General features: G+C 46.1%; 12 protein-coding genes, 1 non-coding gene and 1 pseudogene across 17 annotated transcripts; 8 read left to right on the plus strand and 6 right to left on the minus strand.

The window, feature by feature from the left end:
- Positions 1–3,311: 3,311 nt before the first annotated feature.
- Positions 3,312–10,249, plus strand: LOC104342259 (lipase member M-like). Its single transcript, XM_009957664.2, is given in 11 exon segments — positions 3,312–3,416; positions 4,467–4,584; positions 5,207–5,405; positions 6,326–6,435; positions 7,143–7,187; positions 7,190–7,287; positions 7,898–8,044; positions 8,730–8,801; positions 9,844–9,909; positions 10,039–10,088; positions 10,090–10,249. Coding segments are annotated over 11 exon segments (1,170 nt in total).
- Positions 10,250–11,503: 1,254 nt separating this feature from the next.
- Positions 11,504–14,344, plus strand: PAOX (polyamine oxidase). The gene is made up of 7 exons (XM_086466702.1): positions 11,504–11,657; positions 12,011–12,503; positions 12,583–12,782; positions 12,974–13,229; positions 13,417–13,529; positions 13,624–13,781; positions 14,201–14,344. The coding sequence occupies exons 1-7, from the start codon at positions 11,504–11,506 to the stop codon at positions 14,339–14,341; spliced, it is 1,515 nt and encodes a 504-aa protein (XP_086322828.1). The 3' UTR covers positions 14,342–14,344.
- Positions 14,345–14,827: 483 nt separating this feature from the next.
- Positions 14,828–17,581, plus strand: MTG1 (mitochondrial ribosome associated GTPase 1). Its single transcript, XM_086466747.1, has 11 exons — positions 14,828–14,939; positions 15,020–15,084; positions 15,273–15,377; positions 15,464–15,544; positions 15,807–15,863; positions 16,073–16,163; positions 16,272–16,333; positions 16,572–16,668; positions 16,888–16,969; positions 17,112–17,224; positions 17,331–17,581. Exons 1-11 carry the CDS (start codon positions 14,828–14,830, stop codon positions 17,426–17,428), a joined length of 963 nt encoding a protein of 320 aa, XP_086322873.1. The 3' UTR covers positions 17,429–17,581.
- A 606-nt stretch (positions 17,582–18,187) lies between these two features.
- SPRN (shadow of prion protein) lies at positions 18,188–18,598 on the minus strand. Its single transcript, XM_086467267.1, has one exon. The coding sequence runs from the start codon at positions 18,596–18,598 to the stop codon at positions 18,188–18,190; it is 411 nt and encodes a 136-aa protein (XP_086323393.1).
- A 1,137-nt stretch (positions 18,599–19,735) lies between these two features.
- Positions 19,736–21,891, plus strand: ECHS1 (enoyl-CoA hydratase, short chain 1). Of its 2 annotated transcripts, none has more exons than XM_086466991.1 (8): positions 19,736–19,870; positions 20,370–20,592; positions 20,677–20,804; positions 20,894–20,993; positions 21,110–21,214; positions 21,302–21,421; positions 21,511–21,578; positions 21,664–21,891. In XM_086466991.1, the coding sequence occupies exons 1-8, from the start codon at positions 19,736–19,738 to the stop codon at positions 21,727–21,729; spliced, it is 945 nt and encodes a 314-aa protein (XP_086323117.1). In that variant the 3' UTR covers positions 21,730–21,891. The 2 variants fall into 2 exon arrangements, with proteins under 2 accessions (XP_086323117.1, XP_086323118.1); XM_086466992.1 differs by having other exon boundaries at positions 19,736–19,856; positions 20,395–20,592.
- A 4,985-nt stretch (positions 21,892–26,876) lies between these two features.
- ZNF511 (zinc finger protein 511) lies at positions 26,877–33,247 on the minus strand. Its single transcript, XM_086467313.1, has 7 exons — positions 33,056–33,247; positions 32,820–32,893; positions 31,694–31,895; positions 31,438–31,562; positions 29,137–29,322; positions 27,632–27,703; positions 26,877–26,908 (listed from the first exon to the last, which is right to left on the minus strand). The coding sequence occupies exons 1-6, from the start codon at positions 33,245–33,247 to the stop codon at positions 27,634–27,636; spliced, it is 849 nt and encodes a 282-aa protein (XP_086323439.1). The 3' UTR covers positions 26,877–26,908; positions 27,632–27,633.
- A 1,597-nt stretch (positions 33,248–34,844) lies between these two features.
- TUBGCP2 (tubulin gamma complex component 2) lies at positions 34,845–68,591 on the plus strand. The gene is made up of 17 exons (XM_009953947.2): positions 34,845–35,023; positions 36,591–36,719; positions 36,961–37,137; positions 44,248–44,407; positions 45,831–46,038; positions 47,097–47,296; positions 49,073–49,262; positions 50,186–50,331; positions 50,967–51,147; positions 53,187–53,367; positions 54,024–54,196; positions 55,591–55,719; positions 57,084–57,204; positions 60,253–60,396; positions 60,990–61,118; positions 61,977–62,140; positions 68,271–68,591. The coding sequence occupies exons 1-17, from the start codon at positions 34,874–34,876 to the stop codon at positions 68,374–68,376; spliced, it is 2,688 nt and encodes an 895-aa protein (XP_009952249.1). The 5' UTR covers positions 34,845–34,873; the 3' UTR covers positions 68,377–68,591.
- Positions 68,592–72,815: 4,224 nt separating this feature from the next.
- ADAM8 (ADAM metallopeptidase domain 8) lies at positions 72,816–87,414 on the plus strand. Its single transcript, XM_086467314.1, has 22 exons — positions 72,816–72,882; positions 74,038–74,147; positions 77,965–78,041; positions 78,302–78,380; positions 78,481–78,557; positions 80,266–80,452; positions 80,934–80,999; positions 81,103–81,171; positions 81,813–81,982; positions 82,071–82,152; positions 82,849–82,997; positions 83,251–83,428; positions 84,226–84,315; positions 85,082–85,277; positions 85,499–85,598; positions 85,723–85,906; positions 86,005–86,082; positions 86,189–86,273; positions 86,450–86,564; positions 86,670–86,844; positions 86,936–86,983; positions 87,238–87,414. The coding sequence occupies exons 1-22, from the start codon at positions 72,816–72,818 to the stop codon at positions 87,412–87,414; spliced, it is 2,559 nt and encodes an 852-aa protein (XP_086323440.1).
- Positions 87,415–88,868: 1,454 nt separating this feature from the next.
- ERLIN1 (ER lipid raft associated 1) lies at positions 88,869–110,831 on the minus strand. Its single transcript, XM_086466960.1, is given in 12 exon segments — positions 88,869–92,246; positions 92,248–92,391; positions 92,589–92,668; positions 92,982–93,071; positions 93,622–93,713; positions 94,778–94,836; positions 99,887–99,960; positions 102,935–103,060; positions 103,971–104,032; positions 108,748–108,794; positions 109,333–109,414; positions 110,665–110,831. Coding segments are annotated over 12 exon segments (1,092 nt in total). The 5' UTR covers positions 110,778–110,831; the 3' UTR covers positions 88,869–92,123.
- On the minus strand, positions 110,823–144,890 carry CHUK (component of inhibitor of nuclear factor kappa B kinase complex). 3 transcript variants are annotated; one of them, XR_015183535.1, is made up of 22 exons: positions 144,732–144,890; positions 144,533–144,627; positions 142,900–143,014; positions 140,022–140,091; positions 136,753–136,841; positions 135,972–136,061; positions 135,218–135,342; positions 133,937–134,044; positions 132,281–132,416; positions 131,053–131,247; positions 130,569–130,671; positions 128,117–128,240; positions 126,742–126,893; positions 125,653–125,714; positions 122,233–122,342; positions 120,110–120,159; positions 119,271–119,367; positions 118,336–118,483; positions 117,351–117,487; positions 113,853–113,952; positions 111,763–111,971; positions 110,823–110,897 (listed from the first exon to the last, which is right to left on the minus strand). XR_015183535.1 is itself a non-coding variant. In XM_086466958.1 (21 exons), exons 1-21 carry the CDS (start codon positions 144,888–144,890, stop codon positions 111,945–111,947), a joined length of 2,292 nt encoding a protein of 763 aa, XP_086323084.1. In that variant the 3' UTR covers positions 111,652–111,944. The 3 variants fall into 3 exon arrangements, 2 of the variants coding, with proteins under 2 accessions (XP_086323084.1, XP_086323085.1); XM_086466958.1 differs by lacking the exon at positions 110,823–110,897 and having other exon boundaries at positions 111,652–111,971; XM_086466959.1 differs by lacking the exons at positions 110,823–110,897; positions 113,853–113,952 and having other exon boundaries at positions 111,652–111,971; positions 144,732–144,783.
- A 101-nt stretch (positions 144,891–144,991) lies between these two features.
- On the minus strand, positions 144,992–156,858 carry CWF19L1 (CWF19 like cell cycle control factor 1). 2 transcript variants are annotated; one of them, XM_086466375.1, is made up of 14 exons: positions 156,836–156,858; positions 156,606–156,690; positions 155,978–156,056; positions 154,871–154,972; positions 153,864–154,078; positions 152,127–152,245; positions 151,331–151,415; positions 150,312–150,452; positions 148,839–148,950; positions 148,272–148,351; positions 147,196–147,405; positions 146,287–146,406; positions 145,232–145,329; positions 144,992–145,136 (listed from the first exon to the last, which is right to left on the minus strand). In XM_086466375.1, exons 1-14 carry the CDS (start codon positions 156,856–156,858, stop codon positions 144,992–144,994), a joined length of 1,614 nt encoding a protein of 537 aa, XP_086322501.1. The 2 variants fall into 2 exon arrangements, with proteins under 2 accessions (XP_086322501.1, XP_086322502.1); XM_086466376.1 differs by having other exon boundaries at positions 144,992–145,132; positions 145,228–145,329.
- LOC147415361 (small nucleolar RNA SNORA12) lies at positions 146,575–146,715 on the minus strand. Its single transcript, XR_015183543.1, has one exon. It is a non-coding gene; the product is annotated as a small nucleolar RNA SNORA12 (small nucleolar RNA).
- Positions 156,859–156,880: 22 nt separating the features above from the next.
- On the plus strand, positions 156,881–166,359 carry LOC104348808 (uncharacterized). The gene is made up of 10 exons (XM_086467315.1): positions 156,881–156,998; positions 157,114–157,323; positions 158,528–158,648; positions 158,896–159,029; positions 160,194–160,334; positions 161,503–161,554; positions 164,199–164,345; positions 164,668–164,933; positions 165,221–165,366; positions 165,850–166,359. Exons 1-10 carry the CDS (start codon positions 156,881–156,883, stop codon positions 166,357–166,359), a joined length of 1,845 nt encoding a protein of 614 aa, XP_086323441.1.
- A 13,327-nt stretch (positions 166,360–179,686) lies between these two features.
- LOC104348641 (serine/threonine-protein kinase PAK 3-like) lies at positions 179,687–200,305 on the plus strand (annotated as a pseudogene).
- The last annotated feature ends 83,280 nt before the right edge of the window (positions 200,306–283,585 follow it).

Consider the following 283,585-nt stretch of genomic DNA (forward strand, 5'->3'; position numbering starts at 1 on the left):
TGATTAACACCAATCAAACTAGTAAGATCTGAGGAATGTGTTGCTTGCACTGTGATGTGCCACAGAGAAGGTGACTCATCAGCAGAAGACCTGCACCTGTTAACAGAAGGACAGCAGTGGGGATACAGCACGTTTCATGTGCTGTTTCTCTTCCTGTTATCCCAACAGCAGGGTCGGTTACACTCCTGTGACACCTCAAACAAGAAAATGAAAGACATCCAGCAGCAATGTAGCCTAATATTTATGAAGCATGAAGTTTACAAGATGCAGAAGCAAAACACCACGCCATAGTAACTTTCAACTCCTAAAGGACCTTAGAGGCCAAGAAAGAGTTGGCCTTTGGGCCTCAAGCAGAACCCAGAAGGCACATGGAGGACTCAGTAGCTGGCAACCCTTGCCGTCCATTTCACAACCAGCTGACCTTGGCCAGACCATCTGGATACACAAATTTGGCCCTTCTGAGAATGTGTGTATGAGTGCTGATTGGTATAGACTACTCGGTTGGAAAGTTAAACAAAATACCTTTCTGTTTCTAAACGATCTTGAGTTTTCTTACATTTTTTCCCACAACAATACTGAAAAACATCCTGTGAGTGTGGTTATACAGCTTCATTTTAAGATGCCCATGATAGTCTATCTAATATTTGGTTGTGCACCCTACCATGTATTACTGGGTCCTGACAGTAGGTTAATACTAGTAACTATTTACATCTCTGTTAAGTGTACAATCACAGCAGTATCATGATGGTATTGCTCTTTCCACCTAAACTTGCACCTATGTGTGAAAACACACAACTCTGGTCTCCTAACTTCAAATAACTCGCAAGTCTTCATTTCTTCCCTTCACTAAGCTACATAAGAGTTTGTTGTTAAAAAGCTAGCTGCTCTTTGTTGGCAACTTCCTTCCTTCTGCCACAGTTATGATAGGTACTGGTGCTAAATCAAACACTAGCCTCAGCACTGATACACTGCTCCGATAGCCTCATCCCAGGGCCTGAGGATGCTGGAGAAGTCTCTGCTGCCTTTCCAACCTCTATTAGTACCTAGTACTAGTACTTAGTACCTCTGCTAGATAACTAGTACTCAGTGGAGGTAGAAGGCAGCAGACTTGACAGTGGATGAAGTAGCCAACCACACAAGTAAAAGGCAAGGTCTGTCTTGGTGCTGTTGATGGTAAAGTAGAAAAACACAAGCTGGGTATGGGTTTCTCCATCCATGTTTTTTAACTCCTCTTGGGACACACAATGGAACTGCCCTCTACACAATATGTAAAGCCTATCTTATGTAGTGGCATTTTTGCGCTCATGGGAGTGGGAAGGCATTTTCAAAAGCACAAAGTAGACACAGGGGCAGAAGTAAGGCAATGAAACAGTGAAGGCTCTGGCCGCACCCACTGTCAGGAAGATAGTGCCCACACACACAGTCCCTTTGTGTCAGCGGTCATGGCACTGATAGAAAATTACAGCTTGGTGGATGGAGTAATGCATGAATTAGGCTGTGTTTCACAACTCGCATGCCACTCATAGACTGTGGCTGGTATGAACATTAGAAGTCAACCTTATCCATGACCAGGAAATGTATATTCAAGCAGAGTATCTGGTAGCCAACCAAACGCTCAGTCTTTCAGGTGGCTACCAAGGAGCTACAGAAAGGCATAGGCTGTGAGGTTATGGTGGTGGACCAACACCTTCGCTCTGTGCAATACTTGTCACTTCAGCCAAACGGAGGCGTTGCATAAGCTCTCCTCCACTCTGCCGTCCTTCAGCAAGATGCTAAGCTTGGTGTTTTCCAGAAAACATTGCAGAGGTTTTGCAACTTGCCAGTTGCAAATACAATACTGCTTGGGCATAAGGGTTATGTGGAAGTTGCATGGGCCACTGGCACTTTTGAAGAGTGGTGTAGTCACCAAGTGTCTCCCACCCAGGCAGCCAGTGAAGCCTGACCTGTTCTTGGTGTGTCTATGGAGAGGTCAGCATGATCCTGAGGCCTTGTGAAGCTGGTGGAGCCCAAGTCCTTTCATTACCCCAGGAGCTCTTCTAAGAGGCATTCCCAAGGGCCCCTGGGAGTTAAAAAATTACACTTTATAAAGAAAACCTGCTGATATTTTTTTTACTGTGGCTATCATGAACTTAAGGTGCAACTCCATAGCTGAAATTCCTTGCCACATGGCCCCAGCTGCTTTTGGAAGCATAATCCTCCGCAAGCACGACAGTCATGAACACATGGCCAAGCAGAGGAAGTTGTCAAAGATATGACCAGCATGCACAATGCTTAATTGGAAGACACGTGATATGGTCCAGCGTGGTGCCAACATAGCAGGGTTCTGACACAATGTGCTCTTTTTAATGCTTGTGATGACAGAGACACCATTCCCACCGCCAGCCTGATCAGATACGACAGCGGGCTCTGCCTGGTCGTGTATTTTCCACTGCATAATTCAGATTTGCATTGGAGCTATCCTGATGGCAAAAAAGCATTGATTGCTTTTCTTCTTGGTAATACCACATAGAAGTTTATTAGGAATGTTTCAGAGGGCAGATATGTGTCGCAGTGCAGGAGACTCATTGGGAGGGGGAAGAAGGGAGGTAGAGAGTAAGCAGATGGCTGGTGAGAAGTTTTGCAACTCATGCTACTGGGTTGAAGTTAAGCTCTAACTTTTAAGAGCCTGGCAAAGCATTAGAAATCATTTATAATATTAACTGTGTATGTTAAAAATAGCTCTCTGCTTGGGACAGAAGTCTCTAAGGTGATCAAAAAGGTTTCTGTTTTTTTTTTTTCAGGCTGCCTTTCTTTAATAAATAGTCTTCCTACAAGGCTCTACCAGTTTCAGTTCATAGGAACCTTCTGTTAATAGTGGCTTCTGGGTGCAAAAGCTAAGCAATAGAGAAGCAGCATAAGTATAGACACAGTCATAGCCCAGCCAGCCTAAATGTATTCCTTCCATAGCGTAAACTCTTACTTCAGCTTAATTCCCTCTGTGTGACAATTGGCCCAACGGTATTTTCTATCACTTTAGTTCTTGCATTATAAAGCTGTTTTTCTTATTTTTACCATAAAAAATATAAAAATGGGTACCAGATCCAGTCTGTAGGGAGGAGTATGAAGAGCCTTGCATGGAGTGTAATAGAAGCTGGAATTGGGAATCCACTCTGCTTCCCTAGACCATGATATATGGTCTTAAGATATATAAGGAACTTAACCCATCATAAGCAAGTAGAAACAGACGTTCATAACAATGTTAAATAATAATAATAACAACAATAATAATAGTAATAGTAATAATAATAGTAATAATTTCACACAGACACAAGATGTGGCTGTTTATTGAAATCCTGGTTTTGATAAAAGCACCCGTGAACTCAGAAGATGGCATCAAGAATAAAAAGGCTATAAATTGTGAGACTTTCATGAATGTTGTAAGAAGTCAGGAGAATTTTCAATTTCCACTCTGTCTGAAAGTTTGCGGACGTTTAGCTGCAGGGGGGAGAGAGGTGGAGGGTGTGTATGTGGAGAGGGCTCGGATCACGGTGTGTGCTGGTTTTGTTGAATGGTGAGATACCACATTGCCTCTATACCATCATTAACAACTCCTGTTTCCTGAGGGAGACCTCCTCCTTTCAGCAGTATGAAGTAAATTATCAGCAGGTCAGTTAGAGAAGGGGGTAATCCCAGCCTGGATTTGATAAGACATCTTCCTGGAAGCTAGAAAGTTGTGCACGGCTCCTCTCCTGCAGCTGCAGCAAGTTGCTCAGGGCTGTGTCCAGGTGAGTTCTGAAAGTCTCTGAGGGTGGTTTTAGGTGGACCCAAGAAGTCGGCAGTAAAATTGCTGAAATTAATCTCTGCCCCCAATTGTGTGACAAAGCAAGCATACAGCAATGTGTAGGCAGGATCTCAGTTGGATTTCACTGGACTGAAACTTCCCAATATGTGGAGATTTCAGCATAAATAAAGCTCAGGCAGAGCCTCAGGAGCCCTGCAACAAATCCTATGGGGCTTGTCCTATTGTCCTTCCAGTCAGCCCGGCTTGGCAGGTTCAATATACCCCACCATCTTATCTGCCCCATGCATCAGCTCAGAGCATGACATGACATGTCCTGCCACTGGTGTCAGCAGTCAGTAAATCCTTCTAGTTTCAATCGTCGTTTCTGGAAATGATTCAAATGCATCTGCTGCTGCATGCTGCAGGAGAGATCTGCTTCTGCCAGCTCCCCTCCTGCTCGCAGGTGCGAGCCCATGGCTAAGCAGCTCCTCTTCCCTTGGGCATCTCACTGGGGCAGGTGTGGGATTCAGACAGAGCATCCTCTCTCAAAAAAGTCTTCAGCTGATCCAGAGACACCCCAGGCAAAGCAATATCCCAGCTGCCTCAGTGTTTTGGTTTTGCAAAGGCATCCCTGAGGATGCGTTCTTCAAGTCAAATGAGCACCTCAGCTATGGAAAACTTTCCACCTGGGTTTTTCTCTCCCCAGAGCCAAATAATCCGCCACAGAGGGTACCCCAGTGAGGAGTACGAAGTCCTGACTCATGACGGCTACTACATCAGACTGAACAGAATTCCTCACGGAAGAGAAAATCCTGGGAGCACAGGTACGGCCCTATTTCACAAGGAAGTCAGAAAAAAAAACCCTAACAACCCGTAACATAACAAGAAGGTGAAGGGACGAACCTTACCAGGCCAGGGGAGTATTTATTGTAAAAGCAAAAATACCAAATCCACAGTACTTCTCCAATTTACAGTCACAGCTTTAGAGCCAGAGTAGGAAAGCATGCATGTAGCACAGCAACCACCGTTCATATCAAGTAGAGACTTGGTTTTAAGGCTCAGAGGATGCAGGCGTACCTTAAGAGAGATCCTCATTTAATATTTCCCCATAAATATGTGACTTTAGGGTTTGAACAATCTCAGAGACAAGCCTGTACCTCTGAGCTTTCACATGGTTGCTGCCAGTGATCACAGTACTGAGCTTGTGAGAATGAGCGCTGGGGTCTAAAAGGCATAGAAGGGACATGCATAGCTCTCCAGCCTGAGACAACAAAGGCAACCACCACAAGACAACTACGGCAAGGATTTCTTCACCAGGAGATATCATTCAAATGCATGTTGTATGTCCTCTGGCAGTGCAAGAAAGAGGCTTTATTGGCCCGAATTTGGGATGCATAAGTAGAGAAATTCTGTTTCAATTAGATCCGCTGTTTCTTTCACATCCAGGAGCCGAGCTGGTCATGTTTCCCCAGCACGGGTTACTTGGCGAAGGCAGCCACTGGGTGGAAAATCTGGCTAACAATAGCGTTGGCTTCATACTAGCAGACTCCGGCTATGACATCTGGCTGGGAAGCAGCCGGGGGACAAGCTGGTCCCAGAGACACCAGCACCTTTCAGCTGACCAGGTTGAATTCTGGGATTTCAGGTGAGCTGGAACAGATTACAAAAGCACAGCAAACTCCTCTGCCTGTCACTAGCCTCTAGGCAGAGGTGGGTGCCTCCAAGCAGGCAAGTCAGAGCACCTAATCCCCAGGTATGGCTTCCCCCAGCCTTCCTGGCGATGTGCCCAGGGGAGATGGAGGTACCTGTGCAGACCTGCCTGCTGCATGGTGTCAACACCTCCCTGCAGCTGCCTGGCCCTGCTGAGAGCCCAGAGCACTGCTGCCCGTGTGGGTACGCCCATTCTGCAGAAACATCAGCCCTACCTTAGGGCGTTTGCAGGAACCTCCCCGGACAACCCCCCCAGCAAGGTGTCCACCAGCATCATTGCCACCTCCCCTTCTTGTAGATGTTGTCCACAGAAACGGTGTCCCTAAGAACGGCTTTTTGAGCTGCTACTGCTTCTCCAGAATTGATCTTCAGAGCAGTCCTGGATTTCCCAAGCTCATTAACATGTTTCCAGTAAGAAAAACCTAATAAAGTAGGTCTGCATTTCATAAAAGACCCATGGGTAGGAACTGGTGTTCCGTTTCCTCCTGAGAAAGAGCATCTCTAGCAGCAGAGCTGGTGCTCTAATCCTGAAAAGAGCCAGCTCTGGGTCTGCAGAGCTGCTGTGTATTGCACCTGAATGCACAGCTGGCCAGGTTCTGCACAGGTTTTTTTACCACTAACTACGGTTATGAGAGGACTAAGCCCTTTCAGGATTGGATAAGGCTGTGGCAGGGCGGTTGCCTTCAGACCCTGTGCAGTTTCACCCAGCACAGGGCTCTCTTAGCTCATAGTAATTTTCTCCTGGAAAATCAGCCACAGATGTTAAGCCCTTCAGTAGGCAAGCAGCCAAAATTCACAGGAAGATTTGCTCTCCTGGTGTTACCTTACAACCAATGCACTACTCCTGTGTTGCAGCTTTCATGAAATGGCAATGTACGACCTCCCAGCCATGATCAACTTTGTTTTGCAGAAGACTGGGCAGAAGCAGATCTATTACATTGGCTGCTCCCAGGGCTGCATGTTCAGTGCATTAGAAGGGGTTGCACATCACGTTGCCTGGACCACCTTGAAAACGCTCATTTTGGTGTTTGTAAGCAGCAAGCAGAGAGGTCCCATCTTTGTAGGCAGGCAAGCTAGATGAAGATCTCTTGCAGTGAGAAGTCCCATAGCAGCCATGCTTTTCATACAAGACATCTGGGAGGACCAGCATGCTCCTAGGGTAGTAAGAAAGCTCCTGGTGACATCAGTAAGATCTTTGCTGTAACTGTAATTCAACCCAGAAAACCAAATTGCAGTTCTCCACATCAAAACCAAATGCGTTTTGCATGGAGGTCACAGTTTCTGCTCTCCAATGAAATGCACAGGGCTTCTTTTCACCAGCTGGGCCATTAGGGGGTATGAGATAACCTCTGTGACAATGATACCCTTTAGCAGTGGTTGATGGAAGATGACAGCACTGTTCCCTTCACCTGGTGAACAGGGCAGGACATCCCATCAGTGGTAGCTGTTGAAGAGCCTCATCAGTCACTTCTAACCATAGGAGTAAGGGTGTTGTCTCCTTTTGGACATCTCTAGCATTAATGTTAAGCAGAAAGGTGGCAAGAGATCCCAGATTTCTAACTGGACATAATGACAGCTAAACAGATCTGTGCAGCAGGTCCAAGCGAACCCTCAGATTAAGCACCTGAAAGGAAGATCGACCAAGTCTCAGGTTGTTTTTCTGTTTTCTCAGCATTCATTGCGTTTTCATCCATGCCAGAACTGGTGCAGAAAATCAAAATTTTTTTGCCCTGGCTCCAGTATTGACAATCAAGCACACCAAAACTCCCATCATGAAAATGTCCTTCCTTCTGAACAGGCAATTCAGGATGCTTCAGGTAGGGGATTACCCCATGCCCTCCTCCCCCGAACACATCAGTGCTCGAAAAGGGATCGTGCCCAGACATAGTCCCTGGGGCTATCCAATGCAGCAGAAGACATTTCATTCCCACTGATTTATAAGCAGAGGCATGATTCAGGTGCAGGTGCACTCCTGTACGGTCAGTATGTGGAGTGCATGCCTTCCTTCCATCTGTAGGATCTTCAGCTGTTGAAACCGGCCTTCCTACAGGGGCACTTGTTGAATTCCTGGACAGACCGCCTGGAAAAGAGCAGTTTTACTGTGTGGATTTTAATGACAGCAAAAAATGAATCCAATGCTTGGCGGAGGTGGGGGAAAAGAGGAGAGTCCCAAATACTGCTTTCCCTGGTGTGCATTCAATCCGCATCGCCTCCTGCAAGGAGCTGTACACATATCAGCGGGGCAGGAGGGCAAAGGAGAAGCGAGTTTGACTCCTGTGGGCACCCTGTGCCGCACATCCCCTCACCACTGAGCTAGTGAGACAGCTCATGGAGACACCAGCTGGCGGTGGGTTGGAGGAGATGGTCCAAAGGCTAGGCTGTAGGAAGGGAAATGCAAGAAATCAACCTCGCCCTTTGCTTCTGCAGCTTCTGCTCAGCAGGACGGATGCCTCACTGTGGATGAGGAAGCTGCAGAGGTTTCTCCCCTGGCTGTGCAGGCATCCGCTGCAGCACAAGCCCTGTGCCAACCTCTTCTTTCTGCCGGGTGGCTACAATGAGAAGAACCTCAACATGGTGGGTGTGCTGCCCCATGTGAGGACAAGGGAGCTGGAGCCCCAGGGTGCACCACTTGGGAGCACTCAGCAGCTCCTGCTGGCTCTGCCAAACCCCCTGCCTGCCCCCTCCCTGGCATGCACCCAGCCCAGCCTGCTACGGTCACTCACCCCCAGTGCTCACAAGAAAACAGGTCCTGCAAGGGCAACCTGTGTCCCTCTGCCAGATTCCTCTCTCGCTCATCTCCTTCCCAGATAGGAAAAGTCACCAGGCTCTACTGGGCAAATGTCAGTGGCCAGATGGCACTTCATAGCATCCCTGAGTTACGGCTGCCTGACGCCTAAGCCAGCTGTTCCTCCCACCAGCACCCCTGGGGTGCAGCCCTGGCTCCTACCCACTCTACATCAAGTCTGCTGAAGCAGCATCTGGGTGACCAGAGGTAGTCACTAAGGTCTTGAGCACAGTCCCTGAGCCCAGATGAGGTACCTCCGGGAGCTAGGGATACCTCATCCTTCATCACCATTCTCCCTTTGGAGCTGTCTCAGAGCAATCGATTTTTAGTTAAAATTATATTCCTGAATGTCACCCAACTCTCTAGACAGCGTGAGTCAGCAGTGGCTGCTTTGGGAAATGCATCATCTGGCAACTGCTGTCCTCGCTCCTGTCCGTGTGAAAGCAGTGATAGCTTGAACGTGTTTCCTTGCAGACATGGCTAGATGTGTACACATCACACTATCCGGATGGGACATCTGTCAAAAACATGATACACTGGGCCCAGGTAGGTTCCCTGAAACGCAGGTGCTTCACCCCTGGGATGGTCCCTTCACTGAGAGTCTGGTGTATGCAGGGCAGACGTGAGAGGTCAGGGATCTTGGACATTAGCAGCTCATGAGAAAGTAAAGGCAAGAAATTAGGTATACAGAAGAGGCACTGGATGCAGGATGAAATGCCTGGGTCTCTCTGGGGACAGTGGGGTGTGAACCCTGGACTGTGCCAGGCAGCACAAGGGGAGGCCACAGCTGGATGCTGGGACCAGTTTGGGGCCCCCAGGGATCCCCAAAGCAGAGTGAGCCCAGGGACACCATGTCGATGGTGGGTGGAAACCAGAATGTACAAGGAGAGGCTGGGGGAGCTGGGCTTACTCAGCCAGAGATGAGGAGGTGAAGGGGGTTCCAACGGCATCTCCCCCTGCCCAAAGGGCTTGCGGAGAGACCGGGGCCAAACTATGCCAGCCTGAGCAACCTGCTGCAGCTGCAGCATTGGCCCTGCTGAAAATGGAGTCAGGCTGGGGAGCCCCACCCTGGTGCCCCCTTGCAGTACCAAATTATTGGTAACAGGGAAGTCGAAAAAGGTCTTTTCAATCAATGCAACTATTGTGCAGCTGTCTGAGCTTTCGCCCCTAGCATAGAAGCAACTCTTATAATTACTGGGCTCACTGATGTCTCTCTACTCTGAGCCCAAAGTGTCAAGATAAGGATGATCAGGTTGTTGAAGTAAAACTTGCCAACGTGAAGTTCACCAGCAGCATCCTGCACACACAGCACTGCTGGTGATGAGCAGGTCTTCAGAGGCACAAGCATCACGCCAGGGCAGCCAAGGAGTCACATGCAACACCTTGATTTGTCAACACATAGCTGGGAACAGGAGTGGAGCTGGAGGTCAAAGCATCATCCTGCTAAAAAAGGTGGAAAGTCTGGCTTTTCAGGGTTGCCACTTCCTCCTGCAATGTCCCGTGGGAGCACCCTCTCATGTTGTGGTCCCTTGAGGAGGCTGGGAGTTGCTCGCTGGCCTCCCACCGCAGATCTATCCTCTCCTCCCAGGTGATGAAATCGGGAGAATTCAAAGCCTTTGACTATGGCAGTGAAAACCCAGCTGTGTACCACCAGGTAGGAGGCTGCAGCAGCAGCACTGGAGGCTGGAGGTGCCAGGGGACTGTCCTGGGTGGTGTGGGGATGGGCTGGCCTGCAGCAGTTGACCACAATAACAGTTCCTCAGAGCCCCCTGTGTCCCTCCAGGAGACACCTCCCTCCTACCGGGTGGAGGAGATGCCCATGCCCACCGCAGTGTGCTGACTGGAGAGATGTCCACCTGCTTCTGTCCCACATCATCCACCTTGTCACCTATGGCCACATCCCTGACTGGAACCACTGGGACTTCATCTGGGGTTTGGATGCCCCCAGGCACCCCTACAGCAGCATCCTGGAGCTGATGGAAGGGTCCCAGTAGAGCATTGGCTCCCCAGGGAGGTGCTGGTGGCCTGGCCCCTCTCCCTCAGCCGCGACAGCCCAAGGAGGTGATGGGACATCCCCTGCTGTCCCCTACTTCCTGCTGGGCTGACATGCTTGTGATAATGGTTCTTCCTGCACATCCCTTGGTCGTCAGGGTTTGTCCCTCTCCTTGCTCGAGAGCTCCTCAAGGACCAGTGGTGTCACGCAGGCAGGGCAGTGCTGGAGTCAACTGAAGCATCAGGGCAGGCAGGAGTCACCAGCCAGGCAGCCCTGCTGGAAGGGCCCTGGGCTGATGGTGGAGCCATGTCCTGAGCTGCACAAGGGGGATGCGAGGACCCTGCTGTGAACCCACAGTGACTGCGCAGTGAGTCGGGGATTAGAGTACCCAAACCATGAGGAGATGGGAGGAAGCTGGGCCTGTTGGGTCTGGGCATGGGGAGGTGGGGGTGTCTGAGAGCAGACCCCAATTGCAGCACTGGCAGAGATGTAGGGGATGGATGAGACCAAACCCTTCTCTGCATCAACAGGCAATGCAAGGCAGGGTCCCAGCCCTGGATCACAGCCCAGGGGGATTCAGGTTGAATGTGGGGAATGCTTCTTCCCCCAGACAGGTCCCCAGGGAGGTGGAGGGTCACCATCTGGGGAGGGTTCAGGACTGAGCTGGACCAAGCTAGGTGCTTGCCTGCATCCTTCAGTCACAGACCTGAGTGGTTGGGTCTCCAGGAACGGCTGCACAGCTCAGCACTGACACGCTGGGACCTCCATCCCTGGGAGCCAGCGGCCCCAAATGCCCCGGGGCCAGGTCACCCCATGAAGGTGCCGCCAAGCTGGTGTCCTGTGGCAGTGCACAGTCTGTGGGGGGCGGGACAAGCGGGATCTCTGGGGCTGGCCCTGGAGGACAGCCGCCTGCCGCTGCCAGCTCTCCCCAGTGCCGCGCAGAGACAGGCCAGCCGGCCGAGAGGCCGAAGATGGGCACTCAGCGGCTCCTCCACCTCACCGGGCAGGCCAGCCACGGCTGCGGGTGGCTGCTGGTGCAGGACAGGGAGAGGAGGAGGGCGGTGAGGTGGCCCCAAGGGTGTCCGCCATTCCAGGAAGGGGTTCCCCTTCCCAAACCCGCCTCCTCCAGCTGCAATGCCAGCCGGTGCTCGAGCCCACTCCCTGAAGCTACAGCTCCAGCAGGAGGAAAAGGGCGTGGCCTGAGGGGCGGGGCGGAGCCGGAACCGAGGGGGCGGGCGGGGCAGTGCCGGGCGCCATGGAGGGCGGCAGCGGGCGGCGGGTCGTGGCGGTGGGCGCGGGGCTGGCGGGGCTGGGGGCGGCGCAGCGGCTCCGCGGCCGCGGCTCCGGCTCCCTCCGCCTGCTGGAGGCGGCGCCCCGTGTCGGGGGCCGCGTCTGCACCCGCCCCTTCGGTGCGCGGGAGGCCCTGGGGGGGAGAACACAGCCCCGGGGACGGGGCTGGGCAGGGGGGGCGGCACCGGGGAGGGAGCAGAGGTGGGGCGGCTGCACCTGAACCCGCCCTGTGGGGTCAGTCCTGAGTGGGATGGACACGGGGCCGGGGGCGTCAGGGCCCGTGGGTGCAGCGGGACCAAAACGGAGCCGGACGCGGGTTGCACGGGAGGGAGTGGGGCAGGGGAGGGTCCGCTGGCTCCAGTTGTTTTGGGAGGCACATGGGTTTGGGGGTCCTGCTGCTCCCCGGGGGGGGGGCGGGGAGGGGTCCTTCCACACATATGCCTTGGGGTGACCTCCTCCCTCCCTCTCGCAGCGTCGGGGCTGGCAGAGATAGGGGCACACTGGATCCACGGCCCCTCGCCGGGGAACCCCATCTTCCGCCTGGCCACCCACTACGGCCTGCTGGGACCAGAGGCTGCCTGGGAGGAGAACCAGCAGGCAGAGGCAGGGGGCCACCCCCCGCTGCCCTCCATCACCTACGGCAGCTCAGGGAAGGTGCTGAGCCCCCAGGCAGTGAGTGAAGCCCACAACCTCTTTGACACCCTCCTGGCCTCCGCCCGCGCTTTTCGGGGGGCTGAGCAGCTGCCAGCACTCAGCGTGGGACAGTATGTGCGAGCGGAGATCGCCCAGAGGGCCCCCGGTTTGGGTGGGGGCGAGGAGGATGGCCGGCGGCTCCAGCTGGCCGTCCTCGCCGCCTGCCTCAAGCTGGAGTGTTGCATCAGCGGGACCCACAGCATGGACCTGGTGGCCCTGGAGCCATTTGGGGAGTACATCTCCCTGCCTGGCCTGGACTGCACCTTCCCAGGGTAAGTGCAGGGCTCTGGAGGGGGACACGGAAGAGCATTTCAGGGGACACCCCTTCCCTAGCAGTACCTCCTCACGCAGTGGCTACAGCAGCTTGCCCGATTGCATGCTCTTGGCTCTGCCGGAGGGCACGGTCCTGCTCAACAAGGCAGTGAGGACCATCCGGTGGAGAGGGTCATTCCATGAGGATGGGGACGAGGCCAGGGATTTCCCCGTCCGGGTGGAGTGCGAGGATGGAGATGCCTTCCTTGCCGACCACGTCATTGTCACCGTCCCGCTGGGTGAGGATACCAACCTCTTTCCTTGCCCTGCCTGTCCCCTCCAACCAGCTGGCATGGTTGGAGAGGGACAGATGGAGGGCAGGGACTTGCCCAAGCCCCTTACCAGCCTCCTCTCCCAAAGTATCTCAGACCCCATTTAGGAGCCTGGCAAACAGAGCTGCCTGATCTTCTGCCCCATCTTCTGCCTGCAGGTTTCCTCAAGGAACACCACCAGGACTTCTTCCAGCCTCCCCTGCCTGACCAGAAAGTGGAGGCCATTCACCGCCTGGGTTTCGGCACCAACAACAAGATCTTCCTGGAGTTCGAGCAGCCTTTCTGGGAACCCCAGCAGCAGCTCCTTGAAGTGGTTTGGGAAAATGAGTCACCCCTTGAGGAGCCCAGCACTGACCTGGAGGCCAACTGGTTCAAGAAGCTCATTGGATTTGTGGTCCTCCAACCACCGGAGCAGTACGTGGCTGGGAGCATCAGCAAAGGGGCGTTGTGGCCGGGGGGTCTGGGCATCTTCCGGGCAATGTGAAGGAGCATCTTGGTCCTGTCTGGAGCTTCAAAACCTTCTCCAGGTCACTGGCAGCATGTGATGTAGCAGCACTTCCAGGGCATGGTGCCCAGTGAGCAGCCATCTTTCCTCCCCCAGGCACGGGCACGTCCTCTGTGGCTTCATTGCAGGGAAGGAGTCGGAGTACATGGAGACGCTGAGCGACACAGAGGTTCTCGGCACCATGACACACGTCCTCCGCACGCTGACAGGTACTGCTGCCTCCTCCACCCTTGCCACCCCAACCCCACCCTGGGGAAACACGCACCCAGGTTTCTGGATCCCACCCAAAATCCATGCCTGCAGGGAATCCCTGCCTGCCCGCTCCCAGGAGCATGCTCAGGTCCCGGTGGCACAGCGCTCCCTACACCCGGGGCTCCTACACCTACGTAGCCGTTGGCAGCTCAGGGGATGACATTGATGTGCTGGCTCAGCCCCTGCCCGAGGACCCCGAGGACCCCAGGGTAATTGTTTTTGGCCCAGGGGATGCAGTGGCCATGGGGGGAGCAGGACCCCCAGGTGTGGGGACAGATGGACAGGACACACCAGGCCTTGAGGAGCATAGGGAGGTGATCTTCCCCACTCCTGCTCCATTCAGGGGTCACCAACCAACCCTCCCTTGGCTTTTCCCGCTGAGCTCCATGGGGGTGGGGCAGGACCCTATTTCCATAAAATTTGGAGACAGGTAGCTCCTTTCAACCACTTCCCAGCATACTCACAGCATGGGGTGGGTCTCTAAGGACGGGATGGTGCCCATTCCTTGGTCATGCATCCGCGGGGTGCCAAAGGGCAGGGAGGTGACGCTGGTTTAGTACAACCTGGTGTCCCCACTGGGCTGGGGGAGGCAGCAGGTCCCAAACACTCACCTCCCGCCTCGCCGCAGCCTCTGCAGCTCCTCTTTGCCGGCGAGGCCACCCATCGCACCTTCTACTCCACCACCCATGGGGCCCTGCTGTCAGGCTGGCGAGAGGCCGAGCGGCTCAACCACCTCTTCGAGGTGTCCAGCCCCGCTCCTCAGCTCTGAGGCGGGAAAATAAAACCCTTGCTTCGTGGGTCGCTGCTGCTCAGTCTCCTTTATTAACAAACCTCCCTGGCTCAGGGAGCCCTAGGCTTCTCTCTCTCTCCGGGGGAGGGCGGGTGGATGCAGCTCTTCGGCTCGGGTCCGGTGGGGAAACTGGGCTGCGGCGTTAGTACCAGTTGGTGCTGGAGATCAGGAAGCGGGTGTCATCCAGCGGGGCCTGCGTCGGGCCTGGCTCCGAGGTGGGTTGAGGGGCTGGGGGCGGCGGGGGGGTGGGTTGGGTGCTGGGCCCCGCGGCCCCGGGGGTGCCGGGCCCCACGGGGGGCCCAGAGTGCCCCCCGCGGGGCCCGGCATCCCCCGAGCCGCTAGGACTCCCCGTAGGCCGCGGCTCCGCCATGGCGCTGAGGCGGAGACGGGAGCGACGGCGGCTGAAGCCAACGCCCCGCCCGCGTCGCGCCGGATGTGATACAAAGAAAAAGCGCCGGCGCCGCCATGAGAGGATGGGGGTTAGCGCTGAGGGCGGCGGTGGGCGGCGGGTTTCGGGAGCGCTTCGATTTCGGCGGCCGTGATGTGGCCTCTTGGTTCCCGGGGCACATGGCGAAAGGTGAGGGGTGGGAGCGGGGCGGGCTGACACCTACCCGCCGCCCCCACCCCCGCCGCCGCTCACGCAGCGCTGTGTTGCAGGCCTGCGGCAGATGCGGGCCTCCCTGCGGCGTGCCGACTGCCTCATCGAGGTGCACGATGCTCGCATATCCTCCACCACGGCTCTGTGTGTCCCCCGGGACACCGCCTCCCAGTCCCGTGCTCCTTTCCAGCTTCATCAGCTCCCTCCCTGCCCCCCCCCCCCCCCGTCCTCCCCCCCGTCCTCCCCCCCAGCTGGTCCCCTCAGTACCTGCTCCCGCCCCGGTGTGCAGTCACTCTCCTTAGTAGCGCTCACATCCCGCTGTCGGGCCGTAACCCCATGCTGCGGGAGGCGCTGGGCATCCGCCCGCATGTCCTGGTGCTGAACAAGATGGACCTGGCTGATCCCCGCCAGCAGCTGGTAAGTGCTGGGGCAGAGCTGGCTGGCTGGGGGCCCACAGGTCACTGCAGGCAGGTGCCAGCGATGCCTCTGCCTGTCCCCTTCAGACAGTCTTGGAGCGCCTGAAGCAGCAGGGATGCTCGCACATTGTCTTCACGGACTGCCAGCACGATGCCAATGTCAAGAAGGTAATGGGCCAGCAGCCCTGTGCCCAGCCCTGCTCCTTGCTGCTGGCAGCTGAGGGCCATGTGCCAATCTCCCAACCCCACTGTGAGAAGGTGATGCTGGCTGGTCCAGAGCAATCTTCATTTCCAGCTTCCCCAAGGCACCCCATCCTCTGCTTGGCCCCCGTTTTGCACATCCTTCTGGCACTGTGTCCTCTGAGCAAGTGGCTGCTGCCGGCCCGGGCACAGACATGTGGTTACAGCCCTTCCCTGTGTTTCTCTGCAGATTGTTCCGCTGGTTGCTGAGCTGGTGAGCAACAGCCCACGCTACCACAGGGCCGAGGTGAGATGCGGTGGCGAGATGGCCAGTGCATGTGCAGGGAGTCAGGGTGGCCATCTGCAGGTCACTTTCCTCTCCAGCTGGAGGGACGAGGCTGCTCGCACACATGCCAAAAACACTGGCAAAGGCTAGGTTGTTCTGCTGTTGCGGCTGCTCCTGGGGTGGGTAGCCAATAACTGGCCACTCCCTTCCTGTGTCCTCCTCACTTCCAGAGCACCGAGTACAATGTCCTGGTGATCGGTGTGCCCAACGTGGGCAAGTCCTCACTCATCAACTCCCTGCGGAGGCTGCACCTCAAAAAGGGTATTTCTCCGTGGTGCCTGAGCTTGGGGAGGAGCCACTGGCACAGTCGTGGGGCGGGCAGCGGGGCAGAGCATCACTCACTTCTCTGACTCTTGTCTCTCCCTGAAGGGAGAGCTACCGCAGTGGGTGGTGACCCGGGCATCACCAAGGCAGTGCAGACCAGAATCCAGGTACCATCCCCACAGCGCAGCCAGCTGGGTGGGTGCTGGCTTCTGCCTCCCTGTGTCCTCTCGTAGGAGCTCTGGAAAGCCTTGAGGCACGCAGAGCTGATCTCACCAGGTTGCTTGGGTCCCCTTTACAGCAAGACCTTAACGAAACTCATTAGCCATCACTCATTAGCCATGTCAGAGTTTACGGTGCTAATCACTGAGCCATGCATCCTAACGGCCCTGCTTTCGCCCACACCAGGTCTGCGAGAAGCCCCTGATGTACCTGGTGGACACGCCTGGTGTGCTGCCCCCAAAGCTGGGGGATGTGGAGACGGGCATGAAGCTGGCACTGTGTGGTGAGGTGGAAGCTGTGGTCGGGGGGAACTCCCCAAATGTGACTTCCAGCCCCGACTGGGCCTGGTACCTGAGGCTGGGGCAGGGGTCTGCTGCTCATAGCCACCCCGAGGCTGGCACATGCTGCCTGGGTGCCCATGGGTGGCACGTGGACAGCAGGAGGCATGGCCGGAGCTTGGAGCAGGGCTGGGGGGGAGCTGGGACTTGACCCTCTTTTCCAGGAGCCATCCTTGACCATCTGGTGGGTGAGGACATTATGGCTGACTACCTCCTGTATGCCCTGAACAAGCAGCAGCAGTTCGGGTGAGCCGTCAGGGGAACTGGAGAGGGCTCCAGGCTGCGTCTGCTGCCTCTGGTCCCAAGTGGGTGGTGGAGAAGCCGTCCCCAAGGAATTGGCAGGGGGAAGAAGTGGTGCTGGCAGGGGGTGAGCCACCTCCTTCGGCAGGTACATGCAGCGCTATGGGCTGGCCGAGGCCTGCGACAACATTGAGCTCATGCTGAGGCACGTGGCCCTCGCCCAGGGCAGGACACAGAAGGTGAAGGTGCTGACAGGCACGGGTGAGTGCTCCGAGGGGAGGATCTCTGCCTCCTGGGGCACAGGGGACAGGCTTTTGGGGATCCTGGGGCAGCTCCAGGCTCTGCTGATGCCTCCTTCTAAACCCAGGGAATGTCAACGTGACGATGCTCAACTACCCAGCCGCTGCCTACAAGTTCCTGCGGGATTTTCGAGCGGGGCACCTGGGCAGGGTGACACTGGACTGAGACCTGTCCTGGGGGGGGGGAGAGGCACCACCTGCAGCTGGATGGACTGGGGATGAAGGTCTGGCTGCTCCCCCAGTGCCCCACGGTGCTGGCGCCACCTCGGCATGGAGCTCTGCTGTGCAATTAAAGTGGTTTCTGCTGGGATGACCCCCAGTTTCGGACCCCGGGCTGATTCAAGGGGCTGGGGGATACAGGATTGCTGCGGCGGGGGCGAGGCTGCGCCATGGCGGCTGCCCGGTGCTGTCACTGTGCAGGACGATGCTTTCTGTGGGGAGTGCTGTGCCCACCCAGGAGGGCCCAGGGCACAGCCGCTGCCTCCAGCAGGGACAAACCCCAGTCTTGGCCCTCTCTGGGAACCTCCACCTCGAAATAAAACCTTCGTGGGCAGGGGCTGGGGTGGTGGCTGTCCCACGGTCCCCATCCCGAGCCCTGCATTCAGCCACACCTGTTTTCCACCCAGCTTTATTGCCACCTCCTCGTTCTCCGAACACTGCAAGGCCCGCGTACGGAGGAGCGGGGCAAACGGGGGTGCCTGAGCCAGTGGGGTTTGATGCAGGGCAGAGGGGGAGAAAGACAGTGTAGGGGCTTCCGGCAGGGTCCTGCCCCGCTGGCGGCGGGTGAGTGGGGGGAGGCTGGGCGCTGGGTGGGCACAGCCCTTGGAGCCGCTGCTAGCCCCGGGGGGTGGGTTGGGCAGTGGGGGGCGGCCGGTCCTGGCGGCGTCCGTAGCTACACCGGGCACGGTGGGGTCCCCCGAACTCGTCAGCGGCGGAGGAGGGTGGCCAGGGGCCAGAGCCAGGACACGGCCCAGCCCGGCGGGTCGCAGGCCGGTGCGGTGGAGGTCCAGGCGCTGGCGACGCCGGTCCAGTTGCCATTGCGGTATTCGGCGTCGTCACCCGCTCCCAGTTCGCCGGCCAGTCGTGCCCGCCGCAGGGCCGCCCCCGCCGCCACGCCGGCCGCCGCTCCCGCCGCCGCCGCCCCCGCCACCCGCAGGGCCGCCCCGGCCGAGCCGTAGCGGGGTACCGCCGCCTTCACCCGGCCGCGGCCGGCCCCCCGGGCCCCGCCTCGGGCGGCCCCCCGGGCACCACCGCGCCCGCCCTTGCCGGCCACTGTGTCACAGAGGGCGGCGGCCAGCAGCAACAGCGCCCAGCACGCCGCCGCGCCCCGCCGCATCCCCGCCGCCGCTCGGCCGCACCTGGCACACAGAGAGCCCCGCCGCTCACCGCGGGCGCGCGCACACCGCGCGCGGCCGGTCCCGCGCGTGGGCCCGGGTTGCGCGCGAACGCCTCACTCGTGCGTCTGCCCGGGCTGCACGTGCGCACGTGTGTCAGCCGCGCAGCAGCCCGCGGGTCGCCCAAACGCGCGCTCGCCCCCGTGCGGACGAGGCGCGCCCTTGCACACTCCTGCGCCCACAGCCCAGCAAACACGCGCACACGCACCTGTGTACACGCATGCACGAGCCGCACGCACCCTTGCACAGCCCGGTTGCAAGCGCGCGCTCCTGAGCACGCCCCTGCACAGCCTATGCGCGGCCCCGTGCAAGGCTCGCGGACACACTTGCACGGCTCGTGCACACGCGCCCACACCGCGGTGCTGCCCGCGGGTGCGCGCACGCTCGCACCCTGCTCGCACGCACTCAGGCTTGCAGCTCGCCCCCCCCCCAACCAGCAGCAGCACACACGCGTGCACACGCACGGCCGCGGGGCACGCTCCCACCCCACGCACGCACACTCACGCCCCCCTCAGCATCATGAGGGCCCCCCCGCCCGCAGGGCTCACCGGGCCCGGGGCTGCCGCTGCCTCGTTCCGCTTCGCTCCGCTCCACTCCTCCCCGGCCGCGCTCCCGACGCCAGCGCCCCCCCCTCCGCTACTGCACGCGCGAGGGCGGGGGCGCGCGCGGGGCCGCCCGTGGCAGCGCGTGCAGTCGCGGGAGGCGGCGGGGGAATCCGCCACCACCACCACCCCACGGTCCCGCCCCATGACGCCTCTAAACTCCCCTCCAATGCCGCCCCCGCCGGGCCCCAGGGGTGTCCCCCCCGCGGGGCGCAGGGCCCAGTGGCCCCTTCCCTGAGGCCTCCGCCCACGGGACTGGGGGGACCCCACGTGAGCGGCCCGGCCCCCCCTGCCCCACTCCGCTCCGCCCCGCCCCGTTCGGCAGCGCCCCGGGAGCAGGGCGCGGCGGCGTCGCCTCGGCCAATGGGGATAGGGCGCTGCGGGGCGGGGCCGCCTCGACCAATGGTCGCGGGGCGGGGCGGGGCGTCCGCGGACAGCGGGGCGGGGCCGGGCCGGGCCGATCCGCCGCGCTCCGCCATGGCAGCCTCGTTGCGCGCGCTCCTCCGCCCTGCCGCCGCCGCCATCGCCGCGCGCCGCCGCGCGCTCCTCCCGCCGCCGCCCCTCCCCCTTGTCGCGGGGGCACAGGCCTGTAGCGCCGGTGAGCGGGGCACCGTGGCGGGCACGGGGGCATCCGGCGGCGGGAAAAGGGCGCCCTGCGCGGGCCCGCCTTCCGGGCACCGGGGCGTCAACACAGAGCGCCGGGTCCCTGCGCCGTCCCGCGGGCCCTGACACCCGATCCCTGCAGCCTGCGCGGAGCCTGGCACCGGGGCCCTGCGCCGTGTATGGGCTGGGACACGGCGTACCAGGGGCCCAGCGCCGTGCACCGGGGCCCGGTGCCTTGCACGAGGTCCCTGGACCACGCACCGGCCCAGCACAGGGTGGTTACTGGGCTGCACCTGCCCGAGTCGGGATCGCACTGGGAGCTCCCCGCGACCCCCGATGCTGATCCCCCGGCGGGGTGACGTCCCGCTGGCTGGCAGTGACCGCTGGCATGCGCCCTCTGCCCTGAATGTCGCCTTAAAATAGCGCGGTGCCGGGGCAGCAGCCGGGCCTCGCCGGGGCGGCAGCCGAGGGGCTCTTGCCTCGTTGCCGGCAGGCGGTTGCCTAACAGGGTGGTGTCGGGGGGCGGCGGGCAGGGTCCCCGTTCCAGTACCTGGCGGTGCAGAAGACGGGTGCACGGCAGAGCGTGGGCCTGATCCAGCTGAACCGGCCACAGGCGCTCAACGCTCTCTGCGAGGGGCTGATGGCAGAGCTGCAGCGGGCACTGGAGGCCTTGGAGAACGACCCGCAGGTGGGGGCCATCGTCATCACCGGCAGCCAGAAAGCCTTCGCAGGTAGGCAGGGTGCCTTTCCCCACCCCAAAATTTGGGGTGGCAGGGGGGGCAGGTGTCAGTGTCCCACCCTGTTTCCCGTTGCAGCTGGCGCTGACATCAAGGAGATGCAGAATAAAACTTTCCAGGAGTGCTACAGCAGCGCCTTCCTCGCCGGCTGGGACAAGGTTTCCACTGTCCGCAAACCCATCATTGCTGCCGTCAACGGCTATGCTGTGAGTCGTCCCCCCCTGCCTCTCCCTGCGCCCCCCGCTTGGCCCCGGCACCCCCTGACACCTGCCCCCCTTTTCCTCCCCTGTCCCAGCTGGGCGGCGGGTGCGAGCTGGCCATGATGTGTGACATCATCTACGCTGGGGAGAAGGCGGAGTTTGGGCAACCCGAAATCCTACTGGGGACCATCCCAGGTGCGCAGGGGGCACCCGCCAAGGCGGGGGGTGGGATTCCATCCTGGCCATAGTGGGCACAGTGGGGACACCCGGGTATCCCTCTCTGCACTTTTGCCTTCCCCAAATGGCTCCAGGCGCCGGAGGGACGCAGAGGTTGACTAGGGCAGTGGGGAAGTCGCTGGCAATGGAGATGGTCCTCACCGGGGACCGAATTTCGGCAGCAGAGGCAAAAGAGGCAGGTAGGGGCGGGCACCAGCCCCAGCACCGCAGGGGTCTGGTGGGGAGCCATCCCCCCACACCCCCTACCTGCCCACTGTCCATCCTAGGTCTGGTCAGCAAGGTCTTTGCCACGGAGAAGCTGCTGGACGCAGCCATTGCCTGCGCTGAGAAGATCGCCAGCAACTCTAAGGTGGTGGCCGCCATGGCGAAGGAGTCGGTCAACGCTGGTAGGGGCTGGGGGGGCCAAGCGGGAAATCCCCCGGGGAGGCTGTGGGGTGAGGCAGCACGGTCTCCCCAACTTCTCCCTTGCTCTCAGCCTTCGAGACGACGCTGGCAGAGGGGACCAGGACAGAAAAGTGCCTTTTTTACGCCACCTTCGCCACCGTGAGTAGGGGGGGTCAGCCCCATTGCCAGGGGGGAGAGCAGGGCTGCCACAGCCCCCCCAACCTCACCTCTCCGCTCCTCACAGAATGACCGCAGGGAGGGGATGACAGCATTTGTGGAGAAACGCAAGGCGAACTTCACCGACAGCTGAGCCCAGCGTGGTGTAGGTCCCCGTGGCCGCCTGCTGCCCATCAGTCCCCTGCATCCCCTCACAGAGGGAGTCCAGGACCCGGCAGTGAGCAATACTTGCCTGGAGTGAGACGACCAGCAGCGGGGACCACCTTTGCCATCACTATTAAAAGGTTTTCCTGGCGCTGCTGGCAGATGGGGCATCCTTGCTGCAGGGTCCCCCCTGAGCTGGGAGATGTTTGGGTTCACGGAGACACTCCCCGCACTCACTCCATCACACTGCTGTATGATGCTGGGCTGGGCAAGAGCAGCCTCACAGAGCAATGGGTCCATGTGTCCCCTGGGGAGGGGACGGCCTACAGCACCTTCTTGGGCGCAACATGGATGTGCTGAGTTTGCTCAGCCTCAGCCCCACTTGGGCCAAATAGAGGCCAGGGTGATTGGCTGAGTCCCCCACCCCCCAAGGTTTCATCCTCACCCTGCTTGGGGTTTGGGGTGAGCCCAAGGAGGGGCATCCCCCAGATTTGAGCGCCCTGCAATTAGTGGTAGGTTTCTGGCAGCAATGAGGAGCCCACCAGGATGTGGAGGCGGGAATGCATTTATTGGAGGGGCCTCAAGGGTGGGGAGGGAGGGATGAGTCTCATCGAGAAGCCCCAGGTGTGGCTCCCAACCCACACTTTGCAGCCCAGGCACATCACTCAGCTGTGGTGGAGATGGTCACGGTCCTCCTCTGGGCCGCTCTGCACCTCCAGGGACAGCATCCGGGGTGGCCCATGGGCATCAGCCTCCCTGGCATCATCCTGGGGGTGGTGGAGGTGGTCACGGTCCTCCTCTGGTCCCTCCTGGGCTTGGTGGGGGCCCCGTCGAGCCCCGGCACTGCTGGAGAAGACCTTGATACCTGGTTCCACCTCTTCAGAGATCTCACTGTCCTCCAGCAGCTCCATGGCTTGTATGCCCAGGGTGCTGGAAGAGGGGAGCAAAATCGGTGAGGAGGGGTCGCAGCACATCAGGGTTCCTAAATCCCCTCCTGTCCCATCAGGGTGCAGGGAGCCTGCCGAGACACGCCCACCCCAGGAGGCTACAATTAGAGAGCAAACAGGCTCATTTATCCGGGTCAGATGTGTCCAGGACATCAGCACTGCAGCACCCACAGCTCCCCACTGCTGCCAGCAAAGGGAAACCAGCCAATGCTTAAAGAGTTTGGGTGACTTTGGGGGAAGACAGAGCTGGGAGACTTTTAATTTTGGGGACCACCAAGCAACGACAGAAACTTATTGCCCCCTGAAATGCTTTACATTTTGCGGTGCTGCTTTGTTGTTTTTTACAAGTCAGATGCAGGTGCCCAAAGGTGTGGGGAGCACAATTGCCTCTTACATTTCCTTAGCCAAATCCTGCTCCGTAGTTAGGTCCTTCTGCCCGGTGTTGCTCAGAGCCTGCAAGAAGAGAGGGGAAGGTTCAGGAGGGGGGGAGGAGGGGGGGGGGACAGGTCACGGGTGGGTATCCCTGTGCCCGCTTGTCACCCGGGGCGGGGGGAGGAGGGGGGAGGAGGGGGGGGGGACAGGTCACGGGTGGGTATCCCTGTGCCCGCTTGTCACCCGGGGCAGGGGGAGGAGGGGGGGGGGACAGGTCACAGGTGGGTATCCCTGTGCCCGCTTGTCACCTGGGGCAGTGGGAGGGTGAGGCAGAGGGTAAGGGCTTACCTGGGTGCCCCTGGGTGCGGGCAGGAGAAGGGCAGCGCCCAGCAGGACGGTGATGCAGAGCCGCATGGCCATCAGGCTGGCAGAGAGATGGCAGAGGAGCCACGTTGGCAATAGCTGTGTTGGCTGGTGCCTGCCTGCACCCTGCAGCCACAGCTCCTGCTTGTGCCCAGAGCTCCTGCTCATGCCTACAGTCCCTGCCTGCACCTTGTGCCTGCACCCACAGCTCCTGCCCTTGCCCACGGTCCCTGCCTGCACCCTGTGCCTGCACCCACAGCCCACGCTCATGCCCCCAGTCTCTGCCTGCACCCTGGGCTCGTACCCACAGCTCCTGCCCACAGCCCCTGCACGCCCCCAGCCCCCGCTGCCCCCTCCGGCCCTGGCGGGCACGTACCGCTGCCGGCCGCCTCCCGCGCCTGCCTGGCCCTTGCCCCGCTCTTTGCCCGCTGGGCGGTGCTGCCGGGGCCGCTCGGGAGATCAACCCCCCGCCGTGCTCGGGGGTGCGGGTTCCTGCCGGGCACCAGGGCCTGCGGCTCCCGCATCCCCTACACACCCCGGGGCACAGGCTTCCCCTACTCCACGCCCCCGGGTGTTTGCACCCCCCCACGCCCCGGGGCGCAGGCAATCCCTGTCTGCCGTGGCTCCCGCGTCCCCATATTGGCCGATAAAGGGAAAAGAGCCACGTTTCTGACTGCGGGATGGACGGACGGTGACCACTGGTGCTCTGCAAGCAGTGAGCAGAGGCTGGGAGCAGCCAAAAGCCTGCTCAGAGCTGAGGTTCACAGGCTCTTGCTGTATTACATAAACAGGGCCCAAAAAATCTAAATTATTCAGGCACACCCAAGCCCTTGCAAGCAGTGGATGTCAGAAGGGAGGAAGATGAGGCAGCTTTAGTCCCTAGGGTGGCTTAGGTTGGAAGGGACCTTCCCAGATCATCCATGCAGGGACACCTTCCACCAGACCAGGAAGCTCAAAGCCCCGTCCAACCTGGCCTTGACCTGTAGAAGAGCACAAGCTTTTCTAACTTATCGGAAGCCAAAGGGCTGAATTTCCCCCCTGAAATCAAACCGCGCCGGGGCGGTGGCTGCAGCAATGCTCCTGGGCTGAAGCCCTCCCCAAGGAGATGCATTGTCCCAAAGGCCCCAGGGAGGGATGGAGGAGGTGGTCCAGGCAAGGCAGGCAGGAGGTTGAAGAGGCAATGTACAGACAGACGTCTCTCGCAAGCACGGCAGTGACACAGCCAAATGAGGCCGGCTTCAATAAAGGAGAAAAGCCTCATCCAGTGCCATCGCTGGCCACCCTCTGCTGCCTGCTCCCCTGCCAGCTCTGGGTCTTGTCTAGGATGAAAACCCTTGCAACTCCAAAACGCGTGCTGCAGGGCAGGCAGGTCTGCGTCCTGCTGGCAAGACGATCTCTGCAGGGGGGGGATGTGCTCCTGATCCCACACCCCAAAAACCACAGCAGCTTCCACGAGGCTGGGGAGTGCCAGGAGATGGCCCAGCAAGGTGGTGGCCTCTGGCATGGAGCTGCTCTCTCATGCTCTGTTGGAGGGTGTTGCAGGGGGGACCCCTCTGTCGGTGCAGGTGCTGATGTCTTGCTCCTGCCTTGGCACTAAGCACTCCCCCAGGTTGACTGCATCCCTTCCCCTTCCTTCTCCCCCATGTCTAGCACAATAGGTTCATTCTCCAACACAGGGGCACCTTCATCTCTCCTACAACAGAAGGAAAACAGGCTTTCAGTCCCCAAACATTTGCCAATGCACTTTTTTTCCCCCTGGTAACCCAGAGTTAGTTGGTAACCCAGAAGAGAGCCATGAGTCCTGAGGCTGTAACTGTAATATTCATTTATTTTTGAATAGCAAGGGCAGATGCTCAGAGACCTGGAGTCTGGGAGAAAGGAAGTAAGGAATTTTCAGGTGAAAACTTAGGACCTAAACAGGTACGGAAGAGCAGACTGTGCTACTTCTGTGTGATCTTTGGACCATCACGTGCCAAAGCCTGCAGGCACTTCCAGTGCTGCAGTGCTGCTTCAAATTTCCAGTTCTTCCAGGTGGGGGGAAAAAGCCTCGTTAGGGGCTTCTGGTGTTGGAAGGTGATTTTTGGTCATGGCTGGTCCCTGCTAGCAGACATCCCTGGGCAGAAACAGGGTGGGAGCACTAGGGTGGTGGCCACAGAGGTGATGACAGAGCCTGGTCTTCCCTCGTCTGTACCACAGCCCACCTCTGCAGGATCAGCAGCCCACTGGGGTGAGGAGGGTGCATGGGTTGGGGGTGTGTGGGTATCTGGGGGAGGCCAGGGGGGTGTGCATGAGCGTTCATGGGTGGTAGCCATGGTGGGTACAGGGGGTGCAGGCATGGGGCTGCAGATATCAGGTGGGTCCAAAAGTGTGCACAGGGGTATGGGTACAGGGCAGCTCCATGCCCTGGTGGGCTGTCCCCCTCTCTCCCCTTCTCCACCTGGACCTCCCTTTGTCTGCCCTCCTTCCTCCTGGCTGGAGGGCTGCCCTGCTGGACACAGCTTGCTCCGGAGGCCAAGGAGCAAGGATTAAGACCAGACAAGCTGGCTGAGTTTTAAACAGAGTGAAGCATTTTAAAACTCACAGGGAAATCTCCTCCATCTCTGTAAGCATCATTCCCTGCTCCTATTTGCAAGGATTCTTCAAAGCCCTTTTTATCCTCTGTTCCTCCCAGAGATGGGGGAGGGGAAAAAAAAGCAATTATAGATCCTAAGCTTCTTGGATAAACACCATTCCAGCAGCCTCTTTTCCCCCCTTCATGGACAATTTTCTCAGTGTTGTGGTTCAACAGGACCCCAAGACCCAGTGGCAGCACGCTGAGCCTGGCTCTGCATTTCAAATCCATCTTTTCTCCTGCCAGGCTGATATTAAAAAGGAAGGGAAAGGAGATGAAAAATAACCTCCATCTCAACCTGATTCTGGGGGTATTTGGAGCAAAGGCAGGTTTATTCTTCACATCTGATACTGTCTGGGCTTCAAAACAGCATTTAAATTGTCTACAAAGCAATTTTGTAAAAATCCCTTTTATTTATTCATTCACTGAGTTGGTAGTCACTTTATTTTATCTCCCCGTGGAAATGAGCTGCAAGGCACCAGAATGCTTTCCCTGGCCTAGGCAAACCTTCCGCGTGGATTTTGGAGCACATGCCGGGGAGCAGAGCAGACTTCAGTGAGGTGGAGAAGGTCAGAATTAGGGCCCAACGCTTTTCCTTCTGTTTTCTTTTTTCCATTTTGTCAGTGGCTCCAGCTTCCACACAGTCAGCAGACTTTGTCTTAGAATTTCTTGTATATATTTTTCCCCCCAAATGGCAAAAAAAAAAAAAAAAAAAAGCCTGCAGAGGCTCAGCTCCAGCAGCTGATCTCCTCTCACCTCCATATCGCAGTGCTCCTCCACAGTCCGAGACTCTGTGAGCAACTGATGTGGAGTTCAACGCGCCCCATGTCTGTGTGCTGTCCCATGGGCTGTCCTTGCTGGGAGCTATAAAAACACTGCGAGAAAACAAAAAGAATTCAGTTGAAAAAATTAAATCTACACTACTTTTCCTCTGGATTTTATTTTGATTCTTCCCTGTGCAAGCAGGGCTGGCAGGGAAGTGTGACCCCTAGGCCAGCTGAGGAGGCTGGGGGGCTGCAGGGCTTCCTGCAGAAAGGGGGAACACAGTGTATTTTGCTCGGTGTTATCCCTGCTCCATTTTTGGCAGTGATTCCTTGCAAGCTTTTCACAAAGCCTGTGTGATCCCCGCAGCTGCCTGGAGCTTCAGAACAGCATTTGCCATTTGCAAGCTCGGGCAAGATGCGACCACCTATCTAGAAAGCCATTGCTGCCCAGAGCGGTCCTGGCACTGATGAGACCCAAAACTTCACAGTGCAGGGGCAGACAAATTTATCTGTAGCTTGATTCCAGAGGGGATCAGAAAAAGAGAGCATTGTGTCTCAGGAAGAATAAACATAGGCATGGCTCAGCTCTGAAATGCTGCCAAAGGGAGGTGGCACAGTGACACGAAGGGACTGCAGCAAAGCACCTCCCAAGGTATTGATGGATCCTAAACTGCTGCCGCACAATCCCTGGCTTTGTCCTTCTGCCTTCCTTGTAAGGAGCAGGACCCTCGCACACAACTGCAAATACCCCTGTTCGGCCACAGTGCCATTGCTAACATTTGCAGGCAGCAGCGGTTGGCGCCTTCTCATCTCGTACAGGTGTGGAGCACTGACCTTCAGACTTTATTCCTTGGTCCTTTAAATCCTCGGGTGGCACCTTGTCCGAAGCAAATTGTGGATGGGATCCTGGAAAGGGAGACACGCTTTATTACACATTAACAGCCCACCTCTTGCAGGATCACCAGGATGCCTTGTGAAGCATCTCAAGCTCCCTGAGTGGGAAGAGCAAGGTATCAGAGGACCAGGACAACTAATTCACCAAAACGTAATTCAAAAAATGGGTGAAATACTGGTCTGCTTTCCCATTTATTCTGCACATTTAATTTACATTCTGGAGGCCTCTCCTCTCTTTACAACCGGGTGTACGCTATTATAAAACATAATACGCCACTGGGCAGTTGCAGTAGTTTTTTTGAGCAGAAGCAGCAGTAAAAGTGTGGCCTTTCAGCAGCAAGTTCTCTTTTTGACCTGCTGCATCACACAGAATTCAAGGGATGGCTTCTTTCTGGTTTATAAGCTGTTACACTGGACAAAGCAGTGAAGTTTAAAATGTCACCGTGGCAGCTGCTTAGGGACAGACAGACCCTGACAGACGAAAGCAGACCCAACTGGCCATAGCGTGTCGCGAGCACTTTCAGGCTCCACAACTCGTTAAGAGAGCCCTGGAACGGCGACACTCACCTCATTTGAGAGGCAGAGCTGATGCCAGTGAAAGTGAGAGGGAGCCGAGGACAGAAGCAGGTTTCCCCACACGGCGCTCCAGCACAGTCACAGGCTCATCCAGTACTGCTTCCAGACTGCCAGCGTGGCACAAATGCGGCCAACTCAAAACACAAGCATCCCTTTGCTAACTGGAATAGTTCAGGAAAAACCATACTAACCTTGATGCTGAGGGACAATTAAAATTGTGGATAAAATGACACTGGGAAGGGGGTGGTGACCTTTCGACAGCTACCTTGTATCTTGTACAGGTTTTACAGCACATAGTGAGGGGGATCGCAAGGCAAGCCAGCGCTAGGCAATTCAGTTTCAACTTTTTTGTAAAGATTTTATGTAAAAAAAGCCCAAAACCCAACAGAAAAACCAGCAATGCTGCTCTGGCCTTGCAAAACCTACGATTCAGAGTAGGATGTTCACCTGCTTTATTCGTGCCTTGTCCTGTGACTGCATGGGAGCACAGACAGCTGCAGTGCAATGCACTGGCTCAGCCCCGAGTCAGCTAGGATGGCAAAGTGTTAAAAAGCAGGAATGAAATTTGAGTATTTTAGGACAGAGTTCTTCTCTTCAGCCCCCCGCCATTCTGCAGTACCCTGGGAAGAGATCATGGGCAGGCAGACTGACAGGAACTTACTGCCACAGCTTTCACGACGTATGCGCTCTCCGTCCTTCTTTACGCTTTCCTCTTTTAAAAATGGCTTTTACTTTTAAACCACAGAAATCGTACCTCTTTTATCCTCAGCACAGAAACACCCTGAGCCGTGCTGCACTAGGCAGTGCAAAATGCAATTAAGATGATAGGGTCCCAGAAATTTTTGCCTGTGGAGGCCAGCAGTACAGACCTGGATTTATAGAGTCGTTTCTCTGGCACTGAGGAGCTGGGGCTGGCTGCAAGCTGACGGATCTCCATGTCCTCACTGGGCCCTATTTCCATGGGGTCCACTTGGAATTGCTCCGACGTCTCCACGCTCACATCCACCAGCATACTGGCACCCTGCTTTGTGGGAGAGCTCATGTGCTTGGGGCCACTGCAGATACAAAATTTTAAATCCTTTCTCAGTAAGCTGAGAGGAAAGGAAATGAGAAGTATTTCATGACGAAACAGGAAAGGAAATGAAAATTACTTCATGATGAAACAGGCCAAGTCCAATTTGGGTGAATTACTGCAATGGAGGCACAGAGATTTGTCTGTGTAAACCACCAGGAGGAGTCAAAAGGTTGCTGGAGAGCTGCGTGACAGGTTTGTATCAATTTCTACTGAAGTATTCAGGGCTGCTGCATTACAGCACACAGCTTTGTGCCCAAGTTCTTTTCTTCAGTCCATAAAGCGGCTTGATTCCCCAAGAGGACTGTCCTTTAGCTGATGCCATGCCACAGCCAAAGGTGACCCATAAGCTTTTGATCCCTGACTAAGGGGTCAGCAGCAGTTTCTTTCTTCCCTAAATGCCAAGCCACTTTACTAGTCCACGGCTGGGCCTGCTTGCACAGTCTTTGACCATCTCTCCCCTTTTCAGTCTGGCACACCCTGAAGCGTTCAGAGCAGAACACGTTTCAACTTTCGTTGCCAAACTTGCCCCAAACTTACAAAGCCTCCCTCTAATCTACTTGTGCTTTTGGGGAATGGGAATATTGCAAAGGGTTGGAGAGCAAAGCAGGAAACGTGCATGAAGTGACGCAGAGAGATCCGGGGCTTTGCATTTACACTTGAGATGGCAGGAAGGGAGCAGAGCCTGTGTGGAATAAATGCTAGAGATGACTTGGGAATTAAACTTATATTAATGCTACAGCATTGTTTACACATTAAGGAACGGTACAGAACAGAGTGCAGCAGGTATGCAAGGAATCCATCCCACAAAAGCTCCCCAGGCAACCTTGGGTGTTGGCAACATCAGGGGAGCTAGATGTGCTGACTCTGAGAGAAACAGCAGGGAGGGTAGAGCAGAGTGGAGACACCGTCACTAGGCTCTGTGATACCACTGCCGGGATGGGAACTTGATGGTACCAAGGAACTGATAAGCTGCATAGTCGCTACCCTGGGCCAACATGCTGTTATTTTTTGACAAAATACCATCCTTTGGGTGAACTTTGCTCATTATAATACTAAAACGCACCTCCAGTCCAAAAGCTACCCACCTTCAAGGTGTGACCACCCCTCACCGAGCTTGTGCCCTGGATTTCTCTGGTCTATACCTTTAAAAGTGTAGTGAGAGAACATTACACCAATCATAACAAAGGTGCGCATGACTAGAGACCCTCAAGCTCCACCTGAAAGATAAAAAATTGTATAAAAATGGTCTATGAGAGAAGGATGTTAGGGAAGATACCATCGATGACAAGTCATGGACCATCTTAGACTTCTGGGATCAGTCGAGGGGCTGAGCCTCTCTTCTCCCCCATAGGGGTGCCTTTGCGTAAGACTCGAACAGTCGGTTACACCGAGTGCTCCCTGGGAAACTCAGAAATCTCTGACGAGTTGCTTTTACAACTCAGTGTGCTTTACAGCCATGCTGTGTTATGCTTATTTGCAATTTGCACGTGCTTTGCAGACAGTGAATTTATCACTGGCAATCCAAAGAACTTGTGTACCTGTTGCTGCTCCAATAAACTGCACTATTATCAATCTGGTTCTTCTCTCTTCTGAACACGACCACACTCCTACATGTGGCTGTGCTCGTCTTGTCAAACGCTTCCAGACTGACAGTGCAGGGACTCCGTAACCATGACAGTTCAATTATCTCTCTAGCCACATGAGCTGTTAAGCGCTACCAGACTGATACTGGACGTGATCGGACTCCTAGAGCCACATTGGGCATCACTCAGAAGCTAAGCCCAGTCATCCTCAGCCCCTCTGATATCTGAGGACAAGAGGAATGCAATGAGGTTCATTTTCTGCCAAATTCCTCTGCCCTTTAATGCAATAGCCTGGAGCCACATGGGGGAGAAATAAGATAGACTTCAGCGTGAAGTAAAACACTGCTGCAGAAAGACTTGCAAGTTCAGCTCTTCTTACGAGCAGCAGAAGACGTCATTTCTGAGCCTCTTAGGACATAAACTTGCTTACTCTGGAAAGGCAGTGCGACAGCAGAGAAGCACACCACCCCTACAGGGGAAAAGCAGCTGTGCTATTGCAGTTCTGCGGTTACCTTTTCACTTTCTTCGGTCTATCAAACCGAAAGTCAGCAGGATAAAGGTGAACGGTGACCAAGTGATCCTTTCTCTCCTTGCTGCTCTTGAACTTCTTCGCACAGCCTTCTACCAAGCACTTGTACTGAAAGGCAGGAATAAAAAAACCCAAAGGCATAATTGGAAAAGGCAAGCGGGGTCAGCTGGAGACAGGGATGCCCTCCCCGGACAGCTGGTCTCCAAGGGTGCCAGCCCACGCTGTGCACAGAGACTCACCATGTTTTGCTTCTCGGCCATTATCTGGAACAGCGAGTCGTGCCACTCCAAGATGTGAATATCCAAGAGATGCCCCGACGGAAAGGAGCGCTTGCAGGAGGAGCAGACGTTCCTGTGCAGCACATTGTAGTGGTGTTCATAGCCCTCCAGAGTATCGAAGACCTGGCAGCACCCAGAGTTGTGGCAACTGAATTCAGACACCCTGCGGGGAAATTGAGACATCCATGATTTAAATGAAATTAAAGCCTTAATTTAAGCTGCACACATCTCTCTAGACGATTTTATTTACTTGTGGCATTTTTTGCGAATAACACTTCAATGCAAGGCACAATGGAATGAAGATCATGATGGCGCTGGCAGCTGGAAACTGGCACCATGGCTTGAGCATCGTACAGATTATCATCCTGTGAAGCCATGCTTCAATTAAGAATAAACACTAAGCAGCAATGTCAGAAATAAGCTGTTGATCCTTAAAGTTGCAGCTGTGGGTTAAAATTTTGTGATGCTGTTTAACAGGCACCTGTAGGATAACCTCACACAATCCTCACAGTATTTTATACACAGGTTTTAAAGTAAGATGAAGATTCTTCCCCAGGCTTAGCCTTTCTAATTGAGGCTGTCCGTATCACACAGTTTTCGCACTGTTTTGACTGGGTAAATAAGAACCTGCCACATAAATCCTCTTGCTTAGCTACAATCCCAATTTTCAGACATATTACAGATGCCTTATCTGCTTTTGGGGAACTCAGTGAGATGACATCACATCCAGCAAGCACAAGAAGGCAGTATTTAGACAGAGAGGTGGCTGCAGCACGAAGTACCGAGTTTTGACCTTTTCAGCAGGACCGTGAGGTCTGCAAACTCTATAACTTCGTTTTCCTTTATCAACTGCTTTGTGATGTGTCCGTGTCTTCTCCTTTTTAACTTATTTCTCCTCCTTGGCCTCTAAAGTCCACGGACGAGAGGAATGGCACCCATCCCAGCCTCGCACCTGCACGCCGTGAGTGGACAGGGTTCATACCAGCGGTGCCGCTGCCCACACGACGCGGAGCGCCACACAGGAACTAAGAGGCACACCTGCAGCCATCGCGATGCCGGGGCGGCGTGCGGACCCTGCCTCACTTACTTGGGTCTCTCCGCCACCTCCGCCAGGCCGGTGAGGACACCCTGGAGGTAGAGGTGCCTGTGAACGTCCCCATCCTAGGAGAGGAGGAGAGAGACAGGCAGTGGGCAGGCCGGCCTGCCTGCCTCCGCAGAGCAAACCCTTCTTCTCTGCGGGCACACAGGCCGCAGCGGGACCCGCGCCGGGAGAGGCCCGGGGGGGGCTCTGAGGGAGCCCGGCACGGGGAGGCAACCCCTCACCTCGAGGAGCGGGTGGTGGGGGCTGAGGCGGAGGCGGCTGGGGACGAAGGCGAAGGGCGGGGGCGGCCCCGGCCCCTCCCGCAGGCGACGGCGCAGCCCTGGCAGCAGCACCAGCATCGCCCGGGCAAGGGGCACGGGGGGGGGCGCATGCGCGGGGCACGCTTCCGGACGGCTGGAGGGGGGTGTGCGCATGCGCGAACCCGCGCTTCTGGGCGCTGGCAGCGAGTATTTCCGGGTAGACAGGTAGGGCCGGGGTGGCGCCGAGGCGTTGCCCGGAGCCGCGGCGGAGGTTGGGGGAAGGCGCGGGCTGCTGCGGGCCAGCCGGGGTGGGAAGCGGCCGGGGAGCGGAGGGACCCGCCGCGGCAGCTGGGCGGAGGTCTCCGGCCCGCTCCCAGCAGCGCCAACGCCTCAGCTGCAGCAGGGCTCTGGGGTCCGTGTCCGGGCGAGTCGGGGCATCTCCGGGGATGGGGATCCCCTGCCACTCTGAGCCCCGCTCGCATGGGGAAGGGCTGTTTCCTTGGGGCCGGCAGGGGTTTCCCGTGCTGCGGCTTGTGCCGGTGCCTCTGGGGCTCTCGCTCTGCCCCTCCGAGTAGAGCCTGGCCCTGGGGCCTCCGAGACCCCTTTGGGCAGGGGGACAAGCCGTTGGGTCTGGCTGAGCAAGCCCAGCTCCCCCAGCCTCCCCTAATTGCTTATGCTCTTGACCCGTGGTCACTTCAGCAGCCCATGGGGGAACTGGAGGTCGTTACTAGTGCCGATCCTTACTTCTGAGGCTGGTGACATTTGATACATCCTTTGGCAGCCGTGGTGACAGGAGGGGCAGCTTTTGGCAATTTCACACATCCCACAGTAGAGATGAGGAGTTTGTGGGCTGGGGATTATGGTGACAAGGAGGTGGAGTGGGATTCAACAGCATTTCCCCCTGCCCAAAGGGGTCCCAGAGGTGCCAGGACCAGACGTTGCTCAAAAGGGCACAACGAGAGCCCCAGAGGCACTGGCACAAGCTGCAGTATGGGAAACCCCAGTTGGATATTAGAAAAAGGTGTTTCCATGTGAGGATCAGGGCTCTGAGTGGTGGGGGGATCTGGTTCCTCAGAGTTTTAAGCTTGAACTGGACAGGGCCCTGTGCAGCCTGTTCTGATTTGACTCAGTTTTGGGTGGAGAGTTGCCTTGGCTTGCAGAGATCCATTCCAGCTTAAATGATTCGGTGATTTTGTCAAACTAAAAGTGTGTCCATATGCTCGATATTCTACATCTGTACAGGGTGTCACATTAAACTCTATACTTGCATGGTACCTCGACCAGGCTCTTACTTCTGCTACCGTAACTGAAGTAACTTTTCAGAATTTGGTGCTTGTCTGTTAATAAAATGGACAGTAGAATATAAAGACCCCTAAACTTGGAAAAACTGCTTTTGAATAACTTCAGAAGCAGCAGTATGGGTGGGCTGCTGAAGCCAGCAGTTTCAGCTGTGTCTGCAGTCTGTCAGTACGAGAATAGCACTTCTGATGACAACTCAGTAACTCTTCCACTGCCAGTGTGATTTTGAGATTGAAAAATCTCCCACCGGCTCCCCTACATCTGAAGTGGGGTTTGTACCAGTATAATTGAGTCAGACATGATAATGGGTATGTCTGTTTTGCTTGCTTCCTCTCTTTATGTGTATTTTTTTGTTCCAGTCAAATGTTTGCTTACCCTTCAGGCTCACAGTGCAGTCAGAAAATATTGTTGGTGTGGGTATGTTTTCATTTGCAGAAGTAAAATAGTAATTGTCCACCTTCATTTCTGCGGCCCACAGAGCTTGTAGCCTCGGGTGGGAGTATGAGCGAGTTCCGCATTCACCACGATGTCAACGAGTTGCTCAGCCTCCTGCGTGTTCATGGTGGGGAAGGGGCCGAAGTCTACATCGATCTTCTGCAGAAGAATCGAACACCTTACGTGACCACAACTGTCTCTGCCCACAGTGCAAAGGTAAGCGTCCATGTCCCGTAATCACAGACCTTACGGGGGTGGCCGGCAGCACTTCTGAGGGGGCGTGCTTCCTTCGCAGTCATTGACAGAGGTTCCATCCTCTGGCAGCACAGTCATCCCTAAGGAGAAATTCAAGATAAACATTCCTCAGTGTGATTTCTCTTGGCCAGTGACATGAACTACGTTTCCCTTGCTTGAATCTTCTGGGAGATAGCTTCTGTGGGTGCAGAGCTGGACATGTGTTGGGAGGGGTAATGGCTGTCCCAAATTTTTCTGAGCATAACAGCAAAGTCATGTTGGCATTGGTAAAAAAAAAAATGGGCTAATCTGATCTGGAATCTCAATTTAGGGCATAAAATTTAAAGATTATGTCAGGAAAAAGGTAAAATCCTTGCATCTTGGAGAGACTGGTGAACGAACACAAGAAGGATTGTTAGAACTGAGGTGGGGGGGATAGTTCAAAGAAGGAGCTTATTTTGTGCCTGTGATGGTTGTTTCAAATTTTAATTAGAGGGGTTGTCCTCTGGAGGAATAAAACAAATGAAAAATAATAACTGTGTAAAATGCAAGTATATGAACAATACCTGACTTTTTTTTTTTTTTTAATATCACCCAAGTATTAGGGATTAAAGCCTGACACCCTCATGACCAGGCATGCTTCTGTGGCCATGATACTGCTTGTCATTGTTGGTTTTAAAAGCAATCTATCAGGCAAGATATAAGTGCTAGAAAATAGCTAACTCTGTCTGAAAGTTCAAGTCTTTGTAGCCTGAACTGACTGTCTTCTCTAATTCCAGTCTTATGCATCATTTACACTGCCAGCTACAGTTCATAGACCTGTAGAAACATTTAAGTAGGAGGCACAGCTGGAGGCCTGCAGTCCAACCCCTTGCTCGCAGCAGGGCCAGCGTCACAGCTACAGCAGACGGCTTAGCTGTGTTTTGAAGATCTCCAGGAGATCCCTCTGTCTCTCTGGCCGTGTCCCAGGGTCACTGCTCTCTCCAGAAAGGACCGTTTCCCTAGGACTGGCTGGGATTTTCTGTGTTGCTGTTTGTGGCAGTACCTGTGGTGCTTTTGCTGTGCCCCTAGCAGCAGGGGCTGTAACCCCTTTGGGCAATGGGCGGTACGCCCTGCTACCTCCATGGCTCTGCACTGGGCTCAGGCCAGTTTGTTGATGTCTCTCTGGCTAGTGGGGTCCCCAGAGTGCGCCTAGTATCCAGCCATGACTTCATCAATGCCAAATCCCTTAGTAAACCTGCTGACACAAAATTATATTGCTTCAGACTGAGCATGTGCAAAGTGAGCCTTGGAACAGATCTTGTGCTTACCTTCGTCTTTTCTCTCCTCCAGTCCCTTCACCACCTGAAGTGCCAGGAACCCTGATCTCCTCCAGGGTAACTGTTAGCAGGAGACCAATGCTGCAGCATTCAGTCCAAAACCTGTTCCCTGAAGTACTTTGATGGCAGCAGCAGCCTGCACCTTGTCTCCATCCTTGCACAATGCTCCTCTTTGGAGTGCGTGATAACAACATACATTAAACATTTAATATTAATGTGGTGTTTTACAGGTAAAAATAGCAGAGTTTTCTCGAACTCCTGAAGATTTTTTAAAGAAGTACGATGAGCTGAAGTCTAAAAATACAAGACATCTAGATTCTTTAGTTTATCTGCTGTCAAAACTCACAGAAGACAAAGAGGTTTGTTTTCCCTTTAGAACTGGATGTGCTATAAATATTCAGCAGTAGCAACAGTGCAATGACTTTAAGTACAGCGTGCTTTCTGGTGATAATGTTCAGCGAAATGTGTTGAAATCAACAGATAACCAGTTCTAGCATTTACTTAATTATTAAAACAGTACTGAGAATTGCGTATGTTTTTTTTGCTTTAGTGTGTGCTGACCATGTTCACAAAATCTTTTCTTTTTTTGTGTACGTATAGACACTCCAGTATTTGCAACAAAATGCTAAAGAAAGGGCAGAATTTGCAGCAAATACAGCAACCAGTGGCAGCACAAATTTTTCCATTCCCTTGTCTGCTTCCAAGATATCTCTACAGGAGCTTGAGGAGCTACGCAAGCAGCTGGGCAGTGTCACAGCCAACTCCACTGGACAGCAGGTACTCTCTCTTCCCAAGCTTTGGCCACAAAATCTTTCCCTTCCGCTCATGTGTATAGCCGTGCTCTTAACTTTTATCATCTAGTGGAATTATAAATGTTCCTATCTGGGCAGATAAATCTAAATTACATCTCAAGATCTATTAGTCAGATTATGTTAAAGCTTTGTGCTGTTCTTAATGAAAGTGATCTTTTCCTGTTTAAGTCAGCTAAAGTAAGTCAAGTTTAGGCCACAACAGTTCTGATGGGCAGGGCTTAATGTAATTTTGTTTTGCCATTTCAAACAGCCGCTTTAAGCTGTGCTTGCTCAGGAGCTTGGCAGCCATTGTGAACTCCTTGCTAGGAGTTCTGCTATCGCAGATCGTGTGGGTACAATGCCTCACGTAATCATTCCCCAAGCAGACACAGCTGTTTCCTCTACTCAGCTATTTGAACTCCTGAAATAAATGCTGCAAAGTGATCCTAAAGACAAAAAGGAAGAAGTAGAAGTAAACTATATTGTTGCAAGACACAGGCTTAGAGAACAGTTAAGCAGCTATTTAATTCTCAGCAGGCTCGAGGTAGGAAGTGCAGAAGGGTGATTATTACTTAAATCCCAACTTCTGTTTCCTATAATAATCTGTATAAATAACTATACTGTATAAACTATTAACAAGAACTGGGTTGACGTTGGCTAGCCACTCTTATCACTCCTCCTGCTCAACAGGACAGAGGGGAGAAAAATATGGTGAAAAGCTTGTGCGTCAAGATAGGGGCATTTTGCCTGTGGAAGGCACAGGAGCAACTGTGTACAGACGGTTATTTGGGCAGAGGTGAAAGAGTGATAAATGGGGAGAAGGGGAAGAAGAAAAGATGCTCAGAGATCTGTAGCGAGTGAGCAGTTGGACAATACTCGGCTTTGGTGAGGCCGCACCTTGAGTACTGTGTCCAGTTTTGGGCCCCCCTCTACAAGAAGGACATTGAGGTGCTGGAGAGGGTACAGAGGCGGGCTACCAAGCTAGTGAAGGATTTGGAACATGTCCCGTGTGAGGAACGGCTGAGGGTTCTGGGGCTGTTTAGCCTGGAGAAGAGTGGGAGACCTTATCGCTCTCTACAGCTACCTGAAAGGAGGTTGTAGCGAGGCAGGGGTCGGTCTCTTCTCCCTAGTAACAAGCGACAGAACAAGGGGAAATGGCCTTAAGCTGCACCAGGGGAGGTTCAGGCTGGATATTAGGGAGAATTTCTTTACTGAAAGGGTTGTCAGGCATTGGAACAGCCTGCCCAGGGAGGTGGTGGAGTCACCATCCCTGGAGGTGTTTAAGAGACAGGCAGGTGTTGTACTTAGGGACATGGTTTAGTGGTGTTGGTAGAGCTAGGACAAAGGTTGGACTCGATGATCTTGAAGGTCTTTTCCAACTGAAACTGTTCTATGATTCTATAATATGTGCAAATGCTTCCATTTAGAATTTTGCAGCTTACCTTTGTCCTAGAGGTTTGTTTCTGTTCTACCTTTTGATGACCGGTCAATAAAATCTAACAGGGGACAAGCCTCCGGACTCTGAATGTGACTGTTTCTGACGATCCCGGCATGCTTATGGAGGCTCAGAAATCACACACTGGGGTCTTCTCCGTCTGCAGTCTCCACTGTGGCTGTCCTGCCCCCTCGCTCAGTGGAGGAATACCTATGGCTTGTTAGCGCACGGGGTCTGTCTGCATCGCTGAGATGCATGCTTCGGTCAGCTGCTCGCGCTGCGGCGCTGCTGGCCCTGCTTGGCCACGTGGCAGCATCTGTGTTCACGATGTGTCCTGCTAACCTTTGCTGTTGAGCTGTCCAGCTGTGGTTGCGTATGGTTTATTGCCCGTGCCGGCTCCTCAGCAGATGTGCAGTTACTCTTCAGTTTCTGAAGATCTTTCTGTGGCAATGGCTGAGCAGAGCTAACACCTTCCAGGGAACACCCTCCTGTCCCTGGTGAAGGTCATGGCAGTAGATGATGCATCTGCCACCAAGTGAGGAGTTTGCTGTAGTGGTCAGATCACTTCAGCTGTTGATAGCTAGCGGAATGGACCCTCTGTGGGCACATGACGGGTCTCTCGGCTTGAAGGGCTGTATGTCCATGTGATGATGGGGAATTCAAATCCTAAACAGAGAGAGTCCAAGCCCCTCTCACTGTCAGGCAGTGTTAAAACCAGCCTAGTTCCACATGCACTGTGAAATACATGTCTGCACAGACTGTTTGCCTGACTCATCCAGATCCTTCACAGATGATCTGAGACAAGTGGTTGATTTAGATCGTGGAGAGAAGATGAATTTCCAGTAAGATAACTCATCTTTCTAATAGGATTTATGTGCGGACTTGCTAAAAGAGGAAAGAAGAGTAAGTGATGTTCTCTGGGATGTGCAGTTCACAACCAAAGGAAGTGAAATGGCAATGCAAGTCAATGAAAATTTTTTTCCTCCCTGCTGCTCCATTTGTACTTTTTCTCAGGCTTAAAGAGCTGAAACTCTGATAAAAGGCCCTAATCAGCAGGTGCTTGGGGCCATTGAGTCAGTAGGGCTGTATCAACTCACATAGCTGAAATCTCTTGACTCAGAGTTTCCACTAGAGCCACTTCCCAAGAGGACTGTCAAGTAGTCATAATAATTGCAGTTGATTTATTTCCCCATCTCTTTTCTAGAAGCCAGGTTGTGCACTGGCACAAGCCCTGGAGTGGTCCTTCACACTGATTAATGAATCGAGGGTCTCACTTGAGCAACTCTTATTTGTGGTCCTCGTGGCACCGTCTTCATTCACCGGGCATGGAGGATAGCTGCCAGTGTTTGCACAGGTTCGTTGTGGCGCTGATGGGAAGAGCTGCTGGGGTTGTCCAGTCCAGCCCCCCTCTCACAACAGGGCTATCACCTGCACTAAGTCAGGGCAGCTGTCGTTTTGTCCATCTGAGTCCTGCAGCCCCCCCAGGAGGGAGATACCCCACCTCCCTGCAGACCCACCGTGACTGCTCCCCCTCTGTGGGAAGAAGTGTCTCTGGAGATACTCAAAACATGTCTGGACGCATTCCTGTGTGACCTGCTGTAGGCTAACCTGCTTTGATGGGGGAATTGGACTAGATGATCTCCAGGGGTCCATTCCAACTTGCTTCCTGCCCGATCTCAATATCCCAAGAGGCAGGTTGTGTCCGTGGCTGCCTGAACCTCCTGCCACAACCTCCTGCCACTGCTGAGGGGAGCTTGGCTTCATCCATTATCTTCGTACTCATCCTTCCTGTAGTTGCAGGCTGCTCTTAGCCCTTCTCTTGGCCAGACCCAGCAAAGCCCAGCTCCCCCCACTGCTCCTCCTTGGTTGTGTGTTCTGGGTCCAGTGTATGCCCACTGCTGCCCATCCTCCCTGGCACCAGGGCTGTAGTGTGGGGAGCCCTTTGGCGCAGTTGACTTTCATTGAGCACAAAGATGAGCTCTTTCTCTACCTCTATGGATTTGGGCACTGTCGTTGCTTAAGATACCAGATGCAGGTTCATCAATGTGACAGTGACAAACTGCCACCCTATCCTGTGGCCTTTTAAGTGCCAGGCTGACACCCAAGAGCCACATTTTCAGTCCTAGAAGTTTTATCCAGGCTGTCATCGAAGCCTCTAATGACAACGATCTAAATTCTAAGATGCAGAGAGAAGGTGATTTATGCCCCTGAGATGTGTGCTTTGTCACTGGTGCCACCAGTGCTGTGCCATCTGCCCTGTGATTACTCGGCACTGTCAGAGAGATCATCCAGTGATCTTTCAGTGATTGGAGTTGCTGCCTGGACCAGTTTTGGCCCAAGAATCATTGAGGTGGTGAAAGTTATGTGTTCCCTTTCAGGTAGCTGTGTCCTTTATAGCCAAAACTGTCAACTTTTTTGAACTCTGCCAGTTAACAAATTCAGACTAGAGCTGGTTGAACTCCCTGCCTCTTGTCATCCCAGAGAATCACTAGTTAAGAAGAACCAGTCCCTTGATGAAGAAGATTCTGCTTTTGTTTCAGGGGTTGTGGCTGCTCCTTTTCACGATCACTGTAAAGAATAGGCCTCAGTCCCTGCCTTTTTATTAGGGACAGATGCCACAGCCTTACTCCAGGCACGCCCTAGCCCATAGGCTGTGAACTCACAGGGACAGAGGTTCCAGCATGCTCCCTCACAATATCATGAACTCATCTCATTTAGGGACTTCCCTCAGACACTGGGAGCTATGGAGCTTATTCTTGTGTAGTATGGAAGCAGGGAGTTTTACAGTAGATATTTTGCAGGGCCAAGAAGGAAAGGAGACTGCTATATGAATAAAGAATTAGCTGGATAGCTGCATCCAAAGAGCTACAGTCAATGGCTTAATGTCCAAACGGAAACCAGTAATGTGTGGTGTCCCTCAAGGGTCCATATTGGGACCAATACTGTTTAATATCTTCATCAATGACATAGTGGGATTGAGTGCACCCTCAGCAAGTTTGTGGATGACACCAAGCTGAGTGGTGCAGTCGATACAGTGAAGGAAAGGGATACCATCCAGAGGGACCTGGACTGGCTGGAGGAGTGGGCCCATGTGAACTTCGTGACATTCAGCAGGGCCAAGTGCAAGGTCCTGCACCTGGGTCAGGGCCACCCCCGCTACCAGTACAGACTCGGGGGTAAAGGGAATAGAGAACAGTGCTGCGGAGAAGGACTTGGGGGTACTGGTGAAAAAGAAAAAATCGGACATGGGCTGGCAATGTGCCCTTGCAGACTGGAAAGCCAAACATATCCTGGGCTGCATCAAAAGAAGCGTGGCCAGCAGGTGGAGGGAGGGGATTCTCCCCCTCTGCTCCATCCTCATGAGACCCCCACTTGGAGTACTGCATACTGCATACAGCTCTGGGGTCCCCAGTGCAAGAAAGACATGGACCTGTTGGAGCAGGTCCAGAGGAGGCGGTGAAAGTGATCCGAGTGTTGGAACACATCTGTGGAGAGAGGCTGAGAGAGATAGGTTTGTTCAGCTTGGAGAAGAGGCAGCTTCAGGCAGACCATACTGTGGCCTTTCAATATATAAAGGGGGCTTATAAGAAAGATGGGTTGGACTTTTTACCAGGGCCTGTAGTGACAGAGCAAAGGGCAGTGGTTTTAAACAGAAAGAGGGTAGGTTTAGATGGGATGCTCCATCCCTGGCAGTGTTCAAGGTCAGCCGTGATGGGGCTTTGAGCAACCTGATCTAGTAAAAGATGTCCCAGCAGGGGAATTGGACTGTGTGATCTTTAAAGGTCCCTTCCAACCCAAACCATTCTGTGAGTATGATCTGATTTGATTATGGCAGTTGGAGACATGAATTATTTAATGTCTCTGAATTTCCAAGGTGTAACTTTCATATAGTCCATCTCACTGAACTAGCTCTCTTCTATAGTACTGTCTTCCATCTCCATGTGCTGTTGAGACCTTACCTGGCTCCGTTAGGTTGTGTGGTCTCCCATATTTAGCACAATGCCTCAGAAGCTTTTGGACTTAGATACTTTCTTAGTCTGCGTCGTTCATGGAGGTGTTGTGATGGTGAGGTTTATGGTTTGTGGAGCTTTTCTTCCAACTCATTCCTCCCTGCCATTTGGGAAGATGTAATGGTGGCTGCCCTTCTCCGAAGCAGAAGCTTGTTCATCCAGCCATGTTGCATATGGCCAGTGATATAGGGAGATCTTCTATTCTAGGTCTTCCTTTAATGACCTGGAGCTCAAGATTATGCAGGAAGCGCACATGATGTTTTGATCTTTTGGCCAATGTCTGTGTGTCCAGATTGTGACAGACAGGTAAAACTATGTGCTACTTCAATAGAGTATTATTTTCTGACTATATGGGTTTAAGATTTATAAAGAGGTTCAAGTTGTTTACCCATGTGAAGTACTGTCCTACACCAAGATCTGCAGGTTTATGTGAAGTTCAGTCATCCTTTGAATTACTAGCAACTTACTTGACTCTTCATCCTTCTCTATACCCTCCTATGAGGGTCCTGTTTCTGTTAGGGGAGCAGAGGAAATTGAGGTCCTTCTAGCAGATCACACATATACAGTGTAAGTAGGAATGTAGTGTTGCTTTGGGGTGCCTCTCTGAGCTGGGGACATTGTACTGGTGTTATGTCAGTGGCGAGGCTGCAGCAAACAGTCCTGGAGCTGGTGCTGCTTGGAGGAGAGGTCCTAGAGCTGATGCTTGTTTGAAGGATTTCAAGACCCAGCACTGGGCAGCTCTGAGAATATGAAAAATGTCTGGGGCCAGCCACAGCGTGCATCAACCTCCTCTCACATGTAAGAGTGCAATTCTTTAAGATGCAAAGCTCATGTGTATGTGTCCTCTCTCCTCTGAGACCTTCTATGAGAGGGAAGTAAAATGACCCTGTGCATCTCCCATTTCACATACACATCTGTGGACCTTAAGAAATGGCGTTCATAAGCCTGTGTCCTGTGTTTGTGTGCTTGGGGCTCTAAATGTTCGTGTAGGTTGTACATCTTGCAGGCCTCTTCAGCTGATAATTATTCTTGCAGTGCATTTATTTTAGTGTCAGAGACCCAGAACCAGGGGTAGAAAGTATTCTGGTCTTTAAGAGCTCACTTCCTTCACTGACTCCTATGCAGAGTGAAAAACTCCATCATTTTCCAGCTATCTATGGGTGGATTATCTGGATTGCATTTGGCACACTGTTACTCAGTGGGCACTGTGCAGAAACCGAGTTCAGAGGTGTTCATGAGCCTATCTGCAAGTGCCCCTTGAATAAGATGTTGCTGCTTCTGGAAGGAGTTTGCTGCTGTTCACGTGGTGCACTTCACAAAACTAGTGATCTGCCTGGTGGTTGTGCATGTCCCCATTTTGCTCCCCTGTGTGTGCCTTAGTACCCAGGCTGGTGGGAAAGGGTGCAAAAAGGCATTATTTGAGGTGCCCTCTAATAAAAAGGCAGCCAACTGTATTAAAAAGTCACCTCTGCAGCACTGAGACCAATAGACTAGATGGTATTTGGAGACCAAATCCTACACTGTACTGCTGAAACATCAGGTATTCTACTTTCTGTTCTCAGGTTATCAGTTTACAGTCACTCTGCTTAAAATTCAAAATTTCTTGGACTTCTGAAGGTCTCTTCTTCTCCTGTCTCTCTTTTTCCAACAGCCTCTTGAGCTTACACGAAAAATCCTCCGAGATAAGCAGAACAAGAAGAATTCTGGTCAGCCCGTTCCAGTATTTCCATCCTGGGTGTATGAGAGACCTGCACTTATTGGTGATTTCTTAATTGGTACCAGTTTAAGCACTGACACAACGGTACCTATAGGTATGTGGTAGATAGGGAAAATTGCATTAACTTTTTATGTTTTGTACTTGTTCAGAATTCATCACACTTAGGATGAAAGCAGCAAAACTTGGCTCCTTACATTCTGCAGATGAAGAGCAGGGTTCAAAAAAAAACCAAACCTCAAACTTAGTTTGTTCACAGTGTTTTTCCCATGCTAAATTCCAGCCCCACTGTTGATGCATGGGATCTAATCTGTTTTGAGTTTCCCTGTCCTTTTTCTCTCTTGAGTCACAGCCTCCATAAAATGCTACTGCAGGAGTATCACATCTGTATTCTCAGCTGAAAAACCTGTAGTCACACCTGACAAGGGAGTATTCATCAATCCACTCAGCTCAATATCCTCTCCAGTAAGACTATAACAATCTCCCTGATTTGCTATTTCTCTCCTTGCCAGAGCAGCAGGGGACTAATCTCTCCCTATGGTATTCTGGCTTTCGGCGGAGCTGCGTATAGTTTTGTATTCATAAATGAGATTTAAGAGCTTTTTTTGGAAGAGAACAGTTGAGTTAGGAACTCATGTTTCCATTCTCCAGAACTGTGGAGGCTTCTACAAGAAACCTGTAGCTTCTTCCTGATGTGGATTTGGGCTGCGTCTAAGAGTGACATGAAAAGAGTAGGCTCATTCTTGGAGGTGCCCTTAAATAGCTTGTCCACCAGTGTGTTTCTGCCAGGGCCTTTTGGAATATGCTGTGAGGGTACGTTCCTAGCAAGCTCAGAACCATTTGTTCTCTCACATACAATCCTACAAATGGAGAGGGATTGTTACCTTGTTTCATGAGATAAGCTTTGCTCTTTGTTAGTGTTGCAGCCACTCTGTTCCCTGATCTTCTGATGCAGTTGATTATATTTTGAGTTGAGTCCTTTATGCCTCTTTGCAGTTGGTTTGTAGTTGACTGCACCATTCAGAGACCCTAGGGTTTGCAGTTCACTGTAGCTTTTGCTGGGCTAGCATTTCTTTGTGTCTGTATTTGAACTGTTTTATTGATATTTGGATATTTCAGTGGAGGGCAGGTAGGGGGAGTTGTTGACAAGACTGGAGCTCCTCAGGTCCAGTATAACTAGCCTTTTTGGGTGGAAGGATCAGCAGCACAAGCTGTGGCTGGGTATTCTCTTGGCCACAGATGTCAGATGTACAGCCATGTCTACTTGATTTGCTTTGGGTGTACATGAGCAAAGGATTCTGTTTTCCTGTAAAGCAAGGTAGATGATTTTAGAGTTGACCCTACCTCAGTTTTATTTCTCTATGTCTTGATTCAGCTTTGTGTGATCTTCCTTTGTTCTCTCTGAATGGTAGCATGTCTTCCTTTCAAGCTTCAGGTACTAGACCGAAATAAATGGGTGATCAGGTAGCACTATGGCATGTTCTGATTGTGTTCTTTTTTTGTCTTCTCTTTGAAAACAGGTACCTTGCCATTAGCCTCCCAAGAATCCATGATTGTGGAGGACTTGCTGTACATTCTGATTGGTGTGGATGGCAGATACATTACAGCACAGCCTCTCGTAGGCAGGCAGAACCGAGCATTTTCAGTGGATCCAAACTTGGACTTGTCCATCAAAGAGCTGGTGACCAGGATTCTTCCTGTAGCAGCGAGTTACTCTGCTGTAACCAGGTACCAAGTTGACTTTTGTCAGAAGAGGATGTTCTCCTTTGAGCATGAGGTTGTAGAACAGAGACTCTGTCATTGTGCAGATGTTAATTTCCAAGCTTAATTTAAACCTTTGGGGATATAAAATAAGAATGACTATTTCTTTAAATTTGTTTTAGCTACATTTCTTTTTGCTGAGTTTCTCCTCTGTGCTGCCAGTTCACTTTTTCATTCCCCTCACCTTCACTTTGTCCAAACTTGGTCTTGGCAAATTCAGGCAAAGCGTGAATAGGGTGTGTCTGCTTATTCTGACTTGTCTTTTCCCACTCTGCTGTGAATTTCTCTGTGTTTCCTGCTTTTTGCTCTCCTCTGGGCGTCCAGGACTGAGCCAACATTTGTGTGCTTCTGAGCAGGAGAACCTGCTGCCTAGTTTCTCATAGCTGCCTTAAGTAATTGTTAAAAGGTCTTAGTATAAGGTACACTTCACTAACAGCAGGTGTTTGTTATGTAGATGTTTGCATTTGATTCAAAGTCCCTCGAAGGTCAGCAAAGAGAAAGAAGCATTTCTAGGATGTGATTCATCTGATCTCTTTTACATGTCTCCTTCCAGATTATAATATGACTTGTGTTCAGAAGCATCTGTGTCTCTGCACTAACATGTATGGAACCATCTAAATCTGGTCAAATGAATCCCTGCTGTGGCATGTGGTGTCAGAAGTTAGCAACAGTCCTTCCACCACATGTCTGGGTGCTTGTTGCTTCCTTCTTTTTATGTTGCTTGTGCAAAGACAATTGCCTTGAAAATCCTGGCTCTTACTTTTTACATAATGGTTTTGCAAATAATTCTAGTTCCCCTGCAATTTAGGAGGAAACGTCTTCCCACAGCTTTTTGTACTAGGAAATGTGGTGGTGGAAAATAGGTAGGGGGACACAGCAAATGCAGAACCTGAAACTCCAGCTGAAGAGTGGTGCACTTTCCAGCACATACCTACTCATGTGCTTGTACAGTGTCCTGAAGATAAAATTCCTGAAAGTGATAGAAGGTGCCTTGCCTGAAAGAGTTTCCATTTTGCTTTTTACAGGTTTATAGAGGAGAAATCTTCTTTTGAGTATGGACAGGTAAATCATGCTCTGGCTGCTGCTATGCGGACTCTAATCAAGGAATACATGATACTAATTACCCAGCTGGAACATCTTCAGAGACAGGGACTTCTGTCACTGCAGAAACTCTGGTTTTATATCCAGCCCACAATGAGGACCCTGGAGATTCTTGCTTCACTTGGTAAGTTTTAAAAAATAAAGTCATTAGCATTTGACAGATGCATGACAGTGGCTTTTGAAAACTGTACAAAGTAGCAATACAGGCAGTGCACATGTCATTTTAATTTTATGTTATATTAAAGAAGAAAGCCAAGGGGAATTGTGCTTGTCAGAGCACTGCTCTTTTTTGAGAGCATTGGGCTCTAGGGCTGACTTCTGCCCTGAATCAGAGCTGACAGGAGGCAGTTCCATGCCTTTTACCTTCACAATCCATGCCCTTCGGATCAGTTGTTTCCACCACTGCTGTCTCTACTCAGCTTCTTTCCAGATATTTCTCCAGCTGTGTGTGGATGTGTAACCGCAAACCGATTCAACCAGAAGGAACCCCTGGAAGTTTCTAGTCCAGCCCCTTGATCACAGCCACAGCAGGTTGCTCAGGGCCATGTCCAAATGAGTCTGGACAATCCCCAGCGATGGAGATTCCCCCGCCATTCTGAGTCCTTTCCCGTGACTTCACCACCTTTTTTGTGAACATTTCTTTCTGTATCTCCAACTGGAATTGCACTTCCTGTAACTTTTGCCCTTTCAATATTGTCACTGTTCTCCTCCAAGAGGAGTCTCCTATCTCCTGTAGAACCATCCATTGGATAGTGAGGGAATGATGTTCGACAACTTCCAGCTTCATCTTCTCTTCTCTTGGCTAACAAGCCCAGCCCCCTGAGGCTGTTATACACTCTGGGCACCAGCCCCCCCGCCATCTTATTAACCTCTGTTGGACTCTTCATCTTGTCATTCATACTGGGGACCCCAGACTGAACTCAGCGTTCCAGGTGTAGCATCAGCAGTGCTGGGCAGAGGGGAATAATCACTGGCAGGGCAGCCCTGGGTGCCCTTGACGTTCATTGCTGCAAGGACGTGCTGCTGACCCACGATCAGCTGCTTGTCTGCCAGGACACCCTGGTTGCTCTCTGCAGCACTGCTCCTCAGCCAGCCGGTCCCAGCCTGTGCCATTGCATGAGGTTCTTGGTCACAAATGCAGTTACCTCAGTAATCTTGGTTGAGCTCTTTGGCGTGAGAATGCTTGTATGTTTCTCTCTACTTAGCCCAGAGAATTTATCTGGATGTAATTATCTATTCTATTTACAACCTGGAATTGGATGATTGGTTTTCACGTTTGCTGAAATTCTCATTTTTTTAGAACACAGCAGTTGGCCAACTACATTAAGTTTTACTTCAATCCAAAACTCACAGCAGTACTGAGTTCCTCTGTTCCAATGACCCTTTTGTGATAGCAAAGTACAAATTTCACTATCAACCTACCTAAATCCTGGTGTTCAAGCTGTATGCACGGCTACCTCAGTGTTACAGTTGAGAACAGAAGTGGTTTTGACATCAGAGTTTTCTCAAGCAAGTCACTGAAGTCTGTGTTTCTTCCATTACCACCTGCAAAGTGGACCTGTATACAAGGTCCCCTCAGTGTAGGAGGCTTTTGGACTCTAAGCCACCATATACCTTGTGTCTACCTGAGTTCATTTCTCCTTCCCTGAAGGGCTGGGTTTGGTTATTGGTTTTTTTAGATTGTGGATCATTTGGGCTTTCATTTCAGGACATTTGTAAGCTTTTGGTTGTGTGGTGGAATGGCCTTGCATCTTCACAGCAGGGGTCTACAGCTGACATGGTGATCTGTGACTTAGGGTGGTCGTTTAATCAACTGCTAACTTCATTGCATTTAACAGCGTAGCTTGTGCGATTAATCTGCGTCAGCTCTGTGTCTTACATCTATATTTTTAAATTTTAGCTACTTCTGTGGATAAAGGTGAGTGTATGGGAGGATCAACCCTGAGCTTGCTCCATGACAAGACTTTCAATTACACGGGGGACAGCCAGGCCCAGGAGCTGTGCCTGTATTTAACCAAGGCAGCCAGCGTGCCTTATTTTGAAATTCTGGAAAAGTGGATATATCGAGGCATCATTAATGATCCGTACAGGTAAAGAAGACTCAAGGAATGAAAATGAAATGCGAAAGTTAAGAAATACTGTTCAGGTCTTTGGCTTCTACTTTTTTAGTGCACCCATCCCTCTGCTCTGTGGAGTCTGCATGGCCTAGGGGCCTTGACCTGACAGCATCAGATAGACAAGGCAGCATTGCAAGGAAGGGGAGCTGCTGGAGCGTGTTTAACTACGTTTCCTATTTGATTCGGTGGTTGTACAGTTAGAGACACTCACTTGCTTTATTTTTCCAAATTCAAGGAAATTTTATGCAAGTCAATAACATAACAGTTCAAATATGTAGTCCACTCAAATTCTGCCTTATCATGCCTGTCCCCCTTTAAGTATTCTCCTCTCACATCCTCATCCTCTTCACAGCAGGGGTGAGCCCTCTTCTTGTGGGGCACGAGTGTGATAACTCCATGAATCTATGTTAAATGTAGTCCACTAATATGCTAATCTGATGTGAGCTAACAACACTGAAGTTGCTTGGCTTTTGTAGAATCATTTGAAGCATTTCACTGCATTTAATAGTTAATTCAGCATTTCTGTTTCCCACATTTTCAGAATCCTAAGGGGGGCAAAACTCAAGTTAAAATAGCTAAAATTAATGCCTTCCTGATGGTAAGAAGGCAGACAAAGGCCAGATTTCTCACCTCTACCCTGACAACCAAGTAGTGTTTAGACTTGCTTCGTGAACCCTGTAAAATTCTGTATCTGTCATAATTGATTGCAGATTAGCAGAAACACTCTGCATAATGCTTCTCCTTTTACTACAGATACAGTCTAATTTCAGTTCTTGGGTGGAATGTATTTTCATGAGACCTTATTTCTGATAGATCATCTTACCAGTTCACAGATCAAAAAAAGTAGTCTTCATTGTACCACTTCCTGCTTCTAAACATCTGCTTTAACTGTTCAGTGAGTTCATGGTGGAGGAACATGAGCTGCAAAAGGAGAAGATTCAGGAGGACTATAATGACAAGTATTGGGATCAAAGATATACTGTTGTTCAGCAGCAGATTCCCTCATTCTTGCAGAAAATGGCTGACAAAATACTAAGCACAGGTAGGTAAAGAATATGCTTCTGATGAAACAGGAATGTTGAGACAAGCGTTACCATTCTTTGTGTAAAGATAATGTCATTTTGCTTTGCCAGTTTGTGGGATTGTCTAGCTGAACTTCTCAGCGGAACAGGAGAATCAGATTTAAAAAGAACCCCAAATCCTATAAATATAACAGCACTTGGGAAGGAGTCCAGCAGCAAGGGGAGCTGTCTGTCTTACTGCTCTGTTTCATGGGTACAGTTTTCTAGCCGCTAGCTAGATGGAGCTAGACAATTGAGGTTGAACATGCTGAGTTTTCATTTAGGTGTATAACTGAAGCGTGCAACCTGATGGCTACCATTGTTCTCTTCCATAAGTACAAAACCCTCCTAAGGCTACTTCTGAAGTGCAGCATCAGATCTTCAAAGTTTCTGGCTATCTGCAGAGATGCTTTGCCCCCACTGGGAAGCAAAACCACTCCTTAGGCGTGATACTAGTTGCCTACTTTAAAATTCTGTATCATCTTTCGAAAGGTGTCTAAATCCTTTACAGCTTTTAGTTGAACTTAGCATAAACATTTCACAGCATATCCTGAAAGTTTCCATGTTGGGTGTACAGTAGGTATGAATATGGGTCATTCTCTCCTTTTGCTTCTAGGGAAATATTTAAATGTTGTGCGAGAATGTGGACGTGATGTTACCTGCCCTGTGGCTAAAGAGGTCATCTATACTTTAAAAGAGCGAGCGTATGTGGAACAAATAGAAAAAGCATATAACTATGCTAGCAAAGTTCTTCTGGATTTCCTAATGGAAGAGAAAGAGCTGGTGGCTCACCTAAGGTTTGATTTATTTTACTAAATGCATGTTAAATAGATTGGTTCTGATAGTGAACATAGCGTTTTGAAGTTAGCTGTCTTTTCTTGGCATATGAGTAATGTGTTCTCTCTATTTCCATTAGAAAGGTTGACCTGAAAAAATAAGATTTGGTTGAGTTTTTTCTGAAGAAAAAAAAAAAAGCGTGTAAAATCATAGAAATATTGGATGAGAAGGATGTCTGGGGGTCTCTGGTCCAACTTCACTGGAAGGATGTTGCCAAAACTGGGTCAGGGCAGTCATGACTTTGTCTAGCCCAGTCCCAAAACCCACCCTCAAGTATTGGCGTCCCCCACCTCATGACTTGTCCCACTCCTGCACAGTTTAATGTGAATAAGAAATAGTTTGCTGTTAAGCATCTCACCAAATATATGCCATGGTTATTGTTCATGCAGACATAGGTAGTTGGAATAAAGTGTCTTGGCCCCATTTCCGCTACAGGGTTTTTCTTAATATTGTCCTTCTTTAAAGTTCATTTTAAACATTTAAAAATACAGTTCAATAACCTGTATTTTGATTCTTGTAACACATTCAGCTGATAGCAAATGCAAGTGCATTCTAGCGTGCATTCTAACTCCAGCTTTTTTGTGTGAATCAAGCTTCTAGTTTATTACTGTGTTCAGAAAACAGTAAAACCAGGAATCCTAACTATCCAGAAGACCAAGACAGCAACACATAGGTAGGAAATTGCAGTTGATAGCTGGTTGTAAGATAGTTTGTAATTGGGCTGAGACTTGGTACCAGAGGTTGTACTTCAGACCAGTGACACAGTGTGAAAGTGGTCTGAGCTTCATGGAACAAACCTGCCCAGTGACTTGCACAAGAAGATGCATGTGGGAGACATCAGCTGGAGCAGTAGTGGCAACTGAAGTGAATGTGCCTATCAGGCCAAGGGAGATTGCTTTGGACCTGCTTTTTGCTAGGTCTGAAAAAGTTGTAGCCACAGCAAAGGTGTCTGCTCCAGACCTGGGAACACTGTGGCTCCAGCTGAGAGAGACTGGGGGAAAACCTGAAGATCCATGGTTCACTCATTTCGTCAGCCTCTCCAGCTAGGGTTGATGTCTGTGACCTCCTCTAGTTCAGCCTCCTGCTTGAAGTGGGATTGTCGCCAGCATTAGGTCAGGTTTTTGTTTGGATTTGTGCTCTAGGGCATGTCAGCAGTAAATACCTCACTCCCCTACCTGTTGTGTTCTTGGTTAACTGCTGACACTGTCATGACTTCCTCATGACCGGGGGAGTTTTCTTGGTTTCAAGAGAGTAATGACAGTCAGGGAAATAGAGGGGCTGACCATGGTCCCAAATTGACAGTGCTCAGGAGTCTGCAACCACATTGTGTTAAGGCTGTGCTGGTCCTATTTTTGCTCTGAAAACTGCAGTTATCATGTGTGATCTTTGGCCAGGAGCTAAGTTAGTCATCAAACTCTCCTCTGAGCTATTTCCAAGCTCCTGGCCCACTGCAGTTAACTCTCCCTGGTGCCAAGTGAAAATGAAAGTTTATGCATCCTACTATGGCAGAAGTCAACGCAAGTACCTGGAGTACTTAAAAAAAAAAATCAGCACAGATACTTGTTCATTCAAAGGAGTCCAAGATTCTGCTCTGAATTGGCAACTGCCTCTTGGATAGATCTGCACACCGTGGAGGTTGGGGTGTAGCTCAGAACAGCAGTCTGAGCCTTCACCCAGCAATGTAGTGCATACTTTTTTTTTTCTGAAGAGACGTTTTTCAAGGAAAAAAAAGAACAGCAGCAGCCCTGATCTGCCTGCACAAAAACATCCTGACTGAGGTGGAAGGGAGGAGGGGACATGCATAAAAGACTAGTCTTCAAATGGGTTATTTATAGCTGCGTGTAGTGTATGAAGAGGAACATTTTGTGATCAGACCCAGCAGGCTGGCTGAATTTATTGCTTTTGTTCCTTTAGGTTTAATATGGATTAAGTTAATAAATCCATATTTAAGTTAGGCTTTAAAAAATATAATCAATTGTCCCTCCATTTTCTTGAGCAGATCTATAAAACACTATTTCCTGATGGATCAAGGGGACTTTTTTGTTCACTTCATGGATCTCACAGAAGAGGAACTTAAGAAGCCTGTAGACGACATCATAACTACGAGGCTAGAGGCTCTGCTTGAATTAGCCCTGCGAATGAGCACAGCCAACACAGATCCTTTCAAGGATGATTTAAAGGTAAGAATGTATGTAAGCAGAAGATAATTGAATTTGAGCAGAACGCCTGTCATGATTTGGGAAGATCTGTGTGCCTGTGAGAACTTGCTGAACGTAGAGTGAAGGAAAAAAGAATTGATGGCTGTCCTTCTGTAGACCTTCTCTGGGTTAAGCCCTCTTTTATCTAGATTACCAGCTGGAAGTGCCCACCCTGGAGAAGGGGCTGTGTTTCCTTGCTGGTGTCTGAACATGGAGAAAGTGCTTTTGTGTGGCTTCAGGATGCGATGGAAGCAGTAGTTGTCTGTTGTGCTTATTCTCAGCTTGGGTGCTCACTTCGGAGTACAAGAAAATACCTGATTAGAATTCCTGCCTGTTAATGATTGCGTATTTTACAGATCTGCAGCAGCACAGAGGCTGTGCCTGGAGAGTGTGAGGTCTGAATAGACTTTTACAGAGGCCGAGAGCAAGGGAGAATGATCAGTGGAGTAGTGTGTTGTATGCTGGTTGTTAAACACTACAGTGACCCTGCTCTAGTGTCTGCTGCTGTGCTGTCCAGATCATACCATTCACTGTTGCTTCCTAGGTGGTCTGATGAGAGCGACTCTGCCACACGTCTGTTGCTACGCAGTAGTTGTGAGTATCCTGTGGCTTCATTTTTTCCTGCTCTTCCTTTATAGATTGACTTGATGCCCCACGACCTCATTACACAGCTCTTGAGGGTATTGGCCATAGAAACAAAACAGGAGAAGGCCATTATCAGTGCCGATCCCACAGAGCTCACTCTCAGCGGTCTGGAAGCATTTTCCTTTGACTACATTGTTAAGTGGCCTCTGTCCCTTATTATAAACAGGTAAAGTATCAATCCACTGAAGGAAAAAAAGGCAGAAGCTTTTGCATGGGGTTGAAGCATGTTTGCACACCACAAAATACTGGAAAGGCTGTGTCCTTAAAGTGACATTATAAGTCGCTGACTAGTAGGGAATGCTTTGGGGTTGTTGAGCCCTGCTTGTTCCACTTGTAGGCTATGGAATATGGATCGTCTCTTCAGTAAAGCCCGATTAGACTGTGTCTAAGGCATGCTTAGAAAGTCAAGCTTTCATTTTAAATGGTGGGAAGACATAGATCAAAGGATGCTTTCTCAGCCCGGTCCCTGGTTTTACTTCTGGCTGGTCACCCAATTTTCATTTGTCCATGGCTTTCTGAAGTATCTCCCCTGAGAATATGAACTCTCAGAAGAGGATTTCCATGCCAGAATCAAACACTTCTCAGTTGTGGAGTGCGGAAAAAAAATTGCTTTCTGGTATCCCTGCTTGCAAACTAGAAGGATACAGGCTGTTGCTAGAATTGCTATAGCAGGCTATCTTGCATTTAATTGAGTTACAAGGGACTGGATGGTACATATTTCTGCAAGGATTTGCCCTCTGTTTCCCTGGAGAAGCACTGGCAGACCTGCTACTGTGAGCCGGGGCAAATAGGACAAGCAGTGTTACGTGAACAGGGTGACAGATGTTGAATTGTTAAATGCCGACAACTAGTTTGTCCCTTAATTTCCCCTTAAAAAAAATTACTTGACCCAGTGGGACTTTTCTAATGACGTGATGCTTTTGAAATTATATCTCTTTCTTTCAAATTGAGTGTATTAGCTCTGATGGTAGCCATGGAAGTGAAAATACTATTTGGTACGGTTTCACAAACTGTATCGACTGGAGCTCTGTAGACGCCTGCACTGAACTGTCTGAATGCAGACCTGAATCCAGTCCCTGAAGCTATAAATAAGCATTTCCATCTGCTTCTGACAGTGCATTGCTGGTGGGGTAATGCTGCTTGTAGCTTGGTTACAGCTTTTTCTTCACCTTTTTGGAGAACCCTAGTGAATTGTTTTGGTGATCGTAGCAGTCTTAGTGCAGTGGATACATGGCCGCAGGCTCTCAGCTCTCTATCCCAGCATCTATGTGAGTGACCTTTCTGCAGGTAGCTCAAGGGAATTGAAGACGGAGGCTGGTGATGTACCCGCTGGCAGGAAATACAGAGGAGGGACTCCTTGGAGAGAAATTCTTGGAGATGGTTACAAATGTGGTTTTCTTTCCTTGGTTCAAAGTGTTTCAGTGCAAATCTATGTGTGTCTGAAGATGTAAGGAACATATTGTGTAGAGTCTCTTTGCTTTTGAGCAGCCTCAGCCTTCACAGCTTAGTCTGTCAACCAGAACAGGGCTTAATCTGGATGGGTTTCTCCTTTCTTTCCAGGAAAGCACTGACGAGATACCAGATGCTCTTCAGACACATGTTCTATTGCAAACATGTGGAAAGGCAGTTGTGCAACGTTTGGATCAGCAATAAGACAGCCAAGCAATTCTCCCTTCATTCAGCAAAGTGGTATGGTGTTTTTTTCTGTGGGATCAGATGCGAAGTATTGGATCAGATAATTTTGATGTGAAAAAGATCCTTACAGATTTCTTACAGGCTGAGAGATGTCAAAATACAACAATTTAGGTTCTGGTAGGAAGTGTCTGCTCAATAATCTTTGTGCTGCTCGGATTGTTCCTCTTTGATGGCATGAAGTTTTAAAAAGGAAGAGATGGTCTTTAGGGTTAGCTTGTTATGCACTGGACAGTTACAGCAGGGGACATCTGTGCACATACTGTCTTGGTGGCTACTTTAGCATCAGCAAGCTTAGTAAGGACCAACCAGTAGTTGAAAAGCAACATCCCTCTCTTCTGGCCAGACTACTAGCAAGGACTTGTGACTTTCATACAGCTTGGCTAGTGTTTGGGGTTTTGGTGTGATACAAATTGAATAACGTAAAATTGACGGGGTGATTTCTCAGGAAATATTCTATCTTGTTCTGTCTGTGAGGGTAGATTTTCATCTTTGGATCTGCACTCCAGGTGCTGGAGGCGCCTGTTTGGAGAGTGAGGCAGACACCAGCATTGTGAGACCTTCTGCCTCCCTAGTGGCACTTTCTTGTGCAAGGTAACTTTGGCTGCCTTGGTACCCACCTGAGCCAACATGACTGCAGCTCTGGTTCTCCTGTAATTGTACAGGTATTAGCAGAAGAGACCTGCGAGGGTCTGTAGTCCAACCTCCAGCTCACAGGACAACTGTGGTCAGCAGAGGACAGATCAGCGGTGGTTGAAAACCCCTAGGGTGGGGATCCCCCACCTCTCCGGTGACCTGTCCCAGCTTGCCAAAGTCAATTCTCAGTTTGCCATCTCAGAGCCTGCATAAATTAACATTGAAAGAGCCTCTATATAATCCCACCATTCTATTTTTAAGGTGAAATTACATTAAATACCCTAGTTAGCAGGTGATTTGATGAAATATTTGGATCCCCTGAACACTGATGCAAGGCATAGTGTTCATTTAACGAGTAAGGCTGGAAGGAAACATGAACCATTTATCTTGTTAAATTTTGCCCTGCTAATGAATGCACATCTCGCTCGACAATTACACTGGTAAAATTGTTTTAATAATTAATATTAAAATTTTGGTTGAATATAAGCAAATATTAAAAGTAATTGTCCAGTTCAAAACCCTAACTCTAGTAATTGAGAGAAGGCCATTGGAATATGTGGAAAATAATCAGAGATGGTTTGCAGTAACTTTATAATCCCTCTTGCACTGCAGCAGTGAATTTGCTAGGACAGAAATATTTAGCTCTGCTTGACTGTGCAAGCCTGGTGATAGTTCTCCATGGCATTTGCTAGCTCTAAGTTGTGTGGGTGTGATTTCTCCCCTAGGTTTGCTGGTGCTTTCACACTGCGGCAGCGGATGCTTAATTTTGTACAGAATATCCAGTATTACATGATGTTTGAAGTGATGGAGCCAACATGGCACATTCTTGAGAAGAACCTGAAGTTGGTGAGTGTGTGTGCTTGAGAGAGGTTCGAATGGAAGTCTTAAGTTAAGAAATCGAACGTGCGGAAAAAATGCCTTATTTTGGTTATTTCAGGTGACTGTTAGACCTTTTGCTGGAGGCCCTTAAAGTGTCTGGGAACTGTTGTTCTTATCATACTGCAAAGAGTGCTGCTGTTCTACATCGCCTTTCAGCTTTATTAGTCATATATCCCTTTTCTCTGCTGCGTCCTCCTATCTATGCCCAGCTCATACTCTGCACCCTGTTGTGTAGAGGTGGTATTCTGTTTAACATCGCTTTACACAGAATAAAGAAAACTGTGGAGAAGGAAGAAGGATGCAGAGGGTACAAAGATCACAAACCAGTTGGGACATCTTCAGTCAATTCCTCGGCTGACTTACAGTACTCTTTAAAAGCCAAGTCTGTACTTTCTCTTCTGTGAAGCTGTCAAGGACTGGCATGTTAGGAGTATGCTATAAAACAGGGTCTTCCTTGCGAGGTGTGGCTGCTTCACGTGTGTATTCCTACTGCATGTGGGCAAGGCTAGAGAGCTTTTCCACTGTGATGGTGTCTGAGAGAGGCTAAGCTCACTCCTCTCTGGTTTTTATGCCTGACAAGGTGGTATCTGGGCAAAGCATGCCTGGCATAATTTTGGTTCTGTAATGTTCTGAGCTGTGGGATTTTCCAGGTGTGTTACAGAATATTTCTGGTTCACTAATCCGAGTCAGTGAGTTCTCCAGAAGTTAACTTTTTTGCACTAGCTAAAACTGCAAGAATCAGGTTTTGTCTCCTGATGGGCATGTGAGATGCTAATGTCCCACCTGCCTGTTTTAAACCAGGCAGAAGACGTAAGGAACATACTGTGCAAAGTCTGTTTGCACAACAAAAGTGTGAAGTCATTGGGAGCTTACCTTTCAGAACAGGCTGTTGAAGCAGCCCATAAAGGTCTTCTCATATCTGGTTTCATTCATGTCAGATTTGTTGGTTCCAACCTCAACAAAGAGAAAAAACTCTGTCACTGACAGATCAAGGGCTATTCTCGGTCTGTCTGGAGCGAACCCTTCTCTCCCTTCCTTTTTACCTGACTGTGGTAAAGATCTGGACTTTTGGGACAGAGTTACTGTGTTCATTAGATGAGTTCATTAGATGAGCAAAGGATGATGCCTCAGCACTGGTGGTTCTCTCTGAAGATCCCTCTCTGCTTTGGCTCTCACCCATCGAGTTTCTCTGCTCCTTCAGAGGTACAGTGGTGTTGGAGCATTTTTATTTCAGTTCCAGAAAGGAATTCGCTGATTTATACTGCATCTCAGAGGAGCCCATTCCCAAGAAATGTCTATAGACCAAACCTCTTTGATAGCCCAAGTGGGCAGAATTTTTCCCTCGCTTTGGAACATCTGTGAACCTCTTTAGCCTGCCAGAGATGTTGAGGTAGCAGGTATAAAGTGGCTTTGCTGGCACTGGGGGAAGGTGTTTCCATGGCTGTATGGCAAGAAGGAGATCTGTCCATGCCTTCACCATACGCCTCTTCATTTCTGTAACCTCAAGGGCTGCTGTGGTGTTTTGTAAAGCATTTCTACCATTGTTCTGTACATGAAGGGCTTCTCCTAGTAATAGTGCAGTAGTGATGCGAATATGTCTACAAGTCATCACTGGAAACTGAGAAACTTTCTTGGCAAGTTAGCAATGTCTTTGAGATGTAACCCAAATGTATGTTTGTGTCCCGTCCTCATCGCTGTCCTTCAAGGCTTTTAAATCTCTGGGAGGTGGAGCATGCCCTCTACCAGTGCCAGGGCAGGAAGAGTCTGGCTCTAGGCAGTGTTGTGATGTGGGCGCCTGTGAGTTAAACACCTCAACACTGCCAGCTAAAGAAGCTGTTTCAGCAACCACTTTGTTATGCTGTCCTTTAAAAGAGCTGCTCACCAGGGATGACATATCCCCAGCTACCAAGTAAAATCTTCCTTGGTTTAAATAAAAACATCATTTATTTCCAAACAGAGGATGTGGAACTGGCTCTTTAACCTCCGTAGCCTACAGACTGGGGTAGTTTTTTCCTTTCCATGTGCATTTTAGGAGGGAAAAGGATGGTCCTCACTGGTCTCATGTAGTACCTTACGCTGGTTTTTGTTTTGTCAGAATTCTTTCTTGCGCATTTTCATTTGAAGTTAAGGCATTTTCTTTCTAAAAATATTAACTAGTATCTTCATCTTCACAATATCATTGTCTTCATCAACACAACTAGCATCTTCATGGCATTAGAGAGCGGCATTTATCCCTGTTCTGTACTAGCTGTTTAAAAGGTTATGGGGTTTTTTTTGGCATTGATCCTGATGGAGCAGTGTGGATACCTTGGCAATTTTAGCCCTGTGGCTCTTTCCTAAGTTTGACTTGTGTTCTCAGCTTCAGCACATCCCATACTTGTACAGAGTGAGAGGGGGTTTTTAATCACTCGCTTAAAACTTGAGACTGAAACAGCCCATTGAAGTAGCACAGCTGGACAAAATTCTTACAGAATCTTTGCAACACTGCATGTCCCAGTTCCTTATTGTGCTCCTAAAACATGTTTCTGAATAACCTGGATGTTTTAAGCCTCCTAAACTTACTGACATTTAAGGTTCTTTCATTTGTTTTTCTCTTTTCCACTTATTGTGGCTGAGATTTACTGAGATTGTGAAGGTGGGAGTGGGCATTACAAGCAGAGTTAAAAGCAAAGGAAGCGCATGTTCATAAAGCAGATAACTCCATCCCAAGCCTCCTTTCCAGTGGAGGGTTTGGGTGATTAAAGAAAGCATCATTTGCCTGAGAAGGTGATGTGACAAATCAAAGGTAAAAAGCTGTGAAAGGCTGTTGAATGCAGTAATGCAAGCACAGTCTCCATCTCAGGCTGTTTCTCAAAGCTGGAAGGTACATGAGAAGTATCTGTGTGATTCTGTGATCTCAACATACCTTAAAGCATGTCTGAGAGGTCACTGGCAGAGGCAGGATGCTGGGTTAGAGCTTTGGTGTGGCACAGCAGTCCCGGTTTGGTTTTTCATTATTATACTACCCTGTCGCAGGCATCTAATATTGATGATGTCCTGAGCCACCACACAAGCTTCCTGGATAACTGCTTGAAGGATTGCATGCTAACCAACCCGGAGCTGCTGAAGATCTTCTCCAAGCTGATGTCTGTCTGTGTCATGTTCACAAACTGCATGCAGGTATGTACAGCCTCCCCATAGCGACCATGCCACTGTTTTGGTGCCAGCCGGCTATGACAGTCCCTTTTATCAATTCAACCCCTCTAGTCCTCGATGTGTGTGGAAGAACCCACCAGCAGGCTTTAGAGCTTGACTGCTCAGACCCTCATCCTTTCTCCCAAAAGGTTTCTGTGGCTTCTTCCTCCACAAAATTCCCTATGCTCTTCTTTTTCAGTGTTGGGATCAGGTTCGTATGAACGAAATTACCGCTCTTCAGCCAGTCCTGCAGCAGAATTTGAGGTCTGAGTTGTAGGGCTCTGTAGTTTTTAGCATGCTCTTTTGAGGGTCAGATGAGAACTGATGATCAGACCCACGGAGACTGATCTCTGTGAGTGCACTCTAGCGAGCATCTCAGGGAGCCCTTAGCTTTAAAAAAAACACACCTTCCTTTGGGTTTAGGGAGGTTTGTGTATTAACATCGTAAATTTAACCTCAGAGTTAGTTTTCATGGGAGTTAGCTAGCTGCAGGACTAGCAGAACTGGGTCATCTTCATGCTTTGCCATAATTGGTGAAATGGGATCTAACCATTTCCCCAACCCTCTGCCTTTCCAAGAGGTTCACCCAGAGCATGAAGCTGGATAATGAGATGGATCGGCTCACCTTAGAGCACGGCACAATGCTGGGCCCGCCAACAGAGGAGGAGCGTGCTGAAGAGACTGCGAAGAAGAAGCTGACTAACAAGGTGGGACATGGGATGGACAGCTGGGTCCTTTTCTCTGTGAATGCCGCCTGGGTTGTAGTCTGGTCAGGGTGGCTGTCCTACCTCTTGCAGATAGACCTTCCTAGTTTCTAGAGCACTTCTCGCCCCAAAAGCAGAATCTTTGCAGAATTGTGGGCATTTTTGAGGGCAATGTGGAGCACTGATGGTGTTCTCAAAGTCTGCTTTGAAGACCCTGTCTCCCACAGCAGTCTCTGCACTTGTTTTTAAGTTCTTAGTTGTGTTTTCAGCTGTGCAATGAGTACCCACATCCAGGCTTTCTGCAAGAACTTTCTTATTTCCAGAGCTAGCATTTTGTGATGGATGAACCAATAAACTGTTGGGTTTGACTCTCTGACTCTTTGCAGCCCATCCCTTTCTTACCTGGGGTATTTGTCTTGTCTGTATTTCTCTATCTAGCTGCACACATCCTGAGTGATTTGTTTGGTATTCTCTGCGGTCAGCAGGCTGCCTCCAGTCCCACTGAAAGCCCCTCTCTGTCACACAGCCAGTACAGTCCATCACACTACAAGGCAATCAGAGTGCTGTCTGAGGCAACTCTCATTTTCTGCTTACTAGCTTTTCCTCCTGCTTGAAAATAAATAATGACAGCATGTATTTGAGGATGACTCTTCTGGGATCTGCTCTGGGGTTCTCCCAGATAGGCATAGCAAAGTTTTTAGCTGCTAAGGACCCTGCCACTGTTAGAAAGATTTATTTTAGTGGCTGAGTGACTGTTAAGTTTTATGGCAACGTTTTTGAGCAGGTTAGGAAATAGGGAAGGAATAATTGCATCTCTATGGCCAGTGCGAATCAGCAAACACTATGCCTTTGTCTTGCCAGCTTTTAGCAGAGCATGCTGACAACCTCCACCTGACATCGGGCTTCGAAACAACGATCAACAAGTTTGATAGCAATTTCTCAACACATCTGCTGGACCTGTTGGACAAACTGAGCGTTTACAGCACCAATGACTGCGAGCACAGCATGCTCAACATCATCTACAGGTGAGCCAGCAATTTTCTCCCTGTAACTTTCCGTCCTGTGGTTCCCAAATTCAGCTCAGGAAGAATAATTGCTGTTTATAACTGTACATGTCTGCCCCATCAATGAAAACACTGAAATCACAAGAAATACTGCTTTGCGTTTCAACGCCAGGCTTTTAAAAAAAACAGCATTCCTTTGAATTATGTAAAATTTGTCTATCAATGTTGTAAATATAATGCAAGCGTTCGTTTTCTTGGGGATTATCACTGTGTAGACAGTGAATAAGCTGATTCCTGAATGTGGCCTAAGTATTCCAAGGTGAGAAAACCATGCAAGGGATTGATCATAAGTGGCTATTTTGTTTTAAGTTCGTATCTTGTACTTACTCAAATAAGCATCCCTTAATATGATTTTATTGTGACCTTATCCATACTTATTAGCTTCTTAGAAATCAAAATTCCTCCAGTAATACCTAAAAGTCAGGTAAACAAGATATGCTGCAGGAAGAGAGAGATCAGGAGATCTAGGTTTTGCTGCTGGGTTTGTAACTGCTGTGTTTCTTTTCCAGTAAAATGAGACGTGCAAGGCCTTCTTCGGAGTGATTAACAGTTGTTTTTGCTATAAGAGTCATATGTATTAGTGTTGCTGGGCTTTTTAAGATTTGTGTTATAGATTCGTGTAGCATGGAGGGACCTGCCCTGGTACTTCTGGTTTTGAAGAACCACAGATAATGCTCTAGGAGCATTACCCTGAGTTGAGCACATGTGCTGTGCAAGCAGAATGCTTCTCACTCTGATCCTGCTACCAACTGCTTTAGGAGCAAGACAGAAATAACTGCAACTCTGGAGCTGGCTGCTGGGAGCAGCTTTTAGTGTTTGTGGCTGGAATATGTTTTTCAAGAGTTAAGCATCTGTGAAACCTGGCAGCCTGCAGATTGGAAATGTTCAGCTGAGGCATGCCTATGAGCACAGAATAAGAAGGCAAGCGAGGGTCAGGAGTTGGCATCTCTTAATTCAAAGAGTCTCCTTGGTGGAAGTCACATGTGAGAGCTGCTGGCTGCCAGCCGCCTCACATCTGGCAAAGACTGTGCCACTTCAGCAATGCTGCTTGCAGATTGTTAGGCACATACGAAAACCAATTAATTTTTATAGTGACTTATTTTTTCTGGTGAAGAGGCAGGATATATATTGCATATAAGCATCATTTTAAGAGGCTAGGATTTTCACAAGCATAAAATTTTTCAACACCAACACTTTTTTAAGTGCGTGTTCTATGTCTGTAAGCCTAATAGACACATTTACACTGTTGTGCTGTGTGTGAGCCTAGAACACTCGAGACTTACCTTTGTGGTCATTACCGTCTGCTAGGGCACAGAAAACAAAGCCACTTAAACATCCGTTAGTTTCTTCATGTTGTCTGTAAGCTGATGTTTAGCCTTATTTTCATGTGTAAGCAATTGTAAGCAGCTCTTACAGGACCAGCTTAAAAATGAAGGTAATTTTTTAGGTGTTGATTGGTTCATCTTTTTCTGAGGAAAGCCCTTGGTTTACCAGAGAGTACTTCCTGCTTTTAAGAATGTTTTTCATCCAAAGTTGTGATGCTTTTCAGTAGTAGATAGGCTAGAATCAGTTGTCAGTGATATGTAGTTTTGTTCATAAATATGCCTGATAACTGGTTAATCACATACATTTTCTTTCTTCCCTTGGTGCTGTAGGGATTTGTGCCCCAAGCCCTTTGATATTTAGTACAGAACAAAGTAGGTCCTTATTTAGTTCTTTTTAACCACGTAAGACTAAAGGGTGCTTTAAGCTTTCTCCTAATTGTGCTTTGTCCTTTGTGTTTTATTTAAGTGTCGTCTTACTGGTCCTCTGCTTTGTTTGGTCTTTGTGAACTGTACTTTTTGTTGGTCATTCTCATCCTTTAACTTAATCCTCAGGAAAACCATAGGAATATTAACCTGCAACCACTAAGTTCTGTTTGCTGCACTTCTGTACCAGATGTCTTTTATGTCTGGGTGATAACCCTTACACCTCTGTTGAGATGTGCTATACCTGAAAACAGAGAGAGAAAAGGTTTCAGAAATGTTTTTTTGAAGCAGGTTGTTGTCCCCTCCTCTTGAAGCTCTTTCATTGTCCTTTTCTGACAGCATTTGACAGAGCTCTCCAGGATTGCTGGTATTAACCTTTACAAACACTGTTTTGTGAAGTATTCCAGCAGGAGACTGGGCTTCTGGTTGTCCTTTGCTTCTGAGAACTTTTTGACCAGCAACTACCATGCATTTACACAGCCCCTGGCCTCCTGTGTTAGCATCTGCTGCTCTGTCTTGAGATGTGGTCCCACAGCTGAGACAAGGTTGAACATTAAAACCTGTCATCCCTGTTACCGTGGGTGCTTCCAGGAGTGCAGTCTAGCCCACCAGCTCCCACAACACTGCAGAGAATTACATGTCTTGCCTTCTTCCTTGTCAGGTTGTATTCCTTATTTAAGGAGGACAGGGATACTCCCAGACATCTGAAAGGAAGTGCAGTGCCACAGGACTGCTTGGTGCTCTAAACTCTCCCATTTCCATTCGCTGTCTGGGTAGGCGCTTATCTTCCTACCACCAGAACTGTCCTTGTTGGTTGATACTCAGTCCCTGAAATGGGAAGGTAGGTGAGGACCCCTTCTCCACAGTCCCAATAGCTCTGCTTCACTCCATCTCTGAAGTGACCGGAGTCTGAGGTCTCCTCCTTATCTTAAAAATTCTTCAAAGACGTTTTTTGTGGCTGTAGTGGAGGCCCTAGCTGTACAAGTGATTGCTGTTCCTTTCAGGACTGACCAGGACAGCCTATGCAAATCCTTTTGGGAAGTGATGGTGCAGCTTATCAAGGCCTTCTGGGCATTTGATATCAAGGTTTATCTGCCTGGGCATCACTTCATCATCATTGGACTGTTGTACATTGCAGGTAGGATCCATCTGTAGGAAAACTGACAGGCCAAATGGATTAAGCTTTTACACTCCCCTCGCTGCCATCACTCCTAGGTGTCACGGTAGCATACAGTCAGCCTAGATTCAAGGTTCAAGACCACAAGCAGTTGAGTCATCCAGGCAAGAACATTTACTCCTCAGTGCTCCAGCTCTGCCTCCTTCTTTATCAAGCACTTACATTTTTGTCATTAACAGTGCAAGTTCTAACAGATGGGGGTTTTTATGGCATTCCATCCAGGGGATCTTAATGGCAGCCAACTCCATGATCCAGCCACTTGGACTCATTGCAGGTCACACAGGGCGTAGCCAACACAGTGTTGAAGACCAAGTTGTCTGCTCTTTTAATAGAAGAGCATCGTGACCCCACAGTCCTTGAGTCTTGCAGGGAACATGTGGAGATCGTCCTGTTGGTGGGATCACCCAGCTCAGTCCAAGGCTGGAGTTGGTTCTCAGCTTACTCAAGGAGTCCACAACGTCAAGTCCTTGACCAGTGTTTAAGTCATGCAACAGCAGCAGTCTTGCAGTCTTCCATCACACTTTATCACGTGTGATGCCAGACACTGAGGTAGGGCCTTTTCTGGCCTCAGGTGGTGTCCTCCTTGCAGCACCGCCTCTGTACTTAGCATCAGAGGTCACCTCTTTCATCATTGCCTCCCCACCCTTGTGTCAACTATGCATCTACCAGGACGGTGGGACAAGCTGGTGCTGCGACATGGAGACTGCCTGTGTATCATGTTCAATTGTGGGTCTGTGGTGCCGTGGCCAGGAGCTATCCTCCACCAGCTGCCCTTGTGTTTCACAGACCACATGTGAGCATTAGCTGTGGCAGGAGGTGACTCCTGAGCTGTGGAAGCTCTGGAGACAGACAGTTCTTCCAAATACAGAGAGGTTGGTGTTTTACGAGTACTTCTTGGTTCAGCAGAAAGAAGTGTATCGATTCAGATGGGTTGCAAGAAAACAAAACGCTTCCATTAGCAGTTTGCATTGAGAATGGTGACCTAAGCTGCAGGCAGCTGTTCAGAAGAGGGTCTGAGTCCTTTGCCCCCTGGTATTTCCATGCCCCAGTTCTGTTCAAAGGCTGTAGAGGGAATACTAGATCTTTATGCCGTCAGGGCTGTCATCACTATCAAGTCCCCTAGTTTGGACTGTCTGGAACCACATGAGTCTTCACCAAGATGTTGGACATAGCTAGACCTTCACTGACAGACCAGATGTCCCCGTTTCCTTAACTGAAGCCCTGCACGCTAACAGGCCATGCACTGGGACATGTCTTTCCATTTCTACAGGTTGCTTGATAATGTTGTAAAGAGTGAAAGTCCCACAACGAATGCCCAGACGTGACATTTAGCTCTCGTTCAGTCTGTAGAGATTATTGGATCGAGTCCAGTCCTACCAGAGTGGAGACAGTTGCCATCTGAAGTAACATATTTGACAGAGAGATGGAAGTGTTTGTAAGACGTACATATTTATTCAGTTTACAGTACTGAGTAACTGAGGCACAACCATCGTATTTGTAGCACCAAGAGAAGATCCAGAGGGTTTCCTTCAAGGCGGGGAAGCTCACACATAACTCACAGATCTTCAGTGCGCTGAAGTCCTGCTCAGGTGCCTTGGCTCCATCAGTAGCAGTGCTGACAGAGGGCTGGCAACTGCAGAAAATCTCCACAGTCACTCCTTCACACCCCAGTAGTGAAAAGGAGAATTACAGCGTAGAGGACTTGGTCAGAAGGATTACTTAATTCCAAATACTTAGAAATCTTACCCACGAAGTGCAGTTAGCATTCATGGGATATCCTTCCTTTGCCAGTTTGGAGGAAACAGCAATGGCTGATCTTAGAGTAAGACCGGTAGGACATGTGCAGTGATGCAAGCCCCAGTGAATGAACATTCCAGCCACAGACCAAGAAACTGAAGTGTAAGCAGACTTTGAGGAAGCACCACGCAAGCTCTTAAGAATTGCAATTGCAAATAAAAATCTGCAATTCAAGAAGTTTGGAATAAAGCAACTTTATAAATGGAATAGATCTCAAGCAAGGATGTAAATGAGTCCTGGCCTTACATTTGGATCAAAGTTTAGTAAATATGCCTGCCTCAGTGTCAGGTTTCCTTTGTAGAACGCTTAAAGGACGAAAGAGATGTAAGCTTTTCAACCAGGAGGGAGCAAGAGATAAATTCCATCTGTCGATGCTCTGTTTTCTGCAGTCACCAAAAAATGTCAGGGAACAATTTGTTGCCATTTGCGTAAGGTTGTTAAGCAACATGAAACTCAAATATTGTGCCCATTCATTTAGTATTGGAGCAACTTAATTTGAGAAATGAAGGGAGTAACTTTTGTGTGATTCACAGGCTTGTATCAATTGTTGCTTAGCGTTCCCAGGGCGCACGTTTCTAAGAGCTGCACATGTCTTAGTCGGCTTCATAGTGCAGAGATCTGCCTAAGCAGGCGTGGAGCTGGGTGGTCTTGTGGCATCGTTTTGGATTATGAAGTAGGCAGGATTATGGTATTGCCGATGTTGCCTGCTTTGGAGAGGTGTTCACGAGCATCAGCAGTACTCGTGATTTGAGCTGAGCATCTTCCAACCAGTTACTTGTCCTCTTGAGTTGTGAATTTCTTTGAAGCATACTTGTGTTAGCAAGGAGGTAGTTACAGTGGATAATATGGTGGATTTCCTGGGGGAATTAATACCGGAGTTCACTGGTGGTGAACTCTGGTGTTAAGGAGTGGTGGGAAGTGGCTGGGAAGGTGCGGAGACTAGGAAGCCTGCACCTCTGGCACCTTGTCCCCAAGTGACATGTCTCCAGGGTTGTGTGATCAAGCTGTGGCTCGAGAAGAAGCTATTAGCAGTTGGTCCTTCCCAGTGCATTTTATACACCTGTAAAGAAGAGGGGGCATTTAGACAGTCGTCAAGGGACGAGCATAGACAAGATGTCACCGACACCACCCATGGCACAGTGCAGGCATCCATGTCTTGCTCTGAATGAGCTGCTGTGGCTGCCCAGCCCGGGGCAGTCCGCATGGGGATGACAGGTCCGGAGCTTGCTGTGGTGTGGTCATGTTCAGCACTTGCAGCACTGAGTTCTTGGGGGACCCTTGGCAGCACGTTCGGATTGCTGTGTGCCGCTCTCGGGTGGCATTGAGCCAGCGGGCTGCCAAAAACATCAGGGCTTTTTTTGTCTCTCAGGTTGGACTTCAATGGGTTCTACACAGAGCGCTTAGAGCACATGTCTGCCGAGCGCAGCCAGAAGGCAGCTCCCCTGCTTCCCCGCCTGGCCATACCTGCCCAGTGAAGCCCTGCTGCTGCCCCTCTCAGCCACCATCTCTTCTGCAGCAGCGGAGAACTGCAGACTCACTTTGAGGTAGGAGTGCCCAGCTGGCTTCATTGACGGTGGGAGGTGGAAACGAACTGTAAAGGTTGTCCCAGAGAGACAGAGGGATGTTCAGTCTCCTGAAACGTATGTAATGAATTTTCTCTTCTGAGAGGCTTTTGTCAAATCCTTTGTTGTTTTTTTTTTTTTACTACATTGTAAAATGATGTATTTGTGTGTTGTAAAATAAACAAACAAATAAAAAACAACCCCAGAGTTATTTTGTCTGGTAAAGAAACTCAGGGTGCAAATTAGTCTTTTAGGTGACTAAATTTTGATCGGCTCACAGGGATCTTGCTCAGCTGCCATGTGGCATTATTTTGGGAGAGTTGCTGGAATGAAGCTGATCAGCTGCTCTAACTGGTAAGATGGGGTTCACAGCTGATGAGCAGGCACGTGATGTTCCTGTCGTATCAGCCGAGTCCTCAGCAGAGGACTTTTAGGGTATCTTGCAGAGTTCTGCAGCCACAAAAATTGCTTGAGCGGGTGTGGTAGAAGTTGGAAGAGAAGAAAAGCATCTTCCAGGAACAAGTGGTAACCAGGACACGTGCCACTGAAGCCTATGGGTCTCTGGCAAGTGTGGGAAACTGGGGAGATGTGTGAGGGCTGTGGATACAGGGCTGAATGCTCCTGTTAATGACCTGCCCTTCCTCTCCCTCACCTCCTCCTTTGCAAGAACGTTCTAGAGTGCATTAGAGGGAAGAGCCAGGTTCTCTTTGGTGGCCTAAAGCTGGTCCTCCAGCTTGGCAGAGGGAGAGACCCAAGGAGAGGATAGAGACCACCAGTCCTGGGTCTGGAGGACTGAATTACTTCATCTGAAGGTTGAGGTTGAGGACTGAGACCTCAGCTAGTGTGGTCTGGCTCTTAGGGAAAGGACTTGTGTGGTTCATGGGGAAGGGAGTTTCCTGCACCCCCCGCGGAGGTGGCTTCTCAGTCTGGGGAGGCTCGGAGAAGTTGACCTGCCGTTTTCATTGAGTTTCTTTGGATCTGCAGACTTCACAGCCTGTTCCTCAAGCTCGGGGTGGAGAGGCAGAGGGGCCTAGGTGCCCAGAGGAACCTGCTTGCCTCTCAGTGCCCAACATCTCAGGGTTGAGACACTCCCCTGGCACCTTGCTGTGTCACTGTTGCTCACACACATTTTTTACACCAATGAGCAGCCTGGTGGCTGTTGCAGGAAAAAACTCCCTTCATGCAATTTAAATTAAATCAGGATTAAAGCCATTTATAGATTAATAATACATAATTAACCAGCGAGCATTGAGCCTCAGCAGAAGTAATAGGTATTTCTGAAATTTTGATTTTTAAAATCAACAGCCAATTTCTAAGCACCTGTCTATGAGTAGTCCCAAGAAGTCCTGCTGACAGCCACATGTGCACACATGCAGACGGTTCTGTGCACCCCTCTCATGGCTTTTAGGGGCAGAAGAGGCACTCCTCTCCTGGGAGGGGGGCTCCCCTCCTTGCACACCCCTTCTGTGGCAGATGTGGATGCTCCACCTCTATGGGATCCTGTGCTGCACGCTGCAGATTCACACCTGGGCAAGAAAGGCCCCAGGAGGTCACCTACACCCCAGGGCCGAGTCTTCCCCTGCTTATCACACCCTGTACCAACAGCCTGCAAGCTGGATGCAGCCCCCTCGCTGTGCCTGCCCCAGGCAGAGGTGGTGATGCTGGGGGGGCAATATCATAGAATCATTCAGGTTTGAGATCAAGTCCAACCACCAACCCTACTCTACCAAGTCATGCCAGCCTTTGGCTCCTGCTGTTTGCATGAGAACACATGGACAGGTGACTTCAGTTACCCAAAAATCGTGTCCCACATGTGGATGCCCAGATGACTGAGCAGTTGTTTTAAAGGCTTGAGGTGCTTGGACGGATCTCCACATAGATCTACCTGCTTCTCTCTGAGAGTAGACCTCAGTCCGGGCCAGACGCCCTACTGCCAGTCACAAGCAGGAGGTGAATGTGCATCTTCTCCCCTCACCAGAAACCAGGAGGTGCCAGGAGAGGAGCAAGAAAAGGTCCTGTGTCTGAACCCAGCAGCCCCATGTCCTGCAGCACCCTGTCGGGTACCTCCTTGCCCAGAGTCGCAATTTGGTTGCTCCATGCCTCCCTGGCAAGCCTGGTTATTTGCTGCGCTTCATAGACTGTGAGTTGGTCAGTAGCTCCTTCAAGGTCAGCTCAGCTCTGCACGCCTTGCAAGGGTTACCATTGTGGTGGGGACAAGTCTGCTGGAGACACTTAGATGGTTATGAGCAGGCATGACTATGAGTGTGCAATGGGTCTGCCTGAGATGCAGCCCTCACCGTGCTGTGCAGTGATAGCTAGACAACACGCCAGTGTTTTGACTACTGCTGAGCAGGGCTCACACAGCACCAAGGCTGTTTCCCCAACATTTCCCCAGTGGGCTGGGGGTGAGTAAAAACTTGGGAGGGGATATAGCCAGGACAGCTGGCCCAGACTGACCAAAGGGATATTCCATACCACATGACGTCTGCTCAGCAATATAAGCTGGGGAAAATAGGAAGAAGGGGGGGACATTCGTTTCATGTTTGTTGTCCGGAGCAACCGCTACGCGTACCGGAGTCCTACTTACCAGAAAGTGGCTGGACATCGCCTGCTGATGGGAAGTAGAGAATAAGATCTTTTGCTTTGCTTTTGCTTCCACGCGTGGCTATTTGCTTTGTTAAACTGTCTTTATCTGACCCACGTGCCTGTTGTTATATTTTCTCTCCCCTGTCCAGCTGAGGGGGTAAGAGTGATAGAGTGGCTTTGGTGGGCACCTGGCCAGAGCCAAACCACCACAGAGTGTTAAGGGTGAAAGTATGGAGCTTTAATATTTATTGGGTTTTTTTAATAAACTTGTCTATTTAGGAGGGAACTACAGAAAAGCTGTGGGGAGAAAGAAGGAAGACACTGGATCAGTGCTTGCCTATGGTGGTTGGCTATGGAGGAAGCTTGTCCCCAGTGACAGAGCTCTGCAACAGCCGAATTTGGCATCTGATCCTCTCTTTCATTAAATGCAAAAGTTAAATGTGGGATTTTCTGTCTGGTCCTGGCCTGAAACACCAAGAAATATAAAAAATCAGTTTGCAGGAGGGGGTTCTCTTTTCACAAGCTGCCACATGGAGAAGGCAAGGGGCAATGGGTTGCACCAGGAAAGGTTTCATCTCAGCCTAAGAAATACCTTTCAGTGAGAACAATCACTTGCTGGAACAACCTCCCCAGAGACATGGTGGAGCCCCCGTCACTGGAGGGTTTCAAGATGTGACTGGACAGGGTGCGAGATAGCATCATCCAGGCTCACTTCCCCATGACAGGTCAGACTAGATGATCTTCAGAGGTCTCTTCCAACCTGGGATGTTCTGTGGGTGAGGGGGAGACAGCAGTCAGCTCTGCAGCAGAGCAGAGAGCTCAGGGTGCAGTGCACCTCCTGGGTCAGCCCCATATGGTGGTCCCAGCTCCTCCAATCCTTTGGGATCAAAGAATGTCCCAAGCGCCTCACCAATATGCCTTGATGTCCCACAGTGCCCCAGCCTCCCTGACAGCTCGGCCCCCCCACTGTGACCTCAGCCCCTCCAATCATCTCACTGCTCCACCATCTCAATGCCCTACCGGCAGCCCCCCAGTGCCTCCCCAGACCCACTGCTGCCCTCTGGTAGTCCAGCCACCCTCAGCTCCTGCATCACCTCAGGGCCACCCACCCCAGTGTTCCACAGACACCCCCTTCATGTCCAACAGACACTGCTCAATGTTCCCGGGCTCTCCAGCCCCTCTGTCACCTTAGAGCCAGGCGGGCACCCCCAGTGCCCCATGGACACCCCCTGCTTAACCCACAGACAGTCTCCAGTGGCCCACAGGACACTCCCAGCCCTGCTGCCTCCTATGGCAGCCCAGCCACCCCAGGCTCTCCACCAGCTCAGAGCCCGGCGGGACTTCTCTGTGCCACCCTCAACCCCTGATGCCCTACTGTCAGCCCCCCAGGTCCCCCCCTCGTGGACCCTTGCGGTGACCCTAGAGCCCGTGGGACACTCCCCGGTGCCCTTTGGACTCTCCCCGAAGCCGCACAGACGGACCCCAATACCACTCGGACACCCCCCCCCCCCCGCCGCCCCAGTGCCACACGCAAACCCTCAGATATCCCACAGCCCCCCCGCGGTGGTTCACGGCCACCCGCCGACGCCCCACGGACCCTCTTGCCCACCAGCCCGGCTCCATACCGACCCCCGCCGCCGGGCGCCCCTCCCCGCCACGTCCCGCCCCGTCCCGTCCCGCCGTGAGTCACGGCGGGCGGGGGCTGCGGGCGGGCGCGGCGCGGCGCCGCTCGCGGGGGGGCCGGGCAGCGCGGGCAGCTCCGAGCCATGGCCCCGCCGCTCCGCCGGCTCCTGCTGCTGCTGCTGCTGCTGCTGCTGCTGCTGCTGGGCCACGGTGAGCGTGGAGGGGGGGTCCCCGGCAGGGCAGGCTGTCCCGCGGGCAGCCGCGCTCCGGCGACAGGGCGGGCGGGAAGTTTTGGGGGCGCGGGGCAAACGCCCGGCTCCCTGGGGGGGCTTCTGATGTGGGGTAGGGTGGATGTGCCGGGGGTGGGGCTGGGGGGAGTGCTTTTCCCCGCGAGAGTGAAGGAGATATGTGGGAAGTGGCGCGGGAGGGGATGCGCAAGGGTGCGGGGTGGCTTTTGGGGATGGGTCGGCTCGGCAAGGTTTTGGCTCCTTCGTCTGCCAGGCTGAGCCCTGGGGTCACCGGGGAATCAAGCGGGCATGGCTGGCGTCACTCGTTCGAGGGTGAAGGATGGAGAAAGGGGCTTTGAGGACCAGGCTCCTCTCCCTTGGCCTCATCGCAGAGGGATGCTTCAGTGACCTCCACCCACCCAACCCCACCATGTCCCCACCGTCGCCCCGCAAAGGTGGGCCACCCACCGTTACATAAAGGCACCTCGGCCAGAAGGCTTCTGCAAGCGAGGGGAAATTTGTCACCACCAGCCTGCCGCGTGCTGGCGGGGGGACTGGTGACTCAGCTGGCCGTGGGGGTGGTGATGAGACTCCTGGCTCCTGCTCGGGCGTCGTGGGCGAGGGCCGCCAGGCACTCGCAGACGGAGCACCCTGCTCTGCTGCTGCCTCGCCGTGGGCTCCGCTGGCCCCATCTGACCCTGGGAGCACAGGCAGGGCTGCGGTGCAAGCTCCCCGTTCAGGGCTCCTGGGGCAGGCGAAGGGTTTCTCGCAGAAACATCTCCCTTCTGATATCAAAAAAAGAATGGGAGGAGGGCTCAGCCAGCCCAGACATGAGCTGTTCTCCAAAACACAACCCTTGGCAGCTGCCGGACTTTAAGTTGCACACTGTGGCATCAAGACCTCCTTTATTTATGCACCAGTAGGGTTTTCCAGCCTTGAAGGGACCTGCTTGCCCATGAGTGATGCTGAGCTCTCTGTGGGCACCAGGGCTGGGGAGGGAGGGGAATTGTGTTCCCAGCAGGTATTTCAGGACTTGCTATTTTGGCTCTTCCCTGCACCTTCATGTTGGCTGCTTCCATTATCCCTCAACTTGGTTGTTTCTAGTCATCCCAGCTCAAAGCCCTTTGGCTTTTCCCAGGCGCCGCTGCCAGGCTGGAGGAGAAGCTCGCCCATGTCAAGAAGTACGAGACAGTGATGCCGCACAAGGTGCCAGCACCTCGGGAGAAAAGGGACTTCTCTGTGCCATTGGTGAGTAGCGTCGCCTCCCAAATACCAGCTTGGCACAGCCACCCTCACTGCCTTGCAGGGACTCCGGGGTGGGTGTTGGAGTCAGCAGAGACCCTTGGCCCACCACTGGGCTCAGAGCTGGATGCCCTTAGCTGTGTGCCAGAAGAATGACCTGGTGCACACTTTCTTGCTTTGCTTCCATCCCAGAGGGTGTAGATCTTGAAGCAGTTGATCAGATCAGCTTTCCTGGACTGTTTTGGGTCAAAATCGGAACTGCAGATAGCAGGGTGGACTCTCGGAGAAGGGGGGGCTGCTTTCTCCAATGCTTTCTTTGGAGATGTTATCCAGCAGTGCCACCTCTTGCAGCAATCTTGTGACATCTGGTCTTTGCTTAAGGAGGGATTTGCAAAGCCTCATTGAGCTGTAAGCACTTTTCTTGCTGTGTTTGCTGAAGTTTGGAGGGTTTTTTTTTGTCCTTTGGGACAGGGAAATAAGAATCAGAAAGTTGCAGAAAACCACAAGAAAGCAAGCCAGTGTTATTTTTCTTGGGAAACGTAATTTGGGGGAAGGAATGAGGTTTGACTCAGGAGCTTTGAGTGTCTGGGGTTGACGTCCATAGGAACATGGCCATGACCTCAAAGATGCTTTCCTCATTGCTTTAAAGTGAAAATCAGCCAAATATGTGGATTCATTTTCTAGGACCGTAGAGCACTGACTGTAGCACCTGATGAGTTGGAGGGGCTGGGGACATTTATTTCCTAGTAAACTCTTTGTACAGCACGTTCATCTGTGATTCAAACTCTTTCTGATAAACTAGCTTCAAAAATACTCCCCAAAAGCATCTGTTTTCTCTGCTCTAGAAACCTAAACTTGTCCACGAGATAAACATTTCCCAGGCTATTTAGAGACACCATCTGTGCTGGGCATGCCGAGCAGCTCTGTGCTGACATCCTGGAAAGGGGAGCTCACCTATCTCGGGGTCCCTCTGCTTTCCAAGGCAGGGGAGAAGACATCTCCCTTGATCTGTGAACTGTGGGACAGCCATGGGTGACATGTGTCGGGTGGCACCGGGATTCAGTCTTGGATTGGACAGTCCTTGGACCTCCCAAACCTGCCGTGTTGAGGGTATGATGTCTCCTGCTTTTCAAGCCATTTTCCTCCTCTTGGACAAAAGTTGGGTTTGCTCTCCCGGTAACCTTGGTGGGGAAGAGGTTCTCAGCAAGGCTTGACCACCACCAAGCCCCTCTTTAAAGTGGAGACAGGTAGCTGGATGGGCGTTTTCTGTGCCAGCTCCTCCTGTGGTTTTGCATTAGCAGGCTCTGGCTGGGATGGGCATGGACCAAGAGCTGGTTCCTGGGGCAGACCACTTTGGACACATGATGTTGGTCCAGCAGAGCATCTGCCAGGTGAGGTTTGAAGCAGACCAGGTCCCCTCTGGCTTTGCTGAAATCAAAATGTTCAGCCCTGCAGACAGGGTCGAGACCTGGGTCCTGCAGCACAGGATCTCCTGGGATGATAGCCTTCCCACAGGCCATGGTCTTCTTAGCAGGGGCATGACAGGGCATGTGGCAAACCTAGGTTCTTCATGAAAAGGGACCTGAAAAAAGAGCAAGAAGGGCCTTCAAAAAGATTCATGGTTACATGCTCTTGACTGCAGAAGTATCCATGCTCCAGCATTTCAAAGAGCTGTATTGAAACAGGAGGGTGATTTCCAGCCCGTGTAAGACCTGGTGTTGCAAGCTGCTGCCTTCTCCCCCAGCACATCTGTGCTCGCACATCCCTGCTATCTCCCCCACCGCATTCCAGAGCCAGTTGATGCAAAGAGACAAGTCCTTTGCCTGGCTGGAGACAGCCAAGCTCCTGCTGGCCCAGCCTGGGGCTCTGCAGGAAGCAGCAGGATGTTGCAGAGCGAGTGGTGGGGCCAGATGGAGCAGGGGCAGGAGCAAGGGATGGTGGTGGCCCAGCAACCTGCCTTCTTTTCCGCCTCTCTTGCGCTGCAGCTCCTCTGATATGTGGCATGTGCAAAGAGCGCTATCACTACTGTCCTAGGAGTGAGACCCATCGCCTCTTCCCACCCAGGGAAGAAATACACTGTGCTGGGTTGGGACACTGCCCCGATCCTCTGCAAGCTCTCTGGGTCACTTACTAAGACGAGCTGGAAGAAATCCTTCCTCTCTGTGTGCTGTGGCCACGGCTCTGCTTAGCTTGCTCAGCATGGTCACAGAGTTCTCAGGGCTCAGGTAGCGGCAGGTCTGAGCTGCCTCTACTTTCAAAGCCTTCCCATCTGGACCCCTGGCAAAGCCCATGCTAATAAGGAAAGGGATGATTCAGAGATGCTTTATCAGGATTTTTTTTTTTTTAAACTTGCCCTGCGGTTGTCTCCAAGAGATGATCCCTGACCCCCCCCCAACCCTTCCAAGTGCTTTCCTGCCATTTCTTAAGACCTCTTCTGGCTCCGGCACTGCCAACAATAACAAAGCATTGCTTTGTCAGCAGACACAGGATGGGATGGCCACATCAGGCGGGAGACGCTGTTCATAAGAGAAGAATTTGCCGGGGGCCCGTGGGTGAGCTCGCACACCGGCAGTGTGCTCGCCTGCAGCTGGGGCTCCCTGGCAACCTGGCAGGCTTGTTGCAACCTGATTGGCATGTGGAGAGGATGTTGCGTGGCCAGTGGCCCATCGCTTCAGATTGGAAATGCAAACTGGGTAGAATTGAGGGCGACCAAGTGACAGGCAAACCCCTCTTCCCTGGCCGCACTGGTGCTGAGTCAGCAGGACTTTCCACTCAGCCCCAGGTCCCATGAGGTTGCAGATCATCTCCCTCGGAGTGCCAGGCCATCGTGTGACAGCAGGTGCTGTCATCGTCCCTGGGGAGAGGCCACACACACCTCATCTGGGAGGAATGCTGGCCCTGTGGGAGATGCTTGCTCTGCCTTTTGCTTAGCTCTCCACCCCGGGATCCCACAAGAGCTGAGGATGTGCCCTCAGGAGATGTCTCTGTGCTGCAGTGGTGGCTGAGGAGGTCCCTGGTGCCAAGGGTGCAGCCTGATATGGGGCACTACGTCCTGGTGCGATGGGACCTCTGGAGGTCTGTGGCCCAGCCTCTGCAGGTGGAGATCACAAGGCATCCCAGAGAGAAACACTTCTTCTGGAGGGACATCTCCATCCTGGGGGTTCAGGGCTGGGTTGAGCTATGGCCACCCTCGCGCAGCCACAGTCACTGGAGGTTGGACTTGAGATGCCTTGAGGTCCCTTCCACCAGCACTAGGATGATGCTTGAGGGATCTGGCACATGGTGATATTAAAAACTACTCTCAGTAGCAGATGAGAACCAAGAGGAGGTTATACTCTAACCGTAATTTTTCATGTTACATCCATCAGAAATAAGGAAGTCTCTGCTGATGAGAGCCATTGGGTGCTGGGGATCTTTGTGGTTGAGCCTGTGAGTAATTGCTGAACTCAGTCCCCAAAAAAGGAGCTATGTGACTGATGAGTAGGAAACCTCAGTTTCTGGCACGGTCATCTGCAGACGTGTGTCAGACACGGGAAACCAGATTTTGCTGACTGTCTCATTGCTGGTGACCTGTTTATCTCAGGAAGTGCCAGGGATTTGTGTTATTGCCCACATGCTTTCTTTCTTCTCTTCTGATTTCCTGTGTCTTTGCTGGATGCCTCCAGGGTGAGCAGCCAGCCTCCCTGTCCCGCAGCCACCTTCCGGTGGGGTGCATGCAGACCTCATCCCCATTCTGGGCAGGATGGGAGCCAAGAGGTCCTCTCTTCTGTAGCTCTTGCTCCTTGTGATGGTGAGTCTGAGACATTGTCTATCTTTCATGCAGAGCATCTATCCAGACCATGTCCTCTACAGCATCCGTGCTGAAGGCAGGGACTACCTCCTGCAGCTGGAGAAGAACAAGTGAGTGTGGGTGGGCATGGTGGGATGGCTGGGGGGAGGCTCGCTTCCCACCCATGCCATGAACAATTCTCCAAGGTCCCAGTGTTACTGCTCTGGCCCAGCCCAGACCCCCGCTAGCAAATTGCCGCATTTTTTTTTCCCTCCTTGCCAAACCTACTCGGGGAGGTCACCATGCCCAACATGACCAATCTTTTCCCCAAAGCTTTCCATCCTCTCCCCAAAACTGGGGTCACTGCTGATGCACCTTATCCATCCTGCAGGATGCTGCTGGGGCAGCACTACACTGAAACACATTACTCGGCCGACGGCATGGAGATCACGGAGAAGCCGGACATTCAGGTACTGGACTGGCTCTGGGGGGAGCAGGTTTCCTGCTGTGTCCTGCTATGCCGACAGCTGGTGCAGACCCCCTTTACACCTCTCTCTCTCTCGGTGGCAGGATCACTGCTTTTATCAGGGCCACGTGCAAGGATATGCAGACTCAGCAGTGAGCATCAGCACCTGTGGTGGGCTCAGGTAGGACCTCTGACTTCCCTGGGTGCACTGCAGCTGGCCGGAGGACAGCATTGAGCCTGGCCTTGGCGCATGCCACAGGGCTGCTCCTGGCAGATGTGGTGCCATGTAACAGTGAGCTGGTGTGACCAAGTCCTGGCCAGCTGGAGCTGTGCTGATAGAGGGAGAGCTCAGCTTTCCCCTGAGGAAGAGAAGACATCCCTTTTCCTGCTGGCGGAGGAAGTGCTCACCAGCCTGGCTGGGCGCCCAGCAGGAAAGGCACACGGTGTTTTGCAGCTGAGCCTGCTGGTTTGGGGGGATATGAGACTGAGCACGACAGGAGGGCAGCCAGGCACAGCTTGTCCTGGATCTGTCCTCTCTTCCCAGGGCAGACCAGACCAAACTTACCCTGAGTGCTGCAGCCAGTGGCACAAAGCTGTGCCCATGGCAATGTGCTGGCTTGCAGGCAGCTGGCATCTTTTCTGGGCTGTGCCGAGCTTCTAGAGCTGATGGCTGAGTGCCTTTCCAAAAGAAAAGGAAAGCATACAGTGCATCAGGCCAGCTGTGTCTCCCTCTACCCACCACCTGCTGGTCGTCCTGGTGCTCATTCCTCGAAAGCTGCTTTGGGTCTACCTTCATTTAACAGCAGAAAGCATTCTTGCAGAGTAACCCAAGCCACCAGGTCCATGCAAGGTTGCTCAGTTTGCCATGGAAGACTGCTACTCGGCTGTTCTCTTTCTTTTAAGATCAGCTGGCAGCCAGGCATTGCAAAAGACCAAGACAGAGACGAAGGAATCCCTCGCAGGGGGATATGTGAGGAGGATGAGTGGTCCCTGGAGCACCCAGAGACCTGCAAACAGGAGAAACACCTACTGGAGCTGCGTGGCAGCCACCTCCTCACTTTGAGAGCAGGGGTTGTGTCTGCGGAGACCTTGGCTTGCACAGCTTGTGCATACATGGGACGCTTGATATCCTTGTATAGCAGGAGGACAAGATGTGCAAGGGCAGGACAGGAGACAAGGGCAATACAGGCAGGGCACATGGGACACCTTACAGAAAGCATCTTGAAGTCCAAGAGCTGCTTGGCAGAAATGCGGTGTTGAACCTGGCCTGGCAGTGCTGGGCAGTTCTCCCTCCTGAAGCCGGGGACATTTCTGCTGCCCAAAGCACAGGATACTCCCCTTGCTACCAGCCACGGATGCTGTGCCACAGTTTGCTCCCTCCCAGCCCAGCAGCCAGTTTCCAGCCTCCCTAACAGTCCTTTTGTTCAACCAGTGCTTCTGCAGCCTCCAAAAGCAAAATGCTGCGAACGTGTTTCCTATTGCTCCCCATGCCCCAGGTCAGCTCCGTCCTGCAGCACCTCCTTGATGCGCAGTTGAGCCAGGTGAGGTTGCAGGGAAGAGGCTTCAGTGGTTCATGTTGCTGCTGAGCTCCTGCACCCTGTACCTCTGCACAGCAGTGTGGGCCTTCGTGCACTGCCCAAAGGACTGCTTGGGACTTCGCATTGAGTGTGGTTTCATGCACATGGCCAGAAGGACCTGACTGTCATGTCCCACTAGTGGCTGGTAGCTCATCCAAGCTGCCTATGGGAACCATGAAGGGATAGGGTGGTTTTCTAGCTGGGATTTGGCAGCTATATTTGTGTATGATGGGCACTTGCAGGGTTGCATGTAGGGTCTGTCCCTGTCCTGCCAGATATCTCCCCAACCTGACACCCGCCTTCTCTTGGCAGTGGGTTTTTCCAGGTGAATGAGACCACCTTCCTGCTGGAGCCCCTGGAGGAGGATGCGGCCGGCCAGCATGCAGTGTACAGAGCAGCTCACTTGCGGGGGAAGCGTGGCACGTGCCGAGAGTCCAGTGCCACCTTGGAATACGACCACGAACTGAAAATTCCTGCAGCCATGAAGCTCTACCCCTGGGTTAAGGATTGCATTGCTTCTCCTTCCCGTAGTTGAGTTTGCAAGAGCCTAGGTCCTGTGAAGTCCAGGAGAGGAGTGGGGCCGTACCTCATCTGTTGGAGATGCTCCTCTCCTAGGGTTGTTTGGGTACCCAAACATGGGTTGCTCCCTAGTCCTGCTAGTGCTCCTGTTGGGAACAAACACGCAGATCCTGTACCATTCATTGGCAGGAGCATCCTCCTATCCCACAAGCTCCATCATGCCAGCAGAGCCTGTCATGCATTATTCCAGTAGCAGGCTTGGGTTTTCCCTTGTATGTTGGAAGATGTCTGAAATACCCAGCAAAGTAACATTAGAAAGCAGAGCTGGAAGACCTAGTAGCCTTGAATAACATTGGAAGACACCCCAGGATCCAAAACATCCTACAGGAGGGTCAACTGCAGGGCTCAGGAAGCTGCAGAGCTGAGCCCCTCTTTGTGCTCACTTTCCTCTTACCTTCCAGAAATCGGCCCCATTACACAAAGGTCCCCGATACGTGGAGCTGGTCCTGGTCGTGGACAATGAGGAGGTAAGCGGGGTGGGGGGTGAGCTGGTGCCTGCATTTTTGTTGTCATCCACTGCAGCAAGGAGGTTGAAGCCAGCCTGGAAATCTCTCTGTGTCCTACCTGTAGTTCAGGAAACACAAGGACTTGCGCACAGTGCAGAACCGCATGAAGGAAATCGTGAACCACGTTGACAAGGTGAGTCCAGGAGTCTGGATCTGCCCTCCCAGCTCTCACATGTGCCCTGCTGTGCCAGCACGGGCATGAACGCAGCAGAGAAGAGATTGGTGTGGGTAGTGTGACGGAGCTGGAGCCGATCTCAAGCCCGCAGGTGGGTTGCCACAGAGTGACCAACTCCCTTGGCCAATGGGGTGTGCAAAGTGGACATGACAGCCCAGCCCTGCATCCTCAGGAGCACAGGACAGATGTCTTCCAGTTCTCTCATAAGGGAAGGGGGGAGAAATTTCTTCTTGAAACCCCTGGGATCATGTCCCACAGCCACTCTCAAGCTGGAGCAGGTGGTAACGAGGGGAGGGTGGTGGATGCAGTGCACCAAGGTAGCGTTTCTGCTTGCCTTGCTTCAGCCTCACTCTTTGGTCAGCAGTGTGGGAGCAGCATGACAGCCTTCACCGGCCGACAGGGAGCCCAAAGGTCTCAGGGTAAATCCTGTCTATGTGGTCACCCCAGCTTGTGTTATTTATTGAGGGGGTGACAGAGCTGTTATTGCACAGCGAGTTGGGGTCCTGGGCTTGGTTGCTGTTCCCCAGGGTAGGTGGGACCTGCCTTCTGCTTGTGCAGCTCAAACCCAAGTGCTCCCTCTGGGCTGTCTCCCTTCCCAGCTTTATCAGCCTCTTCACCTGCGAGTTGCCTTGATCGGCTTGGAGGTGTGGAGCCACAAGGACAAAATCGTGGTCAGTACCAACCCGGAGGTGACACTGGACAACTTCCTCCACTGGCGGGAGGCAGAGCTGCTGCGGAGGAAGCCACATGACAATGCCCAGCTCATCACGTAAGGACGGGGGGGCCACCACCTCACCACCTTTGTAGCTCTGCTGCCACCCAGGCCATATGGCCACGGTGGCATCTCAATCCCACAGGGGCACAGACTTCCATGGCACGACTGTAGGGCTCGCCAAGAAGCTTGTGATGTGCACCAGGGACTCGGGCGGTGTCAACCAGGTGGGTCCTGCTGCCTGGGCATGTTTGGGAGGGAGCGCAGCAGTGGTCCCACAGTCTGCTCTCCCCGCATTGTATTCTCCAGAGCGGGTCTCTCCTCCACCAGTCTCCAGCTTTTCCTCTCTGGAGCCTTAGGGCTGGATCTGGTCCCTGGCATCTCCAACCCTTGAGCAACTGACCCCCAGAGAAGTGTTGGGGCTGCAGGGGAAGGGTAGCTGTGAAAACTCAGCTGGGTGCCTGCGGAGCACTCTGGTATACCTGAGCCCTGAAGAGCCTCCCAAAGCAGCTCCATAGACATAGGGTTTCTCTCATTATCAGTCAGGTGGCTGGGACTTGGTTTGCAATTGCTCCTTGGCCATCCTGGATGTGCTCCTCATCCCTCCCCAGGGAGGCCATCCTTTGCTGGAGTGGGAGCAGTTGGCCGTGGGACCTGAAGCTGTCCAGAACCACCACAAAGCATCAATTCAGGGGAGCTGTTATATCTAAGCTCACCTACACCTCTGAGAGCCCAGTCTGGAGGTCTTCAGGGGCCGTGGGACCAAGTCCAGCTTTTGTCTTCCTTTACCTCAGCATGGCAGCATTAGGGAACAAATTGCAGGTGGCAGCGAGACCTGGCACTGGGCAGTTGGAGAGCCCCAGTGGGCCCTATGGAGATGCTGTGGAGAGCATTTGAACCACGCTACACTTCTTGTCCCACAGGACCACAGCACAAATCCTATCGGTGCTGCATCCACCATGGCTCACGAGATGGGGCACAACCTGGGGATGTCTCATGATGAAGATGTTGCTGGCTGCCGCTGTCCTGTCCCCAAAGCTGATGGGGGATGTGTCATGGCGGCGAGTGTTGGGTGAGTGAAGGAGAAAGGGGAAATATCCCTGGCCAGCAAATATTTTGAGGTGTCCTCCAGCGCTGTCCTGATGGGGTGAAGCCCATGAGGTGGTCAGGTCTGGGTGGACATTCTGCTTGAAGCTGCACTTCAAAGTCTGTTGGTGCCTTTGAGTCTCTCGATGACCCTCCAGCTTCTCTCCCTGGGCTGGTGGTTGCGAGGGCCTTCAGCCTCTCATCTCTGCTCACGACTGCCTGTTTTTGTGCCCCTTCAGCCTGGTTTACCCCAAGCTCTTCAGCCGCTGCAGCGAGCAGGACATGTGGCAGTTCCTTGGGGACCCCAGGACCAGCTGCCTGCTGAACATCCCCAGGGCAGATGAGCTGTATGGGGGACCAGTGTGCGGGAACCGATTTGTGGAGAGGGGAGAGCAGTGTGACTGTGGCACGCCAGAGGTAGGGATGCAGTCTGAGAGCCCAGAAAGGAGGGTGGGTGGCAGGGACTTGAGACATGTCATTCAGACTTGGAAAAAGTTATGTAAGCCTCTTCCCTGGACATTGTGCTTTGTAAGACTTGTCTTCCTTATGTTCCTGGTGCTTCTGCTGAAAAATAACTTGCAGAGGATATTTGTTCACTCGGATCTGCGCTGCCCCCCCCCCCCCCCCCCCTTCATGTAGATGGCTGTGATTTTAGCAAGAACATGCCTAGGAGAGATGGACAATCCCCCCAGCATATCCTCCAAAGAGGTGATCCAAGGAGGGGGCCATCATGTCATGCTGGCCTTTCAAGAGCCATGCTCATCTTTTCCTCACCCCAGCGGCCCACCACTGCTTCATGGTGGGGAGGTTTGAGACAAATGGCCAGGCAATGTCTCTGGGATAAATCCCTGGGTCACAGCCTTGCTCTGGGACCTGAAGGGATGCTCCCCCAATGCAAAGAGCACAGAGATCCTCCTGTTATCTCCTTCCTGGAGAGGTGCAAAGGGTGCTAGTAGAGAGCAGGGGCCCAGATCAGGCCCCATCTCCTGAAAAATCTCTTCAGGTCCTTTGGTTTGCCATTGGTAGTGGAGGTAAAGAGGCAGCAGGAATGGTTCACAGCTGGCGTGATGCTGTGGTTTTGCCCCATGGTTCAGCCCATGCCAGCTATGCTGCTGTTAGCACTTGGTGACGTGGCAACTGGGTCCCCCTAGAAAGGAAGGAAAAGAGCTTTCGAGGGGCTTTCAGGAGAGTTTTAGTCCCTCCCTGTCTCACAGGAGTGCTCTGACCGCTGCTGCAATGCCACCACTTGCCAGCTGAGAGAGGGAGCCGAGTGCGCCCGAGGGGACTGCTGTCAGGACTGCAAGGTACCACTGCCACAGGGGGCACCAGCTTGGCAGGGAAGGGAACTGGTGGATGCCCAGTCTTTCCCCGGGTTCCTCTGGAGCTTCCTGGTGGAGGCAAGATGTGTCCATAGCCCATTGGAGTGCCTGAAGGACCCCTGTAGCAGCCTGCTTAGAGCCAAACGCACCCAATGGGTTGGGTGAAAATCATGCTTTCCAATGGTCAGTCAGCATCTTGGGTGGGAAGCAGTTGGGAAGGTGAAGCAGCCTTTGTTTCTGGCATCCCAGAGCCCAGGTCCTCTGGCTTTGTTAGGTTAGGTGCAGGATGAAAGGCGTTGAAGACCTGGACAATGTTCAGAAGAGATCGGTGTGGCCCATTCCTGATTTGGGAAACCAACCTGCCTCTTCTGCTGCATTCATCCAAGAGAAAGCTGAGTTATATGCATTGGTTCCTGCACACAAGCATGAGAAATGCCTTGATGTGAAGAGACAGGGCTGGAAGAGGACAGCCGGGCAAGTGCAGACTAAAAGCAAAACACAAAGTATTGCCCATGGGGAGAGATTTAACTATGGGAAGACCCAGTCTGAGGCCTAATGGTGTCTTCGTGCTGTGCGGTAGCTCAGTCAATAGCAAATGTCTTTGTGCCAGAGTGGCACAAGCTGCTGTGTCTGGATATGTGGGGTGCCGGGAGATGTTTCTAAGACCAGGGTGCTACTGGGCTGTGGTGCCTGCCTGGACCTGGGTATGCAAAAGCACTGAGGCAGTGCCTACATCCCCTTTTCTGTGCAGGTGAAGGTTACCGGTGCACTTTGCCGGGCCAGCAAGAACGACTGTGACCTGCCCGAGCACTGCACTGGCCTCAGCGCTGAGTGCCCGGAGGATGTCTTCCAGGAGAATGGCATCTCCTGCCAGAACGGCAATGGCTACTGCTACAACGGGGACTGCCCCTCGCACGGCGAGCAGTGCCGTGCGCTCTGGGGCGCAGGTAGCTGCTTCCTCACCCTGACCACCCTCCTTGCCCCACATGCTAGGTGATATGCCTGAAGCCCTGGCTCCTTGAGCCAGGTCGTTGCTTGGCTGTGGTCCCCTTCTGCATCCCTAGCTGGGGTGCTGTGGCTGCTGACCCTAAAGCATGGCCACTGGTGCCAGCGCCGCTGGCTTGCTGTGGGCTCTGGCTCCATGTGATCTTTTCTGCGTGTCCCGCAGAGGCCCAGGTGGCTCCTGATGTCTGCTTTAAGCACAACAGTGAGCAACACCTTCACCTCCACTGCCTCACCGAGTATGGGAAGCAGCCCTGCAGCCCCAAGTAAGGAGCTGGGGAGGGTGTGTGGGAGGTTGTGATGTCCATGTCTGGTGACAGCAACCACGGGGCTTAGCCAAGCTCCCCAGCCCCATGCCACTGCTGGTTCTCATGGCTGCTTCTCCCACAGGGATGTGAAGTGCGGCACGCTGCTGTGCCTGAGCGACAATGCCAGACCTGTCCTCGGCAGTGGCTCTTACTCCCTTTTCTTTGGCCGCTTCAAGTGCAAGGCAGTCATTGCCGGCAGTGATGCCAACGAGGTGGTGGCCAAGCTCAGGCTGGTGCCCACCGGTGCCAAATGCGGCGAGGAGATGGTGAGTGTGCTGGCTGCCATGCTGGGGTGGCAGAGGTGGGGGTGACCACTGGCTGCAGGGACATGGGGCAGCCTCAAACCCCCCCTGCCTGCCCCCAGGTCTGCTATGCTGGGCGCTGCCAGAACCTCCTTGTCTACGGCAATAAGAACTGCTCGGCCAAGTGCAACAACCATGGGGTATGCTGTGGTATCATCCCCTCCCAGAGCATCTGCAGGGTCCCTGGTGAGAGTCCCAGCCCATTCGGCGTGTCCACTGCCCTGATGCTTTCCTCCCTCATCTCAGGTGTGCAACCACAAGAGGGAGTGTCATTGTGAGCCGGGCTGGGTAGCGCCTTACTGTGAGCAGAAGATTTCGGGGATGGCTACAGGTACAACAAACCCCTCTGCGTGGTTGGCACTGGCTCCCTTGGCCCGATGCACGTGCCAGGGAGGGAGCCTGGGGAGAGGGTCAGCACCCTGCTGTAGTGCTGGTGGGCACTGCTCCATCCCCAGGGGCGTCCCTGGCGCTGGGGTGTTTGTCCCGACACTGACTGGGTCTCCACAGGGAGCAGCACCATGGTCTTAGTGGCTGTGCTGGCTGTCCTGGCACTCTCCGGCATCCTGCTGGGCGGTGGCGTGGTGCTTCTCCGAGGCAGGGGGATGAGGCACTTCCAAAAAGGGTAATTCCCCCTCTGATGCCCCGCAGTGGAGCTCAGCCATGGCCTCATGGGCTGAGCTCAAGGGGTGCCTGTGCTGCCCCACATCATCCCTGTGCCCCCCAGGAGGACCTCTAGTGGGCCTGCTGCCAGCCTCGCCAACTCGCTCTTCCAGGAGGGCAGCCAGACGCAACCCCCTCGCCGCCAGCTGAACCGCCATGACATTGGCCACCCCAACCTGCTCAGCAGCACAGCAGCCCCCTGGGGTGCCCGGCACCTCGGGCCCTGCCACCCAGCCCTGCAGGTAAGGGAACTGAGCAGAGTCCGGGCTCAGGGCAGCCTTCGTGGCGTGGGCGGGGTGGCAGCCTCTCACCCGGCTTTTGCTGACCTTGCAGCCACCGGCACCAGTCCCTCAGGTGACATCTTCAGGATGGGCCCTGCAGGTAACCGCCCCTCCAAAAGTCACTTCTGCCTTGTGGCAGGGTGGCCTCTCCTTCCTGCAGCTGGGGGCCACTCTCAGACAACCTCCCCACACCCAGCCTCCCCTGGCCTGACCAGCCCCCAACGTGGGACACACTCATGGGGTGGTGCAGATGGCTGATGACTTGGGGGGGTGGTCCTTCCTCTGCCCCCTGTCTCCCTCTGGGTCCCTCCTTGGTGGCCAGGTGAGGGACTTGGGTGTCTCCTCTCCTCCCAGCAAGCGAAGCCAAAGCCGCCCAGCAAGCCTCTCCCAGCACTGAAGAGCAAGGCGCTGTGCCATGTCAAGGGGCCACGAGGACCAGCCCTCCCGCGTTCCCAGCTGACAGCCCCCTTGGTATTTCAGCAGGGCATCCCCTCAAAGGTGGCCCTGAAGCCACCCCCGGCCAGGAGGTGACCAAGGATGCTCCATTCACCACTGCAGCTGGAGTTGCTGGCTCTGGCGCTTGGGTGGCACAGCTGGGGAGCTGCCATCTCGCTTCCACCCTTACTTGAATCACTCGCCGTACCCTCCCTTGGCAGGGCACCAGTGTTTACAGATATTTGAATTGTGCCTTAATAGACTTCATAGCCTCACAGCTGGCCCAGGGAGAGCTGTCAGCTGGGGCTTCATGAGGAGACCAGCAGTGGGGACAATGCTAGCTCTGGTTTTGGGGCCAGCCCCAAGTTGGTCCAGGCTCTCCTGCATCCCTGGGAGCTGCTAACTTCTCTCCCGACAACCTGAATGTGTCCTGCTCCTCCTGCCCCCTTCCCTGCTGGGGCCACGGCAAGGAGCTCCTGGCATCACCCACCGGGCTCACTGGGGCAGGAGGAGGGCTGCACCATGGGGACCACATCCCAGGGCCACCACCCCATCTAGGGACAGTTGCATGGGGGGTCTCACTGGGCTTTGGCAGGTCCAAGCTGTGTTTGGCTTCCCCACAGGGCTTTAATCTCTGAAGTTATGACTTTAGTTACTGTTCTCCTGAAAGGGAGTTTCCTGGGAGCCTTTTTACTGCAGCTATTAACTTATGACCCTTATGTGACCATTTTGAGCCATCTGCTGTGAAACCAGGCCTCCCCCTTTTTGATATAATTTAGGTTGAAGGCTTTTATACTAATAAAGATTGAAGGTAGTAGTGTCATAAGGTGTCTCTTGGCAGAAGGGTGGCAGCATGCAGGGAGCTACCTGAGGCTCAGGGTGGATCTGGCATGGGTGGAGCCAGCGGGGAGAAGGGCTTGAACCGACTTCCCAAATCCTGTGCCATAGCCATGGGGGCCAAATGGTACTGCTTCCTGCCAGCCGCACAGAGCCAGGCTGTCACAGCGGCTGCAGGATGCTGCAGTGAGTCCCCATGAACCCCAGCACCAGCTGCCAAGACAGGCCCCGGGCTCACTCTGACCGAAGCCTGGCCACCCTGATTCCCAGCACCAGCTCAGCTCCCATCGCCCTGATCCAAGACAAGCGTTCATGCTTGCAGGCCACATCGGTGCTCAGGGACCGGCCTACCAGCCCCAAGGACACCACTCGCACACAGTGGCCCTGGCTGCTTGGGAAACGCTCCTGCACTGGCCACATGCAAGCAACAGGGCAGCTCAGGTAGGGGCCCAAAGGCCAGCAGGGCTTGGCTCCCACCACGACCTTTGGAAGATGACAAAAACAGAGCAGGACCCTAAGTGCCTCTCCTGCTCAGCTCCACCACCCTGCAGTTTTCTTTGAGCCCAGGCTGCCCCCAGGGCTCTCAGGGCAGCAGTCACTGCAGCTGGGAACATGGAACTACACAGTGCTAAGTGTGAGATGAGAGGCATGGGTGTGGCCCCTCCAGAGCCACAGTAACACCAGCCCAAGGAGACATGAAGCCACCAAGGAAATGGTAACAAAATAATTTTATTCTGCTTTATCAAAAGAACTTAACACTGTGCATGTAAACTTGAACATATGTATCGTGTTTCCTCAAAGAAGGTGTGGACCCAGTGGCAGACAGATCCCTTTAGTCACAGGACCACACAAGCCTTTTGAACAGAGAAAAACCAGTTCAATCCCACATTCCTGGTCAGGCCCATGTTTCTGCTCCACAGCTTCCAGCTCAGAGAGAAGCAAAGCCCAGACTGGGATGTTAAAGCCATGGTGATTCCCTCCTCTTGCACACCTACTCAGGCTTCTGCAGCAGTGGCCGGGGAAGCAGAGTGGGATGGAGGAGGCTTTTGCAAAGGCACTGAGCATCATGCACATGTTGCTGCACGACTCCAAACAGGAGAAGCATCCTGTGATGTCCCTCAGACCACACTGGTAGGAGGTGGCGGACATATACCCAACCAGAGCAGGATGACATTTAGCCAGAGTGACAGCCACTAATGGCAAAGCCATGCATCCACCTGGACAGCTGCAGGGAGGCCCAGCAAGGTTCAGATCCAAAGGGAAGCAGCCCTCCCTGCCCTGGCCTGGAAGGCTTTCCCACCCGCCACACAGGGATCTTGCTCTGATCACTGCAGGAGAGCTGTGAGCTGCTTGGTTATTGCTTCTTGTGGTTCCCCTCGTGCCCTTGCTTCTTGTCATCTCCAGGCTGGCAGAACCTACCCTGCCCACCCAGCTTGATGCCCAGGGTTTGATGCCAGCACTGGGTAGTGCCCAACCCCAGTGAGTACCACATGGAGACAAGTCTACATCTCCTCCAGGAGTGCTTCTGTTCTAAAAAGCCTGCGTTCATCTCAAAATTCAACCAAAGTGGCTGCTGCAAGCCAGCAACACTGAGGAGGTAGAGGGTCAAAGATGTGACTCCACTGGCTCCTCAAAGCCCTTACCACAAGAGAAACAGGACCTTGCGAGTCAAACAGCACTTCCAGGAGACATTTCAAACACCACAGCTAAGAAATACACTGCCATCCCCTCTCTGCCCTGGTACCGTCACCCTGGGGAGGGCACTGCAGGGTCTAACAGGGCTAATGCTGTGCCTGCCCATCTCTCTCCTGCCATCAGCCATGGGTTTCAGCTCTGTCCTGCCTACTGGCTCAGCATGACATGCACACATCCTTCCTGCTTCCCTGCCCAGCAGCGTCCTTTGAAAGCACCAGGAGGGCACTGTTTGCCCAAGGCTTCAGCAGGGGAAGACATGAGCGTCCCCCGCCCCATGCAAAAACTCGGCTTAGTGCTCACCAACTGGGCCTTGCGAGTTTGCAGACAGATGGAGGAAAGAAAGCTCACCTGAAACTACTGCTAAGTCCCACAGTCATGTATTCCCCAAGCTGGCCAGCAACAAGAGAGGCACAGCCAATGCATCCCTGCCCTGCCCCAGAGATGGAGGAGAGGCAGCCAGGGCAGGAGCTAGCATAAGGCACTGTATGTTACCAAACTTCCTTGAGGAGACACACAGCTATCCTCCAAATCAAGCCACACATGATAGTAAAACAGCACTGGAAAGCCTGAAGCCCACACACCTCATTTGTGGAAATCATTAGCAGAGGCGAAGTTCAGGCCGTTCGTTTTGGGTTGAATGTTTCACCAAGGTAAAAGCTAAGCATGTTCTTCCCCTTGCCATGAGGCTGCAGATGGTGCCAGGGACAGATCTCAAAGCCAGCACCAACAGGCCCGTCACCACCAGCCAGCCAAGAGCCAAGAGTGTCACCACCAACCGGCCCGTCTGGTGGACTGTGTCAGGGCCAAGTGCTGCATGTGGCTGCACCCCAAGGGCCAGGAAATCAGGATGAATGTACAGATATCCCAGGCTGGCGGAGTAGAGATGGTCTCTGAACTTGTGGTGGGTTCAAAGGCAGGCAATGCTGCAGTGCTACCAGCTCTGCAATGGCGTTCCAGCTCGAGCTCTTGCCAGTTGCTTCCCCAGCCATTGTCTTCTGGGATCGTTGCAGAACACAATGAGAAACAGGTCCTAGAAATAAGCACGTCCTCTCAGGCGAAGGGGAGGACAGAGGAAAGAGGAAAGCAGATCATACCAGCAGAATTCCCCCCAAGCACAGCTTTCTCTCACCCTGCAGTGGCACGTGGGGAGCAGGAGTTGGATATATCATAATGCACACCACGAGGGAAGATCATCCTGCCAGCACTGCTGATGAGTGAAAAGCCCTGCAACGCATCAAAGCTGGACCAGCGATGAGAGGACCAGCAACAGACTTCCCACCATGGCCGTTCAAGGACACAAGAGGCAGATCCCACTTCTTGGAGCTGTGGATTTTGGGGAGCAGTGATGCCTCACCTACTTTGCAACTGAGGTGTCAAAGATCTGATCTGCTGCAGAGTGGGGTCCCTTCATTCTTCTCTTCCCCTTCACTTCGCTAGCAAGGCAGAGCAGCGGAAATCCAGCCCCCTTTCCCTGGTGAAAAGACCTACAGAGAGGCTGGGGTCTGTGCAAAGACTCCCCAGCTCTGTTCCAAATCAGCTGCTCAGAGGTGCTCCATGCACTCTGAAATCTGGTTTAGGTTGCAAAGTTAGACCCAGTCATCTAGCTGAAAGGTACTACAGTCAGTCACAGGCAGCCAGCACGAGGGTCTTGCTTGGAGACAGGGAGTTATAGAAGCCCATTAGAGATTGCTTGTTCTGAGTCGTTATCTAGTGCCACTGCCAACAGGAAAGAAGATTTTGGCTATGCAGATCCCATTCAAATAACCTGTTCCACATCAAACCACTCCCTGCCAGGCCTCGCCCTGAACAGGAACACTCAGCCTCTGCTGGCCAAGGAGAGCCCACTCCACTAGAGTCCTTGAGGAGAGTTAGATAGCACCAGTAGAAACCTGCTCGGAGTCCACAAAGCAAAGCTTCATCGGCAAGACGAAGGAAACCTCTTCGCTCAGCCTCAGCGAGGAGCACTGGGGAACGACCAGTGTGCAGCAACATAGCACTCAAAGCGACATCTCCTACCTCCAGAGCGATACTTGCTAAATAATTGCATCTACTGCAGAAGGCTTTCCTGGTGTCTGTCTTTTAATATTCCAGTATAGGTATGTTAGTACAGGATTACCCCTCATTTGGAAGCACCAATTTAATAGAGGAAGAAACGGAAGAGGCAGAGCACTTGCAATGTGTTGCTAGGAGAAAATCAACCCAACTGCCACCTATACACAAGATGTCCACGCATGCGCTGCATCTGCCCCACCAGCACAGGGCAACATCCCCATTCACAGCTGGGCTAGCTGTTGAGCTATACCGGGTGTATTTCTACCTCTGTCAGCCAGTGCTTTCCTTTGCTCTGAGGTGGCTTTCTCCAGAGGTCTCCGGGGCCTCCTGAGAAGGAAGGCTGGTTTCTTGGGCAGTCCTCAGATTGGCTTGCTGGAAGGCACAGGAATCCAGAAACATGTTGGGGATGCGGTCACCAAAATAGAGCTTGCTGTTTGCAGCTATCGCTTGATATTTCATTAGTTCCAGATACTCGGGGGTAAGTTTCAGCTACAAAAAGAGAAACCACACACTGTAAGAGACAACCTTCTGGGCCTCGCATCACTAGGTTTCATCTCGGGCACCTGCTTCCTGGGATGTGGGCTATTAAATCAAGTGTTTTTCCAGTGCTGCCCACCTGAACCTAATCTCCTGTACAGAGGAAAGGAGTAAGCAAGTCCTCTTCTGACCAGCTTTCCAGTGCTCACCTTGTTGGAATCGGACAGCTTCCGAGCAGTGTAGTACTCCGCATCAGCTTTTGCTTTCTCTCTTGCCAGGAACGCAGCGTCTAACGCAACAGAAGACAGACAGGAAAAGAAGCATTAGTAAGTGAGCAGCCCCACCACACAGAGCACCTGAGCCTTTCTCCCACGGGGAGGAGCTGACCCAGGTGGGCTGGTGACAGCCTGGCTGGCCATGTACCTGCGCTGCTGGCTTCTTGGAGAGGTACATGCAAAGGGGAGGAATGATCCCGGTGTGTAACCTTGTGACACTACGCTCTTTATTATTTTCGCAGGATGGCGATGCCTACCAGCCCAGTTCTGAGGTTCCTCTACCTGCCACCACCCTTAGCTGAAAAATTACCCCAGAAGCACAGTTACCTTCAATCTCAGAAATGCGCTTCTCTGTTTCCTTCTCCATAATCTTCTGTTGGTAGTGAATCCTGGCCACCTGAGCAGCCTTCTCTGCCTCTGCAATCACAACAGGCTCATCTCAGACATTCATTTCTCAGGGCTTCAGCATCAGCATCCCGACCCCAGCACCTGGCTGCAGAATCTGCCAGACAAGTAGTTTGCTCTCTGCTGCCTCCCTTTCTGCTCAGATCCTACAGTGCCAGTTTGTACTCCAAGCAATACAGTTACAGAAAGAAAACACAGTGCTGATGCTTCTGGAGTTGCACTGTCTGACATCCCTTTTACAAGGGTGAGCCTCCCTGGCACAGGCACATTTAGCTTCAAGCCCAAGTTGTTTTTCTGCCAGAGCTGTTACCTGCTGTAGCATGAGCCCTGCAGTAGGACAGAGGTGTTTGCTGCTCTGCTGCTATGGGGAGAGAGGTGGGATGTAGATACAGCAGCACAAACACCCATATTTTCTAAATGACCTGGCTGGTGCAGCCTGGCTGTGGATCCTTCAGGGAGTTATCAGCAACAGAAGACAACATCCTACCCCAGCTTACTGGGGATGTAAGAATGGAAATGCAGTCTGGCCTCTCTCTGATAGTACTCCCGACTGGTGACATACCAATGAGTGCTTTCTTCCGGTCTGTCTCTGCCTCCTTCTCGACTACCTTCTGCTTCTGGGCTGCAATCAACAGCTTGGTCTTCTCAGCCTCCCTGCAGGGTGAGAAACATTATCACAGGGAAATGGAGCTGGGGAGCAGCTCTGACAACCAGGGCAGGAGGGGCGAGGGAACAAGAAGCTGACCAGCTGCCACCATCATGTTCTCACAGCCACGAGGACTTGTTCTGTCTTCAGCTGTATGAGTTCGTGCCTAGCCAGCACGTCAAAGGAAGGAATTGTTCCCCCTCTCTGTTTGGCACTGGTGAGGCCACATCTGGATGTCAGATACAGTCTGAGGCCCTCAGGACAAGGAGTGAGTCCAGTGCAGGGCTCCAGTGGGGTGGAGGCCAGGGCATATCAGGAGAGGCTGGGCAGAGTTGGGCTTGCTCAGCCAGAGATGAGGAGGCAAAGGGGGACCCAACAGCATCTCCCGCTGCTCAGAGGGGTCTCGAAGGTACTGAGGCCGGGCTCTGCTCAGAGGGGCACAGCGAGAGCCCCAGAGGCACCAGCACAAGATGCAGTGCGGGAAACCCCAGCTGGCCCCAAGGAAACAGTCCTTCCCCATGCGAGCAGAGTGTACCAGGGACAGGATCCAGAGTAGTGGGGGATCCCTGTCCCCAGGGATGCCCTGACTTGCCCAGACACAGCCCCCAGCGCCCTGCTGCAGCTGAGGCATTTGCTCTGCTTTGGGAAAGAGCTTGGACAGGAGATCTCCATGGGTATGTTATCAGACTAAAACCCATCTGCAATTCTGTGAGTTTGCTGGAGGGGAGCTTATGGATGAGACATCAAGACCCCTGAGCCCTGAATTCAGTTTACAAGTCTTCTACAGGTTCTCTATAGCACATCAGCATCCCCTCTACATAAAGCAGCAGGAACATAGCCTTGATATGGACTCTGTACAGGCTCACAGCCATCTTTGTGAAGGGCCGAAAGGCTTCAAGGTGAAAGAGCTATGGAAATGGAGAAAGAGAACGCACAAGTGCGCCTAGCCAAGCACACACTGACTACAGCCCACCTCTCACCTTCTGAGCACCAGGTAAGAGCCTTCTAATAGCATTATGCCTGTGCTGGACCCTCAAAAGCAATTCATACAATTTTATGTACAGCTACTCACATTAGCTCAAAATTTCTTCGGATGGTTTCTGGGATTTTGGGTTTTGTAACACGCACAGCCTACGGGAAAAAAAAAAAGGGAATGCATTTTAAATTAAACATCTTGATGTGAGCAGCATAACTAAGAAACACCTTTGCAAAAGAGCTGTAGTGCTCTGGACATCTCCACATTGATCCAAGACCACACATAATGGTTTCCAGTCCTCTTGTACAACACAGCTGAGCACAGCCACTCTCACAGAGGTGCCTTGCATTTGTATTTCCTGCCTTTGCACCTTTTATGGCACCTAAGGGATCAAGGCCTGTGGAGTAGACTGCTAAAGAGGTCCACCACCTTTGTTACAAGAAGCTTAGTTCTCCACCTCAAAGACTCTTCAAACATCACCAGACAACACCTCCCAAAGCACTGCTCCAGAAAGGGGCTCACAAACTCAAGGAAATTAAATTGCAGGAGCGAGACGTGCAAAACAGAGGCAGGGCTAAGAGCTCAGGAATGGATTTTCCAGGAGAAAAGCTTGCAAAAGCAACCACACAATGAGAGACAAAGCAGTGAAGACAAGGGAGAGCAGCAGGGCCCAGGTGTCAGCTATTGTTTGCAACTGCAGATCATCAAGAGTGACGTGCACAGCAATGCTGACACCACAACTCAGGTACCTGCCAGAGACAGCTGCTAAGCTGCTCTGCATAAGACTCTGAAATATGGGGGGAAAACCTCCAGAGGCAGGCCCAGGAGCTGCTGCTGCTGCTCAGTTGATATGTGTGGCTCATTATTGAGCTTTGGGAGATGTAGACTGACAGTCCACAGCTTACAATTGCTTTACAGTTCTCCTGCTTCATCTTCACTGTAGATTTAGTGCTGAACCTGCTGCTTCTCTCTGGGGTCAGTAAGTCTGCAAAGAACCGAGGGGCTTCCACAGAGAGGAAGGGGATATGGACATGTCCAGGCAAGTCTTTGTATGCAGTGGGAAAAAAAGAGAACCATTTCTGTATGACAGGCACCCTGGCCCCAGCAAACATCATGCCTGGGGAGAAGGAGCCAGCCTGTCACTAAAGCAGGACACTCCGGATTCAAAGAATGGTTTGGGTTGGAAGAGACCTTCCAAGATCATCCAGTCGAACCCCCTCTCGCCATTGGTAGGTTGCTGAAAGCCCTGTCCAACCTGGCCTTGAACACTTCCAGTGATGGGGCATCCACAACTTCTCTGGGCAACGTGTTCCAGCATCTCACCACCCTTCTAGTACGACATTTCTTCCTTATATCCAACCTAAACCTACCCTCTTTCAATTTAAGACCATTGTTGTCTGTCCTGTCACTACAGGCCCTGGTAAAAAGTCTTTCTCCACCTTTTTCGTAAGCCCTCTTTGTATATTGAAAGGCCACAATAAGGTCTTCCCACAGTCTTCTCTTCTCCAGGCTGAACAACCCCAACTGTGCTGCTTCTCTGAAGAGGCAAAGAAAGCAGATTTACGGGACATCAGATCAGAATATCCTTCAGTGAAAGGTTTTTTCTAAGCTCCTACCAGAAGCAATGCCTCTCCAAGTCCCTAGAAAGGTACCACATCCAGAAAGCTCACCTCATCAGCCACTGCAGGGTGTGCAGGGGAATATTCTTTCTACCTCCATAATACCCCCTGCACTAAAACAAAGACAGGTTTCCAGAAGTGTGGCTTTTCCAGCATGGGTGGAGATTCCTCTACAATCAGGAAAGCCGCCAGGTCTTTCAAAATCTCCACTGTTTCTTTTTCAAGCCAACAGCTCAATCTATTTAATGGTGAAATCTGCTTAAATCTACTAGATGGAAGCACCACTATGCACTGTCAATACTGCCAATAATCAAACGTTAAGGCATTGGGACATGCTGGGACTAACTGGCTGAGCAACAGCTTTGCGAAAAAGGAGCATGACGGAATCAAAAGACAAGCTGACTGTATGACAGTGTCTTTTCCCTGTGGCCATGAAGTCCAGCCCCATCCTGAGCTGCACTGGCAAATGCTCAGCAGCAGGTTGAATGCAATTTCTATGCCCCTCTACTTAGATACTGCATCCAGCATGGGGAACCCACTATAAGGAATACCAACAAACTAGAGTGCATCTGAAAGCCACTGAGGTGGCAATGTAAATGTTGCAGAGAATAGGAATAGGCTGACAGTACTGTACTTTTCTCCTGTTGATCCTTCTTCCTAAATATGGGTGTGACATTTGCCCATTTCCAGTTATTAGGGACCTCCCTTGACCACTGCCACCTTTCAAAGATAAAAGAGAGTGGCTTCACGATGGCACAGGCCAGCAACTCAGCACCCTGGTTCCACAAACTTGTGTGTGCCCATCTGCTCAGTTGTCCTCTACTGTGGGTAGTACTTCACCTCTGCAGACCCTGCTGCTAGGGTAAAGAACGGGGAGGCCCAAGGGCAGGCCTTGCCAGAAAGAAGTCCAAGAAGGTGTTAAGTACTTCAGCCTTTTCCATGTTGTTGTTTGCTGTGTCCCTTGCTCCACAGCTTCCTTGGCCTTCCTTTTGCCATCATTAGGTCCAAGTCTAGCTGTAGTTTTCCTAACTGTCCCTGTGCTCTCAGTTTAACCAGCTTTATTTCTCCCTGCTCATCTACCCCTACTCCACCTTTTGTGAGTTTCCTTTTTGCCTTCCAGCTCAGTCGTGAGCTCCTTGTTCATCCACACCAGACTCGTGTCTCACCTGCTTGACTTTCCACACTTTGGGGTGTACCTGGCAACGAAGCAGGGTCTCCTGGCTCCTCCTGTGGTCTCCCACAGGACCCTGCCAAGCACATCTCACACAAACCGAGTTCTGTCTTCCTTAAGCCCAGGCCCATCATTCTCCTGTTCACCTTGCTCCTCTGAGGACCTCGAACTCACCACCTTACAGCTGCTACAGCTCACACTGCTTCCAGATTTTACCTCTTAATCAGCTATTCCATGTTTCTAAAAGATCCAGCAGACCACTTTCCCCAGTCAGCTTTGCTCACCAGTGCCAAGACTGGTGTTCAACACCCTTCAGAACATCCAGCATGGCTTGCACCCAGCCCTATTGCCCTTTCAGTGGACACTGAGGTGGTCAGAGATCTCCGTAAGTACCAGGGTCTGTGATCACGAGGCTTCCCCTGGTCTTCTACAGGCAGCTTTGCCTGCTTCATCTTACTAACGGAGTGGTCTGCAGCAGACAAGGACCATGTGGTCCTCCATGTTGGTCTAATTCTTACCCATACCGGCTCTTATCTCAGCTGTTCATCACCCACCCCAAAGCAAAGCTCCCATGATTTGAGCCAGTCCTGTGCAGACAGTGCAACTCTGCTGCCTCACCTTCTTAGCCTGTCCTCCCTAGAGCCTGTACCCACCCACAACAGTACTGCCCTCACATGAGCTATCCCACCAGGTCCCGGGACTGCAAATGCACAGGGATAGTGCAGGAGCCTCCCCTATGATGCTGTCCATAGACACTTCTTACCATCCACTGGCCTCCATTTCTCTTCAGGCTGTGGTCACCATTCCAGTTACAAAAGGAAGTTTTGCATCAGGCAACCTGGAGGACTTGTGAAGGTTTCATATACGCTGAATAGTTTTAATAAACCTAGAAATAAATGCTGGTAATTTCCTTTAACAGTATCTTTTCAATAATAGTTGTCCATGGCACTTCTTTCAAAAATGAATTGTCAGTGATCTTTGAAGTACTCATGTATGCAAACATGCTCTTCAAAAGGAAAGCACTATGCCCAAATACAGAATTATTTCCCTTAGAGCTCACAAAACAATTCAATTCTAGGTACAGTTAAGTTAATCTGGGTTATACAGCTGCATGTGGAGAGTTTTAAAGAAAGCTCAGCTCTTCACTGCAATTTCCTGACAAGAGACACAGCAACATGGCAGAGTTATATGCTGAGGCAGCATTTTACTCAGTTCTGTTGTGAAAGCAAACAGTAGGAACACAAGGGCAGGATCACACTGTCTCTTAAGTACTAGAGATGAACCACTTTCCTCACTAGTTATTGGACCTCTTCAAACTGGTGGTCCGGTGAGCTCAGGCTGGGCTGATGCAGGCAGGATATCCTTTACTTCAGACCAATAGTGGAGATTGGGCATGCCAAATTGAGATAGGATAGCGTTCGCTGAAGATCAGATTTAGTTCTGTAGTTAACATCTCCCAACAATGAGCCATGAGCTTTGCTTATGCCCTTCCACACCCTGAGATCAAAAAGGGCCTTTACATTACGATTATCATTTTGATCGGTGATGAACTTCTGTACAAAATCTCTCTGCAATGTACAGTGCAAGTTAAACTGGATATTTGGAAGAGGAGAGCCATCTCAACTTCTTTGTGATAAGACACTACCTGTGGTTTGCCCTCTTCAAAACAGAGCAAGCCTATGCGCAAAGGAGCCACAATACAGAACAGTATTTATCATAGCATTACATGTGCTGTCAATGGGAGGCTCTCCCTCCCTGCACGCAGACAGCCTGCCTAGCTAAATGTGGCAACAAGAATGGCAAAACAGATTTGGTCTCGCTCTTCCCTTCAGTGGAAATCTCCAGAGATTTCCACCTCAGCCCTTGAGAGCCCAAGGTATTTTTCCCAGTTGGTTGCCCTGTACTTCAACATGCCAAAAAATCAGTATGTCAGACAGCCTAGCTAAGATTAAACACGATTTTTCTAACACCAAGCGTAAGCAGAAGTGTAAGCAGAAAATCACTTAGGATACAGCATCTCTATCTCTGGCACAAGTGCAAAAAAGATGAAGATCTCTTTTCTTCTTCAATTAGGAACCGTAGGAATTGTACCAGCACACTGGAGCACCCAGCTCTGCAGGGGTGCCAAAGGCAGTTTAAAGAAAAACATTTTCCTGCTTTTTGCAAATTAAATCCAATGCCTGCAGGTCTGTGGCCTAAAAGGTCCTTTTCTCTATCCCGCAGGTCTTCCCCCAAAATCAAATCACCATTTAGAAGTGGTCACTGTCATTTGGACAATTCAGCTGACAAACCTCAACTCAAGGCTCAACTACTTTGTTATGCGGAAAACGGAAACAAGAAACTTCATCAATTTAGTGAAAGGTGAGCAAATCAGAGATGGAAAAAAGAATAATCTTTGTTAGGGAATCAGCCTACCTGGATAGTGAGACCTGGTGCCATGACATTGAGATCCTTCTGCAGGGCCAGCTTCAGGTTCTCATCTATCTGATCTGTGTTTGGAGGACAAGAGAGAGAGCACTTAGCTTATCATGTTTTACAGCTAGTGTGGCAGAGTCAGCTGGCCTTGAAGAGCAGGCATCTTTACGGCACAATATAAAGATGCTTTTTGAGACAATTCAGTACATTAGTATTCCTCTCCTCCCTGGAAAATGTTCCCAAAAGCAAAGCCACATGCTAGCGTCTCTAGAAAGGTTCAGCTATTGATGAACTCATGGTATCTGAGCTAAGGGCAAATGGCTTTCAGCAAGAAAAAGCACCCAGAGGCTGCGGTAGAATCATAGAATGACAGGGGTTGGAAGGAACCTCTGGACATCATTTAGTCCAACCCCCTAGCTAAACCAGGGTCACCTACAGCAAGTTGCACAGGATCATGTCCAGGCCAGTTTTGAATATCTCCAGAGATGGAGACTCCACAGCCTGTCTGGGCAGCCTGTTCCAGTGCTCTGTCACCTCAAAGGAAAGAAGTTTTTCCTCATGTTGAGGTGGAACTTCCTGTGCTCCAGTTTGTGCCCGTTGCCCCTTGTCCTGTTGCTGGGCACCACTGAAAAGAGCCTGGCCCCATCCTCTTGACACCTGCCCTTTAGATATTTATAAGCATTGATAAGGTCTCCTCTCAGCCTTCTCTTCTCCAGGCTAAAGAGCCTCAGATCTCTCACCCTTTCCTCATAGAAGAGATGCTCCAGTCCCCTCATCATCTTCATAGCCCTCTGCTGGACTCTCTCCAGTAGTTCCCTGTCCCTCTTACACTGGGGTGTCCAGAACCGGACACAGTACTCCAGATGTGGCCTCACCAGGGCAGAGCAGAGGGGGAGAAGAACCTCCCTTGACCTGCTGGCCACACTCTTCTTAATGGACCCCAGGACACCACTGGCCTTCTTGGCCACAAGGGCACATTGCTGGCTCATGGGTAACTTGCTGTGCATCAGGACTCCCAGGTCCTTCTCTGCAGAGCTGCTCTCCAGCAAGTCGACCCCCAGCCTGTACTGGTGCATGGGGTTATTCCTGCCCAGGTGCAGGACCCTACACTTGCCCTTATTGATCCTCATCAGGTTCCTCTCTGCCCAGCTCTCCAGCCTGTCCAGGTCTCGTATCAGCCACTCCTCCCAGTTCCGTATCATCAGCAAAGTTGCTAAGGGTGCACTCTGTTCCTTCATCCAGGTCACTGATGAGTATATTGAACTAGACCAGACCCAGTACTAACCCCTGGGGAACACCACTAGCCACAGGCCTCCAGGTGGACTCGGCACCATTGATCACAACACTGAGCTCTGTCCTTCAGCCAGTTCTCAGCCCACTTCACTGTCCACTCGTCTGTCCCACATTCCTAAGCTTATCTATGAGGATGCAGTGGGAGACAGTGTCAAAAGCCTTGCTGAAGTCGAGGCAGACAACATCCACTGCTCTCCCCTCATCCACCCAGCCAGTCATGCCATCCTAGAAGGCCATCAGGTTGGTCAGGCATGATTTCCCCTTGGTGAATCCATGCTGACTACAGATAACCTTCTCTTCCTCTGCATGCTTAGGGATGACATTGAGAATGAGCTGTTCCATCACCTTTCCAGGGATGGAGATGAGGCTGACTGGCCTGTAGTTTCCTGGTCCTCTTTCTTGCCCTTTTTGAAGACTGGACTGACATTGGCTTTCCTCCAGTCCTCAGGCACCTCTCTGGTCCTTCATGACCTTTCAAAAATGATGGTGAGTGGCTTAGCAATAACATCTGCCTGGTCCCTTAGCACTTGTGGATGCATCCCATGGATTTGTGGGTGACCAGTTTGCTTAAATGATCTCTAGCCTTGACCAAGGGAAAGTCTTCCTCTCTCCATACTTTCCCTAGTATTTCTTTTGCTACCAATGTACTTGAAGAAGCTCTTCTTGTTATCCTTGACATCCCTCACTAGCTTTAATTCCAAGCAGGCCTTAGCCTTCCTCATTGCATCCCTCCATACTCTGGCAGCATTCCTATAATCCTCCCAAGTGGCCAGTTCCTTTTTCCACATTCTGTAAACTCCCTTCTTCCAGTCGAGCTTTTCCAGAACCTCCTTGCTCATCCACGCATCCTGCCTCCTTTGCTTGACCTCGAGCCTATCCTTTCCTAGCTGGAGGAGCCACGCCAACCCCGCTGTCAGAGGCAAGCTCTGCCTTGAATCTCTAGTGACCTGCAGGATCCAGTACCTGCTACTGAAAAAATGCATTTTGTCACTTCCAAGCTCCAGGAAGATCCTCCCACAGAAATGGCCAGTTAAGAATGGATTAAGCTGCATGTACTACTAGGAAACTCCTCTCTGACTACAGATATTTGAATGCTGTACTCAGACCTGCCAAAGATTCATAGTCTTTTACTATTAAAACTCTGACAACCTTTTATCTTCCATAAACCCACTTCTGCCTGCTCTGCCACTCAAGAAGGAACATGATGCTGTAACGGCTTTGAGGGTACGGGTAGGTACGAAGAAGCACAACACTAGATTTGCTAATTCCTGACCCACTGCCACCCCCTTGTGAAAAAACGAAAGCATTGCAATGAACTGAGAAGTCGTCCCTTCTGGCTCTCACTTGCTAAATACAGCCAGGAGGAAGCTTTTACAGTAAAAAAGTAAATTCAGCAGCAGAACAGGGGCCTAAAAGTAGAAGTAGATAAGACAAAACCATCATCACAGTGAAGCAATGGGCACATCTGCATGCACAAGAGCCGAGGGGCTACTTGGCGCGTCCAGAATTCAGTCCTAAGTGGAAAAGGACTGAAATCAAATTCCCACATACACATGTGGAATGACAAAGAAATCTGAATCATTAAAGTGACAAGTTACACGGGAAGTGGCATACAGATCTATAAGGAGCTGCACTCTAGACGGCAGCTCCAACACAGTGGCCGTTGGCTCACAGGAGCCTGCTGGAACATACTCCACAGAAGAACACAGAGATTACACAGCCCTTGATGGGTGCACGCAGCCACCATCCACTTACCGAACAGCTCAATGTACACTTCCTGCAGAGTATGGGCACTGCAGAACTGATTCAACTCATGATGAATCTTATTGAAGATCAAGGTCTTATCATAGTCTGCAGTGTAGTTTCTCACAATATCATACACTGAGGAAGTGAGAGAATGATCAGAGGTCACCACTGACACATATTGCTTTCTGCAATGCAACAATCACAAAACAACAGCTCAGAGTATTAGGAAAGTAGCACAGCACTGGGACAGGTGTGGGGGACCTCCATCCTCGGGCGTTTTCAGGACTTAGATGGACAAAGCCACAGCTGCCCTGCCCAGCAATTAGTGAGAAGCCTGCTGTGAGTGGGAGGAAGGTCAGAGGAGAAACCCACAAAGTTCCCTTCCACCAGTGCTGCTGGGATTATATGACTGCACAGGGCAGAGTAATTAAAGTAAGATACACTGTATCATCCTGTTTTATGATCTGCATAAACAAATGAAACAGTAAAGCCTGTCCAGGACCTGCATGCATAAAAACAGATACCACTATAAAGTGAAAACAATTCCTGTAATTATAACATGAATTCACCCTTCAATGCCTCAGTAATGCTAGAGTTTTGCATTAAGCTATGCTCCTGAAAAAATAAAAGCTGGCTGGGTCTTTGGTTCAGAAGCTGGTAAAATATGAAGGTAAGAGGCTCCTACATGGGCTTTGCCTTCATGATTTCCCCAGGAGCTGAGCTGGCAAGCACCTGGGGGCTTTGTCCTGTGTATTTAGTTTCACAGGTGGTCTCCCCTTCAGCAGCAAGAAATAGGATTGCTTGAGCACCCATCGCATTTCTAAATGTACAGGGGAGAAGCAATCCTACAATTTATCTCCATCTTTGCAAATCTGTGGCTCTTTGAAAAGCTTCCATACAAATGCATGAAACTATGGGCTATGGTAGCAGGAACCGTAAGGATAACAAGACACAGAAAATGGAATTCTTGCAAACCAAGACAGAGCTGCTACAGGACGAGTGAAGACTGTTACAGTGCTGCTTGGTGAAACAGGATGGGAAATACCTGCATATGGTGCCAATTTATTCACAACTTCTATTCGGTCAATGTAGATCATAACACCGCCACTGTAAGTGCAAAAGTGAATTAATTAATTATTACTGCAACTGTGAACAGCGGTCCATATTTAAAGCAAAGTCATCTTCATCCCTCTTTTACTAAATTCTAGTAAACTTGCCCAGAACAATTCTGACTTCTTCAGCATTTTGCAATTAGATGGCAGCAAACCCCAGCTTTGTACAGACTGGTCCCCGTCTCTGCATAAATCACAAGCGTGCTCGAGCAAGTCTGCAAAGCGCTTTCTCTTCACTTTGTTATCTCTTACTTAGTCAGCAAAAAGAAAACGTTTTGGAACAGGAATGTAGCAGCAACTACCAGAAAGGGGGAGTCCAGCACAACGAAGGGAAGGCAACGAGGACAGCAGATGACACCTGCAAGCAGCAGAGCAGACATGAACTGCAGATGCACCACAGCTCTTCTAGGCAGCAAATACATCTTAAGTAGAAAAGCCCTGTTTGAGTTCATGCATTTACTAACTCCAGCAGGAACCTGACAAGGCCCCTGCTAGAAAGGAAGAAACAAAGCATGCAAGAGACTAATTCTCGTTCTCTGCTTCAATGTCATGTTGCAAACGGCTCTCCAGCAACACCGCAACCATGCACACGCGCCCAGGTGCGTGCACCGTCAAGAAGCTCCAGACACCTCAACAGAAGCAGCCTGCAGGCAGTCCTCCCCCAAGGGATCACATGCTCCCAAGCGGCAGAGAAAAGAGAAGGATCAGAGGCAGGCCTTGGTCCCAGCCTCTGCTCTTACTAATGTGGGTTTCAGCAGGTCATGCCCACCCCTGGGTACTTGCGACACCAGGGAAAAGGACAAACTCTACAGTGAAGACAAAAATCTTAATTTTCAATGGCTCGTAAGTCTCTCTCAAGCATATTTTTAAAGCACGATACCCTTCCGATTCTGTCCTCGGGCAAAGGCAAATCACAAACGAGAAGCTTTAGCAGACACTGTTTAGAGACAACAGATCTGCAGAAGCAGACCTCCCACCTTTCCAAACTTAGTCTCTGTGGTGTTTTAACTCAAACATATCCCCCATGACAAACTTGGTTTCTTATTTTTCAGATCTCAAAAATCAACTGAACTTGTCCATGTCTGTGCTCTTCTAGAAAAGGTCTTCCAGGCACAGCCTGCGTTTGCTCTGCAAATCTGCCTGTTCATGGCAAGCTATGACCTAAAAACATTGGTGATGGGCTGACCTTGTCTGCTGGAAAGGACAAGCCAGCAGAAAAGATATTTGTGGCTAAAGAGAGACTTCTTTCCAAGTGAGATGCTACTATTAGAGTATTAAACTTTTTCACTCAAGACTTCTCTTTAGGCCATGGCCATTCTTGCTGGCTCTCTCTGAAGATCTGTTATGACAATTTTTAAATAAGACAGGCTTACAGATTCTTTATAGCCGTGTCAGGCTGCGCAAGCAGTTCTAATGGTATGGTATATGTGTTTTTCTCCATCTCATCTGTTCTGCGCTCTAACTGCACTCTAACACATCCAATAAAATGACTATTTATCATTGCAAGTGATGTTCAACGGTATCCCTCAGGATCTTCTGAACCTGCTCTCGTCCTCCTGATTTGTTCCAGTCACCTTACAACATCTGCACCAGGACAAGGAAACCCAGCTACCACCTTGGGGTACCTTCTAGATACCCTGGCAAGGAACCAAAGCAGAGCACGTAAGCTTCTTCCTCCAGAATCTCCCCCACTGCGCATCTTTATGATGGGGTCCTTCTGGCATTTCAATTTTATGGGTATGTTAGAAGGCAAAAGAGAGCACCTGAGACTATCTGCCTCCTACGCAGGACTCATCCACAGCCCCTCATCACCTCACTTACTGTTTCAACAAGCCACTACCATTCTCAAAACTCCTTGTTTGCCAAAGCCTGCTTCTTGCCAGATGCAAGGCGACTCCCACAAGGAGAATTCCAGTGCTTTCAACTCTCCGCTGCCATTTCCACAGCCTTTCTAACACTGATGCTTTTGTGGCCTCTATAAGGGCTACTTGCACCCGCCAAGGTCCTCACTGAAGACCTGCTCATGAGGCTGGTCAGGCAGCTCAGGAGCCTTAGACAGGGAGAGAGGAACAAGAAGAAATCCATAGGAAGTCCTGAAAGGAGGATCAATACATAGACCATGTGCACCTGGGAGAAGTTTAAGCATAATTAGTCAGCAGTACTGCCTACCTTTACAGGACAACGTGAAAGCGTACAGGGAACACTACAGGAAACTAACCTATACTAGCGGGCACTGCAGTAGGCCTTAGAAAGCCTCATATGTTTCAGTATTTTAGCTTATGCTAGGCCAGAAGAAGACAAGGGGAAAACTGAAGGATTTTGCCATAAAAAGAGCTGAAAGTTTAATGCTCATTGCTATAGCTGACCACAAACAAGACCAGACCAGGTTAGGCAATCACAGCATGTGAAAATTTGGCTTAAAGGTCAGATCTGCTCTGTCTTAGAGACGCATGGATTAATGCAATACATCCACTTGCGATATTCATGACACATTTTTCCATGTGACTGGCTAACAGGGATCTGTCCCAGAACAGCATTCCTTCAGCGCTCCATTTGTGTTCCTGCTGACGATCCGCAGCACGAGCACAGGACAACGCTCACACGTTTGCAAATAAACATCCAACGCTTGAGCAGTATTACTGCTTAGTGTCCCAGCACTGTAAAACCCTGTACAATATTTAGCAAGATTCTTTCCAATTAAGTTTATAAGAAAAATGCTACTTACCTAATTCTCTCATGCAATATTTGCACAGTACCATTTTCAGCCCATTATGTATATCACAATTAATATACTCGTGAGTATATTCATTCTCGATTAATTCTTCAAAGTCAGTCCTTTGGAATACTTTGCTCTTCTAAACCTAGTTTATTGTACTGATGTGCCATCAGGTTTTGGAGGTCACCTGACCTGCTGTGAGGAAGCTGCTGAACTTTCCAAGGAACTGTGCACATTTTCGTGTTTGGGAAAGTCAAAAATGTCAGACACCAGAGGCAATTCACAGCTTGGAGCAGACACGTACTCTACCCGCTACAATGAAACAGTTTTTGTCTCTGAGGAGACAGCTTTTTTATGAAAAACAGTCATCCGGTGCCAAAGTATCTTAAAATCTGTATTTAATGTATTCATTTAATGTTGTCAAGTATAAATGGGACAGCTACAGCACAAATTTGGGATGGGACACCCACACAGACATTCAGAAGCTTCCTAATGTAGATGAGAATACAGGTAACAGGGAGTATGGTGGCAGACAGAGACTCACCCTTTAAAATCTGATGGTTTGATAAACCACCACAGAAATTTAAACTGTTTAGGGTCTATTCTTGTAACAAAGTTTGAATCGAGACAGTGACATTTCAGATCTGATCCATCTGTTATTTATAAGCTAACGCTGCATTATTGAAATGTGGATTCAAAGCTCTGGCATGGAGCAGCTGCAGACTTTGATTCCAAATGCAGCAAATTTAAAGGCTTCTGCAGTAACACCTTAAAAATGGTCAGGGCTACTGGGACCTTTGGTCTGATATGTATTCAATTATTAACTAACTGCTTCACCAGCTGTTTTGTGTTTTAAAGCCTGTTTACAACCGCCTGTATTGCACAACTGAACCCTGCAACGCTGAAACGTAACAGAAACTTCTTACTCCTCCTTCCTGCAACCACTTTTCACTTGACCTTGCCTGACCACAAAGCCCTGGCTGCAGCACTGAACATGAGCACTATTTACAGACACTCCTAAAACCAGCTAGGGCCCAGAAGAACTTCATGTGAATATTTAAGCCCAAGCAATGTCTGACGAGTTGCTACAGGAATAATTCCAAGAACTCATTTCAATAAGGGCTAAACCAGACCAAAATGAACTCTTGCCTCATTAATGTTGCCACTAACGTTTAACTTAATTTCAACATGGTCGTTGTGTGTCATCATTCAAGTCACGCTGACTTGTTTGTTGGAGTTTTTTTAAACAGAAATATTGTTGAGTACCCTGAAGCTAAAAGACAAGGAGAATCACCAGTTTTGGTTTTATCATGAAGAAACAGATTTGGTTCACTTTAACTTGTGAATGAACCAACACAAGAGGACCTACAACCCAACTCAACTACACCTCTCCTTCTGTTACTGCTCTGCTTGTTAAAACTACATAGACACGCGCTGACAAAAGGATCAGCTTAATCACGAAGCAGGCAGGTGCCCCCCATGCACAGGATTCTACTTTATTCTTTTTCACCCTCTCTTTACATCAGGTAAAACATCAATTCCAAAACTATTCCAGCAGACTCGTTTTCTTGAGTTGTTTTTGAAATAAACCATCTCCCAGCAGAAGGATTCCCATTTGCCATTTACTTTTGCCCACTGCTGGATCAACACTTCTATCAGCCACAAGATTCAGATTACAAATACCACAAAGCAGAGAGCAGACCAGAGCACAAGCAACAGGCTAGCAGAGTAACTGAGGGGGAAAAAAAAACCAAAGAAAAATCAAGAGAACATCACTGTAAATACAAATACCGTCTGAACATCAATTCCAGCAAAAGCAAGAGCGCTCCCTCCCCTACCTCCTGCTCTATTATTTCAGTGTGATGTGAGTGTGCATGTTTTTGACTAATTTTAGGTTATGTGCCTCTACTTTTCAGCCTCTGTGCTGTAGTACTGCAACTACGCGATAGACTGCATTTGCTCATTGCCAGAAGAAATACAAAGGAAAAACGTACCTTGTCCCACAAGGCACATTTTTCACTTCATCCGTCTGCAACGTGGTCTGAAATAAAAAGACAACCAGTGCTCACAAAACCACTCCATTCTCCAGGAAGATCACACTGTGCCCAGACTCTCACAACCATTACACAGGAACATGGAGCCAAAAACACATCCTCTGCCTCCCTCCTTTTGCAGGTGCAGGCAGAAGCCAGACTTCTTTTCAACTTGCCTTTTGAGAGATAGAAAGGCAGCTGTGCTCATTTCACTACCCTCAGCTCCTGCGGCACTAAGGCCTGCAGCTCTCTTGGGAAACAATCAGGGCTACAAACACAGACCATCCTCCCAGAGCAAGACATCTCCAGTCCCAAGCACCCCACACACATGTTGTGGAGATTCCCCCAAAAGGACAAGTCCCAGTGCACAGCTGGGTCTAGCACCCAAGGCAGCAGGAACCAAGGGCTTCCCAGCAACTGCTGCTCTGACTACCGCATTACCTAGCCCCCGCGCCAACCACCAGCTGCCCAAGTCACCCCCATCCAGCAACATCCCTACCAAGATCTGCTCCCACTCACTCCCTTCCAAGATGAGGAAATACAAACCTGCACAGATTTGAACGTGGTAATGAACGGGAGCATGATGTGGTAGCCTGGTCCACTTGGACTAGTTAACAACGCGCCACCCCTACAGAGACAGAGGAAAATGGGGAAAAGGCTCAAGCAACTGGAAAATGGCGAGTGCTGGCTTTGAGAGTAAGTACATTCAAACTGCGAGGGGCCACAGCTGTGGTAGTGCAAGTTACATGACTCACCGGCACCAAATCTGCCCCCTACAAAGGGGCTGACTACGTACGATACTTGCCTGCTGCAGCTCAATAATCACTTGCTTCAGTCCTGTGAACAATTAATTTCTAGAGAAGGTAGATATTGCTAAATTCTTCCATCATTGCAACACTGCAGAGAGCTTCAAGAACACAGATTTGTCTTCTCTAAATAGTTCACTGGTAACCATGGAAAAATCCAGCAGTTAATGTGATACTGCCAGTTTGGACTTCCACAAGGCATTCGGCACAGTTCTGTGTTGTGGGACGCTACACAGTCCCACATCACAATGAAAACCCGCAGGCTCTTGTGGTTAAGAGACAGGAGACAGAGGAGAGCTCTAAGTGATCGATCCTCATAGTGCAGTAAGGTCTCCTGCAGCGTCCCGCCAGGGCCCATGCTGCTCAACACACTTGTAATCACAGGGAAGAGCAGTGCAATGGAAATAGGCCCATGGTAGTGAGTGCAACGGGTAGAAAAGACAGGACACAAACATAGCAGAAACAGCAACAAATGCAGAAAGGTTGGTGCTGAATTTCTCTGTTCCTTTATTCAAATTCGAAGCAAAATCTAGCCAAGAGGTGGCATTTAGTGACTGTGACCTCTCACTGTTGTGGACTGGCAATAGGTCTACAGATGCTACTTTCAGGGCAGCTCTTAAGCCCCAGGTGACACTCAGCCCAGAGCCAGGGAGGAGACCCATTTCAACAGTCTTGGGATAGAGGTAACAGCCCTTGATGTAAGAGTGAGAGATCAACAGACATGAAAAGACTGGAGGGACCAAGAGCTTTGGTCCTCTAAGCTTTGAAATCCAAATCACAACTCAGAAAAGGGGAGGAAGGAGAAGAAAGAAAAGTAGCTGAGCATTCAGAGAGACCAAAACCCGTAACAGAACGGTTCTGCAGAGAGCCAGGCTACTCCAGCCCACATTGCTTCTGGTGCAAGAGAGCAGAAACAACATGGTCTGCCCACCTCTGGACAAAACCTGGAGGGAAATACGGGATAGAGTGATCCCCTCCCAAGGTGATCTGTGGCCAGAGATGGATCCCAGCTGAGAGGGAGAAACTGAGGGAAGGCTACGGAAGCCATCAAGGCGCTGGCAGGTGACGGTACCTGTAATACACAGCCAGGTGCCCCTCCTCAACCTTGTGGATGGAGGAGTACAGGAAGAAGATGAGGAGTCCCGTCGCAGCTGCAGCTACGGCTCCAGCCTGGGCCATGGTCATCCTCACACCGCCGGCGGGCCGAGGAGCGTCACCACCCCGGGCAGCGCGTCACGGGCGCCGTTTCTCTGCCGCCCGCATGAAGATCTTCGCGCTCTCTCCTCTCTGACGGCGTCTGCGCCCCTTTTCCAACAACAAAAACCTTCTCAGCAGCTTTCGGACCACAACGCCAAGGAACACCCTCCCAGCGCCCGGCGGACCTCGCTCTGCGCCGCCGCCCCCGCTCCCCGAGCCCGCGTTACCCCTCACCCCAACCACCGCGGGCGGAGCTTCGGCTGGCGAGACCCCCGGCGCCAGAGGCAGGGCGCGGGGACACCCGCTGCACTGGGGCCGGCTGCTCCTCGGCCCAGCCGCCCCCGCGGCGCCCCCTGCTCGGCCGCACCGTGGTCAGTGACAGCCCCCGCCCCGCCCTGGACCCCGCCGCCGCTCCCGCCGCGATCCCGGCTGCCCCCGTACCTGCCGCCGCCGAGTGCCCACGTGCGGCCGAGGCCCCCCTCTCGCCCCGCCGCGCACGCGCGCCGGCCCCAACTGCGTGGTGCGGGCTGGGGCTGCCGGGGCTGGCGAAGGGGGGGGGCGGGTGAGCGCGCGGCGCCTACCGATGGCGTCACCGCGCGCAGGGCCACTGCCCTGTTGCTGGGCAACGGCGTTAAGGGCGGCGGCCCAGCGGCCTGCGACGAGGAAGCACCGACAGCCTCTCCCCAGCGTTTATCGCGTTTAATTCTAGTTAAAAATATATATATAATATCTATACATTCATATTACAGACGTGAGCAGCCCTGACAAGCGGCGGGAGGGCCGGGCAGCAGGGCCCCGGCCCCGGGGGTTGAGGCAGCAGGGCCCCGGCCGCCCTGGGCGGGCCGCGGCCCCGTCCCGGCTCCCCGCGGTTGATGGCTAGGTGCCCCCAGAAGTGCCCAGCGCAGGGGAAGGCAGGAGGTCTCCAAGCAGCAGGTTAGTAGAAAGTCCAACTAGGCCCCATGCCAGAACACACTGGTTGGTGCTGCCACTGGTGTCTCTGCTACCAGCCACTGCCTTCAAAATCAGCTCCGCAAAAGTTTACAAAACACAAGGTGATTGATCAAACAGTCCCCTCCAGCTCTTCACATCAAAGGCTGCCAAGCCACCCGGCAGCACACAGGCACTTTGCAGATAGCAGCACATTGGCTCCTTCAGCTATTTCAGCCAGCTCCAGTCAAAACTCTGAAAGAAGCAGCAAGAAAACAATCGAAGTGCAGGAAATGGCTACCGAAGGTACATTTGCATGGTGGTGAGAGATTCTGCATCTCTGTCTTCTCAAAGAATCATGTTGATCTAGCAACCCAAAAGAAATGTCAGAAATCCCCCATACTTAGAGCAGCGCTCAGGCACGTCACAGACTGTACTTGCTTTGGAAATTACATTTTGTCCCCACACAAAACCTACCACTGGGGTTCCTAGTGCACCATGGGACATAGTGGTTGTGCAAGAACACAAATGAAAAAGAAAGAAAGGCTCCGAGTCAAACATATGCAAGACTGGAGGAAAGGCTCTTAGAATTATTCATTCTTTTTTCCTGCCTTTTTCCCCAAATGAATTGAAGCGGACAAATCCCATTTTCTGCTGCTTTCCTGTTGCAAGAAAAAGGGGAAAGAAACCAAACATAATAAAACAGGTGCTGATCTGCAGAGCGTGATTGTACAACAATGAATAATCTTTCTGGGCTAAAGCGTGCCAGAGACAGATGCTGCAGCCTGGAATGAGATACAGGAGATGACAGAGCCACAGATGATTCACAGGTAAGAAGCCAGTCGTATGCCTTCTCGCTTGTTTCCAGACACAGCAAGGAGACAAGACAAGAGAGAAGACTGTATTACACAACTGATACCAACCCCAGAACTGAACAAAGACAAATAAAACATTCAACAACCAATGGATGAAGACCAGGTATGCATAATTAAGGCTGTTTCCCTCACTAACATAATTAATTTCCCTTAATCAGTATGTAATTTCACTTCCTCATTTGTATTGCTCAATCCCTTGCCATTCCAGTGTCATCTGCAACTCCCACTAGTAAGTTTTCATTTCACCATCCTGAATAACTTAGTAAACTCCAATAAACTCTCAGTTCACTGTTTACTATTATTCATAAACATTAGAACATTAAAATGTTCATTAATTATAAGAGCTCCATTTCATCAACCATCTCCATTTCCCCAACCCTCTGTTTATTGTTATTGCAGCAGTTACAATCGGTGAACAGCTTCAACTTCTTTATCCCATGAGAATGGAAGTTATCCCTACGGAGACCTTTAAGAAGCTTTTTGAAAATCCATGTTACAGCATATTAGTAGATCTCTGACTTCCTTACAGGGCTGCAATACATTTGTGAGACAATTTCATGCTAACAGAAGCTGTACTGACTCTTCTTCACTATAAACAGGACCATCTACATGTCTAATTGTCTTTTTCTCATATTTATACAAGTGCTTCTGTGATACAGCCTCTAAAATCAGCTGAGAGCCTCTTGTAGAAAAGACTGTTATTCTGTGGTGCTCTTCATTCTTCTGGTAACCAGGCTCTTTGAGCAATAACTTACTGGCCTCAGTTAGTAGTTCAGGAACAGAGTTTCAGACTGCATCAAAATCTCTGGGTGACTGTTACCTACTTTTGTCATTTCTTGCTATTTCAAATATCAGTTTTTGCAAAGAACCTTCTTCGGACTGTCTAAAGCCTCACTTCTGCCATAAGGAGAGCTTTGGTTAATGATCAGGAAAGAGCTCTGGAAATGGAGAGCCCTGCCCGCTCCAGTGCAGGGACACAAACCAGGACTCTACAATTGAGAATGCAACCAGCATCCAGAGCGAGCTCAACCAGCCAGGGGGTCCCACAGAACAGCCCACTCGGCTGACACTAGCACCAATACCACCTTCCATAAGGTCTGGCATGTCAGTAGAGTCCAGGAGGGACGAAAGACATCACATGCCAGACACAGCAGTTCACATCATCACAAATGACCCTATTTAAGGAGTTCTCCACACCCCCAGAGGACACTGCTGTGGCTCTTAAAAATCAGGACCTCAAGAGAGATATCAACAGGCTTACCATCATGCTGCTGTTCTGCTCCTGTCTCACCTCCTGCAAAATACTGCTGAAGAGTTCAAGGTAATTCAGATTCTCTTCTATTACATGGACAAAATCTTCCCTGCGGGGAAGGGAAGGCATAAGAGGACAGATTTAAACCACAAAGTAACACCAACATCAAAAGGCTCTGCGCTGGGGGGAAAACAACGAAACAAAACAAAAACCAAACCACCCCAAAACCTGATTTACAGGAGTCCTCTGCAAGGAGCTACCTTGTAGGGCACAAAAACATGCCTTTAAGTGGCATCCTGCAGATTCCCGCCCTGGAAGTGTGGATTTGCACTCCTTCCCTACAGAGGAACTGCACAAACTCAGCCTTAACAGAACCTAGCTGAGTACTAGGGGCCTGAAATCACAAGGTTTACATCTCTTGACTCTGTACAGCGAAGTCATGGTTCGATGAGTTGCTCGGAGGCGATCCAAATGCACCTTGCTCAGGAAAGCACTTATCAAAAGGTGATCACCCCACATTACTCAGAGGCAAAACAAGCAGAAAAGAGGAAGCAGAAAATGTTGCTCAGAGTTTCAGAAAAATCAACTGACTTCCAGCAAAAGCATGCTTAGAAGACGTGTATCTTCAGAATCTAGGTATTTCCCTGACCACTCAAAAAGAGAGCTGGTGAAATGGTTTGACGCTGATGTTCACACACCCCACCCCCCCCACCCCCCCCCCAGCCCCCACAAAATCAGCACTGCTGTGGATTGAGGGCTGGGCAGTCTTTGAGGGGGCACCTTCCCTTCTGTTATGCTGACAGGAAGTAAAATTGCTAATGAAGCAAAGAGAAGAACCCCTCAGCTCCTGAGAACTCTTAGCTAGGACTGGCTGAGACAGAGGGGCCTTAATAACCAAATCCAACACCAAGACAGAATAAAATGACATGCAAGAAAGGAACAGCATAGTGCTTTAGCTGAGAGCGGTATGTGGAACTTGCTCAGGACCTCTGTTCTCTGGACGCTTTCCACAGAGCGCAAGAGCTCTCGATCCCCAGGTGTAAGAAATGAGGAAAGCAAGGCAGAAGACCAGCATGGCTGAGTTGAGACCTGTTGGGCAAACTTAAAGGGCAAGAAGGAAGCGTATGAGCAGTAGAAGCAGGGACAGGTATCTTGGGAAGAGTACAGGGACGCTGCCCGCTTGTGTAGGGATGGGGTCAGGAAGGCCAAGGTGCAGCTGGAGCTGAACTTGGCAAGGGATGCAAAGAATAATAAGGGCTTCTACAGGTCTGTGAGCCAGAAAAGGAAGGTTAAAGAAAGTGTAATCCCCGCAATGAGCAACACTGGCAAGCTGGTAACAACGGATAAAGAGAAGGCTGAGGTACTCAACAGCTTTTTTTTTTGCCTCAGTCTGGCAGCCTCTCTTCCCACACCTCTCTAGTGGATGGGCCACCAGATGGGGACTCGGGGAGCAAAGTCCCTCCCACCGTATGGGAAGATCAGGTTCACGACCACCTGAGGAACCTGAACGTACATAAGCCTATGGGATCTGACGAGATGCATCCCAGAGTGCTGAGGGAACTGGCTGATGTAGTTGCCAAGCCACTCTCCATGACATTTGAAGTCATGGCAGTCAGGTGAAGTCCCTGGCGACTGAAAAAGGGAAACATTGCACCCATTTTTACAAAGTGTAGCAAGGAGGACCCTAGGAACTACCGGCCTGTCAGCCTCCCCTCGGGAGATCATGGAACAGATCCTCCTAGAAGCTGTGCTAAGGCACATGAAGGACAGGGAGGTGATTCGAGACAGCCAGCATGGCTTCACCAAGAGCAAGTCCTGCCTGACCAACCTAGTGGCCTTCCATGATGGAGTCCCAGTGGACAAGGGAAGAGCCATGGACACCACCTGTCTGAACTTCTGTGAGGCCTTTGACACGGTCCTCCACAACATCCTTCTCTCTAAACTGGAGACAGATGGGTTTGATGGGTGGACTGTTTGGTGGATGAGGAACTGGATGGATGGTCACATCCAGAGGGTAGTGGTGAACAGCTTGATGTCCAGACAGAGACTGGTGACAAGTGGCAGCCCTCGGGGGTTTGTATAGGGCCAGTGCTGTTTAATGTCTTCATCAATGACATAGACTGTGGGATCGTGTGCACCTTCAGCAAGTCTGCAGATGACACCAAGCTGAGTGTTGCGGTTGACACGCCTGAGGTAGGGGATGCCATCCAGAGGGACCTGAACAAGCTTGAGAAGTGGGTCCATGTGAACCTCATGAGGTTCAACAAGGCCAAGGGCAAGGTCCTGCACCTGGGTTGGGGCAATCCCTGGTACCAATACAGGCTGGGGGATGAAAGGATTGAGAGCAGCCCTACCAAGGAGGGCTTGAGGGTACTGTTAGACAAAAAGCTGGACATGAGCCACCAATGTGCACTCACAGCCCAGAAAGCCAACTGTATCATGGGCTGCATCAAGAGCAGCACGACCAGCAGGTCGAAGAAGGTGATTCTCCCCCTCTGCTTTGCTCTGGAGAGACCCCACTGGCAGTGCTGCATCCAGCTCTGTAGTCCTCAGCACAAGAAAGACATGGATGTGTTGGAGTGAGTCCAGAGGAGGGCCACAAAAATGCTCAGGGGCCTGGAGCACCTCCCCTCTGAGGACAGGCTAAGAGAGTTAAGGTTGTTCAGCCTGGAGAAGAGAAGGCTCCAGGGACACTTTCTAGTGGCCTTCCAGTACTTAAAGGGGGCCTACAAGATAGATGGGGGCAATCTTTGTAGCAGGGCCTGCTGTGATACAAGGAGTAATGGTGTTAAACTACAAAGGGCCAGCTTTAGACTAGATGTAAGGAAGACATTCTCTACTGTGAGGGTGGTGAGACACTGGTGCAGGCTGCCCAGAGAGGTGGTAGAAGCCCCATCCCTGGAAACATTGAAGGTCAGGTTGGATGGGACTCTGAGCAACCTGATCTGGCTAAAGATGTCCCTGCTCACTGCAGGGGGGTTGGACTAGATGGCCTCTAATGGTCCCTTCCAGCCCAAACTGAAATATCTGAAACATTTTTTTGAAGAATAAAAAACCCCAGATATTGAACCAGATGGATTGCTCAATACTGACCCCAGCTTCAGACCTCCATTTGAATTAAGACATTTTAAAATCACTGAAGCTGTCAAGAAGCACTAAATATGGCTCGATTTATCCAGGACTTGCACTGGAACCCAGGCATGAAAAGAAACTGCATTTTGTCTCAAAATCTCATTGCTGCATTTTGCTGTGGTACGGCCAGAGGCAAGTTACTGAAACTCCAGTCACGAGTTGAACAATGTACCCTTCAGAGACAATCTAGTATGCCAAAACTCTCCCTGCCTAGCATATCCAAAAACCACCACACGGGACGTGGTGAAGACCTGCCCCTCAGGCCCCCTCAGGACTGGAGGCTGCAGTGGCAGAGGACAGGATTTCAGAGTATATGCATACAAAATGGCTACGCTGACTTCTCTGCAGTGGCATCCTTTCCCAACAAGCTCTTACCCATCTTCAAGAGTTGCCATAGATGACAGATGATGAGGTACGTTCCCTGAGGAGCTCTGTGGGAGCCATGTGGCTGCCGGAGTCGAGGCTGTCCCTTCCAGGCTGGAGCTTACCAGCGATCGAGAAGAGCTCTGAGTCTAGAATAAAGAAATTCATCTGCTGTGATGGACAAAGGATGAATTTAGTCAGGCTTAACTATTTTGTACGCAAGATTTGCGATTAAACACAAGCACTGTTTGTAACATACACACAACCCAGGCCATGCCTGTGGCCGGCAAGTCAGCCAACACAACCTTCCACAGTTCTGCAAATAGCTGGTACTAAATATCTCTGCATGCAAGCCACCCCTGTTGTACACAGCATGACTTCTACACTGTAGAATTAGGAGGTGGTGCCATGACCTAAACTGTGAGTCACACACAACAGCAACTCTCCTGATAGGGGAAAGACACACATGTTTCCTGTGCTGACCTTGAATGTAGGCATGTGGAAATCGAGACTGCTACAGCTTTATAGTCACTGCAATCGATGCAGAAAAAGCAGTGTAGTCTTAAAACACCTTAAACTAACCAGGAAAGTACCTATTTTGCTTTTGCAGCTCTAAAATCCTGATATGTTTAATACATCAGGGTGAAGTTCACCTATCCCACTGTATGGCCTCCAACAGCAGCCAACACTAGATGTTCAGGGAACCTAAGACCAAGGCGCGTGGCATGGCATGTCTACCGCACTCCAGCCACCAGCAACTCGCAGTTTCATGACTTACTGGCACCAAGGACTCCTCTACTGGGCTTCTTTTCCATCCATTTCTCAACCCCCTTTCTAAACCTGTGTCAACTTTTAGCATCTCAAATTTCCCTTCTCTACAGTCAAATCAACCATTGTGTGGAAGTTACCCCTTTTTGGTCTCTTCAGAGTTCCATTTGATGTTCCCTGGCTCCTGCACTGGAAGGAAAAGCAAATGAATAGTCCAAAAGCTACTTACGCAAGCAATTTTCAGCAAATGCCATATCTCCCTTTGTCTTTTGCCCTGCATCTGCATCACTGAATTGTCAGCTTCCTTAATGTTGTTTAGAGCCACTTCAATCTTCGGGAGCAAGTCAATGATCTTCTGCTTACAGCCCAAGAGCTTGCTGTAACAAAAAACAAACACAAAGTTGCTTTCCAGCTTGGGTGGCAGTATGTTCTGCCAAAACCAAAATTCAAGAAAAATTCTGCAAGAACACCCCTTTCTCTTAGCACAGCACTGTGACAGCTGCAAGTACAAAACCTGCAAGACTGGAGGGACGCCTGGACTTTTCCAAGTCCAGTGAAGACTCAAAAAAGCAGGCAGATGACAACACTATTAATACACACAATATAAGCTCTTCTTATTTGAAATGCAAAAATTGCTCCAGATGCACAGCAGCTGAACCATGGTACTTTATTTATCTTCTCTGGTCTATGTTGGTCTCCGTGAGCCGACCATACAATAGCTAACAACTTTCTTTATGGGATCTCTTAAGCATAAGTCATGCATTTTTTTCCTGAGCTAATCGAAGAATTAATGAATAAATCCCTGTGCTTTCTTCTCAGCTGTTACACTATTTCTTTTTTTCCTTAAGATTTTAATCCCAACCTAAACACTGGCAGAATTTGCCTCATTTTAAAGTTAGCTCTTGGATGCTAACAGTACAAACCATTGCATTCTCCTCCCCTTCCCTATTAGCTATACATATTAGCCACGTGCTTTGAAAAAGTAAGTGGAAATGCAAAACACGACACAAAGAAGCAGAATTAATCTTGCTATGAGAAACTTGTACCTGTGGATGGAGCTTTTGGGCTCTGATCTCTGTAGTTTTTCCTCTCCTTTCCTGCTACAAAGCTACAAACACTGCAAGTTGCATTAGTTTGTTGGGGGTTTTTTTTTGCATAAAATACCTGAGATGGCCAAAGAGCTCCTTGAGAACTCGGTCTTGACTCTGTACTGTCTGCACAATGATCTTCACCATGTCTGTGCTGTCACTGTAGGCGTGATCTGGAAGGGCCGTCAATCACCACATTAGTAAAAGGCTCTTCATCAAGGAACCACACTGGACACAAATGCCCAGAGTCACAGAAAGATTCGACTTAATTAGTGCAGCCAAACAAATGGAAACACAATGAAATATCTCAAAACCTGTCACCACCTCTCATGAGGCACAGCTTTGCCTTAAGGTCTCTTCTCTCTGCAGTAGCGTGTACAATTCCAGCCACTCTTGCTGTCTAGATATGGGTTTCAATAAGGACTGCAGGTAGTTGCCAAATGCACAACAACTAAATCTTTCTGCTCACCAGCTACTATGTTCAGAGGATATTAATCTCCAGACATGGCGCTCCATCCAGTACAATTAAGAGAGAGGAGGAGAAGGAGAAAAGAGACTGCACTTGGGTTGGAGAACAGAGGGACAGCAGTTCTTCCCATGCCTGAGGGGAGTAAAGCAACAGTACTGGGGGCAGAAAAAAAGGTGGAGAATGCCCGAAGGCAGACATGTGTTCCAGGCAGATGCTCCAAGACTGAGAACCAAAAGACAAATCCGTGGCTGAGGAACAGCACTACAATTTGGGAGAACTCTAGGCTGAGCAAAAAGAAGAAATCATCTTAAGGTATGCCTTTGAGTCTGGTTAACTTTAATACAATCATTTGCCTTCTCCTAAACAGTATTTTCTGGGTTTGAGTTCAGAATAATTAGTCATGGGGTAAAAGTGTGAAACAGTCTTTGAACCATCTCCTTCCATACCTGGAGGTCTTGTTTTCAATTGCTTGTACAGGTCTATGGCTCTCTGTTCCCTTTAGAAAGAAGAAAATGATTCATTTGTGTATCAACAAGCAGGTGACTCAAGAAAAAAAGAATTGCAATTAAGTTATGCCTTGCTGAACCTCATACACTGGAGCTGCTACCTTCTTCTACAGCTAGTACGCAGGTATGACATTTGGAACACAGGGATGGTCTTTCTGTGATGGAAACAAACACTCTGTCTCTCTTTTCCTCTGATTATGCATTTTCTTCCGATGGGACATTATTTTCAGTTTCAAATTTTCACCTGGCTCAGCTGTGTTTTCCTTCTGTGGTATCCTTAATTATGTAACTTCATTTTTGTAACTACAGGTACTTCTGTACAACTGCCTGAAAAATTCTTGTTCCTGTTCTGTGTTTTTTTTGCCTGAACTTTGGTGATATTCTGCAAATGGAATGAGCTGAATCATGAGAGGATGGTGTTTCTCTTCTTCCTGTTAAATGTATGTTACTTCTTTCAAATATTTCCAAAGCGGCCAAACACTGAAGCTTCCATCCTTGGACAAATCTTTGCTGTTCTAAATCGTGTCTGTCAGAAACAAGTAGCAGTTCAGCCTGTTCTAACTCTGCTCTTGGGCCCCCACCAGGCCTCCTCTTCCCCTTAGATCACCCCAATACTTTTTCAACAGATCATGCAAGCTGCTTCTGCTTATATGTCAGCGTTTCTAGCATGCTGGACAGTTATTCACCCTGAAACTCCTGCATCAGCCAAGGATAGAGGGAGAGGTGCTCTTTACTCTGCCTGCACTGGGAAAAAGAGAACATTAGCATCCAGCACTGTCAGGTAAATCCGAGACATTGCCCAGGATCCATATGTGTCTCGCCGTTGTGTATATCAAACCTTAAGATCTGCAGTATGCTCTGCTACAGCCCCAAAAACTAAAGAGCAGGAAACTGAATCCATTCTCCACTTCACTCCTCGTTAAGAGGAGCAGCTTTAGACCAGAATAATCAACAGCTTAGGGAACTCTGCAAATAGCTGATGCAGCCTTGGGTTTACAGTGGTGAAAGTGCTTGGAAATGATGTTTTAGGAAGCAGGTTCACCATCAGTTTAATCTGCTCTGAATGTGAGCTACTGCTGCAAGAGCCAGTTTCTCCCACCACTTCTTCCCCTGTGCACCAGTTCTACTGCTCCTGCAACTACACACAGATGAAAAGCAACTTAGCTGATCTAGCTCTGCAAGGAGGGAGGGGGAGAACACACCAGGAACATGCATGTTCCCTCTCAGAACACTCAGAGTCATTCAGAAGAGCTCTTACTATCAATAGATTTAGAGGCTATTCAATCTTGGTGGCTATTTGATCCTTCTCTTTTGTAACTACCACTTGTACTTGCAGCAACAGGCCAAACTACAGTAATTGCTTCCTATGTCTTAAGATCATCAATACCACTTAGCTCTTTCATAATTTAATACCTTTGAAAAAAATATTCAAGTTTCTACATATTCAAGTATCCATGAGCCGTTAATTATCCTCACTTTGAAAACACATTTAAGATATTTAACAGGATTTTACAACAATCTCACAATTTTCTAACTAAACACTATAAAATTCACTCTTCTCCAATGTGAAAAGAAATCCTCTGCGCTTTTCAGTGACATCAAGATGTATCTTAGGTCCATCCTCTGCCAAGATGAGGTTTCATAGTCAGTGGCAGAAGTGCCCTGTCTTCCCCAGCGAGGTTTTCCATGTTTCCCCAGGTCTAGTCATTGTGTGGCTGCAGGGTAAGGTAGATGAGTTTACTCCTGTGACTGAATATTAATCTTTCTTGCAGTTAGCTTTTGGATAGAGCAGTGTCCTGTGCTGCCTCATAATGCTGCCAAGTGATTGTCAGAACTTCAAGAGGAATAAGGAACGTACAGCCGTAAGTGGTGGGATCTTCCCTTTTACCAGCAAAACGATCTTTAACTGATTGCAAACTACTCTGTACTGCCAGTTTGCAAAAAGCAAGGAGTGCATTTCAAAGCACTGATGGAACCACTAACAGAGGAAAAAATCCCAGCCCTCACACTGAAACACACAAAATCCATTTATATGCAATAAAAATAATAAGTGAAGGACTTACAAGCTCTCCATGACCTCTCCTTGGCGCCTTGCATATGGACTCTTCTGAAGCTCTACAATCTCTGTGTGCAGAGCCATGATCTGCTCATCCAGATATCCAATATCTTCAGCCTAATGGCAAAACGTAGGTACAAATCAAAAGGCAAGGAGGAGAGCAATTAAGTAGATAAAGATCACCAGAATACTTGTTTGGATAACGGACTCCATGCAGAGTTTAGGAGAAAAAGGCTCTTTGACATGACTGCTGCTACAATAATCGAGGTTACTGTTGTTATCTTCTGAGTGCATGATATCACCTAGATCCAAATCTCTGACAACCACACTGGGTGAGAAAAAAAAGTTTCTTCATAAATCATCTCTCTTTGAGACGGACACTGCACACACCCACACCCACACCCCTTTCTGGCTCTACGTACAGTGAAGATATTTTCTCCTACTTTTACAGTATGGGCAAAGGGTGCTCTCACATTTTACCTTCCCATATGCATTTTGCTCTGACATTTCACATTTTCCTCAAAGCAATATAAAAGATACCAATCTCACACCAAGCCCCCACAGTTAAATTAGGCAAGGAAGCCAACACCACCATTTCTGAGTGTGAGGAGTAGGTTATGTGGTGCCAGACATGTCACTGGAGATGCCCAGCATGCTTAAGAAAGCACTGGTCACTCTAAGTATCTTAGTACCATGGACTGTGGGCACTGATCTGCCTTCCTGAGACAGGATTTTGAGATATTTCAGTTCTTCCTTTCTCACCTGGGGCTGTAGGACCTGAAAATTGAACATTTTCCAGAACATACTCCTTGTTGAAGCTGCAGAAGTACTTGGCATGAGGTTATATAAATGGGACATGACCCCTTGACATGAAAGGGATGTCTGTAGATCTTGCAGGTAAAGAACAAAACAGGAAGAAGTAGCAGCAGCAATAAGCCACATAATCAAAGGGGAATCAGAGTCTGAGAAAAATGTGAAGTAAACCCTATTATCAGAAGAAATGTCTTTACCTGTGTAAGAATTAGGACCACTGATATTGTAAGAATCAGGACATGTTTGTCTCAAACTTTGTACCTTGTGGTTTTGGAGAGGAAGAAGAGACTCAAGTCGCTATAACAACAGCGCACTGTCTGAAGGCCCAAAGCAACTTCTTAGAAGAATACCCGTTTTGTACGGATGCGGTTAGAACTTTGGGCTAAACGACATGGCTTCTTGGAAATATTTGTCGCTTCGCGGTAACAGCTAGAGGCATGAATTTGTTCGGCTTATGCGCTGCAGCTTGCAAGCTGTGCCATGGAGGTTGCATAGACTGCCAGCTCGCGATCGGCGTGTGGAAGCAACATGCTGCTGCTGGATTGGATCCCACCGCTTGACCGCAACACATCACCATCGGGTTGGCCTGGGACTATGGTACAAAAAGGACCCTTGGCAGCCTCTCGAAAGAGGGGAGCAAGAAGAAGGACCAAATGGAGCGGAGCAGAGCTGAGAACCTGCCTGCCTGCTGGGACTGGACTACCGTTGGAGAAACCCCCAGATCAGAAAAACTGGATGTGACAGATCCCCAGTGGTGACTACTGTGGCGTGCTCCTCTTCTTCTTTTTCTTTCTCTTTTCTCTCTCTCTCTAAATAAAACTTTGAAGTGGTATTGACAATATATGGCCTCGTTTGTGCCTTAATCTCCCGACGGGTATTCGAATCAGCAGCCCCGGTAAGAGTCTACCTCTTCTGGACTGTAACAACCTGGAACACCATGACTCACCACACAGCCTAACTGTGTCATGAATTCACATTTGCTAAGCTGCCTGGTAGACAGACTGAGATACCACTGTGTATTACAAAGTAAAACATTTTCCATTCCTGCTAAATGGACACGGCATGGCTATACATATGGACTGCACAGCTTGAAGACAGAACATAATTCTGATGATCTGCAAAGTAAATATTTGCTGATGTTCCTGGGTTTCCAGAAACAGCCAGTGACAGCTTTGAGCTTTTTTGCTAGAAGCAGCCTCCCTTTTATCTTTGCTATTTCCTAACAGGGAGAAACAAGATCCCAAAATTTGAAGAACTAAACAGAGGTGAATTCAGGCAGGAAACCAAATTCCCCTATCTCCATCACATCAGCAAGCAGAATCAAGGCTCCAAGCATCTTTTGACTTAGACGAAGATAGGTAATGGATCCCGGAACCTGAACTACACAGTCTATTCCTTCACAGGGGTTCTTTGTGTTTCTAATGGTGTCTGGGATTTTTATGTATTAATCACCGTGCTCTGTATTGCTATGACAGCCAATACAAGAACTCCTTGCAGGGGAGAGCAGAAATTTGAGACATCAGCCCAGTAAACCATGTGATAGCCCTGTTTTCAGCAGAACATGCAATGCTCTTGCCACTCTAGCTAGGTACCATCACAGGGCACCACAGAGTACTTTTGGAGCTATTTTAAAGATCTCTACTCTGAGAAATACATTACCAATGTGCTGATTTTTCCTTGCATTCCTTCTGAATGCCCCCACTTCTGAACGCTCCCCTCTCAACGCTTCCCCCTTCCCAAGCTTTATTCAGCACATCAAATAGAAGAGAAGAAACAGCTTTTGACAATACTATGATCATCCTAACTCTGTCCCTAGTCTTCACAGCTAAACGCTTACTCGTTCCCTATAAAGATCTGGACAGAACTGTAGGCAGAATTATTCTCTGTTAAAAAGGCCTCTGTCTCCTCATCATTTTCAGTGGAGGTAAAATTAAAATGCTCATTCCCAGAACAGAGGGATCAGAATCCCAAGCAGTAGACAAATTTCAACAAGCCCTTCTTGCAGAAGTAACTCTCTGAGAAAAAGAAAGCTGTTAAGTCAGCAAAAGTGTTCAAAAAACACAAGCGAAAACAACTGCTAACTACTAGGACTACTCAGAGTAAGAATTGGCTCTAGTTCTGCCCTAAATTTCTTCAGGATGATTCTTATTAAAAATTAATTTGCATATTTACTTGCAGAACACCAGAAATTTATGTCTGTACTCCTAAATGAAGTACTGCAATTTTGAAACCACTGCACAGTAAGTGATTGGTGTCATTTTCAGCTCTAGCAACGGAAATTTGTGTGTGCAATAAATCCAACGAGAAAGACTCTTGTCTATAGCAACACCATTTCTTTTGGGCAATAAATAACATGTCTCTATAGTCTACTTTCCTATATAGACAACTGAGTCTAGTGACATTTGTGTTTGTTTTGTTCAAATCACTAGATTCAAACAACCTGGTGACTGGGGACTGTTTCTTTCTTAATGCACCTGAAATGATATTCTCATTCCCACAGCAGGCAAGATATGAAACACACTGAAGGGACAGAGCCATGGCACATACGGCACTTTAAATTCCTGTCATGATCTCCTTCACAGAGAGATAATGAAGCTTCTTTAATACATCCTACCTGTGCACACTGAGAGGCCTTCTCTTCCATCTCCTTCCATGCTTTGAGCATCTTTTCTGAAGCTTAAGAGAAGAAAGTTGTTAATAAAAGATATAGACACAAAAATAAAGCATGACCTGAACTCTACATACATCAGTTGAATTTGAAGACAAACAGCATGACACTGGATCTCCAAGCAGGAGTCATGAGCCAGAGATCACAGGAAGAGAGCAATGTTGCAACCTTGCAACCTAACAACTCCATGCTCGACCTTAACTCACATAAAACCCTTTGGCAGGATTTCACTGTTTGCAATCACTGGCCTAAAATGAGTTTGGGTCTTTAAACTCCACCATTAAGCTCAACAACTGCCACTTTTCATTAAACACAGACTGTCCAAACCCAGTTCACTGAGTCTCCCCATTTTCGATCATTGTCCTTCACCCCAGTCATAATTTTTGTCTCAAGTTTCAGTTTTTAGCCACATATCCAAACAATGCATAAATCTTACTGCTCTCCCTTAATAGTATTTGTAAGATCCAGACATTTCTGTGATATTAAGATCATAGCTGGTGCTTTTTCACCTCATCTCTCATCCTGACTCATGCTACCTCCAAGTATCAAGCACAGCAAGATCACTCCCTTCGCGCTGTTCAAAACAGTGTTTCTAAAGTCACCATGCGCATTTGTTCTGCCGTGAAGGGTTAGTGGCCCTTCCACTGTACACCCAGTGCAGCAGCTCTGCCCCCCACTTTATGCCTAGTGACAACTCCAAATAAATCGGTCTCTGAATGAGTACAGCAACCATTTACCTCACCAGTACTATTAATACTCCAATTTTCTTAGCTTGGTGTTCTCAGCGGGGAACAGCTGACCACCTGTTTCACTGTCTCCAAAAACATTTTATTTTTTATCTTGCTGCCTTTGCTTCTGCCAAACTCTTCTCCTGCACCTGTCCCAGCTAAAACATACCCATAAAGATGCTGAGGAACACAATGGCAGCTCCTGCAGTCATTTTCTTTTAATGCTCTTACCCGCAGCCCTTCATAGTCAGTCTGATCCTTTATAGGATCAGACAAGACACCCGGGCAAGTATTACACAATACGTACATATGCCATAAGCCATCTGGTCACTGTATCTCTCCAGGTCGAGGCGAATGCTTTGACGAAAGAATTCCAGCTTTGCTTTCAGTTGCTGAGATGCTGACACCATATTGTTTTTCATTTTTATTAGGTTGGCATTATACCGAAGAAGACTGAGCCTAACAAACGAAATAAGAACAGCATATGTAGTTGAAAAGCATATCTGGACTTACGTGCCCAGTGCTGTCACATTACCCGAAGGAAAGACATAGTCAGCAAAAAATTTGGCAAGATCCTTGGAACAGGGAGTCTCAGTGGAGTCATAGACTCCATCTCACATCCTCAGAAGCTGCAGACCCTCAGCAACCAAAAGTGAAAGTCCTTCATCATTTCCCAGTTTTTTTTGTCAAGCTCAGTTAAACAGTCTTTGCAGTGTAGAGTATTTCTTAGCATTTACAGGGTCCTGCAGTTCGTGTTGCCCCTGCATCACTTGAGATATATGACACTGCCTGTTCTGTGATTCAGTCAGGACAAACCCCTATAAATGTAACAAACAGCTCCACTCCTTCTGCCACTGAAATCTGTATCCTGGGCTGCATTAGCAGCAACGCTGACAGCAGGTTGAGGGAGGTGATCCTCCCGCTCTATTCAGCGCTGGTGGGGCCACACCTGGGTCCAGTTCTGGGCTTCCCAGTACACCAGAGACATGGACGTACTGGAGAGAGGCCAATGAAGGGCTACGAAGATTATTAAGCGACTGGAGCATCTCTCCTATGAGGTAAGGCTGAGAGAGCTGGGCCTGTTCAGCCTGGAGAAGAGAAAGCTGAGTGGCAATCAAAATGGACAAATACGCGAGGGGAGGGTGCTGAGAGAATGGAGTCAGGCTCTTTTCAGTGGTGCCCAGTGACAGGACCAGAGGCAATGGGCAAAAAATTGAAACACAGGAGGTTCTCTCTGAATGTCAGGCAACTCTTTTTTACTGTGACAATGACCAGCACTGGCACTGGTTGCCCAGAGAGGTTGTGGAGTCTCCATCCTTGGAAATATTCAAAAGCCTTCTGGACATCGCCCTGGGCAACCAGCTCTAGGTGATCCTGCTTGAGCAAGGGGGTCAGAATGGATGACCTCCCGAGGTCCCTGACAACCTCAGCCATCCTGTGAGTCCGTAACTATACTCAAGGTTCAAATCTTTTCAGTCATTATCAATGTCAGGCACCACGAAGTAAAATTTCTGGAGTGGAATTAGCTCCCAACCCAAATATGCCTTATACTGTAAAAGTATAGAACAGCAGAGGGCTGTCAAACTTTGGGTAACCAAAACTCCTTGAGATGTCAATTTCCACACAATCGGTCTCTGTATTTGCATAATAATGAATCTTCTGAATGAGGACCAACAACTTACATGGCAGCTCTCTGGCCCTGGAAAAGCCTGCTATAATCTTCTTTTAGCCCAATCACGTAGTGAACTGCTTCTGCCCACACCTTGCGCAGCTGAGGAACCGGCAGTTGGATTTTACTGTCTTGTACTAAAGGCGAGAAAAACACAATTGTACACAAATGAAATGACAACTCTAGAAAAGGACTTCAGTGCTTACAACATTTCTAATTCCTGCTTCAGGTGCTTAAACTAAGGGATTAAGCCATATAATATTTTCATGTGATGCTGCCTAAGCATGTATAAGCTTTCCATGTTACAGCTCCTCAGGTATTTTACAGCCTGCTATTGGCCAGGCAACAGCTCACGTTTGAACTCACAGCTACAAGAGCACTGATTTCTTTGAGCACTTTGGCTATTGGCACTAGCAGACACAGGGCACACTGCATGAAACATGGCACAAGGAAGGACCCATGGGTGGTCTTATCCAAGAACTCTACCTAAAGCACCTGCACAAGCTAGCAAGGCTAAAATAATTGCTCCATTTAATCAATCGATATTGGTCACTGTCCTGATGTGGTTTTCATCTAAAAATGTCTTCAAATCTTTTGCACATTTCCTCCCAGGTCCCTGATGCAGATGTTTAAGGGGAAGAGATGCAGGACTTAATGTGTTCCCCTACTGAGACTGGGAACTGTCAGTACATTGGGATATCAATAAACGTTGTAAAAACCCTTAGCTCCAAGAGATTCAGCACAACAATGCTATGCAATGAGATTCATCAGAATAAAATAGCCCATGACACAGAAAAAATCCAATCAGAATAAACCTGAGTGAGAGTAAAAGACGACAGGAAAAACTAGCACTGCTGCTGCAGAGCCAGGTCAAAGAAAATTAAGCTACTTAACAGTATGTCACAAGGCATTTTCTTTACATGCAGTATCCCAGTAGATGTGTCCTGTCCCTTGACACTGTTTTTTCTTCCAGGCATAGAGGCATACAAAGTCCTTCATACATGTATGTTGGGTGTATATATACCTTCATAGAGGTATATTAGGTCCTACAGATGACTGCTGTCATTTCAGAGAGACACGTAAGGGAAGCTGTAAGCAGAAAAGCAGCTTTCATGCATGGTCTAAAAATCATATGGATGATGCCACGGCCAGGCAGCAGCACCAGAACAAAGAGGGAGCAACTGGAGCAGATCCCACCAGTATCCGTGCACCAATTGACAGGCTCTGCTGCTAACAACTCAAGAGGAAGGAGGGGCCTGGACTTTCTCAGACACTTGGCTCTGCTTGGTGAGACCAGAAGTAGGATCAGTGCTATGGGGTTATTGACACACTATCACTAGAGTTGAAAACTGTCAGGAAGACAGTACGAAAGGTTTTGAACCTCTGCCAAGTGTCTCTGAAGGCCAGCCCTAACTCACAACGTCCACAGGGGAATGACAGCAGTTCTGCAATGGGTGCAACATGGCCAAACACGCTGGCTCAGCTCTGTGATCAAAGCAAGCTGGATTTTATTTTGTAACTAAATTCAGGGCCTGAATGATCAGCAGCATAGAATGAGGGACCTGTTCCTTCACTTAGGTGAGACACGAGAGTTTGGATCACAGCTGAAATGCAACTATCACAGGCAGTACAGGGTAAAAAGGTAACCTGCATCCTCAGGATGCTGATATAGGGGTTCAGAAGCATAAATCTAGGAGAGCTGTAGGAGGGCAAACTGTTCATGAACATCCAAAGCACCTAATCTCAGGAGACAGGACTACAAGAAGCTGAAAACTGTTTGTATCTGTGCACGGGGAGGAGGAGAAGGGATATGCGCACAACTTCTACAGATGCTAAACCCTAAGATGAGAAGGTCCCTGACCCTCGGTACCACCAAAGGACATCTATGTGAGCTACCACTCAAGGTTCTGCAAACGTCGCCCAGCATGACATCACTGCACACTCTGTGGGTGTGAAGGGACAAGACCTTTAGCAGAGCAGAAGGCTGTGCAAATGAAATCACAGCCCCCAAGTCAGAATCTTCTTTCCAGGATGTAGCGCGCAGACACAACCAGAAGTTTCCCTCTCTAGGCTACAAGACTAGGTTGCACATATTACCTCCCAAGGCTTCATTCATATTTGTGGTTCTGTGGCAACGCTTAGGTTTAAGTGGGCTAGATGCTGTTCAGAGTACAGCATTTAATACAAGGGCAAAAACCTTAAATGAATTCTAAAGTTGCTCTACATGTGAGTTCCCAAAGCGGGGGCAAAAATACTCTGAACTGTTACATCTACAAAACGTGGAGATACAGCACTGCAGATGAAACTTTGTTAGGCTGCTCCAGGTTCTTCCTAGTTCTAACTGGTCCTCTTTGAACTAGACTGCGCCCTTCAAGGTAACGTACAGAGATTGGTAAGGCAAATCTACTTTCATATTACATGAGAAGCAGCACTTTCAGCTCCCAGCTGTCCTCCAGCATACTTACCAATGTAATTCACACAGTCAGATAGACTCCGAGAAGCAAAGGGTCCATCATAGACAGTTTTGCTTTTATCAAACAAATAGACCATGTAGCTATCCCAGCCTCTCTGGTGAGAAGAGAGAAGAGTACGTAAACAAGAGAAATCCCAAACATAGCACCTACTAACCCAGAGGGTCCTGGTTACACCATGAACTAATTATTGTGGGCAGACACTGTTCTTATCAGGTGTCTTAAAAAACTGATTTTGATAGGGGTCCTGAACACAGGACCCTTTGCTAGCAAGTTACTTTATTTAAATATTCAGTCAGAGTATAAGTCTAGGAATCTTCTTACATTACCTGATAAAGGAAATAATGCTAGACCTTAAGAGTTACTATGCTTAGAGCAAACTGTCTCCAGTGGGAGAAGACTGAGGCAATTTATCTTCCCTAAGGTTTTAAATTCCCTGAGAATGTGAAAGACATTAAGTGAACAGAATCATTCTTACTACGCCATCAATAACACACTGGGAAGCAGGTTTCCGAGGGTCCAAGCAAATCCCTGTTTCCAATAGCAGTTCCTGATTTCCAGTACTTATTCCAGCTTCAGTCTCAATCCGATTCTGAAGGGAATGAAGGCTCTCCTCGGGTTGCAGAAGAAATGAAACAATTTTGGCAGAGGTCATATTTAGGATGTGTACTATCTGTGAAAAGAGTACAAGCTGATTACAAGTCACTGGCTATCAAAGACAAAAGACACAAAGACCTGGGAGGGAATATGTAGCAGTTAACAAGGTTAGACTGAGAGCATCATTTGAGTTTCAGTGACTACAATAATCAAGTTCAGTAAAGCCCCACATAATAAAACTCAAAGCCTGGGCCTGTAACTTTTAAGTTAATGTCAGAGAAAGTTACAAACGCACTAATAGGCCTTCACAAGCGACGCCGCAGCTTAATCACACCAAAAGAATGATGACAAGCTAGCATAAAGGCCATCTTGAGCCTTGCTGTCTCTGATGCTGGCCAGTATCGCTCCCAAGAAAGGGAGTCCTGTTTCCTTCAATCGCTCCATACAAAAAAGCTGTTACATACCAGTGCTTGTCTTCTCACTGCTCTCATGACCCTCTCTATAGTTTTACTGTAGCTGGGCAGAGATTGTAGGACCCAATCCACACAACAATATACAGATTTTGACAAGTCCCAATTATGAGCACAGTATTCTGTGTTTCGAGCTTTAATTCCTTTGGATTCCTCCCAGATCAGACAAAATGATCCTCTGGCTTCCACACATGCTTGCTACCCCCGCAAAGCTCCAATAATTACTTCAAAGGGAAGAGTCAGGTGAATGTAATCTCTGTTCTGCTACAGGTGCTACTATAGTACATAGACCTGGAGGTCACAGCATCAGTAGTGGTGTTCAGGAAAACTGTTATTAACAAATATTAAACCATTATTTGACCCTGGCAAGTCCTTTCTGAGATGACAGGCAGTAACATAGGGTCAGTCTTCTACTCCAACTGTAACACTAGAGATTAATATTGCTGGTGATATTTTGCCTTCAGATACATATACAGGACAGGCTGTATATACACTCACTTCCTGATACCAAAAAAACCTATTGCTCATGATCCTGTAGCTGGATGATGCCAGGGTTACAGCTTTGCTCCACTGAACACACTTCCTGTCCTCTGAGATGCTTTCAGTAGGCCTCTAAGTCCAGTAACAACCCTCACTCACCTTCAAATTCAGTATTTGATCCATTATTAGGAAGCATTTTGGACGACTGGTGTCAGGATCTAAACCTCCACCCCTCTGTTGTGGATCCCAATTCAGCATCAGTTGCAACCAATTTTCCATCGGTTCTACAATTAAACTAAAACAGAAGGGCAGTAAGAAAGAGAAGGCAGACATTCTACAACATCAGTCCACTTAAGAAACTAGGGTCTCACAACAGCAATCGGGTTACAACTCTTTGGTTAGAGACCGTATGCGTGCAACATCTGTCAAACGTGTGTGAAGAACAATGATTTCGCTGCAGTTGCTCATCCTGACAGCAGGGAAAGCTTGGAAGGGGAGGAGAGCACACACAGAGTGAGCAACCCCACTGTAACAACAGTCTTCACTGGCCTCAGCAGGAGCACATGCTCATCCAATGTACCTTGCATTACATGTCCTCTTCTGACTCCTATTCATTAAGTCAAAAGTATCTTGACACATCAGTAAGGTGTGTCAAAATGGGTAACAGGGAGAATAATTTTTTCGTTCTTTTTCCTCCAAAAACTGTCTGTGATACACACAAAATAGCAGTTTTCAAAACCTTGTCTGCAGAATAACCATCCCCATGCTGCAGAGCTGCCCGGAAGGTTCTCCTCCATGTTTATGCACACAAGAAGCACACAAAGAACATCTTTAAAGACAGTATACAGTGCAAAAAGCCAAAGCACTGGCACAAAGGTACTTATTTCATTCTCAACTCCAGTACTTTTCCTAAAAATCTGCCAGTGCCAATGAGTTGTGCTGCACTGCTGGGTACAAGTTCTAAATAAGTGACAAACAATCAGTCTGACTTGGTACAGGCCAATTAATTCAGGTTGAAGGCCCTCCTGAAGGTCTTTGGTCCGAGCCCTAACCCACAGCAGGGCCAATGTCGCAGCTACAGCGGGCTGCTCAAGACTGTGTCGGTGTCAAATGAGCCTGGGCAGTCCCCACAGATGGAGGGGCCCTGTCACAGGGACGCAACACTAGCATGAGGAAACGTTTTTCCTGTGCTCAGATTTTGTTTCCCTTGCTGTAACTTGTGCTGTTGTGTTTGGTCCTTTCGCTTTGCCCCTCTGAGAAGAACCTAGATCCGTTGTCTCTGCAACATCCCAACAGACAGTAGAAAACAAAATCAGGTCCCCCTTTGCCTTCTCTTCATTAGACTGAAGAAGCCCAGCTTCATAGGCCTCTCCTTGTATGCTCTGTTCAATAGGCCCTGACCATCTTTGTGGCCAGTGCTGGAGTTGCAGTAGTTTTCCCAACACAAGTACTAGAAGCTTCTCTTTCATGGAGCAGCTAACTCAAGTATCTTGTTTATGAGATTTAATACCATCAAGTTATCAGGCATATGTTACTCAGTGGCCTTGTGATAACGGGCAGGAAGCAGTCACAGAGTTCACACTGCCACCATCCCACAAACTGCACGGTGAACTGCCACTGGAGAGCCCAAAGCATCAAAAAAAAGAGCCATGTGGCTACAGGCTATTCCTTAACAGCAAATGGTAGCTTTTCAGGAGCTTGAAACACGCCTTAGGAGAAAGGAGGACCCCTCAGTGCTTGGGATAAAGGAGTAGGAGCCCTCAGTTTAAAAGACAAGCCAAAAATTACCACATGTAGCCACCAGGACACACTTACCCACAGAGGCTGTGAGGCTGTGGCAAATGGGTACTAAAGCGAACCTCTCCATTCATCTCTTCAGAAGCAAAGATGTGCTTTGAATCCTTCTTCTTGATTTTTTCATGCCTACAAAATAAAATCCTTTGTGGATATACTGACAACATTACTTTTGCAAAGGGCCAACTGAATATGGCAGCAGCAAAAAGTGCCACAGTCTAGTAGCTTTAGAAAAACAAACTCTTCTTTCAAAACGACGCACCCAGAGCATCTCCAAGTGGAAAAGGGGAGCCCTTGCAATTAACTCTGCCTCTGGAAACACTTTTGCACCTTCTTGCAAGGAGGTCTGGGCAGTGTCAATCCAAAGGGTCAACAGGTAACAGTTCACTGACCACAGAGCAAGCCTGCACAACAAAATCGGCCTCCACGTACTAATGAGACAGAGAAGATTGACAAGAGTCATCTGGCAAAACCACTTTGATCCAAGAGAAGCATCTAATAAGTATTAGAAACACAGTGTGCTATTGGATCCAGTGCCACGGAAAGCATTATGAGCAACTCTGCCTTGGTTTCCTTACCTTGGCTCACTTCAGCACTAGTGTGAGCCTGGCCTAGAGCTCAGCTGCTCCTGGAGCAGCAGGCCTTCCCAGGGCAAGTCAACAGTCATCAGCTGGCTGTGAGGCAGCAGAACGAGTCTTGCTCCTGGAGGCTGCCAGCCAGCTTTCTGTCCCAGTCAGCCCCAACTGGAACTGAAGCTACATGCACCTGGTCTGTGCTGTTCTCCTCCCCCTCCTTCTATGGATAGTGAAGAGCTGTTCTAATCTCTTTCATTCATCAGTTTCCTACTACTGACATTAGGAAATCAAGTTTTCCATGTTGGAAAAAATGCAACAAATACTGAGCTATTAAAATAATAAAATCCCAAGAGTTAGCAGTTAAAAGGGAAGCTATCGCAACATATTGGTTAAAATTATTTCTTGTTAACATATAATAATTTTTCAAGCTAACATTTGCGTAAAAACTCAGATTTACCTTTTCTCCTGTTATTTTTTCAATGCTAACAGAAAAGCAAGTTTCATATTTTTTGTTGCAGAATCACTCCTGGTATTGTAAAGTAAGAAGTGAAAATATAAAAATATATTTTCTGCCCCTTCAATGGCTTCTGCAAAGCTTAGCAGACCGCCAGCCACAGCACCTAACCAACAATAAATTTATCATTCTGGTTCACACTGTCACCTCACCACACGCAGTAGCTGTCACTCCCATTGCCTGGCACCACCTCTTGCAGAGTAAGTGTCTTACCAGGTAAATGGCTGTAGATTATGTAAGAAAGGTCTAAATCCTGCAATGCATTCAAATACCATCGTTCCAAAGCTCCAGTAATCAACAGTAACTGAGTAGGATTTATTCTCAAAGAGTTCTGGAGCCTAAAAAGGATCATAAAAAGACACTTTAGTACTTCAGGTCATCGACTTCCTTGCATTTCTGCAGACACAAAACTGTGTCTAAGTGTAGCCCCCAGTTCCAGAGCAGCATGGGGACCCTGATGTGGCCCTGCTCAAGCTGCCTGGCGGCTCAGGGCCTGGAGCATCCCAGCCATAAAGAGATGGGAGGGAGCTGGGCCTGTTGGGTCTGGCTGTGGTGTGGTTGGGCTGTGGGCAGGCTGAGAGCAGTCCCCGACCACGGCACAGGAAGGGATGGAGGGGATGGACAGGGACAAACTCATCTTGGAAATGACAGATGACACAATGAGGGGCAACAGCCCCAGATCACCATGTAAGAGGTTCACATTAGACAGGAGGAAACACTTCTTCCCTTGGAGAGGGAACATCCTTGGGACACATCACCAGGAAGATGTGGGATATCCATTTTTGGAGGTTTCAGGGCTTGGCTGGGCCAAGCCACAGCTGCCCTGACCTAGTGTTGGTGACAGTCCTGCTGTGAGCAGAAGGCTGGACACGGGACTGCTGTAGGCTCCTTCTGACACACTTCTGTGATTCTATAAAATGTGGCAATACCACATCACTTCTACACATGGGAAAAAAAAAAGTCTTACCAAATACTGTAATGTTCCAACAAATGAAGTACATAAGCTTCCTTGATCCAGGTCCTTTGCATACCCCAGGTCTATTATTTTGTGAACAATCTGTAGACAGTTTAAACAGCTCATCAGAAGAGCAAATTCACAGAAGAAAAACCCCACCAAACAACCCCAAATCTGTGCAGTGACACCCACAGCACACACTCAAGAGGAGGAAAGCCAGAATGGAAAACCTAGAGAAAGTCCATGGTGAAGCTTTGACGTGTGACACAGTGTTAAGGCTTGCTGCTTCACCACATCAGCTGGCGTTGTCCACTTACTTCAACGCAGAATCCACTTTAAATAAAGCAGCTTGCCAGTTACAGCTTGGCCGAGCACCTAACTTTTTATCCGGGAATGGAAAGTCATTTGTTCAAAGAGTAACAATAGAGAAAACAATTTTCAGCAAGAAATCCATTAGGCTGACTCTCCAAACTAGCTTGATTTTACATGCAGCCCTCAAAGCTGCAAACACAGAGGTATGCCACAAACTCATATCACTCATTCTGTTGCAGGCAAGGGTCTTGAATGGAAGCAGAACTTGTTTGTTTTTAATGGCAAGTATTTAAGTATAAGCAAAATAGGATTTTTGGCTTCAAGAAGATGTAAACTTTAAGTAAAATCACAGTTGAGTTTTCAGCCCAGGTCAATGCCACAAACTACTTGTTCGCTTTTATTTCTCTCAGGTAAGACAAAGCTGCTGATAACTTCCATAAATGACAGTGGGAACACCACTGACAGAGGCCACCTGACTTACCTTCCCACCTTCATCCTGAAGAACAATATTTTCAGGCTTTAAATCTCTGTGTATAATTCTGTTTTCATGCAAATACTGAATACCAGACCCTGAAAGACACGTGTTTGATTTAATAGAAAAATAAACTCACATTGATTAAAGATGTATCTGATAAAAATCTAATACCCCTGACTTTGGGGTTGACACCAATAAATTTTCATTTTAAAGCACCATTAAGAACTATTGACTTAAAAGATTCGTCAGACTGATGCTAGGACCGAACTAGCTCTGTTCCTCTGCTCTGCAGAAACAGAGGTTGCTACAGAGTCCACGCTTCAGGGCATAACCACAGGTCACATCTCTTGCCTGTAAGGCAAGAGAGAAGGCAGATTAATTCTCCTCAAACTGCAGTGTTACAAAATGAACCACAGCATGCAAGCAACCAAACAGGTCTCCAAAATGCGCAGGCAGCTTGAAATAGCTCTGCACATCCTCTAGCCTAAGATCTTGGTAAATTAACACACAATAACCAAAAGACCTATTTATAGATGCGAGCACATTACGCAAGATGCTAACGAAAGAAAGCACTGAAATTTATTAATCAAATGAAACAAGTGAAGTTTCCCATTGACCTAAAACTACCACCAATAGTGGCTTATAGAGCTTCTACTGAACTTCCACTGCTGCCAAAGTACAGCTGTGCAAACCAGCCATCAGGAAAGGGACTGTCTAGCTGCAACGAAGCAGAAGAACAGCTAGAGCTAAAAACTGATTCCTAGGCAGCCTCTGGTTAATCCTGTGTGGAGCAGCTCACCGAGGTGCAGTATTAGAAACACCAAACTTAGGGGCTCAAGGCTCCCCCTCTGCTGGCGGGGGACTGGTGTGCTCAAAGTAGCACCACTTTTATCACTCCCACCACTAAAAAGGAAATTCTGTGATTGCTTTAAGCCAATCTACATAGGGGCTGTCCCCAGAAGGAACACAGGCTCCCGAACTCGCCCCTTCCCAGACAGTTTCCATGGTACCACAAGCATTTATGGCACCACATGATCAGCTCGATCTGGGACTGATCCAGCCAGAAACTACTAAGAAAAAAATAATCATATTTTAGCCAGGCTACTTTCCAGAACCTGCTCCTTACCTGCATGTGGGAGTGGCTGCAATAGGGGAGGGAACAGGAGCACGCACCCGAGAAAAAGCAAAGAGAAGGACTTTGCCTTGTGACAACAGTCTGTGCTTCAACTGCCTTGAGGGGACTGTGGAGCCACTAACAAAAAGGAGACAAGAGCAATCCTGCCTGTGGGAAGGGGAAAATTCACTACTGGTCCACCCATATAACAACACTGTTGGGTAAATAAAAGAGCATCAAGCAAGTGTCTGCCACAGGACATAGCCACAGACAAAACACCAAAAGACAACTTTCAAAATTTGAAGGGTTTTTTTTTTTAAGCCATGGTTTTTAAAGGTTGTAGATGTGCAAGTGGAAATAAAAGGTCCCATGAAAGGCCCAAGGCAGATATTATATTTTCTCATCTCCACCATGGGGTATTTCAGATTTTCCTATGCAACAGATATTCTGACTGCACATCGTGTAAAGCCTACTTCTAACGAGCCATCACCACAAATTCATTACGGAATTATTTTAAAAGAAATACTCAACCAACATGCCTTGTCCACAGTTCACTTTCTCCCATCAGAAGAAAGTCACCAACCTTCACTGACTTACGACTCATTCATACATTTAACAGCTTCTAACTTGCATTTCTTCTCTCTTGCCTTTTCAAACCTTTGCCAAAGACATGCCAAAGACATTCAACTTATTATGAAGACAACAGACCCCATTCTGCAGGTGGAAGGGGAAAAAGGATGAAGGAACACAGACTTGAGCTTGATTTCAGGAACTCAACTGCAAGCCCTCTGAGCACTGAAAGGACAGAAGTGCAGAACAATATGTCCAAAACACTCTCATGTCAAAACTAGCTCCATTCCTACAAGTAGAGAAGGGTTCCCTGGAAGAAAACCAAAACCACAAGGAGCTCTACTGAGGAGCTCTCCTGGAAAGACTACTTGCTACAGAAACCTCTGTAGGCATCACCCTCAGTCAGATGACTTCTCCATCCCAGAATGTCCAAGCAGCCGGGCACTTCCTGATGGACAGGAAGGCTAGTTTCAGTCTCATGTCTTTTATTTTCTTACAGGGCCTTGGGACCTTCCCTAGGGCCACATACAGCACAACAGCAGTGTTAGTGGGAAAGGAGGTTTCTTCTCCAACCTCATGCTTCAGCTTCCCACAGTGCAACACAGGGCTGGTGCCCCTTGTTATGCTGCTCACCAAGCACAGTTTGGTCCCATCCATTGCCTTTGCACCTGTCCTTTCTGTAGCCACAGGCTGCTCTCTGACCCTCCTCCGCCTCCCTGCAGCCAGACCCAACAAGCCTGTCTCCTGCTCGGTCAGGCGCTCCAGGCCCTGGGCAGCCTTTGCAGGGCTTTGATGGGATCACCACATCCCTCTGGAACTTGGGGCCAGATGTGGACAACTGTATCCAGACAGAGCCTCCCCACTGCTGAGTAAAGGAGAAAATTATCTCCATCACTGTGCTAGCCACAACTCTAATGCCGACTAACAGGATCGCTCTTCCAAAATGAGAAGCTTCTCTACATTCAGGCACACTTATTTTGGGATCACCTACCTAACCCTCAGTTCAGAGCAAATCATTAGCCAGGAGATTGCCAGACTAGCATGGCATGGTTGGTTTCCTCTTCTGCTATCCTCTTACCTACCTTGCTCTGAGTTCCACTCCAGTCGATCATCTCCTCTGTACTGTCACCCTGAACAAACAACATTTTCCTTCTACTAAGCAAACAGAGAAGCCAAAGGGCAGCTTTGGCACATCCCACATTGGTTCTTGCTTTTTCGCTTGTAAGAGTTACATTTCTCCAGGTGACATGCAGTTTGGCATCTTCAGAGCCATGAACAGAAACAGGGTTTGAATGGAAAACCACGACCTTAACAAAATGTTAATGTCACAGTCACCTACAGGTGACCACTAACACAACTTTTCCAATCCCGTTCCACAGACACATCATTATGGCAAGTTTCTTGTCTCTGATCAGCAGGGATACCAAGTACTTCCTCTGGAACAGAAACTTTATTTGTTTTAACACCCTGTTCTCGTTAGGCCTCTTTTCAGGGTCAACTGAAAAAGCAAAATGCCATTACACACAATAAACCCCATCCCCACCCCACGAAAAAACCCAACCAAACACAAGAAAGGCATTAGGCTACGTACCAATGTCACTAAGCAGAGAAAGTATTTGGCTTTCCTTAAGTCCACAGCAATTTTCCGGTTTGTTTATCAACTACAGTAAAGAAAAATATGTTTAGATCCACACTGCAACATTTAACTGTCAAGAACATTGTCCATCCCCTGCTGACACGACACAGGAAACAGCACAGCTCAAATGTAACTGTAGTTGAATGAGGTAGTTGGCTTTGTGAAATAAAAGCTGTGGGGAAAAGAAAACAACTCCGACAAAAGGAAAATTCACTGCACAGAGATGGGGTTGAAAAGAAGATTTGGACTGCTAGGATAGTACCACAAAAGCATGAAAGCCATCAGAATGCTAATGGGCGAGAGACCAAGGGCAAGGCCATATGGCTGCAGGCAACAGGGACCCTGAGGCTTGTTCTTCATATGCTGAAGTTTGGCTTGATGGGAGTGACAAAAAGCAAAAGGAATAGATATGCATCTAAGCCCTCCGACAAAAGGATGAGAAGGGAAACCAACAGGTTAACTCCTAAATTCAGTGTAGGCCACAGAAAAGAAGATCACTGCAGTCATTTATAGCTCCCAAACAGCCCAGCTGGCCCAAAACAATTGTTGCTTTAATCTGAACAAGCTGGCCACGGACTCAGAGCCTGTTTTCCTCAGTGTGCTGTACCCAACTGACACCCCATGCTATGGAAAAGCCACCCAGGTATCAGCCCCCCTGCAAGAGGCTGCTAAACACTGTGCAGCCACCTCTGCAGTCACCCGTAGTCAGTCCCTACTCCCGTAATGCTGCCTGAGCCCTGAAGGGTCCGAGGCACGGTACCAGCTACTCACCTCATGGCCAGGCACCTTAAAACCAGCAAAGGGCATGTTCTACGATAACGGTGCTATTGCCGCAGGCTGCCCCACTCCAGACAAGTCACCTTCTTCAGCTCAGGGCACTCAATCGCTGGCTAGCTCTGTCCTGGGACACTGTCTCCTTCCTGACTGCCCTCCCACAATGAGAAGAAGCTGCTCAACACTTCAGCACACTGGCTTCTAGGTTGCCCACCTAGCTAACCTGGAGCTAAAAGGCAAACCATTGGCCTGTGGATCACTGGAGTGTCCACAGCACGGACCGTGACCTGAGCTCTCAACCCTGCCTTCACTCTCAAGTGCTTCTTCATCTCTCCCTTGCCCTGAGTTTTTCTCCTCTAGCAAAAGGTATGGCAGAAGCATTGTAGGAAACCCCCTCCTAATCACTGTCTTAATGAACTGTCAACAAGTAGCTTCAGCAATTTCCCACATCTGCAGCCACCCTAAGTCAATCAGCATGTGATCTGATTTTTACTACCCTGAAGGCTTTTATAGATGACCGAGCTACACTTCTGCACAGCAGCTACCCCTCCCATGACGTACCCTCACATTTTTGCCTGCCTCCCATGCTTCAGGCACAACCAGTAGTCAAAGCTTTATGGGGGAGAAGCCAAACTTCAATATCTCACTCCTTAAGTTCTGGGTAGATGTGCTGAACAACAAAAGGGGGAGAGGGGCAAAGTCAGACATCAAGCTCAGAGCCCAAAACACTACCTTGAAAGAGCACAAGCATAAAAATGTGCATGACAGAAGCAGATGCTTTCGCAGGCTTTACGGAAGATTGAAGATGTGCAATAAGAAATCAACAGCGGTGCAAAACACAAATGACGCCAAGCAAGTGTAAGAGAAAGATTTAAAGAGCAGGATCAGACATAAAAAGAACATGCATTTTTTTTCTTCAAGGAACAAAGCATTACATGTGATCAAGTGAAATGAAACATGTTACTTCCTAAATTGTTTCAGCATCTACACATCTGAGGATTCATCAGAAATTAAATGATCAAACACTGCATTGCAAGTAGTGCTAATGAAACCCCAAATTTCTTTGCCAGGGTCTCCAATTTACTTCCAAGTAGTCTCAAAACTGTTACTGTAAAAGTGTCAGTGTCACTGAGAACATGGTCAGCTATGTGTGTTTGCAACATCCAAATGCTATTTTCACATATACCCACCCACTTTCATTGACAACCTTCTCTCTTAAAATTGTCCCTACTGTTTTAAACAACTTGAAAACATAAAATGAGGCTACATTGCTACATGAGGCAAAAATCCATACACTAGCTGCTATCGCAGATACAGTTACTGCATTCAACATCGCTCACATTCCTCTGGTGCTAATTAAGGCCAGTAACAACAGAAAAATGAGCTTCCTGATCACTTAGATGAGGGGATTTCTAAGCAAACCTTAATCATCATGGATTTGCTTCTTCACCCCTATACAAATAGCTGCTTCCCGAATCCAGCTGCAATGGAAAGGGAGCACAAACTCTATTGGGCCATGCAGCCGCTGCCCGGGGAACTGCCGAAAGGTTGCTTTACTCATGGGTGTTGCTGCTTTGCAGAAGGGCAGCTCCCAGTTCAGCAGGAAAACAGGCAAATTTCTGAAGCCCTGGAGGCCCCAGTCCAGTACCAAAAGGATACTTCCCTGTGCTGAGAGCAATACAACACTGGATACACGCAAATCAAAATGAGATCAGACTCCAGTTAGAGAGAGACACAGTGCAGCAAAGCCAAACACACTAGGTGTGAGTATCTAGGCTACGGGAAGTTGCATTAATGCTAAAGCAGTTCCATGAAAGGACACGCTGCTTCAGGATAGAAGAGTATCTGCCCTTGGACTGCTCTTTGTCCTCTGGTTTCAAAACCACAAGCCTCATTTGCCATGCATGGGGTTTTTTTTTCCACTTTACATTTACTGCCCCACACCTGTACCTAGAAAGAAAAGGGCACAGAAAACACACAGTTTCACAGACAACCAGTTACAGAAACAGCATTAATGCCACTTATTTTGCCACAAACTGTAAAGGAAAGCAGACATTACCTTCCGGAGGTCACCCCCTGAACAATATTCCATTGCCAGAAGAGGAACGTCATTAACCAGAAAGTTCATCTCCTCGGGAACTTCACAGGCTCTTACTACATTGGGATGGTTCAACCTAAGCACGTGGAAAGCTGGATGAAAACTCTGACTCCTTTTTTGGAAGAACAAGACAAGATTGTCAACCAACCATGTTTTATGATTCAGGTACAATTTCTGCTCCCTATACGTATCCTTGCTGAGAAGTACGCTCTTCAGCTGGTACCTACCAGCATCCAAAAGCATAAAATCCATGTCTTGGGAATACACACACCAGTGATAAGCAGAAACAACATCTCAAAGGTCAGGTACAGGGCTTTGATGATGGGGATCTGCGCTCAAGTTCCGGATTCCTGCACATTCCTGGCAAAGTTGTTATATATATATATATGCGCGTCTGTTTCTGCATTCAGGGACAGTTTCCCCCTGGCCCAAGGCTTTCAGAGGAATCTGTTAATACTTGTGTAACTGTACTAGGGAGGTAGACCCAGGCAGGCAAAATCCACATAGGCAGGGAAGAGCTTATTTCTGCAACTGAATTCAAACAGCTGCTTCCTGACCGCCTGTAATACATGCTACTCTTGGGAATAAATGGCACATCCAGAAGGAAGTGAAGACAAATTCCTTCTGCATACACCTTCCAAAGCTTCTGGAAGCCACAAGAGCAGCTGTAGCTGTGCGCCTCAGTACTCATATTTAGAAAATTAATATGGTGAAAATGCTAGCAAGAACAGTGACCACGAAGCCCCAACTTACAAACTCAGGTTGTCTGTAAGTGGTCTCCTCCAATGTTGGTGCATACAGTGAGCAGGTGAGGGTGACAAGGCGGCAGAGTAGGAGCTCAATAAAGCTCTAGGCAGCCAGGGCACTGCAGGCCTTAGTGAAGACAACTCGGAACAAAACTCATCGGCATCCCTGCTCCCACCAGTGGGACAGAGCATTTCATGCTCCAGCACCGCTCTCAAAATAGGAGGAATTCTCAGGATAAGCAAACAACTGTACGAGACCTTGACACCCAGAGCTACCACTCATGGCCATGAGGACAAACCTGGCCAGGTCTGGTTCACAGGCACCTCCAGCTGACATGCTGGAGAGAGGGATGGCAGGCAGCATAGAGTACGTAGTTTCTCACAAGAAAGTATTATTTATGAGACATTATTCTGTATGTGCAGGAACATGACAGGAATAAAAGCAGTTCCTAGATTCCTGGATGCTAGGAATGCAGTGCACAGTATGCAAACACACGGGTGTTCTCATGTCACCACATAAAAACAACACATAGCATAGTGTGAGTTTGGAGGAATTTAGGATGGACAAACAACACAGGCAGCACAACAGTGCTGGGGGGGTTTGGATGTCACTAGGTCCCAAGCCAAGGCATGAGCTAGTACACCAGAGAAGTGCTTGGACATTTTGGGATGACAGGTTAACTGGCGTTGAGCTGCTAGACAAGAGGTAGACCCTCAGCCCGGCCAGTTCAGGGGCTGTCTGTCCCCATGCCCTGCTCCCTCAGCCCGGCCGGTTCAGGGGCCAAGACCCCGGCTGCCTCCGCGCCCCGGCGGCCGGTTCGGGGCCGCTGGGCCCCGTCCGCACTCACTTCTTCATGATGTCGATCTCGTGGCACCAGCGGTCCTTGTTCTTGACGCTGAGCTCCAGCCGGCAGGACTTGATAGCCACCCGGGCGCCCGAGTCCTGCGGGACACCGCGCCGTCAGCCACCCCAGCCCGGCCCGGCCCGGCCCAGCCCTCCCCGCCGCCCGGCTCGGCCTGGCCCGGCCCCGCTCCGCGCCGCCCCACCTGGTGCTGGTAGAGGCAGACGTTACCGAAGCCGCCGGTGCCCAGGCGGTCGCGCATCTCCCAGGGCCCGCAGCCGCCCGCCGGCTGTCCCCGTAGCGCCGCCCCGCCGGGGGCCCGCTCCGCGCCGCCGCCGGGCCCGGGAAGGGCTCCCCGCTCCATCGCGCCGCAGCCACTCGGCGTCACCGGCACTCCGCCTTTATTGCCGCGTCACGGCGCGCGCGCCCGCTCCGCCCGCCAATAGCCGCCCGTCAGCGCCGCCGTCAGGCCCGGAGCGCGAAGTCGAAGGGCTGGAAGTCGCGGCGGAAGGCGCGGGCCTGCGCCGCCTCCTCGGCCCGCTCCGCCGCGCACCGCCGCCAGTCCACCCGCTGCGGCAGCGCCAGCAGCGCCTCGCTGGCCAGCACCTCCCTGCAAGAACAGCCGCGTCACCGCCAACGTCACGCGCCGTCAGCATAGCCGCGCCCCACGGGGCCGGGGAGGAGGCACCGGGGGGAGGCACCGACCTGCCGAAGTGCAGCGGGAAGCGGCCGCGGATGCGGTGGAAGAGCTTCTCCCCCGTGTCCAGCTCCACGTAGAAGTAGGGCGTCCCTGGCTGCGCCACCTGCGGAGGGGAGAGGCAGGGAGAGGGGTGGACCGCGGTGGAGCCCCGCGCCCAGCGGCGCCGCAGACTCCCGCCAGCCAAGGGCAGGGTGTTTGGGAAGAGGCAGGTGTGCCCCGACCGGGGCGGGGGGGGGGGCATTTCTTTAGAGCGGCAAAACAAACCAGCCGAGCCAGAAACGCCCCACTGCGCGTCAGCGGCTGACGTCAAACTGTCCCTTCCAAAGGACAGTGAGGCGATAGATCGCTTTCCACTGGGCACATCAGTCGATGGTGCACAGAGGGCACGGCTATACCATTTTTTGTGGCTTAGTTCTGCAGCTACCACTGCAGGGGCATTAAATGCAAGAACCAGACAGTTCTGATCATTCTTAACCCAGGCAAGGTCACCCTGTACTCATACAGCACATTTTTTGAGGAAGAAAACATGTGAAGAGACACCTTCGCGTTTCTCAGCTGAGAAATGAGCCTCTAAGCTTGCCAACATGGGTATCAATAGCCATAATGGCTTAGACAAGCACGCACACACGCTATTTCTGGCTCCTGCTGCAGATCAGGTCTCCCTGTGACCATCAAGCACGAAGCAAAAAAAAAACAAAACAACAAACCACCCTACGTCACTAGTGACCCATTTCTCTGACATAACAAGATTTCTTTCAAATTCTTACCCAAGGGAACCTAAAACTGTGCAGCAGCACTGAAAGAGGGTTGGTGTTTGGTATCAGAAGGAATAAATTCAGCAAGCCCTACACACAGCTGGAATAATTTTCAGAGAAGCAACACATCTGTTGTTCACAGGAACTTCTCCCAAACCAGAATATACCCGGCACACCTCCAAATTCCGTCTACGGCAGTCTGCCTCCAACAGCTTCACCCTACCACACAAAGTGACCCTGGAGGGAAAAAGCAGCCTAGACAGGACAGCGGGAAAGTAAGGAACAGGTGAAACCTTGACTCATACTTGCGTGATATCCGAGTGCTCTGGGATTTCTAGTAATTCGATCTGTTGTTCCTGTGCCTGTGCGATAAAGGACTCTTTAATGTCTTCAGAAGTACAGTGGTCCAATGGGACAGGAACCACCTGGAGAGGGAGGACAGCATTTCCATCAGGAGAAGAAAAGACAAAACAAACCACTCGCAAAAAGCAATCAGTCCATCACTGGAGCTGGTAGGCTCCTCAGTACTGCTCAGCATCATCAAACAGGACAGGTGAGCACCCATCTGTACAGGCTTAAACTTATGAGAATTTTTCTGTAGGAGGCGAACAAAAGCTGAAAACTAAAAGCTTGAAAAAGTTCTCAGGACAGCCTTCTCCTTTCTGATCTCTGTGGTAGTTTAAGGCCGCTCTGACACAGCTACAGATCTGCCAAACACAGAAACCACCACAATAAACCCCTGAACGATTGACACACAAGGACAAAGAAATTAAAATCTGATCAAAGGGCTGGTACTGGTGCACAATGACCAGAGTTCTGCATATATTTTTAGATTTTCAGCCTGCTTCACTTACAATTGCGAACACAACAGTTCATGTGCCCATGTTAGCTGACCAGAGTCAGAGTGAGGTCTTGCAACTTATCTGAAAATCTTGTGGGCTTTTTGATCAGTTCCATGCAGGGAAAAGTTTTCCTCACCCACTCAACACAACTCAACACTGTGCTGCTGTAACAGGAAGCATTAAAGGACTGGGACAGAACCAGCACACCAGTTTTAGTTTTGCTCTGGCTCTATCTGTGGGTAGGACGACTTCTTTCCGTGCTCTGGGAAGGCACAGAATAAAAGAGGGAAATTTGAAGGTGAGCTGTCGCTTTCAATGCATTTGCAGCTAAGTGCAAGTTTATATTCTCCCGGGGTGACCCTAAAACCATACCTGTAACTGCAGATGCTGACTCCTATAGTTTCTTTCAAACAGGACATATCTCTTTCCCTTGCTTCTGAAGAATTCCTTTAGGGCAGACTTGTACTTGGTCACTTCTTCCACCACCTCTGAAGACAAGTCAACCACTGACTGATAGTGCCCAATGGGCAAAATCAAGACGTGATCAGGTAATAAGCCACCTTTGGCCAGGGCAAGATAGCACTAGAGTGAAACAACACACACCAGTTACTCACCACAAGCACCACTTACTTACCATGCTGTGGAAACTGATCCTCTGACTGCATACTGAGTATCCCCCAGCCTAGCGAATCTGCCTCAGTAATGGGAAAGTCTTCTCCTCTATATCATTTGTTAGGGATGGTTTATTAGCAATTTATTAATTAGTAGAGGAATCAGAGAGGGACTGCTAGAGGACAAAAAAAATAAAAAATAATCTTTCGAATGCCAGAAAATGCCTTGTCTGCAGGAAAGCAGCTGAGTGAAGTTCACCACTGTGGCCAGAGTTTCTTACTACAACAAGAAAATCATTGACAGCTTTTCAAGTAAGCCTGTGGACAAACCCATCACTGTAGCAGTTTGAAGAGGATTGTGCCATACAGGACCAATAACTTCAAGCAAAGTGAATACACCAATGACTGAATTAGTCTCCGAGATGTACTTTGAGATGTCGACTTTAAAGCTATCTTACCTTCTGTTTAATCTCTATATAACAAAACTGGAACCAATCATCCCAGGGAGATCTGGCATAACCCCACACAGCGCATCCTGCCACTACAGCACGTCCCAGTTTACACTGAGTTCACGCTGGAAAAGTTTCTGCCAGATGGTAACACAAGCAAACCCTGAGGGCTGGCACAGCAAGGAAGTGTTCTGGCACCGCAATCCAGCTCTGCTGCTGAAGCAAAACTGGGCCACGCTTCATTTTTTTAAAAGACTTTATACACTTGTGTCTTTTCAAACAAAGTTTGGGTTTTTTAAGATTTAAAATTCGAGACTAATATTTTATATCGCTGTGTCTTAGCATGATTCTGCTGACAGGTAGCAAAGAACGTGCTATGGGTACTCACATGCGTGCCAATACTAACAACCAAGTGCTTCTCAACTTCTGGGCTGGCAAGGCAGAACCAGCAGGGCCCTGTGGGCTGTGCTTTATTGGGAGAGGAAAGAGAAATGAGCATTAGCACAAGGCTTATTTGTCAGAACATGGAACAGAACAAGATCTGGAAGAGCTGTTCATTTTCCAACCATCCTTCCCAGTTGATAAAGTGCTGGAGATGTTAGAAGGACACAGTTCCTGGAAGCAGATCTGGTCAGAGAACTGGTGCCTCTGGGAAATGCCAGCAAGAGAGGAGGCAGTGGCAGTCACACCCTTGCTGACTGCCATTCTCATCGAGTGCTCTAATTACATGAAACAGGAATTCAGTGCTTACAGCCCACTAGTAAGAAAGCACAAGCGAATTTAAACAAAGGTCATGTTTGTAGGAAATAAGGGACCCTTCATTCCTCTGTATTCCCACTGCATCTAGTATAGTGACAGAGCATGTTGGCAAGCTGACATACACAGCTCAATAACTTGAGAAAAATAAAAACTGAGATGATCCAGTGGCTCAGGAATAAAGCATCCGCATACTTACGGGGTTTTTTGGCTTGCTTAGGTTGCGAGTTCCCTCTCTCTTTTCCATCTGAGGGACGTTTCTTTCCCTGTTGCTTGTTCAAATCAAAGAAAAACTGACAAGCTGATTCTTCCTGTTTAAAAAAACAAAAACTGAAGCCCATTATAACTGCATCACAGAGATTCACAGTGTGTACAAGAATTTGGTTTTTCATGAAGAGGTGTAAACACCTCTAAAAAACATTAACAGCAAAAGCATCAATATCCTGGAACAGAATGAATTGACCTCTCTCAGTAATGCAGCCTGCCTGGATACGCAGCCTTAGCCAGGGAAAAAGTTCTGGGAGAGATGCCCCAAATTGCTACATCCTCCTATTTAGCCTTACGCTGAACATTCAGAATTGCTTGATTTTATGGATTGTTCAAATCTCTTTTTCACTTGATAGCCAGTGCCAGAACAATGTCTTTATTTCCTAGAGACGTTAACCTCTCAACAGACTCACACAGAGGCTGAAAAGTTGCCATGTCCGGCAAAATGCCATTAGAAGGCTTTAATGCTGCAGAGGAAAGCACTTGGCAAGAGCACGGCAAAAAGCAGGGCTGCTCACGCAGCTTCTGACACCAATGGCTGACTGTGTGCTGAGCTGCTCGTAAGGAACAGTCCTGACAAGCAAGCATATCTAACTACAGCATCACCATGCAGACCTGCAGGAAGAACCATTGAGTAGTTTGGGCTGGAAGTGACCATTAGAGGCCATCTAGTCCAACCCCCCCTGCAGTCAGCAGGTACACCTTTAGCTACATCAGATTGCTCAGAGCCCTGTCCAACCTGGCCTTGAATGTCTCCAGGGATGCGGCTTCTACCACCTCTCTGGTCAGCCTATGCCAGTGTTTCACCACCCTCACTGTAAAAAAATTTCTTCCTTATATCTAGTCTGATTCTGCCCTCTTTTAGTTTAATACCACTACTCCTCGTCCTATTGCAACAGGCCCTGCTAAAAAGTCTGTCCCCATATTTCTTATAGGCCCCCTTTAAGGGCTGGAGGGTCGCTAGAAGGTGTCCCCGGAGCCTTCTCTTCTCCAGGCTGAACAACCCCAACTCTCTCAGCCTGTCCTCACAGGAGAGGTGTTCCATCCCTCTAACAATATATTCACGGCCTCCTCTGGACCCACTCCAACAGGTCCACAATTCCAGAGCTGGACGCAGCACCGCAGGTCAGGTTTCACCAGAGTAGAGGGGCACAATCACCTCCCTCGACCTGCTGGCCATGCTGCTCTTGATGCAGCCCACAACACGCTGGCTTAAGAAGGGGCATATTGTAACAGCCTCCCACGCATTGCATCTATACAATTTGGCTGATGCAAATAGTTCACACAGAACCCTGAAGTGTTTTGGACAGAAATATTCCAAAATTAAAGCCAAACACTGTTCCAAGCTCCCTGAACACAAGTGAGTGAAACCAGAGCGCACATTTGGGGGAGAAGGCAGCAGTACCTCTGCACACAAGGGTGCTTTGGTCTTCTGTGCCTCCTTCTGTGATTTTCGGTATGGATTTTCGGTGACATCCTGTGGCTGTTTCACTAGCTCTGCAGGGTCCATTGAGCTCATCGGAACAATGCTGAAGGCATAGAGATACTAGAACAAAAACAGACAGCTCAAATGCAAGCAGCTTTTGCTACAATTGCAACTCTGAAGAGGTCAGCTGTGAACTAAGCCACCCTGAAACGGTAACACACAACTTAGCACTGCAAGAACTCAACAAATCAGCTTTTAAGCTAAGGCAGTACATGAAAAACATGCTCCCTGTGCCAGTCTCCCACTCGGTGCAACCAAGAGTTTAGGGAGTGCTTTCAAGTGGCTCACTCCTTTCACTTTAAGGAAAGATCTCTTTGAAAAATAGCCGTGTATCCTGCTTGAAAAAGGAACAACATTGATCCTCGCCTCTTTCCAGTCTTTCTTTCTGTCCAGAACTCCTGGAACTTTTAATTGTTACCAGGCCTGGTTCCTATGCCTTCTTAACCACTAGAAACCTGTCCTGCTGTACCAATATTCTGTAACTTTAAGGGGAGAAGAGAAACAGGTTAAAAAAAAACAAACAACAAAACAAACAAAACAGCCCCTTCCTGCCCCAGAAGTTAGTAATTTTCAGTGATTTGTAAGGGCTCCTTTGGAATTTCGCTTCCTTCTTAAAGCAGGCCATGCAAACAGAAAATATGTAAAGCAGTTGGGGAAGAGGAAGGAAGCAGCTTTCTAACCATTTTCCTCTGCAGCTGTCTTCACAGCTACATGCCATTTGACCAGGAACAGAACAAGGGTGCCTCAGAACACATCTTGCAGCCCTTACCCTTCTGACATAATGGGCAAATGGGTACCTATCACTCAGGTGAGACAGATCCCTCCACTTCAGTCAAGCTTTTAAGTGATCGACACAGTCCTCTTAGCTAGCCAAATCTGGGCTTCCTGCCATATTACTTGTACTAGGGAACAGAAGAAAGATTCAAGAGTGTCAGTACCTTTTTCTTGCTTGTATTGCCAACATCAGCAAGTGCAATAAACCTGCTCACATGCTGTGGGGTTTCCTGTAGCACTGTGTGATTTCTGTAAGGAAGGAAAACACGACTGTACTGGCATATACAATATAGAAAAGGACACTGGGAAAACCACGTGTCCTCCACGAAGCTACTCAGATAGCATGTCAGCTACAAACAGCCTTTGGCAGAGAACAAAGAGGCCTGAGGACAAGCAGACTCCTGAGATCTAACAGCAAACAGCTGCAGAGACCAAAATGACATCTCTTTGCAGTCCAAGTACAGAGAAAAGAGGACAACTCACTAGTCTGAAAACAGCTCTATCTTTAAAGTGTTTCCTGTCAAAAGCATAATAATCTTCCCCAACACCAACACGACAGCCTTAGTTTTATTCGTCGGTTGTTCTGACACCTACCTGCCCTCACTAGTCACACCTTATGTACAAAGTTATGACCAAAGACACCAGTCTCTTCACCACAAACCAGCTTTTTCATGACATATTTTCAGAGATACATCCCTGAATGAGGCTGAACACTGTTTAAACGTGACTAAGGGCAACTAACCTGGCACCAGTTCACAGCGATGTACTTGAATAAGTACTGTCAGCAACGGCACAGTTTTTGAGGCAGAAGGAATTATGGTAAAAAGATGCACCTGAGAAACAGTCTTGACCCTGTGTTGGGGCTGGATGACTTAAATTATTTTGAAGTTGTCCTCCTGCGTTCTTTAAAAATTGAACTCTTATTAGAAAATAAATGAGATTTCACATTGTCTTACAAACCTGTAAGGAAGTCTTTCATAATAGGCCTTCTCCAGAGCAGCAAAGTGGTACCTTGGTTTGAGACTCGCAGCTAGATCAGCCACTAACTTGGAGCCACATTTCTTGGTATCTATTTCTCCCTAGAAAATACAAAGCAAGTTTTATTTCAAAAACCTGTCAACTTGCAGTGAAAAGAACCAGTCTTATACAGAACTGCATACTGGAAATGTAGTGACTGACTATAGTGGTCACCATTCCCTGGAAGTGGAAGAAAAAGGCAAAAGGTCTTGATCTCTTATCGCCAACCAGAGCCTCCTCATTTATTCCATTTTGTGTACTCAGAGGTTGCATCCACTTGTTTCATCAGTCTAAGTTTGTCACATTTTCCTTCTCTTGGTCTTGTGAAGCCAGAGCAGCACAGAGTGAGTTTGGGAAACACCAACAGATGTCAAAATCATTAAGACAAGCTTTAGTGCATGAGTCAAGTGAACAGGAAAGCTCTGAGGTTTCCTTAGGAAGCAAAATTTTATCCCACTCCCACGCCTGAGAAGTCAGAATAAAACAAAACACAACCAAAGAGCAGACTTCAAACCATTTCCTTCACAGAAGCCTCTTGTGCCGTCCTTTCCCTGTTAGCCTTAGACTAAGAAGTGAAGTAGGGAAGGAGAAGGGCGGAGGAAGAGAGAAGTTCAGGAATAGCCTACGTCTGTTACCTTGGGTAAAAGCATGGGGAATGAGACTCTGACCTGGCAGGCATCTGTCACAGTCCTTCACTGGGACAGGCACTAACCCACCCTCAAGAAAGCAGTTTTCCTCTCAGCAGGCATGGCAGAGGGGAAACCAGAAGCGTCTGCACTGAGGGCTGGCTGCTTCCAGCCCCACTGAAAACAGCCAGAGCTACAAAGCACCTCAGGAAAAGGAGACCCACAGACTTCTCCAGGAAGTCAATTCTCATCCATGCAATTCAGCACCTCACACCACTTTCATGGAAAGAGAAACTACAGGTGACAAAAAGCAAGAGACCTAATTGCTCGTTCCTCAACCTTCCTGCTTTATTTGAATGACAGGATTTCAGGGTCTCAGTCCACAAAGGAATCTCCAAGACTTATTTAAATCCTCAGGTGATAAAGTACATACTCAAAAAAAATGCATATTTGAATATAATCACTATCATATACTCCTCTGTTAATCCAAGTGAGTACATTCTCAGAAAATTCATGCCAAGGGAAGCCAAGTGTGGAATGATACACTGAACTACTACAGAGAATTCCCAGACCCATGGGGTTTTTTTAAAGCCAGAATATCCCTACAACTTGTTCCTCTCCAGCTGCCTAGGCTAGTGGGATGGAAGCCAAGGGAGGATTCTTTATGCTTTTACACTGAGGATCATATCTCTTTTGGGATGCCAGAAGATACTGAGAGGAAGCAAAAAGTGTACTTTCACCATGCTATGCAGCCTTGCTCTCCAGGAAGGTTTCAGATCACCTGAACTTAGACTGGAAAATCACTTCTGAGGAACGTTAACAACAGAAAGTTGGACACAAATGAAACAACATCCTCACAATCCGTATACAGGAAGAACCAGTCCATTGGTCCTTCTTCTCTGAAGAACCAGAACATCTGCTGTCTGTTTTCTGCACTCAGCTTTCTCAAGCACTCAGAGATGGTCCAATAGCCCAAATTGCCACAGCAAGCAGAAAAGCGATCCTTTGTTAAATCCATCTGGAAACCCATTCCAGCAGAAAACAGAACACTTACCGCATTGTTGGCAAAAGTTCCCACATCTCTGGGCCAGGGGGATGTCAGCAATATATCCACACCTTTAAAGTTTGCAGTTGATAACAAAGTTGTTTTTAGTTCTGCCACATCCTTTGCGCTAAAACTGTAGGCAGGAGCTGGCTCATCCTGGGACTCGGTACCACTCAGGTATGCGATCTGCAGTCCAGAAGTACCACTGTAAAGACCTCGACGGCCTGCATTAACATACAGGCACCCACTCGAGATATAGACAAGGCAAGCAATCTTAGTCGCATCACAGACACAGGACCAAATTCAGCAGTCCTGCCTTACTTCTACTGAAACTCTCCTTACAGACAGGTGATTTTCTGTGCCCATAAACTGCAGTAAAGACGATTTTTAGCGCAATGGCTCAAACCCAACCCTGCCTACAGCGAGGCAGCTGTTCAGACAACCCCCAGTCTTCTCACTGCTATCTTGCTTCCCAAAAATCAATCCATACCAAAAGCTTAGTGTGAAGGCTAAGTAAAAAAAGCCAACTGCAAGTGCTTTTACTTGTTATGCTTTTCGTCAGGTGGCATTCTAGAGAGAAGCTAGTTTTTCCTTTTAGCTTTGCTACAGCTTCATTACCTTTAAAGATGACACTTCTTACTTCTGCTACTCCAGTACAACCTCAGAACACAGCAAAATCATAATTCAAGTAGGAAACCGTCCCTATGGGACGGGCATGATATGGGAATAAGATATTCTCCAAGCACAAGCTCTTTCAACCACTATTCCTTTTGGTTAGCAAGTTCAGCGTTAGAAAGCAACATAAAAAAGCTGGGTTCTCTTTCAGATTTTACGCAGCAGATTGTATCAGCCTTTCAACACAGAGTTCAACTCCAGTCTGAAACCCAGAATAAGAAATGCCACCTTAAAATTTCCAGAAAAAGGAAGGGCTTTGAAGTGGGAAGATCAGAATATGTTTGTGAATGCACCACTTGGGCAAATGCAAGTCCCTTATCACAAACAACCTGCAGCCTTACCTAAATAAATGATGTTCTCAGCTAATTCACAGCCACCGATGTCTGGAAAGTAGCTCACAGTCACTTCGTCATTAGCACCGAGCACATAGGTTGGAATTGGAGCTGAGGAAGAAACCCACATGCACTCAGTCTGCTTTAATCCAAGTACATTAGCACAAGTTCAGTCCGCATTTACTACAAATCGCAGCAGGTCCCGTCCTTTCCCACAGATCCTAACATCACTCCTTTGCAGTGTGCCAAGGAGCAATAAGCACAGAACAAGAAATCTTCCTTCAAAAGAAGTCCCCAAGCCTGCTGTTTCCGCAGATGCATATAGCACCAGCTGAGAATAACCTCTGCTTTAACTACAACTCATTCCACTGCCTACATAAGAAGATCAGCTCCAAAATGATTCATAGCCCTAAAAACATAGGTCTTCTCTAGGGCACTGCTAAGTAAATAAGAGAGCACAGGGAGGCCTGGTGATTCAGTTTAAGCTGATGTTTAAGTATGGCTACCGAAAAACTGCACACCATTGATGTTTAGGGCAAAAGCCTGGGTTCATCACCTCTGATTCACTTGGTAGAAGAACTTGTTGCAAGCCTTCACCTAGAACTGGTGGATATAATAATAAAAAAAAAAAAAAAAAGCAATGGGAAGTACCAGTTTTAATTTCTCTATGGCTAGGTGAGCAATAAAAATTTATTTCTCCCAACAGCATAAGCTTCTTAGGCTACCCAGGCTGAGAAAACAAGGACCGTCCCACACGGCAGCCTGCAAGCTGAAACCATAAGGAGGTGACGGTAGGAACAGAAGTGGAGCATAAGACATCCAGGCAAGGAGAGAGAAGACCCTGACACCAATTAGCAGCAACCTGTGTCTCTCCTACAACTGCAAACAGCGCTGGCCAGATGACCTGGGCACAGGGCTTGGTGCCCAAGTCACGGGCAGGCCACTTTGCTCGAGAAATGAGTTTTGTTTCAAAGCAAACCAACCCATCTTCCCCTCCTGTGTGGAGTTTTCCCACTTGAGTTTAACTGCGACTTCTGAATTCACTACAAGGAGACAGCAAAGTGGGTTGTGAAATAGCGCAATCACCAGCATCCAGAGTGACACCACCTTCCTTACCTTTCTTGGCCCCTGTGCGATAGTCTGCCCATTCTGCCTCTGAAGTAGAGCCAAAAAAATTCCCAACGCACAAAAGCATCTAAAAACATCAGATAAAGTGAGAGTTGCCATTTGACCAAAGGCACAACACGTGCAACATTTTCACCGACGTGCTGTGTTGTCACAATGCTGTGTCACACATCAGTTCAGCAGCATTTCAGCTAGTACGGTAGAGGTTCCTCTACGTTTGTCTGCGCCCGGTATTAAACACGTAACAGCAACATTCACGAGTTCAGACGTGATAAAGCGCCAGTCGCTCCCCCACACTCCATGCTCACAAATCACAGCTCCTGCCGACACCTTCCTGCTGCACAAGGAGGGCTGGGGGCGCGCAAGGGCCCCTCCACCGGCCCATTCGCACTCCGAGCGGAAAGAGGAGCCTCGCAGCCTCAGCGGGGCGAGCACGTCTCCGGGCGGCAGCTCCTGCCCAGGCACCCCCAGCACATCCCACCCGGGGAGCCTCTCCCGTGCCACCCCGGGCAGGCTCCTCCCCTCGGCCACCCCAAGGCCCCTGCTAGCCCGCGGGGTGGTACGGGAGCCCCACGGGACATCCTCGCTCCCCCTCGCCCCCAGCGCCCCGGAGCCTTACGTCGAAGCGGCCGCTCTTGCTCTGGATGGCCCGGACCCGCCCGAAGAGTGCCTCCAGCCGCCCCTCCACGTCGCCACACGCCAGCCTGCGGGACACGGCACGTCAGCGGCCGACACGGCACGGCACGACCCGGCCCCGCCGCGCCTCAGCGGCTTCCTCCTCCTCCCCCGCGGCCGCCCCCGCCGCCCCGTCCCGTCCCGTCCCGTCCCGTCCCGTCCCGCCACACTCACACGCGCAGCGGCGCAGCCGCCATCGCGGAGCTGCTCAACCCGGAGATGCACTGCGACCCCGCCACGCCACTTCCGGGTGCACCGCCCACAGCCCTCCGCCGTGGCGGCCGGGGGAGCAGCTGGCGGGCCGGTGAACGCTTGCAGCGGACGGTATCCATGACCGGTTGGCACCCACGGGGGTCCGTGCGGGGCAGCTCTCCGCTGCCTTGGAAAGGTCCCAGCAACGGGAGAGGTTCTCGAGGGGTGGGGAAAAAGCAAATGGCGCCTCTCTCTGCCAGAAGGGCAGGAAGGATCTGGGGAGCTGTCCACCCGGCGGGATGGGAATGAGGATGGAGCAACCAACCCTGGAAGCCCTTTCCAGGTGCATGAAGGACAGGGAGGTGATCAGGAGAAGTCTGCGTGGGTTTACCGAGGGGAAATGCGGCCTCAGCAGGCGATTGCCATCTCCGGCGAGGTGGCTGCCAGCATCCTCAGCCAGCTCGCAGGCAGTACAGAATTGGGCCAAAACATCAGAGGGTCATGCTGCCATCCAGAGAGTCCTGGACAGGCTGGAGAATTAGAAACCTCGTGAAGTTCAACAAAGGGAAGTGCGATGTCCTTCCCCTGGGGAAGATTTATGCCATGCACCAGGACATGCTGGGGGCTGACTGGTTGGGAAGCAGCTCTGCAGAGAAGGACCTGGGGGTCCTGAATGACAACAAATTGGACATGATATAGATGATATGAGAAAGAAGAGGTTTCATCTTGACAGAGAATTTTTTTGCAGTGAGAACAATCATTCACTGGAACAACTTCCCCAGCGGTTTGGAGGAGTTGCCATTGCTGGAGGCTTTCAAGATGCAACTGGACAGGGTGGGAGATAGTCTTATCCTTTCCCACAAGAGGTTGGACCTGGGCTTCTCTACAATCTATGAGTCTGTGAGCCAGTGGAGTGGGTTGACCCCTACTAACAGCCAAGCACCCACATAGCCACTCACTCCCCTCTTCCCCAGGACAGGTGGAAAATAGGTGGTGAGATGGTTTGTGGATCAAAGTAAGGACAGTTTAATAGGGAAGGAAAAGCTGTGTGCACAAGCAATGCAAAATATGGTATTTATTAGCTGCTTCCCATTAGCAGGCAAATTATAATAATAATAATGCACATTGGCCCAACTGTCCAAGGTCCTCTGTACCTGCAGTGGCAGGACAGCAGGTCCCCACTCATCTCTCTGGCCAATTCTAATTCCAGTGCTCCAAAGAGGAAGCAGCCCTCAGGGAACTGCAGCCTGTGACCTGCCTGCTGCATACACCAGAGGCATCGCTCATCCTCCTGCCTCTCTGGAGGGTCTTGGTGGCCCTGGGAGAAGGTGGGACATGAAGCCTCCGTGGCAAGGAGGAGAGGCCGTTGCATGGCAGAGAAGTGACATGGAGGCACTTGGGCAGAAGGTGCTGAGTCAGAGCATGGCAGGGGCTGCTCCTCTGCACAGGGACACTGGTGGGACTGCCACGAGGATGGGACAGTGCCCTGGAGTGCCATCCTGGTGGGAGATGTAGGCCAGGCTGCTCAGGACCACAACAGCCTTGGGGCTGCCATGTCTCCCTGTTGGTGTGACCAGGCTGTGGGCCGGTGTTGCCTTACTTTGCTGGGCCCTTTGTGAGGCACTAGTCTCTGTCTCTGCTGGGCTCCCTACACCGTGACCATGTGCTCCACAGTCCCTCTGTCGTCACAGAAGACCTTTGGCTTTGGGAAGTGGCTTCTTCTGCCACCCTACAAGCAGTCAGGTTGCAGAGCAGAGCCAGGGCAGTGCCAGGAGCTGGGCGAGTACTGGGAAAGGTGAGCTGTTTGGGGCACCAGATCATGGCCCTGGCATCCATGTGGGTTTGTGTTCCCTTCCCTCCCCACAAGATCAGTGTTCGTGTGTGTTGCGAAAATGGGGAAATCAATCCGGTTTTGTGCGGCTGACACCGAATATGCGACAGACACAAATCCAGAAACAAATAGTCATCATTTATTTACAGCAACGTTTACAGGTTCTTTTGGATTGCCGGTGATAAATTAAAAGCTACGGGTATAACACAAGGTTTATCACTAATATAACAACAACACTATACGTGCACGTACACACTAACAACAATAACAGCTTGCCCACTGTGGGCCCAGCCACTTGGCAAATGGACAAGCCTGTCGAACAGGGATACAGTAGAACAAGAGACAGTAAAGTTGCGACAAACAAGAATCAAGGATATACTCGGGGAAGCATAGAAATGCACTTGAGGAGAAAATGTGAAATACACCCAGGGAGGAAAAGTATCATTCAGCATTAGCTGAGGTAAATAACACTACCCACGTGACATCCCAAGTCAGGGGGATGGAGAAGGAGCGAATTAATCCGTCCAGTCGTCAGTATGGTTCCAAGTTGATCCTGTCCCGATTTTTGGGCTGAAATTGGGGTGATATTTATACTCGAATTTTTACATTACATCACCAGGGTATACATGGGGGTGGGGATGACTATGGACAATCTTAAACGCTTATGTTAATGCCCCAAAGTCCATTCATGGGTGGAGGTAGTGGCTCCTTTTTGTTTAGGACAAAGAGAATGGCTTATGTTAATGCCACAAATGTCCATTAATTTACACCTGCATGGGTGGAGGTAGTGGCTCCTTTTGTTTAGGGAAAAGAGAATAGGGGACTGGGACCACGAGGCCTTGATCTAGTGATGGCTGCCCCCTGCCCAGTGCTTGCCACTTCACCCAATGCTGAATTTAATGCTTCCGGGCATGCAGCTACATGGTGTATGTGACTTGGACTTTGTGATTAACTTTGCACTCTCTCTACAGTGTGTGTATCACTCAGCCTTCCTGGAGGCTGGTGCACGATAGGGGATGTGATATACCCCCTCAAGGCCATGGTCTTTGGCCCAAGTGTCTATGAGATTGTTTCGGAAATGAGTCCCATTGTCTGACTCAGTCCTTCCTGGGGTGCTGTGTCGCCATAAGACCTGCTTTTCGAGGCCCAGGATAGTGTTCCGGGCAGTGGCATGGGGCATGGCACATGTTTCCAGCCATCTGGTGGTTGCTTCCACCATTTTAAGCACATGGCACTTGCGTTGGCAAGTCTGTGGGATTGTGATATAGTCGATCTGCCAGGCCTCCCCATATTTGTATTTCAGCCATCGCCCTCCATATCACAGGGTCTTCAACCACTTGGCTTGCTTGATCACAGCACATTTCACACTCACAGATAACTTGTGCGGTAATGTCTGTGGTCAAGTCTGACCCTTGGTCACGAGTTCATCTGTATGTTGCATCCCTTCCTTGATGGCCTGAGCTGTCATGGGCCCACCAAGCCACAAATAATTCACCCTTATGTTGCCAGTCCAAATCCACCTGAGCAACTTTAATCTTAGCAGCGTGATCTACCTGCTGGTTGTTTTGATGTTCTTCAATGGCCCAACTCTTGCGTACATGGGCATCTACGTGACGTGCTTTCACAACCAAGTTCTCTATCCAGGCAGCAGTATCTTGCCACAATATGGCAGCCCACTTGGGTTTGCCTTTGCTTCCACTGCTGTAACCGCCCCCACAGGGCATTTGCCACCATCCATGAGTCAGTACAGAGATAGAGCACTGGCTATTTTCCTTGATCAGCGATATCTAAAGCTAGCTGGATGGCTTTTACCTCTGCAAACTGATTCGATTCACCTTCTCCTTCAGCATTTTCTGCGACTTGTCATACACGACTCCATACAGCCACCTTCCACTTCCAATACTTTCCTACAATGTGACAGGACCCATCAGTAAACCGGGCATATTGACTTTTCAGCGTGCATCACCTCCTCTGCTGGTGACATTCCAAAATCTTTGCCTCCTGGTCAGTCTGTGATCACTTCTAAAATTCCTGAGTGATTGGGACTTCCTATTCGAGCCTGTTGTGTTATCAGTGCAACCCACTTACTGCATGTGGCATCGGTTGCATAGTGTGTTGAGGAGCCTCTTCCTTTGAACATCCATTCCAGCACTGGCAGCTGGGTGCTAAGGCAAGCTGTGCTTCAGTTCCAACCACTTCCGAGGCAGCTTGAACTCCTTCATTGCTGCCAGTATCTCTTTTTCAGTTGGAGTCTAGCAGGCCTTGGATCCTCTGTATCCCCGACACCAAAACCCTAGGGGTCAACCTTGGCTGTTCTTGGATGCTTTCTGCCAGAGGCTCCAGGTAGGGCCATTCTCCCTGGCTGCGGTGTAGAGCACGTTTCTAATGTCTTGTCCTGTCCACACTGGCCCAAGGACTACTGCATGAACAATCTCCTGTTTAATTTGTTCAAAGGCTTGTTGTTGGTCCGGGCTCCATTTAAAATCATTCTTCTGGGTGACTTGAGAGGGCTTACAATCAGACTGTAGTCTGGAGTATGCATCTTCCAAAATCCCACAACACCTAAGAAAGCTTGTGTTTCCTTTTTGCTAGTCGGTGGAGACATGGCTGCTATCTTGTTGATCACATCCATTGGAATCTGGCAACGCCCATCTTGGCATTTTATTCCTAAAAACTGGCTCTCCTGTGCAGGTCCCCTAACCTTACTTTATTTTATGGCAAAATTGGCTTTCAAAAGGATTTGGATCATTTTCTTCCCTTTCTCAAAAAATTCTTCTGCTGTGTTGCCCCGTATGATGATGTCATCAATGTATTGCAGGTGTTCCTGAGTTTCACGCTGTTCCAGTGCAGTCTGGATCAGCCCATGGCAAATGGTGGGGCTGTGCTTCCAACCCTGGGGCAGTCAATTCCAGGTGTACTGGACACTCTTCCAGGTGAAAGCAAACTGTGGCTTGCACTCTGCTGCCAAAGGGATTGAGAAAAACGCATCAGCAATTATCAGTTGTGGCATACCACTGTCTTTGACTCCAGTTCGTATTGAAGTTCTAGCATGTCTGACATGGCAGCGCTCAGCAGTGGTGTGACTGACCCAGCAGGGCAGACGGTCCCAGCTCTGCCGCACTCAGGCTGCTGGTGCTGTGTTACGGCTCACTGGTGGCCCTTTCTGCTGTGGGGCTGCTCTCTAATCACAGCCTGGTTCTTGCAGGATGATCCCATGCAAGGGCCTCCACTGGTCCCTTCTGGCAAGGGAGGGGGACATTGCCACTTGGCAGGTGAGTTTTGGAAGAAAGGCCGCCTCCTGAAACTGGCACGTCTGCTGAGCTGGGCTGCTGCTGCTGCTGACCATCGCCCCGAGCATGTTGGTCCCCATCGCTCTGCGGCAGGCGGGAGCTGAGCCCTCAGGAGCACTGGTGGTGCTGCCTGCCACATCTCTGTCCTCAGAGCCAGGCAGATGTGTCTCTGCTCCTTGGTGTGAGCTGGGAGGAGCTCTGTTCACTTGTCCCTTGAGTGTCACCATGCAGGTTTGGCACCCCAAGGGAGGACGTCACCCAGAGGAGGAAGGACACCTGCTGGGCATCAGCTGCTGAGCGTGATTCTCTGAGGACACGGAGCCCCTGCTGCTGTGCACAGCCTGGAAGAGGGCAGGATGAGGGCTGGGCCAGGCTGTCACGGTGGCACGCAGGCTCTCAGGAGCCTCCAAGCTGGAGCCACTGAGCAGCAGCCACCGTTCCAGCTGCCCACTCCCTGCTGTCCTACTGCACCTTTCAGCACTGCACTGCAGGATGGGCAGGGCCGGGCAGGGCAGGCTCCGAGAGCGCTGGCCTGCCGGTCTCCATTGATGGGCTCTTTCCCTTTGCAGCAGGAGGGAGCCAGAGGAGGAGGAAAGGTCTGCCCTGGCCTTTTGCTCTGTGGCAGACCCAAGCCACTGCCCAGGCACCAGGGTAGGTGGACTCTGGGTGCCGATGGGCGCTCTTTGGCCCGCCCCTGGCACACATCTGTGAGGAAGACAGCACGCTGCCCCAGCCCATCGAGGTAAGCCAGCCTGGATCGGGGGGGGGGGGGGGGGGGGGGGCAGCATGGGTATGGTGTGCATGTGTGGTGGATTAAGGCACGGACTCTGATTGAGGGTGAACTGAAGACCGAAGACCTTTATTGTTTGTTACAGCATCATTATATACATTTCTCTATCAGCACATGCGCCACTAAGTAAGCTATGATTGGTGTACAAGCATCGTTTGTGCGCCACTACTGCTAATCTCATTAGCTGCTATTTTGCAGGCTTGTGTTCCTCTCATACCTAACTGTCAGCACCTGTTTACTTCCCTGTTATCTTCCTTTACTCTTGTTCAACGCTCAGGGCAGGAACTGCCTGAATCCTGTTAACTCTTTCCATCCCTTCTCTCCTTGTTCCTCCTCATGCATGCACAGTGTGTGTACGTAGACGTTGAATGCACCCATGCATAGTGCACACGTGGTGCATGTGCACACAGAGAACACCACACAAAGTGATGTGCCAGCCTGAGTGCATCCAAAGTGCACCAGGTGGGTCTGCTGGACTTGTCCCATTCACACGTAACAGCTTGCTGACTGCGGCTGTGACCATATTGGCTCTTCAACAGCCAAACGCATGCATACTGCCTGTAGTGGTTACATTCTCTGGTGTATGTTTTTTGGGAAGGACCTGATGGCAAATGACTGCAGAGAGCAGTGTGGCAGTGAACTTCCCAAAGAGGCTGTCATGCCACGCTTGCTTTTTTCCCACTAGCTGTGAGCAGGCAGTGCTTGGAGGCAGGTGCTTCTGCCTGCCACGGAGCCTGCATGTCCTCATCCCTCAAGCAGAGCATTCAGCAGGGGTCTGTTGGGGGTCCCCAATCCCAGCTTATGCCTCACCTCCTGCTTGGAAACCCCCCATGTTGCCGACACCTGCACCTCCACCCCCTGAGAGGCCACCCTGCCTCACACCCAGAAACAGCGGCCCCAGGGCCAAGGGCACCACGGGCAGTGCAAGTACTGTGGGCAGTACCTCGGCTGCTGCGCTGGTGGCGACAAGCCCTCAGTTCTTGCTGGTAGCGATGAATTTGCTTCCCCTCCTCATCCTGCAGGCCCTGTGCTGGCCTGCGCATGGCACATGGAATAACTGCGGGTAAGGGGGCCGAGGCTTTGGGAGGGAGCTCGGGCAGCCCTTGTGGGCTTCACTGGAGGGTGGCTGTGTGTCCCCCGTGGCCACACCACAGCTTCCCAAACCCCCTGTGGGAGCCTCAGGTCCTTTCCAGCAGCCAAGCTGCTGGCACAAGTCATAGACGGGGCTAGAGCAGAAAGAGAGGCGGGCGGACACATGCCCCATGGTGTTCCCTGGCCCTGTCATCCATGCAGCACCCTGTGGGGAGGGAAGATGGCTGACCTTCAGCCTCAACATCAGCAAAACTGTCAAGCAGCACACTCATGAGTTGCTTCTTAGAGAGGGACCCGTGGGCTCTGGCCCATGGCATCTCATTACGGCACACTGTGCGTCACGGGTGGCACAGGTGCCCAGCCAGGGGCTTGGCCCTGGATCGTAACCATCCAGAACCCTTGGAAAACAGGCACGGGCCACATGTGTGGAGGGTCCCTCATGAGCCCACGGCAGGTCCTCACAGCAGCCCACTGCTTCATCAAGGCCAGGTAAGGAGGACCAGGTAAGGGGGATATCCCCATAGCACCAGCAGGCGCTCTGTCCGCAGCACCACGAGCTACTGCCATCACGATGCCTTGCAGAATGCCTGGTGCCTGGGGACTGGTGAGCCTAGCTGAGAGACTGCTCTGGTGAAGGCTGGGCTTGTGCCATCGATTCCTAGCAGCCTCCAGCTCAACATTCCTTGTGCCCAAGTCATGCTACATAGCGCTGCTTTCCTCCCTGCCTTGTGAAGCAGAAGGCAGGGAACAGCAGGGCTGCTGCAGCACGTGGCTCCATTCCCTCTGACCCCTCTCTCCATCTGCCTTCCAGGCACATCACCATGTGGCGCATGGTGATCGGGGCCACCCACTTGACTCAACTGGGCCCTGAGACCCAAGTGCGCAACATTAAGTGGCTGATGGTTCACGAATGCTACAGTAACATCATGGACATGAACGATATCACCTTGCTGGAACTGGACCAGCCTGTCCAGTGCGGCTACTACATATATCTCACCTGCGTGCCTGACGCCTCGCTGAGAGTGTCAGAGCTGACGAGCTGCTACATCAGTGGTTGGGGTGCCACCACGGCAAGATGTGAGTTCCCAAATGGTACTCGTGTCCTGAGGGCAAGCTCAACGTGCTGGGGAGGTGGGCTGGGCTTCCTGGCAGCAGCAGCAGTGAAAGCCAGAGTCGGGCTGCGGAGACGTACGCCCATGGAGAGATGGGCCTGAGCCATTAGCCAAAGCAAGACGGAAGGGCAGGCCTGGCACAAGGCCTCTGCAGGGGCAAAGGCAAGCCCTAGGGAAGGGCTTCACCCAGACAGGGGAGGAGAACTGGCAACAGAAGGGCTGCTGGCTGTTAATTCCTTTCTGTGCTCACAGCTAGAGGATCGACTGCTGTCCTGCAGGAGGCCCAGGTCCACCTCATCGATGTCAAACTCTACAACAGCAGCCGGTGGTACAGAGGGGCCATCCAGCCCCACAACGTGTGTGCCAGCTATCCACAGGGCGGCATTGACACCTTCCAGGTAGTGTGCTCCATGCCAGCCCCCAACAGCACAGGCAACCCTGTCGCCAGCGCCCAAACGTACCCTGGTGTGTGCTGCACTTGGCAAGTCACCTTCCCACCGCTGGGTCCCCACAGCTGTCAGGGCTTACCTCCCCTTCCCTGTCTGCAGGCCCTTGCCCAGCACCCCGCTTGTCCCAGAGCCCTGGCACTCTGCCCAGAAAGGCCACACTGTGCTCTTGCCCCAGCCCAGAGGTCTGGATCCCAGTCCTGGAACGTCCTTCTTCCACACATCCGGGATCACTGGGCAGAGATGAGAGAGCGCCAGACCTTGCAGGCCCACCAGCCCCTCCCAGATAAGGTTCTGCAGGCTCCAGCACCTGAGCAGAGCCTTTCTGTGCAGTGGGTACAGCTCTGACAGGTGCTGGGAGAGAAAAAGAGGCTAGCCACAGTGCTGACAGGAGTCACCCAACAACACCGTAACCTCTCCTCTGCTCTGCTGCAGGGTGACAGAGGTGGTCCTCTCGTCTGCAAAGACAACGACGCTGACTACTTCTGGCTCATGGGGGTGACCAGCTGGGGGAAAGGCTGCGCGAGAGTCAAGCGGCCTGGAGTCTACACCTCCACACAGCACTTCTACAGCTGGATCCTGGCACAGAGGGGACTGAGCTCAGCAGCAACGGCTGCTCCAATGCCACAGCCAGTCTTCACCTCAACCCCTGTGCAGAGGCCAAGGCCAATCCCAACACAATTGGGCAGGTTTACGCCCTGTCTCTTTCCACGTCAGAAGCTGGCGGAATTCTTTCATCTGCTGCAAGATCTCCTGACGTGCCTACGTGGAAAAAGGCTTGAGCAGCAGGAGGAAGAGGATCCAGTGCAAGCTGCAGTCTACCATGGCCCTTTCCGTCTGGGGCAATGCCTGCTGACTCAAAGGCAGCCTCAGTGCCAGAGGCCTGCTCTATCCTGCCCATGCTCCTCTAGTGCGTGCAACTGCTGCACTCGACTTAGTTCTTGAAGTAAAGTTGCCAATTTTCACAGCTGACCATGCTTCAGTCCAATTCAGTCTCCTGTGCAAGGCAAGGACTTCCACACCAGGGTCCTGTGGAAGGAGACTGTGGGCAGACAAGTTGTGCACAAAGGGCAAGTGTCAATCCAAAGGGCTGAAACCATGCCTGGTCAGAGTGGAGGGTGCTCAGAGCCCCCATGGGATGGAGAAGATGGGCCACCGAGGCTAGCAAGAGGACAGGAGAGAATGACCTGCCACGCAGACAGCTTTGGGGGCGTGTGTTAAGGCATGCAAGTGAATGCTTAGGGCCTGGCGTAAGCCTTAGCTCATGGAACAGACCATGGGAAACTCCTGAGCATGGCAAGAGAACTGGGTGCCTGTAGCAAATTGGGTGAGAAGCTGACGGGAGTTAAGAGTTCGACGAGGAAGAGCTGGATTTCACAGGTATTTCAGGGGAATTGATGTGCGAGGTGGCCACACTTGAAGAAAGAGTTGGGGTAATTTTGGGGAGAGGAATCTATCAGGGACACTGGTACCCAGGAAACTGCATTGGTGATGCCGTGGAAGTCCAAGGCAACCCAGCTAATGGCACGTGAAACACCAAATGGGTTCACAGACATGTCAAACCTGGGAGCAAGCGGGAAAAAGATAACTGGGGACAGGTCACTTGTTTGGGAGAGGACAAGGGTGGAGCAAGGGGGTGGGGGGTGGGGGGGGCAAGGAAGATGAGGGGGATGTATAAACATGGAGAATGGAGGGAAGGGGGGATCGAGGAGCCAGTCACACACAGAGAAGCAAAGAAACTGCTGGTTGGTTTCTTTGACTGAGCCCTGCACCTAGTCACCACAGTGCATCCTACCTTCTTTTGGAGAGTGCTTCCCAACCGTTTGGTATGCGGCCCCGCTCTGTACCCAGTTGGCAGTGGGTCCAGAGACCAGGCTGCTAGCAAAGGCAGAAGGGCACAGAGGTTGCGGGGACACGGCAGTGGGAAACAGCGAGTGTCTTGGGCCAGCTACCGGTGGGAGCGCTGTGCGCATGTGCAATTCACTGGTAAACTTGTAGCTGGACTAGCTCATAGCAGGAGGAGCCACAGATCTGGAAAGACCCCAGGTCTGTGCCAATTATGGGCTAATTAGCTTGACATTCAGCCACAGCTTTTAATTGAACTTCATTCCCGTGCTAATATTGAAAGGACCCCTGAGCATGCTGCCCCATCCCACTCAGTGGGATTTGAGATAGGTGAATGTTTTTTTATCGTCCCTTTTAAAAGGGGATTTCTTCTGCACGGCAGAGACCCTTTGCTTGGCAAAGGTAGCAAGTTAATAACCCTCTTTGGTCAGTAGATAACAGCAATAACACACTTTAATAGTAGTAGTATGTCAGATAGGATAAAGGTAATTTTTCACAGGTTGGATAAAACGGCTTTCCCTAATTCTATCTAATAATATGGAGAGAGAAGAAAATTGAAAAAGAGAAAGAAAGAAAGAGAGAAAGAAGGAAAGAGAGAAAGAAAAGTCACCACTCCTGGAGTCCAGCGATGTCTCGCAGGTCAGGTCTGATCTTTGGTTCTTCGGCTGTGGGTGCACACCTGTGTCTTGATTATTGGTATTTTTATTGTCCTTCCATGAATATTCGTGAGTCCTCTTCATGTTATCCCCTCATCTTCTCTCTTTTCATGCTAATTAGGATGCAGGCTCAGTATACAATTTGGGGGGAGCTCCAAGGGTTTTTTTCCACTGAATATAGGGGAGTGGCCCTCCTCAAGTCCAATGTACACCCCTCTTCTGCAAGGTTTGTCTGTTTGGATAGGGGACGTTGGGTAGCTTGCTCCAGCTGAAGCCCCGCTATCCCACTCCACCCTGCTATCTCCAAGGAGGGAGCACCACTTTACCCCCTTCTCTCTGAGGAGGGAGCACCACTCCACCTTCGCAGGGCTTGTTCCCTCCCTGGAGCAGGCTGTGCTGCAAAGCAGGTTGTTTAGCACTAATACATAGAACTCGCACTGTAAAACAGATTTGTTCAAGACACATACATAAAACAGGTTGTTTAAGGGAAAAAAAATCAGACTGTCCTTCACACAGCCTTAGTGGTTCCTTCACCTTGATAATTTAGCGCTCCACCAAGTTTTACAAGTGATTTTGAAGAGATTTTGTATTTAGCTTTGACTGCTCAAGGAATGGTATATAATGTTAGATCTGTTTTTTACCACTTGAAGATTTTACTGGAAAACACCTCCAGTGAGAACTAATTTTGAGATCTTACAACTAGCTAGCCCTTAATTATTATTTTCACATGGGCTTTAGGGATATGAATAGTGCCTATCACAATGTTGAAGGGAGTTGTGCTATATATACTCAGCTACCTTCGTCCATCAAACTTGCAATCTCAAATACTGAAACTAAGTTTACACCACAAGACAGCCTCTGCAAATAGCATACTTTACATTCTTTGGTTCTTTATCAATTTGGGCTAGGATTCCCCCTGCCACCCCCATCTTGTTAATACCTGGTGTTTTAACAGAAGCCTGACAGATTAAGCACTTTACAGGAGGAGGTAATCTTGTGTGTTTTTTCCAGAAAAAAGGCACAACAGCTTTCTGGAACTGCCTCAGTGTAATCTACTTAAGTGGATAGATGAAAAATATAAAAATATTTTCAGCCAACTCTTTTTGGGAAAGTGTGTGGTGTTCAGGGTTCACTCAGTTTTTAAGATCATTTTGAGGGATCGCATTTGATTCCTGTCCTTCTTCAGACTGAGAAGGAGTTCCATTCCTGTTTAAGAAATATCGTCCCTGAGAGGACATTTTCCAAGGCCCCCACACTTACCTAGACCTGCTGATTTTTTAAAAAAAGTCAAATCCCTAGCAGATAACACCTACTATCTGCCATTACTTATGGACTTCTAGAAAGTGCTTCATTTGTCAATCACATTGTCAGATTTACTGTCCTGTTTTTAGCTGCGATAGAGTTAATTTTCTTCCTAGTAGCTGGTAGAGTGCAGGTCATGAAGCCACACTCTGGACAGCCACACAGACCCCACAGCAAACAAGGGCAGGGGCAGAACAAAGCAAGAAACTCACAGGCAACCTTTGCCCTGAGTTTGAGCTAGAAGCACTGAGCTAGCACAGGGCTACAGCAAACACCACTGCCAAAGATGGCTGAAACTGCCAATCCCATTGCATTTTTGTGTGTGTCCTGGTAAGACACTTCTGCCTTTCTCTCCTACATTGTCCTCTTTAGTACAGGAATATGCACCTGGTTAATCTTCTCTTTAACAGCTTATTGGATTACTTAGCCCTCCAAAACAAAAAGGGAGTGCAAGAAAGAGAGAAATGCAGATGAACTAAACTACAAAAAAATAACATTGACCACGAAGCAAAAGACCCAGATAAGAGCTGTTAACTGTAGAGGGACAAAAGCAGCTGTAGGAAGAAGTACACGGCTGTGTTTGAAGGTGAAAACCTAGCACAGTACTAGAGATTCATGACTTTACCCAGTATCACTAGAAGGCAGTGGATGCTATCAGAGCTGATCTGACATGTGGCAAGACATTTAATAAAGTCATGTTGCTGTTTCCATCCAGATTTAAAATGTTAACTTACATCCCTCTCTTGTTCCCGACTATCCGGACAGCAAACCATCACTGGAACCTTGCTCACTAAACAGTTGTTGACAAAGTGCTTTGTGACAAAAAGCAACGAGACGATTCAAGAGGAGCACAGACTGTGCGAGTTCAGTGCTTGCCAACAATCTCATCCCAAGCAGAAACTAAGGTGAGCCCAAGAAAAATCAAAGACCTTGCCAAATGATGGAAGTGCCACAGCAACTCCGCTGGCAGAAAACCTCTTGAGTTTCAGCCGGACTTGGGAAGGCTAATGCCGCTCCCTGGGACATGCCAAGGTGCTGGGGCCCAGTCAGGGCATCCTGGGCAAGGCTGCCCTCCTTGGGGCAGGGAGTGCCATGGGGGATGTCAGCTCGGCACTGGGAGGTGGTGAAGAGCTGTTGCAGGGGAGTGGGAAAGGGGCAGAGACTGCAGGTGCAGACAGGGCTCGGGGGGCGATGCATGTGAAATTCCCACTGGAGGAAAGCACTGCTCCAGAGTGACACTGAACAGCAGCCTCCCGGGGCCAGAAAGGTCTGAAGCAGATGGCCAAGGTGCAGGGCAGCCAGCCAAAGCCAGCCCATAGGGAGGAGGGTCTGGGGAAGGTGCTGCCAAGCCTGGGGGTGAAGACAACCCCCCAGTCCCTTCTGCTAACACTACCCATTGAGAAAGGCAAAGGAGGATGACCAAAAAATGAGTGTGGGATCTCCCAGTGCAGATGAGATGATAAGCCAGCTTTATTGTGTTGGGGAGTGGGGGCCGGCACTTCGCGCTGGTGCATGGCTGCCTGGTCAGCCGCGTCTTCCAGGCCAGCTCTATGGTTTTTGCACCCTATGTTGTAAGGGTAAGAAGTGTTGGAACTGGTCTGGTCCAGGGCAGCTGGATCATCTGCTGCTCTCCAGCACCAGAGTGCCATGGGACAGCCCCGATGCCACCTGCCTGGCAGAGCTGGAGTTGCTCCTCTCGAGTGCCAGAGCCAAACAGCCTCAAAATCATCTGCCAGGTGGTGCTGGGGCTGCTGGGCTCAGTGCTTGGGAATAGCACACACCTCGTCCCATGATGATTTCCAGTCCGGCTATAGGGCTTTTTTTGCCGCTGTTGTAACTGGAAGCAGTGTTGAATCTGGTCTGGCCCAGAGTGGCTGGCGCAGCTGCTGGTTTTAGGTACTGCAAAGCTGCAGGCTGGCCCCAGTAGTGCCTGGATGGTGGTGCTGGGCCTGCTGCTCTTGTACACCAGGGAGTCCTGGGACGGCTTTGATGCCACCTGTCTGGCAGTGCTGGGGCTGCCACGCTCTAAATCATCACTGGGGGCTGTGAGGGGAGGCAGGAAGGTCAGCAGCATGGCCCTCAAGCCCTGGGGGAGGAGAGGCCATCATGGTGTCCACAGCCCAACAGCCATCTTCTAATGATCCTACTTTCTGGTGTCTTTTTTTTTCCCCTTTAAATTTCTGCTGCAGTATATCCTGCCAGTCCCTTCAATCAGTCAGGTAGAAACTTCTCCATGAAACTTGTATAAAACTTTAAAATAGTATTATAGAAGAATTGGGAAAAAAAAACCAAACAAACCACCCCAAACCAAAAAACAAACCCCCAACATGAGACTCGACAGTCATTGCATTTACTCCCATTTCAAACAGAAGGCTAAAGAGAAACTAACAGAAAGCAAGTGGGAAAGGAGATAGAAAACAGGAGGAAAAGGCTAATCTCACTGCTGGAGTGCTACATTTAAATTACATTGGTTTTGTAAAACCCAATAGCTTGGCTAGACTGTATGAAATACAACGCATTACTAGCACAAATACCAATATTCACATTAGAACTGTGCAAATGATGGCACTACTGACTTTTACTATCCTGAATCAAATACATTGTATTTACAACGCAGATTACATTTTACTGGAAAACATTAAGTTAATGTTTGGAAAATTAATACAAAGCTACATTGCTTAGAATTAAGTCCAGTGCGGAGAAAATGTGATGTTCCACTCACTGGCTCAGTTCCACTTCTAGAAAAATCAAAAAAAGGTGATCGGAATTTAAAGTAAAGCACTTGTACCAAACATAAAGCAGCAAAAACAGATTGTAAAACCTGAACATCAGAGCATTATGTTCTGATAGTCTAGTGATTGTGGAAATTTATTCATATGCATAAACTGTTCTCCATGGGTACATTCAGTGATACTAAAAAAAAAAACCCAACCAAAATGCCATTTCTACTTTGTCACAAATTACTCTAAGACTTACAGATACATGACACAGCAGTGCGAGAGGAATTCCGCAAGTATTTCTTTTGTCTCTGCTATGTAAGTATCAAAAAGATGAAGACTGTACTACAGTTTTGTTTTCTTAAATAATCAACCCTCAAACTAGGATGGTAACTTTAGCCAATCCGTATATCCCTAGTATTACAAATAGGTACCAGATACAGTACTTTAATTTCTAAGAAAGAACAGTGATAGTCTAGACACTTCGAAGTGCAAGTTTACTTAAATGAAAAAAAAAAAAAAATCAGTCATCCGACAAAGGAATAACATAAAAGTGTCAGCAGCACAGTCTTTAGAACTGTGTTTCTTTGTGGAGGCCAAGCAGATACCTACCACACTTAGGCACAAGAGTGTCTAAACACTAAATGTGTTGCGTCTGCTATATTGACTAGAAATAGTAGCAGAAATGTCACCTGAAAGCTGTTCCTTGGGTTTTGTGTGATTTAGGAGTTCTGTGGGGAAAAAAAAAAAAGGTCTTAATTGCCAGAATTTGCTTTAAGATAATCTTGAAATATACAATACTTTAGGAAGTGTTTATTACATCTGAAAACTTGCAGAGATTTCACATACTCATGAATCTGTATCTCTGTCATTCTTATAATGAATGAGACATGCAACTGTTGATGTAGTTAACAAACAATTCATACATCATCCAAAGTGTCCCGTAAGCACAGGCTATTCCAAGGCTGCTGTGGAATTTAGGTACAAATAGAAAGGCTCAGGCTTCCTGACATTGCTAGGACACTACGAGGCTCGATTACAGCCACTACCTCCCGGAGTTGAGGAAGCACACGAAATACAGATGCTTTAGATTACCACACAATGGCTTCTTCACAATTCACCTGGAAGAACATACTACAAGGCGAGTAAGGCTTTTTTGAAGGCCTCTCCACCATTCCAGCATATGTTCCTCACTCCCAAACATTAAACACCCTACTGGTTGTTTCTGCAATTTTTCCAGCTGAAGGAACACAAAGCTAATCTGCCTGATTCATTTGCAACACTACCACACCAGTGCCAGTCTTTTCTTATGCCCTCCCACACACAGGCATTGATTCGACCTTTGATGCCAGCATCTTCAATCCTCTCCTTTTAGGGCAGCATTACAATAGCAGGAGAGGTGCCATCCAGCCAGAAACGGAGGATGCACTGACAAGACAGTACTGAGCATGCATATTTAAAACAACCTCCAAACAAGGCCAAGTTTATAAGCACGGTGCTGTGGCATCCAGAATTACTAGGCAGTGCCTGAAAGCACTGCAACAACTACTGCAAGTCTAAGAGTGCTGACGCCTTTTCTGTCTTGCCTGACTGTATCTCCCATACTTGTTATGAATAAACACCAGTCCGTAGAAAAAATACCAGTCAGCTGATCTGCAATATTGACATTTTTTTTTCTGCAAATACAGCGGGTTTTTTTCTTTCTCATATCACAGTTCTTGCCAGTATAAGTGCTCCCCAAGAGCATGGTGTTACCCAAATTTTTTTAAAACTCACAATACTGATATTGTGTGTATTAGCTGCAAGACCTTACATAGTACTCTATCTCTGCTCTGACAGCACTTGCACTATTCAGGAAAAATTGCTTTGCCGACTTGATAGAAAAAGAAGACCTTTTGCTTCCAGCAGGAGACACGTGGACTTCAGGCACTGGAATGCTGCCCATACTGCTTGAAGAGCTAAAATCAGCTTCACTCCTTGGAAAAGGAAAGGGAAGAGTGAAAACACAATAGAAATTATAACTCAAAGACTGTTTTCAAAATAACAGTGAATCACAAGCATCCTTCCTTTGTCCGTGCTGTGTGAATTTTAGAAGTTGCATAAATTTTCAGATGTTCCTGAGGACAAGTGCTGGATTTGTTCCAGATGTTCACCACTTCTTCAGAACCAGCACTTCAACAAGAGCAGAAAAAAACATTTGGATACAAAACACCCACAGTACAGAAACCAGTTTGGCACTCAGCTAGGAACATTTGTCGTGACAACCTGTTGGCTTTCTCACAGCCATCAATACATGAATGAGGCTGCTCACATGGCTCCTTCAGGAGCACAGTGATAAGGAGCACAAAGTTGTAGCTGTACATTTCTCTTGCTGTAAACTATATGAAAATACTGTGCACTGGGAGGAAAGCTGCTCCAGTTTGGTTTCTGAGATGATGTACACGTATATGTATAGAAGTATAAATATGGATGGGTACTAATAGGTACGTGCATGTATATATATATATATATATATATACACGTACACGCATATGCAGGCTTTCTTGAGGCACAGAAGCATAGTAAGGCTGTTCCAATAGCCTTGAAATAATCCAGTAGTCACGTGTGGCTCTCAAGTGCTTCTTGGGTGTTAAGCCATCTGTCTGATTACTGACTTTCTATTGATTACAGCTTTTTTTTTCCCAGGCTCTGACATATACAAGGAAAACTGCTATCATTTTGCTGAGGCCAGTAGTAGGTAGATGCACTAAGAAAGTCTATCATCTGGAAAAAAAAAAAAAAACACTCTAAAGCTAGGATTTTTTTTCAGTCTGTTATTCAAATGACAAATATCCCAAGCCATACCCAGGTCTCACACTGCAGGAGTGTATGACGACTTTACCTGAGGGCATGGAAATAACTCTTCACTCTCCAACGTTCTTTAAACAGCTGGTCGGGATATTCTCTCACCTGAGAATTCCTGGGCGCTGATCTGCTCACAAACACCCCCAGCCAGTGGTTGAAGACTTACCATGAACCCCATTTTTACTGTCATTTCCATGAGGGGGAGATGCAGCTGCAGCTACTATCATCCCTGCCAGGGCAGATAAACATCCAGGTGAACAAGCTCTCTCTTAAATCCTTCGCAGAGCTAATGGTGATGGGCACATCTTGCACCCCTGAATACCCAGGACTGGGAAAAGGCCTTGTTGGAGTGTGTCTTCACAGCCTTAAATAGGTTGAGAGATCCAGCAATAATCCTTATCATCACGCAACTCTTGTTTATTGCAACAGGAATTGGATGTGCATTTCTCCCTTCTGCTAGGCTCTTCCTGAGCTCAGAATCATAACATCAGTGGAGAACCAAGAGTGAAGGCATCTAAAACACAACTTCCCCAGGTTTTAGATATGTAGGTACATAAAAGCGAATGAAATATCACTGTTTAAACAGGTCAAATGTTCAAAATGCCAGCGCTATCTGCAAAGACCTGCTTAGAGGTTTATGGTCGAGTTTCCCCTGTTGAGCTCAGTAATCACCAACTTACCCAATGTCCTTATACCCCAGGGAAATCAAGTAAGTGAGATTTGCACCGTACTAAGATAAAGACATTCCCCTAGCTTTCTATGCCTACATATAAATACATAAACAGAAGGAATATATATAGGCATATCCACTCGATACAGCTCAGAAAGTATTAAAAGTAATCACTCTCAGAAACAAAAACTTCTAGGTGAGTAACTTGGTCACCAAAAAACAAAGTTCAGAGAACACAGAAATCATTTATGATTTGAAGTCAAGCATGGTCAGAAAATGGAAAACTGGAATTTTTTACATTCTGTCTGAAATAATGTCTTAATTTTGAAAACTGTCAAAGTTCTTCTTTTAAAAGGAGTAAAAACAAAAAAAATCTCCCCAAACATTCTAAATATTTTAGATTTGATATCTTTATTCAGTCTGAAATAAAGCTTTACTTTATTCGTTTGATTTGGCAGGAAACCCCCAGATCAGTTATTTGCATAGCTCCACATTGAACATCGTAAGATGTCAGACAAAAAAAAAAGAAATAGGGGATGTAAAGGGAAACAGTAAAGGAAATAATCTATCAATTCTTGAGTAAATATTGCTCAGAAAACAGTTCAAATCCCAGGTTTCTCATTCAAAAGGCATTAATAACCTGGAGGAATTTTAAAAAATGTCAACAGTAACGATAATAGGATTACAGGGGAAGGGAGATGAAGGGAATGAAATTTTTGTGTTCTAAGAGAGAAAGAAATACTGGTAACACTGTTTATCACGGGGAGGAGGAACACAGCTGGAAAACTGTCAAGAAAACCACGTAACAGCAACACAGGATTCTGGCTGTGCTGCCAATCCATAGCTGCACAGTTCCTTATTTCAGACAGATGGAATTCAGGCTTTTGCCTTTTACTTGCCTATACTTCCTTTACATCTAGATGACTTCTTTTCTGGATCCTCTATTTTTGCTGTGAATTCTGGGTGCTTGCTGCAGCCTGAGCGTCTTCTGAACAGAAGGAGATACATGTCTTGAGAGGACACAGACCAACCACTGATTGCCTACATCTTTGCTAAGCAACGTTGACAATAGATTTTTAGAAGTGTGTGGATCACAAAATTTGTGACACAGGATTAAAAGATTGTTTTTCTAGGCCACTTTAATTTAAAAGGCACTTGTAGATTTGGGTTCAAAATACGAAACACTTTAATGCCAAAACACTCTTGGTAGGTGCTACATTGCTTATTTGTATTTGAAAGAAATACTTGGCAATTTCAACATGTTTTCCACGTCAATTCAACTGAATTTGCTTAAATTCAACTTTGCATCTAAAATTTATAAAAAATCCAAACTAAAAAAATAGCGCAATGGTCCTAATTTTTACCTGACTTTTAAAGCACCTTTTGCTCCAAATATTTATATTTTTATTACATTCCCGTATTATCTCTCGGAAGTTATCGAGCAAATTTTTTTCATTTCCCTGCAATTTAGTTAGCTTATGTCCAAAAAATACTTCATTCCTGCAGACTAATGAAATTCAGGGTGAAAATGAGATGCAGAATCGCCCTGTGCAATGCTAGGCACCTTTGGCAGCAGTCCTCAGGAACAAGACAAATAGAGAGTGCCTGAGCTCATCAGGGATGAACAGAAGAGGAAAAGGTATCTAATTAGACCCACTTGAAGATCCAAGCGTGACCTTCAAACACAAACTTTCTTCCAAAACTGAATGTCTAAGACCAACTTCCCTTTTGTTAAAAAAAAAAAAATTACAACAAAGAAGGAGAAACAGAAGAGGCAGAGACTGTACTTGACTTCAATAAGAGCTAACAGCAGAGTTGTCAGAGACCTGATAAAGAGCACAGGAGCTGGGGTGGGATTCATCTGAATCAACGTGGATGTCTCTGATGTAGACACCCATCTCCGAGCCAACCTTGCATGAAGGACAGTCTGATATTTTTGCCTTAAACAACCTGTTTTGAAGATTTTATATATGTGTCTTGAACAAACCTGTTTTATACTGCGAGTTTTATGTGTTAGCCCTAAAACCAGCCTGCTTTGCAGTACAGACTGCTCCAGCAAGGGAACAAGCCCTGTGAAGATGGAGCGGTGCTCCCTGTTCGGAGAGAAGAGGTTGAAGTGATGCTCCCTCCTCAGAGATAGGAGGGTGGACCAGTGTTCTGCTTCAGAAACTTTAGTTGGGGTGATCAATAGGGAGGGCTTCAGCTGGAGCAAGCTACCCATGATCTCCTATCCAAACAAACAAACCCTGCAGAAGAGGGGTGTACATTGAAGAGGACAGCTCCCTTGTCTACAGGTGTACATAGGACATGAGGAGGTCTACTCCTTTACATATAGTGGACAGAACCCCTTGGACCCCCCAAAATTTTGCACACTGCACCTGCATCCTAATTAACATTAAAAGCGAGGAGGGAATAAGGTGAACAGGACTCATGAATATTCATGGCAGGACAATAAAAATACCAATAATCGAGACACAGATGTGCACCCACCACTGAAGAACCAAAGACCAGACCAGACCTGCGAGACGCCGCTGCATCCAGGAGCAGTGATATCTCTTTCTCTTTCTCTCCTCCTTTCTCTTATTCTTTCTTTCTCTTTTTTACTCTTTTTTTTTTTTTTTTCTTCTCTCTACATATTACAAATAGCATTAGGAAAAGCCATACTTTGATCTGTGAAATATTATTTTATCCTATCCATGATATACTACTATCATTAAAGTGCGTTATTGCTGCTAATCTACTGACCAAAGAGTTACTAACTCACTACATTTGCCAATCAAAGGGTCTCTGCCATGCAGAGTAAAACCCCTTTTAAAAGGTAGGATACAACAGATTCACCTACCCTGAAACCCACTGATTGGAACGGGACACCTTGGTCCCATTTTTAGGCAACTCATAGTCAGTATACCCAGTGAGTTCAAGGTACTGTGTATCTTATCCTAAAGTAGATGCTTACATCTTCTGTCAGAAAGTCTGTACACCAGATTCACTGCTTTTATTCATTGTATCTCCTTTAAAACAAAACAGGACCTTAGTCCACTTGTGCAGCTGGAGACAACCACAACTATATTAGATATGCCACTGAGGTCAGACAAATTACAGTCCATCTCTGCTTTATCCAGTTTGGCTGAAGACTGTGAATTTATGTCTCCTTCACCTCCAAAATAGGTCCCATAAACCCCAGGAGAAGGGAAATGGCAGATTCACCTGTTAAAGCTGTTCCGTTCCTATGAGCAATGGGACCACTCACTGGACCAGAGAAAGAGAGCCAGTCCATAACCACAGCCCATGGCTCCTGAAGGTCGTCTAAAGACATCTGTAGATTCAAATTTTACCTCTTCTGAATGACAATACTGAGGGATTTATGCCAGACAGAAGAGCTCCAACAGGGTCTACTGGCTGGGTCCGTTAACCCACCTGGCAGGAACTGCTCGAAAACTGCACAGAGATACAGGCATGCTGAAGCTGCTGCGAGCGATGAAGCCCCAACAACCACTTCTACCCCACTGCCATCCACTAGACCTCAGAGTGCTGGTTGCCTTTCAGACCTCACAGCAGTGACTGCTACAACACACCAAACCTTCGCAGGGTGATGACCTTCCATCCACAACTTTGAGGATAGTGCGGGCTTGGACACAGCATGTTCGCTCCCGCAGGGCAAGATATGAATGTTCATCTCCCTCTGAAAGAGAAAAAAATAACATTAGAAACCCTCAACCCGACACAACGATAACTTAACTCTCTTAAACCAGACACAGAAGATACTTTTATGAACTTCTGAGCCTAGTTTTTTAAAACATATGCTTTAGAAAATTTTGATTATTTAGAGAAAATTGCAGTAGATAATCTGAATGCCACTTTCAAGAGGGATTAATATTTAAGCAAGCTGGGAGGGGATTTTGTTAACTAGTAATGCATCAGGAAGCACTTGAATTTTTAAGGGAACCAATTTTTTGTAGCATTGAACAGGTATTTTTAATTCTAAACCCATTTACTCTAAGCAGGAGAAGACTATTTGCTTTATAATAGCATACTAGCACTCAGCTATTCACATACCTTTTTTTTTTTTTCCAAACAACTGACACTAAGGGGCATTTCAGATGGAAGGCAAATGCGGATAATCCTTCTAGAAGTACAGGCTGGAGGACCTTCCATAAATGGCATTCTCAGTCGAGTTCGTCGAGAACAGAACCTTGCTGCTCGCTCTTTTCCCCTACAGAGGCTAAATCAGCTGCGCAATGGCTCAGGTGATCTCCATTTTCAAGAGTCGAGCAGTTTGTAAGTGTGCCAGATCCTGACACGTCTTTTGGATGGATCCTTCCCTTGACGTACAAGCCCATGCTGGCCAGTCTTATATTTATGACTGGAGCTTAGTGCTCTTGGAGGTGTGGTTTCCCCATGGGACAACATCCCACCAAAGAAGAAGAAGATGATCGTATGCCAGCAGGTAAAAGATTCAAAAACCCTCTGGGAGCTGGAGCTGGATGGGGATGGCATGGTCATGGGCAGCAACAGGCAGGAAGCAGCAAGCAGAGAGCATCCAACAGCAACAATGTGCCCGCCAAATGACCTAGAACCCGGGGGGGCCAGGGGACAAAGGTCCTTCCTGCAGCGGGAGGAGAAAACTTTAATGTAGCCGGTCCACCAAAACCCCACAGCATGGAGGCCTTAAACTGCTGGTCCAGGGCTCTGGCCCTGTACCCAGGCCCAGGGACACTCACCCACCCTGGTACCAACACCTCTGGTATGGCCACCTCTACCCCATCCGGCTACTGACAGCCCCACCACCGGCAATCCCACTGCAGGCTGGCACTGGCATCCCCAGGAACAGCATCCCCCACCCCCGAGCTGAGGATTCCCCGCACCAACCTATGAGCACGCTGGCTGATCTCTATCCCAAGTTTCCACCCACTGGGGCGAAGAGTGGAGGTGCTGGATCTGACGTGCCAGCCATCCAACCTGGAGATCCAAGCTGGCCCCAGCCTGCCTCCCAGGGTCCCCAAGGCCCTACCAGCAGCCCCGAGACCCAGTGTGGGGCCAGCTGCATCCAAGCCCCTGGCTAATGGCAAGAAGCTGATGGCACCAGTCGCAGCATCGAGCAGCCGGGCACACACCAGGACGGCTGCCAAACCCAAGCAGCTGAGCTGGCTGCACCTCTCACCTCTGGGGGTGCAAACTCCACAAGAGGGGCTGCTGCAGCTGTTTTGTCTGCCAGTGTGGCTGCTGTGCCCTCCCGGGACTCCATGCTCTCCCTTGGGCCCCGGGGGGAGGGCGGGCCTCATGGTTGTGCCCACACCGCTGGAGAAGCAGGAGGAGTTGGTGCCCATCACACCTGAGCAATGGCCTGAGTGGGAGCACAAGAAGAGGTGGGCCCAGGTGGAGCAGGAGTGTGCAGTGCTACAGATGTCACTGGGACAAGAGCAGTTTTTTGTGCAGAGGGAGACCGACATGGAGATAGCCAATGAGTATGGCTACCCAAAATCCACTGGTCCAGCACCATCCTCCCATAAAAACCTATGCAGAGATTAAATATGAAAGCAGAGGCCTGCACCCACTCACTCCAGCCCCAGCCCTCTCCCAGATCCTTCTTTCTTGCTTAATTCATTAAAAGAGTTGGGTGTTCAGTTTGCGGCGCCTCTCTGCCTGAAGCCATTTGCCCGTGGGTGGCTGAGCTGAGCTGGGGATAGGTACCGAGAGGACAGGCAGACAGGGCATTGCTCCAGGTGGTGAGTGTCTGTGGGAGAAACCGTGTTGATTACCATTAAAGTCTTGAGTCTCACTGTCTCATCCCTTAACGTCCAAGCCTTACTGTCTCGAACCTTAACAGCTCGGTCCTTAATGTCCTGAGCCTTAAAGGCTCGAAATGAGACATTAAGGCTCAAGACTCTAATGTTAGAGACATTAAGGGACGAGACATTAAGGCTCGAGATGAGATACTAAGGCTCAGGACATTAAGGAATGAGCTATTAAAGCTTGAGACAGTAAGGCTCAAACCTCAATGGATAAAACAGTAAGACTCAAAACTTTAAGGGATGAGGTATTAAGGCTCAAGATATAATGGCTCGAGACATTAAACCTTGAGGAATAAGGGTCCAAATGAGACATTAAGGCTCAAGACATTCAGGGATGAGATATTAAAGCTCAAAACAATAAGGGTCAAGATGTGAAGGCTCGAGATGAGATATTAAGGCTCAAGACTTAAGGCTCGAGACAGTAAGCGACAAGACATTAAGGCTCACGGCGAGGTATTTTGAAGTTAGAGACTTTAAGGCTCGAGACATTAAGGCTAAAGATGAGACATTAAGGCTCAAGACTCTAAGGCTGGAGACATTAAGGGACAAAAAATTAAGGCTCGAGACATTAAGGATTATGCTGTTAAGGCTCGAGATATTAAGGGAGGAGAAATTAAGACTTGAGACATTATAGGCTCGAAACTCTAAGGTTAGAGACATTAAGGGACAAGACTTTAAGGTTTGACACATTAACACTCGAGACATTAAGTGTCGAGGCATTAAGGCTCGAGACACTAAGGGTCGAGGCATTAAGGAACTAGTACTTTACACTCGAGACAGTAAGGCTCGAAAAATGAAGGGACGAGACTATAAAGTCGAGACATTAAGGATTGACACATTAAAGGTAAGAGACATTAAGGTTCGACACATTAAGGAACGAGCTATTACGGCTCAAGTCGTTAAGGGATTATACATTAAGCCTCGATACATTAAGGATGGAGACATTAAGCCTCAAGTAATTAAGGAATGAGAAATTAAGCCTTGAGATGTTAGGCTTGAGACGAGACATTATGGCTCTAGACATTAAGGGATGATACATTAAGGTTGGAGATACAAAAGCTTGACATGAGACATTAAGGTTTGAGACATTAAGGCTTGAGAGGAGACTTTAAGGCTCGAGACAAGACTTTAAGGCTCAAGATGAGACATTATGGCTTGAGCCATTAAGGCTCAAGACTTTAAATCTTGAGACATGCTTCTAGACATTAAGGCTTGCAACGTTAAGGCTCTAGGCAAGACATTAAGGCTCGAGAAATTAAGGTTTGACACATTAAAGGACGAGACATTAAGGCTCGAGATGTTAATGAATGGGACATTAAGGGTCGAGATACTAAGGCACGAGATGAGACATTAAGGCTTGAGATGAGACATTAAGGGACAAAACATTAAGGAACAACATATTAAGGCTCGTGATATTAAGGCTTGAGACATTAAGACTCAAGATATTAAGGCTCGAGACGAGACATTCAAGGGTCAAGATATTAAGGCCGGAGTCAACACAGTAATGTACTGGATGAGTGTTGCGAAAAATGGGGAAGTCAATCCAGTCTTGTGCGGCCGGCACCAAATATGTGACAGCCGCAAATTGGGAGACAAATAGTAGTCGTTTATTTACAGCAACATTTACAGGTTCTTTTGGATTGCCAGTGATAAATTAAAAGCTACAGGTGTAACTAAAGGTTTATCACTAATATAACAACAACACAGACATACACACTAACAACAATAACAGCTTGCCCGCTGTAGGCCTGCTCGCTTGGCAAATAGACAAGCCCGTCGAACAGGTATATGGTAGAACGAGACAGTAAAGTCGCGACAAAGAATCACTCAGGCAAGCATAGAAAGGCACCTGAGGAGAAAAAGTGAAATACACTCGGGGAAGAAAAGTATATCTCTCAGCATTAGCTGAGATAAATATTATTACCCACACAGCGTCCCAAGTTGGGGGGATACAGAAGGAGCGAATTTGTTTATCCGTCCAGTCGTTGGTATGGTTCCAAGTTGACCCTGTCCCGATTTTTGGGCAGAAATTTGGGTCATATTTATACTCGAATTTTTACATTACATTACCAGGGTATACGTGCGGGTGGGGATGACTATAGACAATTGCTTATGTTAATGACACAGTCTGTTCGTGGCTCTCATCACACGTCATAAGCCACTACCTTCACCCTGCAGCTTAACTATCAGGTTATTTTTCAAAGGCCAGTCGCATAACGCAAGCATGTTTTACTGGCTTTCCAACTACAAGAAATTAACTGACTAAATGCCTCCTCCTCTTTTGAAACAGCCTAGACATTAACTCAGGGAAGCTTATTACACGTTCATAGCTAAGCTGGGGAATCCTGTCCTTTGGATGTCACTTTGTGTTTGCAGTAAAAACAGAGATGAGGTTGTGTGCTTTTTGCAGAGACATTGGCAGAAGTGAGAAGGCCATGTGCCTGACGCTTTTGGGTTATTTTCAGTTCACTTACATTCCAGGAGCAGGAGCAAGGCTCCTGTTGCCTTTGCAGCAAGAGTGGACGTGAAATGGCTCGGTTTAAAACCTGCTAGGTGCGATTGCAGCAAGAGAGTCTTTTAAACATGCAGGAGACAGCATTTCAGTTGCATGCTTTGAAATGCATTGGCAGAAAGGAGTGTGTTTTGAGTTAGTGTATTTACAGCATTAAGGGAAGGGATCTTCTTTTTTTGTAATGCCGGGGGAGCTGATGGGCTGCACCCACAAGGTCTGAGGGAGCTGGCTGATGTCCCTGTAAGGCCACTGTTGGTTATCTTTGAAAAGTTCTGGTGCCTGAGGATGTTCCTGATGACTGTACAAAGGCAAATGTCACTTCTATCTTTAACAAGGAGGATCTGGGGAGCTGTGGGCCAATCAGCCTCACCTTGGTCCCTAGGAACCTGGTGGAGCAACTCCTCCTGTAAACAATTTCCACACAAATGAAGGCTAAGAATGTCATCAGGAGTAGTCAGCAGAGATTTTTTGCTGAACCACAGAGACAGCTCCATACCAGGAGATGTCAGGCTTGGTGGTGACGGGAGAGCACTGGGTGTTATTTCTCCTTTAGTACAGTGTTCAACACAGCCTCCCATGGTATCCTCACAGACAAACTGATGAAGTGCTGTCTAGGCAAGTGGATGGTGAGGTGGACTGAAGAGTGACTGAAATGCTGTGCTCAGAGAGTTGTGATCAGCAGCATGAAATCCAGCTGCATTTCAGGGAGGATTCCATCTTTGATGTCCCTCCAGGCAGAGCTCAGAACTATGGGACTGTGGTCATTCCCTCAGAACTCCAGCTCACCTGCACTGCTCAGCCTCCCCACTCATGAGTCTCTTCCACAGGTCATGTGGAGCAGCTGCAGCAAGTCTGGCATTCAAGAGTTCTCCCAGGCAGCAGAAGGCACAATTTCAGCCTCATTCCTCTCCTCAGTCAGGGAGAGTCCTGATGGCTTCTCCCATGTGAAGGCCGTGACTGGATGGTCCTGTTCCTTAGGCAAACCTGGCTGGTTTACCCTGCAGAGTGCTTCCCAAAATGTCCTCTTCTGGGAACAAAATTGAAAATTAGTTTTCAATTGATTCTTTCGAAAGGCCAAAATTCAAATCTCTCCCAGCTTGTTTAATTCCTGGAAGGACTCGGGTCACCTCTTCCCCTGACTGCCAGTGGGGTGGCATTACCCCGATCCGAGAGAACATTTCTTCTTTCTTTCAGAAGTTGTTAAAATAGGAGGGAGATGAGAAACAAACCAAATTCACAAACCAACCCAGGACGAAAACTATGAGGGCTGCTATTGTTATGTCATAGGAATGTGGCCTCAGAGGAGAGGGAAGGTGTCAGTGCCCAGAGTAGCCTTCGTAGCACACTCCTTCCATGAGGGTGTGAGGAGAGTGCCCTTTTGTCCCCTTGGTTGGGCCCAGTCTTCAGACTTGTAGTGTAGCACTGCAAAAACAAAGGAGCAAGTCTGTGGTATCCTCCTCAATGTTCTTTTCCCTTTGGCTCATTCTTTCTGTTTCTTGCTAGTCAAAGTGTAGCTGATGACAGATCTAGCAGGTAAGCCGAGGGTTTTACCAGATGCAGGTTACCTGGCTTTTGTATCGATGTGTCCTTTTGCTGTCCCTTAATCACTGAGTTGATTTTTAAACAAAAATACCATTAAGATACCGATAGTCCAGAGGAGGCCACAAGGGGGCTGGAGCACCTCCCCTGTGAGGACAGGCTGAGAGAGTTGGGGTTGTTCAGCCTGGAGAAGAGAAGGCTCCGGAGAGAGCTTCTCGTGCCCTTCCAGTGCTTAAATGGGGCCTACAGGCAAGGTGGGGAGGGACTCTTTGTCAGGGAGGGTAGTGATAGGACGAAGGGTAATGATTTCAAATGGAGAGATTTAGATTTGATATTGGGAAGAAACTCTTTCCTGTGAGGGTGGTAAGACACTGGAAGAGGTTGCCCCCTCCCTGGCAGTGTTCAAGGCCAGGCTGGATGGTGCTGAGAGCAACCTGGTCTGGTCAAAGGTGTCCTTGACCATGGCGGGTGTTGAAACTAGGTGGTCTTTAAGGTCTCTTCCAGGCCAAACCATTCTATGAAAAAAAGCTGCTGTAGCTCTTGGGCAGAATAGAAACATTGACTGTTAAAGAGCAATTTGCATTTTCTTCAGCAAGTTTCTATTTATTTTATTGGTAGGTAAAATAGGGCAAAATATAGACGCAATAGACTGTAGAAAAAGAATTACCTGGTAAATTGTCCTGCTGTCTTGCTTGCTATGTAAAATAGCTGTTGCTACTGGAGGGTGGTTGTGAAAGAGAAATTCTATCTGTTTGTATTTACTTGTTTTGTGGGGTTCCCCACAACAGGCAGTTTTATAACAGCATCTGGTTAATTTTCCCTTGCACATTGCAGATAAAAGCACCTGCGGATACCTAGAAGCCTGTCCTTCGGTGAGTGTGAAAGTAACCTCTTCCTTCAATAGCGTTTCAGAATTGTGAAGCAGGCTGTGAGCATTGCCTTTTGTGACAGAGTGCCAGCCTCGTAGGCTGAACGAAAATACCTTTTAGTGTCTTTGCAGCAGCAGAAAAGGAATCACTGGCTGTTTTCTAATTTTCTGTTCAAGAACTTTTAGACAGATGCAAGTCTTGCTCTGCAGACAGAAGATTGCTTGCTCTTCTTAGGCATGGTGGAATACATCATTCACAACAATATTCAGTACTGTCTAATTAGCCCGTTTTAATTTAGTTTTAACAACTTAGTGTCCACTTCTATTATTTTTGTGATTTATCCTTAGTACAGCTGGATGTGGAGCTGAATATAGATAAGGTTATAATTGGTACCTAACTGACTGGAACCACTGAGAGAAAGTTTTAAATAATCATCCACTCTAATGAATACTGGATTGCCATAGCATCTCAGAGATGTAGTCACGACCTCCCCATGAATATTGACTAGGTTTGTTAGTGTTAATGTGAGTGCATTGAATAGCAAATGACTGAATGGGAATTTGGCCTTTGTTTTCAAGTGTCAGGCACCTTAATTTGAGGTTTGGGATTACACAGCAGAGAGTGTGTTTAACAACATGAAAGTCATCTTTGAATATTCACACTTCAGATTTTCAATTGATGCCACTTTCATCATCCTGCTAAAACACACTATTAAAAGGAAGTTTGGGGTTCAGCAGAGCATCGTAAGCCTTCCCCATAGCTTTTCCAGTGGGTACAGGCACATTGGCAGATGCTGCGGTAGTTTGCTCTAGCAGACACAGGCAGTGGTGAGACAGTCAAGATGTGAGCTTTCAGAAGTTACCGACTCAGAGAATGCTAGTTGGATGTTACAGTGCAGGGAAAGGCGATCTGTGACAGGATCGAACAGTCACCCAAATGACTTTTAATTTCATTTCACTCCTTAATGGGAGTCTGGCATTACAGACTATGACATTGTGTATGTTCTAGCTGCACAATTTAGTGCTGTCAGACAAAGCACAGAGCCCTGTAGAAAAAAAATGGTTCTAAGAATGTGACATAACAGAAATATGATCATTCCTTTCTTTATTTTGCCCTTGATAATCTTCTATCCCCATGTCAGCATAGTGCTAATGATGCACAGAAAGCTGTACACTGATCTAATGTATGACAAAGAAACATTCACCTTCCCTTCAGGGCATCCTTTGCTTGACAGCGTTGGCCCTTAAACTGGTGTTTAGAATGTCTGACGTATCATTCCCTACTTTGGCCAGATTAGTAGCCTGTTTCACCATTTTCCTTTAACAGTTGGGTAACGGAACTGAGTCTCACAGACAGTGTGTGCTTGTGTCTGTATGACAGTGTGCTCAAGTGCGGGTGACTTAAGGCAGCGATACAGTCGTCTATTCAGTGAAACACAGGCGGGAAGATGAGGTCTCCCCGTTCCCTGTGGGCCGGCCCTTGCTGGTATTTGTACTGGCCCAAAGTCATGCCATTGCACAGTTAACACAGATGAGGTGTGAACATGTAGAATAGTGCCTTTGGTTTGCTCCAGTTCTCTAGTGGCCCGTTGTAGTCAGCTTTCAAGCAGTTGGTAAGCACTTAACAAGGCACCTTTCCAGTTTTTGTGTTTCAGCAGTGAATTTGTGACAATGGTATGTAACACCCTGCCTCTGGTAGCAGCTGGGACTGGGGGGGGGGGGGGGCGGCAGGGGGTGTCAGCTCAGGGAACTTTAAATCTCTGCCCTGTAGGCTTCAGTTTACATGTGGGCAACTGATGAGGCAGACTGCCCTGCCCTATATTTGGAGTCTGCCTGAAGGCTGACTGCCCCTGGCAGTGGCTTTTCTTCTCCGATGCCTGTAAGGGGAGACTGGGTGAGCAGTTGGGAGGCCTGCCTGGCAGACCTGGGCAGGGCAGCAGGATGCACCTTGCTGCAGAGAGGGCTGCATTCCCTCTGGGTTACCAGCAGAGAGTGGAGAGATCAGTGTTCACTGTTGATTAGGTCAAGAGGAGGATGGTGCTGAAAAAGAAGCTGTTAAAAAGGGAATTTCAGCGCTCTGGGAACAGGCAATATGGTTATTCCTTGGGTAAAATGTTAAAGAGACAAATAGCCTTTCTCTCCAAAAGGAGATTCCCAGCAAGATGATGCAGGAGGCCTTGCACTCTGAAGTGTGTTAATTAACTTAGCCAGTAGACACCTGTTAGCTTAATTAACTGTTACCATTTATGCAGACACAATGCCAAAGCAGTTAATCAGCAACTAGGTGTGATTTGTAGTGATATATTCAAGCATTACACTTTCTGAAATGAGACTCTGACTAAGCATGGGAATGATTTAGTTGTTTTTAGCAAACATGAACAACACCAAGGCAAATTAACAAAACTTCACAGTAATTTGCAACCTTTGAATCATATTGTGCCGTGCGGAAGTTAGCGCTGAGGCCTATAGGGCTATAGACATGTCTAGATCGGTTGCTGATGTCTGAGCAGACTGAATTGTTGTGTGATTATCAAACCTCCCAAGTGCCAAAGTGGTGATGTCACTCATGCTGCTGTCTGTCCACAGAGCACAAAAACAGCATCACACCCCCCACCTGTTCCCTCTGTTTCTGAAGAAGAGGATGCATATGATGAAGAAGAGGAAGATGACAACAAACCTCCCCTTGTTATCGCACCGTGGCCTGAACATACAAAATCAATAAGTCCCAGCTTTGGTTAGCACTGCAGTTGGTGTAATTCAGAGCTGCATGTTTCTGATCAGACAGCATTTGCCGTTCATGCTTAACAGGCTGGAGTCCTATCATGACCCAGTGCTTCACCCATGTCACTGACACCAGGAAAATCTGCTTTGAACTTTCACGTGTAGTGATGAGTTTCCTGTGATACTGATAGGGACCGTGTATTCATATGGTATGATGGTATAAGATAAGAGGTAGCACTATGTCTGTTAATGCTAGCGGTGTCAAAGTGAGCAGCTTTGTCCAAAGTACCTGTATGGGCTCTCTGGCATCAGTGGAGAGTACGGTCATCAGACACAGTCCACACCACTGCAGGATACTTAGGAGAAACTGTCCCCTGGAGGTACCTGTCACTCTCTGCAGACTATATAAGTAGAGAAATGAAGAGCTTAGACTGCTTCCCCCTTAACTTTTACATGGCTGCAGTTTGGTGAGGAGAATCCTGCACAGCTCTGCCTTGTGAGGAGACGGGAGGTGTCTGAAGGACTGGAATGCAGTTCCTCATGGCCACTCCCTAAGGCTTGAAATACTGATGAGAAGTTAGTTCCACTGTTGTGATGAGAAAAGGGAGATGCTACCTGCTTCTGTTCAGACACTTACGTAGCAACTGAAGAGTCGTGTCGTTACCCGTGAAAAACACGACCATCAAGGAGCAAGGCTCTGGGGCCCTGGACAGACATATTTCTGTATCCTTGCAACACGGTAAATTGATTGTTTCAGGCATCTTTCAGATAATCAATGAAAATTGAAAATGACACCGGCCATGAACTTGTGTAAAACCAGCCTTTCATTTTTGCCTGTTCAGTTTGAGAAGTGGACAGCAAAACCAGACATTTTAAGAGCCCTGGATGGGCAGACAGCATCTTCCTAAGAGTTTGCATTTGAAATACAATCTCAAGGGCATCTCTGCAAGCCACTTTTCCGACGCAAAATACTTTCTTGTCACAGACCTACACACGCTCTGTAACTGAACCTGCCGCTACACCAGCACCAGCTAAAGGAGCCACCACTCGCCAGCCTGAAAACTCCAACACTTTGTACAGAGACACGGACTGGCAGCAAAAGATTCCCAAAATGACCGAGGAGGAGATCCTAGAGAAACTGAGTATGTGTTCTGTATTTCTTGTCTGATAAAGCAGTGTCTGCTGCATGCGTGTCTCAGGATTACAGGTACTCCGTGCTCATCCTTAGTTTAGTGCCGCAGAGTCATGACTCCATACACAAACTGTTATTGTGCTTAAGAGGAAGGGAGAGAGCACTTTGGGTATTCCTTCTGCCACCGAGGGCAGCTGTGGCAGGGTTGGATTTGCCTGAGCTGCCTTCTACGCTGAAGGCAGAAGCAGAGATTGTTTCTGGTTGAGCAGAAGGCTGTGACTGGCCCAGTGAATGCCTGTGTGCTAATGGCCAAATGGAACAGAATATTTGGGTTTCTAAGTGATCAGCCAGTGACAGCTGGTGTGACTGCAGAGGCTGAAGCCTTCCTCAGCTGTGAGATTTCAGCTGCTCATGTAGAGTTCTCTGCACCCTTAGCAGGTTGACATGACTATCATGAACTGAATCTCAGGTGCCATGAGGGAGTATTCAAGGGCTAAGTTCAATAGCTTTAGTTGAGGGCGCAATGAATTAAGTTCCAGAGCAGAGAGTTACTTGCAGGTATGTCAGCTTATAAAGGGAGGAATTAGAGCATCTTCAACTGAGGCTAAATGTTTGAGGCAGGCTTTGCAAAATAGTTTTAGCAGGGAGTGCAGCTGGTGGTGGCGCTGCCCCGTTGTCTTGCCATGCTGACTGGGGGGATTCCCAGCTAGGCATCCAGTCAGATGCCCATTTGGATGCTGAAGCCCTCTGCTCCAGAGAAAAGGCCTGGACAGGGGAGGGAGGTGTTTGTTCCTACTTACAGTGAATGGTGCATCACCCAGTTTTGTTTTGGATGCAGAGGTGAACAAATAAGCATGTGTTTATGTTGGTGATACAGGTATATTGCCAGATGGGTCAAACAAAATATGCTGTGAAACATTGGAAGTCTTCCTCCTGAACTAATCTTAAAGTATTTCTGTGATGTAACTTCCAAGTTAAATCTTTAGAAGTTATTTGAATTGAGCCATCACCTTTGTTGTTTGTATTTTATCTGGGAAACTACCGGACCAGAGAAAGCAGTATATTTTTTTAAATTATTCTTTCAGATTAGTTTATCGGATCTTGGCTCTTTCACGTGACACAAACACAGCATCCTAATGAGTGCGTGCTCTCCTTGTCGTTCAGAGTGTCTGCACCTCCGAGTGGGCCAGAAGCCGTCAGGCAGTGCACGCTTTCCTGTTGGCCTTCAGTGGCAGATGGGCTGCACAGTGGCTGGTGGAGCCGGCCTGTCCCACGCCCTGCGCCGGCCCGGCTGGCCCTGCCTTCCCCTGCCGCAGCGCAGAGCTGCCGGGAGGTGGCAGCAGCCCATCTGGCCTGGCTTCAGACTCGCCTCCCCGGCACCCCTGAAATGATCGCCATCTCATTTGTGCAGCGCTCTGTGTGACGCTAGCGCCTGAGGAGTGTTACTGCTGCTGTCGTCCAGCGTGGCTGTGCTTGTTGGGGAAGGTCAGCGTGTGTGCAGTGTCGGAAGTGAGAGTCAAATGCTGGTTCCTGATCCTAGTCAGACTGAGGACGAGCAGCGTTGTTCTTAAAATGGCACAGACAAGGTCTTCTTGGGGCCTTAGTCTGGTAATAGATGATGAGGGCCAAAGTTCTTAGAGCCCTGTAATTCTCGATTGTAACAGGAGATGCTGTTCTTTAAAAACATAAAGGCGTTCTTTCGGCAAGCCGCTGAAATGTGGAGAAGATTCCCCTCCTGGGAACACTTTGCAATATTCTTCCTGTTCTGCAAGTGGCACCTGTTCATCAGAATTGATTCCAGAACCCAAGGGGCAGTTAATCTTCAGAAGTCTTGAACCTTCTGGTGAATCGCAGACTATGTGTCACTAAGAAAATGAAGGCTCTGTTGTTCCAGCTGTCCTTAGTGTTTCTAGACAATAAACACTTGCATTGGTACTTGTTCTTTTCTGATACGTGGCTCCTGTGAATGTTTCTCCGTATTCTTGGTTTCCTGACAAGGTGACTGTCCAGGGCACTGTAAAAATCAGTCTTCGTGGAGACTCTCTGTGCTGCGGAGCTGCCTGTGTTGTTGTTGTCATCCAACTGCCTAGAAACCTAGAAATGGCTCACAACCCCAGAGAGTGGGGCTGCATTTCTGATCTGCTGGAAGGGGGTATCTCCGATTTTTATGTTGTTTCTTTCAGGGAGCACTGTGAGCATAGGAGATCCTGAGAAGAAATACACTCAATTTGAAAAAGTTGGGCAAGGGTAAGTCCAGTCAAAGTTACATATACAAAAATGCGGGCCATGTATTTTGCTGGTGTAATATCAAGCGTGAAGTTGTGCAAGCTCCAAACGTGTTCAGACCCTGAATTTAGATTCTCCTTTCTCTCAGTACTGATCAGAATTCATAACTGTGGTCAGAAGGCATCATCAAGGCCACTTGATGCTGGCAACGTCTTGTCTGCAGCAGGGAGCAGGACCTGGAAGATCTGCTGTCCCTCAAGTTTGTGGCACTCATTTGCTTGTTTTCTTAGGAGAAATCATTTTTGTCTGTCTCAAAATAATATGGCCACACTAAAGAAAGGACAAAAATCTTTATTGTCTGAAAGAGCAACTTAGAACCTCATAGTTGTCAGATAAATAACAGTTCTCAATAACATTTCTTTTCAAATGTTTTGCTTTGAAAAAATATTCAGTGATCAGGATTATAACTGCACATTTTAGAAACTGAAAGCAGAGATTAAATAATAGGCTCTCTTTTCTAGCAGGCACAGTGAAAAACAATTCAGTAATAAACACAGTGTCGATGCACTGTCCTTTCCTCAGATGGCTGGCACATGTGTTCGGGGCTCTTAGAATGACTGCATGGTGTTGCCTGAGTTTTGCAGATAGATCCAAACAAGAGGTCTGAGAAAGCACAGCTAGACTGTGTGTGTGTTACATTCTCTGGAAAAATAACCACACACACCCACCAAAAAAAAAAAGTAAAACTCAACAGAGCAAAACTGGAGAAAATGGGAAAAGAATGAAATATATTATTTTCCAGGTTTTGTAGGCATCCTGCCCTTCAGTTTTGGACTAAAATAACTCTGGAGATTTGCACCAGCCCTTTTTCTTCCTGTTGGACCCAAGTTTTATCTTGGACACCCTGCATGGCAGGGGGCTGGTGGGCTGCTGCACTGTGCGCTGCTGGCTAAAGGAGTGGAGGAACCAAGGTGTTTTAGAAACACTACAGGCAGCAGAGAGCTCCTGTCAGGGCTTTCACTTCTAGGGTCTAAAGCACTTCTCATGTCTTCGCTGCTCTTTTGTTTCTAGGGTGTCCGGAACTATCTGTAGAACACTTGATATCATCATGGGACAAGAGGTAGGTGTCAACAGCCCCAGCAGATTTTGCAGGGGTTCAGCACTTTCCCCCCTGGTGCGAACAGCGGATGGGCTTTCGGATCGCCAAGAGATCTTTACTAAAGCATTACCAGCTGGTTTTATGTTTTCACGGCAACAAAATCACTTCCTGCTTGCAAAACATGCCTGAATAATAACAGCAGTGGTAGACTAAGACCATTTGAAAAGAATGTAGGTCCAGTGAGTGCTGTTAGAGATTTGTGGCTCATAGTTTAAAGACCACTTTTACAGATTTACAAAGCAAAATGTATATGGCCATGTGTCCTGTAAGCAGCACCCAAGCTCGCAGAGAAATCGGGTGTTGTAGTGTGAGTTACTGACCTCTCGTGACTAATAACAAGAGAGCTTGGCAGAGCTCTGCTACATCATTCCAAAAACACTCTCTCCGTGTTCATTCGGATCGCGTCCAACAGACTGCTCAAATTAATGGTTTTCAATGTCATTTTAGGGGACCATAAAACAAATGATTCTCCAACAACAGCACAAAAAGGAATGAGCTCTTAATGAAAGCCTGATGAGGAGGAAAATTAGGAACCCAAATATTGTTAAGTATTTAGACAGGTAAGTAGTTCTGGTACTATCACATGAATGTTCATTTACGTACTGCAAGCCAAAGATTAAAAACAACTTCTGGTCTCTGCAGAAAATTTACCTCCCTATTATTTATCTACTCATCTACAATTTATGGGAGAAGATTGTGTTTTGTCTGCATTACTCTTTTCTGGCATATATAGTTTGAAGACTGTTTTTTAAAACCTGCATCAGCCATAGCTTACTAAAACAACTGCCTCTAAGTTCACTACCTCCGTGTTGTTTTGTTGTTAGTTTTGTTGTTGGGTTTGTTGTTTGTTTTTTTTTTTTTTTAAATTTGATCGTATTCTCTGTGTCCAATGATAAGTGCTGATAAATCATCGTAGAAATCATTTCCGTTGGGCTGTTCCCACTATTTTCCATTTCTGTGGATGCCAGGAAGACTACGTTCTTGTTTCCAGAAACACATAATTTGCCAGTTTTAAAATTGTTTTTTCCTGTCTCTGCGTATATTTTATGTAAGGTTTTCCAAACTGTTGACTAATTTCTGTCCTCAGTGGTACACCCCTGCCTACAATGGACATCTACTTAAGTTGTGTTTCCTTGTTTCTGGAGTCAGTCATCGGATTTGAGATGATGAACCAGATGATGTGCTATGTCATGGTTCCAGATTTATCTTTGCTGTTGGTAAACTGCATTTATCCCTTGCTTGCCATCTAAGAAATCTAATTTTTCACTTGTGTGCCTTTCTCATTTAGGCTGCACAGATTCTAAGTACTGTATAGCCTAGAAGGAACGTCTAGTCATTTTATTCTGTCTTCATTTAAAATGAATTGGAAAGAAAAGCCACCGGCAGTCTTTTCCATGAGGTAATTTGGCTCTGCCTGTTCATCTCAGTGCCGTTGTTTTCTTCTTTCAGCTCCCTGGTCAGTGACGAGCTCTGGGTGGTTATGGAATACATGGCCGGAGGCTGTTTAACCGAAGTTGTTACACAGTTTTGTATGGATGAAGGACAGATAGTAGCTGTCTGTAGGGAGATAAGGGATCCCACGTGTGCTCCCACTTCCTTGGACAGGATGGTACTTGTGAACAGGTGGTAAGAACATGAGGTATTTCATCTTGAGAGCTTTGTTTCTGTGTTGCTTTTGTGATATGGAGGAGAAAGGGCACCTTAAGTGAAGTGCCTGCCAGTATCACTGCACTTACTGTACTATGTCATTACACTCTTAAACACTGTTATTGTATTAGATCTTTTTTTTTTTTTAATTTTACTCTTGTCAACCTTGCCTCTTTAAACATGTGCCTGGAGCATGTCTGTACTGCATTCCTTGCCTGTAAAAGCAAACATGCTGGTGGCAGAATTTTAAAAGAACAGCAAAGAAAAATAGAGACTCATTTGTCAGAGTCCTCAGCTTAAATGGATAGCATTCCACCCAAAATGGTGTTTGCTTCTGAAAAATGACTAAGGTGCTATTTCCAAATCTGCTGTAGAGTCTGACAACAAAATCTTTGTCCTGCAACCTCCCATCTAACAGTGATCCACTTCACACCAAAGGAAGGGACTTTCTCATTTTTTGCAAACAGAATGGATGGAGATAGCACACTGATTGCGGCAGCAGCCATCCTGTCTGTGCCTTTCAGGGGCTAGTATGTGACAGTAATGGACATTTCTCTTTCCAAACCTAATACGCCTTTATTTGGAAAGTTATTACTTTCATAGTATTGAAGCAGCAAGCTATTCCTCTTGACAGCGCAATTTCTGGTGTTACTCACAATTCATCTAGAAATTAAATCTTTTAGAGGCATTTCCTTCTTGTGTGATGAAATCAGGTCATTAACTTTTACCCTCATGGTTTGGTTTTTTTTTTTTTTACCTATCAGTGCCTGCAAGCCCTGGATTTCCTTCATTCAAAGCAAATGATTCACAGGGATGTCAAAAGAAAGAATATTCTTCTTGGCATGGACAGGTCTGTCAAATTGGGTAGGTATTCTTGGTCAGGCACAGCCTTCCCAGGCTGTGGCACGGGGCTGCTTTTGACTGACTGCCAGTTCCCCAAAATGGATGCCTGTGGTAGTGCGCTGAGCACTGCTGCCAGCTATGAGCATAATTCCAATGCGCAGAGAGGCATAGAAAGGAAAAAAGTGTAAAGAGTGGCCTTGGTTTATGTATGGCCCTTCCAGAGGGAGGGAGTTACAGTCTAAAGGTTCAAGTCAATAAAAGCCACAACAGGAAACTTGAGGAGGGGGTTTTAAGTGGCCAATTCAGTATTTCCATGGCTAAAGCACTGAGTAAACAGAGCATGACCGCTTTTCCAGATAGATTCCACAATGTATTCTCAGGTACAGAGTGGCGATTTCTTTTGCTCGCTTTCCTAATTCAAGCTGCCTTTAACAACACTTGTTTTTTCTCCTCAGCTGGTTTTGGCTTCTGTGCTCAGATCACCCCTGAGCAGAGTAAACGGAACACAATGCTCGGGACTCCATACTGGATGGCACCAGAAGTGGCGAGAAAAGAAGCCTATGGCCCCAAAGTGGACATGTGGTTGCTTGAGGTCGTGGCTATACAGATGGTGGATGCAGTACCTCCTTACTTTAGTGAAAATCCTCTCAGTGTAAGGTGGACATAAAATCAGATACCACTGTCTTTCAAATCTATCCCATGTTTATTCCCCCATGAGACAAAATCTCAGCTGCATCAGCTGGAACTAGTTCCCCCACAGCCCACTTCCAAAGCTGTCACTGGAGCACAGCAGCATGTACTGTAGCTTTGGTGACGTCAAGGGGAGAACCTCCAAAGAGGAGTGACTTGTAGGCAGTTCAGAAATGTGCCATATCTGCCTTCAACAGAGCTTGAAATACCTCATGCAGTTTTTGAACTCTCTTTGAGCTGTGTCTCTGAATGACAGCGATTTTTCAGCGGCAAGTTTTTCCAATTGGGGAATTTTTCTGAAAAGCATTCCAGCTGTGTCTGCAGGCAAAGTCTTTTCAAACTCGGGTAGTGCCGATGGCTTACCTGAGCCTTTCAGGAAGTGTCACTGCTTATAGAAATGCCATAATTACTCATTAGCAAATAACTTTCTGAAGGTATGTTTTAGCACAGAAACTTGTAGTAAATGAGTGTATTTTTAATGATTTGAAGTTTTCGGTTTCATCCTCATTCCTTAAGACGAAATGACCAGCTCTTATCCCAAATGAGTGTGTAATAGTGGAGGAATGTACACCAAGATAAAACCTCATGACTGGTAGCTGAAACAAAGTTAAGTGCTGCACAGTTAATTCCTGATAGGAATGCATGAATGTATGAGGAAATTAATTGTGACCTATGTATATAGATACAGAATTTTTGTTAAGGGTGGAATTAAAACAGAGCATGACATGTAGCTTTTCTCGTAGCAGTCAGGCTGCACTCTCCCTGGTCTATGTCACCCAGACTGCGTGCTGCAGGCTGAGAGAAGAAACAGCAGAAGGGTCAGGACATACCCCCCCAGGAGGCTACTTAAGAAAGGAATACAACAGCTACACCAGTGTCAGTCCTCCACTCTGTTTGAACAAAGGTTCCTGAGTTTTCTTGGAAGACTTCTTTCGGTTTGGTAGGTGCCCCGGGGTTTTTGGTTCCAGTAGGCACAGGAGGAGCGGTGTGCGCTGTGCCACCTCGTGAGGAGGGAGAAGCAGCAAACAGGTTTGAGTTCAGACTGATGCTGAGTAAGCTGAGTGCACAGCAGCTGGCAGGGTGGCAGCAGGCCTGTGTCACTGGTTTGGAGGCTGAAAATTCCCAGCTTCCTTAACCTCAAATGTTGATTAGGGCTCCTTGAGAATCCTCAGATCAGCTGTGAGGCAGGGAACTGGATTTCTTTTCTCTGATCAAATTCACATTCAGCAATTCCTGCCCTTGCCCAGATTATTTCAGATGCCCTTTTTCTCCATACATGCCTTGTCTGCTGCGGGAGTTGAGATCAGCTTGAACACTTAGAGCTTCAAGGCGTCTTCAGGCGTCTGAGTAAAATTGCAGGAGGTTAAAATCAGGCATCTGGAGTTGGTACCATCTGTGTTCACTTCCTGGAGTCTTGTGCAAACACTGTTGCCCCTGAGCTAGGAACAGTGAACAACTTGTGATGGACTGCCTGAAGTTCCCCAGTTCCCAGCTGGTTTTATGAAGGTGAATCAACCCCAATGGGGACAGGATCCCTCTGCTGTTGTGTACGGAATCACAGAGTGCAGCGAGAGCTCTCAGCTGCATCCAAACAGTAGAGCTGTTAAGCAAGACGCGTGTTCACAGGTCAGGTTTTTAGCAGATGGCACACAGTAGCTGTTGGGTTTAATAGTCACATTTAGACCACATCCAGGGAGTTCTGCAAAGCCTAGAAACCAAACAATGCTCTTTCACATTTTTGTGAATGCTTGTTTTAATAGTGCAAGGCATGCAGCAGCTTCCGTTACTGACACGAATTGAAATACCTAAATATACTATAAGGGCATTAAAGGATCATTGATCGTAGAGTTAACACCAGTCTTAATGTAGATGCGTTTGTTTTTTTCCATGTGTAGAGCAAACGCGTCCCCTGTTGCTCAGGTTCTTTCCAGCCAATGCAGAACTCACAGGAATGAACCATTTTCCAGCCAAGAGTGTCCTGGATATTTCTGTCATGGCATTTGTTTTCTCTCACTGTGATTTCCTTCCTGCCTAGGGCCTGAGGGACAAATATTGGTGCAATAAATATCCTTTGAAGTGCCGATTGGTCCTCCCCAGATTCAGTTTTAAGAAAACCCAACAAGCCAAACCCTAAGCATTTCTGTGATCTGCGAAATGTGCAGAATATCCTGGCACCGGTGGTCAGTGTTCGCAAAGGAGACAGAGGAGTCCTGTAAAATAAACTTTATTGGAATAAAGGAAGAGTCTACTGGGCATATCCCGTGGGGTCTCTCAAAGTTGCTGGGGTCGCAGCCCCCTTTTTATCCTAATTTCCCTGCTGCATAGGACCCTCTCCCATTCCCCATTGGCTGAGGTACTAGCAAGGCACAGACTTCCCGATCTGCCTACTACATATATTACATTTTTACCCCTTAATGTGTACCCTCCTTTGCATCATGCATCGTATGTTTCATTATCATGTCATAATGCATCTTCTGGGCGGAGAAGTTAATATTAATAAGCCTATCAAGCCTGCGCACTGTTTCCTAAAGTTGAAAAGTTCAAACTTCCCTTGAAATTTTCATGGCAATTTTTTTTTTTTAATGGTTTTTCTCTTGCAAGTTGTCTTATCTAACAGAGCTTTGTAGTCTGGTCCTTGGTTTCGGTTGAGATTCACTAATTGCTGAGATATATGGCACCTTTTGTTTTAAGAGGCCTGCTGATTACTTAATAAACAAATGGCTCCTCTGGATAAACAGTACCATTTACTTGCAAAAACACTCTCCTTCATATCTATTCATTGTTTAGGTCTGTGGTATCTTGTACCAGCCTGGGTAAATGGTACTATATTTTTGTAAAGACACTCTCATAGTCCTATCAGAAGGAAGGGGCTGTGGGTGCTCCCTGTGAGCATCAGGGGGGCCCCAGCTTTTCCATCCTGCCCCAGTCTTAGAGGTTTCTGCTGCTGAGCCCCACTTTTAGAAGTTTCTGCCAGCGAAACGGGGACGGCTGAGCAGGACTTGTCACAGCTCCTTCTGTTACCTGGCATAGTCAAATAGATGAAAACTGCTGCAGGTTTGGTGCAAATAGGGAGTGGCACCATGTGCCCCTTGGCTGCCCCTGCTGTGAAGGTGCCAGCCAGCACAGGAGGGGCAGGGGATGGGGTGAGTCCATCAGTGCTCTGTCACTTGTCTCCCTGCTCTTCTCTCAACCTCAGTGGCCTTCAGAAGAACACATGGGCCTAAATATTGCTGGGATAAACATTTCCTAGAGGAACTGAAGTTCCCTGAGGAATGGCTTGTGCCCCTCATCTTTTCTGACCACTAAAAGAGCCCATGTCTTTAGAAAACAGGAACCTAAGTAAGTATTTTGAGTTTCCTGAAAGGAACAAGGCCCTGGGACAGCAAGCAGCATTCCCAGAGCACTGGCAGGGCAAAAATGCCAGCAAGCTGAAGACACTTTGATAAATGGATTAATCGAATGATGGGCCATGTTTGCCTGTGATAGCAAGGTACTGGATGTGAAGACGCAGGTGCAAGTCATCCCCTCAGTCTGATTTCTGCATATTCCTGGTAACCAGCAGAATACTGCTTAAGCCCATGAGTAACTGTGTTGGGAAAGTAATGGTTCTTTTTTTTTTTTTTTTTTCCTTTGGGCAGCATCAATTTTTAAAGTTAGCCAGTCCTCTGTCCAGCCTGATGCCTGTGATCGTTGCAGCAAAGGAAACAATTAAGAACAGCAGCTGCTAGTGCTTCAGGGGGGCTTTCTCCCATGCCAGCTCAGCAGAGGTGTGAGAACAAAAACTAACCTAATCCCTAACCCTAACCCAACCCAGTCCCTCGAATAAAAAATATTGTTTGTCTTCTTCCTGCTTTCTGTCTCCTTCATTTATTTTTAAGATGAAACAGGGCTTAAGACAGAGAGGTAATGACCAAAAATGCTTTGCTGCCTCATCCATTTCCAAGGTAAAGCAAACAGAGTTGGAAGAGTCTCTTCTTTCTCACCCTGTGAATAAGCTGCACGTTCACTTTTAAATTGTCCCTTGTTTCTTAAAGACGGAAAGTCCCTTTTATGGTTGGGTTTGGTTTTTTTTTTTGTATGGTTTGGAATTGGAGAAGCATCTCCTTCATTCCTAAGCTGCTGACTGCACTGCCTTTTCAGTACAGCCGCCTCACTGTGCCCAGTCATGGTCCTTCTAGATGAGGAAGAAAGCGAAATTGCATTTCCAACCAACAATGAATGAGGGGTGGGGCAGACAAGACCTCCTGTTGAGAGACAGGCTTTCAGCTCTGAACATAGAGTGTTTCGGTTCTTGATAATGTGGTTTGTGTCACTAATTGCAGGATGTTTGCCTGGGTGAGAGTCTCACTAAACTGAAACAGCAGAAACATCAGTCCGTGTGCTCAGAAAGGGCCCGTCTGATGCAAAGATGCAAAAGAAACATGAGATGAGACCGGGCCTAGCCTTGCCTGGTGCTGAGCCCCAGCAGAGCCCTCACAGAGCCCAGAGCAGCATCAGCATCCGCAGAGCCAGACGGGAAGAAGGCGCTCATGGAGGCAAGCAGCAGCAGACCAGCCCTGAATCGGTGAGCTTGGCCTGGAGAGGGAGTTGCTGCCTCCATTCGGCACACAACCTCCGAGAGCCCAGGGCCTGTCACCTGAAGTCCCTGCTTGCACTGAGGGCTTCCAGATACTTTGGGCTGGTGTGACACCATTACAAACATGAGGCAATAGTGGCAGGTTGTGTTTTTAAAGTCAAGCGCTTTTGCTGCTGCCTGTTGTGTGTGTCATTTGTCCTGCCCGGTCGCAGTCTTAGGGGTCAGCTACAGGCACTGCTGCTGCTTCCGTGGAGGTTAGGGAGAATTTGGTTGTTGTCCTCCAATGCAGCACAACTGGTTGCTTAAGAAGCAGATGCTAATGCCCTGGGTAGAGGGGGCTGCGGATGTCCCTCAGCTGAGCGGGTGGAAGGGAGCTGCCCACTGTCCTTATTCTCCATCATCCAAAGCTGTCTGGGTCAGAAGTGGGTCGACACAGCAAACATGAAGCACGCAAGTCTCTTGCATCTGTGTCTGCTGAGATTTTTGACCTCTGAGCTTGAGGTGCACAAAGGCAATTGCTTTTTGTCACACCGTTCCTATCAGTGTGAGGCAATGCTGCTTACTCAGTCTATAGCACAGTAACAGGGGAAAAAGCCTCTCAGCTCCTCAGGTATGACTCTCATAAGGTACCGGTATAGGTGGCAAAATGTCCTTGAGGGTGTTCCTGCTTGAGGCTTGTTACAGCGATGGGGCGGGAGGACATGACATTGTCTCACTGTTCCAAAGGGCTGCCCTCGCCCTGATCCCCCTCTGACGGCACTGCCCTCCCCTGCCATGCCCGCCCCGTGCCTCCTCACAGCTTTTGCAGGAGGCTGTGAGGGATGCTGAAGGGTCTGATAGTCCCAATATTGAAGCGCAACCTCCAGCCCCATCGCTGAGAATGAACAGCAACAATGGCGACACCTCAGCCCTAAACCACAGTTCCAAACCACTCTCCATGGCCCTCGAGGGAAGAACAAGAAAGCCAGGCTTTTTTGTTTATCCAGGATGAGGGGTTAAAAGTAAAGTCTCAGCAGCGCAAACAGGTGGCTACATTTCGGTTTGCTTTCTGTTGGTGGTGCGTCACCGTGTTTAGTTTCTGCCCGTTTTCTGTTTCGGTTGCAGGACATGCTGAAGTCCTTCCAAAGCTGCTGTTCCAACTGCTCTAGTAACATGTTTCAAGGGAGGATGCGGCATTCAGTCAGTTACTTTCTTGTAGTTGGAAAGCCAGTAAAACGTGCCTGTGCTGTGCGACTGGCCTTTGAAAAATAACTGGATAGTTAAGCTGGGGAATCCTGTCCTTTGGATTTTGCTTTGTGTTTGCAGTAAAAACAGAGATGAGGTTGTGTGCTTTTGAAGAGACATTGGCAGAAGTGAGAAGGCCATGTGCCTGATGCTTTTGGGTTGTTATTTTCAGTTCACTTACATTCCAGGAGCAGGAGCAAGGCTCCTGTTGCCTTTGCAGCAAGAGTGGACGTGAAATGGCTCGGTTTAAAACCTGCTAGGTGCGATTGCAGCAAGAGAGTCTTTTAAACATGCAGGAGACAGCATTTCAGTTGCATGCTTTGAAATGCATTGGCAGAAAGGAGTGTGTTTTGAGTTAGTGTATTTACAGCATTAAGGGAAGGGATCTTCTTTTTTTGTAATGCCGGGGGAGCTGATGGGCTGCACCCACAAGGTCTGAGGGAGCTGGCTGATGTCACTGCAAGGCCACTGCTGGTTATCTTTGAAAAGTTCTGGTGCCTGAGGATGTTCCTGATGACTGTACAAAGGCAAATGTCACTTCTGTCTTTAACAAAGAAGATCTGAGGAGTTGTGGGCCAGTCAGCTTAATGTCTTATATGTGGGGAAAAGTTTGCTTGGTTGTGAGTGTACCCTGACAAGAAGCTGAAAGACCAATATGACAGCAATGTCTTCTTTTGGGTTTAGCGCTTAGGTTTAGCCTTAGTGATAACACCCATCAGGCACTAGGAGCCATTCACCCCACAGATCCCATGAAAACTGAGTGGGGATTTGCCGATTTGGGACTGTCGGTCCATATGTGGCACAAGGGACCTGAGGGTCCAACAAGACCACTTCAGTTTTATTTTTGCAGTTGCAAAGATGCAGAAAAACGATATTCTATATGGGAAAAGAGTTGGCTTGTTGTGAGTGTTGCCTTACGAGAAGGTGAACAAACAATACGATGCCAGCAACCCCTAATTTTGGGGTTAGATTTTAGGGTTGGTGATAGCTTTAGAGTTAGATTAAGCCAAGTGATAGTGTTAGGGTTAGGATTTAGGGGCAGGGTTGGAGGATATTGTGGGTAATAGGGGGACATACCATAGCCTTGGGACGCACTATGCAAGATAGAATTATTGATCATTTAAAAGGGATAGATCTCCAAATACGTAAAAGGAAAATACAAACTCCTGCCAGTGAGGTAAGCTTTTAGGCATTGGGTGAAAGGAGGGTCAGGTTGCATTCCAGAAGGTATTCTTGCAGTATCAAGATGTAGAAAAATGATATTATATATGGGAAAAGGTTTGCTTTGTTGTGAGTGTACCCTGACAAGAAGCTGAAAGACCAGTATGACAGCAATGTCTTCTTCTGGGTTTAGGGCTTCGGGTTAGCATTAGTGATAAGGATTAGGGTTAGGATATAGCATTAGGGGGTTGAGATAGGGTTAGCTGTTGGGTTTAGAATTAGGGTTCGGGTTAAGGGCTAGGGATAGTTTGTAGTTTTAGGATTTAGGTTAAGTTTTCGTTTAGGAGTTAAGGTTAGGGGGACATGACATGTAACAAGGCAGTATACCATAGCCTTGGGACACACTATGCAAGATAGAATTATTGATCATATAAATGGGATAAGTCTCCAAATACCTAAAAGCAAAATACAAACTCCTGCTAGTGAGGAAAAATTTTTAGGTATTGGGTGAAAAGAAGGGTCAGTTTCCATTCCAGAAGGTACCCATTTCCCTGCTAGATCAAATATGATTCCAGAGAAAAAGAAGCAATTGCAACAAACCTTGGGATTATTAGTCTTTTGTTGAAAACATGTCCCGGATTTTTCAATAGTAGCCCGATCCTTATATGATCTTCTTAGAAATGGAAAGGCATGGAATTTGTGCCTGATCCATGCTGTATACATACCATTTTGGGTGGGCTTGTGTGCGGGACACATGGCTTCCAACACAAATCATTGCATTCCTGTGTAGAACAGTTATTCTGAGTAGAACAGAACAAGAGTATAAGAGAGCGTTGGTTTATGTGCCTCAGCACTTTGAATCCTCTCTTGTCTTGGAGCTGGGGAAAGAAGAAATAAAAGTGTTTGATCCAAATTCCTTGGATGCCGATTGCTTCGAGAGCTGTTAGAGGGCAGAGCCAGAGGACACTCAGTAACCTTTACACCTTTTCATACCTTCTCAGCACTTGAATTAATAGAGTTATGTTGCATGTGTTTGGTTTTTTTTTTTTTCAGAAGGCCTCTGAAAGTCTGTGCAGTGAAATGCTACGTGTTCAGGGGATGATGAGAACTGTTGTGGTTTTGGTATGCCTTTGGAAGCTACTCTGATGATTGTTAAGAACATGTGGAGTTAGGTTGTCTAGTTTGTTTACTTGCCTTTGCAGTAGCACGAAGCAAACGGAATCTTTTCTGGGGTTATTTAGTGTCCAGAGGGGAGCTGTGTAAATCCTGTCATCGTTATGTGAACTGTCTTGGAATAAAACCTGGTTATGGCTGTGCCTTCTCTCTTCTGCTGCAGGCTTTGCATCCTTGTGGGAGCAAAGACGAGACATTTATCACTCACACAAACAATGGGTGCCATTTGGTGTTTCTCATTCCTCCTACCTGCAAATTCCTGTAAGAATGGATTCATGATAGTTCATAGGTTCTGGACTATCCTTCACGTATTGTCTCTGTAGTAACTTGGTTTGTCCCATCTGCCAACTTCTGTCCTTCCGCAGAGATGTTTTCATCTTGAGGTGTCACTGAAACCGGGAATAAACCTCTTAACCCCAATGCAGCATCACAAGGCAGGCATTCTTTTATTGCGGCATGGGATTCACGGGGCATCACTCCACCCCGTGTTACACACACAGACATTAGATTTCCCGGAAAGTTTATACATATTCATCCTATTTCCTGGAATTAATTTTCATAGTTGCGTAGTTATTACACATGTGGCCTGTGTCTCTGAAGGACTTCCGTGTGGGTCTCTGGTGGCCGTTGAAGAGGTGTCTCAGCGTTTCCATGAACTCTGAGTCTTTCTTCCTTTTATGGGCTTATCTTGTCTCACCACCCTGTTTGCAGATTCCTCAGTTTCCTAATCTTGGTGGTTTACCTGTATTCCCCCAGGTTGTGCCAGACTAGCCGTCAAAAATATCCTTGATTGTGTTCCTGTTTGGGACTCCTTAGAACAATTCCATACTTTGAGACTTCCAAAGCTAATTCTTTGGGAGTCTTGCTCAAAGTGACTTATAGTAATAACACTTCTTGTCTTGTCTGAGGCCCCTTGTCACTCCAATTACGCATTCAGTAATTACTAGGAGGCATTGAATCGTAAGACAACACAAAATACATATTTGATTATGGCTATGACAAGAATGAACAATTCTTTAAGCCATTTCAGATTAGGTAATCAGGAGGTAAGCCAGTCCCACCAAGATGAACCTTTGGCCTTCTCCCACTCTAGCTCAGCCATTTCAATTGGTGATATTCCTGCTTGTTGGATTTTAAGCCCATCTTCAATGTACATGCAATACTCATTTCAAATTATAGCACAGGTCCCCCCATAGCTTGCTAATATGTAATCTAGAATCACAGAATCACAGAATCATTACGTTGGAATAGACCTCTAAGATCATCAAGTCGAACTGTTGACCTAATACCACCATGCCCACTAAACCATGTCCCGAAGTGCCATATCTACAAGTTTTTTGACCACCTTCAGGGATGGTGATTCCACCACTTCCCTGGGCAGCCTATTCCAATGTTTGACCACTCTTTCAGTAAAGAAATGTTTCCTAATATCCAATCTGAACCTCCCCTGGCGCAACCTGAGGCCATTTCTTCTCAGCCTTATGCCTAGTTACTTGGGAGAAGAGACCAACCCCCACCTCACTACAACCTCCTTTCAGGCAGTTGTAGAGAGCGATAAGGTCTCCCCTCAGCATCCTCTTCTCCGGACTAAGCAACCCCAGTTCCCTCAGCAGTTGTTCATAAGACCTGTTCTCCAGACCATTCACCAGCTTCGTTGCCCTTCTCTGGACATGCTCCAGCACCTCAATGTCTTTCTTGTAGTGAGGAGCCCAAAACCGCGCACATCATTTGAGGTGTGGCCTCACCAGTGCCGAGTACAGGGGCACGATCACCTCCCTACTCCTGCTGGCCACACTATTTCTGATACAGGCCAGGATGCTGTTGGCCACCTTGACCTGACAACTGGAAGATGAGCAGAAAGCAAAGGGGGAAGAATTGGAGTGTGTGATTGATATTTTGAAGCAGACTGAAAGCGGAGAAGTCAAATGGAAAGAGAAGGCCCAAGCACTGACTCTTGCCCTTACCAAGAGTGAAATGGCCAATGGGACTTTGAGTGAAGAAACAGGCATCCTGCAGAGCATGATTTCAGAGAGGGACATGGACCGTTTTCATCATCAGGTGGGCAGTGTGACTGATCATCAGTCAACTGAAATGCCTAGAGAGGATTCTAATGATGTTTCCTGTAAAGAGATGGGAATATGTATTCCCATAAATATATGACCTGCTTGACCAAAGAAACTAGGATTGCAGCCAGCAGGCTTGCCTGTTTGCGCCGCTCTGGCCAGAGACAGTTCACCTGCTAGAATGTTTTCTGTCAAGTCCGGAACTACGGAGCTTGCTGTTAAAATTAACTCAAGTCCAAAAGTTGGGGATGGGTATGGGTTCTCTCTTATCTAGGCAAGCTTAGCCAACATGTCGTGGTTAGGATTTGGCATGGAAAGGTACAAGGCACAGTTGACCAAACTAATATGCTAAACTTTATAACTAAATTTTATAACCATGGCTGAACAGCAGCTACACTGGTGGTGCTTAGAGGATGCTTTCAGAGATGTGGATGTCTGAGGTGCAGCTTTTCCAGTGTATTAAAAATAGTGGCATTCATACCATTGCCTGATCAGGCAATGGTATGAATGCCACTATTTTTAATACACTGGAAAAGCTGCACCTCAGAGATGTGGATACCACATGTGTTCATACCATTGCCTGATCAGGTGTAGATTTCTCCAAGATGATCTGGAGGAGGATCCCTAGGAAGAGAGTGTGTTGTTTTAGCCTGTGGACTAGGAGGAGAAGAAGGGACTTAGCACTGTCTGTTCCTGAGCCCAGTCACTCTCCCCAACTTGTTGATTCTGGCCCTCCTAACATTTATGTGGCATCAGCTCACCTAATCTCCTCTTTGTATACCCAGCAGGCTACTGCAGAAGGGGAGAAGCTCTCCTGGCTCTCTGAGAAGAGAATCCTGTCGCAGCAGCTGGAACACCTGCAGCAAGCAGTTGAAAGGCTGCAACTTGAGAAGGCTGAGCTGAAGCAACTCAATGCTGAGCTCAGGAGGAGTCTTGAGCAGGTAAAACAGGCTTTCACTGCCTCTGCAAAGCCTCACGGTCCTCTGGAACACAACACATTTCCACAGGCGGCACTTTGGAGTCTTCTCATTTCCTTTGCTCTCTCAGTTTCCCCTGTGGACACACCCTTTTATATTCTCTCTCTCTTCTGGTACCCCATTGCCTTCGTAAATGCACATTCACTGCAGTCCCACCCTTCTTGCCCCAGAGTCCCCATACACACACATTTGACTGACATTCTTGTGTCAGGAACTGTTTCCTCTTGCTCTTTCTCTTCCATAGTCTTCCTTGAGTAGTGCTTTTTGCCCCCAGCATTCTCTGGTGCAATTAAGAGTCTCTGAGCAGAGCAGAAATCTCCTTGCTGTGATGTCCAGAGGAGCTTTTGCTCCTTGTTTGGTGGCAGGTTTATGCCTCTTTCTCCTATGCAACATGCAGGTGGAGCATGAACGGAGGAGACTGAAGAGGTACTGTAGTGGTCGGTCGCTGCCACCTGCATGTGGATTTTCTCTCTCTGACTAGCACAAGGTGCCTGCTTCTGAAGAGGTGAGAACACAATCTGACTTGGTGGGAGGAGGCTCTGGTTATACAGAGGAACAATGGCAAATCCCAGTGGCAGCCGCCCCCCAGTATAGGCCTAATACAGGTCAAATGTAGACCATGACACTAGCCAAACTAGGAGATGAAAAACAAATCCTTACATTTTCTTGACAGGAGGAGTCTCACGTGTGCTGCAGCCATCAATTAGCTGAGTTGCAGAACCAGGTGAGGAGTAGGAAAGCTCCCATCAAAAGCTGCTGTGACTGTACAGCCTGAGTTCTGTTTGGCTGTCAGGAGGTGAGTACGTCAGGCAGTGGAAACAGCCAGTCAGACACATCTGTTGGCCATGTCCAAACAGCATCATTCACTTAGGTCTAGTCTCTGACTTGCCTGAAGGTCAGGCATGGTGGGAGAGGAATTGGACGAAATGCAGAAAACTAGAACTTTCCAGAAAATAGAAAATATTTGAAGGATGTTCCCCTTGAGTCTTACTCATCTTGGTGGCTCTTCCTGTTTTCCCTTGGCTCAATTAACAGTGGAGCTTGCATCATATCAGAGCTCCAGGGATCTGAGGCAGTGCCAGAGCTTATAGCCCTCAGGCAATCGTTGGTCTTGTATTGCTATTCTCTGCTAATCATGACACCAGTATTGGCCAGAGTCAGAGACCTGAGCACTGTTACAGACATTCATTTTATCAATGTCAGAATGTACATTCCAGCTACTGAACCCTATTGCACAATGCTACATTGCAGGGAAGTAACAGAGTTTGAGGATTTCCAAACCCTCAGCAGTCCTCCGAGGCTCACCCTCCTGGGCTTTGTTCATCAAATGATGCTCTGCTCATTTGTGAAATGCTCTAAAGTTAGGAAAAATTAGAGTTTCCTCCCTTTTCCTGTGCGAGCTCTCAAGTTTTTAAACTAGATCAATACAGAAGAGTTCTTCACTGCCTTGTATAACCAGTAGTCCTCCTTCTGAGGGAAAAGCATGTGGAACTAAGGTGTCAGTAGCCCAAATCTCTCTTTTGAAAAAAAGAGTTGGGTTATTAAATCCTGTAGGAACCTCTGTCTTTAATATACAAGGAATGTCTCAGAGATGTGTGAATGGTATGCCAGAAAGAAACATGAATTGTTGACAGTCAGCTCTGGGAACCTGTTACTTCCCATTCCACAAGGACAAAGTGTTTTGTCAGGGCTGGAGTTAGAGGGTGTGTCTTCCCTGACAGCTAGAACCATGAAGCTACGGATGGTCCTAACAGCATGGGCTTGTCTGAGCTCAGCCTTTTGCCTCTTTCAGGTGGCCCTTCCACAGATTCAGCTGGCCTAGGAATGAAACTACAAGCAGGACTATATTGAGTGCTGTGCAAAGACCAAGCAGGAACTGTCAGACCTTCACCAAGAGCTGTCTGTCTCTTTAGCAGCCATGGTCAGGGAGCCCTCAGCTGCTGTTCTGGGAGCAGAGGCTGGGAAGCTGGGTCGGCCTTTCTGAGCCTTCTTTTCCTGTGCAGGAAGAGCTGCAGCATCACAGAGTTCCTGTCTTGTGCCCTTGCCAGAAATGTGTTATGTTCTGCTGTGGGACATGGCGTGTGTTTGTTCTGTTTGCATTTGGCAGCATCTCCTAGTGACAGTGATTTTTAAATTTCTTTTTATAAAAGAAATGTTGCAGGACTGCACTTTTTCAGTAGAAGAAGGCAAGGGGTAGGTAAATATGTGACTGAGGAAAAGACGGTACTACTTTTTTACTTGCAGAAGTAAGCTGTTATGAGCTGTTGTCTGATTTCAACCTTTGAGTTCATAGCTGTTCCTGTGATGGGAGAGGAAAGTGGAGGTGTCACCAAAATGAAGGGGTGGAGAGTACACGCTGGGGACCAAAGGTGGGGCAAGAGGGTGGGGTTTTTCCCTTCCTTCCATGCTTCAGCACAAGAAGCGCTGGTCCTCTCCCCAGCTGATTCGCTTTCTGCATTGTTGCTACAATACTAGTCTGAGGGACAGCTTGGCTGTTCTTAGAAGGGCGTTAATAACAAAGCCCAGGCCTTCCAGGGATGGAGGCAATGGATGGGAGGGGGCAGATGTCCCACTAAGTGATAGCTGCTCTCTGTCAGCAGCTTCGCCTTGGCCTGGAGCCCTTTGCAGCGAACTGGCCTCGGCACCGTCAGCGTCTCCTGGGTGTCCTTCAGAGGCCTGGGGGCTGTTGGCAGGGAGGGTCGGAAGAGGGCAAGGTGGCAGCGAGGACCTTCCCACCCCAGGAGGGAGCGGGAGCGCCAGCTCCTCAGCCAGCTTTGGCTGTCCTGCCTGGTGGAGCAGTGGCAGGGCAGGGGTGGCGCCGGCCTGGCTCCAGAAGGCGGCTTTGGTTCCGGGCCGCTCGCTGTGGTGGCTGAAGCGGTTCCATGTCTTCCTCAAGACTTGGAAGACTTTTGGGTCAAGGCATGTGGGACGTGCTGGGTGAACGTGGAGGGTGAGGGCAGCTAGGGGCTGGTGGGCGAGCCCGGGCCTGGCTGTGGGGCGGTGGCTGGCCGAGGTGACCTTGCAGGCCAGTGCTTGGTGGTGGTGGGTGGGCTGAGGTGAGGCGGGTGGTGCAACTGGTGGGGCTGGCAGCGTTTAGTGTCTCCCTGGCAGTGACGGTGTCAGTGGGCTCCTCGCGGTGCTGCTTCTCGGAGCTGCAGTGCCGCCTCACTGAGGAGGTGAGTAGCAGCGGCGGGGCAGGGCCCAGCCCTGCGACGCGGCCTCCTGCCCACAGTGCGCAGGCTGAGAGGCAGCCCTGTGGCCTGGGACGGCCCGCCATGCCCCTGCCGACCTGCCTCTGCCGTCTCCTCTGGGCTGCCCGTGCAGCAGCTTCAACCCCCATGGGTCTGGGGGGGATTTTTCTTTCCCCCAGCTGGTCACCTTGCCAGTGGGAGGGGACTGCCCTGACCTGAGAAGCCTTGGGTGCCCGGGCTGGCATGTGGCCCCCTGTAACGTTGCCGTGGGAGAGCTGAGGAACCAGACAAGACCATTTACAGCCAGTGTGACATTCAGGAGTTGGGAGTCTTCTCTGACGCTGAAGGGGACAGGGGTAGGAGGCACCATTCAACCAACGTTAAGGTTAACTGCTGTACTCCTGGAAATGGTTATGGGCTTTGAGGGGTTTCTACATACATAGGGGGCAGTCTTAATTCACCATCAGATTAGAGTTCATTTCTAAACATTTCAATGTGCAAAACCATGTTTTTTGTCCTTTAGGCTGAGTATTTTTAATACTTATTCAATATTTCTGAGGGTTTCTTTTAGGTGACTACACCTAGATTATTTGTATCTTCATTAATCTATTTTGTATTGTAAATATTTTTACTTAATATCCCTGGTTGTTTTAAATTGTTAAATATTTATTGTAAGAAAGAATTTGAAAGACTATTTGGATTGAATTTACATGTCATTTATCTGTATTTATGTAAGCCGCTAAATTTCTGAAAGATCTATGCTTTGTTAATTTTTTTTTTCCAATATTTATGTTGGAATTAATAATTGGAATAAAATATCAAAGATAAATGTGTCCTGGGAAAGATTTCAGGAGATAAAATCCAGAACAAAGAGAAACATTTCCATTTGCTATATCCTTATTCACAGCTAACACTATTTATTTCATGGTAAGACTCCATATTATCTCACTTCTTTACATTAGTGAGTGATGATATGCTTTGCGTGTTCATACATCAAGTAATCTCTATCACAAAGCCTTCGGCAGCTGTGTTCCAGTTTTTAACATATGAGAGGTATTTTCTCACAACTGTGAAGTGGAAAAGAAAGAATGGGATGCATTGGCCTGGAATAAATCACAGCCATCATTCATGGCCACTCTGAAAAATGCTGTTCAATGTGAGAAAGGTAATTCTTGATTGTTCCATTAACTCCATCGATTGGCAAGTCACGGTAACAGGCACAAAACAAACCATGTGGTAAATGTAACAGTGGCTTTCAAACAATGACTAGATTTTGTAACAAGATTGTATAACATTTAGACTGCATGCTGGGTTTCAAACATCAGATATAGAGAGGCTTAATAGAACTAAACATTGAAACCTGCTTAAGCAAATATAAAACACGAAATTAGAAATTTAATTCCTAGAAACAGTTAAATGAAAAATCTGTGATCCTATGGAGTTATAAATTCTATTGGATTAAAATTTATGGTGATTTTAAAGGTTTGAAGGTTACTTTGAATCATTTTTTTTTTACAGCTTTCATACAGAGCTAACTTTTACATGCGGAACATGCAATCAAGGAGGTGTTTCCTACCGTGAAAAGCTACCTCATTTGTTTAAGTTACGAGAAAGCATCTGTTAGCATGATAGGGGGACATATAGAAAATATATTTTATAACCAAATATATTGAAAATATTAATAGGGAGCTACATAGAAAAAGCTAAAACTATTAAAACTTGCTTCCCAGAACTAACATGCATGCAAGTAAGCAATTAGTCACTAACCCCTGCAAATTGCTTGAGAAAGAAGCTGATAAGGGAAACAGAAAAGACAGAAACAAGGACATAATTCATGGCTCAAAGGCATCAAAGGCAGGAGGAGATAAGGGCTAACGTGGGCTAGCTAACATCCATCTCTAAACAAGAACAGAAGGGAGATAGCCAGATGTGCACACAAGGACAGACCAGGCCGAAACCGGTCTGGGACTGCAAGCTCAGCCAAATCAGAGATTCCAGGGGAGAGGTGAGGAGTACACAGCGAGGAAGACCTGCGGCCTTCATCCCTGAAGACCTCTGCCCACTACCACCATGAGGAAGTGCGCAAATGCACGGAGGAGGAGCCCGAGGCGGAGATTATGGAAATGAAGTGACTGGAAGGAACTGCCTTTTTGGGGATAGGTCATGAATATGTATAGGCGTTTTGAAATAGGTGCTGCTTTAACTGTATAAATACTGGACAAGCAGCCACGGTGGGTATGCACGTTTGTGGTGGAGCGATCCCCCTTGCATCTGCGCTCAATAAACACACCTACTTTATAACCTTTCGGGTTGTAAAGTCTTTTCTGCACGTCAAGCACAGTCACAATCTTCAATTTTCAAGCTTAGCAGCAAAATTCACTAATTCTTTTCAGGGAACTACTTCATTCATTCCATCCATAAATATTTTGCTTCAATTTAGCATTGTGAATTATTTTCCTACCTATTGCTATTGATTACTGCTAACTATGGTATAAGGTACAGAATCTGAGAATACGGAAGGTATGTGGTCTGTCAGTGTCCTTTCTGTTCATTGGACAAAAGGAAGTGAGTGTACAGAGTAATACAAAACCATAATACAAGGTATTAGAATAAGAAAGATAATAAGCGTGAGCATTAAGATGATGACCTAGGTTATGATGATGAGGTGAGCCTGTCTATACTGGTCCTTGAACCAGGAGAGGCTACAAGAGTCATGAAATAATTGTTCATGCTCAGATGGAGTATGTATTGAGTAGAAACCGTTGCCTGTAGAAATCTTGTCTATTTTTTTTTTAAGAGATTGGAATGTGAAGACTGAAAAAAAAAAAAACTGAGGAAAAAAAGGTATTATGTCTAAATCACTTGAATCTCCTTTCTCATGCCCTTCCTGGGTTCCTGTATAGTAGCTTTAACATCTTTGCTACAGCCGTCACAAGCAGAGCTTGGCATGTCACTGAGATCAACTTTTTCAGTGTGTATTTCCCACCATTTCACTGCAGACAGAAGCATTGTAGTGGGTTTTATTTCACTTAATTGTGTTCATGTCACATTTAGACATCCTATCCAAGTTGATCTACAAAAGAACTCTGTCTTTGGTAGAGAAAAATAAGCACTTGTAGACTTTGACTTATCTCACCTATTTTAATATAAGCTGACCTTAAAATCTCTACACTGACTGTAAATGGAGTCAAGGGTAACTAATTCAACTATTGCCATCTGCAACATAGACATTTATTTCATCAGTTGATCCCTAGCCCTAGAACCTGTTTTTTGCAGTAGCGTGCAGCTCTCACTGCGTCTGGAATTAATGAGATGTTTGCTACTTGGTTCTACTTACCATATTCCAAATATTTCAGCAGAATTTACTAAACTGCCAGTTAACAAGATCTTGAGAGATGAAACGTGTCTACCAGAAAATAATTCTGAACAACAAATTACTTTCACTCTTGACCTTGTACAGAATTGATTCTCTTCCTCAAATTATACAAGGTCCCTGTGCTCTAGTACATCATGTACCTCTTCCAAGTATATCTGGGACATTTCTTTCCTATAATCCCACAGTATTCACATCTGAATAGTAATTTCAAAGCATTCTTGATTCTTATTATAATTGTCAGAGATTATTTAACTGTCAAAGGGATTCCCCTTCATATTGTCTTTGGCATTTGCTTTGTCTTGCTTTAATAGAAACAATGCAATATTAAAATAGGCTTTTATTTCCTTTTATATTTCAAGAAACCACTTTACCTCTGAGTAGACTGATCCATATTCAGAATACACTGTTTTATTTTCTTAATGGAAAGCTGTTTAATTGCTGCAAAAGAAGTTCCCATTTTTTTTGTGTGTCTTTTATGTAGCTGCTGCCAAGCGTTGCTAAAAAGCACCGTCCAAATAAAATTACACTAGACATCATGTTGCATATCTATTACACTATTTAGTTTAAAACCTGTAAATGTGTGTTGACTGTGTGGCCCACTGTGGTCTTTTATATTTTGACAAAGGTTTGTGTCAGAAAAGAATTATAATATTTGTAAATTTTTGAAAACATTTCTGATATCAAAATGCAAATGCTTCCTTCAATGTACCTACTAAACTTCATTACTTTTAAAGCAAAATGAAATCAAAATACAATAGCAAAACATGAGTCAATGTCAGTCTATGAAATCAATAGGGTTGCTATTGTCTTTGACAATCTTCATGTTCCACAAACATTGCTGAGCAAAGGAAGCCTAAGCAGAATAAGCAGAAGGTAACAATCTCAAGCAGGGCTTCTTAACTCTCTGTCATGTAAGTCCGATGGCTTTCATCACAGTATTTCAGCTGTAATTTCCATATTTTCTTCTTTGGCACCTTTATAATATGTACTTTTCTTCCCAAAATATAGATCAAATTTAGTATATAAAATCTACATTAAATACAGAATATTTTTTACTCTGCTTTTAGCAATTTGAATAATTCTACCAGTTTTGAAAGAGCCACAAAAAAAAAAAAAAAAAAAAAAAAAAAAAAGTAAGAAGAGCAATAATCAGAGGTGACAAAATTAGAATAGTAATTTTAAAAGCTTTTTGTTATGAATAGGTTATAGGTAAAAAGATAAACAACTACATGTAATAATAAATAATATCCAGTGTAAGTTGGATATGAAAATGTCTCTAAGAAGCTTAAGGGTTTCTTGTTATATCCACAAGATGTTTAACACAAAAAGCAAAAGTAATTCAGGCAGCAAAAGTTACACTCAGCTTGCAGCTGAATGAACTGCCAGGTCTCTTCTAGTTGTGGTCTTTCCTCTTTCAGCTCCTGTGAATCTTGCATTCACATAATGGCTCAGCTTAGGCAGCAAAAAGATGTCATGATTTTCCTTGAAAAGAAGAGCTGCACAATCAAATCCCTGAATATTAAGAAAAATCGAAGCTCAGGTTTCCTCTTTCCTTTGAGAATCCATTTAGCTCACACAGAAAGTGGATCCTGCAGCTTTTTCCTTTAGTGCCTAATTAGAAGCTAGAGATAGTTCAAATTCAGGTGAAAGTCAGATTTGTGGAAACATTTCCCCTTGAACTTTGTATTCTGCCCAAATGAGTCCCATGCTTTCAGTTGAGAAGAAAGATTATGAATTCCATCCTTGCAGAGAAAAGCATAACTTTTAGACATTTCAGTGCTGAGCATCACAATGCTCATGTATATTTTTGGACCTTTACCAATCACACTTTACATCAAAGGACATTCAGAGGTTGTAAGTAACGTGCTTTCAAAAGCATTGATGCCATCCTCAGTAAACATACAGATTTATTCCAGATATGACTTTCCTTTTTCTAGGAAGTTAATTCCATACTCCTTTAACCATTTTTCCATTATTGTGCAAAAGTTACTTTCACCTCCTATGGGAATCAGCACAAGATTTCCAATTACTGTAATAGCAGTGAACAAGGCTGCATCTATCAGATAACATTAACCAAAAACAACTTTTTGATTTCTCATGGCTGTAAGCATATCAAATATTCTACCAATTTTTTAGGGTAGATGTTCATTCTTTGTGTTCAGGTTTTGTCTCAACATTTAAGGTAGGATTTCCAAACCAGAACATCTTTTACAATCTCAAAACTACCTCTGGGATGTGAACACCTGCAATAAACTCAGTATTTACAGATACTTTCAAATCTCAGCTGAGTTTTTTCTTCTAGGATTTAAGTGTCAAAACATTGGCATTGAAGGCACAAATCTGTTCTTGCTGTCTCTGAGAATTCTGTTTAACTAAGTACAGGCCAGACGAGATTGGAATTTTTAAGGTGGATATTTAGTGGAGTAATTCCTCGTATTTTTTTCCCCACAGGATACTCATGGTGGTGCCTCACAAAGCTAACACATGACCTGGATGAGAGCTGTATAAAGGTGAAAAAGCATATCACTGGTACGACCGGTGTAAAAATATCAATTACAGGAGAAGCAAGACCAGCAGTGGAACAAGCACTGTGTCACTTCACATCCTTGGCAGAGAGATGACTTTTAATATCCTAGGTAAGTTGTGTCATTGCACGTGTCATCGAGAGTCATAACAATGTCATATATTTAACTGACAAACCTCCAGTTCCTTATTGAGCATTTAAGAAGGGTGAATACATCTATGTCGGCAGGGAAAGTGGCTGTCATTTGACAAACTGACTTTCCTACCTGAAAAAGACATATGAAATGTATCAAAATGAATGTTTGCTGCAGATAGCTTATAGCTTTTTGGGACAGGTTTAAAATATGACTGTTTTATGCTGCAGCCTTGCTTCTTTTTATGCCTCCACTCATCAGAACAAGGGTCACCTATCTTTCCCAGATGGTACACCAACCTGTATTTTTCTTTCTTCAATCAGAATTTAAACACACTGGTAACAAGTCAACAGGAACTCACAGAGGCTGCCTCTGAGTCTAAATACTACTGATCTGATGATACACATCTATTTTTTCTCTGTGTGAGGCAATATCTTCTGGATCCCAATGATGTAGGTGTTCAGGCAAATACTGTGTTTCAGAGATCTGACCTTATCTGTCATCCCTGTCCCAGCTGGCTGCTGCTCACTTCAGTGAATGAGGATAGTGGCTTTGAGACTATGCTATCTGAGTGTTTGAACTGCAAAATAAGAAAGATTTTCAAAGTAACAGCTTCATGGCATGGATGTCTCAACTTTAAGTAATTGATGTTACTGGATAGTTTTCTACAATATGTGGAATACCTCCTTCCATAGACTAATCACTTCTGCCTTATGTCATACAGAGGGAGCCAGAAAAGCTCTCATAGTCTAGACAAAGATACTTTTTTTCTGCATACCAGAAGTACTATGAAAAATGGTTTTGTAAAAAACCACCACCATTATATACATATTTCTACGTGTTTATTGTATTTAATCTTCTAACAGTGAAAGTAAAGGACACAATCTCAAGCAAAACGTTTTCCCTCTTTTATCCCCATATTTCAGTCAATCTGAAATATAATTCTAATGTTTTGCTTACAAACTGAGTAATATTATTCTACAAAGTACAATAACAAGTATGGACTACCGACAACACTGCTAACACAATCACTTCAAAAAGAAGAGGTGAAGAGTGGTTTGTGTCAGTACATCTCCTATAAGACACCTCAGGAAGAGGAAAACCTAAATGGAACTCCAAACTGAAATGGTTTCAGATAAAATTATTACTTGGCTTTTGATTTACAGCAAGATATTTTTCCTAGTTAGGACTTGGTAAGGTCTATAAATGCGCCCTTAAATCTTTCAGGTCCCTGAGCTGTTATCAGAGACTGAGGGAAGGAAGCATTACCCCAGGGCAGAGGAAGACTGCTTAAACTAACTGGATTTGAGACCAGATGGGTGCATCTGAGGGTACTGAGGGAGATGGCCAGTCATTGCAAGGCCCCCGTCTATCCTTTCCAAAGGGTCATTGTAATCAGGGAGGTTCCTCAAGAGCCTTACTAAAAAAGTAAAATATTTCCACCATCTTCAAGAAGGGCAATAAGAAGCATTAGGGGAATTACAGGAGTAACCTCAGTCTCAGGGAAGATTAGTCTCAGAAAAATCCTCCTGTAAGTAATTTCTGAGCCAATGAAGGACATGAAGATGATTTGGAGCAGACAATATGGATTTAGCTAGGCCAAGTCAAGTCTGAAGGTATGTGGTAGCTTCACATGATGAGATGACTGGCTCAGTGGGCAAGAAGAGAGCAGTCGATACCCTTCATCCTGATCTAAGCAAGGCTTTCAGTATGGTCTCCCGTAGTATTCTTATACCCAGACTAGTGAGATGTGGACTGCAAGCTGGGTAGAAAACTGGCTGGCCCACTGGGCTCAAAGATTTGTTATCCAGTTGGTGGCAAGTTAGTATTGACATCCTTCTACTGCCTGAGAAATTTTTACTTTGTCATCTGGAATATTCAAACCCTTAACTGAATACCATTCATTTAAAAAAAAAAAAAAAAGAAAAAATTAGAGAGGAAAACATTAGGTTTTACGTACTGTATTTGAAAGATTTTAATACTGAAGATCTTGGTTGTAACTAGAAAGATCATGATACATGTAATTCTATAGATATAATGTAGTGTAAATAGAGTAATCCTATGGAAAAACATAGTTCGAAAGGAAATTAGCAAGGAAATATGGAGACTTCTAGTTAAAAACCCTGAAAATCCAGCTGATAGCTTTTTCAGTGATTTAGAGATAATTTCCAAGAAGCTCTTCTGTGGAAGGCTGAGAATATTTGTAAGAAAACAGGAAATGTTATTATGTATTTTTAAGAAATACATAAAATAGTTGGGACTTATGCAATGTAAATTTACAAAAAATACAATTTACAACTATATAACTATACTAATTACAACTATATAATTCATCTTGGATTCATTTCACCTAAAAATTGAAACCACCTGTATCACACAGGGAAAAAGAAACTCTTTCTTTGTAATTATTTAAAATAAAAATTTTATGAAGATCAGTAGTTCCGTTTTGGAGCTTAAACACTAAAAAAAAAAAAAAAAGTGGGGCTCACACTCCTGTTTGTTGTAGAGGTACAATTTTTTTTTCTTTTTTTTCAGTTGCAGTTGAGTTGGTCAACCTACTTTCAAAATACTCTCATTTAGCTAATTGACACTTTTAAGTGTGAATTATTTAGGAAATATTCTAGACATGCTCTAAAATTTTGATAAGAATCAAAGAAACAGTACATTATGAATTCAGACGGTTTTGCACACCTAAGAGAAGAGAGAGATTCCAACTGTGAAACAGGTAATGTTGTAGTAAAACAGGTATTTTCTCCCGTGAGAATCATAATGTGGTGTTTAACCTTCTCCTGCAGCAGTGGGTTCCTAACACAGACAGCCATTTCCACTGATGACTGGTGGCTTAAAGATCAAGAGTACCCAGTGTATTCTTTTTTTTTCTTCAGATAAGAAATTATCAAATACAGAGAAGTCAAACTTCTTTGTTTACTGCAGTCAGTAGTTCACCTTTGCTTTTTCTGTAATGGACACCAAATTAATACATTGCATATCTTTCCTTCAGATAATTATTGCATGTGTTCATAAGGTTACTGTTGAATAACTTTCATATTGAAAATACCAATTAGAATCTGACAGCTTGTTTAACTAAACACAGTTGGAGTTTGGCTGGAAACCTCATTTGTAGACGGCTCTGTAATGAGAGAGTTGCATGGCAGCTTTTGGGTTATTTCGCTTTAAGTTTAATTTTGAAACAACTGATTGAAGATGATGATTTGCGTTGTCCTTAATCACAACTGATGTGCTGAATAAAGACTTTTATTTCTCTTTTCCTACTTTACAACTGACATGGAAGCATGTGTTTTTAATGTTCATTTGGAGTAAAATCTGCGTAAGTATCTGGCTCTGAATACAATATTCATATTTTTGCTTATCTGATAGATTGTTTTCCAGTAGGCAGATAGAATATCAGCTTGCATGAGAGCAGAAAGGAGATAATTTTTTTAATATCATTTTTTAAAGTCAAATTCAAAATAGTTAAATTAATTGAAAGATACTACTTGGTTGCTCTGTTGTTGGAAAAAACAAAAACATGTTATGATCACTTCTTTCTGTGTATGAAACTCACTCAATGCCCCCGCTTTTCTGTTTTACACTAAGCTGTCAAGATGTTCTACCAATGTCAATGGAGTTTTGCAAGTCAATATTACAATCTGTTCCCTTTATGAGTCAGCTGTGATAAACTGTTCCAGGAAAGTGTAAAGAGAAAAGACAGTACAAGAAGTCTTTGTGATCTTTGCTTCCCACTACACTGTTCAAATACACTAGAACAATAATACAGAGGTAATTTAAGAAGTAACAGGATTCCTGCACTTGGGTACCTCTGCACATATGTGTGGAACCAAGAATTTAATAATATTCTTAGCACTGGACATTAATTTTGAGAGTCCAGCTACTTTAATGATACAGTCATTATCATGGCCTGTTAGCTGACGATAAAAAAAAAAAAAAAAAAAAAGAAAGTATTGGACTAACAAATGCAGAAAGAAGCCTGAAGAATGCCTGAAGCAAGCACTGATTTTCTGCATGTCTCTCACCACGAAAATAGATGTTTTAATTTAGTTGTGGAGAGTTTACTTCCAGATGAAGCAAGTAAAATCAAATTTTAACATAAACATCATTTGACCTTCTTTTGAATTTTCATCCTGTGCTATGAACCAATATAGCTAATGGGACTTTGGGAAGACTTTGAACAAAATTCATATGTAGCAGTGCACACTACATCACTACTTTTAATTAGTCAAACTTCCTTTCCATGAGCCAAATGGTACAAGGACTGTAAGTACTTTTTCTTTGTGTATTAGCTGTCACTTACAGGCTGCTGAATCACTGAGAACAGCATGGGAGGTCTTCTTGAGTCATAGGATACTTACTCAACAGGAAGAGAACCCCACTGTGAGACCGGCCAGCTGGCACTGCTAAGCGCGGTAGTGCCTGACACCACAGCAAACGCTGCTGTGCGTTGCTGCAGAGGCCCTGAAATTAGTTCCGCTGCAGATTACATGGAAGATGGGGGACTATGAACAAGATTTCTGGAAATCAGGGAAGACCAGTTAATAGTAAATGATAAAGTATTTTATAGATGGTGCTGGATCATATTAAAGGTATATTTAGATCTAGTTTACAAATAACGAATAGCTAATATGTGATTTACTCTCAGATCAGTAGCATGGGAGTGTCACAGAACCCGAAACATCAATATGTTGCTTTGATCATTGCCTGTGAATATCCCACAAAAATTTTTCCAGAGGGTCTGTAGCCATTTGTGCCCCATGATACTGACACACTTACTGTCCTAGGTTACAGTGTAAGATGTGCCCCAAAAGTATTCTATTACCATCTTCAGGAGCTGTTGAGACCAGGGGGGACGGTGCTCCCTGCCTCCCCCCTCTGGACTATCTCCTGTTAATGGCCCATCAAGGAACTGCCTCACGACTCCCCATCCCATTGTGAGATGCTCCGCCCGGGGAGGGGGGGGAAGGAGCCAAGCAGTCCATGCCAAATAAAAACGGAGATTTTGAACACCCTAGCCGCCTTTCTTCCACTGGATTCCCAGAGGAGCTTTTCCCCCCACTGGAGTTCCAGAGGACAAGAGCTACCTGCCGACCACTGGACCTTCGGAGGAAGACCAGACTCTTTTACCTGATTGCTGCTTCCACAGAACTACACCCATCACTTCAGGAGGACTGCAGCCAGCATCTTATCGGACTGCTACTGCCACCCTAACAGGGTGTCAGGTTGTATTCCTGACTCTGTCAGTGTAAACCAGTGGGTTGGGGTTTTTTTCTGCCTTGTGTTATATATATATATATATATATATATATATATATACATATATTAGTAAAGAACTGTTATTCCCATTCCCCATATCTTTGCCTGAAGGCCCCTTAATTTCAAAATCATAATAATTTGGAGGGAAGGGGTTGCATTTTCCATTTCAAGGGAGGCTCCTGCCTTCCTCCGCAGACACCTGTCTTTCAAACCAAGACACTTACATTATTATAAGCTACATGTAAGAGAGGTACAATAGAAGGTATAACTGAAATTTAGAAAGAAGAAAATCAATAAGCACTTTAACCATTTTAAAACATTTTTTAAAATGGAACTGTAAAGACAGTGTGAGGTTAACTTTAAATCTATTAACCAGAAACTAATTTATTTTTTGTACCTGTAAATGTCTTATTTTACTCTAAATAAGAAAATACACTATATCCCTATCATGTATAGTAGACCAAATATTCAATAATATAATTCTTTTTTGAAAACCATTATTGAAAAGTAAAATAAAAATATTTCCATATTAATATACTGGGGTTTTTTCTAGTCAGGTAAAGTATTAAGTGCATAAAATTGGTTTCAACTCACCTCTAGTGAATGCCTCCATGAATGTAATACATTTACATACATCCACAATATCAGAAGTTAGGAAACATTTAATAGATACAGATTATTTTATTGCATAACTGTAAAATATGAACTAGGTTCCTTAAACTGTTCCATGAACAGTGACATTTTGAAAAATAATTACAATTTTAATGTAACACTTCTACTCAAAATTCTGCTACGTGGGATCTTAAATAATAACTGAAGTCCCAAGATAAAGGTTCAGGTTAAAAGTTAATATTTAAGAGCATAAAATGCAGAAGAGAGTGCTAAGTACACTGTAGAACTGGAAAAGTTTTCATCTAATTTTGGCTTCTGATCTGCAACAGCTAACCTGTGAGATCAGCTACTCCTCTCAGCAAAAGTGAACATTATGGTTCTTTATGTGGTCTTCATCACCATATTATTCAGGTACTTCATCTGAAAAAAAGGTCAAAACTTTCCTTTGCCTAGACAAGTAAAAGTTTTTAGTGTATTTCTCAAGCACAGAAATGATGTCACAATCTCAGAGGCCAAATGTGGGATTTTTCCACTCACAAGAAAAATGTATTGAAAAGGTATACCTTTTGGAAACAGAATTTAACAGTAACCCCATTGCTTATACAAAATGGCAAGGTGCTACATTTTCTTTATTTAATGGAGTACAGAAAGACAGCATTGTTGTTCACTACTGAATACTTTATTTTATATTTCACTTATCTTCTGCCAGATGGTCCCTGCACTGTTAGAATGATAAGAAAGGAAATACCACCATTTTGAGAGCAGAATACTCTCCCATTTTCCTTACAACCTGCACAGGAATGAATTTCACACAGAAAAAGCAGAGACTGTGAATGGAAAATCTTATTTCATCATCTATTTAAAATAGTTTTTCTTTATTGAGAAATTGTTAGCAAATATATTTTTTGTAACTTAGAAAACTAAATCTTTAAACCAAGGGTCCTTGATACAGTTTTCTTTTTAGAATGTACATTTTCATCTCCCAGCCCACAGCTGTGCAAGTTTTCATTTCCTTTTTCTCTCCACATACTTTAAGAAAACCAGTCATTTAAATTATCCGTTTTGATTCAAAAACAAAGCTAACAGCATCTTAAGGTTTCAAATTCTTGAAAATAATTTTTATCAATCACATTCGCTCTCTATGTGGTAGCTTGGTGTATCTTATTAGTTAGCACTGTAACAGGTAAGAACCATACATATTTAGCATATTCACAATATAAATGATCAAAAACAGAGGGCTCACAAAATATGACAAGTGGGTTTTAAGAGGTATCAAACCTATACCTCTTCATCTACTTGAAAGATTTTTGATGGATCAACATGTTCCTAAAAAGTTACAATGAGGGAAAAATCCATAATGCATATAAGCAATCTATTACTGGTTTTTAAAATAGTTTATGATTCTCCTAATCTGTAACTAAATTCTCATCTGTTGTAGTTTATATCCATTACTTCCAGATTACTCCACTGTGGGCATGCAAAACAGTTTCTTTTATCTTTGCAACCGTATTTTGGTGTATTTGAAGAAGGCTATAACTTTCTCCCCTGAAGTAAACAATCCAAATGCTTTCAGATTGTTCTTGTAAGTCAAGTTTTTCTACCCCTGACTTTTCCCAGCTGATCCATGCATTAGAGACAGAATATACACTATGATTTAGCATGTTCAGGTAGAGAAGAGACATTACCTTTACAGACTCCACAGAATTGATAAATCCCAAGATAATATTTGTCTTTTTCAGAACAGCAGGCTAGTTCAACAGTAGTTCACTATAGTTTACTGTGTATCATAATCCCAAAATACTGCTTTGGAGCATTGCAGTGTACCCTCACACTGTTCTTCCAGCTTGTGAAATCATCTTTTTCAATCTAAGTGTAGACTTCTGTCTTTGCCTTTGTTGAACACTTACTTTTTTCACACCGGTTTTCCAGTTTCTCAAAATTATTTGGGTTCTAATCTAGTCCTTCTGCAATTGCAGTTTCCCCCAACGTGGTGCCATATATGGATGTAATAAATATTAAATTTCTGTTCCAACATCCAACTTACTCTCAAGAGTACTGAATAGAACCAGTTTGAAATTGATCCATTGATAACACTTTCTGAATATAGTTTTGTGTCCATTAATTCTAGATTATTTATGCAATCTGTCAAGGATTGACTTTGGGGAACTTTTAAATTGCTATGATATGAATCAAACTAACAATAAACATTTGTTTGTCCATTGGCAGTCTAATCTATTTTTTTCGTCTGTGTGTATCTTATCTTCCTGTCTGATAGGTTGTATTTTACCTTTTGAAATTACATAATTTTGAACTGAAGCCATTTCTTATCCATATGTAGTATAAGATTATGAATATATTCCTTTGGTCATAGAGATCATTTTTTTTCTTTAAATATCCATATTTCTATAGATTAAATATGATATTTTCTGTAAACTTTTTGGCAATATCAAAAAAAAATGTTCAATAACTTTTTAAAAATATTCCACTACACAGAAATTACTACATTTTAAATACTTTAAGTAATGAAAAATAAATCATGCACTTACACATTCCTCTCACCCCGTTACAGGAAATTATATAAATGAAAAAGTAACCTCACTGAATTAGGAACACAAGTCCTAATAAAAGAACTTTCCGGATCATTAGCAACTAAAGAGTTGGGAAAAAAAAAAAAGAGTAATAAATAATTATCTATCAAAGTAAATTATACAGTATAATTCTGTAATCGAAGCATCATGTCAGGGTGTTAGCTCTAATTGAATAATATTTACAAAGTGTTCATCAAGGCAAAAAGAATCAGTCTAAAGCAAACAGTAAATATTTATAAAATTGTATATTTCACAGTGGTACAGTACTAAATTAATATGACAGAAACTTTAATTATCATCAAATTCAAATTTAAAAAAATTCAAGAACATATACTATCGTATCTCTTTATTTTCTTTTCTTCTCACCAGAATTTTAATTTCCACAGTATTTTGCTCGAACAAGAAAATAATCACAGTTTTTGTGAAAAAAAAAATATTCAAAAATGTCTTGAATTTTAAGTTCAATCTATATACTATGTAAATTACAGTAGTCTCTCAATGCACATATCCAGATTATCAGGAAGGAAAGTTTCAAAGGAATTTCCTCTGTCAACAGATGTGGAAGATCTGAGAGGAAACATGAGGAAGCAAAGACAGCAGCAGAAGGATCTTCTTATCTTGGCAACCACAGGTCAACAGCCCTAGTTCAGCCCAGCTGCTTGGCCCAGAGCACTTCACTCTGTGTTATTACATCCTACACTCAGTGCAACTGTCAGACTGCTTAGTGATTGAAGGAGCTCAGTTCATGAACTGAAATGGGCAGGTGTTCTCCATTTATTCTCTGTTTTCATGGATTTGCGCTTTTACACATTTTCCATGTTCAATAAATTGTGTTGATTACAAAGTGTCTTACCCTGTAAAACAGAGGAGTTTTGTTCAAAAATTTTTCTACATCTTTCAACAGTTTTAAGCAGTCTTTCAATCACATAACTAGATATTAAAGTAGGGCACACATGTCAATTGCAACATCATTTAGCAGCGTGTCTAATATCACTGGAAGTGTTCAACGTCAGGTCGGATAGGGCTTTGAACAACCTGATCTAGGGAAAGATGTCCCTGCCCATGGCAGGGAGGTTAGATGAGATGATCTTTCAAGATCCCTCTGACTCAAATAATTCTATGACCCTATGTTTTTGATATGATATATCCATATATGAAGCTGTGTATGAATCACAATATACTTCTGGAGACTCCCTTCATGCATATATTGATCTAACACTTCAGTGCTTGAGATACCTCATTTCTTTTGGTTGCCCATGCCAATACCCCTGATAACAGGTGGCTGTGCAATACCTATGTAATGGGTCTGCCTGAGATGCAGCCCTCACCGTGCTGTGCAGTGGTAGCTAGATAACACGCCAGTGTTTTGACTACTGCTGAGCACGGCTCACACAGCACCAAGGCTGTTACCCCAACATTTCCCCAGTAGGCTGGGGGTGGGTAAAAACTTGGGAGGGGATATAGCCAGGACAGCTGGCCCAGACTGACCAAAGGGATATTCCATACCACATGACGTCTGCTCAGCAATATAAGCTGGAGAAAACAGGAAGGGGGGGACACACATTTGTTTCACGTTTGTCGTTCGGAGCAACCACTGAGCGTACCAGAGCCCTACTTCCCATAAAGTGGCTGGACATTGCCTGCTGATGGGAAGTACAGAATAAGATCTTTCGTTTTGCTTTTGCTTCTGCGCGCAGCTATTTGCTTCATTAAACTGTCTTTATCTGACCCACGTGCCTGTTGTTGTATTTTCTCTCCCCTGTCCAGCTGAGGGGGTTGCTATAATCAGGTCTGAATTTTGAATAGATATTTACTTTTCATTGATAATTAATCAATACTTTTAATGAACAACTAACATCTTGTATTTAATTATTTCCTGATTCAATTAATTTACCTTATGGTAAGAAATATACAAAATCTCACTTATGCTAAGAGACAGCAGATGCAGGCCTTGCGAAGATGGCCAAAGCTAAAGCTGCTACAAGTTGTGAAATTGTGCAGAACACAGAACAGGGAGGCAGGGAGACAGGTACAAGGGGTGAAATTGTACATTCTCAGCTAGTTCTCTTATGTGATGAAACCACAGAAACAAAGGAATGTTGCTGTGAAGATTCTCACATCCTCCCCACTCTGATTTGGGATCAGGGATTTTGATCAGTAAAATAACCAATGATTATATTAGTATAGGAATATTAATGAAGTTATTTAATAGGGTGGACCAATCATTGTAAATGTCAAAATTAATAGTGGGCATAACATGCATGCTTATGTTAAAGATCATGACTTTGCAGAGAAAGGATATAAAAAATGCTGAATTTTTGATGTAACTTTGAAGCACGTTAGAAGGATCTATCCCCGGTGCTTCCCAGTGCTGCAATAAAGAAGTGCCAGCTTATCTGCAACTGTGTAGATAAGTTTGTCGTGATTGAGACCCCCCATCAACAGGTTGAGAGTGATAGAGTGGCTTTGGTAGGCACCTGGCATCTGGCCAGGGCCAAACCACCACAACCTGTTAAGACACACAGTTGCATCATCTGAAACCCACATTTAACTTCTCAAGATTTCTTTGGAAGTAAGCATGTCTTATCACAGCAGTAGGGAGTATACTGGCATCTAAAGGATTTTGGAGGCAGTGTCCCTTGTCTGCTACCTGTTCCCACAGTCTGGTATGATTTTATGTATTCTGAATTAATTAAAAATAATCTCCTGCCATGTCTACATTTAGCCCACATCCAGGGCTAAACTACAACAGTTGCTCAACCACCCAATGACCCCCTCACCAGCCAGGAAGGGGAATCAGGAAAAGTAGAGCAGATCCATGGGTTGAAGTGAAAACAGATTGATTGAAACAGCACTAATAGAAACAAAGGTACAAAAAGTTATAATTGGCCAAATGAACACGCAGCAATCATAATCGACATGAGAGCAGCCCTCAGGATCAGGGAGAAGTCCAGCAATAAACGTACAGGAGCTCCCCTTCCCCAGGGGACCTTCCCCCTTTATAATGACCATGACATGATGGGATGGGCTACACCTGTATCTCACTCAGGTCAGCTGCCCTGGTTGACCTCAAACTGCTAACAGCCTGCCTCACATGGCTGGGCTGTGATTCTGTCCCAGCCAAACCAGGACATGACAATATCTTCATGGTCAGGGTATGGCTTCCTCTACTGCAAAGGACTGCTAGAATCTTAAAGAAACTTTGAGATTGTGACTGAAGACATGAGATTCAACCATCTTACTCTTGGTACTCTCTCCCCAAGACATACATGTAAGAACCAATGTTTTGCCCTAATGTTATTTTAGCCCAAAAGGACTGTAATCATTAACTTAGAAATGCAATCACTTACTGTATTTGGTGAAAAATGTGTTTTCAGTAATACGTTTCTAACAATACACTGTATCTCAACTTCTTGTTCCTCAACCACCAAAATGTTATTCTTCTTTTTGAATTTTTCTTTGCTCTATCTTGTGATATCTCCTTGTTCTTAAAATGAACATGATAATTTCTGTAGGAATTACGAGCCTGTGTGTGTCAAAGTTAAAATTTTAGACATCAGCCTTCACAGGGTGAAAGAAGGTTTGACTGAAACTAGCTTATTTTGCAATTACTTTCCTTATCAAGCCCCATCTCCTGGCGAGCACAGGGATGCTTCACAGTCAGCTTGCTGAATTCTGCACTCTAAGGTTCTGGAGTCATAGAAACAAGAGCAGAAACTGCTGAGAGCATTTAATAAAATATGGTAATCAGATTAGAGAATTGTAATACTTATTTATTGATAGTTTGATTTATGTCATTTTTAATTACTAAAGAATCTAGTTTTACTTATCCTGAAACCATCTGTATACTAAGGTCCATCTAAACAGACACTTACTTTTCTGTTTTGTCGAGGTATTTGAACTTGGATATTCTAGGGGATGCCCAAATTGTAGGGTCCTCAGTGGAACTGTTATTTACTCTCCTTTCAGCTGTCATAGATTGCAAAAAGACCTATTTTTTTTTTCTTCCTATAATACTGAACAATCCTTAGAGATAAAAAAGCAAAGCAAACTAACCAAACAAAATGAGATGTGATGCCTCCCAGATGGCTGTTACATATACAATGTGTGTTATTTCATCCAAACACAATTGGGGTCAGGACTTTGAACAAGTTTTTCTACAGTTAGCACACCCATTACTGATACTATACCTTTTTTATACCATCACTTTATTATGATACACATTGATTATTACATATTTCTAATGAAAAAATCCTCAGTGATTGCAGATATAGAACTTGGTTGAAAACACAGAAGTGAGTGTTGAACCTCCAGAAGAAAGATTTACTCTCCAGAGTACAGGCTGAGATGGTTGGTCTCTGATCTCCAGTCCTGATCCAAAGGACATGTATTTACTACCTATGTGATCTGGCTCACCAACAGAGCTGTTACCTTTCCGATACGTCACAGTTAGGTGACTAAAGCAGAGTAGGAAAGTTTCACCTTCAAAGAAAATTGTATGAATGAAGAAAGAATTTATTTTAAAAGTGAACTTTTGGTTTATGAAACTGAAATGTTTTCCAGGGCTAAAAGAAAAGCTAGGACAACTAGATATCCCCTAGAAAAGTAAAATTTGGAGTTTACCTACTGTAGGTGGTCCTGTTCTGTCAGGGAGGCTGGACTAGATGATCTGTTGAGGTCCCTTCCAACCCCTAACATTCTGTGATACCATTTCACAGAATAATGTAAATGTTCATGAATTTATGTACAAACATATTTTTTGTTGTTGCTATTATGCATATCTATGCACATTTGTGTTAAAAATGCACCTGTTTAAAACCTCAAACAAGCATTACATGAACGATCTTAATTCTGGCCTTGAACAGGAAGAATAACTTTTTCAGGAAATGGATCTGCTGAAAGTGAAAATTATATCAGTGTCATATAGCAAGAAAATAGCTTCCTATCTCTATATAACTCAACTGTGTAAAATTTTTCTTTTTTTTTTTTCCTCTCTCCCCTCATGGTTTTGTGGATGGCATATGAATATTTGTTTGTATTATGTATGCTCTTCAAACAGATATCAAGAGAAGGAGTTAAGGGAATCTTAGTAGATAAGGCCTTGCTTAATGATTACCTAGATTGCTGTATAGTCCAGGGGATCGAATTAATAGATGTTGCTTAATGTTTCTGTTAGCCATTGTACAAATTAGTTGAAGCAAGAAGTCCTGTGCCCCCCTACAATAGACAGTCCCCAATAAGAATTATGAACCTGTCGTAATAACCGGCTGAAACGGACTCTGAAGTTTGGGCAAGAGCCAAGGAGCAACCGAGTCTGCGCAAGGACAAGGGGTTACCAGCTGTGACGAAGAGGAGCCATCAGCCTTCATCTTTTCAACCCCCAATGTCCTTTTTGTTACAGTTTCTACAATTTTAGAAGGGATGTCTGACCCTCTTCCACAGCAGTAGCAATTGGCAGGATCTTTAGCTGTTTGCTATTTCCAGTTTACTATTTGGCTTTCGATGTGGTACATATTTTATGGACATTGCCTTCTTGCTTGTCCCTGAATAAAATTCTTCACATCTTAAGTTGCAGTTTCCATAGACACTGCAATTTCAGCACCGTTTTTAGATGGCATTTGCTTTAGTCAGAAGCTTCTTTTGTACACTTTGAGTAGGGTTTTTATATACTAATTTGTCTTTCAGGGCCCTGTTCAATCCAACCCCAAACTGACATTATCCTCACCTTTGTTTTTTTCTTTTTCTTTTTTTCTTTTTCTGTACGGAAAGAAATAGATTTGTGTTCACAGCAATCTCTTAAAAAGTCAGAACCTTTTGCTAGAAGAAGTTTTTCTGATGATAAACATTACTACAAAATTCATCATTTTTGTACTACTGTTGTGATTGTTGTTTTCTGTAAGAATCCTGATGTGCATAGTGACCTATTTTACTTGTTACCATTGCTATCAATGGAAGTGGAATTTATTTATATTTTGCAGCATCATTGACTTAGAAGTACTGCTCCAGTGTCTTCAGTGTAAAGAATGCAGGCTAATCCCCAACTGTATTGTCAAAACTATCAGTATTTCCTGAACTGGATAAAGTGGTCAGCTATCTGATCAGGGAAAAAGATGATTTGAAACAATCTAAATCTGGCCTAGAAACATTAGCGTAGTCCTGGCGTCCTAATAGTAGTGTCTATTTTACATTACCATTTAGAATCAATTATCTTGCAGAGCTATCTCCTGAAAGAAAAATGAAATTCTAAAGCTACATTACAAAAATCCTGGTCTACTTTTACGGTACTCAGTAGAATATAAAACACGAGTAGGAGGCTTGCTATTTGGATTAATGCCCAGAAACATCCACTGTTTAATTGATGGATTATTGCAGAAAAAATTATTTCTACACTGTAGAACATTTGGGTTTTATTCTTTAGTTTATTTTCTTGCATAAATATGTGTACAAGTACTTGTAAATGGAGCAGATTAAAATATATTATATTTACTAATATGGCAAATTGAATCCTTTGAAGGAAATGTATATTTCATTTTTACTTTTTCTATTTATCAAGCTATCGTCTTTTCTATTCTTTAGAAATAGTATGCTACAAACTCAACACATAATCTCTAACTTGGCTTGTAGTTGCCAGAAGTAAAAATCATAGAATCACAGAACGGTAGGGGTTGGAAGGGACTTCTGGAGATCATCTCGTCCAACTCCCCTGCTAAAGCAGGGTCACCTACAGCAGGTCACACAGGATCATGTCCAGGTGGGTTTTGAATGTCTCCAGGGAAGGAGACTCCACAACCTCTCTGGGTGGCCTGTTCCAGTGCTCGGTCATGCTCAAAGTCAAGAAGGGTGGACCTTTCTGTGTTCCAGTTTTTGCCTGGTTTTTTTTTGTTGTTTTTTTGGGGGTTTTTTAATCAAATAAAAAGATTGTACAACTACCTGTAAAATACCAAATATTTCAAAACACACTGGCTTATCTACACATATGTGTGGCTAACCTATATAAAATGTTAAAAAAAAGAAAGAGTAAAAATAAACAGAATATGAATGGAGAAGTTCTATGCTCTTGTTGAAACTTTGTATGAAAGTATAGTGGTTTAGGCTGGACAGGAGTAATAAATTCACATAAAGTAAGTGTACCTTTGACCACTTCTTCCTTCTTTCTTTGTTCATATTTTCTTTAGCTGTGTGGCAAGCATTGACAGTCACCATAGCCTAAACTAGTCCTTGAGGAAAGAATAATAATAAGTTGAACTAGAACTACAACTTAGATATAGTATTTCAGAAAATGACACTGTTTTCTAAGAAGAGATATTTTTCTGGGAAGAGAAATTCTATTTTTTCCAGAAATGTCTTGCAACTAAGTTTTGAAGTCACAGAAAAATTTTATCTGAGAAATAAAAAAAAAATTAAAAAAAAAAAAGCCACTCAGGATAAAGCTCGAAAAAAATAACTGTGAAAGAAAAGCCTGTACTTTAATCCAGCAGCTCAGGAGTTAAAACCTGCACACTAAGGTAAAGGCTCTAGCTTTAATTCTCTCCCCTTTCTGAGTGAAATGACTCACATCGCCCATATAGCCTCTATACTCTACTAGACAGAAATCCTTAGTCACATGCAAACACGGCTTCTCTCTGTGTAAAACAAACGTGCAGGACGTGGAAGATTATCACCTCTCTGGTCCAGTTCAGAACACTACCCTAAAGAAACTTAAGACATAATGTACTGTACCGGTCTTAATCATTTGGTCAGTGTTGAGCAATACCAACAGGGGATCATAGATTTATCTTCCTTAGCAGAGTAACTAATTAGGAGTTTAGAAAGGCGAGACAGCCAAAACTCAGCCAAGCCTGTAACTACACTTGAAAAAAGAAAGTTCACCTTTTATTGCAAAATTATAATCAAAGGCATACAACATCTAGAATTTAATCAGTTTAATTACTCTAATGCTGATTTTTGTACTTTCATGTATCTTCAGCCCCTATAAAATTCATGCAGAAAATTACTACCATTATTGATGTTCTGCCATGAACTAAGGCAAGACACAGGGTAGGTCAGATCCTGCATCAGACTAACAGTAGGGAGAGTTGGGTCTGCAAAAGAGGCTAGCACAGCCAGCTACCTGGCAGGGACCTATAGAGAGATATCCAGCATATACTGAAGAGGACAGGGGACTAATTTGAATTCTTGCCTTCACTAGAGATTCTTTGTGACAAATAATTTTGTCCCAAATCAGGTTTTTAAACAAAGTTTCCAATTTATTAAGTGAATAGAGATAAGCAAACAGCGCTGGGTGCGCCAGGAGTCTCTGCTCTACCAGGACGCACACCATGAAAAACACAGCAACTGCTTTTATAGTCTAGCATTAATTACATATTCATAATAGGCGTGTTCTTTTCCAACGGGCTAGCAAGACACATCGGTTCATAGACACAAAAATCACACACATTAATCAGACCTCCTGAGAAGGGCAGTCCCACGGTGATAAGTTCCTGGGATTCACCCACACCTCCGATGATCGCTCTTAATCTTCCTTGCATTAGTTGAATCTTCCTTCCTGAGCACAAGCCAGGGCCCCTTTTCTGATACAAATTCCTCTTGTAAGGAGCAATCCTGTTGTTGTTTCCTGGGCATGTAGATTTGTCCTGGGCATGTAGATCTGTCCTGGGCGTGTAGATGTGTCCTGGGCGTGTAGATGTGTTTCCTTGATATCTGGAGCTTTGTCTCCTCGGTGTTAGGCAAGATGTTATCTATTTACCAATTTTGATCATCAAGTAGCTAAAACATTCTTGTGGGGGAAGGAAAACTCAGGGAAACAAAGACGAACAGGAATCAGATAAGCACATTTCACAATCCCCCCATCTGCTTTTTCATGGTATTGATTCGTGTTTTCATTTCCAATCGAGTCAACACTTGCTGAATTGGTATCAATTTTGGATCTTTTGTTTTTATTATCATCAGAATGATTTGTTCCACCACAAACGTAACAATTAGTTATATTTAACGACTTAGCAATGTTTTCAGCAAGATTTACGAATAAATTTTTAGCAACTGTGGGAGTTTCATATTTCACTCCTGTTTCCAATTCATGATAGAACGTGTTGAACAACAGTCTATGTTGTACTGATTCCTTTATTTTTTCTTTGATGTCAATATTAATGACTACACCCGGATCTTCTCCAGGTCCATATATCTTAAGTCAAATTTTGGTTATTCTTTTCTGTTTCCAAGTTTCTAAATTTGTAAGGGTTAAGTTTACTGAATTGCAGGCACGGGCTGTACAGTTACTATCTGTTTGCACCCTAGTGATGGAAGCTTGTAAATCCCCACATTGACCATCATATCCCCAGCCTGCAGTATCCCAACATACACAAGACCATCCCTTTCTTCCACACAAGTGTGCTTTTCCTGTTACTCGTGCGTTGTGATTGGCTTTTACTGAGCATCCTGGAGCACCGTTGCCCGCACAAATGTATTTAGGCTGATCCTTATAGTATCGCCTCCACTCTAAATTCCCACAATTAGTGTCTAATCATCATCTATAATATCACATGCATCAAAAATTACCGATATTGATGAGTTCAAATTGGTTACAACCTTACTTGTTCCAATTAACCTTCCTACTTCCGAATTTGTCTTCATTTCTACCCAATATTGATAGGGGAGTTCCTTTGGATCATAGCATACAATCTTTTCATTTCCTTTGCACAGAGCATACTGGGTTTGGTTATAAATGCAGTGTCCTATTTTCTGATCTTTACAGTCATAAATAGTATGATAAACCAAGGTCTGAGAGCTTATTTGTCCTCTCCTAGTAGTTACTATGCATTGACTGCAATTGCTTGCCATAACCAGAGTTAAGGAGCTTATCCCAAGTAGAACTAGAAGAGGTCCGGTCAGGGCCATAGTGATCGGCGGTCACAGCCCGAAGGGTTTGCAGCCTTTGGCAGACCTTTCAAGCCGCACCACCTGTACCCCTCCGGTCTTGCCCTCCTCCCTGTTACTTTTAAGAGGTAAGCTTTAATCAAGAAATATTTCCTGATTAAATTGGCAGCAATAAAAACCTCAGCCACGGTAAACTGTACATGGGAGTGGTGGCTACACAGCAGCGAATGCACAAGAATTCTAGTCCGTTCCTCAGATAATGTCCTTGTCTTCCTCCTGGGGAAATGATATGCCTAGAACATTTAGAATATTTTGCTCTTAAAAACAAACAACACCGGTTACACAGCAGACATGCACTTGTATCAGCCCCTCTCCAGGGATTTAAGAAGGTTTGATTCCTTGCCAATCCTCCCGTACACTAATAGATTAACCCTCAGTCATTACCAAATTATCTTTCCTAATAGATATGTATTCAAAAATATCCCTGTTCATTAATTCTACAGGAGTAGTTATGATGAAATTCCCACAGCAATTTATTTTATGTTCTTTGATGAATGACTCTTTAAGTCCGTTTGATGGTTAGCTTAGTTTCTCCAGGCTGAGAGGTGACTCTCCACTCATTTACTGGACCTTTCACTCGCGACACATGTGTCCATCCTTTTTCAGCAGTTCTCACAGCCGTTTCTGTAGTTAATAAGACAAGAAAAGGTCCTTCCCAGAGGGGAGATAGGGTTTCTCTTTTCCATGTTTTTATCAAAACCTTATCTCCTGGTTTTAACTGATAAATTGCAAATCCTAATGGTGGTGTTTGAGCCATCATACCAATCTCTCTTAGCTCTTTTAAACTTTTTCCAATGGTTATTATATATTTTTGGATGCTATGATCTTCAACTACATTGTTCCCCAAAGACATCCCTTGGGAGTAAGGCATGCCATATAACATTTCATATGGTAATAATCCAGTCTCACTGTGTGGCTTAGTTCTTATGTTTAATAGTGCCAATGGTAAGCATTTTGTCCAGGATATCTGTGTTTCAATCATTAGTTCAGCCAATTGCTGTTTTATTGTTCAATTCATTCTTTCTACTTTCCCCAAGCTTTGTGGGTGCCGCGGAGTGTGATATTCCCATTGAATACCTAATGATTGGCATAATAATTTTATTATTTTACAAGTAAAGTGTGTGCCCTGATCAGAATCAATGTACTGATTATCCCATACCTAGGTATCAAGTGCTCTAATAAAATTTTTTACCACCATTTGTGCCGTAGCTCGTGCTACAGGATAAGCTTCTACCCACTGTGTTACATGATCTATTATTACCAGTAGGTATTTTATCCTTCCTATTTTGGGCAACTCAGTAAAATCAACTTGTACTCTTTCAAAAGGTCTGTAAGCTGTTTTTCTCCCTCCTGTGGCTGTTTGTCAAAACACCTTTTTATTTATCTTTTAACAAGTTAAGCAACCTTGTGTGATTTGTTTTGCTATTTCAAAAATCTCATTGCACCCAAATTGTTTAGGGAAGTGATCACTTAACGTCTTTGTACCCCAATGTGTTTGTGCATTCAAACATTCCAATATTTGTCTAGTATAGTCTTTTGGTAACATTTCTTGCCCGTCGGGCAGCATCCATTTTCCCTGTTTTAACTTAGCTCCTATTTTCTCCAATTTTTCCTGTTCCTCAGCGGTAAATAAGATCCCTAAAATGGACTGTATTTCCTCCCAGGTATAAGTATTGGGGCCTAAGAGTTGGTCCAGCTTTTCAGCTGTTCCGAGCGGATCATCCAATAGGGTCCCCCTTTCTTTCTTGAAATTTCTTACATCTGTGGTATTTAATGGGACTGCCACAAACCCGATGCCTCCCTGATTGCCTCCGAGGGGTACCTCTCGTAAGGGATATAGAGAAGTTCCCTCAGATACAGCAGTCCTACTTCTTGCACATGCAGCCAGAGGTTGGTGTAATTCTGGTGCTGTTGGTGGGGGAAGTACTATGGGCACCAGGGGGCGGGAGCCAAAGCAGGAGGTGGATTGTTAAGATATGGAGGCAGTAAGTTATCTAGTGGCTCCCACTTAACATCTCTTTCTTTTTCTTTTTCATTTTTATGTTCTTCTTTTTTTTTTTTTTCTCAAAATTCTCATCTGTTTTTAATGTAAGTATTGAAGCTGGAAAAGGATGTGAAGTCCTGATCCATAATCCTACATAATCACTTTCCTCCTGACTAAAAGGTTCCTTTAAATTAACATATATATTTAAGGCCTGGCAAATCAAGTCCTCAAAAGATCCAAAAAACAGGCCAAAAGACATGTAGTTTTAAAGGTTCCTTTGGCCATTCAACCATACAAAATTGAATCAATTTTAATTTACTTTTTCCTTTTCTGGGGCCACTCTCATTCCAATTTCTAATCGTTATTCCTAATGGACTTTCTAATGGTATACCTGGTAATTTGCTCCCTTTTTCTGGTCCTGGGTCTTCGCTTCTTTCTGACCCATCTAGGAATTTTATTGTGGCAATTCCTACAGCCCTTGGTTGCCGGTAAGAGCGACTTGCAGGGGGTTTAGGACCTATCACCCACCCATGAATCCTATAGAAATTGCTTCGGTCTGCTACCTGTACAAACAAAATAAAACATTGTTGCTATTTTTGCACTTTGTTTCAATACACCTTACACCATTTTTCTAAGAAAAACTTCTTAAACTCTATTCTTTCATGATATTTCTTCAAAGATATAATATAATTTAACTGAATGTTTTCTACTAAGTGATAAGCAATTATTATTCTTTATATTCACTTGGTTTTCTAACAGTCTGGTTTGCTGTAGAATGTGGAGACAAATTCTAAACAATTAAAGATCAATTACAATGGACTTGCAGGAAAACTGTATATGTAGGTTTCAGATTCAAACACATGCAATCAATTTTCTGTGATCCTTTGAATTCTCTTCTAAAATATTTCCACTTGTCAGTGGACAAACTTCTAACAGATGATAGGACAGTCTGTTATTTGTGTGTGCGTGAAGTATTGTGTATAACAATGGCACCATACAAATAACAAGTTTACCTGATAATTTGTTCACTATTTCATCTCGGATTAAAATTATCTATTTTCCCCCAAAAGGATAGAATACATGAAATAATGAAAATGTTTAAGATATTCTGTGACATTGATAAGTTTTAAAATAATAATTAATGAGAAATAGTTTCTATATAATGGGATATCTTGACATAGCAAAATGTGTCTGCATTTCAGTTTAGAAAAGTAAATACAGATCTTGAAGCTCCCTCTGGCATGAATAGTCTGAAAGAAAATACTAACTGGGGAAAAACCCCAAAATATTGAACATTCTGTTCGAATACTAAGGTTCTCCATTTTGATAAAGTGTTTCACTAAGCTTTAATATGATTGTATCATTATAACATCAATATTAATTAAACTATATATATATGCATAGTTTGTGTAAGTGAAGAGTATTGAAATGCCATTACTATCATATTGACATATAATATTCAAAAATAAATTTAAAAGTAAATATTTATTATACATAGTAGTTGTTACTTTTCCATAGGCAACAACACTACTTTTAGGGTAGGTGTTATACATGTGAAGGGCAAGGTGTGCCTTATTGTTCAGAGTCCCCCAAATATAGCACAAAAAAAAAAAAAAAAAAGTACTTTAATAAACGTTGGAGAGAGACAAGGAAACAATGATTCTGGTCAGTCTTATACAAACCAACATGAATATGCCACCAGGATAGAAATTGCTTTTGAGGGTAAAAGAGACTTCGAAAAAGGTATTTGAGGGGGAATTTGCCCCAAACTGACCATGCTGAAGAAGAAAAAGATAATGATGAACATCAGTCCAATTAAACAATAACAAGAGAATTACCAAGAAACTTCAGAAGTAAAGAATGCATCAACATGGGAAGCAGGGCCAAAGCAGCATGAAAGTTTGTAAAGGGGGTCGGGGAAGACTCCTTGGAACAAGAGGAGGAGCAGTGACCCTGGTTGGGCACTGCCAGCTGTCACCCCACGGCATCCCCATTCTTGTCTGGGCCAGGCCCACCAGCTCCCTGTGTAGCATGGGAGCAGCCTGCACTCAGCCAAGCACAACAGCGCAGGGCTGGCAGGGGGGAAGTCTTCTTCCCCATGGGTTCACTTGGGGCCATGTAGGGCACCTACCCACGCTGGTGCCTTAGAGGGTTGCCAGCAGTGGCAGGGGTGCATGCACAGCAGGAACACTCACCTCTCTCCAGGAGTGTTTGCACACAGGTGACCTGCACTTCCATATGGGGGGAAAGGGGGTGGGAGGTTGGTAAGCCATACTGTTGGGGGATGAAGAGGTGCAGAATGCCTGAGGGGGGCATATAGTTACAGAAAAACATTGGGAAATTTGTCAGTGTGTGTTAAGTTTCCAGCTACCCAGGACTGAGGCTTATTGGTTTCATCGGTGATGAAGAACCTGAATGTATAGTTCACTGATTGCCAGTTAGTTATGTGTCAGTTATAAATCTATAAACCGCTCTGATCCTGGCTTGATACAAACTATGTAGGTTGAAGAGTTTTTCTCTATGACAGTGGGGTAGCTTTGTGAGTGTTTAGAGAAGCTTAGAGTGGAAGAAAGTGCAGAGCAGTTTGTTTATAAATTTAACCAGTGGGTAATAAATGTTGATATCATGAGCCATACAGACATAAGAGTTGACTTTTCATCACTCCGTGACAGATTATGGGTAAGAAGAGGGACCATGAAAGTAAAGTAAACAAAAATAACTTATGCTCTATACGATACAGGAATGAAAGCCAGCTGAGAGATATAGGGAAGTTAAATATTTCAGGCTTATGTAAGCTACTTCTTCTAATGTTATAGCGGTTGAGTGGAAAATTGAAGCCACTAAAATGAATATTTTTCACTTTCACTTCATTTTTTCTTTCATTGAAAGCTGTGTTTTTCTGACAGCAAAGGATTTCATTCAAAAATATCTAACTGGTTCTAATATTGTGAGAAGAATTGGTTTGTTCCTGGCTTAACAGTTTTCATGTCTACAGTGGATTATTTTTTTCTTTTTGGTTTTGCCAGCAAAACACACAACCCAATCAACTTTTCCCCGAAGTTTTAGCATTAAACTGCTGAATACTTGAATTTATATTAATTAGTCGTAAAATCTGGATAGCTAGTGGTCCTTGAAATTTGTGCTGAGATTGTTCCTAAAGGTTGTTAAATTCTAATGCTGTAACAGTTTTAATTTTTTAGTTTAGGTTTCAGCTTGGTATATTGAAATGTATTCTCTTTTTCTCCATAGTTGTCCTTTTTGAGGACCATACTGAGGACTATTAAAAGTTATGCTCAAGTAAAGCCATTTTGCTCTATATCACAGAACTGTTCCTAAATCTAGACTTACTTCATGTTCCCTGAAGATTACTTTCAGTTAAATGATTACCCTGCAGTTATAACTAATTTTGGCTGACTATTGATCGTGGTGATAATAAGCAGTTGAGGCAAATGATCTCGTATGATTCTTCTGTTGGCTTCAGTCACACCCAAATGTTTAGGGCTGCATTTTATGAGGGAGAAATTGTCCTTTGGATCCATTTATCTATCCATTAATCAAGTTGAGATCTGTTAAAAATATTCTGAACCTCTTTTCAACAGGAGATAGCCAAGATTTTGATTTTTATGACAGTCACCATCCAGATCTCAAATTGTACATGATATTTCAACTTCAATTTTCTCATAGATTAGAACTGTGAAAGTTTCCTTGTCTGTGTTATTGAATTTCGAAGTTTATCACTAACTTCTTTCTTGATTTCAGATCTGTGCCATACACAACACAGAACTACACCCAGTAGGATTAGAAAGAGATCTAAGAGCATCTTCCGTATACTAAAAACCAAATAAAACCAAAACCCCCTCTGTAATATCACAGATGTAGTTAAAGTTGCTCATTAATAACATTTCTTATTTTACATAGGCCTGTATTCCCAGGGAATCCTTATGTTCAATTATGCCGTGTCCTATTTTACTGCCATGTGCCAGACAGCTGTGTTTTAATTCCTGATGGTTACCCAACACTACATGTTCCTCTCCTGATTCCCTTAATGGTGGGAGTTGGACCAGGAGGAACAGGCTCTGTAATGGTGCACCCTGTGATCTTTCCATTACCCTGGGTTAATAAATTTGGAATAAGGCATTATCAGTGCTCCATCACTATGGATTTAAGATTTGGTTTGAGTGAGGAACAGCTCATATGTTAACTTTATTATTTTGAAGTGTGTACAACAAACAGTATTAAGTCCTGTTTCAGGGTGTTCCAAACCAGCGTGTCATAACCTGCCTCGTAAAAACCTTAGCTCTTTGTTTCTCACAACTGAGCAGTATAGTGCTACATCATACCCCTAGGGAGGAAGTCAGATTTTTCTCTCCTACATCTTGTGAAGACTCTTTGATTAATTACCTTAACAAACACTTGCTGAAAACACAAGGTAAATATTTATCTATCACATTTTGAGAAACAATGAAAACTATAACTTTCTTACAGATGTGTAAAGCTTCTTCCAAGGAACTTAATTTAAAATAGTGTTAATCACAGTGTCTTTACTTGCAAAATAAAAAACACTTAAATATAATCATAGTACTTTCTAACCAGTGAATGATTATAAATGTTTGGATTTCATATATATTTACATTCATATGAAAATGCATTTCTCCCTTCATATTGATACTATGCTTGCTAAGTGTTCCATTTGTATGTTGAAACAGTTAACTTCTCCAGCAGAGGCACTGAATTAAATATCTTCCTTTGTAAACAGCTAACAAGAAAATGAGATAAATGTTATTTGGAGAGACCATGAGAAAGGACTTATTTCTTAATTTACTTTTTAATTTTCTTATTTTCTGTGTAGTTTGACAAGACTTCATATTTGTTTGCTTATCTGAATATATACCAGAATTTCCCTGACTTAAAGAAAGTACAGATTACTGAAAACTAGACTTTGCTCAGGTTAGAGATGTACAGTTTAATTGCTTGTTTTCTGGTCTTTGCTTGAAAAGTTTTAGCTGTCAGGAATGCTGTCTGTTTCTTTTTATTTGGCTAGTTGGGTATTTTAGATTCCAAAGCCAACTAATATATGAACAGATAGAGATTAAGATCTATAATTGATTCTATATTGCATTGCAGTTACAGAGGAGATAAAATGTAGTTGAAAAGTTTTCTGTGGAGCACAGTCCATGAGACAATATCTTTCCATGGAAGGTGACAGTTTTGTTGGTATATTTTGTGTTGTAAAACATGTGCCCTGGTAACATGTGAAAAACAACATCTCATTTTGGTGAGACAGTGGAACAGGTTTCCTAAGGAAGTTGAGGATGCTTCATCCCTGGCAGTGTTCAAGGACTGGTTGGATGGAGCCTTGAGCAACCTGGTCTAGTGGAAGGTGTCCCTGCCCATGGCAGGGAGGTGGAACTAGATGGTCTTCAAGGTCCCTTCCAACCCAAACCATTCTATGATTCTTTGATTTTGAAGTTCATTTACTGTTATACATTCCTAAATTAAAACAGCTGTACTAGAAGAAATATTTTGATCAGTCAAAAGTGAATTCAATGCCAAAGTTTCTATGAAAATTTGGAATCAGACATTTCCACAAATCCGGCATTCCAATGTTTACACAATTTAAGAGTTTTATTTCAAATTTAGATCTTTATTACATGAGATGTTTGACCATAGCTCTTATATATCTTGATAAATAATGTATGAATAATTCATAAATTGATCTCTGAAAGTCACAAGAACAATGTAAATTGTAATATATTTCCTTAGTAGATACTGATGTGACCTTTAAATCTGACACACTGATTTGATTGCTCAGTTGAAAGAGGAGAAAAAAAGAATTTATAATTTTATGTTAAAAATGTCCACCTGCTTCAGTCTATCACTGAATATTAAATTCTTTTTGACCACCAGTCTCGTTTACATTACATGATTCTGACAGAATTTCTGTAAAGATACCGTGGTTGAATCAGCTAAAATTGGCCACCTGGCATTAATGACGTTAATGTTAAAAATAAGTCTTTTCAAAAAGTAATCAAATACATTTTATTGTACATATCATACATCACACATGACATACACATTTTATTTTCCTTTGGTTATTACCAGTGTAAAAGCTAACCCTATAGCATTATCGCTGTGATGGATTATGTTTTGCACCTGAGTTCCACAGATTTTCAAAAACCTGAAGCACTATTGACCTTGTAAAGTATTTATAAAGATTTTTAGACTTCGGGATTTTGGTCATTTTTTTTTCCCCCCTATTTTTGGTCTTCCACAAGACCTCATCTCTTCCACAAAGAAACATAATGCCACCCCTTCCGGACAGCTGAGAAGTCTGCTGCTACATTTCTAGAGTGTGGAGATCAAATGTTCCTATTTATTGGTCTCATCAGACTTTTCAATGCTGTAAATATAATCTGCTCCACAACCTCAGGTTTGCATACACTGTGTCTGAGAAACTGCTGGCTAATGAAGTCCATGTCTGGCTAATTCGCAGTACTGTCAGTACTTCCAGGTTCTCTGAGGCCATTGCTGTTTATTACAGCTCCCACCTAAAATGCCCATTTCACTCTCTCTTTCCTTCTTAAGTAATCTTCGTAGTTCTCTTTCATTACTAGTGTACCAGCTGTAGGTAAGGTTAAGCAGAAGGTGAAGTTTCTTCAGTATTAGTATTTTATATTTAATGGTGGTTTACGTGTAAAGGAGTCAGTCTAAATTTTGGTCAGGTCATATTATTGAGACTAATATTAACAGTAGATTCCCTTATTGCAAGCTTCCGGTTAATGCTGAGACGTACTGCATCTGTTTACTGTCTACGCCCGTCTAGATTTTTGCCCTCTTTTCCCCCTCCATGAACACAGCAACTGAAATAGGTGTTTGTCCTTTTCAAGTCCAAATATAGAATTATCCTATTTTTGCTGTTAGGGAAACTGAGATATGAATCACATGAGTGATTTTCCTAAGGTCACGTAAGAAATTGGAGGAGAAATAATTTCCCCAAGAAGTTTGTCAGATGTTAGGACCTCTTTTTTTGCTCAAGGGTCTATGCTCAAGCTGAACTGTGTACCCATGAATAGCAGAGTAGCCACTGCTGGCTGAAATGTGTCTGCTTCATTTTAAGCTATGATTTTTTTTAATACTGGAACATTTCTGTTTCCTTTTTTCAGGAAAACAAGGATTGCAAAAAATTCCAAAACTGCATACCTACATGAAAATGAATACAGGCATATTACGTATTTTTGTAAAATATATGTATATATGTATCTTCGTTCCCCTTACAAATATTAAGCTGTTTTAAAACACAAACTTGAAAAACATTTCTGGAAAAAATAAATACTGAAGTAAAACACAAGCAACAGTGACATTTGGAATGAATAATAAGATTTACTTCTTAAAGGAACAACGCATGAGTGAGGAAAAGAGATAACTGGGAGTTGGTTCAACTGACTGGCAAAGTTTGCTCTTTCCGTTCCTGAATTTAGAGTTTAACTGTATCCTGAACTACCTAAGCCATTAGGTGACACTGAGTGAGTGGAGTCTTTTGATACTTTCCAAGTGTGAAGGAAAAAACACACTGTATTTGAGTCTTTTGTTTGTTTCACAAAAAAAATCCTGTTTTTTTTTGAACAAAAAATACCTTTCAAATACTGTCCTTGTTCATAAACATTTGAGCCATAAAGCTGCCTTAAAAAAAAAATTAAAAAAAAATAATGTCAATGTTGTTCCCTTGAAATTTTTTTGAGGTTAAATGGTTTGTCTCTCCAGATGTGAAATTGATTTTTTGGAGCAGAAGAAATTTTATTTTGCTTGAGAGGAGAAAAAGGAAAAGAGGGAAAGAGTAGAAGTTCTTTCTTCAGTTTTAGAAAATGTGAAAGGACGAGATATCTGAGAAATTTCATCTTTGAAAGAAAAGTTGATATCAGCTTTATTTAATCTAGGAAAAAATAGAAGAGCAACATGAAAAGATAGGAGGCAAAGGAAAACAATTTTTTAAATTTATCTACTGTGGATAAGACAAGAAATAACGCATTAAAACCAGATAAAGTTTGTTATTAGGTATAGTGGTTTTGGATGGGAAAGAGTTAATTTTCTTCATAGTAGCATGTGTGGTGCTTTTTTCAGATTTGTGAGCAAACAGCATCGACAACACACCCATGTTTTAGTTATTGCTGTACAGTGTTTGCACAGTGTCAAGGGCTTTTCTGTTTCTCACACTGTCTCACCAATGAGCAGGGCGAGGGTGTGCAAAGAAGCTGAGAGAAGTCACAGCCAGGACAGCTGACCCCAACTGACCAAAGCAATTTTCCTTGCCCTATGTTGTCGTGCTCAGCAATAAAAGCTGAGGGGAAGAAGAAGGATGGAGGGACCTTTGGAATAATGCCGTTTGTCTTCCCACGTCACCAGTATACGTGATAGAACTCTGCTTTCTTGGAAATGGCTGAACATCCCACATCCCGTTGCGAGAGAGTGAGCGAGTGGATGTTTGAGGTTTAGCTGCCTACTGGGGTTAAACCACAACATTAGGAAATCTTTGTAACAAGGACAATTGATCTGGAAAGTACATTATCAAAGAAGTTGTACAGTTTTTGACATTATCCTTTTTAAAGATGAGACATAAAGATGCAGAAGGACTCACAAGTGTACAGTGAGTCCAAACCCATTTTGGGCTATATTGTGTCTCAAGGTCTTCTATCTCCTATTCCATGATGCTGTGATCACATCTGATAGGCACAATCATCCAAACAGCAGTTCATAAGGCAGTATAAATTTTATCAAATTCGAGTAGTGTTTGGCAACTTCAGCTTCTTGGCAAGTTCATAAAACTTCTGTATTTCCTAGATAAGAAATGAAAGGATATTTTAATCCATATTTGGCTTTTGTGAAATGCTGAGGTCCAGATTTGAAGCTGAAAAATGAAGAACTTGCAACCTCCTCCCCTTTTCTTTTTACAATAGATAGAAAATTCAAAACCGTTTTGTTTTCGTCTAGAAATTATGCAAATCACAGGATCACAGAATCACAGAATCACAGGATGTTAGGGGTTGGAAGGGACCTCGAAAGATCATCTAGTCCAACCCCCCTGCCAGAGCAGGACCATCTAGAGTAGGTCACACAGGAAGATGTCCAGGCAGGTTTTGAATGTCTCCAGAGAAGGAGACTCCACAACCTCTCTGGGCAGCCTGTTCCAGGGCTCTGTCACCCTCACAGTGAAAAAGTTTTTCCTTATGTTAATGTGGAACCTCCTATGCTCCAGCTTGTATCAATTGCCTCTTGTCCTGTCATTAGACATCACCGGGAAAAGCCTCCAAATGTTATGTGGAAACTTCTTACAAATCATTGCTTTAGGAGTTTCCAGCTGCAATTGATCCATATCAGGAAAAAAAAATATCTAGGAATTTAGATCTCAAGTGAACCCCAAATCATAGAAAGATGTTTACCCGTGATAATATAACCTCAAAAATAGAATGTAAACCCCTGTCTTTCTGCAGTGGAAAAAAGTGGCCACAACATATGTGGCAGATACAGGAAAATTCTAGCAAATTTTGAACTAAGCAAGATGGTTCATTTTCTGAAAAACTACTGTGGAAAAAAATAATAATTAAAAAAAAAAATGCTGCACTGATGATTCACTTGCATTTTTACTAAATCAAGAGTTTGTGTATCTTTGGCAAACGACTCGTGTTGTATGGTCCCAGTTTTTATATAATGAAGCTTAACTTCTTTTCCATAGTTGACACACTAAGTAACTGCCACTTTCTGATCATTTGTTTTAGGAAATATTTTTCACATCATATCGCAATTGCACTGAAGTTTCCACTTTGGGAAAGGATTTTGTTCCTTTTGAATTGCTTTAAAATATCAGTCATTAATGCTTGTCTGACATTAGCAGCTCAGAAAAGCTCATATCTACTCTAAATATTTGAACCTAATACAAACGAATTTATTTGATTTTCTATATCAACTCTGGTTGTTTTAAGATGACACAACAGCTGAACTATAGCCATCTTATCACTTGGATCCAAAATCAAGAGAGAAGTTAACACTGTAGGTTTTGAATCTGGGAAATACTTAGGAGGAAACTGGTGTCCCAGCTGAGTACTGTAATAGCTGTTACTGACTCAGTTCCAGTGATTCAAGTTCCAGATGTAACTTGTTCAAAGCAAGGTCAAGAAGTACGTCCTGGGATGCATTATGTGCTATATACATACTTCACAACCCCAAACCCATGTTCTTATGTTCCGGATGACATACAGCGTAGTTAAAGGCTATAAACAACTTGCTATAGATAAGAGCCAAGCAAACTTGGCAATAAAATACAAATTCGGTGGGTTCAGGTGCATATGTCCAACAGAGAAATCAAGAAAAACCTTCCAAAAATGGTAAGCAGCACTCAGGATGCGTAAGTATTTACATGAAAACTCATCTAAACACTTGAAATTTTGCTACTATGCGTTCTCCAAAGGGTCACTGTCTGGGCTGTGTTGAGCACCAGATGCTAAGTCCAAGTTAGTCAGCCTTGTAGAAAGGCAAGATACACGAGCCTAGAGTAATACAGTTGTGTGGCTTCCAGGACGTAGTTGTTTCAGATCTGGTCAACTCTGGTCTGACTGTGACTACCTGCTACGTCAGAACAGTAGGCAAATAGCCAGGTTGAGCCACAGAGGAGTGTCAGCATGCAACTGCCTTGCTCATTCTAGTTCAGTTATATATTAGTACATTGCTATGGGACTCCTGTCCTTCCTGACACAGACCCAGCAAGTACAGGGCAGTACAGGGTTTGCAACCATAGCCTTGAGATCAGCCTTGTCCCCTCATTCCCTCTGGCCAGCTGCCCTCTCCCAGACCTAGGATGAAATGCTAGCACTACCCAGTGCCTGTTGTCAGCATGTGGCCAGAGTATGTGCTCAGCACGGTGCTACACATTCCCTGAGGAATCAGATTCTCTGGTGTAATGCTATGTGCATAAGAAATGCCAGCAGCCAGTCAGGGAAATGGGGGCCTGTCAGTTCCTTAATAAATCCTTACTTGCTGTGAAGCCCTTTTGATGCTTCTTTGTCCTCTGCAGTGAGTCTGTGCTGACAACTCCCTTTTTAAAGTGATATTAGCCATTTTTAAGGACTATTAGCCATGGATTTCTGTATTTTCCATAGATGCTCTTGTATTCCAACCAGTTGCTTAAAGTCCGTGTTGCTGGCCTTTTTATTTTTCCTGCATCTCTATTCGCTTCACAGCTATACAGTACTAGAGCCAGCAAACATGCAGCTGTGAGCAGGGAAGGACAAGAGAGTTTTGCACTTGGAAATCTGTTCATGCAATTGCTGTTAGAAACTAAAGCTTTAGAAAGGCACATCATAACCAAGAAAGGCAGCATGAATCCAAACTCAATAACATTTCTAAACCCGTACCCTCTGTGAGCCACCTTTCTCAACTCACTCATGAAAACAGTCTGATTAAATCCAATGTGTCTTAGAAGGCCAAACAGAAGACAAGACTGAGAAAATTATGATGTATACTTTTCCCTCTCCCCTTTAATCTTTTGACAGTGAGATACTTCCCTGATACATAGTTCCTGTCATATTAATATTTTACTTTTCCAAAGAATACTTGTAATATATGTTCAAGAAGAGCAGCACACCAGAGAAAAGATTCCCCTATCCCCATCCTTCACACCAACTCTAAGGGAAAGGAAGGGGACTTTTTGTCTTCCTCTAGCACATGTCTAATGACATGGATTTATTGTATATTAGAACTACTACAGCTATTTACAGTTTCTTGGATCCTGTTTGCTGTATCTTGCTTGCAGGTCTGATCAGTCACCAAATCTGGATCATTGCTCCCTACAGCTTCTTGAGGAAGGGAAGTGGAGAGGGAGGTGCTGATCTCTTCTCCCTGGTATCCAGTGACAGGACATGTGGGAATGGTTCAAAGCTGTGTAAGGGGAGGTTTAGACTGGACATTAAGAAGCATTTCTTTACTGAGAGGGTGGTCAAACACTGGAACAGGCTTCCTAAAGAGGTGATCGATGCCCCAAGCCTGTCAGTGTTTGAGAGGCATTAGGACAATGCCCCTAATAATATGCTTTAACTTTTGATCAGACCTGATGTGGTCGGGCAGTTGGACTAGATTGCTGTAGGGCCCTTCCAACTGAACTATTCTGTTCAGTTCTATTCTATTTCTATTTCTATTTCCATTTCTATTTCTATTCTAAACTACTCTATTAAAATCCTGGAAAGTTACAATTTATAGTTTTTACCAGTAGTTGTGAACTGTTCCATGAAATGTTTTTTTCTCTAAATGTCATTGTCTAAATTGTCTAAATATCCCAAGTAAATCAAGACAAGTAGTAACTTTAAACCACTATCTATTATCCTACATTCATCTTGTAGTGTCAGAGTGAAAGCATTGTAAATTGCAATAATAAGAAAACACTTCAATATTTTGTTCACATGTTCATGAATGATACTTGTTGTATTTCAAGGCAGCAGTTAATCCAGAGACAGTATTACTCAGCGAATAGAAGGATTCACAACATTTCTGAATGCTGTAACTCTTAATTTCTATCTTAACACACTCACAAGTAAGATAACACCTGTCTGAGTGACACTGAAATTGTTTTGACATTGAAATGTATTGCTTAAATTAAAAATAGGTACACTCTGTAAATCTCTAGTGAGTTGTGAGGCAAAGAAATTCTGAACGAGTTATTTGCTTTTCTCATTTTTTGAGCAGAGGAGAGCAATTTAATTGTGAGCTACAGAAATTTTGGCTAGATATTTGACACTTGTAAATTTATGTAGATTATGGAACAATGATAATGCTCTCAACCCAAACAGTTCTCCAGTTCACTTTAAGAAACTACAGGTGACAACTGTATTAGTTTTTAGCAGAGCTAAGCAAGAGATGTTTTCTCTTTCTATGAATAGATTTTAAATGCTTTTCTGTTGTCCACTGGGAAGAAAACAAGATTGCAGGAAGTTTACAAAGCTTTAACTTAAAAGTTTATTAATAAACCGAACAATAGAAACTCCATAGCACCTTTTAAATCCAGGATGGACCCACAGACGAAAGGCTTGGGTGTTTGCAGTTATCTTTTAGAGAATTATGAAAGACATTATTTTCTCACAAATATATATGCATACATTCATGTTTCTCACCGATTCACGGAAAGATGAAGGCATAAAAAGCTTTCCTAAAACTCAGAGGTAGAGAACAAGTTCTGATTTTTCTCAAGTTATTTCTTGTCCTTACACTGATGGTTGTACTGGATTGAAATTGTTACAGATTTCAAACTGAGGATGATCTCTCAGATAGCAGAGTGGCATAGTTGAACACCAGAGCCTTTGAATTCTCCCTTCTCCTAATGAATTGTCCAGGACACAAAGAGGCAATTATCTTTAGACTCTTTGCAGTCCAAGTGAGAGTATTTCTTTTCTGTGTGGTCTTGGACTTTATAGATGTTACTGTGCATGTATTTCAATATATACATATGTACACACATTAGTGACTTTAATCTGAATTCTTCGAGATGCAAAGAGATTAAACGTTATGATGCTTAGAGATGTAGTTCTAAAAAGTAGAGATCCACCTCCCAAAATGAAAAACATAATGTTGGCTTAAATACCCAGATGTTCCTGTAGACATAATACAAAGATTTGCTCCCATATTGGGAAATCACAGCAGCAGTTATTGGGAAATCACAGCAGCAGGTACTGAGTCAGGCAAAAGATAGCTGAAACTCCATTGTGGCCTCAGAGGACTATCTCAGTAAGAGCTACTGTGAAATGAGGATTTTAGATTCTAATCCTAGGTTCCACATGTTATGTAAGATCCCAAATTTAGAAGAATTTAATGAGTTAACAAAAAAAAAAAATCAGGGAAAACTCACTTATCAAGCTCAGATACTTCAGACAATCTAATATCTAAGTTTTAAAACAAAAATTAATGTTCTATAGTGTCTGAAGTGCTTTTAGTGTGTGATTACTAATTTACACCTCAGTTCAGTAATTACTAAGACAGAATTTGCTTATCCAGATTTTGGACACATCAGTCTTTCAATCCCCATTTATAATGACCTGTTTTTAACAATGGAGCAGAGAGCAGAAACTCTTTGCTTGTTCCACAATTTAGTAGTTTGGGAACATGTCTGGGATTTGAGAAATTATTCAGGTTTATGAATCAAACTCTTACACTGAAGTGGCTTACAGTTTGCTTCAACAACTACATTGGCAAGTGCTCTTTAGTATGGGATGACAAATGCCCATGAGAGGTAGGTCCTACGAAGTTATTTCAGTGACAGTAGCAATTATAGCCAGAAAGATTTTGCCTGAAATCTTAGTTGCCAATTTACCCAAAGCAGCTTAGCAGGGCTGGGGGTATGTGGGAGAGGAGCAGCAGTGAAACAGTAGTACAAGGAATGGCTGAAATTTCCTTTCTAAATGCCTGGACAGTTAACTCAGAACAAAGAAAAGAAAAAGAAAAAACAAACAAACAAAACCAAAACCCAGACAAAAACCTGACACTTGACTGCAATTTACCATATCATGAATATGTATCACAGTGTCCAAAAATACACTAGAGAAACTGTGTCAGAAACCTGATTTTACGCGCAGCAAGGGATCAACTCAGTATCTTTAATGATAACTAAGAGGTTACCTACATATCCATTCTCATTGACATATTCCTTCTTTAATTTAACATGGTTAATTTCATGCCTGAGGTTTGAAAAATTGGAAATTGTGAGCTCCATTCCAGACAAATTAAAAAAAAAAATAGATCAGTGGCTTGCATTCAAAAAATCTATTTTCACACCTGTATTGGAATATATTTGTTTGTTTATTTATTTAATACGGGAGTGAGTATGAGCTCACATTTCTTATGAGGGTCTTTCTCTTCCTTAGTGGGAAATAGATGAGGGGAATCTTGGAATCAGGGTCTCAGAAATGTAACTAAAAAAGAATCCCAATGTCTTTAATTCTGAGTGTGGCTAGTTATTCGTATTTAAGTCACAGCCTCCACCATACAAAGTGCGAGAATTTTTGGTGAAAGTTTTAAAATAAATGTTTTAAGCTTTTTTTTTCCCCCGCATAACTTGCGAAACTCAGACTTCTAATGTGAAAACTTTTATTTATAGATATAGATAGCATATTTTTAGCAAAACTAAAGTTGTAGAAGCGCTGCTATTCCATACACTTTTCTCCCCGGAAGAAAAATGACAAACCTCCTACACACAGGAGCAGATAACTTTTTTTCTTCAAATAATTTCATGCCCTTGCAAAACTAGCCCATGTTACACGTGTGTTTGTGCTGTAGTTTTTGAAAACATAATTTTATAATAAGCCCTGAAATTCACTACATGTGGGCCATTTTAATCATAATAAAGGAATGAACTTCGGAGGGGCAGGGTCCTGACTTCTCTTTACTCCTCCTCATTGAAGCTCCAGATCAGGCTTCTCTCTGGCATTCAACAACAGTACGGTCTCAAAGGTAATGAGATAATCTCTAGAGGAAAGGATTTCCTCAGGACTCCAAGGAACTCTAGTTACAGATATTTTCCCAAAAGTATTTTTTTTTGCTTGAAGAGAATGAGTCTTTGCCTCTGTGTCGCCCCGAGGCATTTATCAGGATAATGAGACCAGTCATCAATTTCCTAAGGCAAACTGGGGTCTCTGGATTGCCAGTGAACCATTGTTCAACTGATGTTGTCCCATGGAGAGCAGTATGACAGCTTTTGTCCTTGTTTCCAGCTGCTATATTGCCATATTGCTACACTGTCATTTTTAAAACTTGGCTGAATAATATCGTCAAGTAAAAGAAGAAAAAGAGACCATATACATACCGGGATTCAAAATTCGTGTGAAGGACTCAGCCACTCACCTTATGTCATCACATTGGTATTTGAAGTCTTAAATTAAAAGAACGAGTGTTTTGTAAGAAAATAATTTTTTTTAAAAGTCATGTTGCTTGATCTAAACATATAATTTTGTGCAGCATTATCTCACTAGTTAGTCAAGTCTACATTCACAAAATAGTACAGAAACTGAAGAAAGAGACACCATCTCTAAGTGTCCCTTCATCCCTAAAAATCAATCAGCTAAAACACATGTACCCGGGGATTTGCCAAAAGGTCAAGAAAAGAAGAGATAACAGATTTATTTCAAGTAATATTGATCTCTTTCCTACAGATTTTCCTTCTGGATTGTATTCAGGCACCAGTGGTGCATTTTTAAACTCACCTGTTTTTCACTGCTTGCCATACCTTGTACCGTGGACCCAAATATATCTCCTTTGATGATGCAATTTCTGTGATCCAGGCAGTTAGATTCATCTCTCTGATGGTAAAACATTGTAATGTATCTTGATTGACACCTAGGAAATGAGCATCCTTGGAAAAATGCAGGACCCTTGAAGCTGTTAATTTCAGCTAAGGCCTTATGTAGTCAAATAAAACAAACTACAGTGAAGGGTCATAAAATCAATTGACGATACTGTAAGTTTTAGTGATATTACTTGCAGGTGGTATGAACAATATGTTTTGCACAGTTGGCAGTCTGGATAGACCAAGTGAAAGATAAGATAAGTTAATGTTTTTAAGATAAAAAATAATAACCACTGAATACAACTATAAATAGAACTGCACTAGGTTAGGAAACTAACGAATAAATACTAATTATTTGTATAACTGTACTCTGCATGGCAAGATCAGTTACATCCAATAACAACACAGTCTTATAGGCATGGCAATGGGCTTTTCTGTTAAATATGTTACTTGGTATTTTCCATGATAAGACTCATTTTAATTGCTTATACACTTCCCAGACTAATGATGCAGACTCATTGAAATTTGCCTATTCAATATCTGCCTCAAGTCAACTATTTTCAAGAATTTTTCAAAAACAAGCAAGTTCCAACAATTTTCTGGTAATATTCCTGTAATTAAAGTTTTTGTGTCTAGTACGAAATTGTGTGAATAGGTACAGTACTTATTATGTAAAAAGAATGCAATTTTTACTCTTGTGCATTGCAGAGTCAGTACGTTTTTCAGCAAGCAGCTTGGGCAGCTGTTCCATTACACATTATTCATATGATGCAAAATTCCCTTGACTTGAAAAAGGGACTTGCACCAACGACTTCAATTGGACTTTACTTGACAGCAATGATACACCAGAATGTTGCATTTTTCTAATGGGTCAGAGACTCAATTTGCTTTGCTCCCAGCTGTGAAGTTATCACATTATTACTATGCAGGCTGGAATTCATTTGCTTCCTCACAGAACATGTCTATATAAACCAAAACTGCATCCTTCTCTTAAAAGTAAACTAATAAACAAGCAAACATGTCCCCCCCCAACACACACACCCCCACCCAATTTTTCTTTAGGATCATGTAATAATTAGTAAATTATAAGTTTGAATAGTTTTAACAGCAAGAAGAAATTTGATACTTCCACGCTAGACGAAGATATATGTAGGCCAAATCAACTGATGTCAGTTGACACTGACAAACTAGAAGAGAGCTGAAATGAACAAAAATAAATGGGATGAGCACTTCATAAAGGAAAATTTGAAAAGTAAATGAATAGTTAAATAGAGGGGAAATCTATAATGTTAACGGTATTTAACTCATTGATTTTAACAAGGTGCCATGCAATCAGTACAATTTGTTCTGATTGTACTTATAGATTAGTAGATAAAGTATTGTGAACATTATAGCAAAAATAAATAGATATTTCCAGACATCTTTTGAAAATAGTATGTTAACCTGATATGGGAAAGTAGAAAATATCTGAAAATATTCTTTTCGAAATACGTGATAAGCTTTAGTCTCTGCAATATTAGCTAGCTAGCCTTGTCTTTGGTAAACGAGAGTGTAACCCCCTGCCCTTGGCAGGGCTTAAGTAGGGTCTTTATCACTTGAAGGCCTGCTTCATTGTTTTAGGTAAGATGGGGATGGGGGAGGAATTGTATTTGTGCAACAGACCGTGACCACGGAGGGGGATGTTGCCTTGAGCTGTGGTCGCGGGGGGGGGGGGGGGGGGGGGCGGGGAGACGAGGCACTGCCCAGCTGTGCCTGAACTGCGCGCTCTGGAGGATGGGTTCAAAAGGACAATCATGATGAAGACTATCGAGGAACTCTTACTTCCTCCCCAAGACCACCAAAGACCCCGAAGGGGAAGACTGCGCCTGCGCAAGGGGGAGGCGATCTAATTTACATCCGATGCGGGACAGACTGATAAATATGTAAATATGTAAGTTTTGTTGCTTTAAATAGGAGGCAATTACCGCGGCTCGGGGTGCAAGCATCCTTAGGGTACCTGAGCCTTGCTGCACCCAGTGCCGCGGAGCTGTAATAAACATACCTGCTTCACAATCAATTGGATTGCGGAGTTCTTTCGCAGATCAGTTTCACAGTGCGGAACAGCATTTTCTGCAACAATAAGTAAATCCACCTTCACATCTTTTCTGACCGAAGTACCTTTGGTTTTGTATCATAATTTTTTCTTCTTTATACTTTGAGACCTCTAGAGTGTTGCCTAATTTGTTTCATTTGTTATTCACATTTGTTAGGTTAATTGAAACAAAACACCAGAATATTCATGTGGGATGTATAATTATTCTTTTGTGAGCTCTCAGCATTTCTTTCTACCTATCCTATGTAGACTTTGACTGAACAAACATTCTGTAAAGATTTCTATTTTGTCATGTACAACAGTTCACATTTTTCCAAAGTTCTACTGTATCTAAACAGGAAATAGCTTAGTTTTGGGTTGGAATTTTAGATTTGGGTTTTTTTCATTCCTTTTTCATTCATCTTCATCTGTTTCAGACCAACTCAATTTTCTGTTGGTTTGCATGGTTTTTTAAAGATATAAATTTAACAGATGTGATCGCTTATTTGATTGAAATTAAATGAACTCTTCGTCTTCACCCTCCTGAAGTTGAATATCACTTGAACCTAGCATTCTGAGACTTGTTTATATCTTATTCAATTCAGTGGTTTGTGATACAGAACTGTTTGCTACGCCTTTAGAAAGGACTTTGAAACACAATTGCTCCTTCAGTTCTCCTACCTAACATTACTTCCTTTCTAGGAAAAAACCCAGCCCATTCTTACATTCCTTAGTATAGACAGGAGGGATTGCTGCGATTTCTTTGCATTTCAATGCCACAACCATTAAGGTCACTAGCTCTTAACGAATGTTTAGGAAGAGAGAAGCCTTTCTTAATTACCTGATTTATCATTTAAGATAAAGCTATTCAAAGGCAATTCCCCATTTCTTTACTCCATTCATTGCTCCTTAATGTGATAAATTCTACAAGGTTGATGAATCATCCCTCCCATCCAACAAGGAATGCTACCTACAATGAAAGTCCCTTAGATTTTCATCTGATGGTGTATCATATACACTGTAATAATGCTTTCAAAACATGCCTACCAAATGGAAGGCAAACCTTGACACGAAAAAAGATGATCACCAGTTCAAGGTGTTGGCTTAGAGTCTTTTGTTTGTTTTGTTTTTTTTATTTCTGATCTTATCCCAGGGTTCACATTTATTAATGTGTTCGGTTTGGCTATCCCTTTCTCTTTTCATCATTTACCATGTCGTTATGCTGTTCTCCTCTTGTATTTCCCCTTCTGCTACTCTTTCTCCTCTTTCCTTGCAGTCATAAATTTGGGGTTTTTCTTTAAGCAATATATTTAAGAGGCAATAATTAGATCTCAGAAAGAGCTCCTTTCTATGACTTACACTGTTATTGGAACATTAGTAATCCTCTTCACTCTGCAGAGTTAATGCTAGAAATTACAAGCACGTTTTATAAGTCTTGAATCGCAAAGTAAGAGAATATATTTATGGAACATGTCAAATTTATGGAAAAACCTGATGTTGAAGGAACAAAGCCAGTAAAAATGCTTAAATGTGATTCATTCATTTAAACTTCAGAAGCTAACAGGTAATGAATGAATGATTAAACTGCATTAAGAAAGTCACAAAATTATAAAAATACCTTCAATTTGCCTCAAAGAAAAAAAGGTTTGAAGCCAGGCACTGGATAAAATTTATAATGACCATATGACTATCAGGCTATGAAAAGCTGATAGCTTGATACAGGAAAAGTTAAACTAATTATTGACGCACAAAGAAGCCAGCAACTTATACAGAAAAAGATGCTAATCTGTCTGGCTTTCTGTTATTTTAATGATAAATTTTCCATTTCACCATTTATTCATTTATTGTATTTATTGCTTAGTAAAGCAATGAATTTAATGAATGAAGATGAAAGAGTTTGGACAGAGGAACTGGTAACTAAACCCAAGTAGAACTCCCAAGTCCCTGTTTCTCCATGTTATCACATTTGCAACCATTATAAGTTTCCTTATTCTCAACCAATTTTTTTTAACAATTTGCCTTTCTCATTGACTGTTAGATGTGTATCATCTCTGAACATTAGAAGCAAGATTGGTTTTAATTATTCACAGCAAAAAAACTTCACATCTGCCACATAAATACAGAATCAGTTTTTCCTCATGTTGAGGTGAAATTTCCTGTGTTCCAGCTTGTGCCCGTTGCCTCTTGTCCTGTCACTGGGTACCACCGAAAAAAGCCTGGCCCCATCCTCTTGACACCCACCCTTTAGATATTTCTAAGTGTTGATAAGGTCCCCCCTGGGTCTTCTCTTCTCCAGGCTAAAGAGCCCCAGGTCTCTCAGCCTTTCCTCACAGGAAAGTTGCTCCAGTCCCCTCATCATCTTCATGGCCTTCTGCTGGACTCTCTCCAGTAGTTCGCTGTACCTCTTGCACTGGGGGGCCCAGAACTGGACTCAGCACTCCAGATGTGGCCTCACCAGGGCAGAGTAGAGGGGAACAAGACCCTCCTTCAACCTGCTGGCCACACTCTTCTTCATGCATCCCAGGATGCCATTTGCCTTCTTGGCCCCAAGGGCAAATGGCTGGCTCAGGGTCAACTTTCTGTCCACCAGAACTCCCAGGTCCTTCTCCGCAGAGCTGCTCTCCAGCAGGTCAACCCGCAGCCTGTACTGGTGCGTGGGGTTATTCCTCCCCAGGTGCAGGACTCTACACTTGCCCTTGTTGAACCTCATTCTTTTCCTCACTGCCCAGCTCTCCAACCTGTCCAGGTCATATACATCCATACATATGTTGTTGTATACACCACTGAGTATATATGCATACAGAGAGACAGAGGATTCTGTGCCACAGCAAGTTTGCTGAACTAGGAGCTGATAAGCCAAATACAAAAAGCTGCCAGCCAAAATTTCAAGCAAGTTGCATGTTTCTAAATTGAAGGTCCACTTGGCAATCACAATGTCATCACAGACATGATCTGGCCTGAATTGAAAATTTTAGTAATAATAAATAAAGCTTTGTACTTCCACACATTCCTTGTGAGTTCATATATATTAGTTTCAGGATTTTACTGTAAACACTGATATAGCCATTTAAAAATACAGTTTATTAAATAGGAAGCATGAGTGAAAACAGCTGAATACAGTCTCATTAAGCATAAATAAGAAAAGCAGCTATCACAGCACATATTATGTGCAGAAGAGGACAGTGACTGACTTGACTGGCTGCACAGCTTGCATGTAGGAGCCATCCACATCTGGCCTCCTTGGAAAGGGGATATGAAGCCTATATTCAGTTATATTTTAAGATGTTGTAGAAGAGGAATAAAGTGGGTTTTGAGTGACATAGGCACAACATACTGTCAAGTAAAAAATACAATGGATGTGGATACTTGGTTTTGCATATCAGTGGATCCACTATATATTAAGGGGATTTGTGTTTTTCTAATAAATAGATTTTGTATGTTCCTGGTGTTTAATCTATCACTGAGTAAACCAGTAGTGATTATATGAAGAAACTCTAAGCTAGACTCAAGAATTAATTAAAATTTAACACTGCAGTATCTATCTTGAATGACCAGTGTACCAGTATGCCATAGGACATCAAAATGCTTTTTAACATCTTGGCTTCCTGCAGAATGAGGGGGAACACATCTGAGTAAGGCACTCATAAAAGGTATCTTGTAGAGAGAGGAAGACCTAGTATAGCCAGGAAACATCAAAGACAGGAGTTATACTTTATAGGAACAAGTGAAGTAAATCTGGAAAAAAGGAACTTTATGTCTCTGCTGGGATTTACTGCCATTGTCTCTGAATTAGTCTTGAAAGTCACATCAGCCTTCTCTCACACAAACAAAAAGGATAACATCCTTTGCAGTCCTCCTGTTCCCCCTTATGTAACAGATGTCAGTATATGTTCTAAAAAATCTGGGATGATTTTAAGAAAAATGTCATCAGCATTATTCTCCAACTCCAGCAGTTGGTAAAGATAAGGATAAAAAAGGCATTTTTCTAGAAACCCAAACTTCAGTATTAGATGTCTCAAAACATACTATGAAACAAGTAGAAAAAGAAAATTTGCACTACAGTCAAAGGTGATGACAGTTATGCGTTCCTACTAACAAACAGAAGGTAACAATGGCAGATCCTTTGCACGTATGAAGATTTGGATCCATATTTTTCCCTGTGACCCAGTTGCCAATAATAGCACGATGATGTGTTCGGCCTTTTGATCAGATGCTTTAACCCTGAGACACTGCAGGCCTAAGACTACTAGTATGAATGGTTTAACTACATTGCAATATTGTACAGCTGGTTTTTTTCCAGAAATCAAATCTTTTTTCGTCCCACCCCCACCCCACCTTGTTATGTGACTAAACAACTCCCATGAAATTAAATAAATGTTCTTTACAAGGTGGTTCCTTGAGACACCCAACATATAATTTCATCAATGTTACAAGTTGTCACTTTCAAGTCAAAACATGAAAAAAAATTCTAGCAATAAAAATGACTTTTAAAAGATAACAAAATAGAAACTTTAATGTAAGTGAATGCTCTGGTTACCGTGGAAACATGTGGAACATCAGCTTTGAAAACAAGATTCCTTTTTTTTTCGATTATTAGTCAAGCCACGAGACATAAAATCTCTGTTTGACATCCCTACCCAGCTCTTCTGGAACCTGCATAAACTAAGAGCATTTAAAACACTTAAACGGAACAACACCAATTCCCTTCACACTCTTACCAGTGTCCAACTTGACCTGTTTGTGGACAAAGCAGAAAATGCAGAAAATGCAGAAGTCATACATATGAACTTGCTAGCATCGGAAAGCTACATGTGCCTTAGGAAAAGAGAGAAATATAAAGATTTAGATATTCATCTGGAGATGACTTTATGAAGAACTTCATCTCTGTCATCCTCCAAGTCTTTGACATTTTTTATGATATCATTGACAGCTGCTAAAACTACTTATAGCACTTAGGATCTAATCTTATTGGTAGTAGAGTATGTTTAGATGTACCCTGCATGCCCTAGGTACCAGAAGTTGTTTGAATACAAATAAGCTAAATATATAAGGGATGAAATAACAGGAAGAAATAATCCATTAGAAAAATTCTTATTGCAACCAGTTTGATTAGGTATTTTTGAAGGTCCAAACAAGTTAAAAATGCCCTGGAATTTAGGAGGATTCTAAACATTTTTCCCAAAATTTCCACAAAACAAGTCTTGTAAATACAGCTGCTATGGACGAAAAAGTAGGGACAGTCTTATTTATTTAATAGGAACATCTGTGTGATTTCAACTACAGCAACAATTGTAAGCTCTTATCTTTGGCTTCTGCATTATTGTCCTGGTAAGTTAATGCCTTCTCACTTACAAGTTACTTTTAATCACCAAGAAAGAATTCATTCTTTCCAAAAGATCAGATTGAAGATTTATCACTGCATTTGTTTTAGCTAAATATTGTATATACAAATATTTCCACCTCCTTTTCTGTCTCAATTTTTATCCTCCGTTTCTCCACAGTGAACTCTAGGAGGAAGAATTTCTTTGACTGTTGTCCTAAAATTGACCTGAAAAAAGTTCTGCATGCTTGAAAACTATCCTAGCAGCTAAAAAACAAAAAAAAAATTAAAAAAAGGAGAAGATATTACTATCTTTTACAACTTTTCTTTTTTTTGTACCAAATGGTCACAAGTTCTGCCAATTGTGCATGGAGCTCCATGGATGTCATGCGAGTCATGTATCCCCACGCATATTCTTGAAGAGGTTTTGGTTGATTTTAACAGTTAGGTTTGTTTTCTTGTTGGGGAAGGGAGGGTGTTAAGTGTATTTTTTGTAGATATGTACACCATATGGCTACACTTTTTTGTTCTCTATTTTTCTCAGTTCGACCTAACATATCACAAGAAAAAGTAAAATAATATATGGAGGAATGACTGGTTAATAAAAACTTGGGATATCAGAAGTAGGAGTAAATGGTCACGTCTCCTACTAAAGGAAGATCACCAGTGGAACACATTGAAGATTTGTGGTGGGACCTGTACTGTTTAATGTATTCACAATTGACCTGAAAAGGGAAGTAAGCAGTAAGTTGGTTATTGTACTAAAATTATTAATAATGGTCAAAAAAGGACAGAGTGTGAAGAAGTGCAGAAATACTTTGTAAGTTTGAGGGACTGGAGAATCAAAGTATAGGTGAAATTCAATAATGAAAAATAAAATACTGCACACAAGGAAGAATAATCTTAATTTCAGATATAAAATCATGGTGTCAGTTCTGACTTACTCAGGAACAAAATCTTAGAGTCAAGGTTAGACAGGTTGTCTCAGTTCTCTGTAACACTGAAAAATCCAATCAAATATTGGGAATTATCAGGAAAGAGAGAACAAAATAGAAAAAAATCATTAATTCAGTGCAGAAATTCATAATTTGCCCTGAATATAGTTGGCAATCCTGTTCCTTCCATTTCAAAAAAGACAGTAGAAAAGGAAGAGTCTCAGAGAAAAGCAGTAACAGTGTTCAAAATTATAGAACAGCTTTTGTACAATAAGCAGGTGAGTAGCCTAAGTCTCTTCAGCATGGTGACTTCTGAGTGGGAAATATGACAGACATACAAAATCAAAAGGAGCATGGAGAAATTGAACAGAGATCAGTGTTCCCTAATTTTTTCCAATAAAAGGTAGGAGATGCCAAACAGAAATAGCTAGAGTCAGTTTCCAAAAAACTTTCTCTACTTAAAAAATGAATTAAAAAAAAAAAAAATTAAAAAATTTCAAAAAGAGAGAAATATTTCTTCATGCAACAGCTAATAGACTTGAGAAACTTACTGCTAAAGGACATTGTGGATAGACAATATTTATAAGCATTAAATAGGAAACTGGAAAAAATTAGAAAAAATATATTTTGTGTTATTAAATAGATAGAAATCGCCTGTAACTCAGAAAAATTCACAGTGGTAGTTTGAGGATAGGATAGTAATGTGTAATATCTTGAGGATGAGGAAAAAAATATGTAAGCTTACCTTGTTGTTACAGCCCCCACACAATCTTTAAGATCATCCTTGATGATCAGGCAAGATACCTAAAATCTTAATACAATCATTCCTGCATTCTTAATATTTAAGGACAAATGTCAAATTAGTGTGTTCCATAGGTATTTTGAATCAATCCACATTAAAAAACAGAGCAAAGATACATCTTAATTGTCATTATTTCTTATGGACAACATCAGCAGACAAGAGATGCATGTTTTTGGTGTTTAGCAAAAATGTTTTGCATTCTGAATAGTGATCCTATTGGGAGGTGACACAGGCAACTACATACAAGTAGACATGTGCTTTTTAATTCATTTTGACCACATTTTGATACTAGCTTATGTTAATACCTTGCAATTTTAATGATTTTTTTTAAATTGCGTTTTTCTTTGGTATAGATATATTAACTACACATTGATAGAAATAGATGTAATTCTAAATTTAGATTTACATTCGAAAAATGTTGACATCCAAAATGTCATCAAGAAGACTGAGAAAAAACAAATTGAAGGAAAATAAAAATAATTCACAAATTATTTTTTTGTTGGTGGTGGAGAAAGCTAAATAATGGTGCTAAGTGACAAAAAGTTAAATAATCCAGTTAAAAGCTAGAAATCATTATAATTTTAAAAAGTAAGCAGACAGGCATAAAGGAAATACCACATATTGATAGTCATACATTATAAGAATGGAAGAGTTCTGGTTAAGTCACCCATCTCTGTGTGCTAATCATAAACTAATTTTCAAATATTCATTTAGTTTCTTTTGCCTGATGAGGTAAGCAGAAACACTGCAATATAAATTCTTGAATATCTGAATAGGTAGATCTGACTCTGTTCTTATCTGGAGAATATGCAGTACCACACATGTTTCAGAAATTTTCTCCTACAATGAATCCTGTGAAATTGTGGCAATATTTACTGGAGAGAAAACAATCATGTTTTAATTTGAAAATTACTGTGAAAGAAGAAACTGTTTCAGGTAGACATAAATAAAACACAGCATAATATGGATGCAGACTTAACATAGTAAGTTTGTTGCTAGTCACTGCTTACATAGTAAAAATTTATCTACTGTCTTTTGAACATGAAGGAAGAAGTGAAATTTCAGGATGGCAAGATATTCTGATAATGGTCCTTTCTAGATCACTACAGAATTATCATGATATATGGTGATTATTTGATGAGAATGATGGAGAAAGAAGGGCACAGGCTATATGAATATCAGTTAGAGCATACTTTGAAAATTAAAGCTTAGGGAAACACAAGTAAAACAAATCTCATTAAATTCTTTGGGATGCCATGGAAGGGAGAACAACTTAATTTTATCTTGTTCTCAAGTGAAAGTTCAGTGAGGTATGAGTAGCTGTCACCTGCATTAATCAATAACCTAAAAACAGAAATAAATTTAATCCAATGTATGTTAGTTCTTAATTAAAAATAACCCTGTGAACAGTGACCTGAAGTAAAGACCTTCAACTAGAATACTCTCTTAACCAGAAGGCTGCAAAGCTGTTTTCTCAGTTAATCTCAAATTAAATTTCTCTAGTTCAAAGAAGGACTAGCAAGCGTATCTTTTGCTGGCTAGAACATTCTTATGGGAAATATGAAGTTTAATTTTCTGAGGCAGAAAAAGGAACTTTTCCTATATCCACATGTTCACATTTTTATCCATGAAAGCTTGTCTGGAAGTGTATATCACTAAAAGACTCTGCTGTTTCAACTTCCACCACACTCATTGTCTCACAAAACATATCAAATAATTTGGTTATTTCATGCTTCTGATTAATTATTATGTCATTACTGCTGAGACTATGAAATGTTTTAAGTACTAACTCTACATAAATGCAGATCAAACTGTAATTTAGTCAAACATATACTCTGTGTTATCCATTGGGGTTTTTTTTCAGTGTCAAGAATGGAGAGGAAAATGAGTGACACAAAAAAGAAGTCTCTGGTTCAGTACATGTAAGAATAAATCTGGATGACTGAATCAAAACTCTGAAACTGCAGGCTCTTTAAGGTGTATTGGTGGGTTTCACCACTGGCTCATGATTTTATTCTTATTGAAATCCATGATAGTCAACATCAAATTCGTTGACAAAATTATACCAAATTACGTAACACTCTGATAAAATACAAAATTATTACTTTGTTATATGCAGATCTTTGGATACACATGACAGTCACTGACTTTCCTCAGTCGGAACATCCAACCAACCTCAGCGATGTCTCTGCTGGAATGTAACTAACAAATTTTTCCCAACTGTTAAAAGATAATATGATTTTATTTGATATATAATTGAGTAGTGTAATTCATTGCCACAAGATAATACTGACATCAAGAGTAGTACTGATACATATATGTAAAAAATTTCATAGTTATGTAGTAGAGGATAAAATAATTTAAAATTAATATATACCCATAAGCTCTAAGATATAAATTAATGACAAGCTGACAGCAGTTAGGAATATTTTTTTTCCCTTGGACATGTTATTCCTTGTGTGTTTCAGAATTTTCTGCATCTGTCTGATTAATCTGGTTGGGCAATCATCAGAGGCAGTATACTGGGTTAGCTGGGCAATGCAGTATGGCAATTCTGAGGCGGTCTGCAGCCTCGACTTTCAAAGACAGTTTACTTTAGTTGTCCTCTACTATGCTGTTCTTGAAATGAAAATTAAGTATTTACACGATCTGTGTTTCCAGGAAAGCTCATCACAACAACATATTGAAAATTAATCATAGAAATATACTCTGTAAAATTAAGATTTTTCTCAGCACAGTGTTCATGTTCATACATGTATTCCTTTTCTACTCCTTTTTTTTTAATTCAGCTAAGAAATCAGGGAAAAAATAAGGAAAAAAAATAAAAAGGTTGTCTTTGTTAAAGGAGAACAGTAAAAGAAACTTGAAGCTACTATGCCTGCTATTTTACCTGCATGAGTTGGCAGCAAAGTTGCTCCACTCTGAACTGAACTTTCTAAGTCGTCATGATCAAATCTGTATTTTGCCAGCTGATTACTGCACACAAGGGTCTTCAAGAGTTACCAAACAATCAGATATCTTTCTGTATTTGCTCATACCGCAGACAATGATGGTGCAAGAGGACTGAAACCTTGGCAGCATATGCTTCATGTCACACTTGGAAATACCAACCAGTAGGATAACCTTTAACTGTCATTTTTCAAAATCCATACTTTTGCAGTGGAGGTAGCAATAATATGTTAATGTTGACTTTTTAATTAGACCATAGAAATAAATACAATGAAAAATATGGATTTTTAGTGTTAAATTAAATGTTATTCTCTATTTGGTGTCATCTACTTAATCCTCCTATAAAGAAACTGCATTCTTTAAACATGCAAAAAGAGAGTGAGGATTAACCTTCTTTAATCAGGAGTTTTGCCACATCCTCTTCCTCCCCCTTAACCTTCTAGTGTCACTATTAATAGGCTATAGAAATAGAATTTCATTATGATTTTTCAGAAGCAGGGTAGCTTACTTGCTCAAACACTGTACTTTCACCTTTTGAATTTGACAGCCTATCTACTGAGTAAAGCCCTAATTAAATTTAATGCTATCTGCTCAGAACTTAGCACATAATTTACATCACAGATGCAACACCTCTAACAGTTTGTCTCGGTTTGTCTCTTTTGATCAGGAAAGGCTCAGAGCTGAGATTTCATAAACAGAGAGCTACATCTTTTTCCTCAAGAGGGAGTCCTTTATGTTCAGGAAGAGGTCATGGGAAGAATGATACAACCTACTTCTGGTTTGACTGAATGGAAATTAGTAACTTACAGTGCTGCAACAGTTGTAGCATTTTGTAGAAAGTTATGGAGCAGTTTGACTGAGATACTGCAAAACCTTTACGTAAAGCTCCATTTAATGGCATTCAGAGTATTTTAAGACCTGCTACTTTTTCAAAGTAATTAAGTGTAAATTCAAGACAGTGAAACTTTAAACTAGGATCTCTCCAAAGTCCTCTGCCAGACATTCACACTCTATTGAACAAGATTTCAAGTATCAAGTCATTTACATACATTTAAAGAGCTGCAGTCAAATGGTCAAAAAAATCTTGAAAAGCTATGACTTATTGACAGCAGTAGTATTGTTCTCTTGTTCTTGAATTTTTCACTTGAAAACAAAACTCAAGTGATTTTTTTTTCTACAAGTCCTCATATGACCTTCATTCTAACCTGTGCTGCTGGTAGTAGGCAGATACTTCATTTTAGTTTTGGAAAGGTGCTCTGTGACACTCAGTATAGTATTAAAAAGACCTCCCACTCTCCAACCTGCTTGCCCTTACAGAGAAGTTCAGTAAACCAGCTGGGTGACAGCTGAGATACACACTTGGTGCTGAAGTGAAGTTCTTCATGGTGTGACCCAGTATCCTTTGGTTGAGAATCTTTCTGAGAGAATAACAAACTATTTTTTCTGAAAAGAAACAAGACAGAATAATTTTAAAACCTTTACAAAGTTACAGGAAAATAAATTTATCAGCCTTGTATGGAGTTATCAGTACAATTCAGTATATTCACTCATATTTTTTCGAATTAAACACATCTTGGAAGAGCAATATATATGGGGTTCTTGGCTTCATATAACAGCAGCAGTTAGTTTAGTGATGTCCTTTGTTACTCTGTGGCTCAAACTGTGGGGCATTTAATACCTCACCACATCAAAAGAGCATTGACAGTATTCAGCACAGTTCCATAGGCTTTTATGAACTATGTTACTACAGCTTCTAAGAAAATTGCTTACTGTTTCCTCTAGGAGGAGGGGTGATTTAAAATTTTTTCCTGTTCCATTTGGCAGAACCTTAAGAAAAGACTCAGATAACATACACATGCAATCAATTAAATTAGTACAGAGTGAAATTTTGAGCCATAGTCAAAAAGATGTGTTTGGATATTTTGGAAATAGGATCTCCACAGCTATTTAAGGAAACTTGATAGTAGTGCTACTTTTCCTCCTAAGTTCAATTTTTTTCAAGGTCTGTCTGAAGAAATTGTACATGAAATAGAGTAGATTGAATCAATAACTTGTGTCCAGATTTATTTATTTAGTATCCTAAAGTAAATTAGGTACTCCAGTGTTCAAGTCACCACAAAGTTCCTGTAACTGAAGGAAAAAAAATCTGTAAAAATAATAACAAAGCTATATGTTGCTACATTTTGGACATTAATATTTTATTTCATTAAATAATGTAAAAAAATAGTAATGTCAAAACTAAAATTTCAGAGGTATTTTTTTTTTTTTTTACTACAAAAGGTTTATTAAATAATATTAAAGTTTAAAGGTTTAGGGGTCTTTTTTCCTTTTTTTTCCAAATCATTCTATTGTTACCTGTGGGGAAGCAGTGGGCTAGGGAGAAGGAGGCAGAAATCGAAACAGCATCCTCAGAGATTGCTTAAGCATTCACCATTATTTCTACAGCTATGTAGAAAGGAAGCTTGCTTAAGGACAACTGTTTTGCTACCTCCTATATCCATATGAAGCATAAACATAAAATGCCTATGCATGTGGGCATAAGACAAGAGTTCACCAGCAAAGAATATTCATAAAGTTTGACTAAGTTTTATTTCTTATTTCACCCGAGATTTTTATATGCAATTTTGGAAAGTACTGGGACGCTAATAATTAGTTAACATTGAAATAGTTATTGTAATCTATCAGATTTATCCCCTGGGTACTCCTAAAGCTAGGACTGCATGAGGAAAGATTTAGCTGAATGTGTCCAGAAAGACAGGATGTACTTTCAACAACCGCATTGCAGAGAAACTTGCAGTATGGAATAGAGAAAGAAAAAGGCACAAGAAATCTACAGGTCAAAAAGATAATCTTACTTCCTCCCCCTCAAATGGGATCTTTAAGCTCCAGAGTGTTGCAAATACCCAGGGGTTGATATACAGCAGTCTTTACTGCCACAGGTTTGCCTGTATTCTGTGGGTAGGTGAGAATGGAATTGTTAGGAGGTGAGACAACTGTTCTGTATCCATAACACATTCATCCTGAAGTACAGTAATATGTTCTTATGATTTTTTTCTACTTGTAACTCTAGTCATACTTAGGCTTCTGAGTACCTATGTATAAGTGGCCATAAAATAGAATGAGTTAAAAGCGGGATTAGACAAAACATAAAAACCTGATGAAGCATGGCTTTCACAAGTGAGGGAGATGAATACTTTGAGTAAGTATGTATCACATGTACATAGCTGACAGATACAAGGTGATGTATAGTATATGCATCATCTAATTGATAGACATTATAAAATGTATGGCTTGAAGGGCTCCCCAGACTTTGCAGTATTGTCTCACAAAAGAGGTATGTGCTGCACAGGTTATTATTTCCTCCTGTGAACTTTCTCCTCTGCAAGAAAACAGAATAAAGTCATTTTATGACAGGACTAATAGAGGATTTGGTCCCTACTTCTGAAACTGGCAGCACTTCTTATGTTCATTTGGATAGTTGGAAAACTGTAAGAAAAGTAGGACTAGTTATATTCTTTATCTTCTATTGTTTCCTCTGGACTATAGTCTCCATAGATTTGAGCCATTTTTCTAGATTTAAGTCCTAAAGACATGGAACCCAAAGAGGTTAAGGGAAGAGAGTTGAAGCCTGTTTTCCCCTCAAGTGATTAATTCCAGCTCCCACTGGAACAGTAAGCAAAGATTTCTTAATTTTCAGTTAAATTCTTTTTGGCCACCTTCTATAGAAGTAATTTATGTCCACAATGAGAATGTTTAGGTAAGGAGGGTACTCATATAATTTATTGCAATTTGAATGCAAATGATCATGACCATGATCTCTACAGAAAAGTGTCAAAAACCAAAACACAGCACACAACCCTTTGAAAATTGTTTCTCCTGTGTACCTGACATACAGAAAAAATAAGCAGAATATAAAGAGTGAACAGAGACAACATTTTTTCAAAATCACCCAGGTTTTCAATTTACTTACCAACATGCCTAATGCATTGGTGAAAAAAACCCTTTGTCTCAGTTATGGCACTTCACTCATTTCCTCTTTATTCTATTGCTTTTGGATGAAAATTATAACTCTAAATTTGTAAGGTCTTCAGCACTTTATCAATAATGCTTTCATATTAATAAACGCGTTAAGAGCACAAACATATATTGACACTCATCTATCATCACAGAATCACAGAATGGTTGAGGTTGGAAGGGACTTCTGGAGATCATCTAGTCCAACTCCCCTGCTAAAGCAGGATCACCTACAGCATTTCGCACAGGATCGCGTCCAGGAGGGTTTTGAGTATCTCCAGGGAAGTAGACACCACAATCTCCCTGGGCAGCCTGTTCCGGTGCTCTGTCATCCTCAGAGTAAAGAAGTTTTTCCTCATGTTCTTATGGAACTTCCTGTGCTCCAGTTTGTGCCTGTTGCCCCTTGTCCTGTCACTGCGCACCACTGAAAAGAGTCTGGCACCATCTTCTTGACTTTTGCCCTTTAGATATTTATAAAAGTTGATAAGGTCCACTCTCAGCCTTCTCCAGGCTGAACAGACCCAGGTTTCTCAGCCTTTCCTCATGAGAGATGCTCCAGTCCCCTCATCATCTTTGTAGCCCTCAGCTGGACTCTTTCCAGTAGTTCTCTGTCCCTCTTGAACTGGGGGCCCAGAACTGGACACAATACTCCAGATGTGGCCTCACCAGGGCAGAGTAGAGGGGGAGGATATCCCCCCTTGACCTGATAGCCACACTCTTCTTAATGCACCCCAGGATACCATTGTCTGCGCTGGCCACAAGGGCACTTTGCTGGCTCATGCCCATCACAACTCTCAGGTCCTTCTCCACAGAGCTGCTCTCCAGCAGGTCAGCCCCTAACCTCTACTGGTGCATGGGGTTATTCCTCTCCAAGTGCAGGACCCTACACTTGCCCTTATTGAACCTCATCAGGTTCCTCTCTGCCCAGCTCTCCAGCCTATCCAGGTCTTGCTGAAGAGCAGCACAGCCTTCTAGTGTATCAGCCACTCCTCACAGTTTTGAATCATCAGCAAACTTGCTGAGGGTACGCTGTCCCTTCATCCAGGTCATCCAGGTCATTGATTAATATGCTGGACAAGACCAGACCCAGTACTGGCCCCTGGGAAGCACCACTAGCTACAGGCCTCCAACTAGACTGTGCTGCTAACCACAACCCTCTAAGCTCTGCCACTGAGCCGTTTCTCAATCCACCTCACTGTCCTTCATGCACTTCTCCAACATGGGTCCTTCCCACAGAATGCAGTTCTTCAAGAACTTCCCTAGCATGGGTCCTACATGGGCCACAGCTCCTGCTATAAAATTTGCTCTTGCATGGGCTCCTCTCCACTGTCTGCAGCTTCCTTCAGGACATATCCACCTGCTCCAGGCAGCAGGTATATCTGCTCCACCATCAAACTCCATGGGCTGCAGGTGGACAACCTGCCTCACCACAGTCTTCACCATGTATTCAGAAAACATGTAGATGTGGCACTTTGGGACATGGTTTAGTGGGCATGGTGGTGTTGGGTTGATGGTTGGACTTGATGATCTTGGAGGTCTTTTCCAACCTAATGATTCTATGATTCACCACAGCTGCAGAGAATCTCTGTTCTGGCACCTGGAGCACCTCCTCCCCCTCCTTCTTCACTGACCTTGGGGTCTGGATAGTTTTTTCTCTCACATTTTCTCTCTTGCTGTTGCTGTTCCACAGCAGGTTTTTTTTTCCCCCTTCTTAAATATGTTATCACAGAGGCTCTGCCACCATCGCTGACTGGCTCAGTTTTGGCCAGCGACTCGATTCGACATAGGGGAAGCTTCTAGCAGCTTCTCACAGAAACCACTCCTGTAGCCCTCCCCCACTCCCCATTGCTAAAACGTTGCCGTGTAAACCTAGTACAGGTGAGACCCCACACTGGAAGAGGGGAAGAGTGTGAGAAGGAACGACAGGCAGAGACAAAATGTTATGAACTGACTGCAACTCCCATTCCCCTTCCCCCTGTGCCCCTCAGAGGGAGGAGGTAGAGAAGTCAGGAATGAAGCTGAGCCTGGGAAGAAGGGAGGACTTGGGGAAATGGTGGTTTTAGATTTGTTCTTGTTTCTTATCTTACTCTGTTTAATTCACAATAAATCAAATTAATTTCCCCAACATATCTCAACCCATGAGCTTTTCTCATGTCTTAGTAAGGAAGGAGAGTGATGGGCTGATGGCTAGTCAAGTTTAACTCACCACAGACAACAACACTCTTTCTCAGTGAGAAAACCGTATGAATAGAGGCTCATGCCTGTACATGAATGCACACAACTGGAAAGACAAACAACTTGAAAGACAAACAGTTACAGAGCTACAACTTCATTCAGGTCACAGATATGTGGTGGGATATCTCACATGATTGGAGTGCTGTGACAGATGGATACAGGCTTTTTAGGAAGAACAGGCAGGAGAAGCAAGAAGTAGAGGTTGTGCTTTATGCAGAGGAACAGCTCAGACCTATAGAGCTCTGCTGAGCATGGGTAATGCACCAGTTAGGAGCTTATTGCTTGGGATCAGAGGGGAGACAAGGAAGATTGATATTGTGGTAGTCATCTAGTACAGACTTCCCAGTCAAGAAGTGAACGAAATCTTTTATAAACAATTGGGGCATCCTCATGACCACAGACCTTGGTAGACAAGGGAGGTTTTAACCACTCTGACACCTGCTGGAACTACAACACAGTAGGACACAAGCAGTGCAAGTGTTTTTTGGAGAGCTCAGAAATTTCCATAACAGGTTGTTAAGAGAAGATGCATAGCAGAAGTGCTCAGCTGAACCAACTACTCACAAATAATGAATTATTGGTTGGGAATCTGTAAAGACTGATGGCATTGTTAGTTATAGTGAGGATGTTATGGTGAAGTTTAAGATCCTAAGAGAACAGAGTAAAAGATTGCAGGATTATAACTTAGTGTTTCAGGAGAGCAGACTTCTTCTTCAAGACACTACCAAGGAGGATCCCATAGTAGACTTCTCTGAAGGGCCCTTCAGAAAACCAAATTGCCTGAATTTTATTACAGCATTTTCAAAGCACAAAAACCACTCAGGTGTGGAAGTTGAGCAGTCATGGCAGAATGCTGGCTTGACCAAGCCAGATAGTCCTTACAGAGAAAATGAAATTCTTTCAGAGATTTGAGATCCTTACAGATCTCGGACACAAAAAGGGAATTTTAAAGAATGTAGGAGGGACAAGCTGCCCAGGAAGAATACATAAACATTGCATAGGCAATGTCTAGTACAGTGCCTAGTACAGGATGATACCAGGAACAACAAAGCTCAGCTGGAGTTGAAATTGGCAAAAGATGCGAAGGGCAATAAGAAGGTCTTCAACAGTTACATGGACAGCAAAAGGGATGCTAAGGAAAATGGATCCACAGCACAATAGGTCAAGGAACCAAGTGACAAAGGACACAACAAAGGTTGAGGTATTCAATGTGGTCTTTATTTCAGGCTTTACTGGTCTCAGGCCAGTACAGGATGATACCAGGAACAACAAAGCTCAGCTGGAGTTGAAATTGGCAAAAGATGCGAAGGGCAATAAGAAGGTCTTCAACAGTTACATGGACAGCAAAAGGGATGCTAAGGAAAATGGATCCACAGCACAATAGGTCAAGGAACCAAGTGACAAAGGACACAACAAAGGTTGAGGTATTCAATGTGGTCTTTATTTCAGGCTTTACTGGTCTCAGGCCTCCCGGGTTCCTGCCTTAGTTTAATTAGAAATTAAGCGGGATTGTTGATCTGCTCGAGGGTAGGAAGGCTTTGCAGAGGGATCTGGACAGGTTGGATTGATGGGCTGAGGCCAATGCTATGAAGTTTAACAAGCCCAAGTGCCGGGTCCTGCACTTGGGTCACAGCAACGCCACACAGCACTACAGGCTTGGGGAAGAGTAGCTGGAAAGATACCTGGTGGACAGCCGTCTGAACATGAGCCGGTGGTGCGCCCAGGTGGCCAAGAAGGCAAACAGCATCCTGGCTTGTATCAGAAATAGCACGGCCAGCAGGAGTAGGGAAGTGATTGTCCCCCTGTACTCGGAACTGGTGAGGCTGCACCTCACTACAAGAAGGACATTGAGGTGCTGAAGAATGTCCAGAGAAGGGCAACGGAGCTGGTGAAGGGTCTGGAGAACAGGTCTTATGAACAACCACTGAGGGAACTGGGGTTGCTTAGTCTGGAGAAGAGGATGCTGAGGGGAGACCTTATCGCTCTCTACAACTGCCTGAAAGGAGGCTGGAGTGAGGTGGGGGTCAGTCTCTTCTCCCAAGTAACAAGCAATAGGACAAGAATGAATGGCTTCAAGATTGGACATTAGGAAACATTTCTTTACGGAAAGAGTGGTTAAACATTGGAACAGGCTGCCCAGGGAAGTGGTGGAGTCACTGTCCCTGGAGGTGTTCAAAAACCGCATAGATGTGGCACTTTGGGACATGGTTTAGTGAGCATGGTGGTGTTGGGTTGATGGATGGACTTGATGATCTTAGAAGTCTTTTCCAACCGTAATGATTCTATGATTCTGTGATACTACTAGGCCTTAATGGCCCTGACTGGCCTTCCCCCATACTCTGTACCCAAGGATCCATTTAATCTCAGGCATCTAGTCACTGCCCATGCCACGAAGTACCTGCCTCCAGCCCTACCTCTGGCTGTCTCAAGTCCCTTCTCCAGCACTGTCTTCTGCTTTCTTAACATTCTGACTGGACTTCTCTGCTGGACTCCAGACCCAACTCTTTATTTTACATTATCTAATAATCTCTGGACTGCCGACAAACCCAAGTTACTATCACCAACCCACAGTTAAGATAGAGTCTCTAAAGTGCATTTTTCAATCAGTGTGGTGTAACAAATTTTGTTATAAACTACTGGAATCTTAAATACTTTTAGAAGCACAGTGACCTAAAACTACAACTAATGAGTATGTTATTAATTACTCAGAATGTTTTGTCTTGTATTACGTATTATGTGGTCTAAAACATTGCAGACATAGTTCAGCAGACAGCTGATTAGCTGGCAAACGAGCCTTTAGTTAGAGAAGCTGTAATGCTTCTAGGACCTCTACTGTAGAAGGCAAATGTAAATTTGGGTGATTGATGAACTTGCTGAACACTTTCAAAGTTATAACTTTGGAGATCTTGGAAACCTCCTTCTAAAATGTGCACTTTCCAATAATTTGGAACAGTTTTTATTAAAAGGCCTATCTTAGCAATTACAACATCTCATTAAGTCTTATTCATTGTGACACTGCATTTTCCTGAATTTGCAATTAGTTGTGCACTCCAACTCAATGGAATACTGTCCTAGAATACAACCATGACTCCTACACTGGAGATTTTTTTGTCCTATAGAATAGCCAGACATTGCTAGAATCTCTTCTTCATGATAGATATCATGTTTCTTTTGTGGGCATATGTTTTTCAAATGAGGAAAGCATATATGTGTTTTACCTAGGATTACTCTGTATCCTAATACAGCAAGAACATATAAAATGTGAATGAATTGTTCTACTTGTTCTTAGAGCAAGGCCCAGTCTCCTTTGTTAAGACAGATTAATAAAAGATATTCCATTTATATTCTAAAGCTCTCTGAGCCTCCTGCAAAACAGAACAATCTTATTCCCTTCAGTCTTCACTGGAATCACAGTATGGATTCTGCAGGAACTTTCAGGACCATACAACTTGCAAATTCTGAAGAGATTCATTTTGATAGCTAAATTTTATAGAAAAATTTCAATATACAAAATATGTTGAATCTGAATCCTAGTTCAAGTATAATTCTTCAGCTGGCTATTAATAGTAACATAAACCACATGCAGTTCAGGATTAAAGATGCTAAGACTGCTAATTGGTAACATATCATGTACAAGCTAGGGTCATGACATCTGGAAACAACACCTGAGAATGAAGAGGAAAACAGAATGGAGCAAGTCTTCTGCTTTATATTTAGTTTAGTGAGCCTAATATAAATGAAAAGTCCATTCAGTCTCGCTACAATACTAAGATTAAAGCCATGTGGTACAATAAAGTACTTTCTGTCATGGCTCATGCATTTAAAATATGACATTTATATGAAGAAAGTAGAAAATAAGATGAGAAAAATATGTTAGGTGATGTACTACATCACTTAGTAGACACCTTGAACAGTCAGGAACAGAAAAGAATTTTGAAAAGACTTATGAGAAGACAGACATTAAAGGCTAATTTTCAAAGCACTTACACTATTCATGTGGGCTTTTGCCTCCACAGTTACAGAGTACAATAGTTGTTTAAGGTCATCTCCCATTTGCAGAGGAAAAAATAGACTAGGAACATTATGTCCTCTGGGTTGCTCAATGTATGTTTTCTTCACTATGTTTGTCTTTGAATTTGTAAGGAACTAAAGTCAGCAAGGTCTTTAATTTTTCATTTGTGTAACAAAGAGTACTTTGAGGTTCATAGAGAATAATAAATAGGAATAATACATTAAAGTGCATCCAGAAAGTTATAGTTGGCACTTTGTATCTTATAGACAAGGTTACTTGAATGAGGAATGTTAAGCAAGAAAAAGTGTGGAAGAAAATGCTCTTTTTGCTGTGCTCCGTTCCAGCAAACAGTTTTGCACACAGTTAATTTTATCCAGGAGGGTAGTCAAGCCAGATCTAGAGCATATGCTGACCACTGATACTAGTGAGACTATCTACATATATCATAGCTAAGCATCATTACATTAGGTGATCTGGGACTTACAGTATTATCAGTAGCTAGTATGTGTTATTTCATGTTACCTAGGAATCAAACCCTGAGGCTATACTTATAAATATATACATACAAGTATGTGTTATCAAGGAGTCACAAAGCTTGTCTGATACATTCTAATGCCTTAATACTAAATATGTGTAAAAAAGATCTGAAAATTTTTTACCACATTTGTTGAAAATACTGTTCATCCTATCTCTGTTGAGTAAAAAGCAAAAGCATGCCCTTCTTCCCTTAGTTCCTCAAAATCCTCTGTTATTCAAAAGCCTGACTGCCATGTATAGTTCACCTGAACTATGAGAAGTATCTTCCTCTCAGAATCATGTTATTTACAGTTTAGGTACAGGACTCCAATTTGTTTCTTTTGCTACCTCCTTTTTCTTCTTTCATTTTCTCCTCCTTTTTTTATTGAAGAGCTGATCCTGGAGAGACAGAGCAGATCAAACCAGAAGGCAGGATATGAGAAGCACAGCAGGAACGTATTTGTTCATACAAACCTGACTCCAAGAGGCAGACAAAGATACAATATATAAGTATTTATTAGGATCTCAGATACTTTTAAAAATCTTTTCTCAAAGCCTGATTTTTTTCAGGGACCTATCTCTTAGCCAAATTGTAACCAGGATACAGAAAGACACTCAATGGATATTTTAAGGTAGTATTTTCAGGATTAAATTTATTTGAAACTGGGAAAGGACTAGGGTTTCATTTTGGTTTTGTTTTTGCTTTTAATTTCATTTTTCTATTCTGAATAAATTACAATATATATTTTCCATTGGATATAAATAATTTGAATATTACAACTGAAACTTGCTATGAAAATTTAAATATTATTTTACCTAACCATTCATCATATGTAAAAGATAGTTGCAAGATTTTTAAGGGCAAGGATGATCATTTATTATATGCTTGCACAGTGAATGTTTTTTAAATAGAAAAAGTAAGCAGTCATAGGAGCTATAACAACTTCCTGAGATATACATAAGGAACGTTAAAATCTCATTTTACTCTTGTGATCTGCAAAAACACTCGTTTAAAATTATAAAGTCTGAAATGAAAGAAAAAGTATGAAAAAAGTAGTCTAAGAATGACTGCACCCTCTTTTTTAGTATAAATACTCTCACCATAATCTTTGCAAGGTGCTTTAGAAGACCACAGTGACAAGTTCTGACAGCCTAATTCTGTGGGCTATTTAAACATATATCTGAATTTAGAAACAAGAATGTCTGCATTGATTCAAGTGGTATTACCTGTGAAACATAATGATCTTATGCGTTTTTTTTTTAAATTAATTAATTTTATTTATTTTAAATAACTTGTCTCAGGCTTTAGGTATGTACTTTAGGTATGCACACGGATGTATTTTGGGAAGGGTTAGAACCTTAATTTCATAAATGTTTATATTGTTCTCTACGCATGGGTAAAAATACACAACATAAAAGTTACACAATCTTGTGGTTATAAAATACCTTCTTTGAAAAACAATGACCAGGGTTATAAGTGAATTCTATAAAACCCTACAATTGTTCAATATTACACAGCTTTTCGTATTGCAATCACATAAGTTCAGACTGCAATTACATAATTACAAGCTGTCAGAAAATTATTGAAGGTACTTATGTTCATAATTACATAATTTGGCATAATTATAGTTATAAAATGAGTCCACAGTAAATTTCTTTTTCTCCATTTTTGAAAAATAAAAATAAATGTTTTGTAATTAAGTGGTGGAAGTAAACATTTGATCCTTCAGTATACCAATGTCTGACTGTAAATCAGCAAAATTTTTATTTGTGTGCATTTGCAAAACTTGAAGGGTTATGTTCTGAGGCTTAGGCAAGTAAGTCAAGTGCAATAACTGATGGTATAAGAACAATTTTGACCAAAATATGAATCTAGTATGTGTCTGATAAATACGTTTCTATTACCTATCAAAACAGCCACTCTATAATTTCCTGATACAGCATTGAAATGAAACCCACGAATTGGTAAACCTGAGAAAACAAAGGACTTAACCATTATCCTTCATTTTTTTGTTCTTAATTAAACTGCTGTTGAAATTAGTAGCACCATATACGGAGTACAGGATTCAAACACCTAAAAACAGCTGCAAGAACAAGAAACTGAAATGTAACATTTTCTGCAGCTTTTCATATCTGAACATGGTTTGAAAGCATAAGGGAAGTAGCTAGAAGAATGAGTACATTGAAAATGAATTGTAAAGGTGTAGGACACAAATATCACTATTTGCTGGTGCCAAAATATGGTTAAGACCTTTATAATACTGACCAAAAAAATTACCAAACTCAAAATCTGCTGGTAGTCTTATCTTAATGATTTCAAATACCTTAAAAAGTGAGAAAAATAACAAAACCCACTGTTCTGTTTGTGTTCTGATGGTTAGAAATCAGAAAGACTTAGTTCAGAAGAGCATACGAATAGTCTTTGTTCAAAATCTAAATCTGGGGTGCTCATGAAGGTCTGTGTGAGGCTAATACTGTGTAAACACATTAAAGAAAGACGGGGGGTTTTGCCTTAACAATTTATATTACAATAATTTACACATGTGTAATGTTTTGTTTAGAAACAGCATCCCAGATGATGGTGTCAATATCAAAGTAGATACGACACATCCAACAGAAGAATATGTGTCATAGAAGCATCTGTCTCTGTAACATTGATTCATTCTGACACAAAAATGATTACCAAAGCTTTCTTTGTTTCATTCACAAGGTTAATACTAGCACAATATACCAAAACCAGAAAATGGGCCCACACACTGGCACAGGATTGTCTACACCGTTTAATTTCTAGGCCAGTACCAGGAATGATTTTGACTCAGGCAGTAAACACCCTCTCAAAAAAATGCCTGAGCAGAGTTTTAAATTATTAAAGGTTGGGGAAAATGTCCTATCAACAAAACTTAGCTTGCTTTGAGGAAGAAAAATGCCATATCGTTGTGTGTTGTGCCATGTCACTTGCCCTCAGGGTCAGATGGCAAACCTTAATCGTTAATCCTCAAAGGGAACTTGTTGAGAAGGGATTGTATCGAACTGTCTAGTACTAGGGGTGCTCCAGAACGTAGGGTAAATCAGTACTTCTGTACTCTAGAGAGCTAGAAATAGCTTATATTTTTTGAGCTTAATTACCCAACCATAAACAAAGAAAAGAGCATGAACCTACTCTGTGGTGCTGTTTTGAGGATACATATATTAAAGAATTAAAGCTGTCCATGTCAGTTGTTGATAGTGTCAGTTATATGAACTCAGCAGAAAGACTTCACAGAATCACAGAATGTTAGGGGTTAGAAGTGTCCTCAAACTGTAATTCTTATTCACATTGCAGAGTACTGTAGCAATTCAATTCTAATTACTTGTGTCCCATGACTACAGGCTAGAAAATTAATTCCTAACCATCTACTGCATATTATTGTACAAGGAATAAGCAAGCAAAATGATTAAGTAGACCATCTATTTCTCACTCTTGTCCTACAAGGCTCCCTATTACATTTTTTCATGCTTGCAACCTCCTAATTTCTGGAATTATGCTTCAGCCTGCAGAAAAATACTCTTTGATACGGAACACAACCAATCACCAGCCAGTCAGAAAGGAAGTCATTAATATTCTGCAAATGAGTTTAGGTCAGACCACTACAATTTCTTTTCTCTGTGTATCATTTAGTGCCTTTTCTTACTTGGAAGAAAATAATTATCTCTATGTGATGTGAGGGTGATCAGAAAAACCTGGGATTTTGCTCATAAATCTCTCATAATATCCTCTACGAATCTGCACATGAGCAGAAATTAAATGGCCTAATAGCACACTACTCCGAGATTGAATGAACTGTTCTTTAATAGCCATTCAGTTTTTGCAATAAATTATCCCCCAAAATTGAAAACTAATCAATTTTACTATTACACTTTTGTTTGATTTTTTTTTTCTTCTTCAGAGTGCCAAAGTCATTATAGGTATAAAAGATAATTGCATATGACAACAATTTTTCTTTCCATTTTAAAATGTATATTACATATGCTTTCATCTCAGCCATACAGCATAGAACAAACTTTCTTTCACTAAAGCTAGTGGTAAAACTTCTATTGACTTTAATAACAGTAAGATCAGATCTACATCATATTTTCACGGATGACTTTCATATTTTCTATTGTTTTTCTATTTTCTATTTCTATTTTGTAACATACAAAAAGCTCATATGAACACTCACAAAGGACCACAAAGAGAAAAATGGCAGGTGGGGGAACACCAAATAATACCCTGCCTCAGCTCCTCCCAGGCCCATCCCAGGAACCATCAGCCCATCAAAGGCCCATCTCCACAAGCCCAGAGGAGCAAAGAGCCCAAAGGCAGTGAGAACCCAAATTAAAGACTCAAGAGAAAGGGGCAGTGTGTCCGGGCCCCTCTCAGGTGTCCCAGGAAAGCCGCAGCCCCAGCGTCCAGTTGCAACACCCATCACAATGAGTCAATGCTGGAACTCCTTTCAAACAAATCAGGGGGTAACTGCAATTGGGTATGGAACACATTATGGGACACAGGGGAAGAATATTTTGGGATTGCATAAGATGTGTTACAGGATACATAGGGGAGGAAGTACGGGCAGAGAAAGGGATGGGTCTGGGTTTGGGGAGGAACAAGCATGGGAAAATAGAAGTGTAAGGGGATGAAAGGGATCTGTCACATGTCAACAGAGAATGCTTGGTACATTTGTTCACCTGATAATCAGCACAGTCTGTCTTGTCTTCTTATTAAACTCTATTTCTAACTTCTTTTGTTTGTCTCCCTGTCTCCCTCTTGTGTGTGCTTATGTGTGTATGGAGGTCTGAGTGCCGGCAACTCGAGTTAAACCCCTGGTCAGAGGGGCCCATTTGTCCACAGAGCAGCACCTAGAGTGAGTGTGTGTGTGCATGAATGTGGGAGCATTAGCAAAGATCTAGCTGGACAAGATGGTAAATAGGTGATGCTTCGGAGAAAGAGTGGGGGGTGGGGTGGGGGGGTGGGAGACTGTCTCCAAGAGCAACACCATGAGAGGGGCTAGCTTTGCAGGACCAGGGTAGTACAAGCCAGTTCTCTGTGTGTGTGCATGACAGTCTGTTCTAGCAGCTGGAGAGGTGCTGTGGCCCTGAGGCTTGTATGCCTAGGTGTCAGCAGTCGAGGAGACTGGCATCCAGGGGCACACTGAGTGTCTGAAAGTCCTGGAGGGATCCACATTGTGCATATATACATATATATTTCCCACTAACAGACCTTCACCCTGACCAGCCATAAGAAGTAAAAGATTAAGGCCCTTGTGCTGTTTGTGTTTGTGTGAGTGCTGAGTGTATGTGCCTGTGTATGTCATCAGCTATGTCTATATGTATATAAAATCATATATTTATAGATGTGTTGCATACATTCTGTCTGTGTACGTGCCCACTGGGAATACATGTTCAGCCTCTTTACTAGTTGGACCTAGGTCATGGAGCTGTCGCAGCCTCAGCTCTGACAGCCAGTTGCATTCAGCCTCTCCCTAATATTTCATTTTATGAGTTAGCTTTTTCTGACTCCCTGGATCATCAGGTTACCAGTAACAGAGAAAAAAAAAATGTGAAATTTCCTTGTATTTTTCCTCAAAGTTTGCTTTCTCTTGCAGGAACCTAGAACACAGCTCTCAAAACTTTGGGATAAAACAATTAATGAGAATTTTCTCTTTGTATTCTAGACCTGTATCCTACCTTCTAATTTCGTACAAACACAACTCTATAAGCATGAACACCCTTTGGTTGGAGAAAGTGGTAAGAAACAAAACCACTCTAGCTTGAGGCACGCTTTCTGTTCTGTTAAGATGATTATGGATTGACCTTTCATCATCATTTTAGATTCTTAGCAATCTTCACTATTTGTGATTTGGGGATGTTGGAAAAATGCAAAGATAACCATATAGTTATACATGGTATATGTAGACTATATGCTATATAAGACCATGCGGTAACTTAACGTGGTAAGAACAAGATTGTGACTATACTGCAGACATTTTACTTCAAAATGCGTGTGGTGGGTTAACTTTGACTGGCTGTCAGATGCTCACCCAACTGCTTTCTCATGTCCCCTTCTCAATAGGAGAAGGTGAGAAAATAAGATAAAAAACCTAGCAGGTCAAGATAAAGACAGGGAAATCACTTACCAGTTACTAACACAGGCAGACTTCACTGGGAAAATTACTTCATTGCTTCTCTAAGTAAGTATAAGTAAGAATACAAATCCAAAGAATTCAGATACTCAGGTGCATGGGGCAGCCCCTGGCCTCTTCTCACAACATCCCTGCAGCCCTCGCCCCTCAAAACCTTGCCACATGAACCAATCCAGTGCAGCATAGAGTAGTTAGTTCTTTTTCCTACGATCTCTGGGCAGAGATGATCCCAGAAGGCAACAATCGACCTATTTATTCTAGACTTAGGTGTGCTGCCTACAGATATCTCTGTTGAAGGGACTTTGGCTTTTTCCTTCTTGCCAGTTGACACTTCCACCCACCCTTCTAATGTCCTTCTTCTCTGTTTTTGGAGATATGGTTTGGCTGGATAGAGAAAAGACACAAATTCGTTGAACACATGTATTCTGACAGCTAGCCCTTTGTGAACTGGCATCTCTCCTCGCCTCTTCTCCATGCACAGCAGACAGGTATATAATTCTGTCTGAGAACAACTATTTCTGTTCAAATAGAAAAGCTGGAAATAGTTTTCTGCATACACAGATAAGGCCTTTTTTTTTTTTTTTTCCAGAAACTTGTCACAAGTTTTGGTAAATCAGGAAAGAAAAAGACATATTATTTATCACCTGCTGAATACTTACCTAAATCTTTCTGAGATGCTAGAATTTCATCATGTTCTGTCTTGTATCTAGAGGAAGAGTAAACAGGTTCATATATTGGTACAGAAAACTATAGAATATGATGTCTTTCTTTTGCATGTATGAATTTCCCACCACAAAGTGCATCTGTGAAAATAATATATATCTCAAGTCCCAGACCAATTAACCAGATTTTTGCTAATATTATATAATCCTTGTAATTTATACACATTTCAAAAGAAGAC

This window comes from Leptosomus discolor, chromosome 6, assembly GCF_034619465.1.
Source record: "Leptosomus discolor isolate bLepDis1 chromosome 6, bLepDis1.hap2, whole genome shotgun sequence".
NCBI classification, from domain to species: Eukaryota; Metazoa; Chordata; class Aves; order Leptosomiformes; family Leptosomidae; genus Leptosomus; species Leptosomus discolor.

What these genes read in the sequence shown, in the direction of transcription:
- PAOX (XM_086466702.1), top strand. Translation starts at nt 11,504, where the DNA reads ATGGAGGGCGGCAGCGGGCGGCGGGTCGTGGCGGTGGGCGCGGGGCTG. An exon ending in CTGGACTGCACCTTCCCAGG is followed by an intron (nt 12,504 to 12,582) that starts GTAAGTGCAGGG and finishes CTCCTCACGCAG; the next exon opens with TGGCTACAGCAGCTTGCCCG. An exon ending in CATTGTCACCGTCCCGCTGG is followed by an intron (nt 12,783 to 12,973) that starts GTGAGGATACCA and finishes TTCTGCCTGCAG; the next exon opens with GTTTCCTCAAGGAACACCAC.
- MTG1 (XM_086466747.1), top strand. Translation starts at nt 14,828, where the DNA reads ATGAGAGGATGGGGGTTAGCGCTGAGGGCGGCGGTGGGCGGCGGGTTT. An exon ending in CACGCTACCACAGGGCCGAG is followed by an intron (nt 15,864 to 16,072) that starts GTGAGATGCGGT and finishes CCTCACTTCCAG; the next exon opens with AGCACCGAGTACAATGTCCT. An exon ending in CATGAAGCTGGCACTGTGTG is followed by an intron (nt 16,669 to 16,887) that starts GTGAGGTGGAAG and finishes CCTCTTTTCCAG; the next exon opens with GAGCCATCCTTGACCATCTG.
- SPRN (XM_086467267.1), bottom strand. Translation starts at nt 18,598, where the DNA reads ATGCGGCGGGGCGCGGCGGCGTGCTGGGCGCTGTTGCTGCTGGCCGCC.
- ECHS1 (XM_086466991.1), top strand. Translation starts at nt 19,736, where the DNA reads ATGGCAGCCTCGTTGCGCGCGCTCCTCCGCCCTGCCGCCGCCGCCATC. An exon ending in GCGCCGGTGAGCGGGGCACC is followed by an intron (nt 19,871 to 20,369) that starts GTGGCGGGCACG and finishes GTTGCCTAACAG; the next exon opens with GGTGGTGTCGGGGGGCGGCG. An exon ending in AGCAGAGGCAAAAGAGGCAG is followed by an intron (nt 21,215 to 21,301) that starts GTAGGGGCGGGC and finishes TGTCCATCCTAG; the next exon opens with GTCTGGTCAGCAAGGTCTTT.
- ZNF511 (XM_086467313.1), bottom strand. Translation starts at nt 33,247, where the DNA reads ATGCGCACACCCCCCTCCAGCCGTCCGGAAGCGTGCCCCGCGCATGCG. An exon ending in TGGCCGAGAAGCAAAACATG is followed by an intron (nt 31,563 to 31,693) that starts GTGAGTCTCTGT and finishes CCTGCCTTTCAG; the next exon opens with TACAAGTGCTTGGTAGAAGG. An exon ending in AAACGACTCTATAAATCCAG is followed by an intron (nt 27,704 to 29,136) that starts GTCTGTACTGCT and finishes CTCCCTTTCCAG; the next exon opens with GATCCCATCCACAATTTGCT.
- TUBGCP2 (XM_009953947.2), top strand. Translation starts at nt 34,874, where the DNA reads ATGAGCGAGTTCCGCATTCACCACGATGTCAACGAGTTGCTCAGCCTC. An exon ending in TCTCTGCCCACAGTGCAAAG is followed by an intron (nt 35,024 to 36,590) that starts GTAAGCGTCCAT and finishes GGTGTTTTACAG; the next exon opens with GTAAAAATAGCAGAGTTTTC. An exon ending in ATCATTAATGATCCGTACAG is followed by an intron (nt 49,263 to 50,185) that starts GTAAAGAAGACT and finishes TTAACTGTTCAG; the next exon opens with TGAGTTCATGGTGGAGGAAC.
- ADAM8 (XM_086467314.1), top strand. Translation starts at nt 72,816, where the DNA reads ATGGCCCCGCCGCTCCGCCGGCTCCTGCTGCTGCTGCTGCTGCTGCTG. An exon ending in ACTGCTGTCAGGACTGCAAG is followed by an intron (nt 84,316 to 85,081) that starts GTACCACTGCCA and finishes TTTTCTGTGCAG; the next exon opens with GTGAAGGTTACCGGTGCACT. An exon ending in CCAAATGCGGCGAGGAGATG is followed by an intron (nt 85,907 to 86,004) that starts GTGAGTGTGCTG and finishes GCCTGCCCCCAG; the next exon opens with GTCTGCTATGCTGGGCGCTG.
- CHUK (XM_086466958.1), bottom strand. Translation starts at nt 144,890, where the DNA reads ATGGAGCGGGGAGCCCTTCCCGGGCCCGGCGGCGGCGCGGAGCGGGCC. An exon ending in TTCTCTGCTTAGTGACATTG is followed by an intron (nt 136,842 to 140,021) that starts GTACGTAGCCTA and finishes CGTGTCTTTCAG; the next exon opens with GGTCTGGTATTCAGTATTTG. An exon ending in ATGGCAACTCTTGAAGATGG is followed by an intron (nt 113,953 to 117,350) that starts GTAAGAGCTTGT and finishes CCTTCCCCGCAG; the next exon opens with GGAAGATTTTGTCCATGTAA.
- CWF19L1 (XM_086466375.1), bottom strand. Translation starts at nt 156,858, where the DNA reads ATGGCGGCTGCGCCGCTGCGCGT. An exon ending in GCAAGAGCGGCCGCTTCGAC is followed by an intron (nt 156,057 to 156,605) that starts GTAAGGCTCCGG and finishes TGATGTTTTTAG; the next exon opens with ATGCTTTTGTGCGTTGGGAA. An exon ending in TATGAAAGACTTCCTTACAG is followed by an intron (nt 151,416 to 152,126) that starts GTTTGTAAGACA and finishes CCTTCCTTACAG; the next exon opens with AAATCACACAGTGCTACAGG.
- LOC104348808 (XM_086467315.1), top strand. Translation starts at nt 156,881, where the DNA reads ATGCACTGCGACCCCGCCACGCCACTTCCGGGTGCACCGCCCACAGCC. An exon ending in ATACAGTAGAACAAGAGACA is followed by an intron (nt 159,030 to 160,193) that starts GTAAAGTTGCGA and finishes TTATGTTGCCAG; the next exon opens with TCCAAATCCACCTGAGCAAC. An exon ending in CACTGCTTCATCAAGGCCAG is followed by an intron (nt 164,346 to 164,667) that starts GTAAGGAGGACC and finishes TCTGCCTTCCAG; the next exon opens with GCACATCACCATGTGGCGCA.